Raw genomic sequence first — 224,306 nt, forward strand, 5'->3', positions numbered from 1 at the left:
ATTGGTTTATTATAATACACACCAATTCAATGTCCCTTTGTTTAGAAATTTAATCGAAGACGAGTCAGATTGGCATAGGAATTATGATTCAACCGAACTCTTTTTTATTAGTAGTAAAAGTAAATCATTGAGTATTCTAAGTAAAAGTACTAATAACACCGTGCAACAATCATTATATGGATCATTTTCCATCAAGACAATGCAAGTTCTTACATGTAGTAGCGTAGGGGTTGTCAGAGTCAAATTCAACACACTAAAATCCATTGGTTTATTATAATACACACTAATTCAATGTCCCTTTGTTTAGAAATTTAATCGAAGACGCGTCAGATTGGCATAGGAATTATGATTCAACCGAACTCTTTTTTATTAGTAGTAAAAGTAAATCATTGAGTATTCTAAGTAAAAGTACTAATAACACCGTGCAACAATCATTAGTACACACTGCGTACTCAGGTTTTCATGATCGGGTCAGATATGCATTCAAAAATCCAAGCATCTAAATTATATCGCACACCAGTTCAAAAGTGACACAACTCAAAATTTTAACCCTCTAACCGGCCAATTTTATTTCGTGGTAAAATAATATACCAGGTTATTGTTTGAAAAAAAAAGAAATACGTTGGAATAAAAACAAACAAAAGACAAGTGCACGTTCTTGTTTATCACTATAAGTAAATTCTTTGTCTCTTTACACATATTTACCGTTACAACGGGAAAAATAACCAAGTTAAGCAGCATTATATACATTTAACATACCCGCCTAAAGGCAGCCTTGCCGGTTAGAGGGTTAATTATTCAGAAATCGCAAAAAATTATATACCAATTGAAACGTAATGAAAGACAACTGTTTTTTTTAGCAACAGTTAACAACAACAAAATACACTGACATATTTTTTATAGATAAAAAAGTATATTGTGCATAGTTTAAGCATATAAACCCGAAAAATCAATTTTGAGTTGTGTCACTTTTGAACTGGGTGTGCGATATACATTTATTACAAACTCAATAAGAATATTAAGCCAATAATAAATACCGAAAAAAGTACCTGTATACAAAACAACAACTTTCTAAGGAACCGGTATGTTTAGTGTTAAAACACACCATGTAAAATGTTAAAAACAACCATGTAAAAATTGATAAACGAAAATAATAAAATAAAAATCAACAACAAACACTTACCTCAAATGTGGAAAAAAAATCCTATCAGTTTTTAAAGAAGAAGAATTGTTAAGACCAAAAAAACCATTAAACACGAAAGAAATGGTTTTGTGTTGTTTGTTGTGTTTCTGGGTTCTTAAGATGAGACAGGTTTCGAATCGAGCGAACAAAAAAAAACGTTAAACAAGATGATGCTGGTATCCAAGAGATTTATTAAAATTGTTGTTGTTGTTTAACAAAAACAAAAACTGAAATGAGTAATCCAAAGATGTGAACAAAAGCTGGGTTTTGTTAATAAATTATTTTTGTTTAATAACTTTATATTATTTTAAATATCGTGGCTTAATTTTCTATTTTTAAATTAAGCATAAACACTTTTTATTTGTTTTATTTTTCTTCCAATTTTATGATGATTTAGTGAAATTTAAAACTTTTTGTTGTTATTGTGTTGGTTTAATAATTATAGGTTTTTATTCTTACGATTGCATGTCATAGTATAGTACGTTTACACTAGACATGCTTCATTTTTTTTTACAAAAACTCTATTTTTTATTTTCTGTATCATGGACAACAGACACATTTGTTGGTCGGTTGGTTGTTTAAACCGAACTTGGTAGAAATGCTTCTATAAACTTGTTTAGATACACTAACACTTATGCACTTTGGGCCACAACCAACATGTATCGTTTAACGAAACAAAAATTTATTTAGCAACAAAATATTTATTTGAATAGAATTCAGTAAGATTTTGTAAAAAAACAAATTTAAAAATTGAATTCAAATTTCTACGCACTCAATATTTTTTTAATTTTAAATCTTATTGATTTTTTTAAACTATTATTGCACTGTGTTTTAATTTTCTTTGTAAAATATTCTTAAACTTATTTTATAGTTTCACAAAATGTTGAATTATTTTTTTCAAAACCGAAAAATTTTAATCAATTTTATTTAAAATTACACCGTTTGTATGTGTGTTGAATTGTTGTTGTAGATAAAAACAACAAACAAACAAAGCCACTGTAACTGACTACATATAAACTAAAATTAAACCGTCCGCTTAACGTTGTAATTTCGAAAAAAACACAACCACTAACGACGCTGTCTCGTAGAAAACTACTTTGAAAACTTGTTTGCCAGCCTTTCAGAGTTGCCAGTAGAGAGTTAACGACGTCCATGTGTACGCCAACGTCAACGTATCTCTCTGCTACGGTTTCAGTTGTATTTTTCTTTCGGTTGATGTTGGCTGACAACACGTCTGTCTGTCTGGTTGGTTGATTGTTCGGTCGGTCGGTTGCTTGGCTGGTTTGTTTGTCTTTCGTGTTTAGTAAACAATTCAATAAGAAAAAAATAAAATGTAAAAAAAGCGCGCTAGAGAAACCATTCGCACTTAAAATACATAGTACTCATCTGTTGTTGTCGTTGTTGGAGAAACATGTTCGAAAAATGCATTACAGAGTGCAGAGCAACATTTGTAACATTCAATGTTGTGTATACAAAAAAAATATGACAACAATACAACTATAAAAAATGTTGAGATACCCTCAAATATGTTTTGAATAAAACTATTTTGTCTCTAAAGCAACTTGTGTCTAAACATTGCTTATAAACACAAAGATAACGTTACAGAGTTGTTTACACGTGCTGAAAAACATAACAATATTGGAATTCTACTTAAAATGCTAAATTAATTTCTTACTAGCTGACCCGGTGCGCTTCGCCACCCCAATTAGAAGAAGGAAATAGTACTATTAAGTATAATTTCATATTTCTGGGTTCATTATTATAGAAAATGCAAAAGAAAGTTACCACTAAAGTCACCTTTTGTGACTTCAAATTAATTCAGATTCTTGTGTGCCTAATCAAAAAGTACCATTAGAAGAATAAAAAAGTACGTATAGTTCAGTTCTCACATTTTGGTACCTAAATATTATCCTCTATTCCTAACACTAACTTGACTCAGATACATATCAGCTAACTTTAATGTCGATAAGTGAAATAATTTAAATATTAAAAAAGTAGCATTAGGGGAAAAGTACGAATTCCTTGAACACCCATCAAGTTTGAAATTTAAAAATATTCTATTTTGGCAAAATTGTTTATGCTACATACAGACATGTCTCAAACGATTAAAATCTGTGTTAATGTGCCCAAGAAAAAATATGTTTTAAAAAAAGTACCAAAGTGTTTACCCGGATTTGGCCCAATATACACCTATTCACTCGAGTTCCAAATAACACCCTGTTAGTTATTTTTAGTATCCAGGGACCAATGTTAAAAAAAATATCAAAATTAATAATTTCAAAGAAAATGTATTTTCCCCATTTTATCCCCTTTTTGGTAATTTTTTATCCCCAGTGCGGTGGTAAAATTTTTTTCAAATAAATTTCTGTATCGTGTTGGGAGCTCATATGTCTATGTTAAATTATGGAAAAACATATTTTATGAAAAAGTACCAAAAATAAACACAATTTTTATCCCTTAAGGGTTCGAATTTCCAAAATGTACCAAACTTACATATATTTTTCATTTTTGATAAGTAAAGAATACGATTTAAATATGTTCATTGGTTTAAAAGATACATGGGGTGCCAAATAAGTACCAAAATACAGTTTTTACCCGTTTTCTCACCTAAAAGGTTCGAGTTTCGAAAAAGTACGAAACACCTGTCAGTTTATTTTTTAAATGGAATAACATGTAATTTTAAGTTTTTTTGTATCTTTATTAGTTTTGAAAATATAAGGTTACCGAATTTACCCTATTTTACCCTTTTTACCCCCTAAACGTTCGAAAATCCCTTCTTATCGGATCGTTTTGGGGAGGGAGGAACCCACAGTTAAAATTTCATGATTCTAGCTTCAGTCGTTTGGGCTGTACGATGATGAATCAGTCAGTCAATCAGTAAGTAACGTTACTGTTTGATATATATACAGTGAGCCTCAAAAGTGAGTAAACACCAAAAATTATTTAATTTTTTTTAAGATAATGAAAATCCTTAAATTAATGGAGATTGAGTTGAATAATAGATTCGGTTCTGAAAAATAAGATTTAAGTCGGAATATAATGATTTTTATGATCTTAAAAAAATCAAAAAATTCATATATGTACTATAAAAATTCGTATACTCACTTCTGAGGCTGTGTGTAGATTAATGGAATATACAATGTAATTGCCCAATTCACAATAGATGTAGTATCGTTGTAGCGATATATGTTGTATAATTTTTTAATTTCTTTGTTTTTGTTTTTAAAAATTTAGGTTGAAAAATAATTTATGATATGTAAATATGTAATCAGAAATAAATATCGAGGGACTATATGCAAAGCCCTCTATATCTTATAAAACACAAGTTATCAGTAGAGCAAAAAACTGTTATTTTCGTCTATTTATGAGCAAAGGTTCGAATGAATTAATTGTTAATTCCATTTTCGAAATCAAAATAATTCTTATCTCTTAACCATTCCATTAATGAATTCACTATGAATTAAATCATAAGCTTAATTCCTTTGATCCGATTCATACTTTTGAGAGTTCATTCTTTATTTTATAAAATCAATTTATTATTGATTCATTCAAATCCATTACAAAATAGCTTTGAAAACGTATTGAATGCTTCAAGTCTTTTTCAATTCAAATTTATTACAAAAATGCTAAGTAAAATGGTGAGAGACGTTATGTTTTCTTTTAATTTCTTACACTAAACCAAATATTTTTCCTCTGTATGTCTGTCTGTTGAAAACACGATAGGGTCCAAACGAAAGGAGACATTTTCCACAAATACTCTCTGTTGATAAGGTTAGTTTGATATTGAAAATAGTCCATGATTTCACCTAGCCCCCATACAAATGTTGCCCAGGAATACTGTTTATGCAGTAATAAATAATCATGTTGATTATGCGGTAATCCTGATAAAATTTTGTACAAATTAATTTTATGTACATACTCTGAAAATATAGTATGGCGAAAATCGGGCAGAAAATTACTTGAGCATTCATAATTGTCTTATCATTTATAATTAATATTGTTATCAATTTGGACATAAAACAAGTTTTATATGAAGCAAAGTTTGAAGAAATTAATCACTCCAATTCTGTAGAGTTCGGACCATAGGTGATTCAAGCCCCCATAGATGGCCAAAACCATGATGGTGGGTATGTAAGATTCGGCACAGCCATTATTACAACTTACCTTTATAGTAAAAGGTAACTTTAAGTAATAGAAAAAGGTACCCTTAAAGTTAAATTTAACTATAAAGGCAAGTTGTAATAATGGCCCTAAGTGTGTCATATTTGTTTGAGTACATTTTGCAAAATCTTAATGTTTTAAAAAGCTTTTTTCAATCAATTCCTTAAATAATAAAATAAAAAATGTTACTCAGATAATAGCTTAACTTCGGTAGATTTTAAATCCATAAACAAATTTTAATCCTTCAATTAAATTTTATGTTCTTGGCCTAAAATTGCTATATGGGCCCATAATTATAGTCAAAAGTAAAGTATACTTTAAGAGAACTAAAGTCGACTTCACTTAACCTTCGCTTTACCAATACCCACCCGGGTGACCACATCGATTTTATTGGTTTAATATTTTTTTTAATTTTGTTTCGATTTAAATGAAATTTGTACTCACTGAACAAATTCTAGAGTTCTATAGAATTTAATAGAACCATTTTAAACTTTTTATAAGGTTTTTTCAATTTTTTAAAATTTCGTTCGTCGCATATATTTATAGAAGTGTAGTGTCACCCGTGTGGGTATTGGTAAACCATGTACATAAAAAACCTTTGGTAAAGCGAAGGTTAAGAGTGGGCTTGCCTACAAAAGCAAGCACCCAAGGTTCGATCCCTGGCAGAGGACGAAAAATTTAAGTCATGGTTTTCGAGTTTTTAAAATTAATCTCCCTCTAAACAATCCATCAAAGAAGCCCCCTGACCACTCCTCCACCTAGAAAAGAGGATAACATCATGGAAAAGGTCAGGAAGCCCGCCACCCCCTGGGAGAAAAAAGGTAGGAATCAAAGATCAGCAAGGTTCCCACCACTACATCAAATACACAGAAGGCGTTGTTTCCAGGCAACGACCGATGGCATCCCCATTATCCTAGACCAGCTACAGCAGACCAATAATCTACTTAGCTGGAACAATAACCGTTTAAACTGATACAAAAAAATAACAATGGATCTAATGGCAACATCGTACATGGAGACGCACAATACGCGAAAAAAACAACTGCAACAATTCGTATGCTTTGTGAAAGCCAAATGCCCCCAAGTGGGGTAAAGGAGATAAAAAATTACATTTTTACCACTCAGGATATATGGGAGGTATATGAGTCCTAGATGTAAATTCTTTAAAACTTTGCATCTATCTTTAGACCTATAATAAGGCCTTCTATATTTGTCCTGTCTCTTTCAGAAGAAACAAAAGATCATTTGTAAATTTAGTAAAATGCTAAATAATATCAGATATCATTAAAAATGCAGCATGTGCCCAATGTGTTACCAAGTCTACAATCTAGACATTATAGAAAACTGTCCGAATAGGATATTGGAATAATCAAGTCAGAGTGAAACCATGAGAAGGAATCCGATTAACTACCTAGTATTTAATTAAGCCAATATTATTATATTCTAGCTGAACATTGTTTCGTCTACTATTTAAGCAGATCTCAGTCCTTATTTTTAAAAAAATAAACCAAAACGTAAAAGTTTTTTCGGCAACAGAAAACTAACATTCTCAATTGCCTACACAACTCCAATCAAAAATTGTAACCAAATTGCGCAACATGTTTACAGTGACATGTCAGTGACTTCAGAAGAAAATGTTGCTCTTTCAATAAATTCTATAAACAACAATAAAAATGTATAAAACAAACGGATGTCGCATGTTGCAGGAATTTTTTTCTGAACATTTTGTAGTACCGGCCTTTTTTTGTTTGTTTATTTTGTTACTTTTTGATGGTGGCAACAACCACTTTGCAGTCAGTTTTAGTTGTTTATTTTCTGTTTTGGTAACTTTCGTTAGTCAGTGCCTGTCTGTATGTGTGTATCTGTGTGCTTTTTGTTGTTGTTATATTGCTGTTATTTTCTTTTTAGCCGGTACTTATACATTTTATCCTTTTTTACGTTTTGTTTTTGTAGTAAAGGCCTCCCTCAACAATTTGCTGTGTGTTTTTGTACGAATTTTGTACTTTATTTTGTTTGGTTTTCGTTACGGTGTATTTGTTGTCTGGTCCAGACATCATACACTACACATCTTACTCACTTGTCTTTTGTATATTCATTCGCTACTAAACAGAGCTTTGAAAGAATGTAGCATTGTAAAAAAAAAGAAATAAATGTTAATGCATAAAGACATTGAAAACCGTAAATAGAAACAACATTTGATTAATACTTTCAAAACGAAATAACCTATGCATACAAATTATAACATTGACGGAAAGTAGTGTTTCAATAGTGGATTTATGATCACATTCCTGCATTGTTTTTTATGGTATTGTATAAATTAGGGATTGCAAATCGATTTTAATCATAATCGCAATTAATCGCACATTAAATCGCAATATTTAATGTGCGATTATGACTAATGTCCAATTAATTAAATATTTAAATCAAAATATGTTCTAAACTGTTTACATAATTCATATGTTTTATTATTTAATCGAATAAAGTATTCGTTAATGAAGATATTTAAATTTAAATATGGGCATTTCCCCTGAATGGTCTACCAGGTTCGAAAAATAAAATGTTGATAATCATCGTGTTTTATTTTTTATAATTATAAAAAACAGTCTATGTTTATCTCAGCTGTTTTAATTGAGAAATTTGGGCTGGAAACTGGAAAATTTTATATTTTCTTTTTAAGATAGTTCTAAAGACATTTTTATATTTAATTATTTTACATGTAAAAAATATATTATGTTTGCACTCTTTCTTCAAAATCACTCTATTACAATCAATTAAGAAGAGAAAAGTGTAAGGAGAACAAAAACAGTTCGATTAACGGTTAATTTTTACTTTGTTTCTTAAGCTGACCACACACGGAATGATTTGTTCGCATGATTTGTGGTTGAAAACTTTCAATTACTTGTGATTTTGTTCGCGCACAGCCCCATTAACAAGTAACAAGACGTCGAACACGAACAAATCGGACTCACAAATCATCCGTGAGTGGCCAGCTTAATCTATGTTTTAATCGTACATTCGCAACCGAAAACATCATATTATTGTAATTGCTTTGCATTAAACGTCAACTGGAGCCAGACAGAACACATTTTAATTAAGTTCTGTGTCACTAATTTATAAATAAAACAAGAAAGTATGGTCGACCATATAATACCCTACATTAAGTAAAAGAGCAAAAACATTTTTCTTTTAAAATTTCAATAATTTATATTTTTGAGTGATTTTCGGAAGTGGGCATTATATGGGGGCTATGACCAATTATGTACCGATCACCATGAAATTAGGTCGTGTGATTTATGTCTATATGAAAGTTTACTATGTTGAATTTTGTGAGTATACCAACATTTTTAAGCCATTTATGCACGTTAAAGTGATTTTCGTAAGCGGGTCTATATGGGATAGTATAATTATGGACCGATCGTAACAAAATTTGGTGACATGAATTTTGTATATATAAAACTTATTTGGAGCGGAATATGTGGGGATACATTTATAAATTAAACATTTATGACCGATAAAGTCCAATTTCGGAAGGATATTTGTATGGGGGCTAGGTGAAATAATGGACCGATTTCAGCCAGTTTCAATAGGCTTGGTCCTTGGGCCGAAAAAATAATATCTACCAAATTTGATCGAAATATCTTCAAAATTGCGACCTGTACTCTGCGCACAAGGTTTACATGGACAGCCAGCCAGCTAGCCAGCCAACCAGACGGACATCGTTTAATCGAGTCAGAAAATAATTAAATAAAATTTTTTTTATTTGCTAAATTTCGTACGTTCGCGACCGTAAGTAAATTTTTTTCATAAAGAATGCATTTATTTTCTTAACACGTATCAGAATGATGCATTCGATCTTCTGTGATTTTCTGTAATAATCAGAATAAATTTCTGAGTCGATCTGAAACGATGTTCGTCCGTCCGTCTGGCTGGCGGTCCATGTAAGCCTTGTGCGCTTGGTGAAATAATGAACCGATTTCCGCCATTTTCAAAAGGCTTCGTGGTGGTGGTGTAGGGTATAATTATAAAAGAAATTTTATTAATACAATTTTCAGTTTTATTATAGATGTCTCACCGTCACAAATTCACAATACAAGGACAAAATATGCAATATTTTTGTAAAACCCAGACCCTCAGACCCGTTTGGCATTCCAAGTTGGAATTCATTAGAATACGAGAAAGCATTTTCAATACCGTGCAATTTTTACTCGAAAATAAGTTCTCGCCTGCGTACCTTACCAATCATTAAATGTTTCGTCTAACATTATTTTTGAGAACACAAAATGTATCTTAATAAGTTGTTGTTATTTAAAAACGAGCTTTGTTCCCTGTTTTAAATATTACTGGATACAATTTTTAAAAGTAGTGTTACTCAAAACTCTTAATTAAAATATCTTTATTGTTTATTGATAAAAATGTGAAAAATATAGTTGCGTTTAATCGATAATCGCGATAAACGGAATTTTTATAATCGCTATGGCGATTGTAAAAAACTGCGATTAAATGCAATCCTTAGTATCATTAGAAAATTGTTTGCATAAGACACCAGCACTTTATGTACGATTGTAGCAATATTTAATTGGATTGAGGTCACAATCACCATATTGTCGACCGGTTATTTCTATAGAAATGTTAGTGGCGTATAGTCCACCTTCTTCCTACTCCACATTAAAGCTGAAGTTTTAATTCGTTGTCTCATCTGATTTAGTAGTTTTAACTACTCTACTCCAGCTCACAACTCCAGTTAAAATTATAATACACATTTTCCTTTATTTCTTTTTTTGGCTACAACGAACATAAAGTACAATCCTTTTTTTGGTTTCGGTTTTTTGTAAGGATGCAGTAGTCATATGAAGGTACTGGCTGTTTGGTAGTTTTATTATAAATTTACTCTTCTTCGCATACCGATGGTAAATGAGACTTTAGCCTGAGACACAGACGACTACCAAATACTATAATAAAAATATTCTCATACAACGAGATAAATATATACATACATACATATTTTTAAACCCAAAATATACATTACACACCGACGGAAGTAAATAACATTTACAGACATCAAGAGGATGTTGGATACCAACACTATTGTTATTTGAATTTCCTTAGTTTTTCTTTCTTTTGTTTTTTCGGTTTATTCCGTTCAGGGGGCTGAGAGTTTTGGTGGAAAGGGTTGACAAAAGAATTTAAATATTAAATACGTTAATGGAGTTTCAATGTAAACTACCCGAAAAATATAATGCAATCAAATGAAATCTAATTGATTTGGTAGATTGGTTTGTTGCTTTCATTTTTGCGACGAAATACTTGCATACATCAAATGAATACACACACACGTATTTTAATATAATTTTTCAAATGTGCATAAATATAATGACAATTTTTGAAAGCATGTCACAGAAATAATGAAATAAATACAAGTACTTATATCTACTTATTCGAGTATTATACATTATTGGTCATTTCACAAGGTCTCTTATCGTGTCATATTGTCATAATGTCCTAATAATCACGACTCGGCGGCTCGGCTTAACCGACTCTTAGACGTTCGGCGCACGTCTCTGCTGGTTGGTTAGGATAACACAATAATACCATACAGGGTAGTATTATTTTAGAACATTTTTTGCTTGCAAATCAATTGAAATATTAGGACATTATGACAATATGACATGATAGGAGACCTTGTGAATTGACCATATATATATATGTAAGTATATGTATTTAGTTTTAAAATTTTATATTATCTTGACATATGACATGTTAAAAAATTTTCTAACAGCATGATAATGAAAATTATTGCAATGCATTGGAGTTAATAAATTTAGTAAAGAGGTGGAGAATTTGTATCTTTTTGAAAATTGTATTTAAATTGTCATTTAAAAAAAAATTTAAGCGAAAAGCTCTAAATTAATGCAGCTCTACACGAAAAAACATAAGCATACAAAATGATGCAGTTTAGTTTTAAATATTTTATTCGTAACCTAATCATACAATTTGCAATTATATAAATTTAATCTTAAAAAGTATGTAGTAGTATCTTAAAAATTATGTAGCCGATGGTAGTTTTAATGAGAAGGTCGAGTGGAGCCGTGGTAGCATATTAATTACAATGCTAAATAACTGTTGGTATGATCTTATACTTTCATTATAGCAATTTACAAGTTAAGACTAGTACTCTGTTCATTTTTGCGAAAAATTATGTTTTTTTCATGCAAAAATGTTTATATGCAACAAATGATCAGATGTTGGTTTTAATTTCGAGCTTATTACATCATTTTATGGACAACAATAATAGTTTAAAGTGACTATATTTAATTTTTTATGTCACTTACGATATACTCTTATTTCGCTCGATATTTTGGACAACAATGTTTCGAATAAACTTATTATTTTTTTTAAAATATAGCACCCTATGAATAGAACATAAAAACCAAATTATTTTTCAGATAAACTTATTTTTGCAAATCTATTTCACTTATTAGACGTACAAATGTCACGTACGATGATATGGAATTGCATATACATATGTCGAATTTGGGAAGTTATCAATCCACATGAAATCCAAGAGCGTACCGAATGCATCCCGAAAAAGTCACTGTTTGGGCTGTCGATGTCATCGGTCCATAATTCTTGGAAAACGACGTTGGCCAGGCCATCACTGTCAACGGCGAGTGCTTTAGGTCGACGATTACCAACTTCTTTTGGACTTAGAAATTACGGGCATAAATTGGATGAAATGGACACCAACGTCATATGGTTTCACGCCACATCGGACATTCTGCACTAGCGGTTTTCATTAGCATGATTTTTTGGATTTTTTTATGCGGCAGATTCATGGAAATTTTAACATTAGCAAGATGTTATATTTCATACATAATGGCATAAGGCCTTTCAAACGAATATAAAATTTCGATGATATTCCACACAAACTAAAGATAGGAAGCTCTTAATGGAAGACTCTTCACAGATGTACTTTTGGATTTTTAAGTTACACAATTATAGTTTTCTCATATCTTTCCAGTTTATCTGTAAATTTAAGTATGTACACAGAAAGAAAAAAGCACTTCTAAATTTAAGTTTATTTTACTCAAATTTAGCCAGAATTGTACTTAAAAATTTATGTACGATTAGTACTCATTTGTACTTCGAACAAGTATAAATGGGATTGATTAAAAAATCAAGAGGAAATTTTCTTAAAACAAGAACGAAATTCTCGAATTAAGTAAGAAAATCTTGTTTTAAGTACAAGTGAGAAGTTAAATCAATTTGTTAATTCTTAAACCTCAAATTAAGAGTAAGATAACTTGAAATAAGAAAAAAATTCTTATATTGATCCTTAATAGAAAAAGAGCGGTATAAAATTTACTCTCTGAGCTGTTCTCAAAGTAATTTTCTACTCGCTCTTTCGGTTAGTTAAAATTTACTCTCTGATCTGTTCTCAAAGTAATTTTCTACTCGCTCTTTCGGTTAGTTACATGAATAAACAAGCAATTTGCATCAGTTTGTTTTGTGCGTTCCGTGTTGTTCTGTATTGTTTTCGGTCTTTTGTGTTTTTTTTTTTTGTTGTGTGAAAAAAATATGAGTGAGGTAGAAGTGTTTCCGGACAAAGAAGACACCCTCCTGCTTCTCAGGTAACATGCAACAGCTTGCAATATATGAAAGGTGAAAACATTAAGGAAGCAATACCTCCTCTTAGTCTTCGAATCGAATTTAGGAAGAAAATTCTGGTAAGCATTTAGTAATACTGATTTTTGCAAATATAATTTAGCAAATCTTAATCTTATTCTATAGGTTGGCCTCGTTGACGACACAATTTCTGTCCAATCCAAAGTTGACAACTGGCTAATTGAAGAAGACTTCCGTAGCAAACGAGTTTTAAGTATAGTAATACTATAGTTAAATTGTATATATCTTTTTTTTATCTCTTATTGGAAGTATTATTAAATATTAAATTTTTAAAACAAAATAAAATTTATTAAAAATAATGTGTTTTTCTTAAATCAATCTTAGTTTGTCTTACATCAAGTACGAATTCGAGCTTAAATCAATCCTATTTTTGGATTATATCAAGTACGAATTCGTGCTTAAATCTAGTTCAGAATTCTGGAAACAAGCTCATTTTGGGATTAATTCAATCTCGGACATTCTTAAATCAATACGATTTTTTGATTATATCAAGTATTATAAGCTCATTTACAAGCTCATTATAAGATTAATTCAATCTCGGCCGTACTTAGGGAGAGCTAAAAGTAAGATTTTTGGGCTTGATGAATCCGTAATTGGTTTAAGCAAATCCGTACTTACCCTACTATTGACAACGCTCCGGATTGATTTAAGAACGGATTACTCAATTTTTTTTATGAGTGTACTTATTTTACCCACCAGAAGCAATATATTGGAGTGTCGGAGGAAGGTTTATTTGCAAGCAATCGTTTATTGGATTGTCTAAGATATATTTTTTAACTGACTATTTGAGGTCAATTAGCACCCGTACATGTTAAAATAACTATAGTGTAACTATATATAGTTAAGCCAAATTTTAGGTTTGTTCAGTATAAATCCAAAAACTTATATTTCCATTTATTTTAAAAACCTTAACTGTTGTACAAAGATTATTATTATAGAATCTATTAATTAATTGTTGTATCTATTTGCAGTTGTAAATATGTATAAATCCCACTTGTCTACTAGATATGTTTGTCATTGAGGATTGTATAGACGGACACATAAAAGGCAATTATGAATTCTAAATTCTAAATGACGACCTTATAGATATCACCCAACAAGGAAACTTAGAATTTTCTATATAGCCTTTTAATAACTCACATTTCGAACACATAAGTTGCCTTTAGTCAGGAATTGTGAGCTACAGTATATGCTCTACACATCCTCTATATATTATAGTATCTGTAGGGTTCGATTAGGACATTATTCCCTTTGTTTTTCGTTACTTTAAACAAAGTTTAAAAAGAATTGTAAACAGTTTCTTAATCAACATTACTTTATTTGACCACAATTTACTCAAACTTTATCTATATCAATCGATATTTTAATAAATGATACGACTTGCTCAATACCTGAGTTTTAATAACATACTTCTCTTTTAAATTTTATTACTTAGTACAAATATATAAGTTTAAAAACCAAAAACCATAAGTAAATACAAAGTTAAAGTGAAATTAAAATTGAATGCTATTGAAGCAAGTTCATATAGAATATTTTACATGCTACACCAAAAACAATCATACAAATAGTCATATAAATTGTTTGGAATTAACATATCGCTGGCTTAACATGCAAAGGCTCTAAGTCCACTTTTTTTAGAAATTGAGATTTTAATGAAGTAATGTACAATAAGTAAAAATACATTGATTACAAAGAAAAACAAATGGAATTATATCGTGTTTTGTTGTTATTTTGTAGTGATGAGCAAAAGCGCTTAGTCCAATTAATCACAAGAAAAAGATTTAAGTCCCTATAAAAGTACAGTTTAACCATTTCTATCAAATTGTTCAATGACATGTATTAAAACAAGTAAGAAAAAATGGTCGGTCAAGCCCAACCATTTAATACCCTACACTAAGTAAATGAGCAAAATTATTTTTCTTTTAAAATTTCAATAATTTATTTTCGGAAGAGGGACTTATTTGGGAGCTATGACTAATTATGGACCGATCGCAATGAAAGTTATTTGCGTTGAATTTTATGTGTATACCAATATAATTACAAACCGATCGGATCGGCATGCAATTAGGTGACATGATTTTTAAAAAATTAAAAAAAAGAATTTATTGCAAAAAAAATGTTTGATGAAAAAAAATTCAGGTTAAAATATATTTTTCCCGATTTTGACCCATTGTAGGTCCAACTTACTATGGCCTTAATGGACTTTGAAATATCTATCATTAGATACCCATATTGTCTATATTATTGACTTAGTAATCCAGATATAGATCAAAAATAGGCCAAAAATCGAGGTTGTCCTGGTATTTTCCTTATATCTCAGCCATTTGTGGACCGATGTTGTCGATTTTTAATTGCAGTCGAGACGGAAGAATTCCCGTTATATTTATGAAGGAATCATGTATGTAAGTTATTTGGGGGCTACGGAAAGTTTATTTCAACATACATAGCGACAGACGGACATGTCTATATCGACTTAGCTATCTATAACGATCCAGAATATATATACTTTGTGGGGTCGCAAATGAAAAATGTAGAAATTACAAACTGAATGACAAACTTATATATATCCTTGCCACTCATGGTGAAGGGTATAAAAAGTAGTAAATAAGAAATGAAATACAAGTTCTAAGAAAAACACCTAAGTCCATCAAAAAATACAAACTAAGCAATAGAAAAAGCTATAAGTCCAAATACTTATTTTATCATTTTGATTTTACGCACAGAAAACAAAGAAAAATACAAACAAAATTGCGTTTACATAATTCAAAAATATTTATGGACTTAGAGCCTTTGCATGTTAAGCCAGCGATATACTTTCTCAAATAGTCACAATCGATGAGAACAATTTTACATATTTCATAGAGTGTAGTTTCAAAGTACAGAGAGGTGTGTCAAAACAAACAACATGGCTAAAAGTAAAGAATAAAATATTAATAACTTCGTACTGTGTAAAGCTAAAAGTTATAGGGGATACCATTTTTAAAAATATAAACATAAATCCATGAATTGGATGAAAAGCTGAAGAACAAATTAAAAGCGCACATCACTCACATTTCTAACTTAAAATTAATCTTCTATATATATAAAAATGAAATGGTCCATATATGTAATGACATCACGTGAGAACGGCTGGAGCGATTTGGCTAATTTTTTTTTTATTCGATTCGAAATTTTCAGGATATGGTTTGTAAAATCAAAAATTCCGGGTAAAACTCGGAAATTTTTTTGAGTCCAGTCAACTGTAATAAAAAAAGCTCCATAAAGTATGTATGCAGTACAAATTTAGATATTTTATTTGCAAATAAATAAGAACAGGCAGGTGTATATTAGAGTGATAATCAGTTGTATGAAAAAATTTTTGTTACAATTTTGAAGAGTGCCGGGTGGAATATTGTGACATTAGGCCTAAAAGTTAAGTGCTGAAAATTTGAGCCAAATCGGACAACGATTTCTGGACGCGCATCGAGGTCAAAGTTCAGATATATGCAAAATTTTACTATTTATATGAAATAAATAGGTGAAACTCGTACTTTCTGCATTGTTTTCTAGAAATATGTAGATTTATTTATATTAATCATAGCTGTAACTTGTGAATAAAATACAAAATATAAATATTTTTTATATTATTTTAGCTTTTGTTTCCAATTATAAATATTTATTTTCCAAATTATTTATTAGTTAATTAAAGTATTTCTCTAATTTATTAATAATATTTACAGTTAAATTTATGCATATTTATATATTTTAAAACCAAATAAATAATAAATAAAATCATTTTATATTAGTTTAATTAAATTATATTGATATTTTTTTAGAAAATAGTAAAATTTTATATATTCAAATAAAACAAAGTTGAATAAAATTTAAATTTATTTCATTTAGATACAAATAAAATCAACTAATTTCTTTGGAATATTTATTCAAACAAAACACAAAAAACTAAAATTATTCAAACAAAAAATGATTGAATAGAAATAATTCTAGTAAAACTTTAGAAATATTTTTATTTCTCACAAATTTGAAACAAATAAATTTATTTTTCCAAAAATTACAGAATAGAAATAATTCTAATAAATGTTAAAGAATATTTTTATTTCACAATAATACTGATGTAAAATGTCTTCTGATTGCATTCTGAGTTGAAAAAGTTATTTTCGAAACGAATTACAAATTTTTTTCAGATTCAACTTGTTTTTTCTTAGATATTGTTTCTCTGATATCTAATATTCTATTTTTAAAAACTACTAATTAATCATTGATTATCACTAGAATATGGACACAGATTAATGGTTTCAATTTGAGGTTTATTATTAATTTAAATTGTGAAGAAGAAAATGAATTATTTTTAAAAACAGTTTTTAAAGTAACTAGTTGTTCAAAATGATCGTCTTACATGGCATTCCTCCTAAGGCTATTTAATAACCCTGCAAGTGAAATTAGACGTTCAAAATATCGTTGAATTATTTTTGAAAGTTGTTTTTGTTTATTTATAGCAAACGAAGGATCTTTTTCATAATCCTCGGAAGAAAAATCTTTATCGTCCGAGCTCATTTTCACAAACAAAAATATTTTTTTATAAAATTGTTCAAAAATTTGTTGTTAAAATATTTGATTTTATTTTCACAAATAAAATTATTCAAAGAAAATTTCTATGAATAAAAAAGTATTATAAAATTTTTTGTTGAATATTTAAATATTTTTCTTTTTTTTGGAGAAATAAAATTATTCAAAGAAAATTGCTTTGAATAAAATCTATCAACAAATTTTCGAATAAGTAAAATAATATTTTATTCATAACTAGTTGAATAAACTAAATTAATATTTCATTTTTACTATAAAAATATAATTTGAAAATAATTACATGTTTTCATATTGATTAGAATATTTTAAAATCTATTCATTATATAATAAATAAAATACAACTTATTGTTACTAAAATACAAATACTATTAGTATAATTTTATAAATGTTTATTAAAAACTTTTAAGTATAATTTATTTAATATCGTATTCTATTGAAATCAAATAATATTTAATGCTTTATATTCTAAATAGATATATATTAATTAATATCCTATTTTGAATAATATAGAATGATTTCAATATAAATTTATTTTTTTAAATGTAACTAAAATTCAAAAATAATTAAGCTTTTGGAAATATTTTGAATAAAAATATTCACAATTTACAGCTATGATATTAATGAATATTACATTTAAAAAAAATTTTGGAAATTAACCTTGTATCTCCTTTGGGTCAAAATTTTCAGTTTTTGTAAAAATGTTGCTACTAAAAAAATACTTTTGCAATTAAGTTAACGAGTTTCACCTATTTATTCCATATAAATAGTAAAATTTTGCATATATCTGAACTTTGACCTTGATGCGCGTCCAGAAATCGTTGTCCGATTTGGCTCAAATTTTCAGCACTTAACTTTTAGGCCTAGTGTCACAATATTTCACCCGGCACTCTTTGAAATCTATAAAAAGGGGCTGTCACTCTAGTGTATATGGGTTGGAGAAACTTGAAGTACTAACATTAGTAAATGCTACCGGGCGAAGCCGGGGCGGTCAACTAGTTTAATATATGGGCAAGTCCCAAACAACAAAAAAAAATTAAATTAATCAAACTTGAAATTTTTTAATTGTAATATTAGACTGGATACGTATATTATATTTTATATATAAACAAAATGTATTTCGAAGGTTATTCATACAAAAATGATTACCAAATCCAACACTAGCTCAGATATCTTAATGTTATACAAAAAAATTTTTATTTTTTAATGTGTTCATTATTTAAGTGTTAACAAGATGGTTCGATCGACAGCTATATTTTTGAACATTCAACTTAAATACAAATTAATTTTGAGTAGTTCCACTTTGAATGGAATTTTTCACAACTTCTCACGGAAAAGCTGCAGTAGATTTATATAATTGTGTTAATTTCCAAGCTACGGGAAGATTTGTAATGAGCGCAACGTAACGTGCGTCACAAAATGTACTCGGCTTTTTATGAAAACAGCAAATTTTTGTTTATGCAAATAAGTTATATTAGAATTCTCTTTCATTCATTTTTCTTTGAGGAATATGATTTTATGTGCTTTATTTACAAAACAAAAAACACTTCAACTTTTAAAGTTACTTCCATTTTTTGTAACGTGCGTCACAAAAGTTTGCGATCAAATATTTCGCAAGAAATTGCAATTAAATGGTTATATCTTATGCCATTTTGAATTGCACTTAAATCTCACTGTAGCGTATAGTATACGTTGGAGGTATCTTATTTGAAAAACCAAAAAATGTTCATATTTAAACATGAAAACGTGTACGAATGAAACTTTCGTCACCCAGGATTTGCCCATATATGAAAATCTCTTACCCTTTATTACCAAAACAGGAACTGACCTCCATAAAACAAAATTAAACAAAATTTTAATCCTGCGTTTAATCAACAAAAGGAAATGAATATTTCTGAAAATAATTTAATTTTTTATATGAAAATCCCTAATAAATCGTTAAACCCATAACTTTGTAATAAAGTCTTTAATCGACAAATGAAACTCAATCTGGGATCACTCAAATTTCTGACGAAGACTTATTTTAAACGAATATTCTCAAAAATCGAAACCATTTAATCGCCAAAAAGAGCTCACTCATGTCTCTGACCATAACTCGATTTTTTATATGAAAATCTCCAAAATTCTTTAACCCTTTAAGGTGTTGACTCTATGTTGCCTGTTAATACTTAAATTCATGGGACTCCCTGAATTCATATAGTATGCGTAGCAAATGTTTCTTGTCGTTGATTGTTAAAACAAACTGTCACATCAGGTTGTGCATAAATATTATTTGTTAAAATTCTTTCTATATGACAATTGTCAGTTATGAAGTTTTTTGTTGTTTCTTTTTTTTCCTTCTATGTATGCATTTAAAATACTATTCTAGCACTTGCAACATGAACACAAAAACGCTGGCGACTAACAGATACAACAATCTTTTGAAAATGAATACCTATGAATGTTTGTATTGAAATGAAAAATAAGGTGCCCGTCAAAATTATAAGGTTATACACTTTTCCTTCGGTTTATTCAAAAATACTAGTATTATTGATTGATATATTAGCTATTCTAGTGTTCATAGCCAATAGTACCAATCAACACAATTTGTAGTTTACGATAAACAGAACGAAAACCATGTGACCTTATAATTTTAACGAACACCTTATAAAAGTGCAATGTTATTTTTAGTTTTCCAACATTTTTATTTTCAATATTAACTGATATGACTTAATAGATTTTGCGTGCGATTGTGGTTTTACTAACGAAAGCTTTGTGAACGAAATTTTAATTTTTTTTAGCAGAGATAAACTATTATCTGGTAAATGCAGTGGAAAGAATATTTAAATGACTAATAACAATATGTACATTTGTATGTAAAATTAATTTATAGTGAAACAAATCGTTAAGTGAACTGAAATCCTAGAACAAATAGTGACGGTAGAAGGGGAAATGAGTTTCCCAAAAAAGAAGATCCCAACAAAGCTTTGCAATTAAGCTTAAGGAGCTTAGTATGAGATAACTATTAATTCTCACCAAAACTCGATTTTTACATACAAATTCCAAAATTTTGTAATTTTCAATAACTTTACAAACAAGCGTTTAATCGGTAAAAGCAGCCCAATCTTTGATCACTTATGTTTCTGAGGAAATTTTGGTATTTCATATGAAAATATGAAAAAAAAAATTTTAATTTGCAAAAGGAATTCAATTTGTGTTCACTTATATTTTTGAGCAAAACGTGAATTTTTATATAACATTGCTGCAAAAAATATAAATTGCGAAATTTGAAGGTATGGCAAGATACGTTCGAACATTCTAGTTTTGTCCGTTAGGATCATTGTAGAAGCTACTCGAAGGAGGATGGCGCTGCCTATAAATAGTTCCTGCGGTTGCAGTAGTTAGTTTAATCATAGGCACTGTTGGGTTTAACATCAACTGTCTTTTACATTATAAAGTGTAATTAAAATAAAGAGTTCATACAAATTTTAAACTACTAAACTGCTTTTATTTGCAATCAAAAGTATCCGGTTTATTTAAAGGAAATAAACCACCGTTTTTGAATGGTAACAATACAATATTTTGTCGTTTAAAAAATGTGAGGCCAAAATTTATCAAAATTACTATTTTCTAATACACAATACCGTTTTTTTTTTAAAAGTTCATTTCCTTTAAAAATCAAATTTTTATCAGCACTATTGAAATTGACAAGGTTTTTTAAGGTTTTAGAAGTTAGGGGTCATTAATTTCAATATTTGAGCTGTTATTGTAAATTTAAAAAAAAACTGAAAAAATTTAATTTTTTTCATTGTAAATGCATCTGAAAACTTCAGCGTCGTTGCACCAACAGTTAACGTTATCCATCCTAATACTTTACACATGGTATTTCTACAACACATAAAAATTTTTTTCGTCCACACAATCTTGCAGCACTCTATAATCGACAAAAGAAGCTCATTTATATTTCTGTCCCAAGCTCGATTACTGTATGAAAATCCCAAAACGTCTTTAAACCTTAATCATTTTGTAAGTTAATTTGCCAAACAAATGTAAGGTCCAAAAATCAACTAAATTTAAATCCTAAAACGAATATTGACCTGTAAAGCATCAGACTAGATAATTTATATTTACTCGTATTCGGTTGAAAAAAGGATTGCAATGTATTTAAATGTTTGAGATGACCCTCAACATTACTTAATTATTTTTTCACAATAATACAATTGGATTTTTAAAAACAAAAAAGATGAATTTTCATTTCGTTTATGCATATAATATAAAATAAATATTTTTTTCCAACTACCGCATTATATCTGTTGATATTTTTGCACCTTTTGTTGTATCTTTCTGCCTTTTGCTCTTTCTGTTGACTACGAATTTTTCTTTTCTCATGCAGATTACTTAAGGGCTTTTGTTGAACTTTTCGTAAACCTAAAAAAAAAGAATACAGTGTTTAAATCCTACACCAAAGTTACACTTTTGCTCGACAGTGATGACTACATGAATACGAATACAAAACTAAGAACTTTGACCAGAGTGCTTTGGAATAAATATGTGGGACATGATGAGCTAAAAATGAAAAATACACAGAGAAAACAGATTCGTGATAGCAACCGAATTTGTTGCCAATCGAATGATTCGGTTGCACACATTGAATTTTTCAGTTCTATCAACAGAAAGTCAGTTGATAAAGAAGAATTTCGGTTGAAACAACCAAACTTTGGTTACCCTTTCCAAAATTCTGTAGCCACAACTGTAAAATTCGATCAGTAAGGTAGAATCATTCGATTGGGAACAAATTCGGTTGCTATCACGAATCTGTTTTCTCTGTGTAGTAACTGAAAGATGAAAATGTGGCAAATAGAACAAAAATATGATAATATTCGTACCATACTGCTGCCACATTGCACTCATTAAATGCTGAAGGCTGTTTATTCGCTTTATAGAAGTTTTATTTTCTTTCCGTTAAACTCATTTTAGATTTTAAGACTCTCGACATTATGTAGTTTACACTTTGCAAAAAATGTTTTATTTCCTTACTATACATAGGATATGCTCAGTTCTCAGGGCTCTATTTCTATTCATATGGTAAAAAGGTTCATCACCTTTTATGTAATTTTTTGCAAAAACCATTTATGATGGTGACAATGATTATGATGACGATGGAAGTTAAAATTATGCTGCTGGTTGTGGGACAGTATAAAAATGAACAGGCTGACATATGTAAGGTGATACAAGAAAAAAAAAGAACTATGTAGTAGATAGTTCTGAAGAACTATGTAGTAGAAAATTCGAAATATTGTAGAATAGAAATTCGAATAGAAATATGATACGACTGATTCGTTCCTCAGTGTGTGTGCCAGAGAATAAGCGGGATAAATGGTTAAATCTTCGTAAACCCTGTCACTCTGTTAACTCCTAGCATAGAAGATAATACACCAAAGAACATAGAATTTATTATGGAAATATTATGCGACAATAATTGAAAAATGCTATTTAGTTTATCATACACTAAAAGACACTTTAATAAAAAAAAAACTGAAACAATGAAAAGTATATTAAGTTTCTATATTCAACAGCACAAAATCTTAGCAGCAGATTAGTAGACTTTAAATTAAATACAGGATATTTTAACTTTAAATTGGAATAACAAACTTTTTTTTAGCGAACTTAAGAGTACTTAAAATCTTTTAAAAATTGTAATATTTTTACAAAAAAAAGCTCTACATATTTTGTTTGTTTGTTTATACTTTTCCTTAATGGAATATCATATTTAAAAGTTTTTTTGTTAGAAAAATAAATAAACAAATAAGGAAACAGGATACAAGTATCTAGATAAAAGAAAACTTCTTTTGTTGCTTCTGTATGGTCATGGGTTGTTCATTCAACTCTTTAGGACATACAAATTATAGACAATTTGACACTTCAATTGTTATAAACAAATTAAAAAGTTACATAAATTGTTGACAAAAACAACTGAGAGAAAGATGTTGTCTATAAAGTTGTGATGGAGCAAATAAAAAATAAGTTAAAAAAATCATGTGAACAAATTTTGCATATGTGATTTTTATTTAATCATACTATTTAGTTAGAATTCTTAGTATAGTGGAATAAACTATTATCTAGAAATGATCAGTTTTAGTCAGCAATATGATTGATCACCAGGGAAACCAAAATATGCAAATGCATGTTTTTTCTGGTGAGTCTAATGAGCACATGGATAAGATATTTACACGTTTCAGAACTATTTAAGAGTTTTGGCATCGATTTGTTAGTGCATATTTTTGCATATTTTACCCTTAAATGCATATTTTTGCATATATTTGTCATATTTATGTCATATTTTTGCGTTTTTAGAGCATATTTTACTGTTTAATAGCATATTTTGACTTTATCAAAAACAAATTTTGTCTTACTTATTTTTCGCTGTTCTGTACAGGTTTTTACTTCCTTTGTTTGAAATTCAAAATTGAAAAATATATGGTTTTTTTTTAATATAAAATAAGCACTATTTTAATAATAACGTCATCTAAATATCAAATTTTAGTTCTAATTCAAACTTAACTGTTCTAAGTGTTAAAGAAATATTGTCTTTTAAATTTGCTCCTATACATCAGTTGATGTCGAAAGATCATTTTCTATGTATAAAGATGTTTTCTGATCCAATAGACAACGATTTTTATTTGAAAATTTAATTTAATTTTAAATTTTGTAATTTATTGTAATAATAACCTTATTTGAAGAAGTGACTTTATATTTATATAAAATATCATCAAAAAATACCTCTCGAGGCCTTTTCATGTTGTATTTATTTTTTGTTATACTTGTTTTAGTTCATGTTATTTTTGTTTATTTTATGTTACTTTACCTTTTTAGAAATGAATTGTATTGATTTTTTTTAAATAAAAGTATATTTTTTGGTTAAAAATTATGTAAAAGTTTGTTTTTTTAAGAGCATATTTTTTAAATTTTAAGAGCATATTTTAAAGTTTTTACTGCATATTTAAAGCGCTTAAAACGCTTTTTTTAGAGCATATTTCCGGTTTCCCTGTTGATTACATACATATTTGCTCACTGAAATCCTTTTGCCGATTTATATATTATTGTGACTGTTTGTGAATTTCATTCAGAAAAATTTGATCCAGTAAATGGATTCAAACACATAGAATAAAATATACAGTGACCGACAAAAGTCTACATACGACCATTATTTTCGTAACTCGCGGACTTCTAAACCATAATAAGTAAAAGTAATGATGCCGTTTCATTTCAAATTTTAGTAATATAACAAAAAAATATCGCTAAATTTATAATTAATTTAACTTTTATTCACAAAAAATTAAAAATATATGTTGGCAAATGTCTACATACGATCTGTACACTAAATAAACATTTTTCAGCGAATACAAATATTCATTAAATTCAATATTTCGTTGGGCCACCACGGGCATCTACAAGCGTCTGGGCATCGAAGCAACTAAATTTTCAGTTCTGCGGACGTTATATTTTGCCATTCTTCTGTTTTCGGATCTTCCGTTGTAGAATTTCCCACACGTGCTCAATAACATTTAAGTCCGGGCTTTGAGGTGGTATGTACAATTGTCATGGAGCATGATAGAGTAGCCAATCTTTGACAATTTGAGACCAATGTTTCGGATCGTTATCTTGCTGAAAAATCCAACCAAGAGTTAAAATATCAACGGATGCTCTCAAATTTTGTTCCGAAATGGATTTGTACTGATAACGACCCATATTATCCTCAATAAACACTAACTTTGCCACTCCAGAAGCAGCGACAGTACCCCAAACAATCACACAGCCACCACCATGCTTAACTGTAGCGAGTAAGTTTTTCGGATCCATTGTTGTATTTGTTGTGCGCCATACTTTATCTCTCCCATCACTTCCAAATATGTTATACTTCAACTCATCAGTGAACAAAACTCGCTTCCAGAATTCCATGTCCTTTTCAAAGTGCTTTTGGGCGAATTCCAAACGAAGTTTGCGATCCGTTCGCTAATTTACGAGGAGTTCTGCTTTAATTACCATTATTATTTAAGGTTCTTTGAATTGTTCGTGGATGAACAATAACTTCTGATCTTGTTGCGAGTTCTTTGTCCAATTTTGGGGTATTTACTTTTGAGTTTTTGTTGACTTCTTTTAAAATGAAGATTACATCTCTACGATGTAGTTTCTTTGGGCGACTACTTCTCAGCTTGTTTTTAACTCTACCAGTGTTTTCAAAGTTACTGAATATTGTTTGAACTGTAGACTTAATAAATTGCATGCTTATCTGTTAGTATTCAAAAAAAAACCAGGTCGTATGTAGACTTTTGTCAGTGTTTTTTTTATTGTCTTTTATGAATAATTTTGCAAGTTTACATTGCAACAACATTTGTTTTGGTGCATAGCAATAAAAATAGATTTCAAACAAAACTGCATTATTATTTCCTTTATTTTCCGGGTTTTCTCTAATAAAGTGGCAAAAATTGTGGTCGTACGTAGACTTATGTCGACCACTGTACATATGTAGATGCGTTACAGAGAGAGACAAAAAACCAAAGTCTCCCAGCGTAATCGCTTATCTGAGTAGTATTTCGTAGCAGTCATTGGGGATTATTTCGCTTATTTCTCCACTTAGATTTAATATAAAAGTGTCATTAGCCTAATCGATGTGCTCTCGCTTAGAATGTTAGCCAAAATATCAGTAAGTACCATTACGACTTAATTCACATCGAAAGCAGAGTTCAATGCAAACATCTTAATACTTCTATAAAGACATGCAAACTTGAATGTAATAAATGTAGATTACAGTCCTATTTACATTTGTAAATTAAGGTATAGATAGTACCATGCACACTGATTTTGTAATTGAAAGAATGATAATTTTAAATGTTTTCATATATAAATTTCTAGAGGAAAAACCTTAAATCATAGAATAAACACATAGAACGGAAGGAGAGAGTAATATATATGGAAAAATTACTCTCTTTTCACACATACGGGTGATACAATAACAAAATACATGCAATACATTGTCATGAATTAGGTTTTTGACAACAGACTTAGGTTTTTGGCTCTCAGTTACGTATCTAGTTGTTGTCTATGCCTTAAATTTTTATTTAATTAATTTATAATTTTACGACACCATTTTAAAAACCAAAATTTTACTTACAACCCCACAAGATGAACTTTAAACTAACATATGGGCATAACTTTTTTCAAGATGATTTGAATAGGAGAAACACACAAAAATTAAACTGAGATAGAAAAAACCTTAACACACGTTTTCCCTTAAAACTTTTAACCCATGTATTATTTTGATTTTGTTTGTTGATCAAGTTACCTTTGAAATATTATGTTTAATATCAATTATGTTTATTTGTTGTTAGTCTGATTAAAATGAGTGACGAGGAAAAAGTGCATACTAAAATTATTAAATACTTTCAACAAAACCATATTTGGTCCTACAAAAAGTTAACCAAACAATCAAAGGTCTGTAGTCTAACTGTTTCCAATGTTATTAAACAGTATCGGGAGAACTTGTCCGTTGATAGATGGAATGGTCCACATGATAGAAAACATTTTCAAAAGAGCTCCCAACACATCCGGTAGGAAAGCAGGACGGTTATCTCAGTACTCGGACTATTTGGTACGAATAGATAAATCAAATGGAGGTTTAAAAACACGCTGCTATAGTTTTAGAGGCCAAAGACAGAACACGGAAATTGAAGTCAAATTTTATACAAAAAATTACCTGCTGCATAATTCATAACGAAACGTATGTTCTAAATTTTTAACAGCTTCCGGGTCAATATTTTATGCTGCTGATGCTCGAGGGAATGTTGTTTAGGACCCAAAAGCAGAAAATTTTCCTAAAAAGTTCTTGGCATGGCAAGCAATATGCAGTTTACAAAAGAGAATGCTTACAGGATAACACTTCTTAATGTATCCAATTATTTTTGCCCTGATTTGGCATCCTGTCACTATGGTAAGAAAGGTCTTCAGTGCGATTTTTTTATTATTTTCAACAAGGACGCATTCAAATTCCATGTTGTATTCTCGCCTGCAACTACATACGTGTGTAATTTATGAAGTTATAAATACAATTTTAAAATTCAAGATGTACTAAAGATTTTGATTTGTTCAAAAATTAATTTTTAATTGATAAATTAAGTATTATAATTTAAAAAGTGACATTTAATATTTTGAACGGTACACAGAGGTATAGAAAAAAAGAGGAAGATAAATCTGTAACGTCTAAACGGCTAGTCCGATTTGAATGAAATTTGACATGTGCAAAGAGGAATTATTGTCGAGTTTAGGTTTTGAATCTTTGAAAAAACTGAATTTTCAAATGCGAATATCTCCTAAGCTATAAAATTCACAGCCACGACGAGGTTGTTTTTAGTGCTGGATGAGGCGATTCTATATATGTATTTTTTTGAAATCGGAACACAGGATCGTTTTAAGAATTTAACATACCCAAGGTGTCCAACTTTGGGGACTCCTGGCTTACATTTATTTTCCTCTTTTTTGTTTAATACCAGTGTTTATCTATGCCATTCAGAGAAATGTATAATCGCAAATTAGGTTATTTTACTGCTTATTACAAACAGAGAGATGACATTTGTATCGGGGCTATGTAAAATCATTATCTGATATTACCCATTTTGAATACCAACAGAGAGTATTATCGTGTTTTCAACAGACAGGCTGACGGATATATGTAGCTAGATCGTCTTAGAATCTTATGAAGATATAAGTATATTAGGGTGGGTCGATTTTTTTTACGAAAAATCGAAGAAACCATAGGTCTAAAATCAAATCCTATCTTGCGCATTTCGTCTTTTATCCAATGATATTTCAATATAAATTTATTTTAATTGTTTTTTTTTATTGGATAAAAGACGAAATGCGCAATATAGGATTTGATTTTAGACCTATGGTTTCTTGAGGAAACTTTCTTAGAATTTTCGTAGAATACGTTTCTGCTATACGAAAACAGCTGATTCAATTGCCCAATAAATCAGTTCAAATTTTCGAGTCTAAATTGCACAGTTTGCGAGGCATTTAAACGTTTACTTTTCTGATTTTAATAACTGACGTTTTGTCAGGAATATTCCTAAACAAATGTTATGCTCAACTGTAATTTACAAAGGTTTTTTACGGCCGAAAAAATAAATGTATCCAATAATAGTGGTAATTGCTCAAAATGAAATTAAAATATACTAAAACATGTTGCAGACATTTTTTCAGTTTTTTTCCTTCTTATCACTAAATTGTGCAGCATTTATTTTTTAATGAAAATTGTAAAACAGATGAACAAATATTTTCTATTCAATTGGCATTTTATGTCGAATGTATTGATTTTGGTTAAATTGCCAATTTTCAAATACTCTAAGAAGCATCGAATACCACATAAGTATACTTTAGAATTCAAGTAGACATGATGCTAAAGATTTACCAGCAAACAAAAAGGCAACAAAAAAACAGTTGACACTATGCGACATATAGAAAATACATGTAAATTTGATAAAAAAAAAGAAACCAAAATGTTTAGATGAAAAACCTACCATTTCTCCCCTCCCACTTTAAAAAACCACAAATTGCTGTCAAAACCAGACAAGAATTGTTGAGATAGAAACAAGTGAATAAAAAATACCCCTATTTAAGGATACCATATTTATCATCAGCATCCTACATCTCTATTTTATTGAAGTCATTCGTAAATGAAACCATTTATTATTATCATTCGTATGTACATCTCCTTTTGCAAAGAAAGCCAGCTTGCTGCATTTCCATCCACTTCCATTCACATCCACATCCTGTCGCATCATTGATAAACTTAAAATAAACTGACAGCGCACTAATTGTTGTGGTTGCAGTAATAATAGTGGCTGTTGTAGTGGTTACATTCTAAGATGAAATTGTCGCATCCTTATGTAAACACAGTTAGAGGAACAACCATGCAACCCATTCCACTGTATCTTTACACGGTTATCTCTTGCATGAACCACCTACAATCTTCATATTTATACCAACCATTTATTTTGTCACTCGGTTTGTAACATATCGCAATATTGGTCGTAAAACCAAAAACTATATATATCCTGGGTCGTTATAAGATTTTAAAAATATCTAGCAACTCTGCTGATAAGGTTTGTTAGGTATTAAAAATGCGATACAAATACTCTCCGGAATACTTCTTGAGCAGTCATAAATCTTTCTGTCAACTTTTGTGGAGTTCGGTCCATAATTAACCCTATCCCCCACTATATCAGAAAAATATATATGTAGAGTCGCATATTGTTGGTTTTTTATGGTACTTGGTTTTTCTATGGTACGTATACAATTGTTTCTATTCAGTCTGTTTCTTATCTAAACAAATCCACGTTTGCTTACATACTGTTATAAAGGATGCATAAGGAATGGCATAAATAATTTGGAGGAGGATGGCAAATCACAATTAACACAATAATAATATCGTTAGTCATCTATGGAGGTTTAAGGTACAACTTTGTCTTTCTGTGTGTCTGTCCGTCCGTCTGTTTGTTTGCTCAGTGCATATATTTTTTTAGAGATAGAGAGTCTAATAAAGTAAAGTGCACAAAAGACATGATAAAATGTAGAACATTTTAAGCGGTATCATGCATTTAATGGTGTGAGTGGTTGTCAGTATGAGTATTTTTCTGTGACTGCAGTGATAAGGACTGATTGATATTCACGTTGGAGGTTTCACATTCCATTTGGCAAAAATGACTGGCGCAAAAAGAATAAAATAATTTAATAAACAAAACTGCAGAGTCTTTAGCTTTGGGTTTAAAAATTTAGAAACTCTAAAAACGAAAAGACTAATAACTGTTTTTTCACGTATAAATAAAAAATCAGTTTAAACTTTGGTTTACTTTCATAGGGAAACATTGGGTTACTTCACATTCACCTCAGAATCATGAGATGTAAATTGTTCACTTATTTTAAATACTATATATTATCTAGAATGCGCAAGACTTTTTAAACATTAATTTGTCAGACAATGGATCAGCTTGACTCAGTCATCCAATCAACTGGGGGTCGATTCTGGTTCTGTGAAACGGTGAAATGAAAAGTTTTTTTTCATATTTTCATAGAGTTTCTGATTCTCGTTTAGTGAAGAACGATACATAAATTCAAATGTTTTCATATGAAAATAACATGTGGAATAAAACAAATTGAAGAACGGGAATCGCAATTTGTGTAATTGTAAAATGATAATATGAAAAGTTTTTATGATAACGAAAATGAAAAGTTTTTTCATTTCACCGTTTCACAGAACACAGAAAAAATCTCGATTTAAAATCAGTTATCATTATTAATATTTAATATGATGCACCGAAATTGTATTGTTGTTAGAACCCTTTCACACTAGACAATTTAGTTTTTTAATCTATAGTGTGTATACTACCATCTCCCATATAGCTGTTCCCGTGGCACTGACCACGTTCCATGGAATATTAAATTCTATATCGCACACCCAATTCAAAAGTGACACAACTCAAAATTAAATTGATAGGTAACTGAGAGCCAAAAACCTAAGTCTGTTGTCAAAAACCTAATTCATGAGAATGTATTGCATGTATTTTGTATCACCCGTATGTGAGAAAAGAGAGTAATTTTTTACTCTATGCTTTTATTCTATGTTTTTCATTTTCTTTTATTTGACATTATAGAGAAATTATAACTGAGAACATAATTTCTAATTGTTGTTGTTGTAACAGTGCGATTGTGACCGATTGTTCTTTCCTGGGGAAAAACTTTCGGTTTATATAGCTGTCTTTGGCCGAATATGATTCGGGTCGTTCCGGAACGGAGATCCAATTGTCGTGTGAACGACATACTTTCTAAAAGATGTCCCTGGTTCATTCTGCCATGAATTTCCCCATATACCTATTCTTATAAGGTTATGAACAAATTTGAATACATACTTTGTATTAATTTAAAAAATATAAAAAAATATCTACTTTCAAATTGGGATCAAGGTAACAGGGCACACTTAGTAAGGTGACTGCATCACTACAACAAATACAACAATACAAAAACAACAGGAACTTCGTTTTTGTTAAAAAGTAGGTGAACTGTAAAAGTTGCCTGTTGTTGTTTTTGCTTTTGGGTTTGTTGTATTTTTAGCCACTACAACCACAAGTTGTTTCATCGCAGTCACCTTTCTAAGTGTGCCCGGCAAGGTAAGATCTTCATTTTCAAATATTACAAAGCTAAATTTTGAACATTATTTTAAATTATATAAAATTTGACGGTTTGGGAAATTTTGCCGGTTACATAATTTCAAAAATGGGTCTTACCGAATTTGGATTCAGAACATCGGAAGAAAAATATGAAAATTATACGTATACAAATTTATTGACAGAGGGTGTATTACAAACCAAAGACCAGTTTTTTAAGGTTTTTGGAACATTTTAATTAAATTTGTTAAAATTTAATGAACATTTTTTGTCAAGTAGCCCAAATTATATGTTTTATATTTGTACAAATTAAAAAAAAATCCCAGACTATAAAGACCGTATAGTCAATTTTTAATTTTATCAAAGGTTTGTGAAACTAAATTTCCATACAAAATTTGTTTTATAAACCTGCAATAAATTTAGGCCCTAATTTTGTAAATCACATCACAAAGTGATATTTATATGGAAAGCAAAAACAAAATTTCAAAAATTAGTTTTTGTTTTATATACAAATTTTTAACAGAACAAAACAAAAACAAATTTTTAAAATTTTTGAAATTTTGTTTTTGCTTTCCATATAAATATCACTTTGGTGACGTGATTTACAAAATTAGGGCTTTAAAAATTATAAGCATAGAGAATAATACATAGAGACGAGACACTCCGATTTGTCAAACAAAAATGCAACAAATCATATGTTTGAGACAACAACAAAATACATTGACTAGCATGTATTTTGTTGTGGCAAGAGTTAGGTTTTTGACAACAGACTTACAGTATTGGCCATAACTAAAGCACCCCCTCAGTGCATTTATTTCATATGGTATTTTTTTGCATAAAAACAAAGTTTTAAATATCTATTATGTATTATTTTCATTTGTTAATATGTTTATTATTGATAAACAAATACTTCCAAAGTTAACCTTTCCATAAAAGATAACTTAAAATCAAAAAATACTTTAAGGTAGAAAATGAAACGGACAAAACTAAAGCACCCCTTCAAGGATATACTATAAAAAAAAAAAATTTAATTAATTTTTTGTTGCATATCCTTTGTTTTGGATGGCATAAGAACATCTCTTAGCGTAGAAGATATTATGTTTTTATGGCGTTTTTCGATATTCCTTCCCAGGCAATTTTAACGGCATGAAATAAATCGTGAAAATTGCCGATCCTTATTTCCGCAATTTTCACGATTTATTTTTATATTAACAATGTGCCACAAGTTCTCAATAGGATTAAGATCGGGAGATTGACTAGGCCAATGAAGAACTTGAATCTTATTGCTCTGAAGGCAAGTCTTACAAACTTTGGAGGTGTGCTTAGGATCGTTATCCTGTTGGAAGCTCCCTATAAGTGGCATCTCTTCACTGGCATAAGGCAACATTACATATTTCAATACATCACTGTACATGAAGCGATCCATAATCCCATAAATTTTATGATTTGGCCCAAATCCTTGACCAGAAAAGCATCACCAGACCATTACATTGCCTCCTCCATGTTTAATTGTTCCTTTGCAATACTTAGGATTCAATCTTTCTCCTTTTGGTCTGCGTACACGCCTTATTCCAGCGGAACTTTTTAAGTTGTATTTGGATTCGTCAGGAAACAGTACTGTCTTCCATTTTAGGACACTCCAGTCGATGCTGGCTTTGGTAAACTTCAGTGCAGCTTTCTTGTTCTTAGCTGATGGAAATGGTTTTTTAGCTGGTCGTCAGCTGAATAAACGGACTTCTACTACTCTTCTACCGATTGTTCTTTCGCTAACGCATAATCTTTAACTTGTTCTCACTTGACTAGCGGATGCTCTACAATCTTTTTGTATTGCTCCTTTGATCAAGGCATCATCATATCGTGTGGTTTTATGCGAACGACCTGTAGAATGCACCGGTGATATGCGGCCAGTCTTAACAAATTTTGAAACGAGCCTGAAAATAACTGATCTTTTAATTGAATATTTTTTACTCAATTCATGTAGTGATAAACCCGTCTTCCAGTCATCAATAACTTTAATTTTAAATTCACTGGAGTACTTGTTCCTTATCATTGTTTTTTTAACAATAAACTGTATAAAACTTAAATTTTACACACTACGTCTTCCATTATTTTTATCTTTTGGAATTTTTAAATGCATTCATTGTGATTCCCGATAACTCACATTGCAAATATGCAGTACCGAGTCAAATTTTTAAACATCTTATAAGAGGGTGCTTTTGTTTTGTCCGTTGCGTTTTGAGTTTTTATATGATTTATCATTTTAAATTAATTTTTAATAAAATTATCTTTTATTAAATGAATATTAAATGAACATTAACAATATTAGTTAATAAAATATATACAAAATACATCCCAAAAAATCCGTTTTTATCAAAAAAATTATGATATGAAAAAATTCATTGAGGGGGCTTTAGTTATGGCCATACTGTAGGTTTTTTTTGACAATTACGTCTCTTCTCTATGTTATCCTATGGCCTTAAGTATTTAAGTCATAGGTATTTTTTACAAACATAATAGGTACAAATCTAATGTCATTTACAGTTTATTGTAGCGCACAAACAGCTGATCTCAAAAAATGAAACTAATAACGCATATAAAATATACAAATTTTCCAAAATGACTAAAAAGATATTAATGGTTTGCATGGGTAATATTCATAAATAAAACACATAACATATATTATAATAAAAAATAATATTCATACTTACAGGCAATATTTGTCGTTCACCCATAGCCGAGGCCGTAATGGCTAAAGCAATCCAGCAAAGTAATGTGGCTGCTGAAGATTGGTTTGTTGATAGTGCGGCGTTGGTGGGCTACCACTCTGGCTCGTTGCCCGATGAAAGAGCCTTAAGTGTCTTAGAAAGCCATGGCATTACATACAATAAAGAAGCTCGAGTAATAAAACAAGAAGATTTCAAAGAATTTGATTACATATTTGGCATGGACTCCGGTAATGTGGCTGAGCTAAAGAAAATTTCTCCGTTGGGAACGAAAGCAAAAATTTTATTATTGGGCGAATTTGGTTTAAACGAAGACGATAAAATTATACACGATCCTTATTATGTGAGTTGAACATTTATTGTATTTCTTTTAATTTACATCAGTTCCAAATAATTATTAGCAATATTTTATTGTTTTTTTTTTTAGTTCATTGGCGAAGCACCGTTTGAAATTGTCTACCAACAATGCAAATTGGCTTGTGAGGCTTTTTTGCAAACACTTCATTAATACTTGATATATTCGTTAATTTTTTCAATAACAACCTTAATATGAAATATAATCTTATTAATTTTAAAAAACTCAACACTTTTTTCAATTAAACACAAAAAATTTACTTTTAATAATAAATAAAAAACCTGTAAACCCGCCGCGCTTATTTAAACTTTTTTATTGGCTTTGCTCTTCTTCTTGTTAACTTTTTTACAATTTATGTTATAAAACTGTTATACTGTTATAACAACTTAATAACAATTGTCCAATTCTGTAAACAAAAACAAGCAGCAGGTGTCAAAACAAAAGTCAGCTGTTTTTTGTAATGTTTCCATAGCAAACCCAGCAAACATTTAACAATAATATATTAACTATATCTGCACAAGATACAAATTTGTAGAAAAATGCAGTACTTAAAAATGTGATGCTCTGTTATTCGAAAATATAGTACAGCATGCTGTACTATTGTTGGACTACTTTTGTTGCAATGGTCAAGAAGTTAAATCAGATAGAACTGGGTATTCTGGAAAAAAATACTCCAGATACTATTTTCATTTAAATTTATTTTTTATTTTGTTTACTACACAATAGTTTATTCATACTACATATTTTTGTTAAGTTTTTAGTTTGTTTATATTATATTAGCGGTGCAGAAGTGTTATTTATTGACAAATATTTCTATTTCTAATGTATTTTGTTTTTAGTTTGTGCGAATGTGCTCTTAAGAGATTAAAATTAATGAAAAAAAGTATAACTAATAAAATTAGTAACATTGAATTATTGTCTCAGGTTTCGCAGATTTTGGCGTTTGAATTGTTGGCTGCGAAAATGAGTTATGTATTTGTCCCGTGCGAATGCCTCGGTTTTTTGCAACTATCTTGAAAATGAAAGCTTGCCCAAAATCAAACTTAGTACCAATTATAGGGCTAATTAAGAGCTATAATAATAACACGAAAGGAAAACAATTTTAAAATGTTTGTATGTTTAATTTAAATTATTTATAGAATATAGGTAACGGTATTTACGATTATATCTGTAACGAAATAATGATATTTTTGTAATGGTAGCCAACCTTACATTACAGGTACATCTGTATAAAATGTATGTTGGGTTTTAACCAATTTAAATTTTATACATTATTTGATTAAACAGTATTTTAGTTTTTAGCTAAATGATAAAAATGAGCGTATGATTTTGTTTGAAAAAACCCCATTTCTCTGACATAAACAATATTTATTTCACAACAGTTCTCAATTGAATTGCATTAGCAGAATACAGCAAATAAATTTCTTGTTATTAGTATTTTGCATTTCATAAGTAAATGTTGAATTTACACTAATAAAATACAGTAGATAGTTAATAAGTTAATTATAGTATAAACCAAATCACCAAATAATTTTATTTAATTAAAAATACAAAACATAAACTTTATAATGGTAAAGAAAATTTTAATGGTTTGTTTAGGTATGTTTTCGTATACATATTTTAATAATTTTTTAAATTTGTTCTATAATACTTGTCTCTCCTTAGGCAATACTTGCCGCTCACCCATTGCTGAAGCTGTCATGATTGCCACAATTAAAAAATATCATGTCTATGAAGATTGGCAAGTGGATAGTGCGGCCATTGCAAATTGGCATGTTGGTAAAGAACCCAATATTCGTTCAATGAATATTATGAAAAAGTATAAACTACCCTACAATAATAAGGCACGACAGATACGAGTGTCAGATTTCGATGAATTTGACTATATCTTTGGTATGGATTTATATAATATGGCTGAATTAGATGCCTGCACACCTCAAGGTTCGAAAGCCAAACTATTGTTGTTGGGGGATTTTGGTTTGCCGGAATCGGATAGAATAATAGAGGATCCATATTGTGTGAGTATTTTTGTAAAGAAACACCGCAAATTTTTTTAAAATTACATACATAATAAGATATCACACCACAATACGTATTTTACATTTCATTTTAATTGTTAAATATTTTTCTTTCTTTTATAGGCCCGCACTGATGCCGCATTCGAGAAAGTATATCAACAGTGTGTTGTAGCCTGCGATGCGTTTTTGAAAAAGGCCTTAGCAAATGAAATTTAGAAGTAAAACAAATATAAAACAGAATTGTACTTATTAAAAGACTTTGAAAAACATAACGAATTTAACATTTAAGGTATTCACTGGTATTTAACTTAAGTGTAAAAAAACGGTGACATGAATATCTTCATTATCTTCCGTAAACATTTTTACCTAAACTTAATTAACTAATGTATTTTTGAATAGATAAAATATACCAAATACAAAATATTTGTAGCATGTAAAATGTGTTTCCAAAAAAGTCCCTACATTTTTTTCTTTTTTTTTTTTTTTTTTTTTTGTATAATAAATATTTTATTTATTTTTCTTCAATTTATATAACCAAGCCTTAGGGGCCATTAATGGCTTTTCTTTTATAGAAACAAGGTTTCTTCGAGACAATATATCGTTACTTTAATATAGAAAGGCTTTAAGTCGAGATTTTTTTGGCTAAATATGACCATTTAGTTAGGGCCTTTCTATATTAAGGTAACGATGTAATTTTTATTTTTGGTTGAAAATTATTTTCAACTTTTTTCATCGTCACAATGCAGAAAACAGAAAAGCTATTTAATGACAAACATTTCAATTTCTAAAGTATTTTGTTTTTAGTTTTTTGATATTCTGCTCTTTTACTACATTACCAGTAGGGTTTTTAATTTCCCGACCTTTTTTGATTCCCGGAAATCGGGAAATTTTTTTCTACATTCCCGGCTATTCCCCAAATATATAATGATACTGTAAATTAGGAATATTATTAGCCAAATTTTATATAAAAACTTAGTGTTATAATAATTAAATATCAGAGCTTCGAATTAATTAATAAAATTTGAGTTTAATTCACTAAAATCTTAATCCGTAATTAAAGAATGTCAGCCTTTCATTCCATAAATCCATTCCTAATATTTAATTTTTTAGATTCATTCCAAAGCCTTTGTTTAAACTGAATTAATTTTAAAGTTAATTAATAACAGAATTTATTCAAACTTTTAATGATTAAATTTTTGTTAAATCAAATCATTGACAAAATTGTCTTAAGCCTTTTTATAAATAATGAATTCACTTTTTAAATTTTCATACGAAAAACCCCAAATAATAATAATAAGCGGTCTATTATTGCCGAGATATAAGCAAAAAACTGTAAAAAAACTTTTCAGTTTTTTGGTGAAAAAAATAGAGTTCTAACTTGTTTTCTATGTATTTTCGTTAGTTTTTAATTCCCGGGATTCCCGACTAAAAATCCCGGGAATCGGGTAGTGAAAAATTAGCAAAATTCCCGGGAAATTTGTACCGGATAAAAACCCTAATTACCAGGCCAAGTACTTTACATTGTGAATACCGCTAATGTTTTTCTATGTAAACGATTTTTACATTTATAAACAAAACTAACAAAATTAGTTCAAATTGTTCGATCATACAAATCGTTTAAACCAATATTTCATTGTTCTCTATGAATTGAATGTTTATTCCCATCAAATTTCATCGATCTCAAACTAAAAAAATTAATACCAATGATTTTAATGTCTTAAGTATTAAAAGGACTATTTTTATTGTTTAATTTAAGAGCCTTGATTACTATAGTTGCAAACACTTAAAAAAATTAGAAAATTGTCGACTTGAAAAATTATTGTAGGTACAACCCTTGCCCTCATACTATCAACTAGTGTATCCAAAACTGAAACCAAAATTTGGTCAACCAGTTTTTTCACTTTTCGGTTTTTTGACAAACCGGTTTTTTAAGACTAATTAACGAAATACTTTGTATAGCTTAAGTAGAAATACATATATTGATAACATTTTTAAAAATATTCATTTATTTTTTAGAAATTGTTAGTATGCATTTGATAATATTTCGTGAAAGAAAGGGTGAATCACCCTTATCGTGGTTGGCGTAAACGTCATACGCCTACGACTGTTTCGTACTAGATTAAAGATGAAAAGCAAACTGTTTCTTTAATCTAGTACGAAACTGTCGTAGGCGTATGACGTTTACGCCAACCACGATAAGGGTGATTGTATAAAATGATTGCATAAAGTTCAAAAATGTCAAATTTGGAAACAATTCTTAACAAATATCTTATTAGAGTCCATAATTCTGAAAATACATAGAGGGTATTCATTTCAAAAAAATTGGAAATTACATTTTTACTGGTTTCTTTAATTTGCCGGTTTTTTGGACACTGATTCCTTTACATACTTAATACATACTGATCTAAATTTTTGGAAAATATCACCATTACATATTGTTATTATCCAATTAATTAATCATTTTTACTTCCCAGCATATACAAAGACAAATGTTTCAAAAATTATGTTTTTTCAAAGGTATACTACATACATTCATATAAATATCATATGTATAATGATATAAATCATACCAAATAAGTAATAAATAATATGCATAACATTTAAAACGAAGGATATCAAAATCGTGTTAAATTCTAATTAGAACGTATTGGTGTCTCCTGTAAAATTTGTTAAAACGAAATGTGAGGACTTGTTATTGTGCTGGGCCTTTAAAGTTATAACATTCTACTACATACATATTTTAATAAAACCTTACCTTATTTACAAGCAATTATTTGCGCTGACAATTATTTTTCACTTAATTTTAATTAAAATTTTCAATTATTTTTAAAACACTCGAATTCCAATGAATATTTGCCACACTTTTTTATTATCACAGCTATTTTTGAACAATTTAAAACATAATTATTTTAAAAAAATTACTGCACAAACGAATTCTCTTACAAAAACCGTGTCGCGCCATTTTAAACTGAAAATGTTGGCATATTTTCTAGTTCCTCTTCGCTACGAAGAGGAACTAGAAAAAACATCTAAACAGCTGATTTTAATAGAAAATTTTTGTTGTTGTGTCAATAAAAGAAAATTCAAAAATTTGTTGTATTTTAATCAATCTGGCAACTTTATACTCCTGCTCCGGCTGACATCAGCGGCTCACATGATCACGCCCAAGGCGAATTTATACAAGGTAGTGGTAGTTCTACAAAAACAACAAATGGTCTTAACAAATGTCAAAAAACAGAAATTAAAAATTAAACAAATAAGTATTAAAACTAAATATAGTGTAAATAATTGAATAGTGAGGGCTTTACTTATTTAGACAAAATATAAATATTTTGTTAATTAGCTTAGTTGGCATCTCTATTAAGTTACTCTGTCTCCAAGGTGCATTTAATAAGGTGCCATCGGCAGCTCAGCTGATTATAGAAATAGCTCGTACAAATGTCAAACTACATATATAAAAAATATTTGCCCGTACGTCCGTATGGATTCGCCACTGCTGTCACCTTGTTAAATACGCCTTGTCTGTCTCTCTACAGATGTTTTTGCAGTATAACAGTTTGTTGCTGTCTGTTAAATAACAGCAACAATGCACATGGAAATAAACACAAACAGCTGATGGATTTGTTTTCGTTTGAATTGGATTGTAGCCAAAAAACCACATAAAGGAGATAAACGGCGGTCATACTTTCTAGAAATTCACAAAATATAGTAAAAAATGGTTAAAAAGATATTAATGATTTGTTTGGGTAAGTTATATTTATTTAAATTAATATTTTTGCTATACATATTTTATGTTTTCCACAGGCAACATTTGCCGTTCGCCCATTGCCGAGGCTGTCATGATTGACACCATCAAAAAAGCCGGTGTCTCCGATCAATGGGAAGTCGATAGTGCTGCTATTGGTGGTTGGCACGTGGGCAATTCTCCCGATTCCCGGGCTTTAAGTACTATGAAGAAACACGGTTTGCCATATACAAATAAAGCGCGACAAATTAAATCAAAAGATTTTGAAGAATTTGACTACATTTTTGGCATGGATTATGAGAATATGGGCGATTTGAAAGATAGATCCCCTAAAGGTTCTAAAGCGAAGTTATTGATGTTGGGTAACTTCGGTTTGCCAGAGGATGAGAAAATTATTGAAGATCCTTATTATGTAAGTTTTTGGTTGTCTTATTAAAAACGAACTGAAATTATTTGAACTACATATTTTTTTACAGCAACGTGGTGATGCTGGCTTTGAAAAGGCCTATCAACAATGTGTTGTGGCATGTGAAGCTTTTTTGAAAAAAGCTATGGCCAATGAAGTTTAAGGACATGGTTCGAAATTTTTAGAATTACAGATAATGATATTAAGGATTTATGTTGAATAAAATGTCTTTTGGTCTGGTACCTTTTCCATAAATTGTGTATTATAATTTCTATGCAACATCGTTTACTTCGACATACACAAAATCTCGACTGGATGAACAACATGGAAAGTAAGTTGTTGTTATAACAGCTCTGGTGTCGTCGAAAGTTCTTCCCTGAAAAAAAACTTCCTTTAGGGAGCGAAGATCCAATTGTGGAAAGTGAGAAGTAAATTGATGGTTTTACTCAAAGGTTTGTATTTGTACTTTCATTTTATTTATTTTATTTATCTATAATATACTTTACAAATGAATTTATAAAATATATGCAAAAAAGGCGCCGGTAACCAGACCATAAGCGCTCGTATTATCACTAACTACAAAATAAGATAAAAATAGAGTAAACATACATAGTGATGAAAATAAAGAATAAAATAAATGATTCCAGGAAATAAAAAAAAAAAAAAAAAAATTAATTAAAAAAGATTAAAATAAAAGAGCATAATTCTGAAAATGGTGAATTTTGAAGAAAGAAACTTATAAAATAAAACCTAAACTTCCGTAATATTGTGCTGCTGTAGGCATCTCATTATTCTGCATACGTTGTTGGATTTACTACAGTCTAGTATTTCCTCCAGTGTGCCATCCATCCTTGAAGTCGGGCAATTAGTTAGAATATGAGATACGGTGAGAATTTCATCGCAATTGGTACACTTAGGCGGATCAGTTTTTTCGAAGTAGTGTTTGGAGTTGAAGATGCATTTCCCAACTCTTAGGCGGGCAAGCATAATACATTGTGATCTTTTTAAATTCTTATTATATTTTAGTCTGCTAGTAGTAGCTGGATTCTGTTGGTCTCGAATAACTTTAAAGGGGTTGCTTATGGATTTTGGGAAGCATGGGACTTCCGTTATATGACATAATTCCAAGGCCCGTTTCGCTCCGCGGTCTGCACTTTCGTTTCCCTGAATTCCAATGTGAGAGGGGATCCATAATAACAAAATCTGCCCGTCTTGCAGCCACAACATGTCATCATAGATACCATGGTGATTCTTCATTAGAGCTCTTATCGCACTTAGGCTATCAGAGCAGATTAACGCTTTCCCACCTTGTTCGGCGGCCACTGAAATCGCTGTTCTGATAGCAGCAATTTCAGCTGTAAAAATGCCTGAGTGATCGGGAAGTCTAGCTTCCTTTATGGTTTCAAACCGTGTACTCGAAGATTGTCTAGTTATGGAGTAAGACGTTAACCCGTTCCGGTATGATCCATCGGTGTAAAAAATCTCATTTGGGGAAAATATGGACATTTTTTGGCTAAACATTTTCTTAAAACAAGTGGGATCCATGCTATTTTTGGCAAAATAACTCAAACTATCATCCATTTTCACTAATGTATTGCACTCTATAGGTGTGGTTGGTCTCTGAGGTAAAGAGATTTCCATTTTTTTCAGAATTGAAATTATATTGTTTGTTGCTGATGACTGGCAACTAGATGTAGAGTTGATATTTCTCCAAAATGTTTCATGTAGACCATCGGACGAGATAGTAATAGATCTGGAAGCCATGTTGACTGCTGTGTTCTCCAATAGTTTTTCAAATTCTATAAATTTAGCCTCACTTCTTAATTTGTCCAGTGGAGTCGTGCGAAGCAGACCAGATGCAGTTCTGAAACATATGTTTATAGAGGTGTTGATTCTGTTGTGATTTTTCTTGGAAGTCCAACCGTAGATGGTAATACCATGTAAAAGAGTTCCTATTGTTAAGGAGCGACAGATATTAAGTGCCGTTTCCATGTGGGGCCCCTTGTTCCGACAGCAAATAAGTTTTAGAAGGTTGTTGATCTTACTGAGTTTATTAGTCAACTGTTTCACATGGTAGTTCCATAAAAGGTTTTTGGTAAAAAATAAACCCAAAATTCTCATCCGGTCAGAAATTTTAAGATCCTCATCTCCAATGCGACAATTACTATCGGTACAAGACCGCTTTCGGCAAATGTGTAGAACCTCAGTTTTGTGAGTAGGAATAACGGCGCCCCGGCTCTCTGCCCATTGATGAACTTTGGTATCCAAATAGTTCAAATTCGAAGAGACTGTTTCAGGATTTCCGGAAGACACTGCGAACAAATTGTCCGCGTAGATCCCAACGTAATCGATTCCAGGTAAATTTTCGAGAGCCTTTGCCAAAGAGTTGGCATATACTGTATATAGAACTACAGAGAGGGGGGAACCTTGGGGAATTCCATTGTCCAGAGCGTACGATGTAGAAAAATGACCATCAATTCTTACGGCTATTCTGCGGTTGAGGAGGAAAGATTTTAAAAGTTTTAAAATTTGTCCTGGGATGCCCCATTCACTAAGTTCAATTATTATATATGTTGATATTACTCGGTCGAAAGCCTTTTCAATGTCCTCTGATAGAACTAAGCTGTGTTTACCATTTTTAAGATTTTGACGCAAATGTTCCTCAAGTTGGTGGCAAAAAGTGTGAACTCCATGCCTAGGTAAAAAAGCGTGTTGCAATTTGGACAAGTTGGATCTAGTATATCTCCAAAAGCGTCTTGCCAAAATTTTTTCCAGGATCTTAGATAAAGCTGGCAACAGCGATATAGGACGGTAACCATCCAAACTATTTGGACTTTTGCCTGGTTTTGGTATAGGTGCTAAAACTGCGTTTTTCCAATCGTGTGGGTAGACACCGGAGGCTAAAATATTATTATAAAGTTCACAGAGGCGAATCTTAATATTTTCTGGGGCATTTTTTACCATGGTGTACGTGATTTTGTCGCGTGATGGGGTGGATCCTTTTAGTGACTTCATTGTTTCGTCCAGTTCCGAAACAATGATTTTATGATTCATCATTTCATACTTTTGACCAGTTTGTTGAATACTATTAATATCCAGATTTCTCTTAGTTCTTATGATATCGGAGTTGAAAGCTGCATCAGCACTAAGCGAAGACCAAAAAGATGCAAAACAATTGGCGATTTCAGAGGGATGACTTATGCTGTCCTGGTTGACATAAATTGTCGGAAAGTTCGTGTTGCGATTAGATCTTAACTTATTTACTTTACCCCAAAGTACACGAACATCCATTGAGGGATTAAGGGAGTTTAGGAAATTTTCCCATGTGTTTCGCTTTGCAGTCCTACATTCTCTCTTTATTTTCGCACAAAGGTTCTTATATTTAATTATATTTGCACAGTTTCGAGTTCTCTTAAAAATTTTCCATGCTTCATGTTTTTGACTAATCAGTTTAGATATATCAGAATTAAACCAAACTGGACTATTCTTTACTCTGGGCTTATGGCTAATGGGGATGGATTCGTTTGCTGCTTTTCTGAAAATACGTTTTAATTGGGCTGCTTCCTTGTTTATGTTTGATGATTTTTCAAATTGTCCAAACGCGAGATCTGCCTTCTTACGAAAAAGAGACCAGTCAGCGTTTCTTTCCATAAAACGTGGCGAAAATTTCCTTGTAATAGTATCAACAGCATTCGTAATTTTAATGGGGAAGTGATCGGCGACATCCGGCATTGGTAAACAGTTCCATTTTAGATACGGAGCAATATTTATGGAAGACATTGTGACATCTACTGCAGTTAATGTATTTCTGGTGTTTAGTAGAGTGGGGGATCCATCGTTTAAAATTACCAGGTTGTTATCATTGGCAAAGTCCTCAAAAATTCTGCCATTTGGTGAGTTAGAGGAAGAACCCCATAAAATATTCTGGGAGTTTAGGTCTCCCAGCAATATATGATGAGAATTTCCATCGATTGGTATATCATTCAGCAACAAGTTTGATACATTAATATGACCTTCCTTGTATACATTCGTGATATAAAGATCCTCGTTTGCACTAATTACGATTGTCTGAAATAGCAAGCTATTCGTGGATTTTATATGTTGGGTAACATTCAAATTATTCTTGACTAGAATTGCTATACCAGATTTGGCATAATCATAGTCGTTGTTGTTGTGGTGAAAAATTTTAAAGCCCGGAAGATGTAATAAATGTAGATTCTTGTTGACTATGTGTGTTTCCTGAATAACTATTATATTCGGTTTATGTCTTGCGACTAAGAGTTCCAATGCAAATTTGTTGTTAACAAAACCTTGTAAATTCCACTGAAGGATAGAGATGTTTAGGTTTAAAGTCATATAGTTTATTTTCCGCTATTACCCCTTGGGGGTTGTTTCATTGTACTTTTCAGAGTTCCAGGGGTGATAAGTACGTTTAGTTCTGGAAAATTCTCATACATTTGTGTACATGGCGATTTATTGATTCCATCAGAGATGCTATTGTTCTCCTTTGGGGAATTAAGTCCCAAACCTTCGTTGATATCATCAGTAATCATTAATTCAGTAATATTTTCGTCGGTATTCGGTATAAAATAACTGTTACTTTTATCATCACCAAAAAGCCATTCTTCTTCTTGGCAGTTGTTTTTTTCCGATTTATTTTCTGTTGTATTAGATTCCGTTGTCTTTGTGTTCTTGTTGAGTGATATTATGTTTGAATAAGATTCTGAAACTGTTGATTGAATAGTTTCTGCATTTGTAGTTTTGTTGTTATTTGTTGTTGGTGTTTTTGATATTGTTGATGTTTTTGAGAGAGCGCATTGTGTGGGCATTATAATTGTGTCTGTTATTTTATTTTGAATTTCTGGTATGTTAATGGTTGTTGTATTTTGTACTTGTTTTTGCTGCGTTGCCATGTTATTGGTGTTTTTAGTGAAAGAAAAGGCTGTAGAATTTTCTGTTTGGTATTTTGCAGGATTGGTTTTGTTTTGTATTAATGTTGTGTTTGAAACATTTTGTTTGTGTGTAGTGGAATTGCCGTTTAAAATACCTGCGTATGTGTGATTCTGTTTGGCATTTCTTGAAATTGGTTTGAGCGTATTAAGGGTGGGGTTGTCGTTAAAAATTTGCCATGCTTCACGTGCCGTACATCTTCTGGATATCTTTACATGGTTGACAGATTTATGTTTCCAGAAGGTGGGACATTCTGGATCATAAGAGGAATGGCTTTCAATTTGACAGTTCACACAATATTTACCATTACAAATGTCATGTGTTTCACTCTGTCCACATTCACGGCACAACTGAACGTTCCTACACCATATTTTAGTGTGACCCAGTCTTTGACAGTTTAGACACCTCATAGGATTGGGAATATATTCTGAGACAGGAACTCTTTCCCAGCCGAGCTTCAAAAAATCAGGACGGTAAATGAGATCAAAGGTGATTATCGCCGCACCTGTTGCCACAATTCGATCATTCTCCCTCTTCATAATTTTCCTTACTTCAACTACTTTTTGATCCTGGAGTAGTTGTTGTAGCTCTTCCTGAGGAATTTCCTTAATCTTTCCTGAAAAAATTCTACCCTGTATGGTATTTAGAGTTTTATGTAGTGATATTTTGACGGCGATACAGTCGATGAAATTAGTTTTCAAAAATTTTTCAGCCGTCTTGTTATCTGGTACCTTAATTAGTAAATCGCCACTTCTCATTTCCTTTACTTCAAGTCGGTCGCGTGAAATATAGTTTAGCCCCTTTTCCACCTGAAACACGTTGTGGGAAGCTAAAGGGAGAACTTCAACATTTTTGTCCGTTGGCACAGTGGATGCAACCAAATAACGTGGAAGGTTGAGTTGATTCTCAGTTGTTTCTGGTAATTGTATAAAGTCCTCTGCACGAGGTCTTTTACCCTTGTTATTCTTGTTTTTCCCGGACGAGTAAGCTAGCTCGCGAAACCGGTTATAGTCCGGGGGGTGAACCCCGTTCATCTTGCAAACACTCGATAGGATTTATAAAATTTATCAAAAGTAATCCAATAAGAATAAAACGAATATGAAAATTAGGAAGAGACAGAAAGAGAAAATATTCGTTAGTTTCTCTTTACTTTGCAGAAAAACACACACAAAGTCAGTAAACGCAAAAAACTGCCGTCAATGAAATAACACGACCTTACACGGCGAATGCCCGGCGGAGACTGACTTTCATTTTATATTAAGTATATTGTATAAAAAATAATGGTAGCGACAAAAAGGCTAAATCCATTTTTATAAAAGTTATAGTAGGTATTTTTACTATTTTTGATCTGTTAATGCAGTTTTTTGGTATAAATCAAGATCGCCAAAACAGCTTGCATTTTAATAATTTGTTGGTGTTGATAGCTCTCATTATTATAAGCACAAAAATGTTACAATTTGTCCCTGCTCTCTCTTAGTTTAGGAGTTAAAAAGACAGCTAGTATCAACCAGCTCACTTGGGTCCATGAATTGGTCCCTTTGTGATAAGAGTTTGTTTAGGAGTTTTAGGAATTTAAATTCGATATACATACATATATAATAGTAAATTTCCCATATACGTTTAGAAAATGATCCGACCATTATACAGTAGCCCAATAAAGTCTACGTACAGGAATTCAAATTCAATTTCTTTCGTTGAAATATGTATTTCTAAGTTAAAAGTAATGAAATATATTTGTTAAAAAAATAAATTCATACTAAAAAAAATTAAAACAACATCTCTTAAGTCGGGTTTAGCAACATTTCCTATCACGTCCAAAATTTCACCGTTATTAGAATTTTTGATTCTGAGGCAAATAACGAAATTTTTTTTTGCTTTTTTGGGCTTTAATGTTCAAAATATTATGAAACTTAATAGCCCCGCCCACCAAAAAGTTTGCGTGACCGAGAATAAATGTTTCGTTATTTTACTCAGAATCAATAAATCTAATAACGGTGAACTTTTGGGCGTTATTTGATTTTTTTTTGCTAAAATCGACATAAGACATGTATTATTATATATCTCATAAAATAAAACTAAAAAAAACTGCTTTAAATTAAAGTAACATAATAATTTTTCCTGTATGTAGACTTTCTTGGGCTGCTGTATGTGCTTCAAAATACATTTATATGATATATAATATGGTACCAGAGTACTAGGGTATTCATTCGAGTAATGATCGTTCGATTAATCGCATCATTTCCTACGAATAATTATTCGAACTATTTAAAAATTACCATTTTCGAATAACAAATAATTCGAACAGTTTTATTAGAATAATCGAATAAATGCACATTTAAATTTATTAAATTGTCTTACAAAAATTGTATTGTTTCGGAAATTCGACAAATATCTAAACATAAAGGGTGTCTTTCGATCATTGCAGATGAGTGGTCCGATAGTTCCTTCTATAAATATATAAATATTACTGCAAAAAGTTACAATTCTAAAAGCAATTCTTTCAAACTGTTTAATTTAGGACTTGAATTGTTTTTCTTTAACAATAAAATATTAAAAAACCTACAACAAAACTTCATTATTTACTTTTAAAAAAAATTAAATTATTGAAATAATTAAGCGTGTGATCGAAATTTTCGAACAAGTTAAAATCTCTAATTCCAATTATTCGTTTTATTCGAACAAAAGAAAAATCGAATAATTTGAATATCCTAAAGTGGTATGTATTTTATTCTTGATTTATGCTAATGTGCTCTGTTACCACATTACCATCCCAAGTACTCTACATTGTAAATACCTCTAACAATTTTATGAAAATTCATATCAACGAGTTTTATCGCTCCTTCTATAAATATATAAATATTATTGCAAGAAGTTACAATTCTAAAAATAAGTCTTTCAAAATGTTTAATTTAGAACATAAACCAATGAAAACAAAAGGTCCGGTCCTGTTCAAGTTTAAAAAAAACGTTGATTAAACGCTTATTGGCCAAGTTATTAGCAAATTTAGATATTTTGAGTTTTTATATAAAAAATCGATTTTTGTTCAGAAATATGAGTGATCACAGATCGATCTCCTTTTCTTGAATAAAAGCTTATTGGCCAAGTTATTAGTGAATTTAGATATTGTGAGTTTTTATAGTGGACGTGGACAATTTTTATTTATGTAAAAACTTTTGCGGACTATGTATTATTAAAAATTAGTTAAATCGGTTTAGGCGTCCTGCGATTTTAGATATATCAAAAAAAATTGGCGTGGTCAAACGAATGACATTTGATTCTTATTTATATAGATAGAAGATAGATTGCCAAAAATGTTGGTGAAAAAGTGAGGATCCTAAAGAAATTTTTTTGTTATCTCTGTTCAGTTTGCCGACATTTACATATATTGTCTTCAAACAGTAAAATACCCTCAAGATGATATCGTGTCTTACTCAGCTTTCATAAATAAATCATGCAAATGATTTAAATTTTCCGAAATGATCACTTCAAATCTCTAGTTTTTATCCATTTTAAATGGTAATTCATGTCAGACAGTCAATTCACCTTACGTCAACTAAATCAAATATTAAATATTAATTTTGAAATTGTGCATTTGCATTAAACGAAGTGGATTCAATGTAATGTCGGTCATAAAGACAAACCAAGAAGGAATGATTGAATAACAAACATAAATTGTTCAAAACCATTGTCTCAGGCAACCGAAGCAAATGATTACAATCAAACTGTAAGTGCATAATTCAACAAATTTGTGACATATCAAGGGATCCCATATCAAAGGAGCCCGCCATCACCCACAATCTAAGCAGGAGCGTTTGAATGTGCTCCAGAAACACGCAACCAAGAGGTGACAATAAGGACAACTTGGAAACTTATAACTCAAACTAATATATCGACAATAATAACTGATTCAAAATCACAGGCAGAGCTGTTTCTGAATCGCATACTTAATCATATACTTAATGATACTTTAGTTTCAATTTTGGTTATAGCTTGGTTATTTTTGATATTAAAAGTTTAAAATTTTGTACACATATGTAATATGATTTAGTGAATCGTAATCAATAATAAAATCAATTTCGAATTTTTTGATGATACGTTGTTTTGCATTTTAGGTGACGATATACAAGTTAAATTTTGTGCTTATTTTTTATTACTCTTCTCTTAGTGCTCTGATTGTCCTTAAATATAAAAATACAAAATGTAAAATTAAAAATTTGGTTTTATTTTTGTGCTTAAACTACAACTCCCTTTAAAACATCGTCTATGAAATGATCCCATTTTATTTGCAACAAAGCATAGGCTCTTTGCTTTTCACCTGGCTGCAGCATGGAATACTTAATGGAATTCCATACCAATTGTTTAAGGGTCTTTAGACCTGCATTATTTGGTGCCAAACTCATAATGGCATAATAGAAATCATAACTTAATGCCTTGGCATTCCAAAAGCCCGGATCATCATTGCAAATTACAATGGGTATATTTTGTGAAATGAAAAATGATCCGGGATGATTGCGTAGATCTAATACTAGGTGTAGGACCTGATTTGAGATGGGACTAACTTCCACCGCTATGTCCCGCGTCTTGACAGCATTCCAAAGTACGGGATGCTTCATGAGAGCGTAACCGTGACCAATACGGGTGGTATTTAAGAGTATGGCATCCAGCAGATTAAAATCTGTGGAGGCACCATACCAATCTGCCAAAAAGAGAGTGGTGGTAAAATCGATTTCAGTTTGAAACAAATTTAAAAACTTACTTGTTTCTCCGGCATGGAAGAAAAATCTCGAAGATTTTGGCCTATCATTGAGAGCATTAACAAAATTATATAAAGGTTTACCCTTGTCTTCCTGTCCCACTAAATCGAAACCAATTATATAATTGGGATAGGTGGCACTGAAATAATTGTTGTAAAAGAGAGATTCATATAACTTTTCACAAACAAACTCACTGTAATTTCTTAAACGATTCAAAATGTTTGCGTATCACATCACTGTCGGCATTGCGATGGGGTGAATAGATCATTTTTATACCCAAAAAATTTGGATGTTGAAGTTTAAACTTTTCCACCACATCAATCAATTCGGTAACACCACGTTCAAGGGGGAATATGCGACCGCTAATGTCATACAACTAATTAAATAATTTAAAAATAAAATATTTAAAACATATTAATAAACAAAGAAAGAACACAATTGTTAATAACCTCATAAAAATTCAAGCGGACTTCAGCATACATAACATTATCATTGTACAATTCTTCCAACATTTGCCAGTGATACGATCGATAAGCCGGTAGATAAAGTAGAGCATCTGATATCGTTCTAAACATGTTTTGAAATTTCGTCCAAACCGTATTTATTGATGAATATTCTACTAAAATGAAATGAAAAATTAATTAAATTAACATTTCATACAATATGCCAACTTACATTCCGGCATGGGTGTATAGAGATTAATAAACTTTTCCAGGGCTCGATCATATTCACGGCTTGAAATTGAATTTTTGCGTTCATCGCTTATTCGCACATACTGGGTAGTACAGCCATGTTTTTGCGGTTGTTTACGGAAAGTTAAAATACTCACACCCTCTTGATTGGTACATCTCAATAAGCCGGGCATATAAAAAATATTCCTGACCACCCACGCAGACGACACTGTGGCTGAGGTGTGCGTATGTAAGACTGCTCCTTTGGGCATTTTCTGTAGAAACTGGAAGACTTTACTGCTATCAATGAGAGGTTTTGCCTTGAAGAAATGCATGCCTGCAGCGTTTTTATCAGGATCACGAAAACCTCTTGACAACTCATCGTACTTATACTTAAGGAAAATATCATCTACTTTTGACTCCCGGCTATTTAGATGTAATCGTCCACCGGTACTTAGGAGATCCTCGGCTTGTATAACTGCCTCGCGGGCATCCTGATAAGCTGGAAATTTTATTGGAAGTTTAAGAAAATTATGCTTCTAAGCTTGAGATTTAAAAACTTACGCAAATAATTACTCTGTTTGGATACTGTCGCTGTTATCACTGCTATTAAGCTGGCTATGATTAAAAGTCTGAAGTTAAGCATCTTTGAAGCTAAGTTTTGGGTGGAATTATTAAGTCTGAAAGTGTAGTGAAACATAATTTCATTATTAGCTATAATAATATATGTATGTATATATTTTGTCCGTATTTTTTTTATACAGAAAATGTCTAATCCTGATATATTAAAACAAAATATATATTCTATCGTCTATACATGCATATATTTAAAACAAAAACAATGTTTCTACCTATGTCCGTTATAGACACTGAAACCATTCAACCGATGACCTCCAAGGTCCATTCGTGAAGCCGATTTTCGAATTTTCCCATACAAACATTTTTCCTTATTTTGAACTTTAGAAAATTTGTACATTTGCCTTAACATTTTGTATGTAGGCACTTTTCCCGATGTATAGATCCACTATGAAGAAATTTTTCGGAATTCTAATTTTAAGGGAGTAAAAACTGGTAAAATCGGCATCTCTACATCTCTATCACGCAATCTTCAGAAAAGCCTATTGTATAGTCAGATTTTTGATTTTCGGTCTGTGGGCGTGGCAAAATCAAACTTTTACACTATAACGCTAATGACATAAAAAAAAAGATTATTGTATAATTGTTAATCGACATTTTCTTCAATTATTACAGATAGTTTATTTAGTTTCCTATGTCGAACAAAAAAATTCTAAGAGCCAGCTAAGCGGACTGGGTTCAGCTAGTAATATATAATTTGGAAAATAACAAAGATAGGTATGTTTTGAAAACTATAGCTGAATTTATCCATTATTGATAGCTGGACAATTTGTAAAATTCCTCTATTACTAATGCCCGCATTTTCATAAATATAAATTAATAAAAATATAATACATACATTAATTTGATAAAATTAAAGGAATCAGAAAGAAGCTTGAACAAATTTAATTTATCTGAAACAAATGCAGATCTATTTAAATGTCTAGTTTTTGTTAGGGAGTTACAATCTCATTAAGATATACCCTACAAAAAATAAATAAGAATGTTTGGTCGGTCAAACCCAACCATAGAATACCCTACACTAAGTCAATGGACAAAAAATGTTTCTTTTAAAATTTCGATAATTTATTTTCATGAATGATTTTCGAAAGCGGGCCTTATATGGGAGCTATGAAAAAAAATCAGTGTATTTTGTTCTGTTGCTAAAAAAAACAGTTATGTCTTTTATTATGTTTCAATTGGTAAATAATTTTTTGCAATTTTTGTAAAATTAAATTTTTGAGTTGTACCAAATTTTGTCGAAATATCTTAAAAATTGCGACCTGTACTTTGCATGGACAGCCAGCTAGTCAAATACAAAATATTTGTATTATGTCATTAGCGGTATAGTGTAAAATTGTACTTGCAATGAATACAAGATTGCCAGGTCCCACCATCAAAGGCCCACCGCCATGTTGTCTCTATTCCTCATACAAGGTCCCCCTCAAATTGTTTGACCATTAATTATTGTTGAACTTTCACATAAACAGGTTTTATATGAACCTAAATCTTTATACAAATTTTTGTGAGGATCGGTATTCGGCTCATTCGCCAAAATATGGCCAAAAAAAAATAGTTTTTCTCGAAAATCGCAAAATTTAAATCGCAGGTACGGAAAAACTATAGGAGGTATTGTCATACTTTTTTCATATTTTTATTCCCTATTATGTTCTCAATAAATCCCAATGTGATGATTAAAAAAATCTGAAATTTGTTTAATAAAATTTTTAAAAATTTGAAAATGGAGTTTTGAAACTGCCGTTAAAAAAAATTATTTTTTTTGCCTATAACTGCGAATAGGTTAACGGTATCCTAAGAAGACAAAAACTCATATACAAGTAAATATCGATATATTTTAAGTAAAAATAAGCTTTTATTTTAATATTTCTCAAAATATTGTAACAAAAAAAAACTCGCTTTATTATTTTTTTTAATTTAAAATTGGTTCCCGAGAGGTTTATTATTTTTTTTTTTACAATTTTGTGTTTATTTTAAATAATTTTATTTATTATAATTTTGAGTTTATTTCTGTTCCCTTGTTTGGCTAGTTGTTTTCACCACGCAAGCTTTTCTCGAACTCCCTTCAGTTCTCTTACTTTCTTTTTATTATTAGTTTATTAATCCTCAATTTTTTTTGTCTACGTGGCAAAAGTCACGTAGTCCACCAAATAAAACCGGTTTTTATTTTTATTCTTTACTTTTCTTTTAGTTAGTTTTTTTTTTTTTTTGTTTTTGGTTGTTGTTGTTTTTAATTTCTTTTTAATTTGATTATAAAAATGTCATCTTAGAACAAACATAAATCGATCAACAGAGATGTTTGTCACAGAGCACAACAAGTGATGATAAGATCGGGAATAAAACTGTTCAACTTATAAAACATTAGTAGTGTACAAAGTTGTAACATTGCCCCCCTCTTAGACTCTAATCTCCTGATAGAGTTCACTATTATGTTTAGCCAAACGATTTACGTGTACCACTTTAGTTTTCTTTGTGTTAGGCAGTTGAATCTTATAAACCAGATCGGATATTTTCTCCAAAACTTTAGCGGGGCCTATCCAATCAGACTGGAGTTTCGGACATAGTCCCTTCTTCCGAGTGGGGGAATAAAACCAAACACTTTCACCTGCACAAAATTGTTGGGCATTCGACCTGATATCATACCTGAGCTTGGTTGACTCAGCGGCAAAAGTAAGATGTTGTCGAGCCATATGATAGACTTCTTCCAATCTACTCTTCAAATCATGTATATAATCTGGTGCGTTCTGAATGTTCGGGTTAGGTTTAAAAAACATCAAGTCTACGGGTAGACGTAACTCGCGACCAAAATTAAGCATCGCTGGAGTAAATTTAGATGCTTCATGCTCAGCAGAGCGATATGCTAATAGAGCAAGAGGTAGAAGTAAATCCCAATTCCGCTGGTTGCGATCAACAAATTTAGCAAGATAGTCGAGTAACGTCCTGTTGAAGCGTTCTACCATTCCATCAGATTGTGGATTTAGGGGAGTAGTTCTAGTTTTTTCTATTCCAAGCATCTCCATACACTTTTGGAACAAATCAGACTCAAAATTTCTGCCCTGATCCGAGTGTAATACATAGGGGACACCGAATCTACAAAATACGTCATTTACTAAAACGTTAGCTACGGTTTCGGCGGTTTGGTCCGGCAGGGCAAAACATTCAGGCCATTTTGTGAAATAGTCCATACAAACAACAATATAGCGATTACCCAGAGTGGTGTGCGGAAGGGGCCCTAATACGTCGACAGCCATTCTTTCAAAGGGCATTCCTACAAAGCTGGGCTGAAGAGGAGCAATAGTCCTTCTAGATGGCCCTTTTCTTGCAGCACAAATATCACATCGATCACACCACTCGATTATATCAGCTGTACGTCGATTCCAGTAAAACCTAGTTTTAATTTTACTTAATGTCTTCTTTCGACCGAAATGACCACCGGTGACAGATTTGTGAAGCTGCTCAATTGCTATTGGTATTAGTTTTCTTGGTAAAACTGTTAAGGCTTTAAGTGGATTAGCACGTCGATAAGTTATTACATCATCTTCTATATACATCTGATTGAAAATATGCCAATATGCCTTTAAATCTGCGGATTCACCCCATATGTAAGATTTTATGGGTCGGTCGCCTTTATCGAGCCATGATCGTAGTTGTTGAAGAACGAGGTCTTCTTTTTGGGCTTGGGCAACATTTTCCGGAACTATCTGTATTGCCATAATGTGTTGAGCGTCGTTCTCTTCTGCTTTTGTACAATTTTTGCAATTGAAACATGGCCTGCGAGAAAGAGCGTCTGCGTTGCCATGGCTAATTCCTTTGCGATGCTGTATCTTCATGTCATATTGTTGGAGACGTTCTATCCAACGAGCGATCTGACCTTCAGGTTCCTTGAAATTATAAAGCCACTTTAAAGAAGCGTGGTCAGTCCTTAGCAGAAATTGGCGGCCAAAAAGGTAATGATGAAAGTGCTTAGTAGCTAATACCATACCAAGAAGTTCTTTACGTGTTACGCAGTAGTTACGTTCGGCCTTATGTAATGTTTTGCTAAAATATTCAACTACACGTTCTTGGCCATTTTGCACTTGGCTAAGGATAGCACCCACTCCACAATTTGAAGCGTCGGTATCTAAAACAAAAAAATCTGAGTCGTTTGGGAAAGTCAATATTGGCGCTGTTATTAGTTTCTGCTTCAGCAACGTAAATGACTTTTGGGTGTTTTCATCCCAACAAAATTTTTTTCGTGCCTCTGTAAGTTCATGTAGTGGTCGAGCAACTGTGGAAAAATCTTGAACAAATTTACGGTAATATGAGCAAAGTCCTAAAAATGCACGTACTTGCCTTTTGTTGGTCGGTGTCGGCCATTCCTTCACAGCAGAAAGTTTTTGGGGATCAGCTTCCAGACCATCACGACCTACAATATGTCCGAGGTAGTGAACACGGGGTTGAAAGAAGGTGCACTTGTTTGGGCTAAGTTTTAATCCTGCTGATTTTAGACGCTCAAAGACTTGACGAAGGTGGTCTATATGTTCTTCAACTGTACGGGAGTGAACTATGACGTCATCTAAGTAGACCAATACAGATCGCCATGATACGTCGCTAAAAAGACCATCCATTAGTCGCTCAAACGTTGCGGGAGCATTTGTAAGCCCAAAAGGCATTACATTAAATTCCCAGAGACCAGATGAACAGGAAAAAGCTGTTTTTGATTTAGACTCGTTGTCCATTTCAACTTGCCAATACCCACTTTGGAGGTCCATTGTTGAGAACCACATAGATCCGTACAAATTCGATAGGATATCATCCATTCTAGGGAGAGGGTAGGAGTCCTTAATTGTGACATTATTTAATCGTCGGTAGTCGACGCAAAACCGAGCTGTTCCATCCTTCTTGCGCACCAAAACCACGGGTGAAGACCATGGACTCTGAGATGGTTGAATAACGTTGCGCATTTTCATATTTCGAACTAGTTCTTCCATTTCATGTTTCTTTGCTATAGGTACACGCCGGGCAGGTTGTTTTATAGGTTTGCAATTGTTGGTGTCAATGTGGTGCTGGGTAATATTAGTGCGACCAAAGTCCATAGGTCCTGTAGAAAACACACCTTTGTACTGCTTTGCCAATTCAAAAAAAATAGATTTTTCATTTTCTGAAATTTCTGATGACACATCCAACTGTAAACCAACGTCAAACGTCTCACCATGGCATTTATGCGTGTCCACATTTTCTAAAGACACCACGTTTACCTCTTCGAGTCTTCCAACAATAGTCATTGGTGAAATTTTTTTTTCTTCCTGGCTAAAATTTATGAGACGAACAGGCAAGACTTTCTGTTGTGATACGAGGGTTCTACCTAATACTATTCCCGATGGCAGCATAGATTCATCGCAAGGTTCTATCATAGATGTATTAAATTCGTTTTTAAAAACACATTTCACACTTACGTACATATCCGATTTTGCTGGTAAGGTAACTGATTCCATAAAATAAACAAAGTTATCCGATGCCTGTTGAGGGAGATATAATGGCACAGATACATGTTGCAAATCGAGACGTAATTCGCCAATGTCAATGAAAGCTTTCTGACAGCGTAAAAAATCAAGGCCTAATAACGAGGGGGTTGAATCGTTAACCACAAGAAATTCATGAGAAATAGGTAGTTTATTTAATCGAAATTGTATAACCACGGTGCTGGTTGCTTTAAAAATTTCTCCGCTGGGGCCACGAAGAGAAACGCTGCAACTGTGTCTAGGAGCAGAAGGAGGTACCAATTCGATATTTATCAACGAAGCTGAGGCACCTGTATCTACAATTAGTTCATGGGGCTGGTCTTCAATAAAGGCCACACAATGTAAACTTTGATCTCCCCAAGCACCGATATTAAGGGTAGTCTCCGAATTGCTATCCGTGACATTTTCTAGTATGTGTTCATCCTGACTAGCGGGTTCTTCGGAACTATTCATGAGCATTGCTTCCGTTTGTTGAATTGCCGGAGCTTCGATAGAAGATGTTGTTTGGGAAGCTTTTTTGTTGTTATTCATCGACTTGTGCTTCCTCAAGCCGATGCCTCTTCGTTTCCCGATTTGTTACCTTTTTGAGGTTTGCGTGAACCTCCAGTATTACATTCAGGTTCAACTTCCACATGGTATACACTTCGAGGTTTTGCTCTATTTATTTGAGATTGCAAATCTTGGGTTGTTCTCAATGCTTCCCCAATACATCTGGGTCGACTGGCCACTACCAAGCCATGAAGTTGAGTATCACGTAAGCCATCAATAAACTGATGCACCACTATTTCAGATGTAACTTCTTGTGGAACACCTTGGAAGGCATTCAATGACAAACGCTCCAATTCCATGGCGAAATCTTCTACTGACTCTCTAGGACCCTGCACACACTGCCTGAAGTATTGATAGCTGGCATGAGCATCTAAAGAAAATCTTTCCCGCATTAACTGACGTACTTGTTCATAAGTGGGAGTAGGATTACTGGGAATCGTTCCATACAGTCTTAGTGCACGACCTCTCAAATTAGATGTTACTGCCATCAACTTTTCATTGCAGCTCCAACCATAAAATCGAGCCGCATCTTCCACTTGACGTTCATAATCTGTCCACGAAGTGGACCCATCATAAGTGGAAACATAATGTGGCTTAAAACTTGGTTTGCTTTGCAAAGCCGGTGAATGACCACAACTAGAAAAATCTATTGGGGTAAAACTAGGTCCAAGCGATGGCTGACAATTCACGCATGGAGGCTGTACAATGTGGTTATTGTATACATTTAAGGGAACATCGTTACGCTGACGGGTTATATTATTTTCGATTGTGCTGTTCTCTCTGTTGGAAGTAATTTGGGTTGTCTTTTCCAATCCATCTACGCGCTTACGGCTGGTACTTGGTAATCCTGAAATAGACGAAGGGTTAGCAATATCGTTAGAGTGTGACACATGTCTTTGCAAACGATTCATAGTAGCCGGAGGCGCTACGTATTCTTCATTATCCAAGTTACCCACTGCCATCGACGAATTAGTAGGATAATTTGGATGTCGACTTTCAAATCCAGAGTCTAAGGCCGCAGTCGAATTAATAAACGTGCCTCGTGCTTGATGTTCTACCTCACATAACCTAGTATTCATGCTTCCATGCATTTCCCTAATATTTTTTATTAGCTCTTCATCACGTCGCCTTTGACTTTCCATTAGTTGGTCAATGGTCTGTTGCACCGTCTTGGTGATGGATTTTATAAAACTGGTACTTTTCTTTTTATTAGGCATGGCGAGGATTTTCTACAGAAAACCGATTGACACCCCACACCTGACACCAATGTAACAAAAAAAAACTCGCTTTATTATTTTTTTTAATTTAAAATTGGTTCCCGAGAGGTTTATTATTTTTTTTTTTACAATTTTGTGTTTATTTAAAATAATTTTATTTATTATAATTTTGAGTTTATTTCTGTTCCCTTGTTTGGCTAGTTGTTTTCACCACGCAAGCTTTTCTCGAACTCCCTTCAGTTCTCTTACTTTCTTTTTATTATTAGTTTATTAATCCTCAATTTTTTTTGTCTACGTGGCAAAAGTCACGTAGTCCACCAAATAAAACCGGTTTTTATTTTTATTCTTTACTTTTCTTTTAGTTAGTTTTTTTTTTTTTTGTTTTTGGTTGTTGTTGTTTTTAATTTCTTTTTAATTTGATTATAAAAATGTCATCTTAGAACAAACATAAATCGATCAACAGAGATGTTTGTCACAGAGCACAACAAGTGATGATAAGATCGGGAATAAAACTGTTCAACTTATAAAACATTAGTAGTGTACAAAGTTGTAACAATATGTTAATTTTGTTCCTAGATTTCTTGTTCTAGTGGCCTGAGACAAGTTAATGGCCTGGCGATTTTTTTAATAACTTTAACATTTTTTAACCAATTTTTGTGTTTTATATCTTATTAGTACGACAATTACGTACACATTTCGATTCTTTTAAATTAAATTGCAAAAGTAATTATTAAATGGCAACATTTTTACAAAAACTGAAAAAATTGCATTTTTTTGCACCTCAAAACTAAATCGCAAGTCGTCACGGGTTGCGATCATGATAGAAATACAAAATTTAATATTTAACTAGAGTTTTATATATATAAATAGAGGGTATGCGTTCCAAAATTCCAAATTAGAGTAGGACACTCTAATGTACATATAATGATATTAACATAAATTTCGATAAAAGTCATTTAAGGTTTTATAAAAATTAATCACTCTAACAAATTCTGTACAGTTCAACTAACTATATACATATTGATGGTGGATATATGAGATTCGGAATAGCCGAATATAACACTATTACATGTTTCTTATTCAAATGATTTATATCAATTTGTATTTCTGAACTTTAGTTTTTTTTTCTCTCTCTCAAAAACTTTGGATAGCCATAAAATCCCCCAAAAAAAAAATAAAAAACTTAAAACCAATATAATTTTAATTTAATTATATAAATTGGATTGGAAAACAAGAACCTGTCTCTAGCAAAAAATATATAAAAATACTTCGTAAAACTAAAATTCACGTAAAAGTACAATAAATACGTACTAAACCGAGTACTTGCGTACCCAAGATTCCTCAAGGGAAAATTTTCCTCAGCATAAATTTGAGTTTGTTAGAAAACATTTCGTTAATCAATACCACGGGAATACAATTATTTTCAGCTGGCGATAAACAAATCTATCAAAAAAACACAAATTCACACATAAATTAAAAGAAAATGCATTTGAAGTTGTTAAATTAAACACATTATTTTATTATTTCCCCAAAAAAAAAAATCACAAAAACAGAATATGACGTAAATTCCACTTAGATGCAAATTGGGTTCATCTATAGATATTCACACATATGTACACGCAGATACATTTAGCATTCGCATGATAAATACTTTGTAGTTTAATGCATATTAAACAAAGCTCTTTAATGTTTTGTTTTTAATTTTATTTAATTCAATTAAGTTTATTTTATATTTTCGTAATAAACAAAATCAGATTTAAAATCCCATCTAAAGGGGAAGTTTCTCTTTGCTATAATGAATCATTTTGGAGTCAATATTTTGTGGAAATCATAATGATTTGAGTTCAATCACGTTTTATTATTTTTTTTATTTATTGTTAAAATCGACCTTCCATTTATGACTCTTTTTTTTAAAAATTTACATGGGATTTTTGACAGCACTCACACTATATTGTATTGTAACTACTCTCAGAAAAGGTGTTAATTATTATGATTTTGTTTAAAGGCCGTTTTGGTAGAAAGTTTTTTTTTCAAATTTTTTTCGTTTCTTTTTTCTTTAACCAAATTTTTTTTCCGAATTCAAATTCATCCGCCTTTTAACACGATTTGTTTAATACTGTTTGGTTAAAATTGTAGTAGACAACAAAAAATTTCATTTAATTTTTATTTATTTTTTTTTTTGGCAAAATTTTTATACTCGCACAATAATGTTCAAATATTCATGACGACTTATAAGCGAATCAAGACAAATTTGTTCTAGCTGCTGGTTTTTTATGTGATTTTTGTTGTTGTTGCTGGTTTTCTTTGTGGGAGTTTAGTTGTAAAGAGGAATAGAAAGACCCTTTCATCTGGTGGGTACTCTACAGTGGGTAGTTTAGATGATTAAAACCGTCAAAGCACTTGTGACACTATAAAATTGTCTGCATAATTCTTTGCAAATAGCTAAATTAAATATTTTAATTTAAGTTAACGTAAACAAAATCTTTTGAGTAATGAGTAATATCCCCTTTTGTTACCCGTCTAAAAGAGAGAGAAAGAAGCTAATATCATCTTAACAAACCTGCTTGTAAAAGAAATGATAGTATTGTCTTATTTGTTGTTTCTTAGTAAGTACCTAAAATCTAAATTTTTTACTGGGTAGTTATATGGTCATATTAAAAAGTTTAATATAATCCAAAGAAATCGTTTCCCCAGTTTTGTTTTAATATTAATTTGCACATTAATTAGGAGCTAATATTTTTAATTTTAATAACATTTTTATTGTAATTAGGAGGTGAATAAAAAAAACAAACCGCAATAGTTCAACTTTTTAAGTATTTAGTTTTTTGACTGAATCCAATTCTATAGATTAAAATCTATGTAACTGTAATTCGATACCAAATATATTGGTTCAGACAAAAATTAACTTTATTCGTTTGTCCAACAAATTGGAGATGTGGAATTATTGCGTTTGGTTATGTACCTCCTCAATTAGAGTTCTACTGAACAAACTTTTCTAGAACATACCCAAAGTTCCAGAGTATACTGATCAAAAATGTCAAAAAGTGAGCGCAGTATGACAGTTAAACCTTTCGTTCTATCGGGCTTAAATACACCCTTTACTTATTCAATAGTTCAAAGTTTAATCCTGATTCCAATGATTTAAAAAAAAAATTGTTAGCAAACTTATCGTTATATAAGACTTTTGGATCTCAGTTGGTTTAACGGACTTTGGCATCAATATAATCTAATGTAATTTCTATTGTAGGGCTACAAATACTTGAATTAGTATTATATATTGTAAATTGTAAAGACATGGGGTTTCTAATACTACGTTTATACGCACTGCTTATTCGGAAATAAAAATATTGCATTTAGAAAAATTTGCCGCATAAACAGTGAATTATTTTTTTATTTGCGAATAGCTAACTCACGAAAACAATTCCTGATTAACGACACTATTTGCAAATAAGATTTTAAGCATTACCATATGTTTTAACGTTTTTAGTTTATTAAGACGTTTTTTAAAATATTTGCATTAATTGGATTGCAATTCAAATATGAATTTTAGATTATATCATTTTTGCATTTAAAAAAATTAAAAATTTATCATATTTTGTTGAAAAACATTACTACCAAATTATTAAAGTTTAACATCCGGCATCACATAAAAATTTCCGACTTAGAAACAGTCAGTTAGTTAATTGCAAATAATTTTTATTTGCGAATAGGCTACGTATAAACGTAGTATAAGAAATGTTTGTATAAAAATATTTATAATAAATATAAAATACTAGCTTTTGCCCGACGCTTCTTTTGCGCAGAAAACCGTCCAAAGGAAATACCTAACGGTTGAAACTATTTATCAGTTTTTTGATTAAAATGTCTACTTTAAGAACAGATTTTTTATAAAAAATTTTATTTTATTTAATTTAGAAAAAGTACCAACAATCAGTAAAATTTTGTACCCTTATTAGTCCGAATTTCAAAACACATACCCAAACACATTCGAGATGTTTTTAAGAAGAGAAAACAATTCGATTTCAATTTTATTACTATCTTTAATACTTTAGAAAATAAATTAGATACAAAAAAGTACCACATTTAGATTTTTACCCGTTTTACCCTTTAAAAGTACAATTATCAAAAAAAGTCCCCTATTTTTTTGACGGCATTAATTTGCTTTTTGAATTTTCACACTTTTAGGGATCGAATTTCAAAAACTCCTTTCTTAGTGTCTCAAGCCGTTTGAGCTTGAGACAAGAAATACAATTTGTTACAAAATATTTATTTTGATAGATATCCCACTCAGCTTTTGGTTGAGCTAAAAAAAATTTAAAAAGGGGTCCATTTTGAAAAAAAAAGTCAACAAATTTTTTGATTTTGCAAAAATAGTCAAAAATTTTATGTTTTGAGTTATAAAATATTTATTTTGATAGATATCCCACTAAGCGACCAAATAGGTCTTCGAGGAAAATATCTAAGCTTTATTTTAAGAAAAAAAGGGCCCATTTTGAAAAAAAGTCAAAATAATTTTTGATTTTGGGAAAAAAATATTAAAAAATTTTTTTTTTTTTTTTTGCTAAGAACAATAGGTAATAAGTTACATGGATAAGAAAAAACACCTGCTTGACTAAAATGTCAAACTTTGACACCCTCTAACACAGAGAGTTCTCGACCGATCTTATTGAAAAATTGTGTCTGAATTACTATCCTACTAACCTTGGTGCAAATTTCATCACGATCGGAAGACATCGATTTCAAAAGTTTGTTCACTTGACACGAAATGCCCCTTATATAAAACATGAATATTTAGGGTATTTATACAGTCGGTTTGCACAACACTGTCTGTCTATTTGTTAATTGTTATTAAATAAACATTTCGCACGCTTGACACATTAATGTTTATATTATTATATAGTATGTATTCGTTATTTTAACATTTATTTACTAGGAAAATCATATGGGAAAAAGCACTTAACTGAGAAATAATTATCTTTTATTATTTTTTCATTATAATTTGAGCTTTGACAACTATTACAATTATTTTACAATTTTTCTTCAATTCTAACTAAATTCTAACAAATATATTAGAAGGGCACCATTTTAATGGATTAAAAAAAGTAGTTGAAATACCTAACATTCCTAAAAATGTATTTAAGCTTTAGCCATTCGTGAATTGGAACAAATGGCAAAAATGGTTCGGATTTATTTATTTCTGACCTAGTCTGGAATGTTGTCTTCTGTCTGTGGATATGGTATGACTTCTTTTTTTTCGTTACTTGTAACTTTCAATAATCATTTACAAGATATTAAATTTGGAACAAATATGAGAAAAATCTGGAACAGATGAAAAATATACTTTTTGTTTGAGAAATGGTATTTCAAAATATGTTAAACTTTCAGTTTTGGATCATACTTACATATATGCATAAATGTATATGTATATACATTGGAATTCCTCTTAATCGTCGAACTCTTGAAGAACCCTCCATTTTTACAGGGGAAATATTAATCTGTTCCCAAACCTTTTCTTTATACCTTTTATATTATTTCATAGTATTGTCTAATTCAAAATCTACTGATCATATATTTACATATATTAAAATGTACTTAATACATAAATTATTAAATAAATATACATATGTATGTATATTTACTTCTAAACAAAACAAATAAATTTGCCAGCCCCTAAAATTAGTTTAAAAGGTCAATTAAATTGTTTGATTAAAAACAAACACATTTTGTAAAGTGTTAGAAATTTGAATTATTCGTATTTTAGCAGCTAAATTGATTTATAATGATATTCTTTAAAAAAAAAATAACAAATTAACAATAAGTGGTAACAAAAAGCAAAAGCATTCATTTAACACAAATAATTTAAGTTATTTTAGAAATTGAAAAATTGTTTCTAATTTCGTACGTGTACGAATAGTTTGTATATATTTAAGTATATAAATGAATCTAAGTATCTATTTTGAATTGTTTAAGAAATTTACTTGATGATTTCTTTATACACATATTTATTCGGTACTACCGCTGACGTTATAATTGCGTACGTATGTCTTTATTCAAAATACGGTTTGTTGACTTCGTTATGAGAATATTTAATTATAATTTATATGTAAATGTAAATGTGCAAAAAGTTGTCAACTAAATTTAAATTAGTTGTCTTCAAATTATTCTGTCAACTTTAATTTTTGTTTTTTTTTTTTTGTTGGATTCTAAAATTTGGTTAAATTTGCAAAAAAAAACTTCTCAATTTGCAGCATAAATAAAATTATCTTAAATATTCACTGAATTGTAAAGTACGAGTATTTAAATCTGAGTCACAAAGTCAATACATATTATCATATACATACATATATGTACATATGTATATGGCATATAATACCAACAGTCTTGTTAATTTTCCTGGAATATAAATATGGGTCCTAGAGTTTTTCGGTTTATCGAATCGATTGTCGGTCTTAACAGGAAAATTTGATCAACAGTAGATCGATTCGGCCTAAATCCTCACTGGTATTTACCTATGATATCCTCCGATACTTCTTTAAGTCAGTTGTTAAAAATGTTCGACAGAATTTAGTATGGAGTACCCAGCAATGTTATTCCCCTGTAATTTTCACAGTTCATTTTGTTACCCTTTTTTGTGTATGGGAATTATAATACCATGTTGCCAATCGTTGGGGATCGTTTCTGTTTCCCATATTGTGCACACCAATTTATGGAACTGGGACCGGTAAACATTGCTTGCATTTCTAAAAAGTTCTATGACCAATGGCCTTGTTGTTCTTGATTTGTGATATCGCCAGTTCAATTTCTTGAGTTGAGGGCAGTGCATCATGTGTTGATGACGATTCTCTTTGTAAATTTATTTCGCCGGGATGTTTAGCAGAGCCATACTCCTCCAAACCATACTGTTTTCACTCACTTTCATATTTGTCTAGAGTCTAGACAATTGTTTAACCTCGGCTGGAACCCGTTGGACTTCAGTTTATATACATTCCAGTGTATATATATAAGATTGTCATTCTGTTTGTAATTCCTACATTTTTCATTTCCGACCCTATAAATTCTGGATCCTTAATGACAGCGGAGTTGATTAAGCCATGTCCGTCTGCCTGCTTGTTGAAATCAACTTTCCGAAGCCCCCAAATAACTTACATACACGATTCATACATCAATATCTCCGGAATTCTTCCGGCTCGGTTGCTATTTAAAATCGAGAAAATCCACAAATGGCTGAGATATAAGAAAAAAACCAGGACAACCTTGATTTTTGACCAATTTTTTTACCTATATCTGGATTACTAAGTCATTAATGTAGACAATATGGATTTCAAAGACCTTTGCAATGACGTATATAAGACCATAGTAAGTTGGACCTACAATGGGTCAAAATCGGAAAAAAATATTTTTTAACCCGATTTTTTTTCCCTAAATATTAAAAAAAATTAAAAAACAAATTTTAAAATTTAAAAAAATTTAAATTAAAAAACAATTCGAAATTTTTTTTTATAAAAAATGAAAAAACTTTAGAAAAAAAAAATAATTTTGTTTACCTAAACATATTTAAAATTTTTATTTTGAAGTATAATTTGGTGAAGGGTATATTTTTTTTGTATAACCAACACTCAGGGGATACTTCTATATATGCAGTGCATTGTGTTGATGTTACGAAATAAAGTTGTGAGAAGGAGGAAAGTTGACGTTTGACTTGAATTGATAAATATTATATTCCGCCGGAAATACGTTGGGAGGTAGTAGATTAGACATACGGATGGTTCGAACAAAAAAATAGTTTTCCCTATAATGTGCCATGCGGTCGGTGCTCAAATTAATAGCAAATGGGTGCGATCTGTGTGATAGTCGTGTGCTTCGAATGAAAGTGCACACGACTATTAGGTATGAGTTTACTTATGTCTACTGAACAACACCCGTGATAATATCTGTAAAATAAGGATAAGCTGCCTACATTCAGGCGATGTTCTAAAGTATCGATAAACCGGGTAACATTTTCATCACCTATAAGATCAATCGGCCTTCTTTGAACCCGGTCCAGCAGCTCTAAACTTGACCTTGCAGCTCCGGCCCATATTTGGGAATTATATTCCATTTTTGGACGAATGAAGCTTGTGTATATACGAAGAAGGTCTATAATTATTATTATTTGCCGAACAAATAAATTGTAGCATCCTTTGTATTATAATTATAAACTACTAGCCAAATCGCTCCAGCCGTTCTCACGTGATGCCATTACATACATGGACCATTTCATTTGTGTACATATAGAAGATGATAATTCTATTGCATAATGTAGCTCATATTTCTATGTAGTTTGCATAGCTTAAAGACTAAAAACAAACAATTTTAATTGCTCATAAAGCAATGATGTTTATGTTCAATAAAATAAATATCAATATGTTTAACCATTTATTGTTTACAAACAAATCAAAACCACTGACTAAAACAAATTGCATCAGTGAACTTGACAATTGAGTTTGATAACGAAAGTGTGATGCTACATTCATCACAATCAACCTTTCAACATGAAATCACACGAATTTAATAATAAATTGCTGGACATTCTACTCAAATTGTCACCCTAGTAGTATATCTGTACATTAGACAAGCCCTTAAAAATTGATTTGCTTTCAATGGGCCAAAACAAATTTCTCTAGAAGATTGAATTTATTTCAAATGTTTAGAAAATTGTATTTAAATAGGGAATTTTACAAGATTCAATCGATTTCCGGCACAAATGTTGCTACTAATAAACAAAATAAGACCCATCCAAAGCAAATTTGTTTTTAAGGGCATGTCTAATGTACATATTATACATTACAATGAGTGCGAAAAACTGCGGACCACATTTTGTATTTATCATAAAACGATGCAACAAACCATGTTTGAGATTTATTAAAGAGTAAACATTAATTAATTTATTAAATCTTTTTATTTAATTTTAGTTATTAATTTAGAATTATAAAACATTATCATTTCATTCCATGCAATGGTTTTTATTTGAATATAATTCAATAATTAAAGCATGGTGGCGTATAAGCCATTTAGATAAATTAACAGTAGACGTTTTCTTTTTCTCATATATGGGCAATTCCATGACCACGACTGAATTACAACATTTTATTAGCAAAAATAATAGTATAAACTGACTATATTTAATTTTTTAATTTAATTGGCATGTTTTAGGCTAAAATTGCGGTTAAAACTAAACTCCCAATTAGAATATAGTATGAAATGAATTTGACTCTGATTGTTTATTTCCTATTATAAAATTGTTTATTTACCGAATGTATATTTTCTATTAATTTTTTTTAGTTTTTGTATACATATATTTACAGAATATATATTGTTTTATTATAAGAGACAAGTCTGTCACGTACGATATTAAATTATTATGTATTATTATTTTAAAATATAGTACCCTCTAAATGGAACATAAAGACCAAATTATTTCTCAGATACTCTTATTTTTGCAAAATCAATTCCACAAAATGTCACGTACGATGATATGGAATTGCCCATATGCTAAGACATAACTCATACCTGACCAAAAATTCGGTGCACAGAGATATTAATGAATATTATACTGGAATGATTAAGAGATAAAATTCAATTTGATTTTGAAAATTTAATTAATAACTAATTATAACCTTTGAAAAGATATATGCTAAAACTACTTAACCCTACTGTACTTAATTCTACTGTAGGCATTTTGAAAATTTTACCCCAACATTATTTGGATAAATATTCTGAAATCTTATGATCCTTCTGAAATTCTGATGAAGTACTTATTGAAGTACCTTATTTAATAAATTTGTATGTACATATTTTGCTGGTAACTAAATAGCGGAGTTCAATATTGAGTGCAAATAGTCTAGCAACATTGCAAATGCAAAAATTAACTGCAAAACAAAATAAACACAAAGCAATGTAGCTTTAAATTCGGAACACCGCTAATACTTTTCATTAAACAATATTTAATTATTACAAACTATTTTGTCAGCAAGTAGAATTCTATTAACGTAAAGAATTAATTTGCTTCACGTAATAAAATTTAAATGACTCTCTCACGAGCAAGAAAATGTATTCAAAGTGGCAATAAATATTTTAATTGTTTTACAACCAATACAAAAGAAACAGAGCTTCGAATTAATTAATTAAATTTAAAACTAAAAATTTAATTCTATATTAAAAAAAATATGAGCAATTCATTTTAAACCATTCCCGATAAAACACATTATTTAGATTCCATCAAATGCTTTTAAATCCCTTCTTAGTGGATCTACGCGTTGCAAAAGGAACCTGAATTTGTATCAGTCAGTACGTTACTCTTATATATATTATCATAGTTGGGGGTAGTGCACTAAATGTTGATTGAAATCAGCATTGCACTATCACTCACTAAAATTGCAAAAAATTTAGTTTGCTCTAATTTTTATCAGCTTTAGTGATAGTGCTTATTTCTTAACTAGCACTAAAAAAAATAGTGATAGTGATAATTTTTTAACTATAACTAAACGAAGATTTAGTGCAAAAATCTGCACTACAATTAATTAGTGCAAAATTTTAACCTGCAATCAAAAAAGGCTGCTTTAAACATACTATCACTAAATTTTCAAAAATGAGTAGTCATGAAATTGTTGAATCCAAACTCGAAAAATAAAAATTTTAAATATTTATTGTTATTTTTAATGACAATAATAATAATTTTTAATAAGTTTTAAATTAGTGTACGGGAATAAACTTAAACCATTTTGAACTTAAAAATTTAGTGCACAATTTGAAGTTGCACTCAAATTAGTGCATACAAAAAAGTTGCAATAAACTGATGATTGCATTTTTTTAAATCAACTAATTTTATTTTGAGTGCAAAATTTTTTAACTCACTATCACTAAGTGAGGCTTAGTGAGGCTAAATACATTGATTTACATGTTAGTTAGTAACAATTACGTTATTATACCCTTCACCTTCGTGAGAAGGGTATATATAAGTTTGTCATTCCGTTTGTAATTTCTACATTTTTCATTTCCGACCCTATAAAGTATATATATTCTGGATCCTTATAGATAGCGGAGTCGATTAAGCCATGTCCGTCTGTCTGTCTGTCCGTCTGTCTGTTGAAATCAATTTTCTGAAGACCCCAGATATCTTCGGGATCCAAATCTTCAATAATTCTGTCAGACATGCTTTCGAGAAGTTTGCTATTTAAAATCAGCAAAAGCGGTCCATAAATAACGGAGATATGAGCAAAAAACCGGGACAACCTCGATTTTTGACCTATTTTTGATCTATATCTGGATTACTAAGTCATTAATATAGACAATATGGATATCTAATGATAGATATTTCAAAGTCCATTGCGACGATGTAGATAAGGCTATAGTAAGTTGGACCTACAATGGGTCAAAATCGGGAAAAATATTTTTTAACCCGAATTTTTTTTTTATCAAAAAATTTATTTTGTCATACATTTTTTTCCAAAAAAAAAATTTTAAAAAAAATTAAATTTTGTTTCCCTAAAAATATTTAAAAAAATTTATTTTAAAGTATAATTTGGTGAAGGGTATATAAGATTCGGCACAGCCGAATATAGCTCTCTTACTTGTTTTTTTAACAATTACGTCTCGTCTCTATGTACAAATGTTTTTCAAACTTTTGCTATATTAATTATTGAGTTTAAGAGATCAAATTTTATTTGATTTTGAAAATTTAATTAAGAACTAATTAGAACCTTTGAAAAGATATATGCTAAAACTACTTAACCTCATGTTCATAAATAATTTTTAAATTTATGAAATACAGAATTTGTTTTATAAACCTTTGATAAGCTTAAAAACGGTTTATGAATATGGGTTTTAAAGTATAATTGAAGTCTGTCGCTTCAATTGTAATCAAAGAAAATATGAAATCGTTATAGGTGAAAATGAAACTGTTTCACACAGAGACAAACTTATGTATGTTTGTACGTATATATATGTAAGTACGTACAAATAGCCCAGCAGTTCTTGGTGACTATACCGATACTATACCGAATTAGTTATTTTACTCATCATTTAGGGTGACAACTAGTTACATAATTAGCTACACGTAAATGTCATAAGCAGAGGGTTTACAATGCAACTGTCTGATAGCTGTTCCAAAGTATTTAACGCATTTTATTTACATATCGGTTACATAGAGTCAGTTACCTAACTGGTTACTTCATCAGTTACATAACTAGTTCTTTAGCGTGTACGAATTACTAAACAAAAAAATGCAGTACAAAAAAAAACGTTTAACACAGAAAATAGAAATATATAATTGGAATGAATTTTTTAATAAATATTATTAATCGAATATGAGTTTTTTCAAAACTTTTTTCATTCAGAATAAGAACATGTTCTTATTATTTTAACTCCTCCAAAAAATGCGGTCAATTTCGCGCATACATATGTATTTTATTTCAAAACCGGTTAACCGACATATGTATGAAGAAAATATAAAATGTCCAATGATGTATACACAGCTTTAACATTTTTGTTTTTATTAGTCAGGAATGGTTATTCTAAAATAACTATGCTAAGTCCATTTTATTTTGTAAAAATTTCAAAATTATTATCTCAGACAAATGGAATTGAGTATAAGTATGTTACTTGTTTTAATTATTGGTTTATTCTTTAAATCTGAACCAGAATAAGTAAATCACAATTTTTTTAATTAAATACATATTTAATAATTTTAAAAATGTATTATCACCTCGACTTTCTGATATGAAAGAGGAAATGTTTCAAGTCCCATAATGGAGACGCACTTCTTCTTAACTGTGATTATTTGTCATTACAAATCATACCAAATAATTAATAAAACTCCATTATCAGATTTCAAAAATATTTCAAATCATGGATTTTAGACCGTTTATATCTGAAAAGTACAAAATGTACGAAATTTACGAAATGATTAATAAAATACGTACATCAAATTCAATTTAACGTTTGGTAAAATCATCACTAAGTTTTTAATGAATCATTAGTAGGATTTATCCTAAACTTTTATAATAATGCGGAATTTAATTTTTAATAGTTTCATTATGTGCAATTAATGTTGAAAAAGTTTTTGTGTAAACTCATCGTCCGCTTCTATTTAGAATCATTGTAATTCTTTAAAATTTGTATCGAAAGAGGTTCATATTGAATATCAGCAGTTTATGATATAAGGTGTATACAATGAATATAAATATGAATATATATATAAATATATACTTTAGTCCCAAATTTTTAAAACCGGTTAACCGAGCGATATAAACCGGTTAACTTTTTGCGGTTGGGTGGTCAGTTTACTAACCACATTTTCTATAGTCTTTAAAACTAAACAATAATTGCTAAACAATTATATTTTTTGAAGTCATCGTTTATGATTTTTTGCAAAACTTTGCTGTCAGGGTGGTCTGGTCTGGATAAATATATTAATTTGAAAATATTGGAAAAAATCAGTTTTTTAAGAGACTCAATAAAAAAAAGCACAGAGTGTTTATTGTTCATCGAATTCAGTGTTACTTTGATATTTCGGTTGTTTGGTCAGAAAATTTAGTCAAAAATATTCGATTTCAAAAAAATTTATACGAAAAAAAATTTTATCATAGTTATTTTTAATGCCAACCGCCACGGTGGTTAGTAAACTAACCACTTCACTCCAAAAAAAAACCTTGGAATGGGGTGGTTTTTTCACGTTTTGATTAATTTTTTCTTACATTTTATAATAAAATAACCTTGATTAAAATAAAAATGCAATTGTTTTGATTTTAAACTTATACACAAAAAGCGTGGCTGAAAGTGTTAACCGAATATCAACATTTTAAATTAACCGGTTCGCAAAAAACCGAGATTTCGAAGAAAAACCGGGTTTTCGTTTAACCGGTTTATAAACACTAATGCTAAAATTGAATTGACACAAGTCGACTCACAATTGAATTACCATGAAAATATTGAACAGAAGTTGTTAGAGAAAGGCAACGGAGATCCAATTGGGAATGACTCTCCATAATTATACCTGATTGATTGTTTCACGATATAAAGGTAAATTGAAATATTGTTTTTTCCAGCCTCCTAGATTTTATTTGAAAACTAAAAAATTGAATTGAAATCAAAGATTATTTAGAGCATTTATATATGTCCATTTCATAGCACAATTGTGCTAGCTAACCACATACATACAGTGAATGTCACTTAAAATCGTACACCATCGTAGTCATATTTTATTCATTAGTTTTAGAAAGTTGATGTTTTGGAAATATTTTAAAATGCTATTTTTATATTGTGTGTGCTATTACCTATCAGAAAATTGGGTATAATTTTAATTGCCCTTATCCACAAATAAAAAAAATTGGGTAAGACTGTCAGTGCCCAGAATATCAACGCTTCATTTAAAATCGTAAAGGCACTAAAAAATAGCAAATGCTACCCTACAAAGTATTAGGATTATTTAATATTAAAATTTTTTTTATTTTTTAAAGTTTTAATTATAATTTAATATAATTGTACGAATTTAAGTGAAATATGAATTTTGTGATGTTCTTTAATTTTTATCAATATTTCTTTAACGAATTGAGGTTTAGTTAACTTTTTTGTTGAAATACATACTTTTTGTTCCAATTAATAAAATGACTTTTAATTTTTTATATAATCACCTATTATTGCCTGTATAATTTCATATTTAAATAAAAAAAAAATATGTTGTACGATTTTGAGTGACACTCACTGTATGTATTTATGTAAATATTTGGATTGTTTAATATATTTCGAATTTGAAAAAATCATTGAAGTCTTGTTTCGCTTTCCCCTTCATTTAACTTCTGTGAACAATTTGATTAGCTTTGAAACCAAATTAAAAAAAAAAAAACGAAAATTATTAATTATTTTGTCGCAGACAATTTTATTGACATCTTTTTGTTAGTTCAGTGAAATTGTCTTTCAGTGCAATTCTCACTCACTCACCAACACAAATGCAGGTTCAGCTTTGAAAAATCCCTGAAAAATTACATGGGATTAGGGTTCCTAATATCCCGGACTTTTTCACCTCCCGGGAGTAAATTAAAAAAGCTTTTCATTCATTTCATTAAAAAAGCTTTTCAAGAGGTCCAATTTTGGTCCAACACTTTCAAGGGATTATATTATAATAGTGGAATTTGACCGAATTTGTCATACAGGTATTTTTATTAGGTATAAAATCAATAAATTCTATTGTTTTTTTTCAAAAAAACGTAAGAACTCCGACTATTTAAAATCTGTAAAATATGCGTAGTTTGCTTCAAATCATATAGTTTATAAAAAAAATTAAACCACTATTATTGTTATTATTTTCTCTAAATATGAATATCGTTAGAATTTGTAATTGATTGATCTGCTATGGCTGAATAATTGTAGTTGTGTGACAAGAATTCGTATATTTCAATCGTAATTCTTCTTTACCAACTGACTACCTCCTGCTAGAACCTAAAAATATTATGGATACAATGGAATGATTAGCGTCAAATTTGGCCATCATAACAAATCTGAACATTACAACTTTATAAAGAAATTCTCGAAAAATTCCGACAAAAATGTCCCGAAAATTGCTCAAAAAATATTCCCGGAAATTTTTTCAAGTGTAGGAACCCTACATGGGAAGTATAATGTAGCCAATTGACTTTTCTCTGCACTACAAATAGCACATGCCTACGTGTCAAATGTTCCAAAATATATTAATTGGAGTCAGTCCAGTGATCGGACATTAGTGACAATTATAAGGGATACATTGACTACTTGCTTAACTACCGGGACATACATAAATATTTATATATGATGTACATACATATGTATTTATGTTTACAAAAAATATGATGATGATAATGATGATGATGATATTGATAATGAAACCTTAATAAAAAGTTTGTATATAAACAAACCAATATAAATAAATAAAAATGTTTAGTATATAAAAATAAAAAAGTGATTATGAATGGATGCTGTAAATATAATCATCGTCATGATGTTTACAAACATCATTATTACCCTCAGTTTAGATGATGATGACAATGAACCAAAACTAAGTACGTTTGTATTATTGTTGTATATATTTTCTATTTTTTTTTTTTTTTTGCAATCCCGTAGAGAGAAAAAAATATTTTAATGAAATTGTGACGGACAAATAATTTGTGTTGACATTTGCATATTTTTTCCTTTTTTTTTGCTAAATTTTGTAAATATACAATCAAAACTGGAATAAACACAATTTTAGAATACAACTTTTGTTCAGTTTCAATTAAGTTTAGTAGCAGTGCATCTGTAAAACGTTTAACAACTGGAAATACTATTTAAATAAATAATTCAAAATACCTACAAAAGAAAACGGTTTAAATCTAAAAATTATCTAAAAAAAAAAATTAAACAAGGAAAGGGAATTAAAAAATATTAAAAAAGAAAAAAATGTTGAAATCAATATGTTCAAATATACTGTTACTAACAATGTTATTAAATGTTCATTTAATTGTTAATACTATGGAATTATGTGAGTGTTAAAAGCTGAGCTGGAAATCCTTGTTGTGATATGAATACATACTTGTGTACTTAAGTGTTTACATAATAATTTCCTGACATCTAGAACTCAAATCATTTATTGAATGTTTATCTTCTTTCTTTTTTGGTTTTCTTTTTCTTTGTGGTTGATTAGCAAATTTTACACCCAAAATAAAAATTATTTATGATAATTTAACAACAGGTGCGAAAAAGCATGTTTATGTGTGTGCATGGTGTGTTTATTTCTTATTTATTGTTATTAGAAATAAACAATATCTTAGAAATAAACAAACACATTTAATAAAATTGTTGCTAACAACAAATATTTATTTAATATTCAGTCTTGTAGAATTTTCCCCAATCACCCATTAACCCAGTAAGTGCAACTGTCTCTAAATCGGTACACCAACTAATAGACTATATAGAACTTACTTCCATTATTAGGATGTCTTGTTATATATATGGATAATTCCATGTCATCGTACGTGACATTTGTACGCATATAAAGTGAAATATATTTTGAAAAGAATCTGAAAAATAATTTTGTTCCATTCAGAGGATACCTTATAGTTATACCCTACACCACCATAATGGAGAGGGTATTATGCGTTTGTGCAGATGTTTGTAACACCCACAAATATTAGTCTAACACATACCTTAAAGTATACTGATCAACTCAGAATCACTTTCTGAGTCGATTAAACGATGTCCGTCCGTCTGGCTGTCCATATAAACCTTGTGCGCAGAGTACAGGTCGCAATTTTGAAGATATTTCTATAAAATTTTGTACATATAATTTTGTTGACCAAAAGACGGAGCCTATTGAAACTGGCAGATTTGCAAATCGGTCCATTATTTCACCTAGCCCCCATACAAATGTCCTCCCGAAATTGGACTTTATCAGTCATAAATGTTTAATTTATATAGGTATCATCACAAATTTTGCTCCAAATAAGTTTTATATATATGAAATTCATGTCACCAAATGTTATTATGATCGGTCTATAATTAGTCATAGCTCCCATATAAGACCCGCTTCCGAAAATCACTTTAACTAATAAACCTCCTAAAATTGTTCGTATACACATAAAATTCAACATAAATAACTTTAATATAGACATAAATAACGCAACCAAATTTCATGGCGATCGGTCCATAATTAGTCATAGCTTCCATATAAGGCCCATTTCCGAAAATCACTTTAACGAGCATAAATATCTTAAAAATGTTGGTATACGCATAAAATTCAACATAAATAACTTTCATATTAACATAAATAATACAACTAAATTTCATGGCGATCGGTCCATAATTAGTCATAGCTCCCATCATAGCACTCTTCCGAAAATCATTCACGAAAATATATTATTATTTTAAAAGAAAAATGATTTTGCTCATTTACTTAGTGTAGGGTATTATATGGTCGGGCTTGACCGACCATACTTTCTTACTTGTAAAATACGGTGTAAAATACCCAGCAGTTAAAGTTACCTAAAAGGTAACTTGACATTAGTTTCAAATCAATATCTATGGATAAAAATTACCAAATATTTTTACTCCATAAGTAACTAAGCACTGATAGATATCTTTTTGTTGAAATTACGGGCATAAGCCAAATGTTTTTCCTTTACTATCCGTTATCTATACATGTTATAACAAGTAAGAGAGCTATATTCGGCTGTGCCTAATCTTATATACCCTTCACCAAATTATACTTTAAAATAAATTTTTTTAAATATTTTTAGGTAAACAAAATTTAATTTTTTTTAATTGTTTTTAAAAATTTTTTTTTTTTTAATTTTTTTTTAAAAAAAGTTTTTTCCAAATTTTTTTTTTGGAAAAAAAATTTATGAAAAAAAATTCGGGTTAAAAAATATTTTTCCCTTACTATAAGAGACATTTTTTGGAGAAACTTGAAGAACTAACATTAGTAATAGCTACCGAGCGAAGCTACCGATGATTTTATAATAAATATAATTTAATATCGTACGTGACAGATTTTTCTGTTAATTTGATACATATAATTTTTTCGGCCCAAGGACGAAGCCTATTGAAACTGGCTGAATTCGGTGCATTATACCACCTAGCCTCCATACAAATGTCCTAACGACTTTATCGGTCATACATAAATGTTTACATTATATAGGTACATATCTACACAAATTTCGCTCAAATATATTTTATATATACGGAATTCATGTCACCTGATTTTATGATGATCGGTCCATAACACTATACAACAAAATCAAATTTTTTCCAAATAACAAGGTCAGACCAATAAATTTTGATAGAGCGTTTTGAAAGTTAACATCTGAATTTCATTTGAGGGCGGGTTAAAGTTTCCCAACTCTGGCACATTCTTATTGTTAATCTTCATAAGAAACCATATGATCCTTACATTTTAGGTATAAATGTTACGGAGAACATTTTTGTAGAATATGTTAACCCTCTAAATCCTCAAGGCATGGGTCTTTTTTGTCCTTCTTTTAAAAAAGTGCAAAAACCACCATTAAAAAGGGATTTAAGGGGTTAAACTATTCTGTAAAAAAATTATACGTGAAATTTTACTATAAGTTCCTGAATACATCAAAACGGAAAATTCAACCAGAAAGTCAGAAAAAAGACATAACAAAAGAGAGCATAGGGTTAATTTCGCATTTATTAAGAATTTTATTTTAAAGAACATTTTAGGTATAAAATGTATTCAGCAAATTTATGTAAAATGTTACGAAGAACATTTTTGTATAATATGTTAACCCTCTAAATCCACAAGGCATGGGTCTTTTTTGTACTTCTTCTAAAAAAGAGCAACAAACACCATTCAAACAGGGATTTAAGGGGTAAAAATGTTCCGCAAAAATATTATCCGTGAAATTTTACTATAAGTTCCTGAATACATCAAAACGGAAAATTCAACCAGAAAGTCAGAAAAAAGACATAACAAAAGAGAGCATAGGGTTAATTTCGCATTTATTAAGAATTTTATTTTAAAGAACATTTTAGGTATAAAATGTATTCAGCAAATTTATGTAAAATGTTACGAAGAACATTTTTGTATAATATGTTAACCCTCTAAATCCACAAGGCATGGGTCTTTTTTGTACTTCTTTTAAAAAAGAGCAACAAACACCATTAAAACAGGGATTTAAGGGGTAAAAATGTTCCGCAAAATTATTATCCGTGAAATTTTACTATAAGTCCCTGAATACACCAAAACGGAAAATTCAACCGGAAAGTCAGAAATAAGACACAACAAAAGAGAGCTTACGGTTAATTTCGTATTTATTAATCTATCAAAATTTATTGGTCGGTTGTATAGTTTAATTAGTCCCATATAAGGCTTGCTTCAGAAAATCACTTTAAAAAGCATAGATCTCTTAAATAAGTTGGTATACACATAAAATTCAAAAGAAATAACAGTCATATAGAAATTAATCACACGTCCTATCTTCATGACGATCTGTCCATAATTGGTCCCATATAAGACCCACTTCCGAAAATCACTGACGAATATAAATTTTTGAAATTAAAAAAAAAATATAAAAAAATATATCCATTAATTTCCTCATAATTTTTATATAGGCTCTGACAAAAGCGGAAACGTTTCACACTTCCACCTGAAGTGATTCAACTAATATGTTGCAGTGAATCCATGGAAGAATTTCACTTTAGCCACCAAGACGATGATATTAATGAAAGTGATTTAAATTTACAAAATGAATTAGATTTATGCAATTACTAAAAGTTTTAGTATTATTAAAATAAATGAATGTATTAAGTTTGCATTAATAGTGGCAAAAGGGTTAATTTTTGGACGTTAGTGGGTTAAATTGCATTTTTAATAGAGTTATTCTTACTTATGAAATTCTTTAGGATTTTGTTTTGAGTAGCATAATTTTGTAGTCGTTATTAATTTTGCCATTTAAAAACAAATTAAATAAAACATGGATAGCGACAATTTCCAAATCTCCTCACCTCTTTCAATTGAAATTTGAAAAAAATTCCGAAGAAGAAAGTTAGGCCAAATCACTAATGAACAATTTCAAATAGATTGTTTTAAAGGATTTGACATTTCTGGCAATGTCAACGGATCTGCAAATTGTTGCCATACAACAATCTGAAAACCGTGTGAATTGACCATTTTTGTTGGCAGATAAAGTTATTGTCTGACAATTGTCAGCTAATGAAATTGTAAGGTTTTCTTACAATCGTCTGAACTGACAATTTACCTATTGCTAACAATTGTTCATTGCCAGCACATTGCCAGATCGGACAACCGTCTATACTCTAAAAAAAATGTTTAGACATCGCACAGTGTGGGAAATGAAAAAAAAAATTGTAAATAAATCTGTAACTTCTAAACCGATAGTCCTATTTTAATAAAAACAGAGGAGGTGTAGCTGAATTTGGACTTTAAACACTAAGGTGGGCGGAGGGAGGTTCAAGGTCCCAAAGTGGGGCATCAAGGTTATATGAAAAATTAAAAATTATTCCAAATGCTTGTTTTCGAAATGAAAGATAGATTTTTTGAAAAATTTTAATTTTTAAAATGCAATAAAAGTTTTGTCATTGAATCGTTTTTATTTGACACTATAAGATTTTTTATCAAAATTCAAAAGTGAAAAAAAAAATATTTTCTTATTGAGAATCCCACAATTCACAAAAAACATTTCAAAATCCTAAAAATGGTATTTTTTAGATTTATGACTCTGTTGACTGCATCGAGGTCCAGACTATAAATTCCCTTTGTAAGATATTTAAGAATATATGGGGTTAAACAGAAATGGTTTTAATTTTTAAAAGCAGCTATGAGATTAGTGAAAATTTGGCTTAAATTTGCAATTTACAGAAAAAAATTGGTCTAATTCGGACGGCTCTGAATCTCGCAGTTATACAAATTTTGAAATTATTTTACTACTAAAGCACGTACTCCCTCGACCTGACTTTGCACCCCAAACTCTTATTATCTGAAGCCAGATGACGGTTTTTGAGGTGGTCATATAACAAAGTTGTAAAAGATATCTATAAGTACAGTGTGATGCTATGCCCTTAAAAAAAGAAACGAATGTATTTAAGGCAAATGTGATACTATATTTATGAGTTCCTCTTAAGGCCAGGGGATATACAATGTTTCTGTCTTTTTATTTGGAGTAAAAATATATAAATCCAAATGTATGCCAGCAATAGGCAACGATTGTTAATGGTATAGCAAAGCAAAGACTAAAGGGGAACTGGTGCCGCTTGAATTCAAATGGTCAAAGTCCTTGGAAATCATCGGTATACGTGGAATCAGTACGTCTTCGCCTTTGAATCTACCGATGTTTATTTCATCAATTAACGCATTTTAGTTGCGGAGAAGCATTATCATTGGTCAACCTTCAATGCGGCATTCCGGCTGGTTCCAGTGAATTCAAAAATTCAGTAGGACAATTGACAACTTGTTCTTCGTTCATCACGGTGTCAATCGATTTGTATTTCATTGTTTCGCTAGGCAGTTTCAATTGAATTTGCTCATTGAGCTTGTTGACGGGAGCAATTGAAAGAAGAGCTTTGAAAAAGTTTGTTCCTTGCGCCAATCAGTACGTCCTTGTGATTACTGTAGTCATCATCCTTATTGTAATTAAATGCCGCCAACTTTAAATCGATTATTTCTCTTGATCGAGCCATTCGCGAGCGATTGGCTATAGTCTTTCGATATGCTTTTGGGGTATCTCGGCAGTTATCGATGAAAATGCACTGCGACGCATTTGCTGAAGCCGCGATTCGCGTTCTCTTTCCGTTTCTGAAATATTGAATGATGTAATAAATCTATTTGTAAGAATCATTCCGAGACACGTGTTACATGTCATGACTGTAAAAAAATATAATTAGAAATCATGTCATGTAAGTAAACGAAAAATATATTCGAAAATAAAAATTACAATACAAACATTAAAATTATATTAAGGGAAAAAATGTATGAAAAAAGAAAGTATGCAGTTATAAGTAAAATATGCAAAAATATGCTATACAAAGAAAATTATGCTAAAATATGATGTAGAGAGCAAAATATGAAAAAATATGCACTAACAAACCGATGTCAATATAAAAATTGTCTGCAACGGATAAGTAACTAACTAGTTACATATATGATTATAGAACTCACAAAATACTGCCCGATTTTAATAAAGCCTTCATGCTTCATTTGTTACTAAACTAAAGATAAATATTAGCGGTATTCACATTGTAGATTACTGGCCTGGCAATGTAGTAAAAGAGCACATACGCGCAAACCAAAAAAAAATACATTACCAACTACTTTTTTGCATATTTCCCTTTTGAAATATTTCAATTAATTTTTTGTTATAATTTCTTGCAAGGCGTATTAATCAGGTGAGAGCTTCTCGGCAACAAATACAACAAAGACATTAGTTGTGTCCGCGTACTTGATAATTTGTACAAATTATCACTGGAAGTTACGGGATTCCGTTCGTTTACTTTTAAAAACTTGTAACGAAAGAGCAAGAGAGTGTTAAAAGTGACAGTTCGTAGATAGAGAACATGATATTTTTTACTGGACATTTGTTGTCCAGTAAAAAATATGTTTAAAACATATTGTTGCAAATGTAAAAAATGTAAAAAAAAAGTTGAAAATTATCACAATTTATAAGTCTTGCAAAGAAAAGAAGTAAAATAACACAAAACAAACGTTTTAAATTTAAATACAACTTATTTTTACAAATTGTTGTTCGCGTACTTTTTTGGATATTTTTTTAGATGTATTTTTACGCTCTAAATTAAAGTTACTGGATAATTTTTACTGGAAAGTACGCGATCACACTTAATATTTGTTAATTGTCAGTGTCAACAAACAGACACAAAAATTATGTTATTTTGGTCAGTCACTGAATTGTTGAGGATTCAATACCACTGCTACTCACCTGATTTTATTGTTTTATGTATTTTCTTGTATTTATTTACAAAATTATTTGTTTAAAAAATAATTTACAAAATTTTTAATATTTTCAATTAAAAATAAGCTGTGTTCGTAATTTCACCTTATTAATACACCTTGATTTCTGGTTTTGGAAATTTCATAATTACTTTTTACATGAATTGTACACAAAACTTGATAAATTGAAATTTTTAAATAAAGGTTCAATGAAAAAAGCTGAAAACGGCGTAACAAATGCAGAAAATCGTTTGTATTCGAATTTGTCAACAGCAAAACAAAAAGGTACGTTTTACAATTTGTAAAATATTGTGTCATTTACTGTTTAACTATAACAAGAGCTCCACATCATAAAATAATAATAGGATTTTATCACAGATCATTACAGATATGAAACAAATGACAGTTCTCAAAAATGTAATATCGAAGACGTTCTACAGCCACTTTTCAATGGTTGTGGTTTGCAGAGCGAGAGAGAAAAAATATTATTTTCAATATTCATATGTACATATTTGTACCTCTTTCCAAACCACAACCATTTTAACTTTTTTTGTTTGTTTTCTATTTTTATATTACTGAAACCAGCTGATTGATTCATATCTGTATAATCTGAGGTTTTTATGTTCGTAACAGAAAAATTTCAAAAAAAAATAGTTTTGAAAATAACTACATTGCAATATCGATATCAATGCCACCCATTAAAGCAATAATAAGTTTTAAACATTACAATAGTGGAATTCGGTATTAACTGCAAATGGTGTGGCAAAAATCGTGTTCGTACTGAAATCCATTTAATAAGTCAGATCCGATTTATTATTTTTGGGGCAAAGTTTCCAACCATAGAGAAAACACTTTCGATTTTCACAGATGGCCTTATGGACAGCAATCTAAATTGTTTTTCCGATTGGTATTTGTTTCCAATAAAGCCAATACCTATTTGAAAAGATTTTCTAGCTTTTAGAAACATCATCTCTATGGGCAAATGAGTTATCAATTTGGTCAAATAGGAGTTCATACATTAATAAGTTTTTATACCCTACACCACCATAGTGGGGAGGGTATAATGCGTTTGTGCAGATGTTTTTAACGCCCAAAAATATTAGTCTAACACCCACCCTAAAGTATACCGATCGACTTAGAATCACTTTCTGAGTCAATTAAACGATGTCCGTCCGTTCGTCTGACTGGTCGGCTGGCTGGCTGTCCATGTAAACCTTGTGCGCAGAATACAGGTCGCAATTTTGAAGATATTTCGATCAAATTTGGTACATATTATTTTTTCGGCCCAAAGACCAAGCCTATTGAAACTGACTTAAATCGGTCCATTATTTCACCTAGCCCCCATACAAATGTCCTTCCGATATTGGACTTTATCGGTCATAAATTTAATGTGTATGTATCTCCACAAATAACCAAATAAATACACAAAATTCATGTCACCAAATTTTGTTACGATCGGTCCATAATTAGTCATAGCTCCCATATAGACCCGCTTCCGAAAATCACTTTAACGTGCATACACACAAAATTCAACTTAGTTAACTTTAATATAGACATAAATCACACGACCTAATTTCATGGTGATCGGCCCATAATTCGTCATAGCTCCCATATATGGCCCACTTCCGAAAATCACTCAAAAATATAAATTATTGAAATTTTAAAAGAAAAATGTTTTTGCTCTTTTACTTAGTGTAGGGTATTATATGGTCAGGCTTGACCGACCAACTTTTTTACTTGTTTTTGCATTATATTTGATTTTTTCACATATTTTAATTTTAAAATCAAAATTTTATTACACCAACATTTTTTTTACCAAATTGTTTTTTCGCCAAATTATTTTTTTTATCAAATTGTTTTTGTTATTAAATTTATTTTTTTCACCCGGCACAGCCAACTGTGTAGGCATCACTACACAGTGGCTTGGAAACTTTTTATTTTGGAAATTTCGTTTTTATTTGGAATGATCCTCTCAGGCTTACAAAATTTAAAAAAAATCATTTATCTTTAGATAGCACTTGAAAATATCTCCAAAAAAAATGCTTACATGTGTTAGAAAAATTGTTTTTTTTTTGTTGGTAAATTTTATAAAATCATCAATTGGAATTTCAAATAAAATAGAAAAAGTTCTAAATTCGGAACATTTAATAGGGCATATTATTTCTCTTATTGGAGAAACCATATTAAAACGGACAGAAAACTGCTATTTTCGGATTTAACATCCTCGATTTTAATGAAATTTTCGATGTAAAAATATCGCAATTTGAAAGGACACCTAAACTCTCTACTATATTTGTGCAAAAAAATGATCGATGTAGGCTTGATTAGTTCAGGAGTTATAAAGAAAAACGTTATTAAAATCTGATGACAATATTTTCGAATTGGATTTCGAACTTGTGTTCGAACCATTTTTAATGATGTAAAAAAATAAAAAAAACCTATTGACAATGCAATATTATGTTCGATAATTTGAAATTTAGTTTGCAAATGCGAACTTAGATTCGATAATTTTTTAAAGCTGTTAAAATAGTCTTTAAATCATGAGGATGCCTAAAAGAAATAATAATTTTAAATCCGAAATATTCCAGATTAATACCCGGAAATTTTTGTCTGGGAATTTAAGCAAGAGAAAATCAGTTGATAAAAATCAATTAAATAATCATAGCTGTAAATTCGGTTACCACAACCAAAACTATTTTCTCTGTGTAAGAAAAACCGAAGATTGTTTATTTCAGAGACCGAAAATAACGGGTTCACTTTCATTTCAATGGTAAATTCTAATTCGCAGGCATTTAAAAATAATTTTTTGTGATATATCACTGAGAGAGTGATTTATTCGAGAACATTTTAGGTTTGGGGTTGAGAGAAACAGAAAAGAAACAAACACATATAATCTGGATGAGTGATTTATAATTTATTGTTTTTGTAAAGGTCAGCTTGTGACTTTTATTTCCGAACATGAAAAATAAATCGTAAAAATGCATTTTATGCAAATCAACGCTTAAATATATAATATTTATCAAATGATTAATAACAAATTAAAAAAAAATTCTCATTTCTGTTACTCAGACTTCATTACTTCATATTTATCATATTCTTTCCATAATTTGTTAAAAACTACTAACAATATGTTATTGTATGTAAACAAAAGAGAAAGTAACAGTTATTAAGAACAAGAGCAATTGAATTGTTTATCTCACATCAAACCATTAAAAAACAACTAAAACGAATAAAGGTCATATCAAACCATTTAAATAAAAATAATTTTATAACTGTTATTTTCAGTGATTTATTTTAATCACAAAAATATAAATCACAATTTGGGCTTTTTGGTATATGGACGAGTTATTTTCGATCTCTGGTTTATTTAAAACAGGAAAATTAACTATTCTAGTGGGTCAACTTAATACTAATTGAAATTTTAAGTTCTTGCATGAACAATTAAAATGCTTAACATTCATAATCAATTTTTAATTTTATAAAAAGTTTATAAAACAGAATTTCCATACAAAATTTATTTTATAAACCCGTATTAAATTTAAAAATTGATTATGAATAAGGCCTTAAAACTTTAAGGGCCAAAGTTCCAAAGTTCCAAGGGTACCTTTTTCTATTACTTAATGTTAACTTTTACTATTTCGAACTTATAGGCAAGTTGTAATAATGGCCCTAAGAATATTAATATTTTCAACAAACAATAGCAGTAATATTGGTTTCGTTCTATTTTGAAACGAATTACGCATTTTATCCAGATTTAAGTTATTGGGACTTATGTTGAATGATTATTTTAAACATTTTACTGTTTTTTAATATTAAACATTTTTGGGGAATTCTAGGGACAAAAAAGATTTTTTTTATTATTTTCCGGGAAGGGAAACAGTCCGTGAAATGTATTACTTCAAAGAAATTTCGAGAAATTTTAAAATGATAAAATCACAAAACTAACTCGATAAATAAAACCAAAAAATATATTACTTAATTTTCTCAATACATACATATATTTCGTTGAATTAAAAATCCACATGCTACATTTATAAAATTATTCCCACCCATTTCCACACTACATTTGGAAAATTCTCACATTTATAATAATAATAATTAAGTTTGCCCTCTTTTAACCAATGAATTGAATGAAAGTAAATTGTAACTAATTTTTGCAGCTTATGATGCTCTACGTAATAAAATAATGGAAGCTGAACGTATGTCATCTTTGGGTGGTAATCTCTGGCTATCGTCAGCCGAAGAGAAAGCCAACAGCATATTAATGAATGCCAAAAAGGAAGAGGTAACCTAATTGCAAACAATTGAAATAAATTATACCTAAATTACTTACTCTTACTGGGCCATAGATAACTGAGGGTTTCAAAGATCCCACCAAATATCCGCCAGCCATGCATTTCTTCCAGGGCAAACAGTATTTACGCCAAAGTGAGGTCTTTCGCATTATACAAAAAATGCCCAAGGGGGCTTTTTTACATGGCCACAACAAGGGTATGGTCAGTTCCAAATGGGTTATAGCCAATCTAACAAATTTATATAATTTGTACACCTGCCGCGATGTCAGTGGTTTGCTGATATTCACCTACGATCAGAGCAAGTGCCATAGTGAGGTGCAAAATGTTTGTTTGGAACGTGTCAATGCAGAGGATAAGAGATTGTATGAAAAACAATTGGAAAAGCATATAAATATGTACAGCATGCATCCGGAATGTGAGCTGGTTCTTACGACAGTAATTTAGAAAACAATTAGTGTTAATTAGTTTGGTTCATTTATCATTTTAGCTATGATCACTGATCGCAGAAAGATTTGGAAACGTTTTGAGAATATTTTTCAAACCGTTGACCAATTGTACAAATATCAACCGGCATTTTGTAATTATCATAAACGTTTGTTGGAGGAGTTGTGTGAGGACAATATAATTTATGCTGAAATAAGAGCATCTTTATCGCCGGTAAGTAGAATGAAAATAATTTTTAATATTTTTGGAACTTTGTAAGTTGTACAAAGTGATTAATAACTGCATTTAATACACTTACACGTCTTCTCTTAAATTTCAAAACAGCGTAACTATTAGAATCCCTTATAGTTTTATACTCAACCCAACACATACCCAATAATGATTGTAGACCCCACAAAAGACGACATGTTTGTCAGTTATAAGGACACATATTTTTTTAAATTTTTTTTTTTTAATTTTTAAATTTTTTAGAAAATGTATATTCAGTTTTACCGGATTTGTGTACACACCATCAATATGTGACAATCAAATATTTTTCTGATAAATGGATTTTATTGAGTGTTGGGTCAGTTATTGACCGATCCTCACAAAAATTGGTAGAAAGATTTAGGTTCATATAAAACTTGTTTATGTCCAATTTCGTCACGATTTTAATTATTATAAGACAACTAACTGACCCCACAGACGTTGTCCTGTCCAAGTTAAAAAAATGCTTGTGTTCGATTTGTAAATTTGAGAGAAGCGGTTTGAAGTTAAAAATAAAAAAATACGTTTTGTTGAATGATAATTTTTATTGATATAGGTTTGGGTTATGTTTGATGTACAATGAATCTTATGGTCATAGAATAAAATATACATAGAAGCGTTACTGAGAGACAAACAACCTAAGTCTGTTGTCAAAAACCTAAGTTTTCAATGTACATATTTTGAGTTTTTATATAAATAATCGAATTATGAGTGATCACAGATCGAGCTGCTTTTCTAGATTAAACGCTTATTGGCCAAGTTATTAGCAAATTTATATATTTTGAGTTTTTATGTAAAAAATCGATTTTTTGTCAGAAATATGAGTGATCACAGATCGAGCTCCTTTTCTTGATTAAACGCTTATTGGCCAAGTCATTAGCAAATTTAGATATTTTGAGTTTTTATATAAAAAACTGATTTTTGGTCAGAAATATGAGTGATCACATTTGGCCAAGTTATTAGCGAATTTAGATATTGTGAGTTTTTATGAAAAATCGATTTTTGGTCTCAAATATGAGTGATAACAGATCGAGCTGCTTTTCTTGATTAAACGTTTATTAGCCAAGTTATTAGCGAATTTAGATATTGTGAGTTTTTTATGAAAAATCGATTTTTGGTCTCAAATATGAGTGATAACAGATCGAGCTGCTTTTCTTGATTAAACGCTTATTGGCCAAGTTATTAGCGAATTTAGATATTGTGAGTTTTTTATGAAAAATCGATTTTTGGTCTCAAATATGAGTGATCACAGATCGAGCTCCTTTTCTTTATTAAACGCTTATTGGCCAAGTTTTTTTTTTTATATTATTATAAAAAATCGATTTTTTGTCAGAAAAATGTGTGATCACAGATCGAGCTCCTTTTCTTGATTAAACGCTTATTGGCCAAGTTATTAGCGAATTTAGATATTGTGAGTTTTTATATAAAAAATTGATTTTTTGTCAGAAATATGAGTGATCACAGATCGAGCTCCTTTCTTGCTTAAACTCTTATTGGCCAAGTTATTAGCAAATTTAGATATTTTGAGTCAAAGAATAATAACAAGAAGTGAAACGCTGTCAAAAAAAACCTAAGTCGGTTGTCATAAAAAACCTAACTCTTTAAATGTATTGGTAACATTTTGTTTATATGTATTGGTTTTCAAACCACTTTCACCACACTCCTCAAACACACAGAGTTGTAAAAAAGCGACCTTAAAAATTATAACAAAATTTTATTACAATTAAATTTAAGAATTTAAACAATTCTCAAATTATTTAATTTATATTTGACCAGAAAATATTTTATAAATAGATATTTCTGCTTATTATTCTAAAATGTCTGCAAAAAATGAATTTATTTGAATTTTTTATTAATTTTCAATACGAAATTTTACAAATGTGTTTTTTTCAGTTTTAATTTCAACCCCCAAAAATTTAATGTCAAAAAAATCCATAAAAAATATTTTTCGTTTATGCAAAATATGCATGTTTCGGTTACTTTAATGGTTTAAATTTGTGTAAAAAAATAAAAGAATATTATGTGTTTGTGAAAGAATGTGTTAGAATTGCAATTTTCAAGAAAAAGTTTTGAAGTTAAATCTCTCTCTCAAGTGTGTTGAATTCACATACTACTTGTATGTGAGAAGAGAGAGAAGTTGTTGTTGTAGAAAAATTGAGAGGCTTCCCTTCTTGTTATTCTTTGTTTTGAGTTTTTATATAAAAAAACAATTTTTTGTCAGAAATATGAGTGATCACATTTCTAGCTCCTTTTCTTGATTAAACGCTTATTTCACCAAATTTGGCCACATATAGAATCAGTTATGTAGGTTTTTATTATGCAATACAAAAATAATGGTGTATATACTTATACACTATTGTTTTATTGAGGGGACGTATTGATCTTTTATATAAAAAAATCGATTCTTGTTCAGAAATATGAGTTTTCTCATGAAATTCGACAATCGCTAACATGAACCATCTTGGTTTTAATTAGTTCACGTTACCGCGAGTGCACTGTATTTTGTTGTTGTGTCAGCCATTAAAGTTGGGAGAGAGTAATTATTTTTACTCTCAGTTACGCCTCTACTCTGTGCTTATGGTGTTCTATTTAGTATTGTTGCTTCGATGAGTTTATTCATCAGGTTTTTTACCTGATGAATTCTAAGTCGATCGGTATACTTTAAGGTGGGACTAATTATTATTGGGCGTTACAAACATCTGCACAAACGCATTATATCCTCCCCACTATGGTGGTGTAGGGTATAATAACGAACAAACTAATGTATTAAATTAAATGAAAATCAGTATGCGTACTTACGCCATGGCGCGCCAATAGCGTTAAAATTATCACTCTTCGAATATGAAATCTTTAGAGAATATCGATTAGTAACATCAACATCATCTTCGATGCAAACCACAAATCTTTACAAAAGAAACATTTTTGACAGATTATGTAAATGATTCAATATTATCGATTTTCTTTAAAAAACCAAAAATCAAAAAAATAACATCCTTAATTGTGTTTACTTAAATTTGTATTTATCAAATGCTATCATTACAGTTATATGGTGACAATAATGTAACCTTCAACTCTCTGGAAGTGGCCAACGAATTGGAGAAAATAGTGGAAAGTTTTAAAGTAAAACATCCGGATTTTATGGGCATGAAAATAATATATGCCAAAAGGAATAAGGCCACAGTAGATGAAATGACACAACGTCTAACAACATTCAAACAACTGCAGTAAGTTTCAAGCAAAAAATCACAAACCTGTTACTAAATCTAAACAATTTACAGTAATGCCAAGCCGAATTTTATAATAGGTTTCGATTTGATAGGACATGAAGATTCAGGAGATCCATTGCATAAATTTGCCAATGAATTGTCGGATTTGCCGGCAACTGCACACTTTTTCTTTCATGCTGGAGAGACTAGTAAGTTTTTTTTTTCTAGAAGCTTAAACAAAATATATGTACATATGTATGTCTATTTTTTATTATTATTTTTTATATTTCCTTAAAAGATTGGTATGGACGCACTGATTGGAATATGATGGATGCTTTGCTCTTAAATACCAAACGTATTGGACATGCTTTCGCCTTGCCCAAACATCCTCAATTGTGGTCTACTATTAAAAAACGTAATATAGCCATTGAGGTAAATCCCTTATCAAATCAAGTGTTGGGGTATGTTTGGGATTTGAGAAATCATCCGGCCGCATTTTTAATAGCCGAAAATTTTCCCATTGTCATATCGGCCGATGATCCGGGGGTGTGGAATGCCAAGGGTTTGAGCTATGATTTCTATTATGCTTTTATGGCTTTGGCACCAGCGGAGGCGGATTTGAAATTTCTTAAACAATTAGCTTTAAATTCATTAAAGTAGGGAGACATTTTTGCTTAATGTATTCTTCCTAAATTAATATTCTTTAACTTTGCAGATATTCCATACTTACTTCCGAGGAACGTCGCAAAATCAATCGGATTTTCCAAAAGAAATGGGAGGAGTTTATTTACAATATAATCAATATGAAATTTTAATTTAATAAAACTTAATTTTATTTTATCAACTAAATCTCAAAATTAAAACACTAGAAGTAAGTAACAAATTTATTTAATTTACACAACATCTTTGGCATACCAGCCATGTAAACATTTTGGCACCGGTCCTGAGGTATGAAATACACATCTTCCTATTTCATTCCATGTTTTGGCACATAACACTAACAGGCCCACTTTGTTCTCATTGAAACCACCCCATACTATTGAGGCTAAAACGACACCATCATCTTCGTCGCGAGCATCGGGTGCAGGTACAAATATCGGTTCACTGGGGTAACAGTTGTCTTCGCACCATTTCTTACAGGTTTTATTAACCACATCAACTTTGATAATCTACAATGGAATTATAATTATGAAATTGAATGCGGAACTTCATTTCCCGATTAGGCGATATGATTTTTTATTATTTTATGAATCATACTTACCGTTCCTGGATTATCAGCATCCACATCAGAGCTTATAGCATAAAAGTATTGATACTTTTTAGCTGAAAGAAATATTAAAGTTATGAAATAATCGTTCTGTTCAATTGCCATAAAAATTTTGAGATTTTAGTCAGAATTTTGAAAAAAGGTTAAGAAAATAACTCCTCCACAAATCTAAGTACATAATAGAAATTACCACATATTTTCAGTTGTAAAAATAAATAAGTAATACAATTCGTGGATTCGAACGGTCTGCTATTAAGTCATATTGTCATAATGTCCTAATATATTATGATAGTTTAGACAAATTGTTGTAAAAAAAAGCTGACAGGTGTTTGGTACTTTTTCGAATTTAGGGGAGAAAACGGGTAAACACTATATAAAGGTAATTTTATTGCGGTTTTATTTCGGTTAGTTAATTAAATAAGCTAAACAGTTTTTGAGTTGCGCGAATATATCGAGCACTTAGCGCCAAATTATCGTAAGCGACAAGACACAAATTTTACAGGAGAAAGTTGTTTTGATTATTTTAAAATTTATACATAGAATTAAAAATATGATGCGATATAATATAATTTCGTTCAAGCTGTTTGTCTATTTTTCACAAAATATTTATAATTGAAATTAAATTTTTATTTATGAATAGTTTTTAATGAAATTTCACAGTTATGTAGATTTTTCTATTTAAAATGGAAAAATAAAAACGAATTTTGAAATTTATTATCAACAATCCAGCAATTCCCAAAAAAGTGTTGAAAAATTCCAAAAATGGGAATTTTTAATAATAAAATATAATAACCATACCAGGGTCGGGGTTATCGGAACCCTTTACAAGATAGTTAGAAACATATTGGTCCACCTAAAATCGGTTACTATATTTTGATATCGAATATGCGATTTGAGAATTTTTGCCCTAAATTTTAATTTTACTTTAAAATAGGTGTTTTCTGAATGGACCTGGTCCCCAGAGTAACAACAATATTAAAATTTTTTTAATTTAAAATATTTTATGAAAACTTAGCTTTCAGAAAGTATAAAGTATAATACATCCTCTTAGAAATTTTTTGCAATAACTTAAAAAGAAAAAAGTTATTTTTTCCCAAAAATTAGCGAAAAATCGCCTTTTTAAATTCAATGCTTATAACTTTAAACTTAGTCATTAGTCTTAAACAATTCCTTTTCTATTTGACACATACATATGTATGTTGTTAGTCCAATAAAGGAAAACTGGAGAAAATCGAGAAATATGTATTTGGATACGTTGTTATCAAAAAACTAGAGTAGGGTGGGTAAAAATGTTGAAAATTTAATTTTCAAATGCAAATATCTCCTAAGCTATAAGAGATAATTGCTTATCAATTATCTCTTATAGCTGAGATTTTTTGGAAATCGAAACACAAACGAAGAAATAGGTTCATTATAAAAATGTAACATACCCGAGGTGTCCTACTTTGAGGGCCCTTGGTCGCGCCCCTGGTGGACCCATGAGGTCCATGTTCAAAACTTAAATTCGACAACACTTCTTCTTTCTATACCACTGTGTGTCGCTTACAATAAAATTCGTTTACTGTAAAATGTAAACATAGACTTACGATAAAATCTTACCCCCTATAATTTTGAAGTTATTAACAATTTTGATATTCTGAGAACGCTAAAACATGAGTCGGTCCATAAAATTTTAATTTTTGCAATAAAAAAAAAAATTTGAAAATGTCGCTTACGATAATTTGGCGCTAAGGGCTCGATATGATGTGCAACTTCCTCGAACAAACACAAACAGCGTATTAATTACAAAAAATTTGTTTCCAAATTGCGTTTTAGTTAAAAAGAAAATTGAAAACTTACCCAAATAGTTTTCATAATTTATGCGCGGTGTCTCACAGCCCCAATCGCACAGTAACTCAGGTCTTACAAAGATTTGACGATCTGGCATTTCATAAGCTTCGGCCTGACAATTCGGTAAACTAACCAAATTCAACAGAGATTCATATTTTATATTTTCATGAGCTTCGGTAGGGCCTTCATTATTGTTCGACAAGTCATTCGTTGAAGCCCGAAGATTTGTGGTCATAAAGGTTATATCTTCATTTTGGGACTGAGAATGTTTCAATTTTGGTTGATGTAAACGAGAACTAATACCCGTCAATGTAAACGATTTCAAAAGACGACGTCTCTGTCCCAATTTCTGTGTAGTTTTCGCACTTGAAGTAGAACTGCCCAAAGGTAAAACAAATCTTAAAGGACGTCCCCGAAATAGTGATGCATAATCGGGATTGGATTGCATATTCATAATCGATTCCAAGTACATGCAATTAATCATTTCAGGATCCTTGTAGCAACATATATCGATTACGACATAATCATCCTCTTCATACTGATTGATTATGTGCAAAAAGAAAAACGCTTCCGATTCGAATGTATGGGTCACCTGGCCCGTTTTACGATCAACTAAATGAAATAAGGTGGGTTTATCTTCAAACCATTTAAGGCAGGCCGATAAATTTTGATTACATATGTGGGCTTTAATGAATTCGGGCAATGATATCGATAGCGGTTGTTCGACTATCACGAAATAATTTTCAGTTATTCCAAAAGTGTGCATATAACCAGGATGTAATTTCCAACGACATGGTACATGTGCTTTAACGTAGGCATTTTCGAACATATTTTCACCATGTGGAAAACATATAATACTATATGCTGGTCCTGATTTTGTGGTGGCCATGCCCAAATTGTATGTAGTGCCATTGGGCATAACATGTGGATGTGAGGTGTGACTAACAACGCCGGCAAAATCGGTCATAACCAAACGTCCTTCGGTAGCTAAGGTGCGAGGATTTATTCTGAATGAAAGAAAGGAAAATATAAGATAAATAAATATTAAAAATTCTTACTGCGTTTTTAATCATAGAATTTCCAGAACTACTGATTCAATGCAAATTTATGCAGGTGACTACATGCAAATTGAAGCGAATTTTTTAGTTTGACATTATCGCTACATGCTCTCAGTTCGAATTCGCTTTAATTTTCCTGAATTCGACTTTGTTAGCTGCATAAATTCGACTTGTACTCATTATTTTATTTATCTAAACAGGTTTAGACATTCAGACAAAAAAAATTATAAATGTAAACTTACCTATGAATTACTGGTGATTCGGTGAAAGTGTAAAACTCATCGCCAAAAGGATAAATAGAAATCATACAATTATCAGAGCCACTATCGGGACGAAATATAGCCGAAACTCTATAAATCAAAATAATCATTAATTTTCCAAAATATTGGAACAACAAACTAACTATGACTTACTTATCAAATATCGAATGACAAGGATCTGGTACAGAGGCGGTACCAAATTCTGTTACCACAATCCTTTGAGCAGCATTATTTTTTTTCAACGTTTCGGTTTCTACAAAACGATTTTGATACGTAACATGACCATTATGTATGGCAAAACGATGCAGCAATGCAGAGCAATCGAATAAATGTTGAAATGTCATATCACCCACCTGCCAATTTCCCGGACCGTTACGCAATAAAGAGCCATTAATCCATGTGGGAATTTTACCTATAACATGACCTTCTATAGGTTCAATAATCTCTTTACAACAGGATCTTAACCATACTGTGGAATCGCAATTGGGATAACAGCGACCAGAGCCATCGATACGTTTTGATTCAGGATCATATTTTTTAGAATTGTATTTGACCTACAAAGAAAAAAACAGTTTAGTATATTTTTGTTAGTATAAATTTAAATAATAAACCTGTGTTTGTTTGTTTAATTGGAATTTTAAATTGAGCCATGCATAAAACCTTTTCGACCTTATGAAAATTATGCAAATACCAATTGTAAAAAAAATTATGGAAAAATCCATAATATTAATTTTATTTTATTTTTTTTATGCAAATTATTAGCAAACGCAAACTATTCTTAAATCAAAATGGTTTTCTTTACTGTCATGACATGTTTTATACAGCACGTTGTTACCATAGATAAATACACAAATAACAAGTCATAGATAAATACACATAGATCGGAAACTCTCCTGCCAAAGACCTAACTCAGTTGTCAAAAACCTAAGTGGTGAGAATGTATTAGTAAAAAAGCTATATGGAAACAATAACAAATTTCGTATGTGTGATTATGTTAAGTAATTTATTCGTTTGAGTTTATTCTAGTTTCCGCTCTATGTGTATTTGTCTATGGTTGTTAATCTTTTATTTCTATTCTGCTGCATTCTATCTTATTTCATAGAATGGTGTGTGTGTATGAGGGTTATAACTCAGTTGGCCAAATGGTCGAAGATATACAAAACTCACGTGATAACAAGATGAGCGACAATGTCTTGAATTAACCAACAGAAGACAGACGTATTCTTGAATGTGGTCTTCTGTCAACTTACAGCCTAAGTTTTAATTGTTATTGTGTGAACATTGGCTCACTTTTAGTCGTCCACTATTTTCGAGACATCAATTCGAAAAATTCGTTGATGCTCATATGTCTTCAAGGACTATACATTGTCTTGCACCAATCATTGAGGATGTCTTGAAGACGTGGCCAACTGGGAAATGTTATATAGTGTGTGTATACATATTTGCTTACTCATTGACATTGGCATATTTTCTGGGATTAGAAAAAATAAAGAAAAATAAGACACACAACTGTAATAAACCCGTATTATCCATACATACACAGAGAAAACTGATTCGTGATAGCAACCGAATTTGTTGCCAATCGAATCATTCTACGTTAGTGGCCGAATTTAACAGTTGTGGCTACAAAATATTAGAAAAGGAAACAAAATTATGGCTGCTTCAACCGAAATTCTTCTATATCAACTGACTTTCTGTTTATAGAACCGAAAAAGTCTATAATATATACGAATCATTCGATTGGCAACAGATTCGGTTGCTATCACGAATCTGTTTTCTCTGTGTAGTATCATAAAATGTTTCCCTTATAAATATCGTACCCATAGCGCCAAATTATCGTAAACGACATTTTCCAAATTTTTTTTTACTTGTAAAATTTAATCTCATTACCAAGGTACATACAAATAGTCTAACTCTTTGACAACAGTTCCTAACTCTATTTGCATTTAAATTAAAAAAATTAAAATTACGCATATACAAATCTTTCAAATAGGATTGAGACAAACATTTGGCATCATTTTTAATTTTTCATATACACGAGATACCACGTCAGTATTTAAAGTCGAAATTCAAATCTTAAATATTGAGTATTTGGGTGTTTAGTACTCAACCATTTATGGACCGGTTTTACTGATTTTAAATATCGTAGTATGTCAGATATATCCATCCATAAAAACCTTTCCGAATTTGGAAAACACAGAATTGAATTTTGGTAATGACATACATTATTTTGTAATGAGTGGTGGTTACCAGCACATTATTTTATTTAGTAGAGTAGGTACTTATTTTTATACAGGTTGGATATGAACTTTTGGATTTAGCACAGCTATGTATCTAGTGTGTTTTCATTTTTTTTGTTCATATTATATTAATTTATATGTTTATGTTAAAACCATTGTTAACTTTTGATAAAATAGCTCATACATTAGAGTGTCCCTTATAAGCCAAACATTTTTTTTTGGAATTTTGGAATGGGTACCCTCTATTTTTTTATACATATACACAAAATATGCACAAAACTATAGTTAAATATGAAATTTTGTCTTTCTATCATGATTGCAACCCGTGCCGACTTGGGATTTAGTTTTTAGGTGCATTTACAAGGGGATAAAATGCAATGTTTTGAGTTTTTGTAAAAAATTTGCTATTATGTAATTAATTTTGCAATTTAATTTAAAAGAATTGAAAATACGTAATTATCGTTTTAATAAGATATAAAAGACAAAAATTGGTTAAAAATTTTTAAAGTTATTAAAAAAGTTATCAAAATTACTGTGTTTTTCGTGATTTTAAAAGTTCAGGATCATTTGGACCCCAAGTGCTCTTAAGGGTTAATTTCCATCTTTGTGCTGTTATTGTAAATAATAGACTTCATGTTATATTTTTCTTAAGTTTCATCATAATCGGCCTAAAAATATATAACATTTCGCTATCTTTCCATTAAAAATTCCAAATATTGAAAATTTTGACTTTTGACTTTCGCGATATAAGGGTTAACGTTTACCGATTTTAAGAAAACTTTCAGACTATATTTAAAATTACCGGGACTATAATATTCTGAACAGATTTTACTTAAAATTAATAACAGTAAGGAAATTGGGTTCATTCGCCACAATATAGCTAAAAAATTAGTTTTTCTCGAAAATCGCTAAATTTGTATCGCAGATACGAAAAAACTATAGGAGGTATTGACATACTTTTTTCACATTTTTATTCCCTATTATGTTGTCAATAAATCCCCATGTGTTTAAATTGGAGTTTTCTTTGGTTATACTTGCGAATAGGTTAAATGTATCCTATGAAGATAAAAACTCATGTACAAGTAAATATGGATATATTTTGAGTAAAAACTTTTATTTTAATACTAGCTGACCCGACAGACGTTGTCCTGTCCAAATTAAAAAAATGGTTGTGTTCGATTTGTGAATTTAAGAGAAGCGGATAAAAATAGTTAAAAAGAAAAAAAATGTATTGTTGAATGATAATTTTTATTCATATACAATGAATCTTATCGTCATAGAATAAAATATGTATATGTATATAGAAGCGTTACTGAGAGACAAAGAACCTAAGTCAGTTGTCAAAAACCTAAGTCTGAAATATGAGTGATCACAGATCGAGCTCTTTTTCTTGATTAAACGCTTATTGGCCAAGTTATTAGCGATTTTAGATATTATGAGTTTTTATATAAAAAAATAGATTTTTTGTCAGAAATATGAGTGATCACAGATCGAGCTCCCTTTCATGATTAAACGCTTATTGGCCAAGTTATTAGCGATTTTAGATATTTTGAGTTTTTATATAAAAAAAATCGATTTTTGTTCAGAAATATGAGTGATCACAGATCGAGCTCCTTTTCATGATTAAACGCTTATTGGCCAAGTTATTAGCAAATTTAGATATTATTAGTTTTTTTTTATAAAAAAATCGATTTTTGTTCAGAAATATGAGTGATCACAGATCAAGCTCCATTTCATGATTAAACGCTTATTGGCCAAGTTATTCGAAAATTTAGATATTTTGAGTTCTTATATAAAAAAATCGATTTTTGTTCAGAAATATGAGTGATCACAGATCAAGCTCCATTTCATGATTAAACGCTTATTGGCCAAGTTATTCGAAAATTTAGATATTTTGAGTTTTTATATAAAAAAATCGATTTTTGTTCAGAAATATGAGTGATCACAGATCGAGCTCCTTTTCTTGATTAAACGCTTATTGGCCCAGTTATTACCGATATTAGATATTTTTAGTTTTTATATAAAAAAATCGATTTTTGTTCAGAAATATGAGTGATCACAGATCGAGCCTCTTTTCTTGATTAAACGCTTATTGGCCAAGTTATTAGCGATTTTAGATATTTTGAGTTTTTATACAAAAAATCGATTTTTGTTCAGAAATATGAGTGATCACAGATCGAGCTCCTTTTCTTGATTAAACGCTTATTGGCCAAGTTATTAGCGATTTTAGATATTTTTTTGAGTTTTTATATAAAAAATCGATTTTTGTTCAGAAATATGAGTGATCGCAGATCGAGCTCCTTTTCATGATTAAACGCTTATTGGCCAAGTTATTAGCGATTTTAGATATTTTTAGTTTTTATATATAAAAATCGATTTTTGTTCAGAAATATGAGTGATCACAGATCAAGCTCCATTTCACGATTAAACGCTTATTGGACAAGTTATTCGAAAATTTAGATATTTTGAGATATTATATAAAAAAATCAGATCAAGCTCCATTTCTTGATTAAACGCTTATTGGCCAAGTTATTCGAAAATTTAGATATTTTGAGTTTTTATATAAAAAAATTGATTTTTGTTCAGAAATATGAGTGATCACAAATCGAGCCGCTTTTCTTTATTAAACGCTTATTGGCCAAGTTATTAGCAAATTTAGATATTTTGAGTTTTTATATAAAAAAAATCGATTTTTTGTTCAGAAATATCTAGATCTAGCTCCTTTTCATGATTAAACGCTTATTGGGCAAGGTTTTAGCAAATTTAGAAATTTTGAGTTTTTATATAAAAAAATAATTTTTGTTCGGAAATATAAGTGATCACAGATCAAGTTCCTTTTCATGATTAAACGCTTATTGGCCAAGTTATTAGTAAATTTAGTTATTTTGAGTTTTTATATAAAAAAATCGATTTTTGTTCAGAAATCACAGATCGAGCTGTTTTCTTGATTAAACGCGAAAAATTAAAAAAATTAGCCAAATCGGTCAAGGCGTTCTGCAATTTTTGATACATATATCGAAAAAAAGTGTGCGTGGTAAATTTTTCTTATGAATTTTCGACTTTAGATAAATCGAAAAAAGTGAAAAAGAGAGCCAAATAGGTGCAGCCGTTTTCCGATTTTAGATAAATCGAAAAAAGTGGGTATAAAAGTGGGCTTGGTCAATTTTTCATTCCGTAAAAACCTATGTTGGACTATGACCAACATTTAAAAAACAAAATTGTCTAAATCGGTCCGGCCGTTCTCAACTGATGCAATTACCAACGAACGACATTTGATTTTTATTTATATATGTAGATTTCTCAAAATATGTTAATTTTGTTCCTACATTTCTTGTTCTAGTGGCCTGAGACACATTAATGGGCTGGCGATTTTTTAATAACTTTAAAATTTTTTAACCAATTTTTGTCTTTTATATCTTATTAGAACGACAATTACGTACACATTTCGATTCTTTTAAATTAAATTGCAAAAATAATTATTTAATGGCAAAATTAAAAAAAAAACTGAAAAAATGCATTTTTTTCCCCTTATAAATCGAAAGTCGGCACGGGTTGCCCTTCTTAGAACAAGGTAATAATGTTTTTGGTGGTATTTTAGGTCATTACGATAGTTTTCAGCGGGTACCGTTTCAATATTTCAGTACGATAGAGGGACACTCTATCGTACATGGATCAGTTAGTTTAGTTTTTTACTATCAAACAATTATAAATTAATATTTATATGCACGGAGGTAAAACTTATAGACCATAGGGTAACATAGAGACTAGAAGTAATGGGAAAAAACCTAAGTCAATTGTCAAAACCCTAACAATTGCAGCAACAAAATACATGTTAGTTAATGTATTTATACCCTACACCACCATAGTGGGGAGGGTATAATGCGTTTGTGCAGATGTTTGTAACGCCCAAAAATATTAGTCTAACACCCACCTTAAAGTATACCGATTGACTCAGAATCACTTTCTGAGTCGATTAAACGATGTCCGTCCGTCTAGCTGGTCGGCTGGCTGTCCATGTAAACCTTGTGCGCAGAGTACAGGTCGCAATTTTGAAGATATTTCGATCAAATTTGGCCCAAGGACCTAGCCTATTGAAACTGGCTGAAATCGGTCCATTATTTCACCTAGCCCACATACAAATGTCCTTCCGAAATTGGACTTTATCGGTCATAAATGTTTAATTTATATATGTATCTCCACAAATTCCGCTCCAAATAAGTTTTATATATACAGAATTCATGTCACCAAATTTTGTTACGATCGGTCCATAATTAGTCATAGATTATATTAAATTATTAAATTATATATGATAAATAGACCCGCTTCCGAAAATCACTTTAACGTGCATAAATCCCTTAAAAATGTTGGTATACACACAAAATTCAACGTAGTTAACTTTAATATAGACATAAATCACGCGACCTAATTTCATGGTGATCGGTCCATAATTGGTCATAGCTCCCATATAAGGCCCACTTCTGAAAATCACTCAAAAATATAAATATTTGCCCAATTCACAATTAGTGTCGTAACGTCGTATCGTTGTATGTCGTAATTTTTTTATTAATGTTTTGTTTTTGTTTCGAAAAATTTGTTTGAAAAATATTTATGACATACAATGCTACAACACTACGACATCAATTGTGAATTGGGCAATTGAAATTTTAAAAGAAAAATGTTTTTGCTCTTTTACTTAGTGTAGGGTCAAGCCCGACCATACTTTCTTACTTTTTTATTGTTGTATCAGAGATATGATTTGTTGTATTTTTGTTTGAGAATACCGACTGTCTCGTCTCTATGTTTATAGACTTTAGAATGCCTATTAATTGATTTGATTTTTTAGTTAAAACAAATTTGTTTCATTTAACATTTGTTGGTTTTCTCAGCCTTAATTAAGAAAACCTAAGTTTTAATAAATTATTTGTAGTTTAATTTGTGTAGTTTTAGCTTTAATTTTTCATGCGTCATCTATAATTTGTTTTAAAGGCCTCATTAAATTTAAGGTAACAATGTATATTAGGGCGGGTCGATTTGTAGGGACACAAACAAATCGCCCAACTGACAAGAAAATCGTATTCAAGGGATAAAAAAAAGAAACTTTGCCAAGGGAATTTAAACGAACGTTTGACTTTATTATTTTTGATTGTATAAAGATGTGTGTAAAAAAAGTAAAAGTGTAGTTACGTCCGTTTGCATTTAAGGTGACGATATACATAGTTACAAGTATGTAGTAAATAAATATACATATTTAGAAGACAACATAAGTTTGTTTGTACGCATTTGCTCGTATGTCTCATTGATATTTTTAATGTTTGTAAGACTGTGTAAAATTACAAAATGTTGGCGGCACAACTGTAGATATGTCTGATGTTTGCCAGTCTATTGTCTATCTTTTCACAGTCAGTTCAATGTCAAGGTTTAACAAACAAATTTAATCAACGTAAATCATTTAATCTGCACACAACCTACTTTACAGCAATTACGAGTATTTGAAACACTTTTGTGTACGAGTATGTATTAAATGTATCAATAATAGAAACAAATTCTTTAAAGAATTTAAACGATTTTTCAGGAGTCCAAACAAGCTTCACATTAAATTACAGTTGTTAAATTGTCCCTAAAATGTTCATATCATTTAATTATCATCACCCTGGCGTATGAGTGTTGATAAATTTTATTTATAAATTTCATATTAATTATACGTCACCCATAATAATTAATGTTTTCGTTTGTTATCGTAAATATATAAATTTTCTTTACACAAGTGCTTCAGACATTGCTTAATATTTCTTAATATTACAATACAAAAAAAAATCCAATTAACTGTCGATTTTTCGTGTCAAAATCACCCAAAAATAAAGGCATTTTCATTTGTTTCATTGAAACATGATACTCAAGTAAAAATATTCTAGTAAAACATTCTAACCACTTGGCATTTTGAAGGTTGATAAAACTATTTTTATATAGAAATTTAGTTTATCGTTAGCTTAGTGTGCACACGTGACAAGTCCCTTTTCACAAAATGTACCACAGACACAAAAAAAGTTCGTACTTTTTTTAAAATCTGTTAATGCAATATTTTTTTACTTTTATGAAATGCCATTACCGATATTCTATTAATAATTTAAATTATAAAAATACAAGATATTGATTTAAATATTTAAGTTTATTGAAATCTAAAATTTTTAAATATAATAAAATACCATATTTGTCAACTTATTTTTAATTTTTGTAAATTTTATTATTAATATAATTCAGGATGAAATTACCGTTATCATTAAAATACCGTTATCGAAATAATAGAAAATAGCCGCTATGCCCACATTACAAAAATAACTTCAATTACCGTTACCGCTAAAATACCATTACCGAAATAAACCAAATTAGCGTTACCGTTACCTTTTAACTATTTCGGATTACAGTTTAGAATAATTATGTAATTTTTTGTGACTTAGAACGTCTTCTAACTATTAATTATTTTGTATTTTTTTGTGGACTAACATGCCTATCGATGCCTTAATATAAAAAGGCCCTAACTCGTGTTTTCTTAAGTCGATATTTTTTTGGCCGGACCATTTATCGAAATAAACGATAATCTGCACTTACAAAAAAACACGACTTAGGGCCATTTTATATTAAGGCATCGATATATAGATTATTTGTGAAAAAATTAGAAAAATTTGCTGTTACGTATTTTTATTCAATGATAAACTTGGAATTTAATATTGGAGAAAATTTAAAAAATAAAAATAATTTTAATTTTTGTTAAAAAGTATGCATTTTCGTAATCATTTCAAAATTTTGAAAACTCTAAAAGGTAGTTTTTCATTTTACGTAAATCTCTCTTCGTTCTTATAAATAATTACTTAAACAATTTGTAACTTTTAAATTAACTAACCGCAAACATTTCACGTATAAAACTTTTAAACACGCCATCAGCCATAATGTTTTGTTTATTTATTGTTTAATTTCAATACACTGTTTTTTAATGCTTATCTTTGTTTTCCTCTAAATTATTTAAAAACAAGGATATCAAGGAAAATTTGAATTTAGTTGTCAACACTTGTATTTGAGTATTTAAACCGTTATTTGTTGTTCTACGATTGAAATGTAAATATCAACTGACAGCTAATGCGACTCAAGAGATACAGTTAGAAAAAAAATAAATATTTATAATACACAGTTACTTTTTACAACTGACATACACACACCCAAACACACTAAATATTTACAACGACGTATAATATTAATATGTAATAACTTGCGAACTAAATATGAGACAAACCTTATAAAAGGAAAAATACTCGGCATTTTCTGTACAAATTGTAGCCAATAAATATATACTTTGATGGGAACAGATGTGAGAAAGAGTTGATTCCCTTATTGTCTACTGATTTTTACATTTCTAATGCCCGTAATTTCAACATATAGAAATCTACAGTTTAAAATATACATCAGATAAATTTACCTATACCTCTACGGGTAAAAATTACCAAATATTTTTACTCCATAAGTAACTAAGCACTAATAGATATATATTTGCTGAAATTACGGGCATAAGACAAATACACAACACCATTAACAGCAAAAAGAATTCAATAATCGAAAACCGTTTTAGCGGATGGTTTCTGCTTCAAAGACCGATCAGTTTAGATTATTTTATACTTAAAACATAAATTACTACGAACATTTAAAAAAAAAATTGCAATTACCAACGAACGACATTTGATTTTTATTTATATATGTAGATTATCGAATAATTCGACATGCCGGTTTTTTTGTTGTCGATTAATGTCTATTATTAGATATCCATATTTTTATATCTCAGCCATTTGTAGGCCGATTTTCCCGAATTTAAATAGCAAGCGAACCAGGATTATAGTGGATATATTTGATGTATTAAGTTATTTAGTGGCTTCTTCTTTCTCATTTCAACAAATAGATGAATCATTAATAAAATTTAGCCTAAACTTTTTGAATTACACAGAACTACAGTTTATTAGAGCCCGAATTGTTTTTGATAGTATCATTATTTGTAATTGATACTGTAAAAATGTTTGATATAATGTGTATAACAATGAATATCTATATACATATATAAAAATGAAATGGTCCATGTATGTAATGGCATAACGTGAGAATGGCTGGAGCGATTTGGCTGATTTTGTTTTATTCGATTCGAAATTTTCAGGAGATGGTTTTTAAAAAAAAAATTCAAAAATTCGGGGTAAAACTCGGAAATTTTTTTTGGAATCCAGTCAACTGTAATAAAAAAAGCTCCCTAAAGTATGCAGTACAAAATTGAAGAACTAACATTAGTAAATGCTACCGGGCGAAGCCGGGGCAGTCAACTAGTAAATAATAAAAAAAGTACTCAAAAACATGAAATTTATTGATTTGATTGCCAAATTTTAAAAGCGAGTTAAACCAGATAAGCTACGTTTCCGCATACACCGTAATCGGCACCGAAAACGAAATTCCATACATTTCCACCGAAAAAAAAAATTCGTTTCAGAAATCTGCAACGAAAATTGGGAACGAAACGGCACCGATCAGTAACGAAAAACCTGTCATTTGGGGCCGGAACGAAAACAACTTCAAGTAGGTTGTTTTCGGTGCTGTAGGAACGAAATTATTTTAATTATTTTTTTATTTCAAATTTAAAGAAAATCAAAATGAATAAAAAAAATTTTCTTTATTGGAAGAAGAAAAAATTATAGATTTTGTCAAAAATAATGAAATTCAATTTAATGTGCGACATCCGAAATTAAAAAATAATTTCGTTTCTGTTTTATGCCGCAACGCACCCAACTGAAACGAAAACAATTCAGAAACGAGACGGTGACCAACACAAATGTTTTTCAGTTTCAGATTTCGTTATCGGCACCGATTACGGTGTATGCGGAAACCCATCTTTAACCGAAAATTAACATTTTAAATTAACCAATTCACAAAAAACAGAATAACTGGTTAATCTGTTTATTAACACCATTAGGGAAAGAAGCAGTCGCTGCGTCACTTCATAACCAGCACTGGCAGATCGAAGATTCAATGCGAGGCAGCTTCTTTCTGTCCGACCTGCTAGATTTATTATCAAATGGTTTGATTAAGGCCTCAAAATGGTCGGATGGAATAGTTCTACGATTTTTCATTTACATGACCTTAAATGAATTCATTCCTTAAGAAACTGTTCTGTACTTGTATCAAATATACAAGTACGAACATTTTTGTTTTGTTTTATGATTACAGCCTAACCAAGCGGTTTTGCTTTTCTATTTAAACTATTTCTGTTTCTGTTCCGTTTTTATTTAACTATATAGTCATTTAAATACTGACCAACCTGTATAGGAAAAACCGAAAACTGTTAAATTTTTTTTTTAGAAACTGCACCGCACTAACCACAACATAAGTAAATAGACAGTGAAATGCGAAATTGTCTAAACTCACAGTAGAAAAAAATAATCGGAGAATAAGATCCAGGATAAAATAAGATCCAGAAATAAATATTTAAGGAATGTTATTGTATAATTTGTATTAGTGACTTCAAAGAGAACCGATCTTTGTCCTTCTCCTGGTTGCCTTCAACAGACAGATGGATGGACATAGCTAAATCGTTATAATGACCCAGATTATATATCTATATTTTGGGGATATTGAACCAATAATTCTTCGTGTTTGAACAGTTTTGGACTTTACAGTATTGGGTTCTGTATGTATAAACAAAAGCCTTTTTTGGGTTATATCTAATAGATTCAAACAAATTCGTCATAGAAATAGAAATAGCAACGTGTACGAGCTTAGAAATGTTTATATTTACAATTATCTATTTGAATTTTTAAACCTTCTTCTGAGTTTTTTGTTTTTAATATAGGTACATAGATTGATAAAGTGATTCTCTTTTTTTTAAATTTTCTTGATGTGTTTTTATGTTTGTTTTTACCTCAGGTTTATTTTAAGGATTTTTTTCTTCACAAAATCAAACCGCTGACAGCAAAAGTGTAAGCTAAATGAAAGTAATTTATTTTGAATGAATAATTCATTACAAATAACAAAAAAATTACCGAAAAAGTTGTTGGAACTGTTTTACTATATAAATATTAGGGTATTCAATTAATCGGGTTTCTGTTTTAATCGGTTAATCGAGCAAATAATTAATGGGGGTTTAGATTTAACAGTTTAATAATCGGTTAATTTTAAATTGATAAGAAAAACACATGAAAACACATGTTCATTTTTTTAGTATTTATTGAGATCTTCTGAAATAATCTTAAAAAAATATAATTTAAATGCTTTCCTTTTAAATTTTTTTTAGTTTTAATAAAACTTGACTTGAAATAACTCTCCCACTGATAAAGAATATACAATTTCTCAGTTCTCATTTTAACCATATAAAATCCTCCATCATATCATTGGAGTCCTTTTTGGATTTCTTTAGATTTTGAATAATTAATCGATTTATTTGTTATTTGAAAATTGTCAATTTTAAATTATTCGAACAGTTAACCGACCAAAATTAATCGGTACACCGATTAACAGTTAATCGATTGTATACCCTAATAATTATGTTGTATGAATATTCCAGTGTCATACTATTTCCGTAAAGACGTAATAAACTGAGTTCTACCATAGTTCTTACCATAGTTGGTACTAACAAATAAATATTTAAATTACAAATTTTGAAAGCACCCACAATTTTTTAAAGGGTCATATTAGAGGTTATGAAATAAAATGAAATGACAAGAATTGAGCTGTCACCCTTTGACATTTGTTTAGTAGAAAATTTGGAAATTTTAACCATGGACGATTGAGAATTGGCTTTTTGAAAAACTGAGCAAAACCAACGAATTTTTCCACATAATCATCTTTAGTGATTATGCGTTTATGTAAACAAACTAATGTTGACATTAGTGACCTTTGGCTCCAGCAAGAAAGCAACACAAACCACACATCCGGCCAAACAATGCATGCCGCCACGTTAACGCAGCTGGATTATTTTCACAAACATGGACGAAATTCGACCCTAAACTGACGAGATAAGCGAACCTTTTTTGCATAGTATGGTTCCAAATAGTATGAAAAGAGCGAGATATTAGTCCGTTATCATATTCCACAATTCAACTTTTCGTTGATTTCAAACTTTTCATTGATATCAATGCAACTAAAATTGCCAAAAAAGTATATTTTTATGCCAATCTTCTTCATAATCTCAAATCTAACCACCTTGTATGTGACTTTATTTCAACATTGTGCTACTTCCTCAAAATAATCACTGAGTTTTTCCAATATTATATACATATGTACATATATTTGTTATTAGATGTACTTATTCAACTATACGAAGGTGGGTCAATAAGTCAGCGACTTTTTAACTGAAAGGGCAACACTGATGCTGTCAGCAGGCATCTGTCAGTTTAATCCTGTCTAAAATTGTACAAGCTGCGTCATTTAGTTTGTGTTAGACTTGAGGAGAAATTGGAAAAAAGTGAATTTCGTCTGTTTATTAAGCAGAAAAAAATCACGATATGGTGTTGACCAATCGTAGATGGAAAGAGCGAGAGATTGTGGAAGCCATAGGCATTTCACATGGCTCATTGATTTCAATTTTGGTATGAGAAAGCTTTCCACAAGATGGCTCACAATGTGCAGTGTGCAACAAATATCCATAATTTAGGCTACAAAATGCTCCATATTCCGACCTATTCTCCGGATTAAGTCACAAGTTCTTGTTTCCAAACCTGAAGAAATGACTCCTGCGATGAACAAATACTTATTTTTATGACCTCGACAAATTTTATTTTTTGGAAGGGATAAAAAATGTTGGACAAAATGTATACAGCTAAAAGAAGACTAAGTTAAAAAATAAAATTATTTTTTATCCAAAAAGGCACCAAAAGGCATATTTTATCCAAAATATGTCGGCGGCTTATATTGAATATAAGCAAAAAACTCGATTTTTTATTACTTTACAGGAGAAGGAAAAAACTTAATAAAATCCATAAAATTAACGTGCGGTTCAAGTTAAACCAGAAACAAATTTAGCCGGGCTTTAACCAATGATTGTGTTTTTATATCCACTATATATTGATTTTGTCATTTCGTTTGTAACACATCGAAATATTTGTTGTAAACCCACAAAATTATATAAATTCTGGGTCCTTATAAAACAATACGATCGACAGTGGATTATTGATTCTTGCAAATGATTGAAATTAACCATAAAACAAGTTCTATCGTAAAGTTAAGATGTCAATTATTTGCAGAAATTTATGTCAACAGAAGTATTCGAAAATGGCGACAGAACACACTACTTTCGACTTTAAAGATTTGGGGAGTTAAAATTATACCATATTCAAAGGCGTATTTTTAATATTTATAATTAATTTTTTAGGATTGTTATACCTTGTTGGAAAGGGTATCTTGTCCAGATTCTATCTTTGTAATGAGTTTTGTATATATTGTTAGCAGATTTGAAATTTAATCATTTAAAATATATATTTTTTTTGGCTTACCTACGCAACTTTGACTAGGATTTTAACTATTGGCGCCGTTTGCCGCCGATCTAGTTTTAACATAGAATTAAAGTTTAACTTATTATCTAAAAGATGTATGGAAATTAGCTGCCTTTTTGTGCCTATAAACAAATGGCATGCAAAAAATGTTGAGCAAAAAAATTATCAACTTTTTTTATTTTAGTTGCTTTCTATTGCTAATTTTGCTATGAAAGCTTATACAAATTTAAACTATATACAAAGTATATGAAATATGCAGACATTTATGAAAGACTAATTCGATGCATCTCCATAATTGTTTAAAATTTTGAAATCGGTCTAAAAATATGTGAGTTTTATACAAAAACTCAAAAAAAAAACAAAAAATGTATTTTTAACCGTTCATAACTTTTTTTTAATAATTCGATTTTTATGATTAAAAAAACATATTAAAGCTTAAAGTCCCACCTATTCAACAAAAAAAATCTTACAAAAATCCTCATCCATTCAAAAGTTACAGATTTTTTATTCGAAAATGACCAACATTTTCCACTGTACGATCTAGCTAACTGCGTCCGTTTGTCAATATATCTGTTTGAGGCACGATAGGGCCTAGAGAGAAGGACTTGGGGAAGGAAATTTCTCCAAATATTCTCTATTGTTTAGAAATGTTTGATACTAAAAATGAGCATCGAAACTCAAAAAAATGTACAACAAAATGGACACGATGGAATCTACACGAGGAAACCTACATTTAGATTTACGTCTTTAAATGTAATAATGTCCCATATAAACTTAGAAATATGTCGAGGGCTTATATTCAATAAAGTTTATATGCAAAAATGTAATTATTTATAGTTTTTTTCAATTATAGACGGGCTTTAACCAATGATTGTTATTTTCACTAATAAATTAAATTTACTTAGGAAACCAAATAAAAACTTGTAGATAGTCCAGTTTTGTATACGAAAAAAATATGTTTTGTAGATTGCTCAAAAACAAACAAAAATAAAAGAAAGTAGTAGAAGAATTGTTTTCTTCAAAATAATACTATAAATAAGGTATATAATACTGAAGAGTTTAGCTTCATTTTTGGAAATTCTACAGATAGCCGTAATTGAATATAAAAAAATTTCAAACAAATTCTTTTAACCAAATTATACATATTTTTAGCGGCTTTCTTTTGAGGTATACTTATGTTTTTTTGTTCAACTATACATCTATATAAATATTTACTTCTATGAACAGAAGAAAACCCATTATTAATTCATATGCAACTCAACTGCTCAAATGTATAAACATTTGAAGCACTGGAAAGGTTTCTTTAAATATTTATGGTTTTTCTGGTATGTATTTAACAAAATATTATGAAAAAACCAAGGAAATTTAATACAAATCCATGATGTACATATATGGTAATAAACCACAAAGACTTAAGTCTAAGGAAAACGTATTTGACCTTGACATCGTTACTTGAGACGTAAGAATTTCATAGTATATTTTTTTTTTTTGATGTTTATATTTTTTTACGTTTTCTGTTTACATTTTTCTCTTTTGTATGTAAAAGACCAGGAAAGTCAACGACCACAATATGTAAATAAAAAAAAACAAAATTAAATAATTTCATTAAAAGCAAATGCAAACATTTTCAATGCACATGTAATTTCAAATAATCATACGCCATCGGTTACAGATTTGTTAATATACCCACAAAAGCACTGTCTCAACAGTTACAGTATTGTTTATGATGGTAGCAGAGTTTTGAAACATTTGTAAACAGTACACTACCGCCTGAATATGAAATAAGTTTTAATTTTTAACTTTGATTGCCTTTTAAAAGCCATAACATGTTTTATACTCACTACAAAAAAGTTTTCTTGATTTTTATATCCTTCACCATGAGTGATATGGATATAAGTCATTCCGTTTATAATTCCTACATTTTCCATTTGCGACCACATAAATATGTTCTGTATTGTTATAGATAGCGGAGTCTATATTAGCAATGTTCGTCTGTCAACTTTCCGAAGCCCCCAATAGTCCTTGTTCGGTTCCTATTTAAATTTGAAAATCGTCCCACAAATGGCTGAGATATATGTAAAACACCACAACCACCTCCATTTTTGTATCTATTACTAAGTCATTCATATAGACAATATGGATATCTAATCAGCGATATAACAAAGACCTTTTCAACGACGCATAGTGGAAAATTTTGCACATTTTCGGATCAAAAATCTGTAACTTTTGAATGGATGATTTATTTTTTTTTTGTTGAATAGGTGGGACTTTAAGCTTTACTATGTATTTTTAATCATAAAATCGAATTATTAAAAAGTTATGTTAAAAATACATTTTTTTTTTTTTTGAATTTTTGTATAAAAGTAATAGTCTATAGTACCTCTAACTCACATATTTTTCAACCGATTTAAAAATTTTAAACAATTATGGAGAGGCATCGAATTAGTCTTTCATAAATATCTGCATATTTCATGAAATTATGTAAGTTTTTATAAAAAGCTTCGCATTTTTTTTTTTACTTTTTTCGTAATTTTTCAAATTCAACAATAGTTATTTTAATTATTTTTCTATGAAAACCTATTTTCTTGCACAGTGTTTCAATATAATTTTATGTAGATAAAAATGAAACTTTACTTGTTAAAATCGGTTTATATTTGCAAAAGTTATTAAACTTTTTCGAAAAAAGTTACCTAGTAAATTAAAAATTGTACAAACATTTTTTTTATACTTAGTTTTTTTTTTTTTATTCATATGCGCTGAGGGAGAAAATACTATAAAGGGTGTTAATGAAAAGTTTAATAACTTTTAAAATTTTCATCCGATTAAAAAAATTAAAACACTGTTTTGTTATGAACTAAATTTAGTTTATACGTATATAGTTATAAAATTTTATAAGCTATCATCATAGCAAAATTAGAAATGAAAAGCAACTAAAATCCAAAATTTATTTTTTTGTTTTTATTTAAAAAAGTAATTCAAATTCAAAATTATATAAAAATATTAGTGCCTCAGCGCCTGTAGGCATTGTAGAGGCTAGTTGGCAATATTTAATTTATATTAACCCAGATATGCCGATTGCTTGATCTTGATCATTTTAAAAGTACTTTTATATTATTTTGGAAGCAAATGAGAAATAATCATTTCTCATTTGCAATTATAGTTTTTTAAAAAATTATTGAAAAATGTGGTCCTAAATATAGGACATTGGGGTCACAACAACAAAACTAAAACGCAATAATGAAACATTCATGCATATAACAATCAAGCTACTCTTCATAAATATAAATTCCAAAAAAATATAGTATTTATTGTATTATTGTGTGATCGCAAAAATTGTATAAAATTTTACTTTCCGTACAAACGAGATAATGACTGAATATGGGCATTATGAAAATATCACAAATTAGAAATTCAATAACTCAAAAATAGTACCAAAAAATAATGCGATCACACAATCTGCCATGAGGTATTGGTGAGTACTAAGTATGTGAACAAAAAATGGTATTTTGATAAACGTGACGTATCCTGTAAACAAGAACTACATGTAGTACAGTCGGCATATCTAAAAAAATCATGTATGTACTTGATATGTTTTTTTGAATTTTAGTTAGTTTTAGTTTTTGAAATTTAGTACACATATGTATGTAATATGATGTAGTGAATCTTAATCAATAAAAAAAGGAAATTTCGGATATTTTGATAATATGTACGTCATTTTGCATTTTAGGTGATGACATATAATTTTTGGTAGATATTTTCTAAAAATATTTTTTATTTTAAATTTCTGCTCTTTTGGATCATAAATGGAATTTTTCCAATTTAAAAAAAATATGAGACCCGAAGTGCCATCCTACTCAACCTCTGCTCCAACCTTGTGCAATTTCGTTACGATATCTCCCATAGATGACGAGAAACCGAATTATTCAACCAAAGGCGTTTCTAAACCACAGTGCAATGATTAAAGGATCAGGAGGCACAGGAAGTTCCGGATAAATTTATATAAATGTTTATACGTGGAGCTTTAATTTTGTGGGTCAAAATTCTTTAAAACTATACGACTCAAAGCAAAAAATATTCCCACTTACTTTCAGTAATATCAAAAGTACTTATTACAAACTTTTAAATAACATTTAAATTTTTACTATTAAATAAATAAACCAAAGAGAGAACATTTTTACAAATTTTGATTATATTCATCAATTAGACTAACTCCACATTAAGTTCATGGTCATTTTAGTTACGATTTCAAATACATATATCCAAAACATAATGTCGCAGTTTTTTAAATACATATGTTTGTCTAAGTATTTTTGCGCCTTTAAAAATGTCTATCAATCAATTGACAATGATGATCTATATTCCGTATGTATCATTTGACAGATATGTACTTAAATTTACGTTGTCACAAATAAATCAACTTGATCTTGTAAATAAATCAATCTTTAGTGGTCCAATTAAAGTTTGTCTGAATTTGAATTTTTAATTTTACTTTTATTTTTATTACAATTAAAAGAACACGTGCAAAATGATGATTGGCGGCGATTATACTGTAATTTAGGTACTTATCGCAGAAACAATTTTATTCAAGGCAACGAAAATGCTAGAGTAAATGTATGAATAGAATTATGTTGTGGCTGCAGTTGGTGATTTGATATTTAAAGAGAAAAGATAAATTCAAAAATTAATGATACCTATATGAATATAATTTTTTCTCTTCAGTAAAATATAAAGTTAATCATTTCTTTCTTCTTTTGTTATATTCATAAACTCTGGATGGCTTCTACAATATTTTTTTTGATACTATAACTATAGCATGTGGAGGATCGGCAATTTTAGTAAAAGCTCAAATCAAACATTACTTAATGATTGATCGTTGCGAAGATTATCTTCAAGCTACTACGATCTGTCTTGAAGATTTTCATGGAAACTTAGTGATTTCATCGATATACTCACCCCCTAGACTTTCAATTACAGAAAGTCAATAATATTGACTAAAATCACTAGACGCCCGTTTTCTGGCTGCCATGCGAAATTCAAGTGGTGGTTGGGCAAGAAATGGGAATCTATTTGTTAATCATTTGATACAAGTATTTACAAAATATTAAAAACTGTTTTTAAATTTACATTCAAAAACATAATATAATTTATATATACATTAGGCCGGCTCGATTTGTGTGGAGGATCAAAAAGTAATAAATCGTATAGCAAAAACGCAATCTACAGAAAATTCTAAGAAAGTTTCCTCAAGAAACCATAACACAGTGTGGTAGATCGCAAATCTAACTGGACAAAATTAATAAATCACGTCTCACTTATGAATCATATAAAAAATGAGTTCAAATATATAAACGATTATAAAAAACCAACTTTTTTTTCGCAATGTATTTTGGGAGTTTTTACCCATTCTTCAAAAATTTTCTTTCGTGAAAAAGTAGAAGTCATACTGAAAAAGTTAAAAAATTTATGGCGGTCGCAAGAATGCGCAAGATGTTATTGATTTACCTTGAAGTAAACACTTGAAAGATTAACTCAAATATAGTTTTACACCGGAACTATCCGGAATAAACTGCTTTAACACTACTTGAAAAAAGGAAATATTTAATTTTTTCTTTGTGTAGGTCATACTGTCATACTGGAAAAGTGAAAAAAATGTATGGCGGTCGCAAAAATGCGCAAGATGTTTTTGATTTACCTTAAAGTGAACACTTGACAGATTAACCCAAATATAGTTTTACTGGAAAAGTGAAAAAAATGTATGGCGGTCGCAAAAATGCGCAAGATGTTTTTGATTTACCTTAAAGTGAACACTTGACAGATTAACCCAAATATAGTTTTACAGCGGAACTATGCGGAATAAACAGCTTTGACTCTACTTGAAAAAAGGAAATATTTTATTTTTTCCAATTTCTGATCTTCTCACAAAAAATAGTTTTTTTTAATAGTTACAATGGAAATAATTAAATGAAAATTGTTGCATATTTCCTTGAAATAGAGATTAATAATAATATAACAAAATTATGACAATAAAATCACCGTAGCCTTTTTAATCATAAACCAAAGTCACACAAAAAATATACTTCTCTTTGAAATCTTAATGTACCTGTTGACAACAACTGACTTTAAAACTTAGTTTTTCCTAAAAAAAACCAAAAAAACAAAACATGAATTACAGTTCCCTATTGTATTGAGAAGCTCATTAAATGATCAGAAGGAATGTTGCCATACATTTATTTTTTAATTTTGTCAAGCTAGATTTGTGATTTACCACAGTGTGCAAGGTCTAAAATCAAATCCTATCTTGCACATTTTCTTTTATCCAATAAAAAAAAACTATTAAAAAATTATATTGAAATATTATTGGATAAAAGACGAAATGCACAAGATAGGATTTGATTTTATTAGAATTTTCCGTAGAATGCGTTTCTGCTATACGATTTTTCGTGAAAAAAATCGACCCACCGTAATATATATACATTAGGGTGGCCCTTAATAAACGAAAGTTGGATTTTGGCCATTCTCACCCCCCAGTTTGGTGAACATTAGTAAAAAAATCATCCTGAAAAAATTTTAGGTAAATCGGTAAGACGTGCCGCAAGCCCTCTGAAGTTTTGAGATGCATTTACAAGGGGAAAAAATTCATTTTTTTCAGTTTTTGTAAAAATTTTGCCATTAAAAAATTACTTTTGTAATTCAATTTAAAAGAATCGAAATGTGTACGTAATTGTCGTTCTAATGAGACATAAAAAACAGAAATCGGTTAAAAAATTTTAAAGTTATTAAAAATTCGCCAGGCCATTAACGTGTCTCAGGCCACTAGAACAAGAAATGTTGGAACAAAATTAACATATTTTGAGAAATATTAAAATAAAAGCTCATTTTTACTTAAAATATGTCCATATTTACTTGTATATGAGTTTTTGTCTTCGTAGGATACCGTTAACCTATTCTTAGGTATGAACAAAAAAAATTAATTTTTTTAACGGCAGTTTCAAAACTCCATTTTCAAATTTTTAAAAATTTTGTTAAACAAATTTCAGAATTTTTTGATCATCTCATTGGGATTTATTAAGAGTATAATAGGGAATTAAATCGTGAAAAAATTATGAAAATATCTCTTATAGTTTTTCCGTACCTGCGATTTAAATTTTGAAATTTTCGAGAAAAACCAATTATTTGGCAATTTTTAGGCCAATGAGCTCTATTTTCTTACTCTTATGAATTTTAAGCAAAACTTAATTAGAATATTATAGTCCAGATAATTCTAAATATACTCTGAAACTTTTACTAAAATCAAAAAACGTTAAACCTTAAATCGTGAAGGTCAAAGGTCAAATTTTTCAATATTTGGAATTTCTCTTGGAAAGATTTTGAAATGTTCGAAATGTTGTATATTTTTGGGCCGATTTTGATGAAATTTAACAAAAATATAACACAAAGCCTAGTATTTACAAAAGCAGCAGAAAAATTAAAATTAACCCTATATAGCACTTGGTGTTAAAATGACCCCAAACTTCTAAAACCATAAAAAATTATGATTTTAAAAGTTTGGTGTCATTTTAACCCCAAGTGCCATTAAGCGTTAATTTCCATTCTTGTGCTGTTATTATAAACCCTAGAGTTTATGTTATATTTTTGTTAAATTTCATCAAAATCGGCCCAAAAATATACAACATTTCGATCATTTCGAAATCTTTCCAAGAGAAATTCCAAATATTGAAAAATTTTACCTTTGACCTTCACGATTTAAGGGTTAACGTCTTCCGATTTTAGTAGAAGTTTCAGAGTATATTTTGAATTATCTGGACTATAATATTCTGAATAGGTTTTACTTAAAATTCATAAGAGTAAGGAAATAGAGCTCATTGGCCTAAAAATTGCCAAATAATTGGTTTTTCTCGAAAATTTCAAAATTTAAATCGCAGGTACGGAAAAACTATAAGAGATATTTTCATAATTTTTTCAAATTTTTATTCCCTATTATACTCTTAATAAATCCTAATGAGATGATCAAAAAATTCTGAAATTTGTTTAACAAAATTTTTAAAAATTTGAAAATGGAGTTTTGAAACTGCCGTTAAAAAAATTAAATTTTTTTGTTCATACCTAAGAATAGGTTAACGGTATCCTACGAAGACAAAAACTCATATACAAGTAAATATGGACATATTTTAAGTAAAAATGAGCTTTTATTTTAATATTTCTCAAAATATGTTAATTTTGTTCCTACATTTCATGTTCTAGTGGCCTGAGACACGTTAATGGCCTGGCGAATTTTTAATAACTTTAACATTTTTTGACCGATTTCTGTTTTTTATGTCTCATTAGAACGACAATTACGTACACATTTCGATTCTTTTAAATTAAATTACAAAAGTAATTTTTTAATGGCAAAATTTTTACAAAAACTGAAAAAAATGCATTTTTTCCCCTTGTAAATGCATCTCGAAACTTCAGAGGGCTTGCGGCACGTCTTAACCCCAACCGATTTACCTAAAATTTTTTCAGGATGATTTTTTTGCTAATGTTCACCAAACTGGAGGGTGAGAATGGCCAAAATCCAACTTTCGTTTATTAAGGGCCACCCTAATATACATACATACATATATAGTTATAATATTAAGTGGGTGACCTATATCTTCTTGAGAACATCAAGTCAAATTATACATACATACATATATTTGTTACTTTTCGAAAGTTAATTCGAGGTAACCCTCCTCTGACTATACAATTGTTAGTACATAATATGTGATTATACATACATATCTAAACGTTATTTATAGTTGTTAACATTGAAATAATTTCCTGACTCCATACGAATAGGAACATGAAAATATATAAAATCAAATATAACGGTTTGTATTTTATCAAACATTTAGTACAGTCAAACACCAATTTTAAGTAGAGTTGTATTTGCAAATTAACGTCAGCTGTTTTAATAACATACTTTTACATTCTCTATTCCATCCTCTTTCTCTCTCTGTTTCCTACTCATACTAATCTCGAGAGCTACTAAAAAACAACAATTTACAATAAGAATTGCACTAGTGGAGCACTAATGTTTTTATTTTATTAGTAAAGCACTAAATGTCAAAATAAAACGAAGGAATACACAACAAGAAAATAAAAATACCGACAAAAACACCTAAAATTACGATAAAAACAAATAATTGTAAAAAAACAAATTGTAAATAAAACAACGAAGCGCAGAATAACAACAAAAACAAAAGAAACACGATTTACATTTAATAACAAACCAAATAATAAAAAAAATTGTTAAGCAATTTAAAAATTAAACAATTGTAATATTTGCTAGCTGGTCGGTCGAATGGTTCGAGTGTGTTTGATTTTATTAAATTGTGTTAAATGAGGGAGGTAAGTGCAACTAATAAACGTACGTACACACATACTACGTGTACCACATTTAGACACCATGTAAAAATTTATATTTATCAATGTAGTGTTTGATATGGAATTTATTACTTAATTTAAGTGTTAATTAATGTTAAATAATTTTATATTTCTACAATTGCAGACACTTTCATAGTGCACACATTAAATGGAATTTTATTTTAAAAAAATCAAAAGAATAACATTATAATTTATTAAATAACATCATCGGAAGTGACGACAGCTACAGTAATTGGAGAACACCAAGAATAGCTACTGAAAATAAATTTAATACCTATATGTATAAAAAATAAATGTATGTAGGTATAATATACATACAATACGACCTCTTAAGAAATCAATATTAAATTTCTAGTACTACTTGTTTTCGTCTCCACTCCGCTTCATGCAGCTGGAGGTCGTATTAAAAAGAAAAATATATTTGGTACGAAAAGATTATCTTTAAATAACCAAAATGCAACGCAATACCCGCGTGTCATCAGCTAGAGCTCAGGAAGAAAATAATAATAGAAATCCTTCGACTACTGCACGTGTAATGCGACCCCCGACACGTCATTCACAACGACCAACTTTACGCAATTTAAATCCCGTCTTTCATAAACGTGAAAAATCCGAGGATAATAATGAATTGTCAGATAAACTATTAAAATTGGCACGCAAAACAGGTACCCTAAATTTGTCCAGTCGGGGTCTGGCCACCGGTAAGTTTAAATTAAATATCCTTATTGGCCTCCATATTTAGTATTTAAATCGATGGTCATTTCACTGTGTTTTTTTATTGTTAAGCTGTAAATGGCAAACAAATATAAAAATGTGAGTGTCGGTTTCATCATGCACCTTGTAACGGGTCTCAATTGGTAGCAGTCAGCTGCGGTTTTTTTTATTTGAAAATATTTATTTTTTTTTACTTTCTAGTAGAGATATGTAAATCTGTCTGTATTGTTTATTTTTCTTTCTAAAAATAGATATATTTATTTCGCTAAAAACAATACCATATGTACATATGGAATACTTACTCAACTCAATATTGCTTTGTTACTTTTTAAGTGTTTTCAAAATTGTGCAAGAATTTTAAAGTATGTATAAGATTTATAAGATGCTATTGAAATCAATAATGATAAATAAATTGTAAGTTGTAACATTGCCAAAGTGCTGTCAAAGTACAATTTTGAAGTTACATTTATCAGTTAAAACATTTGCTTAGTTCTTTTTCTGAAAATTTATATTTTTTTAATAAACGATATAATAAGTGAAAATATGCTGTTTCATAAACGAATTTTTGTTTATTATTTTATTATGGTGTGAAATTTGTTCATACATAAAAATTAAATGGTGCATGTATGGAAAAATGAGAAGTGAAAAGGAGGAAGTAAAATTGAGTTTTCCTAAAATTTTCTCATACTTAAAAAAATGAGATGTGAAAAGGAGGCAATATATTAAAAACTTCCAATTTCCAAGTACAAACCATCTCCTAAATATTTCGAATCCAATAAACAAAATTAGCCAAATCCCTCCAGCCCTTCTCACGTGATGCCATTACGTACATGGACCATTTCATTTATATACTTACATATATGTATAGATAAGTTCGGCAAAAATGAAATGAAAAATATTAATATAAAACCGGAAAATTACCTTTTCTAATAGGTCGACTTAATATAAATTTTAAGTTCTTAACCCCATTATCACGATGTCTGCTTATATGTTAACTTTTTACAGTTATCTCTGCTGTAAAATTTATAAAAACGGACTTAGCACAATTGCGCACTAAAAAAACGATATAAAATTTCAAATCGGGCGTATATTTTAGTGCAAATAAAAATGAGATTATTGCTGAAAATAATTGAATTTAACCTATTTAAAATAGGTTACATTTTTCTTAGGATTTGCTGATATACTTTTTCTATTTATTATAAACAAAGTAATACAATTTGTGTACTCTCTCTAACTACCTCAATAACAACAACTTGAATTGAAAATATATTTGTTTTTGCTAATTGGCATATGTGTGTCAGTCATATGTGTGAATGCCAAGAAACAAAATGCACCTAACTGTGATTTATCATTTAATACGTATAAACAAACATAAATATGCATGTTAATGTACTGACATGACAGTGAACCTAAACTTAATACAAAGTCACACTCTATAACTGGAAACCATAAGCAACTTTACAATAATAACGTAATATTTTATAAATAACGACGCGACGTCCAATAAAGCCATATAAAGAAAAACTAAATTTCATGCCTCGCTTAACAAAATCATGAATTTTTTACAAAAAAAAAATAAATATATTTTTAAGTTAAATAAAAGATTTTACACTAAAATAGCACAGTTTCTAAAGAACGTTTGAAACAAACAAAACATTGTAAAATTTAAACAATTGAATAAAAAATTAATCTTAAAACATCCTTCAAAATTGCTGCTACAAAGAGTAAAACCAAGGTACTCACATCATTTTGCATGTGTGGTCCTTATCCCAGGCGACGTTATTATCACATACGTGAATTTCAAATGGCCGCTAGTGAAGTTGAAAGTGAAACGGATAGTAAAGATGAAATTGAATTGCCATCCTTAGAACCTGCAAAAACTTGTAAATTTTGTTATGGTTAATGAAATTAATTAGCACTAAAATTATATATTTTTAGTACCTGACAAAGTTTATACTATTAATAGTGGCGATGACGATAAAGAGGTTACTTTGGAGTCCTTGGTGGCCAATGAAGAGGATGCTTGGTGGAATAAAGTACCTTTAAATAATTTAGATTTAAGCTCCAATCAATTAACTCAGCTATCACCAAAAATTGCTAATTTATGTTCGTTAACTACTTTAACGGTAAGTTTTTTTTTAATTTCATGAAGTTTTTATCAAAGTTTCAACTCATTTGGCAGAAAATGTTTAAAAAATCAAGCAAAATATAAGATTTCTTTAAATTTTAAAGTTTTTATTTAAATTTATACAATTTGCAGCTTTACGATAATGGCTTAACATCGTTACCCAAAGAAATTGCCAAACTTGAAAAACTATTACGTTTGAATTTAAGTCGCAATAATATTAAAGAATTACCAGCTGAATTTTTCACTTTACCCGATTTGCGTTATTTGAATTTATCTTACAATAAATTGGAAGAACTTCATCCCGATATAAGTGATTTTCATATGTTGGAAGTGTTGGTAAGTTCACATATATAACATTTTTATATTGTTTGCTTTTATTTTATAATTTTTTAGCTAAAAACTAAGTTATGGTTATTTTCATCGTCATTCCCTTTACTAGTTTTTCAAAAAAATGTCTAAATAGTATAATTTGCTTCATTTTCAGGAATTTAATATAATTTTTTTAATAATATCCCTACATTTTAAAAATACGTAGTTTAGATTTATGTTGTAAAATGTGTTTACTCTAAATTTCGAGGGACCGAATAAAAATATGCCTAAAGTTAACTTAGTTTGGTGATGCGCTAATTCCACTTTTTGTGAAACTTTCGATTTTAATACAAAAATATAAGAATAGATAAAACGTTATCATCTCAATCAAATCGATTTATGTACTAAATACTAACGCACCAAATTTGTATTAGTTTATTAACCCATTTTGTACCGCCGCGGCCGTTGCGTTTTCGCAACACCATCTTTGAATGCATATAAAACTGGTTTTAAACCTTCGATTTGAATCATTTAGCTTTTTATCCTTAGTTTAGAGGCTTTACTATTCCGATCTGATTTTAATAATGATATTCCTCCTTTGAGTCATTAAGGCAAACAAGCTAAGCATTAAAAACAGTCCAAAAATATGTTTTTTTTTAATTTAGCTTGAGAAAGCATTGAAAAACGTTTATCAAAAAGCATTAAATGAAAATACAATCCGATTTATTCAGTATAATCTTACCAATATCACTTAAGCAAAAACGCAACGATGCGTCGCATTGGCTAATTGCATGCAAAACACTTTTTTAAATTTTTTCTTGTTTTTCTTCTAAGCTCACTCTTTATTCGAGAGAACTTTTCTCATTTTATTATGTTTTTTTTATTTCTTGAATGAAACTGCACTAATGCTGTGTTTTTTGATTGATTTTGCATTCATATGGTACCAAATTGTGACATAAAATGTTTGCATTGATAAACACTTTGCGAATGGCATTCACTGCATCTCTTTCGTTTTCCGTCTGGAATTTTCCAAATAATATGTTCATGTATATTACATCAAAGTAAATTGGTTGGCTTCTCTAATTTATTGAGCTCAATATCATGCTAGGCTCTATATCAGGGGTTTCTTGAAAAAGAAGCAATGTCACAGTGCTTTGATAAATATCTTAATAATTTAAATTAGTTTTTTGTAATATTAAAAAACTATATTCTTAAATTAAATGCAAAAAAAAATTGTTTTATTTTAATTCTAATAATGTTCATGTTATTAGCCAACAGTTCACCTCGCCCAACATGGCCACCCGATTTTTTTAATTTTCGGTTTCAGTAATCAGGAGGTTAATAGGAACCAGTATACCAAAATTTGTAAAGAAATGTAAACGATTTCGGGTAGTGGAACAAGATGGGTTAACTTGATATTAACAAACAAAAAATATGGTTGGTTACCGATTTAAAAAGGTAACACTAATTTGAATTTGGTATTTTGGCTTATTTCAGTAACTTTATTTTAGCGGTTATTGTTGTAGCTGAAACTATTTTCTAATCTGGAGTTTCAGCATCGAGGTCAAGGCCAATATAGGGGATATTTCAACTGGACTAAGTGAAGTAGGGTTGGCATGGGAAATTGAATGAGAGGGGCATACATAACTGGACATAAATTTGGGACGGCATGGTCTATACAGGACCAATGGATATTAGCCTAAGGGTTTTTCCGAGTCTGAAATGGCATCCACCGCCCATTTCAGACTCTGAAAATACCTTAGGCTAATATCCATTAACATCCAACCTGAGCTGAGTAGATAAAAAGGCTGTCAACGGTGACCCCCAAAATTGTTGGGGTGGTTCACAGTCCGAAGGTTGAGCTTTGCCTCCTTCTTCCAGGTAGTGAATACTTCGTTGGTGATAGTTGAAAGTTACGCACTTTGAAGATGTTTTGTATATCTCCGAGATAACCATTTGCTCTGTATTTGCTGTTATTTCGGTAACGATAGTTTAGCGGTAAGAGTAATTTCAACCTGATTTAAATGTATACATACATATTATGTATTTGAATTTTCATAATTTAAAATTAATTATAGAATAGCGGTAACGGTATTTAAGCGGTAACTTTAATTTTAACAATATTTAACGGCATTGTTGTTTGAAGAATTGTTTAATGTTTGAATATTTTTAAATTGAATAGAAAGGTCTCATAACTACTACTGATATAGAGCATTAAATGCACCATAGAGCATTAAAAGCATCATTCGTAATTAAGGTTCTCAATTAAAGCAGATTCGATTATATTCATAATTTTGTCGATACTAGGCAACAGAAATTCAATTGGTACATTTTTCAGCCATAATAGAAAAATTCGGTAATTTAGACTGAATCAATTCATTCAGTGAGCGCAACAAAAATACAAACATGCTGATTTAAAGAAGTTACATTTCGAAACGAGTTATCAATTTTTTCAGATTTGACTTAGTCCCCTTTTACAATGCAGAAATTGAAAGGCAGACAGACGAAGTTTGTGGGCAAGGAGTGGAAGAGGTAGAGTGTGTTTTACACAGGTTTAGGTTAGTTCAAAAGAGAATGAGAAAAATGTCTGCCTTTCAATTTCTGCATTGTAAAAGGGGACTTAGTCGGTAAATAAAATAATATACAATATTAAATTTTCACCGATTATTATTATGTTGAAGATACATTAAATTAATTTATAATATGTTTATCAATTTCATTTATCATTTACATAAACAATTCCTAATTTAACCCATTATTTTATATTCTAATACAACAATTATTTTATTTCCAATCATATTAAACAAAAACATAAACAAAAGGATGTATCAAATAATGAATTAACTGAATTACCGGGTGGTATTGGTTTTTTGGTGCGTCTAACAACGCTTTTAATAGCCTATAATCATATAAAAGAATTGCCAAACGACTTAGTCAATATGCGTTGTAAGTTGTCTGAAATTAATGAAAAAAAAAAACAAAATAATATTAATTTAAATTAACTACATATGAATAAAATCACTCCCCGCCTTTAAGCTTTACAAAAATTGGATTTAATGCACAATGATCTGATCGCTTTACCCGAAGACATGGGTAGTTTACGTAAACTGCAGTGTATGTATGCCCAGCACAATGACATCAAAGAGCTGCCCGATTTTGATGGTTGCGATTTACAAGAACTACATGTATCCAACAATTTTATAGAGGTTTGTTTGCCGGCTGGAATTACTTGGTAAAAGAATAAATACTTTAGTTTTTAATTTTGTTTTAGAAAATACCCAAGAATTTATGCTCAAAGTTGCCACATTTGAAAATATTCGATTTACGTGATAATAAAATTACACAATTACCCGATGAAATTGCCCTATTGCAAAGTCTTATACGTTTGGATATTTCAAATAACTCTATAAGTAATTTACCCTACTCATTGTCATCGTTGGCTCATTTGGTGAGTTTGCAGGTGGAAGGAAATCCCATTAAATCGATACGACGCGATATACTACAGTGTGGCACGGTTAGAATATTGAAAACATTAAAAGATCGTGCAGGCGGCTTGGAAGCAGCTGCTGCCGCCGCTTCTACCGAAAGCAAAAGTATGGGTAGTGATGGTTTAAGTAGTCCTAGAAGGCCGCCATGTTTGGGAGAAGAAAATTCTGTATTTCCAGATAGGTATTACATACCAATCAAATTTATTTTCGTTTAACTTTCATTTAAAATATTCCGTTTAGATACAAACTTCGCAAGACACATTGTTTAACTGTAACTATGCAAAATCTAACAGAAGCTCCCGATGATGTATTTGAAACGGCTTGTGAGGAAAATGTTAATATAGTAGACTTTTCACGTAATCGTTTCAATACGCTACCAGCAGGGTAAGTGGTACATTTTTACAGGTCTTGGTAAAATATTTCTTTTAATAAATGTGTTATTTTTTTAGTTTGCTGCTTATGAAAAATTGTTGTTCGGAATTGGTTTTTGCCAACAATCTAATCAGTTCTGTGCCTTCATTTATTTCTCAATTTACACGTTTAAGTTTAGTAAATGTATCCTGCAATAATCTTACAACTCTACCAGAGGAATTCAGCGTATTAAATACCTTGAGGGAGCTTAATATATCAAATAATAGGTAAGTAGAAGTATTAAACAAAAACTTAAAGATAATAATAGTTCGAAAAGAGTTTAATTGGACAGATAAGTGAGAAATCTTTTAAAACCAAGTGGTATTTGAATTCTTTATTGAAAAATATTAATCTAAGTATGCAACACTAAACTATTTTGTAATTTGCAGATTCGAAGTTTTGCCTAATTGTGTTTATGAACTTCAGGGCCTAGAAATTCTATTGGCCTGCGATAATCGCATTAAAGTAATAGATGCTACCAACAGTGGTTTAGGAGCTATAAAACGCCTGGCAACATTAGATTTGCGCAACAATAATATTGAACAAGTGCCACCCATTTTAGGAAATTTGAAAAATATAACGTACGTTTTAACACAACTCTAACAATTTCTAAAATCTACATAAAATTATATTATACTCGTTTTTTACAGTACTTTGGAAATCATTGGAAACCCCTTTAAATTACCCCGTCATCAAACTTTACAGAAAGGAACAGATGCTATAATGTCTTATTTAAGAGATCGTATACCAGTTTAAATATTAACACACACGCCTCCATCCTACACCTATAAAGCACAAAACAAAGATTTATTAAAAAAGAAATAATGTTAAAATCAACAATTATAATTATAAAAAACAAAATATTTTGTAGTTTATTGAAAACGCTTTATATTTATTTTAATATTTGAATTGCCAAAAGAAAAACTGAAAGAATTTTTATATATATTGTTTTTATTTAGCAGCTAGTCATTTATTATCAGAGAGTTACTAATTTTTTTTTGTAGATTGTTTATAATTTTATGTTTATAACGCCTTTAAATTTTTAACGATTTTAATCCAAATAATTGTTGAAAATTATATATATTTATGTATGTATTTGAAAAGCACTTTAAAAATAAAAATTTTATATAACTGTTAGTTGAGAACTAAAATTGTATGTGGTTTGGTTGTTTAATTGTGTTCTACCACTTCGGCTTTCAAACGTTTTGCTAGTGTCTTTCTCAACTGCAAAGCTGAGTTAGTTTCGGTATCCTCCACTTTGTCCATACCACCATTCGGTTTGGATACATTTTCCAATAATTTTTGTGCCACTTGGGCAGATGTTGGACGAGCATTCAACGAAGTAGACGTGGCTGCTGCTGTTAATGTTTTAGCTACAGTTTCTTGCAGTTGTTTGGCTCGGGTCTTCTTTTTGATTTCGATTATTTTATCGCGTTGTTGACGTAAGTATTCCTGGCGAGTTAACATATCATCGGGATCAACCTGTATGTATTTAAAATTAAAGTAGAAAAAGGATATTGTATGTATTAGCATAAAACATATTACTATTAATATGTTATTGAAGTATGTTGACATCTATTTTGAAAACGAATCATTTTGAAATCGAAGAATATTGTGATGAATTTATTACTCTCGTTTTGTGTCTTGTTAAAAATTCCAATTTAATACTTTTGCACACAATATGAACACTTACCAATGCTTTATAACATTTTTAATTATTATTTTTCAGCATTTTGTATAGAAGACTTGGGGAATTAATAATGACTAACCATACAATCGAACAACGAAAGTCGAGCGCTTTCCAAAAATTTAAAAATCATTGAATTTGGATGGGAAACCAAAAAAATTTCACGTGTTTAAAAATTTTACATATCAAAGCTACCCTACTTTGAACCCCCATAGCGCTGCCCCTGGAGCATTTGTAGGGCCCATTTTAATAACATTTAGAAATACCAGATTTATTTCCAAAAAATTTTGGATCTGCCCCACTGTGGAGCAGTTTATCAGCGACAATTGCACCCACTTAATTGTACTGTTAGGTGCGGTGTATCGTCCGAAAGGATAATTGCAGAACATGGTTAACACAACCATGTGAACTTATATTGAAATATATGGTTGTTAACCATTTATTGAACATTTTTCTGACAACGTTGTAAGATCTGACAACCGTGTATCAGAGGCTTATGTTATCAAAAGTCGAAAGATCGAAAAAAGTCTAAATGTCGAAAAATTTACTTTTTGTTTCAACTATAGAACGATAATTCGAAAGTGTTAGACAGTACATTCTCACCACTTAGGTTTACAACTGAGTTAGGTCTTCGACAGCAGAGTTTCCGCTCTATGTCTATTCTCTATGGCTCTATTTTTCTCTATGGTCATAGCTTCCTTATAAAGCCGAAATATACTCAGGAAAAATTATTGAAATTTTATGAGAATAATATTTTGCTCATATACAGTGCCGAACTTAAGTATTGGCACAGGATGCTCATTGTACTTTAAGGTCGATTTAAACGCCATATTGTTGACTTGTTTAATAAAAAAATATATTTATCAGATAGATTGATGAATTTCCTACAAAATACCACCAACTTCATTTCAACAATTTTGCAATATTATTTACTAATAATAAAAAGACGAAAAATTCCCCAATTCCGTCGAACAAAACTATTGGCACACTTAACCAGATTCTTCAAATTCTATCGATCTATCCACTTTTTGTTCATAGAAAATGCCATTTTATCTTCTTTTATTTAACAGTTTTTCGTTTCTAAAACTGTTAATGTCAATTTGTAAAAAATGTGCACAATAATTATCAATTTTGCTGAAAATAGCTAACAAAAAAAGGAAACAACAGAATCTGAGCGCAAAATCATCTTTCACTTGCACAATCAAGGAAAATCGTATGTTGAGAGTGTAGAGATTATGGAAAGGAGCCGTTTTACAATTCGGATTATCGTGCAACGTTTTAAGGGAGCATCAGCAATTGAAAGTGCTAAACATACAGGTCGTCCTAGATCCTTAAGTGAGCGTAAATGCAGCCATATAATCAAAAAGGTCAAGTTATGTCCAAAAATATCTTCAACAGAGGTTGCTGCAGAGATTAAAGAAGAGTTTGGGAAAGAAGTTCACGCAGCAATAGCCAGAATAGTGCTCCAGAAGACAAACTATAGTTGTCGTATTGCTAGGCGTAAACCATTTATTTCATCTGTGAACCAAAGGAAGCGTTTAGAATATGCCGTTTAGGAATTTACGTAAGCCATATGATTTTTAGCACCAAGTGCTACTCTCTGATGAAAGCAAAATTAATATTTTTCGCTCTGATGGCCGTCAAACGGTATGGAGAAAACCCAACAAAGAGCTGGAAAAACAAAAAATATTGCTTCAACAGTAAAACATGGTGCTGGAGAGGTAATTGTGTGGGGTTGTATGTCCGCTGCAGGGGTTGGAGAGATGGTGTTCATTGACGAAATAATGGACAAAGTTAAATATGGATACACCACAGAAAAAGTGCAGAAAAGGTAATTTTACCATTTTCTTTCACTTTTCAAAATGACAATGACCCCAAAAATTCGGCCTATACTGGACGTATGTGGCTTTCATACAATATTTCGCATGCCCTACCACACCCTCCACAATCTCCTGATCTCAACCCAATAGAGCCTCTGTGGGAAGAGCTAGATAAGCGAGTGAAAAAGGAATTAGTTGAAGAATGGCAAAGTATTGGGTCAGATATCACAAACAAGTTGGTGGATTCATGCCTAATCTACTCGAGGCAGTTATAAAGCAAAAATCAATTGCAACTATATACGATATTTTGCAATATTGCTTCCTAAATCAAATGTTTTTTTAGCTTTTAATGAAGTGTGCCAATAATTTTGTTCATTGAAATGAAGTATTTTTTATGTTGTTTTGTTACTAATAAATAGTGGTATTAAATTGTTGAAATGAATTGGTTATATTTTATAGGAAATTCAACAGTCTATCTGGTAAACATATTTTTTTATTAAAAATCTCTACAATACTGCCTCTAAATAGACCTTAAATTACAATGAGCATCCTGTGCCAATACTTAAGTTCGGCACTGTATGTACTCAGTTTGGGTATTATATTGAAGGGAGTTTGGTCGGGCTTGACAAACAAAACTGAATGAGGAAAAAATATTTTAATTCAATTTGTCAAAGGTTGAATGAATGTTGGGAATGGATTTATGGAATGAATGGTTAACAGTTTTAAATTCCGAATTAAGATTTTAGTGTATAAAATTGAATTAATTAATTCAAAACTCTGTTAATGCAAAATAACGTAACATCACTTTTCATAAGTTTATATGAGAAGCAAAATACGGTATAAAATGAAAACTTTTTGAGATGTTGAAACAAAATTTTGAAATCTGAATGACATTGAAACTAAAATTATATTTTATTAAAAAACTGGTTTATTCAATGATGTAGTGAATCGTAATCAATAATAAAATCAATTTCGAATTTGTTGATGATGCGTTGTTTTGCATTTTAGGTGACGATATACATACATACATATATACTTTTTGGATCAACGACCAATATTCCGATATGTTGCAAACGGAATGTCAAAATCATAATGAAGCGAATTGCTTAGTTTAAAACTCTCGTTTTTGAGTTAGCTCAGTCTGACTGGATAAAGTGAATATTTTGTTGTTCTAGATTTTTTACTCAAAATATTTTACAATTATTAAAATTCAAAATTTAATTAATTCAAACCTTTTGATTTTTTTCAAAGAATAAATTTAATCGTTCGAATTTATCGGTAACATCCTGTTCATTATCATCTTGATCCGGTGTTACAGAAGCCTCTGGAGTTTCCGTTTCTTTTTCCACCGACTTGGCAATGAAGTCTTCCACATCTGTTAATTTATCACTGGCAAAATAAAAATGATGTTTAATACTTTTTTCAGATAAAATTTTAATGAGTTTAAACAAATTAAAAAAAATTTAAAATTGAAATGATTCTCACAAGTTGCACAATGTAAAATATTTAATGCTAAATAAATTGCATATAAAAAGTTTTAATCAATTAATCAACTCTGGAAACTTTTCATATCAAAACCATAAACTTTAGCCTCAAACTTTTGTTTAGTTATTATTTTTTGTATTGATTTGATATAAATTAACTTTTTTTTATATAAATCTATATAGTATACTTTATACCCAAAACCTACCTCTGTGAATGTACACTATCTGTGGGACTATCAAAACTATCGTGTTCCTGCAGTAGAGCCAATTGATTTTTCTCAATCAAATCCAAGGCCTGTAGCTGTAATTCAACATTACGTTGAGTCATCATGCGTATGAATATTTTTATATCATTAGCTGCCCAAATCTTTATTCACAAGTAAGTAATAGAACAAAAATATTTAAAAACTTCACAAATGTAATAAATGTAGTCTTATGTACCTGTTGGAATAGGCCCTGATGAAATTGAAATGGATTATCTTTGTGCTGTTGCTTACCCTCCATGCAAGCCATTTCAAATTGTTCTGGTGTTATTTGCATTTCCTCCATAAAACTACCCAACATGTAGTCCACCAAATGTTTGTAGTCATCATGGATATGCTTAATATCAGGATTATTTTCATCCAATTGTAGGTTGGGATCAAAGACTGGTCATGGTAATACACAATTCAATAGTTATATAGTAGTGGTAGTGGTAGTGTAATAGTGAAAAGTTTCATTTTGTAGGTACTTACTCAATGATTTTTCCTCAATAAATGTCTGCAATGGTGCATTCCAGACAGGTCCATGTAAAAAACATACCAATGAATCAAATACCCACGAATCATCAGTAGACATATTTTGTAGTTTCTTTAAACAAAAATCTCTTTCTTTTCTATTTAAGCACTTGCTGCGTCGTAGTTCCTTCAAGCGATTTGTGAAATTTTTAGTATGCAGGAAATTTTTTTAGTTTTGACCTTTTAGTTGCCATGGCAACTTCTGGTAAGTGGTGGGTTACTTGTAGTAATATAATTTGTATAATCATACATACAATCATATATTTACATATCACATATAAATAACGTTATTGTTAATTGTAAATGTTATGTACGTATTTGTGGGCTTATTAATGTCATTCCCCCCCCTGTTCTGGAAAATGAAAATCACTCTACAGAATCATATTTCAAACGCGGGATTGAAGTTTTTTTTATTCCTAAGCAACTTTGCAAAATATTGTTGAAGTAGTTCAAAGTGAATTTAATTTTTACGACTTCTTAAATAATAGTACATTACAATTCATTCTAAATTCGTCAATAATGAAGCAATCCGGGAATTAAAATATTTCATATTTGTTTAAAATTATTTGAGATTAAAGTGGTTTTAGATTTATAATAGAAATAAATGTAGAATAATCGAAAAATTTAAAAATGTCCATTTTCGAATAACGAATAATTCGAACAATTTTATGTAGAATAATCGAATAAAACGAATAAATGCTTAAAATTTTTCATAATTTCAAATTTAAATAAGTAATAATGACTCATAAAAATTGTATTGTTTCTGAAATTCGACAAATAACTAAAGACAAAGGGACTTTCGATCACTGTAGATGAGTGTTCCGATAGCTCCTTCATAAATATATAAATATTACTGCAAGAAGTTACAATTCTAAAAACAAATCTTTCAAAATTTTTAACATTTTTTTTAACGGAATAAAATATTTGTTATTTAGCTGGCGAAATATTAGAAGAATCGCAATTAATTATCAAAATTTTAACTTAGATTAAAGTGGAGTGATGGAGAATGTGATTTTGAAACAGTCGTCGAAAGTAATATTGAGGATGACATTTATAATGATTACATTGAAATAGATGAAGGCCATGATCTTAAAATATATGTACGTACGTAAGTGTTGCAAAATATTTAATAAATCGAATGATAAACACAAATATTGCAAACTCACATTTTGTTGCAAGAAAAGCATGGAGTTCGTCTTATACATGATTTTGAACATCTTTGTCTATCATGGTCTTAAACTTTTTGCGTATTTGTAAATGCGTCAATCATGCACTGCCTGACTTCAAATTAGCCACGTTCACTGACAATGATATCAAACTTTGGACATATTCCCTTTATTGTGTAATTCCCCAAGACCACTTTATTAAGCAAAGATTCGGCAACGTTGATAGAGCTTGATGTATAATACAATTTGTTATAAATAATTTAGAAATAGTGAATAATTAATTTACTAAAGAATTAGTTACTCAATTTAAAACCCGAATTAATGAACGACATAAAAAAGTTCTTAATACGTTTATTCAGAATCATGTCCAACTATCTCAAATTTTTTAAATCATAGCTCCAAAACGGAAACTAAAGGGTTTGCTAGTCAATTGTTTTTTAGATTGTTCGGGAGTTAATCTGATCAGAATATTTCTGTTGAAAATTTAATAATGGACTTTGTTTTCGAATGTTTTTTAAGATTATTATTGAATTGTTAACTTTAATGTTATTTTTTGTTTTTCTTTAACAATAAAATATTAAAAAACCGACATCAAAACTTCATTCTTTACTTTTTTAAAAAATTTAAATTATTCGAATAATTCGATTAATTTTAAACGTGTGATCGAATTATTCGACCAAGTTAAAATCTCTGATTCGAATTATTCGTTTTATTTGAACAAGAGAAAAATCGAATAATTCGAATACCGTCTTTTTGTGGTACACTTTTAAGAATGTTATTGTCCACCATTATTGATGAAACATATGTGGTTTAAAAGGTTTTTTTAAATATTTAAAAATTCATTTCATAAAAGTGGTCGACCGTAGTATGAAATTAAACTTTTGTTTAATTTTATTATTAAAATTTTTTGAGCATTTGACATTTTTCGTAAATCTTTTAAAATATCTTCCGCAATGCATACAACAATAACTGTGTTTCATCAATGAAAAAACGTAGTCAATTTATGGAACTTGTAGTGGTTCTATGCAATCATTCAAATGAAGAGCCGTATATTTATATACTCGCATAATCCCGTGATCTCCAATGACACGCTAATGTAAAAATCATGTATCTTTCACCTAAATCGAACCACATCCACTCCGGATGCCCAAGAACCTGAATAGATGGTCGATCATAAATCCTCAATGATGCTTGAATATCTCTACAACACTGATACCTTGCAAAACTTCTGTGCGCAGAATAAGGTGCGGCATCCTCGTTCCTGAGAAAGATAAAGATTGTTAAATTTTATGTTTTACAATGTGAAACAAGAATCCCGATTAATCCCGGGATCCCAAAAAATCCCTAGATCCCGAAAAAGTCCCGGTATTTAAATTTTCAAAATCCCAACTCCCGTGATTGAAAAATCCAATACAGTTTCGTATCCCTAATCAGGACAAAGGGTATCATATTTTCTTATTATTACTTTCCACGATTAGGAAACGTTTAACGTAAAGCAATGATGTCAAATTTGATTTTTCGAACGCTAAACTTTTAATTTCCAGCAGTGATGCAATATTACAGTATTTACGAGCGCACCCGATTTTGATGATATTTTTACCGCATTCATGATCGAATGAATATAATAAAATATAATTATCGAATACTTTATATCAAATAAGAAAATTACGATAAATTTTATCGATATCAAATTCAGCCCAGGGGCCGAATTACCACATTCTTGATCGAGTAAATTTATCGAGGAAGAAGTTTAGTACATTTTATATAGAAATCATTTTTCGATACGAAAGCTATATATCAAGTAAAATTGTTCATAATTTTCATATATGAGCTTATGGCATTCGATACCGAGCAAGAAATTTAGTACATTTAATTATAATTTCGAAATAATTTTAGGATACGATAGCTCATTCTATTACGAATGCGTTAATTCGGCCCCTGATGAATTTCATATAATTTCACCATTTAATGGTTTATTGAAACTCTATTGGAATTCCAACCTCATAGCTGTAATTAATTTATGAGTGTTTATGGACGGATACTTACAAAATATTCTTCTTTAGTCGATTTTTGCAGTAAGATTTTCACGTCTACAATTTGATCAATATTTTATTTTTAAATTCACCTTGTCTAAATAAAACACAATTTTTGTCCGTTTAAAAACTATTTAAAACTATTTTTTAATGATTTTTTTTGTGTTTTCCATTTTTTATATAATTCGTGTTTTATATTTAGAATTGGTTGATTTTGTGTTAGATTAATTACTCATAAATGTTATTTTATTATGAAGACATTGAAATCCTAAATACACAACTTAAAAATCAAGACAAATCATTGTTACTTTTTTAATTATTGTTTTTGTTATTTTTTTATTTGAATTTGTATAATTACAATTATAAAGCCTTTTATGGAAAGAAAACAACAATAAAATGTTCAACAAATAGTTTGTCATGAACATGAACAAATTTCAATTACAAATAAATTGTGATTTTTTAAGCCTTTATTGGTGATTATTTTTATTTTAGTTTAAATACATATACCAAATAATAACATGTTACAGAAACGGGCCACTGATTACTTTCATTAGTTTTCACTTATAGTTTTCAGATTAGTTTTCACTTATACGAAACTGGTTCCGTGTTCGAGAAAAATTTGATTTTTCAAGTACAAATTCTTAAACACCCTTTTTTAGAAAGAAAGAAAGAAAGAAGTTTTCAACATGATTACGATTTTTTTATATACAAATAATAATAAATTGACAGCATGTGATTATAAAAAAAAGTATGGAATCGTCGAGGTAACAGAAAAAAATATGTATTTGTAAACAAATTTTCATAATTTCCAAACTAAATTCTTTAAACATTTGAAATGTTGGCATACAAAGTATTTGAAATAATTGTCGTAATGCATAAAAACCATTTTCCTTACGTTATCGATTCGATTTCTTAAAATTCCTTCGTTATTTCAAAGGATTCTAAAATTTGGGAATATTCTTAAAACAAAACTCTACCCCCTCAAAAAAAAAACATTCACTAACAGCTATACGAAATTTATAGTAAAAAAAAAATAAATAAATTGTTGTTTTTGTTTGTTTTAATGATGATTTAATTCCTTTCTTTTAAAGGTTTACAAGCTATTGATTTTTGATGTGTATGTACTATATTTAAGGAAATCATTATTTATAAATTATAAAATACACTTACAGTAAGTATGTTGTTTATCTCCGCTATGAAATACAAATTATTGAAATAAAATGATTAAGTTAAAAATATAGAGAAAGTATTTGAAATGAAACAAGGAAACCTTTTTCACAAAGTAGTTTGTTTAAGAGACATTTTAAATATATATGTAAGTATGTATTTATATATAAACTAAACAAATAAAAACTTTTCCATAATATTTATAATAACTTAATATAAAAAAAACTTGATTTGTTGGGAAAACTTCTATGTTTTCCATTTTTATTATTAAAGATATTTTATTTTGAATATATTTGTATTTATTTATAATTAATTTATTTTCTTAACATGACAAATATGATGATATATATTTATATATATATATATATATTTTCTTTTATTTTTATTATTTCATTGTGATATTTTGTTTTTTATTTGTTATTATTGGCTGAGTTTAATTTATTTAATTGTTTTATTTTTTGTATGTTCAGTAAAAAAATGTTATTTTTTTTGTTTAAATTTACCTTCAAGGTTAGAGTTTTATTTTATGACCTATAATACAACAATTGTTTTGTTTTAGTTTGATTTTTTAAAAACATATTAAAATATTAAATAATATTTACTACCGAAAAATGGATTCGTTAAAGGAATTTATTCAAATTTATGTCAAGTGTCATAAAATATTTAGCAAATTCAAAGAATTTGGAATTTTTGAATATTGTCCCTTAAAATCTGTTGTCAAAAGAGCTTCTGTGTGGTAAAACTTGTTGATATATGAAGTTGTCACTAAAAATACATGTGACTATTCTTCTGTAACATACATATAACGACTGAAAAGACCTTTTTGAATCGAAAAAAGTTGATGCTTCAATAGTCATCATCTAGTTTTTTAACTGTGTGTTTCAGATAATATCCAAACTAGTCATATTATTAAATTTGACAGAATAGCTTTTCTGTGCTCCGGTTCTTCAACATGTATGATGTTGATGGCTTAATAGCCATCCAGTATTTAACTGAACGATTTAGATAATATCCAAACTGGAAAAATTTAAAGTAAACATAAAGTACGCATAGGATTTACTTTTACTCACCCTGTGTTTAACACGAAGTCTACAAATTTCGAATATAAATTGAGATTGTATTCTTATTCAGGGGCTAATTCTCGAATTCGTGTGAGAAATAAATTACTAAAGCTTCTTTTTACGCGTAACTCGTTCGTTATTGACGTCTATAAATGTCTATATACTTTAGGCCCAGAGATTAATAATCTTGTAATGAACATAAAACGGAAATAATTGGATTTTGTACCAATCCATTGTCAAAAAGTTTAGTCTTCGTATTCGTTTTGAAACGAATTCGGAGTCGAGTCGGATTAATCGGACTTATCTGCTTATCGGCTAGCTTTTTGCAAATACCATTCGTTCCTGTTTTGTAAATCGATTTACTCGGATTCGGTTTACACAACTGGTCCGAAAAAGGAGTTTTATAAAAAGATTCTGCAACGAAATACGAGGGATTTTCTTGGTTTGCTGTACTAATCTGATTTGCAGGCCTAATCAGAATTACTCCAATTGTTACGAGTACACTTTACTTTATATTATATTAAAACTTAAAAATATAAAATAATACTGTTATTACTTACGTCAAATTGAGGAAAGCCACCTTATTTCAGTTAAATTTAAAAATACTTCTATAAAAAATTTGAAAACCAAAAATAATTTCTCAAAGTGAGGTAAAGTAATTTACAAAATAATCCTCTTTATTTACATACGCACCTGTTCTGTAAACCGAAACATTACTCGAAAGTAAATCGTGTAAATTATGTGGATTCCATTTATAGAACACCAAAATTTCATATATTCTTTTACTCAGATTCGATTTACAGAACAGGGAGGGGATAGTGCAATGAATGTAGGATCATGGTCTAGATTATAATAAGTGTAGTAATAATTTCATAGAGTTTGGCGCTGTATTAGTTTAATTTAGTGTCAAAAATAGCAACGATTGTGGGGTTTTGGTAAATTCGCAAGAGTTGGAAATATGCTATAATGTTTTGCTTCAAAACATAAAAGTCTTTTTCACTCACATTGTAAATTTATAGTTTTTGTTAGTTATCAGAATTGTATACCAACAGTAAGAAGAATCATTGTTTATCTGAATGTTACAAAGATGATATTTGTTTTATGTTGTCCATATTTAACTTTCTGTCAATAACATTTTTATTTTAATTTTGTCATCAATATTTACTTTTTTCTTATGGCCGTTTTGGTCTTGTAGTAAATCATATATAAAGTGATGTCTTGCAAACTGTAGTATTTTTGTTGTTTTTCAGAAATTATTTCAATATTGTTGAAATGTTGCAATAAAATAACTCACCATTATTGAAATCCTCTTATGATTTACAAACCATTTACAAATTTTACAATTAGGTTTGTTGTTGTTCTCCAAATGCAAAGTTCTTTAATTTTTTATAATTTCTATGAAAAGCCATCTCTGCTACTTACTGTATTCATTTAATTTTCAGAAATATAAAAATCAGAGAACTAGTTACAAACAAAACCAATAAAAGTTTATCGTTCGAAATAACATATTTGTTAAAATTTGTTTACGTCAAACGTTTTTTAATGCAAATTGTTGGCAGTGATGTCGCAAATGTTTGCAACCAAAGAATCATTTAGTTTTCTGTTGCAAAAGAACGACCTGCACGTTGCATCAGTGATGCACAAATTTTGTTTACCTTGAAACATGAAAAAAAAAATTTTTACTTAAAGTTCACACAAAAATACATTAATTTATAAATGTTTTCCAATACTAAATCAAAATAAATTTCATGAACTGTTCAAAATATGTATGTTTGTAAAATAAATTCCTTAAAGAAACCCATTTTTCTAATTAAAAAAAAAAATTTTAATAATAAATTAATTTAGACAATAAAAATACCTGTTTTTCTTGCTCGTTGAAATTTTCAAATATTGAAATAAGTGATAGGTAAGGTAAATTGTTTTCCAATGCTTGGAAAACTTTAAATATAATTTGTTGTGTTTTTGCTTTAAATAAAGTAAAATTTGTTGCATTACTTTTAAATTTTTGATAAGTTTTCCCTTTGTTTTTTCTTTATTGAGTTGTCATCATTTTATAAGAGATTTTTTTTTTTGTAATTTTATGTTTTTTTATTAAATTTAATTTTGTTGTTTTGTTTTTCTTTATCTTTGTTATACTGAAATTTTACATAACTATAATTGTTGTAATTAATGTTTAATCTTCTCCTTTTTATGATGTTTTTTTTTGCATTTATTATTATTTTTGTTTTGTTGTAAATGTAGCCTGTGGCTAAAAAAAGTGATTTCTCTTTTAACTATATAATATGGTAATTTTTGTTTTCTTTAAATCAAGTTTTTCTTTTCATTATATATAATATTTGTTTGTTTTGTTTTTGTTTATATTTAAAAAGTTAAAAATGTTTGTTCTTGGGATTAGTAGATGTATTTTTATTATTATTATTATTGTAAATGGATGAAGACGTCATAACAACGGCAGCCGAGTTTGAAGACGATGACGAGGGTGATAATGATGATGTTGGTAATGGTGGTGGTGATGACAACAAAGCTGACGACGATATAGACGCCGTAGAAGAAGCCGTTACCGCTACTGCCGCTGTGGACGACGACATGGTTGCGAATGTTTTAATAATTGTTTCAGCTGCAGCGGCCGCAGCTGCTGCTACAGCAGCATTTGTAGCGACCGTTTGCTGATGTTGGAATTGATGGTGATGGTGTTGATGCTGCAGATGATGATGGTGGTGGTGCTGATGCTGATGGGGCTGATGATGATGGTGAGTAGAATGTTGTAGGTGATATTGTGTTTGATTTGGAGGGTGTTGCTGTTGGTGGTGGTAAAGTTGCTATGCCAAACGTGGTTTCTTTTGATGTGGAGACTCTTCGTCATCTTCATCTTCTAACTCATATTCATCACCTGAATCACTACCATAATCAACAAGCTAGAATGATATGTACAAAAGGAAAATGTATTACTATAGAAATTCATTTAGAAAATAAGAAATGAAATATACATTAATATGTATGTACACATCTGCTCAAAATAATAGATACACCTAATTGGAAAAAATTTAAATGGCGGTAACATTGAAAATTTCCTCGCAAGCGTTAAGAATACATCATATTATTAAAATTTCTATCTGGCAATGTCATGTCAGTCAAAAATCTGGCAACTATTTGCTTTCATGTTGATTTTTAAAAACGAATTTATTTGAATTACAAAAAATTATTTGCTCATAAAAATAGATACACATCAGTAATTTGTAATTTGTTTATATACAATTTTTTTTTGTGCAATTTTTTGTTCCTATTTACGTGAAACAGTAAGTATAATTTAAATTTTAGCAACAATTTTATAAAAAATAGGACTCTTTTGAAGAAAATGGGACGAAATCATCATTGTAAAGAAGATGAGAAAAAAATTGTTCAAACGATGAGAAATCAAGGAAAATCATTACGGGAAATAGCAAAGAGCATAGGAAGATCTTTACATTTTGTCCAAAATGCTTTATCTAAAAAACAAAAAAGAGAAACTCGCGGTAGACCAAAGAAAACCAGTCCAGAAACAGATAGGCGGATCGTCCTTATGGTTAAAAAAGACCCTTTCATATCATCGAAAGCTATTTCTGCGGAGCTATGTAACGAAATCAGTCCACAAACAGTTCGTCGTCGTCTTTTACAAGCTAAATTGCCGGGAAGAATTGCCAGAAAAGTGCCACTAATGCGCCAAAAAAATATCAAGACAAGATTAGAATTTGCTAAAGAGCACTTACAATGGTCCGGGTGTGAAGGCGAAAAAAAATGGAGAAATATTTTATGGAGCGACGAAACAAAAATAAATTTGTTTGGAAACGACTGCCAAAGAAATGTACGCCGACCAAAAGGAAAAGAATTCCACGTTAAATTTACAAAAAAGACGGTAAAACATGGCGGGGGAAACATAATGGTTTGGGGTTGCTTTTCATGGAATGGTGTTGGTCCGATATTCCGAATAGAAGATACCATGAATGCTAGTGGGTATAGAGACATATTGGAAAACGTAATGCTTCCATATGCATCGGAAAATATGCCATTAATATGGACATTCCAGCAGGGCAACGACCCAAAACATAGTTCAAGATTAGTTAAAAACTGGTTCTTGGAGAATAACGTACCTGTTTTAAGCTGGCCCAGCCAATCCCCTGATTTAAACCCAATAGAAAACTTGTGGAGTGAATTAAAGATAAGGCTTTCGAAGGAAGTTTTCAAAAATAAAGACGATTTATGGGAGAAAACGCAAAAAATATGGTACGAGATTCCATTGGAGAAGTGTCAGAACTTGATATCCAGTATGCCCAGAAGAGTGGAGAAAGTTTTACAAAACAAAGGTGGATATACTGGATACTAGCTTTACTTTAATAATAAACTAATTTTTTTAAGATAAAATTTATTAGCTTTTGTTTAATAAGAATTTTTAAAAATGTATCTATTATTATGAGCACCAAATTTTTCGAAATTTAAGAAATTTAATTTACTTTATAATATTTATTATTAATTATGAAATATTTTGTTTTTGTTTTTTACTCTCCTTTTAACTATAAATAAAAATCGACTGAATTTTTTTTATAATTTTACAATATACCATTATTTTTTTTCGTTTTTAAAAAATAAATTTTGGTGTATCTATTATTTTGAGCAGATGTGTATATAGCAGTTTATTTTAACTACTATGTAACTCTTATTTAAAAGTTATATACATTTTTATATTTTCCATAAAATTTAAATTTGAATTCACAAAAAAAAAATCATATTCAAAAAAATGGAAAATTACACTCTGATTTTACACAACAAACACAAGAAAAAAATTTAATTTTCTTTGTGGAATTTTGTTCATGTTTTTGTTGTGTAAAAGTGTGAAAAAATCAGAGTGTAATGTTCCATTTTTTGAAATGAATACCCTTATTGTTTAAAAAATTTTTCACAAATATTTCCATTCAAAAATTTTTCGGCAAAAAATTAAATATTTAGTATACAGTAGATTCTCGTAAAAGTTAATCGCTCCGTATCTTAACCGAATTTCAGCTCTAAAATGTGCCCCTCTAAAAAGTTAACTTCGAGGTGGTTGAAAATGTTGACATCAGAATTAATGACATTGAAAATTGGAACAAGTATCAAATTACGAAAGATAACGATGATTTTAAAGTGTTCGATAATGATACCAACAGGTCAATTATCGAGCAAGATATTGAACAACCAAAAGTGAGCTTCTAGAAAGCTGTGGAAAACATAAATAAAAAATCAGGTGGCAGACCTTTTCAATATGCGCACGAAAATGTTCAAGGGTTATTACACAAAAGAAAAAATCAAAAAAAATGATTGGCGTAGGCGTATTTAGACGACTGTCGTATTTGTAGGCGTATTTAAAATTCAATTGTATCTTGAACCTCAAACAAGCCGATACAAATGAAATCTAAGTTCATTTTTTGTAATGATGAAAACTAATTCATTAAAATAAATTCCCCCAAAACCGAAAAGTATCATATAAAAAAGTAAACAAAATTTAAATAAATTTTACTTTATTTATAAATCGCCCACCACCAAATGGTTGACCTGGATCCGTGCCTGGTCAAAAGTGATTTAGCTAACGACTCAACAGTTAAAAACTTTGATGAGGGCATTCCTTGTTTTTTTTTTTAATCGCTCAAATAGCTGTTTAACTATTTAAAGAAATGTTCGGGTGTAATAAATTTATTAGTAAGAATCATTCCGAAAGGCGTATTACATGTCAAGACTGTAAAAAATGTAACCAGAAATATGAAATTTGCATATTGGGCAAAATTTACCCACTAATGTGAATGTCATTTATTTTTGCAAAAAAAAAGGATATGGGTTAATGAAAACTACTTTCTTCTACAAAAAAAGATTTGTTTACCTTCTTTAGGCTATGAAATACGTTGACGATAGATATTTGTTTTTGATGAACAACAATTGTGAATGTTTTTGTTAAAACACAAGTAGTAACCCCCGTATTCAGTTTATTTATTCGCGCTGCATATAATAGATGTTCTCTAAATTTAAATTTCACGTCGAAATCAAACCTCTTCCGCTTACCTTCTTTAAAATATTTTCCCCAGTTTGTGCTGTGGATGATGGCTCTGCCTCTTTATTTTCATCTACTGTTGCAGTAGTTGTGTTAGTGTTTGTTTTATTATTCTCATTACTGTTAAGTTTAGCTGCTTCGGCAGCTGCAGCTGCTGCTGTATTTGCTGATACCCCCGAAACACTTGCAGCTACGGCCGCCACGGCAGCAGCTGCTACCGCTGCCACGGCCTCGCTTGAAGCCATCGATGATAAAAGCTGGGTTGCCGCTGCAGCAACTGCTGATTCTGTCAAAGCACTTGTCGAGGGTCCTGCCGTTGTTTGCGTCGCATTCGATGTTGATGCTATACCGCTATTAACAACACCGCCACTTAACGCTAACTCTTGCTGTTGCTCTACTGCTGCCAATTGTTGTTGCAATTCAACAATATCACTTTGTTGCTGCTGCTGTTGTGCTTCCAAGTGAGCAGCTGAAGAGGTTGAAGCCACACCGGCTGCTGCCGCTGCTGCTGCAGCCGCTACCAAAGTGCTATTTAGATTCAATTGCTGCTGTTGTTGCTGATAATTGTGCAATGGATGTTGTTGCTGGTGCAGGGCTAAATTTGCAGCTGCTGCAGCGGCAGCAGCACCCAAATGAGCGGCGGACGTTTGGTCATTGCTATTGCAATTACTACTACTACTACTGCTACTACTACTGGTGGAGGGTGTTTGCAGGCCGCCGATGGAATCGCTACCACCAACTCCGCCGCCACCACCAGTTGGAGAAAGACTCGTGGATGACGTCGTTGTTGTGTTTAGATTACCGGTGCCAGATGTGTTACCCAACATACTACTGGTACCGTGTTGTTGCAGCTGTTGTTGTGCATTTTGTGGCGGTGATTTCTGTTGCAGTTGAGATGTTTGAGAACCATTCTTTTCGGTAACGGCTAAAAGAACAACGGGTAAAATTAAAAGGTCAATATGATATAAGAATATATCGAAAATGTAGTCAAAATTTCTTAAAAGTCAATTGTTTAGTTTCAAGATCTGTGGTAAATATGAATCAGAGTGTGGAACAAACATGAAGTTCGCTTAAAACTTTGTATGAAATGCTTCCATCTACAGTAGTGTGCGATGAAATAAATAGTCATCATCGCTTCAAAAAAAATTGGAAGAAATTCGTCAATAACTACATAAGCACTTAAAAATATCATCCAATATTTGATATTAAAGTGTATTTAGATTTAATATAGAAATAAACATGAAAATATACTTTTGTTCTTTGTTTTGTTTTGAAGATTTATTAGTCGGTTGACTTTTTTCAAAAATATTTAAAATATCTACCGCAATGAATATAAAAATTAATCTGTTTAACCAATGAACTTGCATTAACCTTCATAGGGATTCGGGCCTAATTTTAAACTTGACCGATTTTGAGATTAAAATTGATTTTGTTCTAAAAGTGAGTGGTTGATATTTTTAATTTTTTTAATTTCAAATGAAAACAACTACGTTAGGTTTTTAGAAAAAAAAATTGGCTAATTTGGCTAATTAATAATTGCTAATTGGCTAATTATCATCTTTGCATAATTCCGAGGCGCTCATTAACTCTGAACTTGCTCACTTAGTTGACTGGTCAGAACGAAACTTTTTAAAACTTAATCCTATGAAATGTCATGTTATGTTATTTTCTAAATACCCCATTGTTTTGAATGTTGTTCTTGATAATGAGTTATTAGAAACAGTTCCTCATTATAAAACGCTTGGTTTTATATTGGATGATAAGTTAACATAAATAATCAAATCAATTTTGTAATTTCTCGTATATCTTGGATATTAATAAGGTTATATATATATAGTATTGCTTTTTATTTGTCTTTGTCGGTAAAACGACGTGTTTGAGGTTTATTCCTGCACTTCCAACATTAATATGGAAAGATTAAGGATGTGTTTCAATAGAGTAATCCGTTACATATATGGTCTTCGTATTGGTGATCATGTTTCGCAATATTATTTGGATTTACTAGGTTGTAGTTTCGATAAGTATGTTCAATTGAGGCAAATGATTTTCTTTTACAAAACTATAAAATATGGTAAGCCTGATTACTTATTGAGTAAATTTAACTTTGCCATATCTAATCGAACACACTCTTTAATCTGTCCGGCACATACTTCATTGATTATGGCCAGATCATTTAGTGTACATATTACTCGGTTGTGGAATACGGTTATTCCTTACCAGGATCGTAGATTCTCTCATTCTGTAGTGGCCATCAAGAATATATTTTTATCGAATTCATAATACATTGGCTGTTTGCAATGCAGCGATTATGAAGCCAGCATATTTATGTTTTCCGTTACTCATTTATGTCTTTATGTATGGTAACTATATTTTTTTAAAAAAAAAAAAAAAATTTTGATATTGATAATCTTGAATGTGATGATAAAGAAATCTGGTAAAACGATCCTAGATTGCATTTCTATTTTCCTTTTATAATTCGATATTGCTTTTTTTTGATTTGGGTTTTGGTTTCATAGTAGTTTTATTACTTTTTTGCCATCTTATTTGCTATCCTAATGTCTTCATTTCATTCATTCGTTTTAGAGACCTAATAAGTATGTGTAAACTTCAGTTCTTCCTATTTAGTTTAAGTTTTTGTTAATATATTATATATACATAATTACATTTAATGAATTAAATAAAAATATATTGTATTGTAGTCTAGCCAATTAGGCCCTATGGGCTTGAGGCTTCTTATTTTGAATTAAATAAATAAATTTGGATCATATTTGACCCGGACCAAAAATCTTGAATTTTTGTTACAAATAAGTTAAATGTAATATATATATATACATATGTAAATATATTTTCATCATACTTGCTTAACATTATATTTATATGAAAACTGGGATTCCCCTGGTAAATACCAAAGCCAAGTTTGACCTATTCTGAAATTTAGAATAAATTTTTTTTAAAAGTGAGTGGTTGATATTTTATAACTTTTATTTAATTTCAAATGTCACAATTACGTTAGGTTTTTTTAAAAAAAAAAATTGACAAAAAAACTATATATATTTAAGAAGTGTCACTTCTTCTTGAACTACAATATTTTTTGCTGGGTAGTAATATCCTAATTTAAAAATTTGAGCAAAACAATGGATGCGCATTGAATTACCAATTATTTTTACCGCCACACGAAGATCATCATTATTAAATGGATTATTCTCTCCAATATCCTTTCAACTTCACGCCACAATCTGTTAAAAAATTTTTGTTTCTTGAGTGTATGGGAAACATTGACAATATTATTGGAAACATGGACAATATTATTCTAATAGTTTTGTTTTGTTTTTATTTTCAGTTTTTTACTTAAAAATTATAAATGTTATTAAAAATTTTACTTAAATTTAATGCTCAATTACTCACACTTCATGACGCTATTATAGGTTTCAAGTTCTTCTAAATCTTCTTCTTCGTTAAACCACATTTCTTCCTCCTCCTCCATTTGCCTTTGATCACGACGAAAACGATTACCGCGTATAATTGGAATGCCACTAAAAAAAAACAATAACCATAACATAACAGACAAATACATGGAGAGATAATGTAAAAAAATTAAACTTACGTATCTAAACCCATCTTATCACGATCTTTTATTCGCTCTTGATATTGATCGTAACGATTTTTCAAATATTTAAACGTTTGTACATATTCGATTTCATCAAATATTTTGCTAAATGTTTCAACAAAATAAACACACAACGTTTTTATATCTTCCAGTTTAACAAATTCAAATAATTCCAATATAGCAGATTCGAGTAAATTATAACGACCATTATTGCGTATGAAGGCATCCACAACAGGAGCAAATAGATTTCCTTTAACAATGTGTCTATAAAATAATAGAAAAATGTGTGTGTAAAAAGTTTAACTCCTTACTATGTATTTAGTAACACCTACCGATTATAAAACTCATCTTTGAGGGCAACAATTTTTCTTAAAAGTCTTAAAGCGCCTAAAACAAGGAACGTATGAGAACTCTTCATGAGTACTAGAATTCTCTTGAGGAGATCTTTTTGTATTATAAAATTCTTAATATGATAAGTATGATGTTCAACACAAAATGATAAAATATCTAGTACAATTCCCAATAATTGTGCTGTTTGATAATCTTCATTTTGTGGGCGATCATCGATGGTGTTGAGCAACAAAGGTGCTGAAAATAATGAAATGAAGAATTTAATTTTAATTATTTTTTTTTTATTTGAATAAGAAACAAAAAACCATACCTATTAAGGTTTGTATACTGTGTTTGTAGAAGAAATTTAAGAAATCACCCTTTTCTGTTAACATATTTTCGGGTTCTAACAGTATTTTTATTATACCCATCAATTGCACTGCAACACCTAATTCTGGTTCGGAATCATTTAACATTTGTTCAATGGCAATATTTAACAACATACGGTCCTGAAATTTGTAAAACCTTGACATAAGTATATGAATAAATAGCGAAAATAATAAAGAACTTACACCTTCAGTACGATTAACTTGTTGTAGTGTATAATTGCGTACGACTAATGGCGAAAATTCAACAATGGCCGTTAGTATATCGATAGAGGCCGCCTTTGTTTTCTGGTCGTTCATCACCAATGTTATTTCCAAAGCTTGCAAAATACCCAGACACGTGAGGGTCTTGTAGAAAGAATCTTTACCCTGCGGCTGTAGGTTTTGCGCGTAATTACAAAATTCCTTTAGAAATAAAACAATGTCACGTCGCTTGGCATCGCTGGTATTTGGATCGGTAAGTAAGGTAAACATATCAACCAGAAAACGTTCATCCTCCTGGATGAGAGTGACAATTTCAACTTTGTTAAAGAATATAAAACTAGATAAAGTATTTAACATATTATCCTCTACGAATACCGATGGTGTGGGCAATATTATATCCTGTATATACTGCACACGAAATGTTTGATGTATTTTCGCTAGTAGATCCTGATTTTTGATCGGAACTGCTTCACGAAATTTAGCCCATTGTTTTAAATACTGACGATGTTTCTTCGGTTGCGTTACACTGGGATCATACTCCAGACATCCAACCACATCGAAAATCGTATCTTCAGCAAACATTATTTCGAAAAGTGCATTTTTGTTTAATAGAAATATGTTTTTGAATATTTCGAAGAGATGATGTAGACCCTCGGTATTGTCGAGATCCTCGCACACATGAAAAAGATTAAGTAATTTCTTTATATAGTTTTCGGATTCCAGTGCCATGGAGAGTTTCTCTTTGCGCAACGGTGTGGTCAAGCAATTCTGTATGACTTCGGATATGTCTTCAAGGCGGGCCAATTCACAGGGTGGCAATTCGATAGGCGGTGCTGTATCTGACATATCTTCGAAACGTTCATCTTCGGATTCTTCGACAATGTCTTGTGTGATTTCAACGGATGGATCTTTACCTTGAACCTAGAAAAGTTGTTTTGTTGAAAAGGCATTAAAACTTAATTTCTTATAAGAAATCAGTGTTCGGCTGAAAAATTTTACATTTTTACAGAATTTGTTTGGTGCTCTGATTTTTGTCATACAAGTGAATTCTATGCAGAATTAAACCTTCAGACCCACAACAAGAACAAAAAATACTAAATTGTAATTTGTGGAAAACTTAGCAGATTGCATTTAACATTTTTATTAACAATTTTTTTAAAAAGTAAAAGATAAGTTTGTTAATTTGTTGAATGATTCAACTTACCTGGCAAATTTTTTCCCATATTTCATCACAACCAGCCTTTTCTTGAAAACTCAGGGCCAAATCAAAGTTATCACCCTCAGACCAAACAATTAAGGTATCCTGTTGCTTTTGATAAGCGGTGTCTGGCTGTATTTTACTTTCCAAAAGTAAGCTACCATCTGATTCAGCGCGTACTAACAAAGAGATGCCTACAACAAATTTAAACATTATTTAGTAAATAAATTTAATAAAATTTCCCAAATACCAACCTTTAAGCCTGTCAACATAATTTGATGACACATGTCCCGTGCCACGATCATCCCATTGACGTTCTGCATTTAAAGCATACAATTTAACACGTCGGCGGGTATCGGTAGTCATTTTGTTAATGATTTTATTTTGACGGATATTTTACACAATTTACTTTTGTAAAATATACTTTTTTCAAAAATAATGAAACAAAAAACCCCACTTAAGGTTTTATTTACTGTTTATGAATATGCAGAGGCAGAGAAACACTGGAGTTTATTTTACTTTACTTTAGTTTTTTTTTTTTTTGAGTTGGCTGTAGTTTTGGGAATCAGTTTGTTTGTTGTTGTCTAGCGTCCCAATATGTTGTGGCACACGTGTCAAGTAGTTATTGTTGCTAATCTTACGCTTTTTGTTTTATCCTTAGAATTAATACAACAACAATGACAACAACAAATTTGCTTTTTAATATATAAATAATTTATGTATGTCTCTGTTTATTTAATTATTTATTTATTTGTCTCTTACTCTTTGAAGAGAGTTAAATTAGTGTGTTTTCGTTTTAGGAAGGAAAATTAACAGAACTTTGTTCCTTTTAATTTCAAGATTACTTTCTTTTACTCAAACAAAATTCTATTTCAACAAACTAATGTATTGAATTGAATTCAAAAATTAAAGGAATTTGAGATTTACTCATTTATACAAATTATAGTAAACATTTTTACTTCTATTATGTAATAATAATGCTGCTCTGTTGACGGGGATGGGCCTGTCTGAAGAATTATTTAAAGGAAATCTGAAATAAAACAAGAAATATAAAATTAGTAAGAACCATTAATTAAGATTTTCAACAACGGCGAGTGAACGTAGAGTCAGTCACAGTGTTGCCAATTTAGCCCTTTTTGGGCTAAATTTAGCCCTTTTCAATCTTGTTTAGCCACAAAAAAATTAATTTAGCATTTAGCCTTTTTTATTTTCATTTAGCCATATATATTTACTCTAATGAAAATTATATATTTACTCTAATGATCTGAAATTTTTGCTGTTGAAAATTAGTAAAATCAGTTCAAAAAAATTGGCAGGGATATTATGACAAAAATTAACTGAAAATGTTGAACCAGTAAACAATTTAAGCACATACAAATTGTTGGACCTTCCATACATTCAAAAAATGCCATAACTAATATAGAGAAAATGGACGTTATTTGAATAAAGATTGTCAATAAATATGTTAATGTTTTACGCGCGGGTCCGGGCGTTTATAAAATCATATATAGGGTTAAAGAGAATACTTTTAACTTTATCTGGGCGATGTATTGACGTAAATATAGTACTTTAACAAATATTTTTAACACATGCCATGTAGTATACCGTTTTCAAAGATAACAATCCAACCAATTTATAAAGAAAAATTCAGTTCATTATCGATAATAATTTAGCTATGATCATTTTTATCTGATCAAATATAGAATATTAACTTTTTTCGAAATTTAAATTAAATATTTATGTTTACATATTTTGGCTACCTTAGTTTTGATATGTTTACTAACTAATGGCAAAATTTATGTTTTTGCCAATGAAAATCAATTCTGTCCGGCGACGTGTATAATTTTTAGAATATTTTTTTTTCTGCATTACATGAGTCATATTTGCCATATATTTATTCACTTATCAAAATATTCTCCATCGAAGTTATCACTTGGATTACTTTATACATAATTTGTCTTTCATATAAAAAAATTTGCCTAGGAGCATTTTGCAGGCCAGGTGATAAATACGAGGCTTTAAAAACATCGGCATATGATATACGTATTACGCTATTTTAAAGTTAAGGATCAACATACAGGAATAAATATTCTTATTTTCTTGCATTTGAACTTGTGTTATATTCATACATTTTTGTTTGTCTATTCGGCATAGCCAAATGTAACATTCTAAGTTGTTTTTTTTCTAAGTATTTAGCCCTTTTTGTTCACCATGAATTGGCAACACTGGTCAGTTATCCCAAAAATAATGTTCATTATTCATTAATTTTAAATTAATGTCTTTACTTTCTAGTTGAATCTGACATATGTACATATATGAATCTTAAGATGCTGCTCGATTTAAATTATTACCATTTTTATATTCTTCTTCTAACAGTTCAAAATATATATCGCATATAAACAGAATTTTTGTTTTGAAGATAGTATTATTTGTTAAACTTAACAGCATGTTAAACAATGTTTTACTAAACCCCATTAACACGAAACCTGGTTATGCCTTAAGTTATACTGTCGGTTAATATAATTTTTGTATGAAAACTGTCAGTATAACTATTAGTTAACACATAACCAGCCTTCGTGTTACTGGGGGTAACCCTAAACATACAATTTATCTGCTGTTGAATACCCATTATCATTCTTCAAATTAAATATGAATATAAATGGATTAAATTGCAAAAAACTTCTAAAATAAAAAAATAAAAAAAACATCTCATGCTATTTGAAGAAGAAACCAACTCTTATCTACTTTTTTGTAGTTGACCTGAGACTTAATATTATAACAATCATGAATGAAAACATTGTGAAAGCTTAACAAACACCATTAAAAAACGTCATCAAATGCCGCCAACAAAATCACATATGAGATGTATGTGAGTGTATGCTTTTAGGCCTTATTTTAAACAAATAAACAACAACAAAAAATTGCGCGTATATACATATTTATAAATCTTATGAACAACACTCTATGTACATACATTTTAGAAATTTTTGCCAATGCGCAGAGATATTGCAAAAACAAACAAAACAAAAATACACTTTAAAATAGAGAAAATAAATCAGAAATAATAAAACGTATAAAAGCAAGAATACAAAATTGTATTGTTCTACATAAAAAAAACCAATGTTTGCAAACAGAAAAATGTGGAAAATAAATATAAAAAGGCTGTATAAATAAACATAAAAAACACTACAAAACTTTAGCAAAATAATTCAGAGCTGTATGTATGACTTAATTTATAACACATTTACGAAAAATACAAAAACAAATCGCATGCACAATTAAACACTATTCGTCCCTGGATATAAATTAACTTATTTTTCATGACATGTAGTGAAAGCGATTTGTTTTCTTAATATTCCATAAATTAATTAAGATTGCAGTCAAGTAGTTTTGGCAGAAGGTAGGACTGTCAATTATTTCAGTTACATTTTAATCAAACAATAATAACTTTTGTTTAATGTTAATTAACGTGGAACATGATTATTATATCTTATATTTTGGAACAAATACATATAACTTCAATAAATATAAAAGTGGAAAAGTGCAACCTTCTTCTGCGGTGATATTGTGGGATTCGCATATGATGGGGTAATAAAGCTACATTTCTGCGAAAAAAGCATTAAAAACATCAGCAATTGTCTACGAATTCGACCTTTTGGAGAATGTTTTAAAAACGCTAAACAACACATGGTTACAAATTTTTGATTGCGTTAGAGCTGATGAGCAATTGTATGCGTTTATCTTCATTATTTATATATGCATGATCCGACACTCGCACAATTGTCAAATCGCAAATCTTGCGATTTGATCTCTGCATTTTTCTAATTTCTAATATTTTTATGTATTTTTTTTTGGTAAAATAAGCCGGCACTTAATTTCAATTATTCAAGGCACTGGCAACATACATTTTTCGAAGATCACTTTATCAGATTTTTTTAAATAAGAAAACAACGAACAGACAAAATTAATAAAAATCAAAGAACATTTATTAAATTTCATATCATATTTTTAATAACAATTATAAGAAAATGTTACTAGTTCAAATAAAAAGAAAACTTTTTTAATTCAATTAATTCATAATTTGATTCTTTTTTACGTTTGGTTTAGTCTAAGTATTACAATGAATGTAGATTATCTTTATTTAAACTTTTAATTTTAGTTGGGTCCATCCTAATATAAGTATCATACATAAAAGTATAAACAAAAATATTGCACAGCACCATAGGTTTTTTTTATAACAAACATAATGTTATCAATGTTTTTATATCGTGCACTCAGCTCAAAAAAAAAGTAAATAAAAACAGAAAACAACAAAATGCTAAAAAAAAAACAAGTTTAACCGGCGTTTAAAGAAATCAACAAAAAATAACATTAGGCCAAGAAAATAAAACAAAAAACGGAAAGATGTAGTATTGACTACATAAAAATATGTTTATAATAAAGAAGATATAAAGTGATCATTCACACTCACTGTATAGTAAACAATAAACTAAATATAAACTCTAGTTTATATCACACAGCAAATATTTATGTTCTCAATCCTTGTGAATGCTTTATTAATTTTCATGCAATGCAAAATTTATCATTACGAATTTTTTTCGATATCGATATAGAAATTATGATAAAATGTACTAAATGTCTTGCTCGATATCGTATGCCATAATCTCACTCAAATAAGAAAATTACGATCCATTTTACTCGATATCAAATGCGGTAATTCGGCCCCTAACATTTGTATCAATAACTAGTCAGCCTTATCATGTAAGGCTGCAAGGAAGCTGTCGTTGACGTAAAACGACTACGCCTTACATGATAAGGCCGAGTATATTTAAAAACTTAAGAAAGATTCGGCAATTATAATCCGTATAAGTTTATGTTTGCTGGGTATTTTTTTATTATTGTATTCATTATAAAAAAGCCACAAAAACATAATGAACAGTAATAGCAGAAAATACGAATATAATCGGTCGATTCACAAGGTATCCTATCATGTGATATTGTCATAATGTTCTAATATTTCACAATGGTTTGAAAATGTTGTTATTGCCTTTCAAGCAAAAAAGCTCTAAAATAATATTACTCTGTATGCTATGATTATTGTGTTACCGTAACCAACCAGCGGAGACCTGCGCCAAAGGCCTAAGAGTTAAACGGAGCCGCGGAGTCTTGAAATATTAGAATATTATGACAATATGACATGATAGGATACCTTGTGAATCGACCAAATGTATTTTTTAACAAGATAAAAAAACAAGCAAAAATTAAACTAGAAATACAATAAAAAAATTTTAATCAATACCAAATACATACATACATTCTAACAAAACAATATTGCCAATAAACACATACGACAATTTGTGATGACGTACCTCGCACAGTAGTTCCCATGGAATATTTCATTATTCCAAACAAACTCTTTACAAATACATATGAAATTATCTTTTATAATAAACGGGAAACTTAATTCTTATGTTTTATTCGATTCATATATCGTGTGATTCGATTTATATATCGAAAACTATGTTGAATCGGTAAAATGTTTTAGATTTATAAATTTATTTTTATTTTGAACCAATGGACAAAATAGTGGGAGTGGCACCTCCCATATATATGACAAATTATACATAGGGGAAGTTATAGCTGCTATCAATATTAATATTTATGACAAATATGCACGGACTACCAACAATATTAAGTAAATGTTAAAATTTGTATACATTTGAAAACTTCTTATTTATATATGCGTATTTGTAGTTTATACAAGTCTAAACCGCTAAGAATTACTTTAATACACCACAACTTTGTAATGGCACTCGACTTACAGTAAGGGAATTAATGAACAATGTTGTCGAAACGACCTTTTAACTGGGAAGTATAAAGGGACAGATATATTGCTGCCACGTATTCCGATGATAACTATTTTAACCGATTGCAGTTTCATATTTGCTTAGCATTGACAAATTGATAAAGCTCAAGGTCAGTCTTTGCAATCTTTCTAGAAAATCCATGTTTTTCACATGGACGGCTTTCAGTTCAGTCCTATTGCATTCGAACAACAAATAATTAATAAAAAATTGTAAATACTAAACATTGAATACAAATTTTTTTGGTTCTAAACTTTTCTATTTTATTACAAGGTTAGAAAATAAGAAATAAACATTGTACTTTTTATTGCATTAGAAACAAATTTTAGATAGACTAAATATATTGTAAATCATTACGGTACGGGTAGCGAATTATATATAATTACCTAAACTGATTATTTGGAAAACATGTCCATTATATTCTCAACCACGGTATTTAAAAAAATTTTGTGTGTAATACATTAATTTACAAGGTCTACAAGGGCATTTAAATTTGTTCGATTGGAACAATGTGCAAAAACAAAACCAAATACTACTACATAACAATTTATCGTTCAGTGGCTCTGACATTCATTGTCTGACGTAAATTCGTCTGGCATGCTTCTGGTTGTTGTTTTGACTGTGCTGTATGTATGAATATGTATTTTATTGGTAGCATTTTCAACCACATACCACCACTATACAACTGCAAACACAACTACATATATACTACTAGAATACGTTTATTTCATTCGATATGCAATATTTACTACAAAATTTAAAAAAAAGGAAAAACGTGCTATTTGTTATTTAAGCTAATAAATAATGAATGGCGAACTTATTCATTTGGTAATATAATTTTAAAAGGATTTATTATTAATATAAACTTATTGTATGAGAGTATATCAATTAACTTTATCAGTTAAAAAAAAAATAACATTAAAGTGGTAGCAAACAATTGCTAAACTACGTCTATAGTATACATTTTTTTATAGATAAGACTATATAAAATATTTATAAATATTTCTACAAACTGTTAATACTCCATATTATATATACATATGTATTTCAATGTCATAGTAAAATGCAAACAAAAATAAAACTTTGCAAAATTATTAAAAGAAAACGTTTTCTGTTGAACTCTCTTATCAGTACTAATGAACAAAAAGTGCCAAGCTACAACAATTCAAATGAAATTATTTTCATTTAATTAACTCTACACTAGATTTTTTGTATTTAGTAGTTGCCCGTCTCACGAACAATTACTCATCATTGTTATTGTTTATTTTATACACACTGACTGAATCGACTCTTTGTCTTCTGAATTTTGCCTAGCCTCCTTCGTTTTAATTTATTCATACAAATTTAATACGTAGCAGTATCTATAGATAGATTATTAGTCATGTTGGAAAATTTGCTTCGCGTGTATTGTATATACTATGAATTAAATTCTTAAAATTCATTCATAGCAAATATGAAATGGAGACAATATATTACATACATATGTACATTTATTTGAAAAACAAATATTTCAAACAAACATCTATTAAAATCTATCTAGCGTTTATAAAAAAACGACTTTTTAAAAAACCGGTTTGTCGGTTAACCGAAAAATGGCCTTTTTTAGAAAACCGGTTTTTCGGTTAACCGACTTCGAAAAAACCGGGTTAACCGACATTATGTAGAAAACATAAAATATCCAATAAATTTTTAGTTTTTAGTAGTCAAGAATGGTTAATATTTAATAACTATAAATAAGCAAATGTGCTAAGGAGTGAGATCGAAAAATTCTTAACACACGTTTTTCATTACATTTTTTAACCCAAGTATTATTTGAATTTTTTTTTGATCAAGTTACCTTTGAAAAACATGTCAGTTATTATGTGTAATGTCAATTATATTAATTTTTTTGTTAATCTGATTAAAATGAGTGACCAGAAAAAAGTGCGTACTGAAATTATTAAATATTTTCAACAAAACCCAACTTGGTCTTACAAAAAGTTGGCCAAGCATACAAAGGTCTGCCGTCAAACTGTTTCCAATGTTATTAAACAGTACCGGGAGAACTTGTCAGTTGATAGAAAACCTGGTTCAGGTAGAAGGAATGGTCCACATGATGTTTCTAAAGCCAAAAAAATAGAACGCATTTTCAAAAGAGCTCCCAACACATCCGGTAGGAAAGCAGCCCGGTTAGCTCAGTGCTCGGACTATTTGGTACGAAAAGTTAAAGCTAATGCAGGTTTAAAAACATACAAGGCTCAAAAAGTTCCTGACAGGAACGCTACTAAAAATTTAGAGGCCAAAAACAGAGCACGGAAATTGAAGTCAAGTTTTATAAAAAAATATTCTTGCTGCATAATGGATGACGAAACGTATGTTCTGGCAGATTTTTCGCAACTTCCAGGTCAAAAATTTTATGTTGCTGATGCTCGAGGGAATGTTGAAGAAAAGTTTAGGACCCAAAAGCAGACAAAATTTCCCAGAAAGTTCTTGGTATGGCAAGCAATATGCAGTTGCGGCAAAAGAAGCCACTCATTTGTTACAACGGGCTCTATAAATACCGAAATTTACATCAAGGAATGTTTACAAAAAAGGCTGCTTCCATTCATAAGACTTCATAATGTGTCCACTTATTTTTGGCCTGACTTGGCATCCTGTCACTATGGCAAACAAGCCCTTGAGTGGTACAAGAACAATAATGTGGTATTTGTACCAAGAGAGGCAAATCCTCCAAACTGCCCGGAGCTAAGGCCAGTGGAGAGATATTGGGCTCTTGTTAAAAGAGAATTGAAGAGTACAAAAAAGGTGTCCAAAAGTGTGGTAGATTTTAAACGGAGATGGACTACATGTTCGAGCAAAGTGACAGAAAGCACTATAAAAACGTTAATGGAAGGGTTTCCGAAAAAGGTTCAAAATTTCATCACTAGTGATTAAAACTATAAAAATAATTTTTTTTGTAAATTGTAATAATAATTTCAATCAAATAAAAAAAAAATTAAAGCTGTAAGTTTAGTGGTTTCTTTTTTATAAACATATATGTATGTTAAGAATTTTTCGATCTCACTCCTTAAGTCCAATATACTCAATATATATTTATATATACTTATTACTTATTACACGTTTTTTGTCTCTCCTGTAATATTTCTGAAAAGGAACATAGCACGTTTGTACACTAAGCTAACGAAATGATAAATAAAATAAAATTTTAAGAACAAAACACACTAATGAAGTCAAATTTATTGAAACGTTTGGTAGAATCACCACTAAGTTTTTAATGAATCATTAGTAAGATTTAGCCTAAACTTCTACAATTATGCGGAATTTGATTTTCATAGTTTCATTGTGTGTTATTGATTCTGAAAAAGGTTTTAAGGAAACTCATCCTCCTCTTCTATTTACAATCATTTTAATTATTAAAAATTTTTATGAAATAGTTTTATATTGTATATCAGCAGATCAAATGTTTGATATAAATTGCATAAAATAACTATAAAAAATTTATCAAAACATGAGATTTACTAATCTTAGTCCCAAATTTTAAAAACCGGTTAACCGAGTGATATAAACCGATTAACCGAAAATCAACAATTCAAATTAACCGGTTCGCAAAAAACCGACATTTTGATTTTTATTAAAATTACTTTTTAATGGTAATATGATCAGTAAAACAGAATTTCATAACAAACATTTTTTTCTGCTGTTTTATTTGCTTTTTTGTTATTTCTCCATCTTATACAATTAATTATTTCCGATTGCAAAACCCTCTATCTTTTCAAATAATTAATTTTGGAATAATTTTTTCTTGCAAAAGAATGATTCTTTTAAATGCTTTTACCTCAAAATTACCTTTAACCATCCATTCCTTCACGAGGAGCGTTAAACGTTTTAACACCCTTTATGTGATGGCCAAATAAAGAGAACAAATAATATGAACACATAACAATATCTTTGTGTATAATTCGGTTTTTGGTATGCAAAATGTTGGGGAGGAAAACAAAGACATAAACGTAAAACGATTACATACTTATAGACCATTAGCAAGAAAAACAATAGCAATGTTGTCAGACATGTACATTAGGGTGGCCCTTAATAAACGAAAGTTGGATTTTGGCCATTCTCACCCCCAGTTTGGTGAACGTTAGTAAACAAATCATCCTGAAAAAATTTTAAGTAAATCGTTTGGGGTTAAGACGTCCGTGCCGAAAGCCCTCTGAAGTTTTGAGATGCATTTACAAGGGGAAAAATGCATTTTTTCAGTTTTTGTAAAAATTTTGCCATTAGAAAATTACTTTTCCAATTTAATTTAAAAGAATAGAAATGTGTACGTAATTATCATTCTAAAGTGTCCCTAAGAATGTAGAAAAATACCACCAACAAAAATTTTAGCTTGTTCTAACAAGGGCAACCCGTGCCGACTTTCGATTTAGTTTTGAGGTGCATTTACAAGGTGAAAAAATGCATTTTTTTCAGTTTTTTTAAATTTTTGCCATTAAATAATTACTTTTGCAATTTAATTTAAAAGAATCGAAATGTGTACGTAATTGTCGTTCTAATAAGATATAAAAGACAAAAATTGGTTAAAAATGTTAAAGTTATTAAAAATTCGCCAGGCCATTAATGTGTCTCAGGCAACTAGAACAAGAAATGTAGGAACAAAATTAACATACAGTGGTGGTCAAAACATATGCAACCAGCAACAGAATTTTACAAAAGTGGTTTAAACTACTTTAAGATGTAAACAAAAATATTCAGCTTATATTTTTTAATTAATGCCTTAAAAAAAGAATATGAAATTTAATTCAGAATTTTTTGCATTGAAAAGAAAAAAAATTTAAAAAACTACGTACTAATTGCTTTTAAAACATTTCTGTCTATAAAACTTAATATTTCGTGGCAAATCCTATATTTTCAATGACGGCCTTATATCGGCAAGGCTGTGAAGCTATCAAATTGGCAATAAAATTTACAGGAATAGCGTTCCAAGCATCTACCAATCCTTGAAACATAATATTTGAATTAGTGCAATTTTCGGTGTCGATTCTTTGATTAACGATTTCCCAAATGTTCTCAATGTGATTTAGATCTGGTAATTGTGGTGGCCATTCCATTACCGAAACTCTTTCTTGTGCTAACCACGATTTAACAACATGTGAAGAGTGCTTGGGGTCGTTATAGTGCTGAATAACTCATCCAAGAGGCTTATTATCCTCAGAATTTGGAAGCATTACTCTTTCCAAGATGTCTCTATAGATAAATCCATCCATTATTTCATTAATTTAGAGCGATGGGCCAACTCCAGCAGCAGAAAAACTGCCCCCATACCATTACGTTGCATCCTCCACTTGTTTTTTATAAAATTGCAAAATTTTATAAAATACTTTTCTTTTTTACTTATTTTTCAAGTTGTAACATAATTCCCGGAATTCCCGGGAAATTAAATGTTTCAATCCCAATTCCCGGGAAATAAAATACCCTAGCCATATATTTAAATACACACATAAACACATGATCTTCAATACGCTAATGTAAAAATCATACATGTTTCACCTAAATGAAACCACTTCATCATCCCCGCTTAAACTATTTCTTTGTCATGTAATTTTTTTGCTGGGAATGTAAAATCTTTAATTAATGGCTATATAGGTCCGCCTAAATTAAATCTGTAAAAATTACTCGTTTCGAAAAAGAACTTTTTCAAATCAGAATGAATTTAAACAAATAAAAAATAGTATTAATAGTATTACTATGTCTAATGAATATTAATAATTCCTTAATATTTCAATTTGTAGTAGAAGTTAGTTTTCCTGGTTTAAATAAATAGTTTTGATTAAATTTTGTTATTCGGTTATTTAAATCGTAATTCTTCTGTGTTAACCGATTTTCTGTTGCTAGTATCGAAGCAATTGGCAACTAATCACATTAGTATATGTGCAGAAATAATACTGTAACATTAAGAAGAAAACTTATAAAGATATTCCCGAAATATTCCGAAAAAAATGTGCTGGAAAATTTTCTCTAAACTAAAATGTATACCGAGTGCATGGTAGTGCACTGTCCCATAGTATCCAAGTGCAAGAGCAAAATATAAAAAATAAAAGAAAGTGGGTGAAATTTTATTAAAATTAACAAAATCTTCATTTGCAAAATTGTTACAAGATTACATAAATTAAAAATTATTATATTCTGATGAAAAACAGCACTATTCTGTACAGAAACTAAACCAAAATTTAAATGAAGAACCTTTTTGTTTTAAATTAATAACTATAAAATTAACTCTGGACTATGACAAAAAAAAACTACAAAAATGCTTATCGATTTTAAAGGGGAAGTAGAATTTCCCCCACGATAATACAAACTACAAAAACGATAGGGTATTTAAAAATTTCCATAATGCCATATTCAGCTGGACGGCAGTGTATTTATTCAAATATATTTCTCTTTAGTGTTATCCCACTGTACTATAACAATAAAAATAACAAAAACAAACTTATTGAACTAAGTAAATGTATCAACAAGCAACAAAAGCCTACTCATGTGCAAAAACATCGGAAATACTATAATAAAACGAGAACGAAAAAACAAATTTACACTTATAACAACAGCAACAAGATTTTAGTCATTCATTTATATTTTTCGTTGGTCAGTCAGTCAGGTTGACTGGTTGGCTGAATGGGAAATTGTTTGACAAAGTTGAAAATACAGAAAATAAGGTAGTATTGTTGAATGTAGTTCAATAGGAATTCAAACAGTCCGAATTTTGGATAAATGTACATATGTATGTTTACTCAGATATACATATACTATCATACATACATATCGCTCATTTGCTCATAAAAGGTTTTTTTGAACTTAGCACTACAAAATATTCCTACTTTTTCAGTTACATAGTTTCATATTTTTACTAAGATGTCCGTTATAAGTTCTCATAAACATAAAACTAAAACTTATCTTAAATGTATATATAATTATGGACTTCTTATTAAAAATAAGAATTGATGTGTTTCAACACAATTGACTCCATAATCATAGAAGCAAAATTCAGTACAAGATGGCTTTAAGTATTTGAGTGTTTGTTTTGTTAGCTGGCTGACTGACTGGTAGATTCATTAATTTTATATGTGTGCGCGCTCTTTTTACAAATCACACCTTTTTTTTGCCACTTCTTTTAACGTATTTTATTCACCACTCCCTGTCAACCCACCCTCTACTAACTTCAGTTTTCCGCCTTAGTATAATGTTTTCATATCCCCTAAAATAATTTATAAAAAAATATTTATAATTTGATTTCAATCATTTGGAAATAATTTTGTTTATAACCAGAACATTTATGTAGTTGAAATAAATAAATAAAAAATTTTGTTTATTTACAGGACTTTTATATACAGTGGCTCCATCGCATAATCGGGCAAAGGTATGTCTGACATAAATTTGTCCTTAATATAAAGAAAGTAGTTAAATACATTGCATTTTTCGCTTTGATTTATATGTATGTACCTATAGACTTGTTGATCTGAACAATAAGAAAACACACATTAAACACTCATAAAATATGGTTGAAAACCTTTGTTTTTAGTACCTACTTTATTTTTATATACATATGTACATACAGAGAGCCTCAAAAGTTAGTAAACACCACAAACTATTTGATGTTTTTTGAAGATAATGAAAGTCCTAAAATCTTTCGATCGATTAAAATTTAAAAGTTTCGGTTTGTTGGAGATTGGGTTGAATAATAGATTCGGAACTGAAAAAAAAAAATGATTAAGTCGGACTACACTGATTTGCATGATCTTGAAAAATCAAAAATTTCACTGGTTCAGTCACTTTTGAGGCTCTCTGTACATAGCTAATTATGTATTTAAAACTTGTAAATAAATTATAAATAAAATAATCTAGATAGTTTTGAACTATCTCCATGATGGTGTATAAACCTTTTACCATGATGGTGTATAAACCTTTTACTATAAAAGTAATTTTAATTTTTCTAAAAAGGCTAGTCACTGAAAAATACTCGGCTATCCAAAAGTCAGTCTCTTATTAGTTTTAATATTCAAAATTTCAAACTGCTTAGTTTTCTGCCAACTAGAACAAAATATTCGAAAACATGTAAAACAAGGCAAATTTACTGTACAGTAAATTAGCCTTGATGTAAAATATATTAAATATTATAATTCCTTTAGTTTTTACAGCACCTAATTAATATTTTGTATTAATGTTCCAAAACTATTCAATATTAATACTTAAAAAATTAAAAATTCATTACGAGAATATTACAATTTCGAATTTCGAAACTCTTATAAGAGATATACATATGAATGAGTTTTAATTTATGGAAATCTAAAAAAATATTTAAATAATTGTACATTCAACTTCTCTGTGTATAATTTCGACAATAACTTTAAATGTTTCATGTTTATATAACTAAAAACACTAACTATAACTATAAGCAAAAAAGCCAAAGCCAAGGCAAATAAAGTAAATAGCAAGAGTCATAACGTAGTACGAGGGCGGTTCAATGTCCGTGACTTTTTAATTTCCCGCCTCTTAACTGAAAGTCAACATTCATCTGTCAGTTGACTCCTGTTAAATTCGAATTGATAGCAACCTACCGCGTTCCCACGACAAACATTGTCAACCACGCAACAGCGAGAAAAACCATTTCAATGGTAAATTTCGTTGTCGCCGTACAAGTACGGAGTATGCCGAATATTCTGGACGCCCAGTTGAGGTCTCTACACCCGAAACAATAGAAAAAATACACGATAAGGTTTTGCCCAATCGACTGACTGACTGCACATGGTGTACACATGTGAAGTATCCATGGCAAATATCCATGAATTAGGCTACGAAATGCTTCCTCTGCCGCCCTACTCTCCGGCTCAAAGGAGCTCCATACACTGTCATTCATTCAAAATGTCACTAACTTATTGATGCACCCTCGTATGTAGATGTATACTACACCGACATTCAACTTCATTGTCATCATCACAACATACATCTACCAAACCACCAGGCTTGGGATATCATTTTTGTTCTTTTCAATTTATTCATGTTTTCCCCTCATGTTGGGGTTGGTTATACACATTTAAACGTTCCATAGACTTTTTATGGAGGGACTCTATACTTGAATTTAATGTTATTCATTCCTATGCTTGGTAGATTGTTTACTTCTACAGCAATTGGATTTTCGTAACGTTTTATTTTCTAGTACCAACTTGTATAGTATTTTTCTTTACTTGATGTTCCCTCTATCTTTTCTATTGTTTATGACCATATTTTGTATTTTGTTGTGCATTTTTTTCGCATTTTAGGTAGTTATTTTGTTGCATACTATGGAATGTGTATATGAAAAGTGTTCTTTTATTTCATGTGGTTCAGTGATTTATCTTATGAAATCCCCTAGAAACAAAATTGTCAATTTTAATAGGTGCTTATTTAATTCACTTGATTATTGTACCTATTTAAATGTTTTAAATGTTTGCATTTTAAAAGTGGTACTTTATATTTTAATATATTTTTTGCATTAACCTCGAATCAACTAGAATTATGAATTGTTGTATTGCGTGGAATACTTCTAATAATGCATGAAATCGATTTCATAGTTTGACACACTCTTTAAACATAGGTATATAAATATTGAAGAAATTTGATTTAAGTGTTTCAAAATACATGCATAAATCACAACAGGTCCATGATTCATTACATATGCATATAAACTCAAAATTAAACACCCGACAACAATAAAAATCGTTCAAGTTAAGTCGAACTCAACAAGAATTTTTCTCACAGCAATCATATTCAAAATTGTCATCCTAGATATGGACCAGAAAGTTATTTCTGGAAATTAGTTAAAATAATACCTATATGTAAATACGACGCGGTGTAGAAAGTAGTGTAAGGAAATATAATCTAGTTATAAATTCATAATTAGGAAATCTCGAATTATTTAAAACATTAAAATGGTAGTTTGTGGTGTTGAAAGTATTGTAACGCAATAAAATCTCGTTATAAATAAAAAATTGTACCTACCTATTCAATAAAATAATCTCGAGTTCTTGAAAAAGTCAAAATTATGGTCTGTAAATTGTTAAATTTTGCAGTCTATTGTTATTAAATTTAAAACAAAAAACTAAAGTAAAAATATATTAGCCCTCATAGTTTAACGAAATTAATGTTAAAGGTCCAATGACCCGCAAATTACAAAAATCATGTATTTTTAGTTAAATATTACAACAAAAAGGAATGATGCACAATTGATGGTTTATTCAAAATTCATTCAATTAAAAATATAAAAATATACTCTGAGACGTCATAAAATCCGATTATGAATAAGATAATTATCATATTTATTATAATTGTGCAAAACGCATACATAAATATTAATAAAAAATAATAATAAAAACCGAATAAGAATTTAGCAAAGAGAAAATTTAAAAATAATGGATACACACACAAAATACGAAAAATCGTAGAAATGAGACACGAAAAAATACGTAAATAAAAAACAAATACATACATAAAAGAAAAACAAAATAAGAAAATTCACCACTTTTAGCGGCGGGCTAAGTAGAATGTAAAAAAAAAACAAATTGAAAAATAAGTATATTCAACTCAACAGAAATAAGAGAACAAACAATAATTTAGAAAATGTGTGTAATATTTTGCATAAACATTAAAAGAAATATATTTTTTCATTATAGTTTATAGAATTGTATACGTATAAACTCTAACAATTGGAAAATCGTTTAGCAGTAATATTTTCACAAAATTTTGTTCGTATATTTTGGCAACATTGTAGAAATAAAAACTCGATTGTGTGTACTCTTAAAAATTCAGTGACACTAAGATATGTATGTACATGTACGTTAATAATTATGATGATGATGAGATACAGACAAAACACAATATATTGTAACCTTTAAAACAAAAATAGTAAACATTAACTATTTGTGTATTCAGTTGTTAAGCGAAAAAAATAAATTTTTAAATTAAACACGCTTAGCATATGCATACTTAAATATACATATATTCTTCATATTAATTTTGTTGCAAATTTATATAAAATTAATTATTTACTAATGACGTTGAAGTAGACTTCAGTTAATAAAACAGAGTTGTCTTTTGGCACACGTACGTTGACGTCGTTTTCTGTAAGCACTATTCACACACACATACGCACTGACTTCTATATACACACACTAATGTGGACAGTCATTCGACGACAGAACAACACCAACACTTTTTTCATTTTTCTAATAGCATAAAGAAAAAAAGCCGAAAAGGGACGTAATGTGAAGGCCACACTTTTTTCTCCAATTTCCTACTTAATTACTATTACAACTCAACAGAAAATCATAGTTTTAACGTAAATAATATAATTTAATATCCAGTTCAATTAGGATTTTATTGTAAAAATATTCACGAATTATAATTAAATATGTATATGTATGGTCGCACCACTTTGTTATATTATACACTACACACTTCTTTACCACTGACTCGTTCACTCACTACTTTACAATCTGTATTTTTGTCAATTACTCTTTATGCTGCTCTTTTTCCAAGTTTTTTTTTCTTTCTTCAATGTCTGCACCTTAATTTTTTTATGGCAAATTAATGCATTTATTTGAGAAAATTTTCACAATATTTCTTCAATTTCCGTTTACGCATATTTCAAGGTTTAATTATTTATATGTTTTATAATTTTCAATAACTTTTTTATATGGAAATTTTACAAATGAAACTTTACGTCTTTTTAAAACACACCGATTCCGACAGCCCTATACGACGAATGGCCACAAAACATTCGTCATTCTACGATGCCGCCATATTGGAAAAATATACAAAAAACAGAGATGTTACAACAATACTTGGATAAACAAGTGACAAAATGAAAACAAAACAGAAGCATGTGTGTTTATAAAAACAATAAGAATAAATTTTTTAAAAAGTTTAAATAAATATATCTTGTTCTTCTACTACATATTAAACAATTCTTTAATAACATCACAATGTTTTAAGCATACAAGTAATACGACTCTGTATTTTATTTATTTTGTAGAGAATAATAAGGATGCCACTGAATTTAATATCCAATAAAACTTGTAGCTTTTCGGCAGTTGATCAAAATTAATGTCTAAATTGACGTTATAAATATAATGAGGTCATGTAGATTTTCAAAAAAAATTTATATGCAATAACTTATCTTTCAAATTTAATTTATTTTTAAAATACATACATATTAAAGTAATCATATTAGTTGTTGTAATAAACAAATTATTAATAATTTGAGAATATTCTAAATTTCTTTTTACTCCGGTGTACAATGTCGAATGCGGGATTTGCTAAATGTTTCTCGATTTAATGTTAAAAGTAGCGTTATGTTTTAAGCAAATATTACTATGTATCCTAGCTGGTTAATAAATATGATCACATTAAATAATATTTAAAGCACCTTTAGATAATACATATCAATATTGATCAGATCAAATATATATCAAAATAATAAATAAAACATCACCTTAAACTGCGGAAAAAACCATACATTCCATTACTTAATACATAGAAATAAATATATTATAAACAATTTCAACTATCATTTTGTATATTTATTGTATTAAATTTGTTATTTACTAATAAACAGTTTACAAAGTTCTTTAGACATTGAAATTGATTTAATATAAGATGCAATATCTAATAAGGGTCACTTATTTTATTTCATGAGAAGAGGTTTATTTAATACAAAGTATTAATCTGGCCGCTCAGAACATAAAACACAACTCTATAATCTATTACAATTCTTCAAAGTGTAGAGATTCACCTCTGCTAAATCGACTGATGAACAAAGCAAAATAGGAAAATGTAAAATTCGCAAAGAAAAAGAGCAAACAAAAACAAAGATATACATAGAAAAAAGCTCTCGAAATAGTACTTAAAGAAAACGTTTTCACAAAATGAAAGAAACGTCTACTCACTCTTGAATTAACTACACACAAAATTAGCACCAAATAACAAATGTAAACTATATGTTTCTTATCGCAGATAATACAGATCAATTTGTTTATATTTTTGTGATTATGCAATTAGAATTAATAAGCAAAACATAAGAAAATACAAAAAACGACGCGTTACTCCAACAACAGCGCGCACACGACTAAATAACTACAAGACATAATAAAAATCAGATAAATTTGAATAGATGGAAAATAACAAGAAGAAAAAGAGAACAAAACAAAAGTACCAATGACAGTTTTGTATATGTACAACAGCTGGGGTTGTTTTTATAAAAGAAAAACTAATTTTTAAAATATTTTCACAAAATTTTTAACACAAAAATGGACATGAATAAAGTTACGCCTTTAAATTATAAATTTCATAGCATAACAAATTTATATAACGGATTACCACAAACAAATTTAAATCTAGAAATTTACCAATATGGGTCGGATTCTGTGGAAGTGAAGCTGATAAATACAGACTACCCAAAACAACGAAATGCATTAAAGAAACAATTTATTTATTTAATTTTATGTTTCTATGCATATGCCATGCTTTTTTTATTAAAATCTTATCATTTAGCATTTATTGATACAATATTAATAATTTCTCTCATTCCGCTCTTATGGCGACTAAGCTCCTTAGTAGAGTATGGTAAGTAAATAATTATAAATGGAAATATATTTCAAAATGTTTTATGAATGTATTTACCTACTTAAATTCTTTTTAGAAAAATTAATTTTTTGTTATGATTTTGGTATACACTTGCAAATACAAAAATTCTCGGGCAAACAGAATAAATTTGTGGCTGCGTCCCACATACACGATATAGTCATCAATGAAGTTTTAGAAAATGTAAGTAATACTAGATATCATACAATTTAAGAATCTAAGTAATTTATTACATATTACAATTATAATTACAGTTGGATTTTCGTTATTTACTTATTTTGAGAACCAAAGGAAACCTATTTCATAAGAAACAAATAATTCCTATATTTATGGTAAGTTTGCATTGAAATACCTATATATTTTAAAGAAATTTCTTTTTATTATTTTCAGATATTTAAACCCACTTATGAATGCTTAAGCTTAGTTTACAAACATCTTAATAAAGTGATGGTGAAAAACTAAAATTTATATGAACATTTATCAACTATTTATTTATAACAACATTAAACCTTCTTCTACAAGACTGCATTCTTTTAATAAACAATCCGCCTGTAAAGTATTAATATTTATTATTTTCATTTAGTTTTAAATATTTCATCAAATACCTACTTTTGATTTCTTTAATTCCTCGCTTATATTTGGTATTTGTTTCTCGTCGGGCATCTTTAGATGGACTTGCTCGATTTTCATTTCTACGCTTACCAAGTTCTTTAGTTCTGATACACAGGTTTGCTTCATCATTTTGCGATATTCATTTGTGGAGCTGCGGTAGGCAATGCAATTTGTTTGCAAAGGTCGTATTTTAAAAATCTGTTGTAGTTTTTCATCTAAACAATTCTTAAATATAAGATAATAATACTTTAAATAATAAATTTTGTAGTATTTACCCATTTTTTGTTTGGTTTCACGTTCAGTTAAAAAGAAATCAAAACATACGCCAAATTACAGGGTTGTATTGTTTGTTTCGCTGATGTAGCCAGATTAATAAAATTGCTAATAGGATTTTTTACCAAATTAAAAAAAAAGGAAAAACGAACTTAATTCTTTTCTCAATTTATCATTCTTAAAATAAATTTTGGATCAACAATTGAGTTAGGTCTTTGACAGGAGACTTTCGGTTATATGTATGTATATTTCTCTATGGTAATTACTTTTTATGTTTTTTTCCTATTGTTTCGTTTATCAGCTTAACAATCTCATATAAAAATACAACACTGTTGTTGTTTTTAATATTTTGTTTTGCTACGTTCATCTTAATTTTTCTTTATAGCCATTTCTAAACAAGAACTTTCAAGATTAGTGAACGGTTGTTGCGTGTTTCTTTAATAATAATTTTATAGAAAAATTATAATAATTAGCTAAATGTTGACAAACTAAAGAAAACCACATAAAAAAATAAAAATTGCGGAAATATGAAATTTAAATAGTTATCCAAAGTTGAATATAATATTCAAAGTGCTTGTGGAAAAGTGACGTCATAGTTAATTATAGGCATTCCTAATTAGAAAAATCTTTATAGAGAAATTGAGCTCTGAAGGGAAACAGTTTATAGTAAACAAAAATAGAATCAGTTGTAGATACTTCCCAAAAGAAACAAAATATTATTTGTTTTAATATTTGAATGTTATAATATTGAAGCAATATTGTGGTGGCTTTAAGTAGAAAGCCTGCCGAAGAATTCGTAAATGTCAACTATGGATATATGAATACAGCAACCCCCTAAAGGTGAGTAATATAATAATATATTTAATTTAATATTTAAATCACGACATGGAAGAAAAACTTAAAGAAATAATTGATTTTTGAATTGTTTATAAAGGCGTTGGTTGTTCCATAAACAATAGCATTTAAGTATTCTAGACCAATAACGATGTTATCTTAATTGTAAAGTGCTGCTATTTTTAATTTATTTGTTTCATTCTAAAAATAAATGTGGAATTAAATATTTTACTATTTCATGCTGTTGCCTAATTATTTTATTCAATATATGTTTAATATATGAGTTGGTCTTGATGACAATGAAAAATGAAAATAAGCCAGGTTATGTTACGTTAACTGGTTTAATTAGTACTAAGACACGTTTAAATTCTATAAAGTTTAAAGTCATCTTGATTAGAATATACATATAAAGGTGACTGTTTGTATAAGGCTAAGATTTAGATACAATTTCTGCAATTTGATCAGTATAATAATCAATAATCAATACGTAATCACATTAATTATTTATTTTTTCTCTAAATTTATTTTTAAATGTAGGACCTACATATTTAAAGATAAAATTTGAAGGATCTTGTCAAAAAGTACAGTTCATAGAATATCCAAATTTGAATGATCAACATTAATATTAAAGACATAATCTGTTTGTTGCAGGAAGTTGTGTTAATAATAAAAATTTATTTACATTAAATAAAATTAAAGACACATACCTATTTACATTTTATTTTTCAGTATTACAACTTATAAAACTTCCTTACCTAGTTTACCCCACAAAACTTAACCTAAGAAATACTCAACATAATTCTCATTATAAATCTGGTCTTCCGAAAATTCCAATAAAATGAATCGTTCGGATTCTATAAGAAGAGATCGATCATTCGATAGTGTCCTCAATAAGCTAATGCGCATGCGTTCACAGAACCATGAAAGCTTCAAGGCGGCCATGTATAATTTCCTAATAGCTGCCGGTATAGCTGCTTTTGTAGCAGTATGTTTTATACTCGGCCCATTTGTACGGCCGTTACTGTGGGCCTTTTTAATGGGTGCTGTATTATTTCCGTTTAAAAGGAAATTAGCGCAGTTATTAAATGGTTGGTTTGAGAGACTGGAAGAGCGTGATTCCAATGTTCTAGTAGCTTTAAGCTTAGCACCATTAGAAGCGACTGAAAACTGTGGTAAATTTCTGGTGGATTGGCTAAAGGAACATTGGCAAGTGATAACAGCTGGTGTGGGTATTGCTTCATGTATGAAATTGTTGGTGTTGTATGCTCCTAAAGGATTCTTATGCGCAGTTTGGCGTTTGATAGTGTTTTCCCACTCACTATTTGTGCAAATGATTGGCTTTTTAAATATATATTTGGTAAGTAGTGTGTTTATTTAAAATTTTTTTGTTTAACTCTCTATTATATCTAACTTCAGTTAGCGGCCATTGTTGCTGTCTACTTAACGTCCGTCTATTTCTTTTGGAAACCCTCCAATAGTAATCGTTTTGTTATTGCTGGTCAGTCATTATGGATTGCTATAATAAGTTATGTTTGTAGCTTTTTGGGAGCTCTTCAAGTACCTGTATTTATAATGATTATGTTATATGTGGGAGCCTCTATAATTTATCATCTACGTATTACCGAAGAAACTAGTTCGATTGTGGAGAAATTGAAAAAACTCCTGGATAAAACTGATTTCGAAAAGTCTATAAGTTCATTGAACTTTAAGAACATAAATCAAAATTCGGATATCGAAGATGTTTCATTTAGTGAAACTATGGATTCGGTAGAAACTCTCGAAGCCTATGAAGTCAAAGAAGATATTACCGAGGTGCATCAACATTTAAGTGATACATATTTTAAATTCTTGTTTTATGCTTGCATAATAACATTTTTATATCGTAATGTTTGGATGTTTATATTGGCGGCCATACCCATATTTATGCATCTACTGTTTACTTTGGGTAAATATACTGGATTTACCGATTTCATAAGTGCCAAAATTAATGATATTTATGAAAATATAAAGGTAATATTCACATTATGCAATTTAAGATTTTCTTAATATATATACATATATGCACGTATTTTTTATTAATATACTTTTTAGTCTTGGTCCATTGAACATCATTCAGCTGTTTTGCCACTTTGTCTTCCTGGCATTTTAGAATTGAATTATAAAATCAATAATGTGGTACGCAATTCCCTCAAATCTTCTGTGGATTTGGTTACCTCAATTTTAATGATTATTTTGATGATACTCATCATTGTTTTCTTGGGCGTATTCTTTTGTGTCAACATATATTCGGAAACCATTGAAGTGGCCTATTTGGGCAAGGATCTGATTAACAAAACCATAACAGATCGTCCTGAATTAATTGATATTTTACCAGCCAACATGCAGTCTTCGATTGATGATGCCCTAGACAATGCCCACCATTATGGTCGTCGCAAAATTGAAACGTATATTGATGATTGGCTTACTGATGCCGATCCCATCCATGCCACTAAGCTTAAGGAACAAATTTTAGATGTTTGGGATCGTTTAATACAATATTGGATCGATTTTAATAAATCAGATTCGTATGGACCTCGCGTACCCACAGATGCTCTAAAGAGTACCTTTGGCGAAATTGTAGATAATCCGGGTAAGTTAAATGTTTTATTTTCTGTATTTAATTTGGGAGGGTCTTGGTATTATTGTTTAATTTAAAAACTTGTGTTTATTTTAATTTTATTAACACTATTTTGCAATTGCTACACATTGCGATACACAAAAATTCCATTCACCAACAAACTAATTCGAAAACCAACAAAACCTTTCATAATTCATGGGGATTAACAAAATCATTAACATTTTTACTAATTGAAAATCAGACACTACAATTGAATTAAATAGATTTCAATAAAATAGGGTTTTAGGTACAGTTTCTGCTATGCATATTTTTCCATGAATTTAGGTTTCGATAGAAATACAAAAATTTTACCTCAGTGAAATATTTGGCTATGCACTTTACGATCAACAAATTTCTTTGCATTTTAAAAATAATGTTTTTTTTGTGAAAAAATATTTCTTTGTATTGGCGTTATGAAATTAGAATTTTTCTAAATTTTTTGGGATTTTTTCTTTCTTATTTTTGGAATCATGTTATTTTTTAAAAAATTAACCTTGTTTTTTGCTAAATTTTGGGTTTTTTTGATACATAAATGTATATTTGTTTTGTTTATAAGATTGTTTGTTTTTTGGGGAAGAGAGTATTTTGTAAATTTAAGCTTAATAATTTGGGAATTATTTGTGGAACATATCCGAATTGGATTTCTGAAAGATGATTTTTATAAAGAAAATTTAGGTAAAAAATTAATCAATTGTGTATTTTCTAAATATAGTTATAGATACATAGACATTGGTAAATTAATTTTCCCATCTATAGAGATCCAGTAAATTTCAATCGAAATGACAAAGTCATATAAAAATTTTTAACGACATTGTGAATATAAACACAAAAACATTTTGTTATTAATTAATAATTGCAGATTTCTTAAATTATTAAATTGTTGTCCAATGCAGTCCTAAGTCTATGTTTCAATGTTTCAAAAATATTTAAAACAAAAGTGTGTGTTTCTTAGTATTTGTAAATTCCCCAAAACAAAAAAAAAACAAACATTATTCATTTAAACCAAGTCCCGTGTATAAAAAAAGTAAAAAATTGAAGTGTCTGCTTAACATGCATGTTTCCATGGCTAACAAAAAGCAATGTGTTTTTAATAAAGGACATTTTAAAGAGCTAGTTTTAGTGGCGAAACAGGGAATCATTGGCTGGGCCAAAAGCAACACACAAACCATAATGGAAGTGGGTGAATCTCTGTGGCATATAATACGCACGAATCTATCCATGATAATGACATTTACGGGAGATATACTATCGTTGGTGTTATCTGGTGGCCAGGCTTGTGTTGAATTCATATTGGATATGGTAAGTAGCAAAGAAAATTGTAAACAAAAGAAATGTTTTCTATTATATGTATGTATGTTTTATTAATTATATCTATAGATTGTTTTCTTTACGGCCCTCTTCTACTTACTTTCGAGTAGTCAAACTAAATATGCTCCCCTACAAGTTACCAAATATTTGGGTGTGTCATCTTCGGGTTCCAAAATTGCCGAAGCCTTGGAAAATTCCATATCTGGTGTTTTAATTTCCATGTTTAAAAGTTCTATATTTACCGGGCTCTTCACCTGGTTGGTTCATACCATCTTTGGGGCTCGTATTGTTTTTCTGCCCTCTGCCTTAGCAGCCATTTTATCAGCTGCTCCATTTTTGGGTAGCTACTGGTGTGCTCTACCGGCTTTGTTGGAAATATGGCTGGCTCAAGATCGTTTATATGCCGGCATTGTTTTGTTCTTATTGCAATTCTTTGTGCCACCCTACTTTGAGGCAGCTATATATGCTGAAATGAAAGGGTATATTGGCAATTTATTTGGTTTATTTTAATTAATTAAACGATTAATTTAATTAAACAGTGGTGGTCATCCTTATTTAACTGGTTTGGCAATTGCTGGTGGCATGTATTGGATTGGTTGGCAGGGTGCCATATTTGGTCCTTTAATGCTATGTTTCTTTATTGGTATTTTTGAGGTGGCTGCTGTAGCGATGCGTGCAAATGAAGATGCGAGGTATGTAGTTAAAAATTATATTTTAATTTAATATATGTACCTACATAATATATATGTAGGTTTTCCTAACTTATTTTTTGGGTTTTTGAAGTATTTAAAGCTTTGTTTTTTATTTGAAAGAAATTGAAGAAATACAATTTAAATAATTTTAAAATTCACTTCAGCCTTTCTCACAAACTCAAAAAGAACACCGAGTTAATACAAATTAAAATTTTATGTTCCGACTAAATCTTTTATATATTTTAATAAAAGTATATTCATTAGAACGTGCCTTACAAAAATTCTTTATATTAGAGGTACGGTATATTAATTATTTGAAAAATATTACTGGTTTTTTTTCATTAATATAGAAAAGTAAAGAAGTACTCTTTATGAATTTATACTTCACTCGGCTGTAATTCAGTATGGAAATAGTACCATTAAGTTCCCTTTTCCTTTATTCTAACTTTGCTCCCAATTCTGGTTTCCTTTTGAGTACGTGTCAAGTTTGAAATTTTGAATGCAAACGTTTTTCTGTCAGTAATATAACTTTAACGATAATTTTTTTTTTAAAAGTACAAAACTGCTTATCCGAATTTAGCACAGTCTAGCTCTTCATACTCGAGTTCAAAATAAAACTCTGTTTGTCTGTCAATTTGTTAAAAAAGTACCAAACACATATCGCTCTTGATCAACAAGAGGGAGGGTTTTAACTCAAAATTTTAAAATTCTCAGTAAAGGCCAAAAACTGTTGTTTTTATATTTTAAGAGAATTTGAAAATCCGAATACATCATAATAAAAAATTTCCATTTGAAAATATATTTACATTGTTTTTCTATTAAATTATTGCAAAAAAAATAATTTTTCTGAGTAAATACCATTATTCTCCAACTTATCGATAATTTGTTTGTATTATTTTATCAACAAAACAGTATTTTCAGCAAAAAGTGAAATTTTAAAAATTTTCAGTTGATCAAGTCCGATATGTATCTGCTCATTTTATAAATAGATGAAAATTTATTTTAAATATCTGTATATATGTACGTGGAATATATAAAATTACTCTTGAATAACTCGACTTTTTAATTTTTAATACAAAAATACTTCGAAAAGGTGTTTAAGCAATCTTAAATTTAAATTAATTGGCCTATTAATCTTACAGCTTTTCATAATTGTTCTCGAATATTTGCTTTTAATAAAAAACAATTCTTTAATATTAATATTTTTTAATTTATTAAAAACAAATAGTATAATTTAAATTATTTTCTCTATATTTTTAAAACCATTTTAATATGTTCTAAAACTAAACATATTAGAGGCTAATTGAAATCATAATTATCATTACATTTTTACAGACGTAGCTCTGATGAAGATACTCGTACAACGTGAGTTTGCTTCCATTAAAGATGTCGGCATCTTGAAAAATAAATCCATGAACATAATTTATTATACTTAAAGCATAACACACTTTTTAATTCCAATTAACATTTAAGTAGTTAAGATAAATGTTGCAAATTGATACTAATTCAAGTAACAAACAAATTTCTAACAAAGAAACATTTTGCTAATTATCACTTACAAAGATTCTAACATTTCATTATCTACGTATCTGCTCGTACATAATTAATACAAATTTCAATTTCTTCTATTAGTTTCCACAAAAAAATCAAAATTATTTTTTAATTTTTTTTAATTTCAAATTTTTATTTTCACGATTTTATGCTTTTGAAATTTTTATTTACTTTCAATGTTGTATCTGAAATGTCCTATTGTTTTTTTACATATTCTTTTTCAGTGCACGTCGACATTCCTCTTTTGATTTTTACTATTGATAATTATGTATGTTAGTTCCATTGTTTTTAATTTTTCTAACTATTTTTCTAACAACGTCCAGCTTATTTTACTCTACTACAACGAACGAATTTCAATTATATTTAAATGAAAATATATAAACCAAATAAACTATAATGTAACTGTTTTAAACATGACGATCATTTATTCCAAAAAAAAATACGACAGTATTTAATTATTATAAATATGTTTATCTAAAATTATAAAATAATGTTCACATTTTTTTATTTACACTACCTCGAATAATGATCTTAAAAGATCGTCAGAAAAAAAATCAAATTTCATATATTTATGTTAAATATTGTTATTAAGTTTATGTTAACAAGAGCTTAAATTATAATTAAATTAAATACATACATTTTTTATTTTATACTTCATTAAACTAAAAAAGAACAAATAATAAAATCTGATATTTAAGAATTCAGGCTAACTACAAAATAAAATATGGTCAAGGGAAGGAGTTTTATTCTTGTTGCAGAATATTCTTGCAAAATAAAAAAATTTATTAATTTTTATTCATGAAATAAATAAGTTACCAATTTTATCAAAATAAACAGATATTACATAATTGAAGCGACTCCTCTATTAGAAATGGAATGAATTAAAATTTATTTATTTATAGTTAAAAGCTCTTTCCCTAATTCCATACTAAGCGTCTAATATTTTAACGTTTAACAAACTCATTTAACAGCATTTATTTTTACTAAACATTTCTTTTTTTCAAAATTAAATAGTAACATAGCGGTGGTCGATGCAATTACAGAAATGAAAAGTGTCAATAATGAGAATAATAAGAAAAATTTAATAAAACTTAACTATGAAACAAACAAATTGGCTGAAAATAAACCAATACATTCTACTACAACTACAGAATCTAGCGAATCGAATAAAACAGTTAAAAATTTAACAAATAATAAAGTAAACGATACAACCGAAGAAAATAATTCTCAAACAAGTCCAACAAACATTAAGAAGATGAATGAAAAGTTGTCGGAAGAACTGGAAACCTCAGTGACAACAACAAAAGATGTTACTGATAATAGAACGCAATCGTTAGGAGATACCATAAATGCTGCTATAACTGGTGAAAATAAAGGATTTTCTACACCAGCACGAAAATCGGTGGAGCTTAAAATAGTTACTACCACATTTCTACCAACTTCTTTTGAGGAAAAAGTGTGTTAATTTTTAATGTTTTCAATATTTTTTTTTATGTGTATTGTAGTTTACTTTTTTCTACATTAACATTTTGTGCTAACACCATGTCTAATTTCTATGTAATTAGGAGTATCAATAGAGTGCTTTTCATTATTCCTGCCAAAGGACTTGACCAATGTGTACTTATTAAGGTGACATCATGGGTGAATTGAAGCAAATCCTAACGATTTCATGTTTTTTACATTTCACCGTCCAAATTCTATAATCAGCTGTTTTCCCAATGTCACCTAATTAAATTCACTTTGAACTGGACTTTTACATTATTTTCTCATTTTAAAAATATATAGTATTTTATAAAAATGTTCTTGTAATAAATATTGTATATTAAACTGTCTCTATGTTGTTTTTTTTTTAAATATTTATGTATGTCTGTTTCTTGAGTATGTAATCAATATAGAGTAATTGGAAACATTTTTTGAAAACTATATTCCGTAATTCCACTTTCAAAACATAAGTGATTTTGTTACCTCCTCAAAAAGCCTTCAAGCTAAAAAAAAATGTTGAAGTAGTTCAAAGATAATGTAATTTTCACGACTTCTTAAGCAATACTACACAATCCATTATAAACTGATCCGAAATACATTTCGGTTCTTATCAAAAAGTGGTTTCCGGATAATCTCCAAACTTATATCCAATAGAAAATTTATGGAAAATCGTAAAAGAAAAAATTGGACCCCTAAACTCAAAAAATAAGTTGTGGGAGAAAATTAAAGACGCGTGGTATTCTATTCTAAATAATACTTGTCAAGATTTGATCGATAAGTGCTAAGAAGGTGCAATGCTGTACTTAGAAATAATGGTTATAGTACAAAGTATGTATTAGCTTTTGAACCAAGATTTAAGTTTTCTTAATCGATAGCGGAGTCGATTAATGTTGAAATCGACTTTCCGACTTTTGCTAATTAATTAAAAAGCATACAATTAAAAAGAAACAAGTAAGAGAGCTATATTCGGCTGTGGCGAATCTTAGATACCCTTCACCAAATTAAACTTAAAAATAATTTTTAGGTAAACAAAATTTAAAATTTTTTTTTTCGAAATTTTTTTATAAAATATTTTTTTTTAAATTTTTTCTTTTCGAAATTGTATTTTAATTTTTTTTAAAAACAGTTTTTTTAAATTTTTTTTAATTTAAAAAAAAAAATTTTTTTTCGAAAATAATTTATGACAAAAAAAAATTTTAATGAAAAAAAATTCGGGTTAAAAAATATTTTTCCCGATTTTGACCCATTGTAGATCCAACTTACTATAGCTTCATCGTGGCAATAGACTTTAAAATATCTATCATTAGATATCCATATTGTCTATATTAATGACTTAGTAATACAGATATACAGTGGTGGCCACCAATTTAAGACAAATACTTGAATTTTTTTCATCAACTGAATTTTAAGTGCGATAGAGCCAAAATAAAAGGACCTCTAAGGGTATGAAATTTATTATTAATATTTCTAGTTTCTGAAAAATGTTTGGAAAAATCGGTAAAACATATATGGACAAAGATATGTGGAAATACGTTGACCCACCTCAGCGAACATCCGCTGTTAATAACATAATATGACCGAAACTAATGGAACTAAAAATACGAAATTTGGTCCGAATATTTTATAATAATAAAATTATAATGATATAAATGTGAGAAAATATGTCTATTTAAAAAAATTTTTTTTTGGTCAAGTTGTAGAAAATATTTTATGTGTTCATGTTCAATATACACATCTGCTCAAAATAATAGATACACCTAATTGGAAAAAATTTAAATGGCGGTAACATTGAAAATTTCCTCGCAAGCGTTAAGAATACATCATATTATTAAAATTTCTATCTGGCAATGTCATGTCAGTCAAAAATCTGGCAACTATTTGCTTTCATGTTGATTTTTAAAAACGAATTTATTTGAATTACAAAAAATTATTTGCTCATAAAAATAGATACACATCAGTAATTTGTAATTTGTTTATATACAATTTTTTTTTTTGTGCAATTTTTTGTTCCTATTTACGTGAAACAGTAAGTATAATTTAAATTTTAGCAACAATTTTATAAAAAATAGGACTCTTTTGAAGAAAATGGGACGAAATCATCATTGTACCGAAGATGAGAAAAAAATTGTTCAAACGATGAGAAATCAAGGAAAATCATTACGGGAAATAGCAAAGAGCATAGGAAGATCTTTACATTTTGTCCAAAATGCTTTATCTAAAAAACAAAAAAGAGAAACTCGCGGTAGACCAAAGAAAACCAGTCCAGAAACAGATAGGCGGATCGTCCTTATGGTTAAAAAAGACCCTTTCATATCATCGAAAGCTATTTCTGCGGAGCTATGTAACGAAATCAGTCCACAAACAGTTCGTCGTCGTCTTTTACAAGCTAAATTGCCGGGAAGAATTGCCAGAAAAGTGCCACTAATGCGCCAAAAAAATATCAAGACAAGATTAGAATTTGCTAAAGAGCACTTACAATGGTCCGGGTGTGAAGGCGAAAAAAAAATGGAGAAATATTTTATGGAGCGACGAAACAAAAATAAATTTGTTTGGAAACGACTGCCAAAGAAATGTACGCCGACCAAAAGGAAAAGAATTCCACGTTAAATTTACAAAAAAGACGGTAAAACATGGCGGGGGAAACATAATGGTTTGGGGTTGCTTTTCATGGAATGGTGTTGGTCCGATATTCCGAATAGAAGATACCATGAATGCTAGTGGGTATAGAGACATATTGGAAAACGTAATGCTTCCATATGCATCGGAAAATATGCCATTAATATGGACATTCCAGCAGGACAACGACCCAAAACATAGTTCAAGATTAGTTAAAAACTGGTTCTTGAAGAATAACGTACCTATTTTAAGCTGGCCCAGCCAATCCCCTGATTTAAACCCAATAGAAAACTTGTGGAGTGAATTAAAGATAAGGCTTTCGAAGGAAGTTTTCAAAAATAAAGACGATTTATGGGAGAAAACGCAAAAAATATGGTACGAGATTCCATTGGAGAAGTGTCAGAACTTGATATCCAGTATGCCCAGAAGAGTGGAGAAAGTTTTACAAAACAAAGGTGGATATACTGGATACTAGCTTTACTTTAATAATAAATTAATTTTTTTAATATAAAATTTATTAGCTTTTGTTTAATAAGAATTTTTAAAAATGTATCTATTATTATGAGCACCAAATTTTTCGAAATTTAAGAAATTTAATTTACTTTATAATATTTATTATTAATTATGAAATATTTTGTTTTTGTTTTTTACTCTCCTTTTAACTATAAATAAAAATCGACTGAATTTTTTTTATAATTTTACAATATACCATTATTTTTTTTAGTTTTTAAAAAATAAATTTTGGTGTATCTATTATTTTGAGCAGATGTGTATATGAATTGACACAGTCGAATAAAACACACTTGTGTGTTACAACAGTCCTCATGCATACATATTTTTGGAAATATTTGAAAAAATAATTGACAATCACATGGAATTTAGCAAACAATTTTTGTCTTAAATTCCTGGCCACCACTGTAGATCAAAAATAGGCCAAAAATCGAGGTTTTCCCGGTTTTTTCCTTATATCTCAGCCATTTGTGGGCCGATTTTGTCGAACCGAGCCGGAAGAATTCCCGACATATTGATATACATATGAATCATGTATGTAAGTTATTTAGGGGCTTCGCAAAGTTGATTTCAATATACAGACGGACATGGCTGCTATATCGACTTCGCTATCTATAACGATCCAGAATATATATACTTTGTGGGGTTGCAAATGAAAAATGTAGAAATTACAAACGGAATGACAAACTTTTGCCACTCATGGCGAAGGGTATAAAAAATTAAATTGTGTTTACCTAAGAATATTTAAAATTTTTATTTAGAAGTATAATTTTGTGAAGGGTATAGCTATAATATAGCATTCTTACTTGTTTTGTTATGTTAAAATTTATTGTGCATATGTCCTTTTTCGAAAATCTTTTAACATATCTTCCACAATTTATAAACAATAAATGTGTTTCACCAACGAAAAAGTCGATTCATCGAACTTGCGTTGGTTCTATGCAATCATTCAAATGAGCCGAATATTTAAATGATCGCATAAACACATGACCTCCAATGACACGCTAATGTAATACTATATCTTTATAATGGTATGTAGTGTCAATGGGCAAATGGTCCAACCCCGAACAATGTTTACTTGCGGAGATTTTAATTTGACCAGTTGTCTGAAGCAAGAGACCGCTAATGGTCAAAAAGAAATTCTAGGGTGTCAGGACTAAATTTTTATCATGTTTTAATCTTTATCCGTATGTGGTGAGGTAAAGTTAAGAATCCATAATCCATGTATTCAATAAAATTTTAAAAAAGTCACAAATAAAGTACATATATTTTTAAAAATCAAATTTAAATTATTAGAATTTATTAGAAATAACATGCTTTAAATAAATATTCCCATTATTTATGGAACATGATTTGATTCATGTAGCTTCCGCGACTTGTTTCGTAGTAGTTTATTCTGTCAGGGTGTGGATCGTTTCTGGATTATTCAAATAGCAAGAAAAAGTCTAAAGAGATCAAATCGCAGCTGCGAGGCGACCAATTGACATCGCCAAGACAGTGGTTCTGGTTCTACAGTGGTTTTTGGTTGTATCCACTATTATTATTATTTTCACTATTATTTTCAACAAATCGCAAAATGAAATGCAAAAGAGTGTAACAACCAAAAAATTCTAAAATGAGTTTTTTCACACATTTTGGGCTTTCTATTTTTAAAAATGTTTTATGTCTCTACTGTAAAATTTAAAAAAGTAGGGGTAGGCCCTTTTGCATTTTAGATGACGAAATGCACAGTTTGGAAATAAGTTTGCAATACATAATACAGCGTCTCATTTTGTCCCTAGGAGGTATGATACTCACTGATAGTCAATATTTCGAATGAAATGTCAAAAGAACATATGATTTAAAAATATCAGCCTGTATTTATGTTGGATATTATTAGAATTTTACATTACACATGGAATGTAATACACGCTTTCAAAAGATGGTTTCAACTAAGTTCTACCCTCAAGTCATAGCGAATACTTACGACAGTTTGATCACCATAAATGGTTTTCCAACGACCATACGTTATGAGTAGAGATGCCAAACGGGGAATCCCGTTACCGAAAATCCCGGGGTTTTCGGGATTTCTTAAACCCCGAAGCCCGGGATTTTTTAATTTTAAATCCCGAGATTTTCCAAATCCCGTTTTTTTCATAAATAAATAGGGGAAATTGTCATTTGTGTGTCTTTTTTTATGCATTTTGAAATTCTACATGCCCGAATATCGCAAAGTGATATTCAGCAAAGTTGTTAAGCTCAACTCCTGCTACAACATAGTTAATAAAGGCAAGCGGTATTTTTGGTTTTCCTAGAGCTCTGGAAAATCAATTCTTCACATATTTTTGTAAGTTATCTAACAAAACTCAATTTAAATCCTCTTCAAACGAAATTGATTTTATCTCAGATGAGGAGCTCGAACAAAATGAAAATATTTCGATTGCTCAAAGGCTAAAAGATATTATTAATAAATGTAAAAAACCCAAATAATATAATGTAGATTTGCAAGTTGCAAATGAAATAGATCAATTTATTTCTGAATTAACAAGAGGAAAATACTTGCAGATTTGTTATAAGTATTTGCAAACAGTTTTGCCAATATGAAATATGTTTTTCGGCAGCGGCATATGTCGGAAAAAAAAATCGTTCCAGAATGGCAGACGAAACCATAGATGCAATAATATGATTTTTAGTGTCTATTAAAAATGAATTGCTAAATAAAAAATTCAATTGTAAAGACATAATTATGTACGTTTCTTATAATTTTCGGGATTTTAGATTTCCCGAAAATCCCGAAACCGCGGGTCGGGATTTCGGAATTCTTTACCAAATTTTGTATGGAAATTTTGTTTGATAAACCTTTGATAAACTTATAAACTGTTTATGCATATGGGGGTTAATTTTTAAAATTGTTAATACTTTGAAAATTTAAAGTCCATTTAAAATTATATCTGACCCAATCAAGAAAAACAGTACGGAGTGTAACAACAGTTTAAGATAAGTACAGGTAAGCCTCCATTTACGCGGTACTTTATTTACGCGAATTCGATATAACGCGAACTGAAATTAGCAACCAATTTTTCAAATACGCGACTTTTTTTACACTATTTTTATATAACGCGGCAACAAACAACAAGAAACGAAAAACACAAGCGAATAACATATATCTTTTTTGAAAACTTCGTAATTTTTTTTATGAATTTTTTGTTATGTTTTGATCTCTTTTATGTATTAGAATATTTTGTTTTTTTAATTGACATTTTTTCCTTAATTTTTGATAAGATATAATTTTTTTAGTTGAGTTTTTTTACGCGAATTTTAGGTCCCAATTTCTTTTTTGTTATGTGACTGATGTATTGTTTTACACGAAATAAAAAATGATTGGCCCCACAAAAGCATTTCGTTCTAAATTAGAACCTCGTTTTACGCGAATTTGATTTACACGCTATTTTTTTGGTCCCAACAAACCGCGTAAATGGAGGCCTACCTGTACATACTTTATCAGTACCAACAAATAAGAAACTGAGTTTGTATTCTAACGATTACACCTACAAAAGATATTTTTTTTATTATTTTAAACGTTTTTATTTAATTATTTTTTTTTTAAATAAATACTACATGAGTGTGATTAAATATGAAACATTTGAAAACAAGCGTGCCCTAATTTTAACAATTTTTTATAATTTAATTAATAAGTTTCATATTAATATCATATCAAATACTTAGAAAGGAAAATCAGGATGCTTTTCAACTCTGTAAAAGAAATGATTTTTTTCTTAATAAAAACATTAAACAAAATAATTTTTGAGAAAAACTTACCCGGGGAAAAATTTAAAATCACAAATGCGCACATCAGCATCCAATGATTTCATTTTCTCCATTTCATCATCGGTCAATTTGAAATCAAAAATATCTAGATTTTGCTTCAATCTCTCGGGGTTGGTGCTTTTCGGTATGGCCGATAGGCCGGAGTCAATAATCCAACGTAGTAGTACTTGAGCTGGTGTCTTGTCATGAGCTTCAGCAATTTCTTTAACTATCAATACATCCATTAGATCGGGCAATTCCCGTTCAACACCAGCCATCTTATTTAAATTGGTAATACCTTTTGAGCCCAATGGCGAATAGGCGGTAACAGTAATGCCCTCATTCTTGCAGAAATCAACCAATTCGGGTTGTTGTAAGTAAATATGATGTTCGATCTGTATATTATAATTGTTATTTTTTTTCGTTAAATCGCTATTACTGTATTAATTTTATGCAATTTAATATATAAATACCTGCAAATTGGCTGGCCTAATATTACAATTATCTAAAACATTTTCAATTTGTTTGATGTTGAAATTTGATAACCCAATAGCTTTTGCCAGACCCAATTTATAAATATGCTCCATTTTCTAGCAAACAAAAATATTATTTATCTTATTACTTATTATTTGGTAATTTAAAATTAATATCAAACCTTCCATACTGCTGCATGGTCAGTAGTGGGATCAATGGCAATCAAGCCATTTTCATCACGCTTAAAATCTCCATTCTCCAAAAGGACTCCAAAGGGTACATGTATCAAATACAGATCAACATAATCCAATTGCAAGTCAGCCAGTGACTTGCGTAAAGTAGGCTCAACATAATCTGCAACAATGGCTGCAAACAATGTAAAAAATCGAAATTAACATATTTTAAAAAATAGTGTTAGATTACTATATTTTTACCCGGTGGTGGCAGCTTTGTAGTCACAAAGAGTTCTTCACGTTTAATGCGTCCAGAATCCAGCCATTCTTTCAATACTTTTCCAATCGTTTTTTCATTCATATAAACAGGAGCCGTATCAATATGGCGATAGCCAGCCTCCAAAGCTAAATTAATGGCTAATTCAACTTCGTCATCTGGAGCCTAGAATTAATAATAAAAATATGTGAAAACGTCGTAGTTCAAATTAGTAACAGTTTTTAAAAAAATAGCATTTATTGTTGTTTCATTGAAATTTGTCGAATTCCGTTTCCGATATAATTTTCAATTCATAATGTATTAGTAAAAAAAACTATGTGAAAACAAAACAACACTCGTATTAAATCTTTTATTAAAATTGTTATAGGGTGAAATCATAACAGCTAACTTTTATGTCGATAAGATTAATAAGTTATAATATTAAAAAAGTACCATTAGGAGAAAAAGTACGAATTTCCCTTTTGAAACCCTTTACTCAAGTTTAAATTTTCAAACTATTCGATTTTGCGGATATTTTTTGTGATACAGATATGTCCTAAACGATTCATATTTTAAAAAAGTACTAAACTGTTTACTATGATTTATATTTGAGTTTTTTATACTTGAAGTCGATTTTTGGCATAAAATGAGTGACCACAGATTGAGCTTAGTTTCCTTAAAATCACAGTACTTACAAACTTATTAAAGATTTACATATTTAAATTTTTTATACTAAAACTATATTTTTGGTATCACATATTTATTTTCGTTTAAATTGCAGTATTTACAAAAAAACGAGTTTTGAGTAATCAAAGATTGAGCTTATTTGCCCTAAAATATCAAAACTAACGAAGTAATTAACGACTAAAGATACATGTGGTAGCAAAAAAGTACCAAAATACAGTTGATTCCCATTTCCCCCCTAAAATGTTTGAATTTAAAAAAAGTACCAACCACCTGTCTGCTAATTTTTTAAGTAGATAAATATGCATTTTAAATTTCGTTAGTATATATATTAGTTTAGAAGATATAAGGTTTCCGAATTAACCCGTTTTTACCTCCTAAACCTTTGTTTTAATTATTTTTAAAAGTTTTTATTTAACATGTATTGTTTGTTTGTTCAGGTCAAAATTTTGTAACTGAATTTTTGTCCGATTTAAAAAAAAATATATTTTAGTTTTATTTGAGGACAATTTCGAACTTAAAAATTTTAAAATGTTTATGAAATTTTAAATATTTTCAATGTAGTTTCAGAATATAAACTTTTAAGATATCTTCAAAATATTCAAGGTGCTCCAAATATTTTCGAAATAAAAAGATGAAAATTAAGATATTTTTGACACAGATTTCCAAAAAAAATTTTATACCCACCATCAAAAAAGATTGTATTGAATGAAAATAAGCAATATCGGTCCATGATTTAACCTAGCCCTCATACTGTTTGAACAGTCACAAATATGTTGATTATTAGGCAATCCTTATAAAATTTTGCACAAATTAGTTCTAAGTACTAGTCCACAAACGCCTCCTTAAAAAATTAATTATTGTCTTACAATAATCAATATCGTGAAGAAAATGGACATAAACAAGTTTTCGGATCGGTACATAATTGTATACCTACTATAAATATTGTCACAGCCGAATATAACACACTTTCTTATTGAAATTTGTTTTCGACAAACCAAATGAATATCGATTGAAAATAATGTCGATATGGAACTGAAGATCTAAATCAATTTCTTTTAATTTTTCTTGTATTCTACATTTCAAATCGCACCATTTGAGGGATATTCCTACGATACACACTAATAAATTGTCACCAAAAATATCTTATTTGATAATAAATCTCCTTAACTGGCAGCATTGATTACATTTTTTACATCAACGTAAAACACGTTTGTATGAAATATTTGTTTTTATTAATTATACTAGATATTTTATAGTAAAGAAATTAATTTTTTAAGGTCATTTCAAATATCATGTGGTTAAATGTCATTACATTTCTTTCTGTTTGCAGTAATTACACTTTATAAAATACATTCAATAGTAATTACACTTTAAAATATCTGTATGTTTGTAAAATTTGGTTTTTTAGAATATGTAATTCAATATGTTTATACTAGAGTAGTATAAACATATTGAGTCGAACCGTAGTTTCGAATTTTGTATTTTTTTGTCTAGTTTATACCCACCACCAAAAATATAAAATGTTTAAAATTCTTTTATATACGATAAAAATATGACCGTCCATTTGTCTGGTGAAGGCACGTACCATATAAATTAGTTTTTTTTATTGAAAATGGGAAAATCAGTCCATCACAAAAAAAAACCATTCATCCCACGTTTGAAAACATTTAAAACACGATGGCGCCTAAACGTGGAGACCTAGATTACAGAAAATTGTCACAAATAAGAATTGCTAATATCTACGTGTACAAAGGTCGAAGGATAGGATCAGAATAGCAGTAACGACCATTCAGCTGTAATCGTAATTACAACGGTAGCTTAGGGATACGGTATTTGAGTTGCATTTAGGGGCACGGAAGCTTGCCAACCTTATTTTTTTTTTGTTGATTTGTTTCTTTAAAAATAATATAAATTTTAGTTCGCGAAAAAAAGCATAATCTTTTTTTTCCGAAATTTATCCATTGTTGAACCAATCTATACTATATCCGAGGCATAGGCTTATACCTCTTTCATTAATTGTCTGATGATTTTCAATACCAAAATTCGTATGATTATATCCGATAAATAGTCCATATGATATCTGACGGCTTCGGAAAACGTATTGCCACTTATGGAGAAGGTAAATTTACTTGAATTGAATCTTTGTAAAATTTATATACATATGGGCAATTCCACGAGAATCGCTACCACGACTGAAAACACAAAAACCCTTGAAACTTTTTTTCAAGATGATTTGAATAGAAGAAAATAATAAAATGTTACTATGTGAAAGTATTTAGATCATATTACAATATTTTAAAACAAAAATAATAGTTTAAGCTGATTATATTTAATTTTTTAATGTTTAAATAAAAAATTAAATATAATCATGTTTATTTAATTTTTTAATGTTGCGGCGAAAACTAGGCTCTCAATTAGCTTGTAGTATGAAATGAATTTGACTCTGTTTTTTTGTTATTGTCAAATCGTTTATTGAAACCGAAATGTTTTCTATTCACTTTTTTAGTTTTTGTATACATATATTTACAGAATATATATTGTTTTATTATAAGAGAAAAATCTGTCACGTACGGAATGTAATGGAAAAATATTTCGGTTAGTGTAAGAAATTAAAAGAACACATAACGCCTCTCACGATTCGAATATTTTCGCATATTTCTACATGTACCTCAAAATGTGTTCCGTTTTATGTCACGTACGATATACCCTTATTTCGCTCAATATTTTGGACAACAATATTTCGGAAGAACTTTTTATTATTTTAAAATATAGTACCCTCTGAATGGAACATATAGACCAAATTATTTTTCAGATACCCTTAATTTTGCAAAATCTATATATGATATGGAATTGCCCGTATGTATATAAGGTTTCAGTTATTTTCTGTGTATTTTACAACTTGGATGTTATTAAAAAAAACTTGTTTACAAAAGCAATTTTCTATATTTCCTATTGGGATTTAAATTACTGTTAAACAGTTAAACTAATATGCATTTCCATTGTATTCTAAAATGCATATTTTTTGTCTCGTTGTTTATTCACAAAATCTCAATGAATGCTGTTTATTTAAATTATACATTAAACCGGTTTTAAAAAACAATAAAAACATCTATAAAATTCATACCTTTTTTATTGATAACATAATTTAAAACTAAACAAAGATTTACATTGTTTATATTTTCAGAGAAAGTCAATTATTATTTTATGAGAACAAATGTATTTGTGTGAGAGTTAAATAAACCGACCACTTAAAAGATCTTTAAGATTTAAAAAAAGTTTTCTTCAATTGGTTTTGCTATGGCATAAAAAAATATACAAACGTACACAAAAAGCCATCAAAATATTTACGTTAAAGGTGTTTAAGTTTTTTTTTTTTTTTTTTTTTTTTTTGATTTATCGCTTAATTTGAGAATTTTATTTGCCTATAATTGGGTCAACTTCTTACTAAAAGCAAGTGCACATTCGGTTAGGTCGGTCATTCGTTTTAAATTAAAAATAAGTTCTGATTTGTAGTGTGCAAATTTGTTGTTAATTAAATTAAGAATGAATGATATATACATATGTACATGAACATATTTACGAAATAAAACATTAAAACTCTTGGTTATTTCAATCGTAATACTTCAGCTGTCTAGAATTCAATTAAAAAATCTATAGATATAATAGAATCATACGATTGGCAACAAATTACAACGAATCTGTTTTATCTATGCATAAATAATACTGTAACTTTAAGAAGAAAATTCATTCAAAATTTCACTAGAATTCCCGTTACCGTAGTCTTAAGTTAAACATTTAGTTTAATTTTTGAGCTAAAGAAATTTTAACTTTGATCTTGAAAATGTCCACAAATTAATTATCCAAAACCGAAACCGATACCCGGTTTTTCATCTTTGTAAACTCCACCGGTTTCGGTTTTTCTAACTTTTCGGTTTTTTGACAAACCGGCTTTTGTAAGACGGTTAACCGTAAAAGATATAAAATAATTGCATAATGATAGAATTCCCTATTAGCGTCCACAAATAAAAATAAATTTAAGGAGACCTTTTTCATATAACCGGTTTTTTTGAAGACGAAAACCGAAACCGTTTTTTTTTTAAAAAAACACACTTTTTTGGTTAAACCGGAAACCGGTTTTTCAAATTTGCCGGTTTTTTTTACCGATATGTATGTAGCCCAAGAAATAATACTCATAAAACCTTGCTTTTAATCAGTTAAAGATAAGTTTGGTTCGTTAATTTGTGACCTTAAAAGGAAACCCTGTCTAGACTTTAAAATTGCAATTGCATGAAAATTATTACTTTAACATGAACAACCGATAAGTGCGAGTTATGTCTATAGTTTAAAGTTCTTAAATATTAATCAGGAAATCAAATATATGAGCATTTTGATTTGTGTGTATATGTATATTTTTTGGAATAATTAAGACGGTCTAAATTTAAGAGTAAAAATATTGATAATTCAATACTTTAGAATCTAAAATTTTATACAGGTGCTTCCGTTTGTAACATGCTGAAGCATTGGTCGTAAACGCCAAAAAGTATATATTTTCTTGGTCCATTCTAAGACGACTCTAGATAGGATTGTTTATCTGTCTATTGAAGGCATGGTAGGACGCAAAAGAAAAGATTTAAGACAGATGATTAGAAATTGGTATTGAAAACCGGATCAGAAAAAAAAAATAAAAGACCATCGTTAAGACACGATTGGGTCTAATTATGGCACATAGAAAGGTGAAATTTAACACAAACATTTGTTGAAAAAGCAGATATTTCGTATGAAAACCGGTAGACAGTTTTTGATCACAATTAGGGTTTTTAATTTCCCGACTTTTTTTGATTCCCGGGAATCGGTAAAATTTTTCTCTACATTCCCGGGTACCCGGCTATTCCCGAAATATATAATACTGTAAACTATGAATATTATAGCAAACTTTTATATAAAAACTTAGTGCTATAATCATTATATATAGAGCTTCGTATTAATTCAATTTGAGCTTAATTAACTAAAATCTTAATCCTTAATTAAAAAATGTCAGCTTTTTATTTCATAAATCCATTCCCAATATCTAATTCTTTAGCTTCATTTAAATTGAATTAATTTTGAAGTTAATTAATAACAGAATTTATTCTAACTTTGAATGATTAAATTTTTGTTGATTCAAATCTACTACAAATTGAGTTAAAATGTTTTTTCTTCATTCAGTTTTATTTAGATTTTAATCATTTTCTAAATGAATTAAAAAAAATTCTTAAGCCTTTTAGTGAAAGGAATGAATTCAATATATTTAACTGGATAATTAAGATATAAAATCTATGTTGATCTCGAAAATTTCCAAATTGCATTCAAAGGTAAATTTTTATAATACAACATCTGCAAAACACACTTATTATAAGCTGTCATTGTTACCAAAATGGCCAAAATCAATTCTATATTTGAAAATACCAACTGGTGTGCCGCTGTTCTACTAGAGTTTTTTGGAATTTTGGTCAATCTTGGCATTGAAGATTATTCACCTTTAATTCTAGATCGTGCAGTTTTCCATATGCTTTTTTAAATTTTCATTTGAAAAACCCCAAATAAATAACAATAATAAGCGGTCTATTATTGCCGAGCTATAATCGAAAAACTATAAAAAAACTTTTCACTTTCTTTTTTTTTAAAAAATAAAGTTCTAACTTGTTTTCTTTGTAGTTTCGTCAGTTTTTAATTCCCGGGAATCCCGACTAAAAATCCCGGGAATCGGGTAGTGAAAATTTGCCAAACTTCCCGGGAAATTTGTACCGGGAATTCCCGGGATAAAAACCCTAATCACAATATACAATATGAAAACCGTTATCAGAATTTACAACGGCTATCTTTTTTTAAACTCGGGGAACCTAGGAAGGAAATAGTAAATATCAAGGTTGGCTACCGATTCGAAACGGTAAAAAGGTAAAAACGGTAACTTCAATACTGACTGATTTTTTGAGTATTCCATACTCAAAATAACCTACTTTCAGTGTTGCATTTTTTAAAACAGCAATACAAAGAAAATATGAAAATGAATGTCAAAGTATCACTGAGTATTTAAAAGTATCGACATTTCAAAACACTATAACGTTAATTTAAATTATTTTGATAACAGTATTTTTACTTATTTCGACAATGGTATTTTAGCGGTAACGGTATTTGCTGTTATTTTGGTAAAGGTGTTTAAATGATAACGGTAATTTCAGCCTGACTTAAAGTTGGTATTGTATTACTTTTTAACTTCTGTAGATTTCAATAAACTAAATTATGGTGAACAATAACTGATATTTTCATAATTTAGAATTATTTATATAATAACGGTAACGATTTTTTAGAGGCAAAAATAATATCGACGACTTCGCTATTTTTTTGCAGTAACGGCAATTGCAAACGGTAATTGGTAAATATGTATACAAATCAAGGTTGGCTACCTATTCAAAATGGTTAAAAGTAACAGTATTTCAATGATAACGATATAGGAAATTTCATCCTAAATTAAATGTTTAATAATATTTACGAATATTTAAAATAAGTTAACATGTTTGTATTTTATTATATAGGCATTTCCTGGGGTCACGAACGTACGTTCGTGCGCTTTTGATGTCCAAAGAATATAGAAAAAAACTTTTCCTAGCAGTAACGATAGTTGAGCTGAATAGGTTCTTTTAGAGATAACCGTAGCCAACCTTGATACAAACGAACTTGAAAATACTTTTGCACTGGCGGTGGTCATATAAGTTCAATATTACATTCTTACTTGTTAAATATCAAATGCTACGTAATTTACACTAAAGTTTAAAATAACTTAACAAGAAGATTAACATAAAAACCAAATGAGGAAATTCTTAAATATTTTTAATTTGTAAACAAATTTTTCAGAAAATATAAAAAATTTAACTCCACAGAACATTAAACAAACTGAGAAATTTGGAAACTATGTGTTTAACTTAAACTGAGCTTATTAAAACATTTTTCTTATGTTGTCATTTGTTGAACTTACTTGCCATGTACCAATTCCTAAAGCCGGCATTTTTACACCATTATTGAATGTTAAAAACTTATCACAAGCCATATTTTTGCAAATTTAATTAACTAAGTAGTAACTTGACTTTTTTTTGAAAAAATAAAAATATTCGGCAACTTCAAATTAGACGTGTGTTGCACACAATAATTTAAATTAAACTGAATTCATATTCTTCAGATACTTTAGTTTTGTTGTGACTAGGCGGTAGCACAACTTGTGCTCTCTCCACCGAACAGAAACGTATTTTTGGATACATTGTGTGAAGTGTGAGTTTATTGTATGAGTTTTGAAATTTAAATGAGCAACAACAAAAAAAAAACGAAATAAAACGCGATGAAAGAATGAGTATTAAAGTGGAAGGTAAATTAAATATACATACTATGTCCACAGGTATGAGATATTTTAGATCCTCCTAAAAATATACTATTTCATTTGGTAGATATTTTTCATAGATACATTGGTAGTACTGTGGTTGCTAATTCAAATATAACTGGTTAAAATTATTTTTCGAGTTACAGTAATGTCATGATGCACAAAACTTTTAAATTAAAAAATGTTTATGTTGTATTTATGTTTACTGCAAAAATCTAGTTTAATAATAAAATTTTATCAACAACTAAAAAAAACTTTCTAAGTAATATGAAGGCTTTGTATTACTTGAATAAATAAAATAAATAAAAAAATAAAACTATTACGAAAAATATATATTATATTAAATATTTTTTTTGTTAAAATTGGAAACAAAATTAAATGATGGACGAGGTAGGATGATATTTTTATCCAGACACGTTCCCTTTAAGCTACTTTAAAGCATAATCATTAGATGAACATCGGCGGTCTTTGTTTTTGGCAAGCTATATAACATTAATAAATTCTTAAATTGGTTTTTATTTGAGATCCAACTTTAAAGATCTAAAACAGGACTAACCAATAACATCTAATTTCAATGTCTATATGTATAAGATTTGAAATATGGGATTCTACATACTTATATGCCAAAAGAAATTTTTTAACAAAAATATGAGCGATGTTTTCTTAAACTCTCACACTTCTTGCATGATAACTAGGGTTCTATAGTTGAAACAAAAATTGAATTTTCGACTTTTGACTTTATTCGATTTTTAAAAAAGTCGACTATTCGAACTTTAGACTTTTTGAAATTTTTGAATAGTCAATATTTAAAATTTAGTTATTTATGAAATGTCGACTTTTTGAATTTTCGAATTTGTTTATCCTATTTTAATGTAAAAAATATATGTATGCTAGATTTATTGATGAGAAAAACGCAGTTTGTAAAATTTTTACAACTAAAATTAAAATTATAAAAATTTACCTATATCGATTATTTATTTTTTTATTTAATCGATTTATTTTTAATAATGAAATCGTACAATAGATTTTTTTCCGACCAAAAAGTCGATTATTTGACGAACTTTCGTTTTATTCTGAACACACAAATTTATATAATTTTGTCATCTATATTTGCCATTGGAACCACAGTGGCTAGGTAGTATATATATTTAAAACTGATATGTACAACAAAAATAGTTTTACTGCTAATATTCATTTAAAATTTATGCACTTTTTTCAATAAAAACCTACTACATATGTATATATAATTTAATTTCCATGGTTTAACTATTATTCTAATAGTCTTAATAATTTGGGAACATTCTATTAAGTATAATTTTAGTTGAGTATTTTGGAACTCGAAAATCGTTCATAATAAATTATTAATTAGGCAATTATATGCCAGATAGTTTGCACCTAAATTTTCTACACAATAATAACTTAGTTAATAATCAAACATTTTTATATCCACCAACAAAATGATGGGGGTATATTGATTTTATCATTCATATACAAATAAAGACGATCTAGATATGTTCGTCTGTCTAGTTATTATACCTAGTGGATGCAATTTTCCCTAAATAGTCTCTCTTGACCTGAAATCAGACTAAATCGGTCCAATCAAATATAAATATTGAACAAAATGTCCGACTTTCCGATGGAATTGATTTTGAATCAAAATATATGAAAAACTTTGTTCCGACTTAAGACTACACATATTTTGTCACTAAAAACATTTAAATGTATGAATCTAGCAAGGTGAAATTTACCACTGATATTTTCTGGTAATAGATTACACAAAAAGCTGTATCCGTATTATATGGTGGAGGCTATATTAGAGTCCGCAGCCCTGATATCTGAGGGTTGCGGGTTCGATTCCCGCCAGACACTCTGGGTGTAGCTGCACACAAGCAAAACGCTTCGCAGTTTGTGTTTGTTTTTTTTTTTTTTTTAAACTTATTGATTTTGATAGATAGTTATATAGTTTCCTATATACAGGCTTTCAAGGTCAGTGATTTGATGTAAATAAAAGATTATTTATATCATTTTCAATATAATCCGACGTTTCGTTGGTATTATTTCCAACTTCTTCAGGGATTGAATTTTATTTTAATCTGGTAACATTATAAATATACAAAAGGAAAATTCTGGTCAATAACAACAATAATTATAATCTACATATTCAACAAATTTACTTACATATAATCTTTTTTGTCAAGTTTACATCATTTATAAAATATATCACAGTTTTTTGTATAAGTGGACAACACAACACAAAACTTAAAAATATTAAAATAAATGTATGCAAAAATAAATAAAATATCACAGTAAATTTGTCTTATTCGATCACAGTTGTTGTTATTACTAAAATATTGCAATGGTGTAGATTGCATTTGTATTATCTTTATCCTCTTTTGTATTTATTGCACTTTCTGATTTTTGCTGTATTCTCAAGCTCTCCAACGTATATCTCTTATTTTCCCTTTTTTCCTTATCTAAAATCTTCACTCTTTCAAAGTTTGGTTTGTGTCCGTTTTCAATGCAGTGTTGTGATAGTGCAGTTGATTGTTTTTCTCTCTTTATGTCCGCCTTATGTTCATCTATTCTCACGCCTAAATTTCTCTTTGTTGTGCCAATGTACACTTTCCCACACACCTCACTGTCTCCGCCATCACATTCAATTTGATACACTACATCACCTTGTTCTCTGCACTCAATCTTCGTCTTTGTTTGTGTAAATAAGCTGTGTATTGTTCTGTTTGGTTTATGTGCAAATATTATTTGTTGGTCTTTTATCATCTCTCTCAATTTGTTGTTCTCAGTTAGTCTTGGGATAAAAGGTATACTGTAATATTTGGCGTTGCCAGATGTGTCCTCTTTGTCATTTTCCCGTGAAGAATTATCATTACTCCCATTTTTGACCTTAATTATCAGTTTATCCACTAGATCATTTGGAAAGTCATTTTTCTTCAGTATAATCTTAATTTTCGCCATATTTCCTATTTCAAATTGTCGGTCACTCATCTTCATAACTTTGTTAATTAGATTCATCGCTGTATTCATCTTTTGTCTCATGGGTTGTGTTGAGTGGAAATTCAATAATCGTCCAGATGCAATTGGTTTCATATACCAATCTGTTATTATCCTCTGGTTATTCCTATGTATTCTCATATCAAGGTATAGTATAGAGTTGTCCGTTTCTCTCTCCAGCGTAAATTTCAACTTGTTGTGATATGAGTTAAATGTTTTTAGTATCATGTCCTCATCCTCATATTTCATTATAGCAAATAAATCATCGACATATTTTGTGATGAGTTTTATTTTAATATTTTTCTCCTGTAGCTCCGCTAATGTTTGATCCAGTAGGCAGTCCAATATTATATCAGCAACTGTCGGTGATAAAGGGTTTCCCATTGGCATACCATATGTCTGGTGGTATAATTTGTCGTCATGTACAAAATAATTATTGTCATTCAAGCAGAATTGAAGTATCTTCAGAAATTGTGTTCTTGGTATTTTGGTGATTTTGAATTGTCATTTAATATAGATTATTATAATACTACTCATTATAATAGACACAGCATTACACTAAAGCAACTATAAAATTAAGATTCTTCCAGTAATTATGGACTACTACAATTATGTTAATACAAAAATATAACTCTAGCATGAATGTAATACATTCTCAAAAATTCACCGCAACATACGAAAAACAAGAACCCAATACTAACAGGTCTGTGACACATTTTGTTCGGAATGATTTCTGTTGAGCTGAAAAGCTGGGTGAAGAGGAAAAGGCTGGATAATTGGAAGAGATGTTCAAACTCTCTGAGCCGAAACAAAATCGTTTGGATTTTGTTATTCAGAACAATTGCACAAATAAATATGAAAAAAGTAAAGAAATAAAACAAAATAATTAGGATATTTTCGAATTATTTATTCAATTGCTTGAAGGATGGATTCTTAACAAGTAGAAGAAGTAGGAGTAATACAGCGATGTGAACAGGTTAGAGTTAGATTTGTATCTCTCGCAAAAAGAATTATTTACGACCCTTGACGTTTAATTTAGTACGTAATGACAAGTGGAATTATATTGCAACACATAGCATTCTGCATTAGTATATATTGAGGAAAATAGGAATTGCAGGGAAATTAGGAAAATCGCTAAGTGTTATTTTTGGCGTAAACAGTTTCAATTCCAATTAATTTTAGTTTCAATATATGTCCGGCCGAATCTATAATGGGCAAATGGAAAAAAGTGGTAATTAATCTGTAACTTCTAAACCAATAGCCCGATTTTAATAAAATTTCCCAAAATTATAGAGGAGGTGTAGCTTAATTTTAAGTTTTGAATTTGTACTAAGGTTGGACGGAGCCTCAAGGCCCCAAAGTGGGGTATTTCGGTTATATGGGAAATTAAAAATGAAGACAAATGATTGTTCTCCATCCGTTTTGAAAAAATTGTATATGAGTAGAATCTACAAGAAGAGAGCTACAAATATTTTATCTCTAGTATAGTTAACGACATTTTCACATTTGAAAATTAAAATTTCAAGTTTTTTTACCTATCTAAGGCCGGGTAACTTATCAAAATTCTAAACATAGTTGAGGCTTAATCAATGTTTAAATATATTTTTTTCATACAAATTTAATAAATTTAATTTTGATTAAGCCTAAACTATGTTTAAAATTTAATAAGCCTTACCCCCATTAACATGAAGTCTAATTTTGTTATACTGTCGGTTAAAATTATTTTAGTATGAAAACTGTCAGTATAACTATTAGTTAATACATAACCAGACTTCGTGTTACTGGGGGTTAGTCTATTTTCAAGTTTTTTACCTACCTTTGCGGATACAAATCTCTCCCGATATATATATTTTTGAATTACCAACAAATCTATTAGTATTATGAAAAAAGAATTATTTCAAATTTATATGAATTTTTTTCTATCAATAAATTATATGAAAATCAGCTCCCAAAAGTGTGCTGAAGTCAACTATTGTAAATGAAAAGTTCATGGGAATATCCCGATAGCAATTTTCACATGTTATTATGTTGTGTTGGAAGTTATTGATTCAATTCATAATTTTCACTTTGAGTCCCCACAGTTAATCTCGAATACTCCTTGGCTACTCCCATGATTTATTTTCAAAAAAAATTCTATTCTGCTCCACAATAGTTAAAGCATTATGATTGGTAATGATCGGAGATATATACCCCAAAACATGTTTACATATTAAGTAGCATTTTGATGTTACCTTGTGGTCATTGGGACAGCATTTCTATCCAATCTCACACGTTTTGTATTAACTGAAATATTACTTTAAGGATATGGTCGGAGCAGACCATTGGCTCTTTTGGCAAATCTTCTTCGCAAGTTTTACAGATATCGTTTGTTAGGTAATGTAGGGACTTTAAAAAAATGTAAGTTTGAGTTTTCAGCGTTCAGTTCAGCGACTTTTCAATCCATGTATTTATAATGAATACAATAAATAGATTTAAATGCACACTTTGCATGCAATAAATTGTTTATGGTATGTAATGTTCCATTGACGGATGTAGATTTTCCTAAAAATCAATAACTTCATCCTATTACGACAATTTCGAATTGTGCAACGAATTTGGAACTAAATGCATGATGACTAATTTACTTTGAAACCCTTTAGGGTCTGGAAAGATTATAAATGATTATGATGATTGATAAACGATGGCGAAACTTTTAGTAGTACTATCATAATTACAGTTACGCTTTCAATGATTTACGATAAAACGGTTTATTTTATTAAATTATTTTCAAAATAGCACCTTGTACTTTTATGTCAACGATTGCAGCTTTAAAGATGAACTGACTGACGGACTGAATATACAGTGCCGGACTTAAATATTCACACAGCATACAAATTTATCTTTAATCTTCCATATTTTTTAAACGAAGGCCACAACTTTCGTACGGCTTTCAAAAAAAATTTATTTACGTATAACTTATTGAAATATATGGAAAAACTAAACATAAGTTGGCACATTTCAGAAAAAAAATTTAACTAATGTTTCGAAGTTCGATTTTAAGGGACAAAAATATTCACACAGTTTCTAATTTTTAATAGGAAAATAGTTTTTTTTTAATAGTTTAATATTTTGTGGAATAGCCTATCTTTTTAATGACTTCTTTTAATCGTCTTGGCATTGAATCGACCAATTTTTGGTGACGTCAGCTCCAATATTTTGCCATTTTTGTAACAGGACTTCTTTAAGTTGAGTCTTACTAATAATATGGTGCTTTCCTACACGTTCGGCCAATTTATCCCACAAATGTCCTATGGAATTCATGTCAGGTGATTGCGAGAGAATGTGGGGGAACATGATGCACTACCCATATTCAGACGTCATGGGCAGTGTGTTTGGGGTCATTGTACTGTTGATAACAGAAATATTCCCAAGCTTTAACTTTAGAGCACATTGTAGTAGGTTTTCTTTTAAAATATTAAGGTACACTGTTTTGTCCATTGAACCGTCGATGAAAACTAAGTTTCCTACACCAGATGCAGCCATACAACCACACAACATGACCCCTTATCCACCATGTTTGACAGTTTTTACTACATTGTTATTTTCCAATTCAGTGTTTGGCCTTCTCCAAACTCTTACTCTGTCGTCCGATTGAAAAATACTTACAAACAATCTTACAAAAATGAATCTGAAGATTTCTGGAACGTAATACTATTCTTAGATAATATTTTTCAATAATATTTTTTAATCGGACAGCAGAGTAACAGTTTGGAGAAGGCCAAACACTGAATTGGAAAAGTACAATGTAGTAAACACTGTCAAATATGGTGGATAAGGGGTCATGTTGTGGGGTTGTATGGCTGCATCTGGTGTAGGAAACTTAGTTTTCATCGACGGTTCAATGGACAAAAAAGTGTACCTTAAATATTTTTGTTGAAATCCGTACGAATGTTGGGGCCTTCGTTTAAAAAATATGGACGATTAAAGATAAATCTGTATGCTGTGTGAATATTTAAGTCCGGCACTGTATATAAAAATGGTTAGCACTACTGGATTCATCTTATATATTTACCGTTAGTCAAAATAATTCGAAATATCTACAAGTTGCTTGAGTGTTTACACATGCAAGTAGGGTTTTTATCCCGGGAATTCCCAGGACAAATTTCCCGGGAAATTTGCCAATTTTTCACTGCCCGATTCCCGGGATTTTTAGTCGGGAATCCCGGGAATTAACAACTGACGAAAATACAGAGAAACCAAGTTAGACCTCTATTTTCACCATAAAAACTTAAAAATTTTTTTTTTGGTTTTCGCTTATATCTCGGCAATAATATACCGCTTATATATAACATACATACGTAATAAAGGATTGAAAGATTTAATTCTTAATTCCATTTTCGAGATGAAGATAAATTTTATCTCTTAACGATTCAGTTAAATAAATTGAATTCATTCTTTTGAGAATTCATTGTTTATATATTTCTTCTTCAAATCCATTACAAAATAGATTAAAAAATTTATTGAATGATTAAATTGTTCTTCAATTCAAATCTATCACAAAAGGCTTAACACAATTTTTTTACAATTCATTTTGTAAATGATTAAAAGCAAAACAAAACTGAATGAGGAAAAAATATTTAACTCAATTTTAATTAACAAGAATTTATTCATTCAAAGTTTGAATAAACAAATAATTAACTTTAAAATTTTTGGAATAAAAGGCTGACATTTTTTAATTACGGATTGAGGTTTTAGTGAATTAAGCTCAAATTGTATTAATTAATTCGAAGCTCTGATATATAATGATTATAAAACTATGTTTTTATATGAAATTTGGTTGTAATATTTGGTTAATACATTTCGGGAATAGCCGGGTACCCGAGAATGTAGAAAAAAATTACCGATTCCCGGGAATCAAAAAAGGTCGGGAAATTAAAAACCGTATATGCAAGTAAAAGTTCACTTTGTAAATGTTTGCGAAGGAGAATTCTGTCGCCAAAAAGTCACAAATAAGCAAATTACAGCGAATAAAATTTCAGTATTTGTTATTTTTAAGTCAATTTGCGGCTTGAAACAAAATTTTATTATTCTTATTAGTTACAATTAAGTGTTACCATAATTTTAAAATGTTGAAACATTTTGATTTTTGGATAACATCTGCCGTAAAATAATAAAGGCCTTATTCATAAACAATTTTTAAATTTAAACAACGTTTTAAAATCAAATTTTGTATGGAAATTTTTCTTTAAAACATTGATTAAATTTAATTTTTTTTATTAATATGGGGGTAAAAATATTAACGCATGATTTTGCATTTCTGCAAACGATATGTATGTTGTACTATATTAAAAAAACAAAAGAATTGTTTTTTAAAAATTGCCTAATACTTATAAACATCCAATTCAATTACTTCTATTACTTAATTTCTCCAGTGTGTTATTAAACCGTTATTTTATTGTATTTCGATTCCGTGGTGTTGTGTGGCTACAAAATGATTCAATCGTTCGTATGTTACTTGTTACCCTTAAAATAAATGTTATGACACCACATTTATTTTAACGTTAATAATTGGTGACGAACTTGAATAACGGCCATTTCTACAAAGGTAGAGATTTAACCCTTATGCTGAACAATATGGTAAACATTCTCTTTTGACATATTTGGTGTCCAACTATTTAATTAGTGACCATCAGACTTGCTTTGCTGGCTTTCCTGTTTTAGCCAGTAGATTAACCACGATTTTATTTAGATATTTCCAAGGTTTTCGATAGTGTCAAAACTTATTGATTTTGGTACCAGTAATAAAGTCTCTTTACATTTGTATTCGTATTTATTCAACTGCAGTGCATCTAAATTTCAGATATATCTTAGATCACAGAGAAAATATACATAGAACGGAAACTGGAAAAAAAACTCAAACAAAAAAATACTCAAAAAAGTTACACATGTTGTTTTTGTTTTAACATAGTTTTATTTACTAATTCATTCTCACTACTTAGGTTTTTGACAACTGAGTTAGGTCTTTGACAGGAAAGTTTCCGCTCTATGTATATTTTCTCTGTGCCTTAGATTATTTGATAACATCAATATAACTAGTGATATAGCAATCATTTCTGGAACACGTTCAGTGAAACGATATTAAAATTCTTAAGTAATACATATAGGTTTAGTTTTATAGGAAATAGTTTTATAGACCTAGTTAGATAATTGTTCTAGTTGGACAAGTTCCAGCAGAATGAAGTAAGAGTGTTATATTCGACTATGCCGAATTGTGTATACCCATTACCAATATGTGACAATAAATATTTTTCTGATGTAGTGGTTATATGGGGGTAGGGTCAATTATGTACCAATCCTCACAAAAGTTGGTAGAAAGATTTAGGTTCATATATAACTAGTTTATGTCCAATTTCATAGCGATATTAATTACACTATGCACGAAATTGACACTTTTTTTCTGTCAAGAGGGGCACCCAGCGGCTTAAACTAATTTGGGTACGCTGAATTCAGTGGTGCTAACCATTTTTTAGGTTAGCTCGTATATTCGAGATATACAGTTATTTCGAAAATGGAGAAGGTAGCACAACATATATTCGGGTAAAAAAATTTCGAAATTTTTAGCTTTTAAAACGGCATTAAAAATTGATACTATCTTAATTTTTATTACACATTTAGAAAACGAAGTTCCAAATAAAATAAGCTCTAAATAATTAAATTCTGTCCACAACTTTTCATTTTATTAAAAAAAAAAATACAAATATCCCCTAATATTTTATCAAAATACATAACTCGTAGTAATTAGCTACATCGTGCAGTGCACAGAGGTATAGACAAAAAAGAGGGAAATAAATCTAAACCCTTAGTCCGATTTGAATGAAATTTGACATGTGCAAAAAAGAAGTGTTAACGAGTTTAAGGTTTGAATTTTGACCGCATGAATTTTGACCAGAGGTGCGGCCGGGGGTCCCCAAAGTAGGACTCGAGTATGATAAATTTTTAAAACAATCCTCTTTCTTCGTTTGTGTTCCGATTTCAAAAAACTTACACACATAGAATCTCCTCATCGACCACTACAAAAAACCTCATCGTGGCTATCAACTATCTCTTATAGCTTAGGAGATATTCGCATTTTAAAATTAAATTATCAACATTTTTACACACCATACTCCAGTTTTTTGATAACAGCGGGTCCAAGTATTTCCCGATTTGCTCATTTTTTTCTTTTATTGGACTAAGTACAAATGTATATGTCAAACAAAAAAAGAATTGTTTACAAATCGTGACTGACTCCAAAGTTATATGCATTTGAATTTAAAAATTAAGAGCGTATATGCATTTTCCAATTTTTAATATCGTTTTAAAAACCAAAAATTTCGAAATTTTTCTAAAAAAAATTTATATTTCTAAAATGACTGCGAGATTAAAAACATGTCAAGCCTTACTTAAAGGTAATTTTGTTGCGAAATTTCGTATTTTTCAGTTTGTTTAATAAAATAAACCGTTTTTGAGTTACTCGAATATATTTCTGCAACCTCCTCCATTTTCGAAATAACGGTATATCTCGAAAATACGAGCTAACCTAAAAAAATGGTTAGCACTACTGAATTCAGCGTACCCGAATTAGCTTAACCCACCGGGTGCCCCGCTTGACAGTTTTTTCAACTAGCACAGTGTTATTAGAAGACAATTATGAATGTTCAAGTCATTTTGTGATTTTGTATTGGGATTAGGGATAAATGTTGCCCGATACTTTACAGTATAATTTCAAAGTAATCAACATATTTATGGCTGCTCAAACAGTATTCCGGAGGGATATTTGTATGTGGGACTAGGTGAAATCATGGACAAACAAACCTTATCAACATAATATTTTTGAAAAATGTCCATCAGTTAGCTCCTTTCGTTTGGCTCCTATCGTGTTTTCAGACGGACAGACAAACAGACATAGCTAGATCAACTTAGAATATTATGAGGACCCTAAGAATATGTATATGCTATATGTTCAAACGGAATGACAAAATTAATATACCGCCCATCTTTTTTGGTGGTGGGTATACAAATATTAGTGAACAGTTCCAAGGTTCTCTAATAACGGTTCCTCTTGAACGCTTCTGTAGAAATTGTTTCGAAGAATTCTATAGAAAAAAAATCATTGGTAGCAACCTCAAACTACTTAGAATGAGTAATACGTTCTGGAACTAGTTGTAAAATTAATACAGATTTTCATGGGTTGTTATTGTAGCTTCCGTATGTGTGTCTCATCTCTACGTGCCTACTTAAACCCTTGTATATTGACAAATATCAAGGCATATTAATATTAACAAACATAAAACAACACACAAAAACTTTTTTCTGACACAAAATTTTATAGAACAATTTTGTAGATCTCCGTAAAAAAGTAGTGAAAACCAGAAATTAAAAAATGTCTTGCTGTCCAAAACAATTAAGTAAACGCAAATTTCGACCGAATTATACATTTAAACCATTAACTGAGAAATTTTATGCACGTCACGATAGCATCAATATTGTTAGTGAAAATTTAAAACAATATGATTATTTTGCAAATGAAATCGATAAACGCTTAAAATACGATGCTCGAGATCGTTATTATGCACCAATAACTGAAAATCAAACATATGGTTGGTTAGAACGTGCTGCCGAAAAATACTACAGTTTGGATGATGAAATATTAACGCATAAAATACCACACGATGAAATGATGCATATTATGAAACAAGTTTCCATTGACATTAATCGCGGAAACCAAATAAAGAGATTGTGATAAGAAAATACATAATTTGAGATGTAATTGAAAAAAAAAATAAATGAAAATAAAAATCTGTTGCCGAATTGACGAGTGATCGTATTGAAAAGTAATTCCGATAACAAATTGTATTGTAATAAAATGTACTTAATTTCTTACACGATATCGAATGTATGAAACAACTAATTTATTCTTCCGATAATATGAACTGTATTGCAAAAGTTTTTAGAACAGCCGTCATATCCCATCGCTATGAAAATGAACAGCGCTGTGTCTCCAATGTTCTCCAATTGTAAAAATCACAAAAACTACATCAATCTCCTCTCTGGATGTCCCTATTGTCGTTAATCTTGGACCGGATGGCATTACCAGTTGTATTCTAAAAACATGCGCAGACTGATACTTGAATACGCAGACTGATACTTGAAAGCTTCAATCTGTCAAAAAACAATTTCTCAAATTTTACCTTCGAAAATGTCCCAAACAGACATCTAAGATTTTATGTTCCACTCTATCTGGAGTTCCACGGATCAAATATTCGGGGTTGTCATAGAATCCAATCATTGTTGGAATCGGTTTTGAAAACAACAAAAAGGTACATTTGACTAATGAAATCCAATGTAATTTATTCTTTAATCGATAAAGAATAGCTGCCTTTATTTTGTAGCTGCCTTTTTTTATATAAATAAATATCCATATAAAGATTAAACATGCATATTACACAGGTCCACATTGAATGAACTACTTAATTGACCTTCCATTACATATTTATAAACATTTTTAAAATGTACTTTAATATTCCATATAAATTACTGCAAATGTAAAAACTTTATAATAACTATAATTTAATTAGCGCTACAACAATGTGATTTTTACTAAATGAAAACTTTAATTGTTCTCCCCTCCAAAAATAGTATTAAAAATCGACCCAAAACATTAAAACATGAGAATGTTAACAGTTGATTTTTTAACAATTTTGCTAATTAAATATTCGTCAAAATGTCTTAATTATTTTAAATTATGTAAATTTTTCTACATATACAGTTTACGTACATACATTATGTACTACATTAGGGTAGCCCCAACAAAAAGTTGTGGATTTTCCCATTTAAAATATAAGTTGAATTTATTTTAAAATACCATTTCTCAACATTTTTGACCTGGCGGCAATATTTGAGGAGTTGGATCGTAGGACAAAAAAGGTAATTTTTTTTCATAATTCTCACAAAGAAAACATTGAATTTTGTGTCTTAATTATCGTGTAAGTCCAAAAATATTCGAAATTTTGTAATTTTTTCCAAAAAATTAAAATTTTTAAATCTATATATGTATGTATGTATATTAGAGTTAATTTCAAAAATCTGATTTGCGGGTATCATAATTTTTCTGAAGGTTTTTGAGTAAATAAAAATAATGGCGTCCTTTTTTTTGGAAAATTTTCACTCCTAAAGACGCGCATTTTGAGCTCATTTTTCTGTAGAGCAAAAACGGTTGAATATATTGCAAATCTGATTTCACCAGTCCATTCTGCATCAAAAATTAATACAATTGATGTTTTTTGAATCCTTAAAAATAGTTCCAAAAACCCACAACAGGGAGCGCAAATTTCATAAAAAAAATAAAAAAAGAATTTTAGTTTTTTTAAACATGCTCGATGAAAAGCTTAGCAAAACGGCACCAATATTTCCTTTCCATCACTAACCATTAAAAAGTTATAAGGCACTAAGAAGGGATTTGGAAATTCGGTCGTTAAGGAGGGCAAATGGGACAAAAACGGGTAAAACCTGTACCTCTATTTCTCCAAAACAAATAAACTTAGAAATAATATTTTAAATGCGTCCGCCTGTAATCAAAAAAAGAGCCGACAGGTGTCTGGTACTTTTTTGAAATTCGAAATTCAAGTGGCCATATGAGATACAAATAGTCCCCGTAGAATCCTCATTTAACTTGTATATCTACTATATAAAAAAACATAGAAATACTATATTAAATGCATCTGGCTCAGATCAATAAAGACTAGGAATCTTTTTGGTACTTTTTTGAAATTCGAATGCCTAAGGCCTAAAAATTGCATTCTTTTTTGGTACTTTTTTATCAAAATATATTTTCTCAATAAAAATTCCATGAACTATTATTTTCAAATAGTACGTCTTACTGATAATTAATAGGTACTTTTTTGAAAATGATTTCTTCTCGTGGGAAAAAGGTGCCCTAAAAGTAGGTAAAACAGGACATTTATTATCTAACTTTAACGTAAAACAGACAATCCTAAAATCCTTCAAAAACTAACTCACTATTTGAAATTCGATTACAAACGTGTAAAAAGGTGAGACTTTTTTCCCTATTTTATATTGTGCACTTTTATTTATTTTTTTTAATAAAAATGGTTGCGCCGCCATTGAGTTTCGAACCCAGGTTGTTCGGTTACGAAGCAGGAATCTAAACCCTTTGACTACATCACTTCGTTTATTTTCATATTTAAAAAAATGATTTTCGAAGTACATTAAAAATGCTATTTTTCTTAAGTGCTTTGATAGAAGCTCTAATTGTATTTTTTTTTATCTTACTTATTGATTTCCCCGATTTATGAACTTAGTAACATACAAATTTCTAGGTGCTTCAAAAATTTGGCAGAGACTAAGTTCTATCTTCTGATTACATTTCTTCTTTATTTGCATTAAGGAACTTACTATTTTCATCTGAGACTGATTTATTGTAATAATAAACTTATCAGAATTAAAGTACACATCTATTATCATTTATTTTTTGATAATTTAAATATGTAATAATTGTATGAGAAAGCAAATTTGGTGATAATGGTTTTAGACACCTAAAACATTTCGAATTTTTCCATACAAACATGTTTACCAATTTTGAACTTATGATAATTAGTATTTTTTGAAATTTTGTATATATGCACATACCCCGGTGTGTAGATGCAATAGAAGGGATTTTTGGAAATTCTAATTTTTCAGGTGGAAATGGGTAAAATCGGTATCCCAACATCTCCGAAACTAATAAAGCTAGCACCAAAAATCCAACTTAATCTGAGTTTGGTGGTTGTACTTTTAAGGGGATAAAACGGACAAAAATCCAGTTTTGGTACTTTTTTGTATCCTATATCTCAGGAATTAAATTTAAATGGAATTATGGTGCTCTTAAAAAATGTCAAATGGATTTTAGGCACTTTTTCGAAATTTAAACATATAAGGGTTCCAAATGATCCCTCTTTTTGGTACTTTTTTTACAAAAATATTTTAATGAAAAATAAAAAACAGAATACTTTAATAGTTATATAACTAGAAATCTCGTGTCGCAATGTTTGTGTTTGAACTCCTCCGAAACGGCTTAACCGATTTTTATGAAATTGTGTATGTATGTTTGATAGGTATGAGAATAGGTCGTAAAGTATATGTCATACCGCTAAGTCATTAGCGGTCCCTATCCATAACATTTTTTTTTCCATTTTTTTTATTTGGCATCAAAAAATATATATACCCACCCATTTTTTAATCGCGATTTTAGTATCTTTATATTAGCAATATCCAAATAATTCAACCGCCCTTTGAATTTCAAACAGAACGAAACGGCTCTACCGATTTTTATGAAATTATGTATATTTGGTAAGTTTGAGAATATGTCGTGACGTATATTTCATACCGCTAGAACCAAAAAATTGTTTTTTTAATTTTTATATTAAAGTATAATTTGGTGAATGGTACATAAGATATTTACTTGTTTTATAATAACTTTACAAATCGGACTGATGATCTTTTTTCCACATTTTGTGTTATTTTGCAATTCCTCTGCCTTTCTGTTTGGTTAGATTGCTTAAAATAAATTTTAATTAAATTTTTATATTTTATAAAGTTAATTAATTAATGTAGATATTAACATACTCTTTTGCACCAAAAATATTATCTTTGTTTGAAAATGGTATCAATTGACAATTAAATAATCAAAAAAAAAACTTTAAAGAAGATAAATAATATCAATAGTAATATTAACCTTTATATTAGTTAAACTATATTGTTCGATTTACTTTTTGTCATAATTAATTTAATTTATTTTTTTGCTTTCATATAGAAATACATTAACAAAGTCTGCTATGACAAAATAACCCGACTTCATGTATAAGACTTAAAATTTCCACCTAAAAATATACTATATGTGGGATTTCATGCCAAGTGAACCAACTTTTGCAATCGATATATTCGATTTGCACTAATATTAGTCCTATTAGATAGTAATTCAAAAAAAATTTTCAACAAGATCGGTAGAGAACTCTCTGAGTTAGAGGGGTTCAAAATTTGACATTTTGGACAAACAGGTGTTTTTTCTCATCCATGTAACTTATTGCTAGGGTATTCGAATTTTTCGATTTTTCTCTTGTTCGAGTAAATAAATAAATAAGAAATTTTAACTTGTTCGAATAATTCTATCACACGTTTAATCGAATTATTCGAATAATTTAAATTTTTTAAAAAAGTAAAGAATGAAGTTTTGATGTTGGTTTTTTAATATTTTATTGTTAAAGAAAAACAAACAAATAACGTTAAAGTTAAAAATTCAAGTATTGATAATGTTAAAAAACATTCGAAAACATAGTCCATCATTAAATTTTCAACAGAAATATTCTGATCAGATTAATTCCCGAACAATCTACAAAACAATTGACTAACAAACCCTTTAGTTTCCGTTTTGGAGCTATGCTTTAAAAAATTTTAGCTAGTTGGACATGATCCTCAATTAAAATACAATATAAACGAATTAAGAACTTTTTTATGTCGTTCATTAATTCGGGGTTTAAATTGAGTAACTAATTCTTTAGTAAATTAATTATTCACTATTTCTAAATTATTTATAACAAATTTTATTATACATCAAGCTCTATCAACATTGCCGAATCTTTGCCGAATAAAGTGGTCTTGGGGAATTACACAATAAAGGGAATCTGTCCAAAGTTTGATATCATTGTCAGTGAACGTGGCTAATTTGGAGTCAGGCAGTTCATGATTGACGGATTTACAAATACGCAAAAAGTTTATTACCATGTTAGACAAATATGTTCAAAATCATGTATATGACGAACTCTTGCAACAAAACGTTAGTTTGCAATATTTGTGTTTATCATTCGATTTATTAAATATTTTGCAACACTTACGTATGCGGTTAATAACATCACTTATATACAAATATTTTAATATCATGGCCTTCATCTATTTCAATGTAATCATTATAAATGTCATCCTTAATATCACTTTCGACGACCGTTTCAAAATCACATTCAACTCCACTTTAATCTAAGTTAATATTTTGATTATTAATTGCGATTCTTCTAATATTTGGCCAGCTAAAAAACAAATAATTATACCTTTTATTTTCATTCGTTCAAGTCCTAAGTTAAAAATTTTGAAAGATTTGTTTTTAGAATTGTAACTTCTTGCAGTAATATTTATATACATATTTATAGAAGGAGCTATCGGAACACTCATCCACAGTGATCGAAAGTCCCTTTGTCTTTAGTTATTTGTCGAATTTCAGAAACAATAAAATTTTTGTGAGTCAATATTACTTATTTAAATTTGAAATTATGAAAAATTTTAAGCAAATTGATAAATTTAAATATATATGAACATTTATTCGTTTTATTCGATTATTCTACATAAAATTGTTCGAATTATTCGATATTCGAAAATTGCCATTTTTAAATTGTTCGAATAATTATTCGTAAGAAATTATTCGATTAATCGAACGATAATTAGTCGAATGAATACCCTACTTATTGCCTATTATTCTTAGCAAAATGTGTCCCAAATAGTTTAGATAGCTATTTCTTCAATCTTTCGAGAAAAAATATCGATCGGAAGACATCGATTTTGACATTAAATCCCATTCATAAATCCATTAAAGTCGTAAAACAATTAACAGAAACATTAAAAAGCTTAATCACGAAGAAAGCGTGACATATACAGTGACGGACATTACAATAGAATCACTATCAATATTTCTTTTAAAACTAGGAGCAATCATAAGGATTGGTGTGGGCCAGAAAATATAAAGAAGTGGCAAAATGTGTTGTGGATGGACGAAACGACCATTAATTTAATTGGTAGTGATGATAAGACATGGGTTAGACGTCCAAAAAATGGCAAAAACCAAAAACGTTTAAACATGGTTGGGGAAATATTATTATATGGGGATGCTTTTCTTGGTATTGCGTTGGTCCAATTTATTGGATTAAAGAAAATATGGATAAGCACTTGTATGTAAATATTTTGGAGAATGTTATAAAGCCACATGCAGAATGGAATATGGAATATAACAAAATGTTATGGAATGGCCGTCTCAATAACCAGACTTAACCCATTAAAAACCAAGACCATTTAAAATGAAAAATTTTTAAATTCATTTATTTATTTAAATTAAAATACGGTTAAAGAACATAGAACATTAAAAAAAAATTAAAAAAAATTTTAGGAAACGTGTTTTTGGGGCTGTACCTGAATGGGTACAATGGCGTAAAGTGTATGCTATTTTTATAATGTGTGAACATTTTTAAAACATTACTTTTTCAACACAAAGCAATATCGCATTGTTCAGACAACCCTCTTATTTTGTTATGACATTCACCCCATCGTAGGGGATTTTTTATCCTTTAATGAAATTGGTTTCCAGGAGTAGTTGCGACACCAGAAGCCAGTGTAATTTGTATATGGGTCTCACCTAGTCAGTGTTATCAGCCAAATTAACAAAACGTTTTATTTCATTGAATCTGTTCCGTGATATAATTTTGGAAATTTTGGAGTGCCAGTATCCTCGCAGAGCACCCAATACATATCTTCTTTTGGCATAGAGCGAAATCCACTGTAAAGCAAAATACTCAAGAATATATTCAAATCTTCTGCGTTGAAGGATAAATTGTGTTTATTAGCTTGCGATGCATAAATGCAAGTCTGCTAAATGGTTAAACTAATAACCTTTTCCCATTCAAGTATGAAATAATATTGAACTCATTGTCCAAAAAAATAGTTTCAGACATTTGAACATCGCATGGTCTTATTATCCAAATAGAATTTGTTTTGCTTGATCTTGCGGGCATTATTTTCTGTCAGAACATCTCAAGTTGAACATCATCGTCGCTATCACTGTCACAAAATACTTATATTTCACCTGGTACATGCGATCTCTAACAAAGTCGTCAGCAACACCTTCATCTTCATCCATATTACAATCCGGATCTGATAAAATAATAGCTATCAAAATAGTGGTGCTCATAGTTTTCCAAAAAATCTAGTTTTTAAAACATTTGCATTAAAAACTTCACGTTTTGATGGTCTGAAATTCTATTTTAGCGTAAGAAAAATCTTAAAAAAAATAATACATATCAAGCCATTGTACCCAACTGGGTACACCGATTTTCCTAATCACACAACTTTGTCCCAAAAAATTATTTTTCTTATACATTTTTATAAAATGTACACATAATCACTCTACTTCACAAAATTATAAAAAAAAACTCTTGCTTTCGTAAAACTGTGTTTGCTCTCCGCAGCTCAATTGTTACTAACCTCGCTAATATTCCAAAAAATGATGTAGCATAATAAAAACAGGACAAAATATACCTTAAGGGTATTATTTTTTTTAAATTTTAATGTGTGATGTTTAAAAGCACAGTGTGTTGAATGCAAAATCACAAAAAAAGTTGTCAAATTTATCATGTTAACAAATTTATGAGTATTTGAATATTGCCTTTTTTCTGTACTCAAGCAGGTACAATGGCTGGGAATGGGTTAAATCCTATGGAAAATAGTAAAAGACAAACTCGGACCTGAAAAATTTAAAAAAAAGGAAGAACTTTGGCAGAAAATTCAGGAAATATGGTATGCAATTTCCCGATCTACATGCGAAAGTTTGTTAAATTCAATCCCCAAAAGATTTGATGCTGTTATTAGAAATAATTTATATTAAAATATTAAGAAAACAACGAATTTTTATGATGATTTTTTATTTTTAATCATTTTAAGACTGATTGATTCTATTTGAATGTCGCATATTTTATTTAGCCTTTTAGATTTGACATCGTTTTTAACATAAGAATGTGTTATTTTTTTATTTTATTTTTTTCTATTTATTGTTTACGTTATGAGCATTAATATATAATGAACAAATTTTAAATTTTGAAATCAAATTTTGTAGTTTTACCGCTTTGATCGAATTCATATGTAGTGATTCTATTGTATTGTCCGTCACTGTATGTATGTATGTTTGTAAATGTTTTTGCGTAAAATATTGCAATTATTTTACTTGAACTAATAAAGTGTTACATATATGTATGCAAACGGAGTTTATGAAATGAAGCACATTTACATACATATATATCCCTATTGTAATTGTATTCAAATTAACGAATTAATTTAACTAATTACTTTAAACAATTCTATGTCAAAATTTAAAAGACTTAAAATTTCTGACAAAATTTACAAAAGTTCATCTATTTTTGAATTTATACGAAAATGTCTGATACATCTTTAGAAGTGACTTTCAAAGACATTTCTCAAAATACCAATAGTCATAAAAACATTAAAATCCTTTGATCCAGTTCAGCAAATAATGACGCCAGGGCAAACATTTTGAGAAATGGTCTCCTCAAACAAACTACACGTTCATTTTAGTTTGGATCGTCAACACCTTATCTTTCCTCCATACAAGCGGGGACCACCCTAGTGTACATATAACAGTGTTCATAAAACTGTATGTCGCCACACGACCAAATTTTGTAGGTAAACCCACGACTAATACCCAGATTTCTTCTTGAAGGAAACACACACATACACTCAAATGAAATTGTCCTTTTTAATCGGTGTTGTATTGACACAAACTAGAGTAGAATAGGAAAATGAACTAAGACGATTAAGACGAGTAATGTTGAGGTTGATCCAGTAAAATAGGCGCACGGCATTTGTGTGCTATTCTTCGCCATTAGATATAAATATTGTATCATTGTTTGTTAAACAGGACTAGATTTGTAACATAAACATTACTTCATTTATTGTTTAAATCATAAGCCGATTGAGCAAATTTACATGAATTATCTCGGTAATGAAGAAGGACGATGGCGGGATTAAGTGACAAGATTATCCATCCTATTGCTAAAGTTCTTAAAAAATGTATATAAGAGCACAAGAAACTTGTATAAGAGAGCTAGAAATTGTATTTCTCTTTATGAAATTAAAATTCATAGATGAAAGCAAATAATCTTCATTTTCATATTAATTCAATTAAACGGAAAACATAATAATTCCGAGCTTCATAATACAAAGGCAACGCAGGTTTATCGATCAAAGATGGTTAATCTCGATAAATTGAGTTTTATTTTTATAACAATTTATAATTTTGAGAAAAAAATATTATTTTTGAATCCTTACCCTTGTGAATTCGATAACATAACCTGTCCATACAAAACTTAAAGTTCTCCAGTATTTCGAAATTCGCTTTAGATTGGTTAAAATTCCTTATTTTTTTCTATAGATTCGTGTACAGAATAGAATTGTTAATAACTTTAGACATTTTAGCCAGATTTTATAATTTGTGATCTCATATTAAAACTAATGAATCGTAGATTTTAAAGTTTTTTCTTTTCAGAAATCAGTTTCTCATTAAACCAGGATATAGCATTCAAAATCGTCCTTAAACAAAGGATATCTCATAAGAGCGTTCTTCCATTTCCAAAGATTGTCCTTAAATATGAGCCATTGATCTATTAAAAACATATATTAAATTCAAAATGGGACCATGGGGGTTTTTGGGATAATTGAAATTTAGGAATTTATTCGAAACATTTATTTACTTATAACTTTATAAACATAATTCTTGAAAGTTTTTTTATTCTAATGTAATACGCAAAAAAACATTTTTATCACTAATATGATAATTATCATAATTAGGGTCCTTTGAAGAAGTATATCTCGAAATTCATGTCCTTAATTTGCATACCCATTCATGTCTTAATTTGTATACCCACTCAAAAAAGATGGGGGATATATTGATTTTGTCTTTCCGTTTGTAACACATCGAAATAGTCTGTGTCCTTATGAAATTCTAATACGATCTACAATTTCCGTCCGTGTGTGTGTTAAAAACATGGACCCAAACGTAAGCAGCTAATTGGCTGAAATTTTCCAAAACTACTCTCTGTTGATATGGTTGAAAATGGGCAAAATCGGTCCAAGATATCATCTATCTCTTATGCGGCAATCCTGGTAAGAACAAATCAGTTCTAAGTACTCAGGCAACATTGTCCCTAGTCCCCATACAAGGTCGCCATCAGAAAACGAACATTCATAATTGTCTTATAATAATTTATATCGTGATGAAATTAGACATAAACAAATTTTATATTAACCTAAATCTTTCTACCAACTTTTGTGATTATCGGTCCATACATGACCCTACTCCCTATTTAACCCCTATATCAGACAAATATTTTATTGATGGTGGGTATACAAGATTCGGCACAGACGAATATAATACTATTACTTGGTGTCTTTTGTTTTCACAAAAATTAGTTTTACTGTTGGGAAAAAACATGGCAAAACTTGGAAACGAGATTTTAAGGAAGTCATAAGATCAAGGACACTTTTGCCAACTATTATTTTCTAATAAATTGCTACCTATGAAGGCTACTTTTATTCAATATGTAATATATATTACAGTCTTTTGATCTAGTACAAAACTTGGTGATATATATTTTAAAATGTCCTTGCTTAAAGGATATTGTTTAAATTTATTAAAATTTTTCCTTTGGAAATTTAAGTCCCTACGATTTATATAAGAATAAGTTTATAAAAATCGGACAACTAAATACAAAAATAGTTATGAGTAAAATATATTTCAAGTTTTTTGATTATTCTGCAATTGAGGTCTGTAACTATCTGTAACTATTTTGTTCAAGGACCATTTTTTGATTCAATATCCTCTGTTCAAAAGAAAAGGATATACGCATTTTATAAGCGTTTCAAAAGTCATATACAATTGAAATTGAGCGATTTTACACCGATTTTACATTCTTATACAAATTTTGAACTTTGAACCTCGATAAAAAGACAAAGTAAAGCGAATTTAAAGTTTTTGATCAACTTCAAATTTTGTATGACCATAAATATGTTAGTGTAAATCATACTTTGGAAATTTTCCTCCCAATTGACATGGACTTTAAATATAAATTATTAGCTTTGAATATAAATTTTCTACTTGCATACATCTATGAATTTGAAGCGCAATTACAATTATATATTTTGATGCTCATTTCAGATAAGGAAATCTCTATGTTATTATCCTTGCACATAATTTACGGTTCTCTCAAAATTTCTCTCGTGTAAAATTTATGGAAAAGCAAGAAAAATTCCATATGTTTGGATTAGGATTTAAAATAGGATTTGGCTTAAATTTATTTAAAATATGTATGTAGATGAATGCATGTAAGTAAATATCATACAAAGGAATAAACCACGTAATCTGTAGGCGCTCTATTTAAATAAATTACTCAATATATTGAAATAACATTGTTTTTAATAGGTTCAACAATGGTCAATACAATAATATATTGTATGTGAGAATGTATGGATGTGGAAATGTTCTTTTAAGAAACAACGGAAGTTCTTTTCGTTTATGTTTTTGTTGTGCCTTTTAAAATGAAATATGTGTGTAATTTGATAGTTTTTGTTTGGAAACAATTTGTGAAAATATTCAAACAAGCATAAGAGTATACAGCTTCTTTATTTTGACCAAAAATAACAACAATTACAAATCCGCTTATATTTATTATGTACTATGCGCCACTTTTTGCCGATTTTTCCACTAGACTATAGTAGATTTTGTGGTTGCCCTTTTATTTGGGTAATTTGATCGTATATTGTACACATACATATAATATATTGAAGCTTATGTGAGATAAAGTAAATCTTTTGATTTGAAGCGAAATGTAAATTTAATTATTGCAATTCACCTAATAAATTTATAATATAAAATACCAGTTTAAAATTGTACACACATATGTACGAATAACTATTAATAATCGAATGAATAAAATTTTTCAGTTTAGAATAAGAAATTATTCGATTAATAATTGGCGAAAAATCGAACACTAAAAAGTATAAAATAAAAGAAAAATATTGGAGAACATGATCTCAAAGAAACAATTTGGATATGAATTTCTTCAATATATTTTGGATTAAGACCAAGATCGGAATATTATCAAATTTAACTAAAACTTTATAACTGTGCTAGTATTGGAATGGTTTTGCTATTTTCGAGTATTTGAAGAAACTTTTAAAATTAATTAAAATATTAACTATTATTCGATTCAAATTAAACTCGGTTAATTGACAACCTTAATATGTACTATTTAATATATTAATACATATCGATTGTTCCATAAATATTCATAAAAAAGAACATTAAGCTTAAAAGTTCTTAGGAAATTATGAATGTACATATGTATATAGATTGAAGATGAGACACCTGATGGACTAACTGACAACTGAAATGAAATTTTAAAAACTGGGTGTAAGTCTTCCAGATTTTTGTTATTAATCTTTCAAGCGGGTTTCGATGAACGTGTAGCTTTAGAATGTTTCTCATGATAGGTTTGAATTCTTGTTTCACATGCCACTTCTAAGTATCTGTGGATATTTTTGTATCTTACATTTCGAAACGGTAAGAGTTAATGGTAGTGCTAATTTATATTATTTCGGCTATGATACTTAAGCCGTTTGATATTGTTTCAGGTTTTAGAATTTTTAAACACCTGTTTTCGGTTTGACAAATTTAAAAAACTGTATGCATATGGGGGTAAATATGTAATTGTAGATATGTAAGTAAATAGTTATTTTATAATTGTGACGATTTTCAACGGTTTATCACTGCATGAAGTTTAATGAAGAATTTTTTCCAAAAATTTAGTTTTTTTAGAAAAGTATCGTGACGAGATAACTGTTAGCAAGTTTTTTGTTATATTTAGGTCCATTATTGCAACTTGCCTTTAAGTTCGCAATAGTAGAAGTTAACTTTTACTATTACGAACTTAAAGGCAAGTTGTAATAATGGCCCTTAGAATTTTATCGCCAATATAGCTGATTTTTTAAAAAACAAATTTCATAAATGTTTTCTTGGCGATATTTTTTAAAAAAAATTGAGACCCGAGATGACCAACTTTGAGGGACCATGAACTGGCCCGCTTTACCCTTAGGAGAACAACAGTAAATATACTCAGACCATGTGAAATTTCGTAAAAGTATCTCCAATATTTCCGAAGATACCCAATTATTTCCAAAAAAGAATAAACTTTTCTAATGATATGTTCACACTTGGGCTTTTAAACGCGTTTAAGCAATATTTTGATTAAGTTAATCAAAGCGGTTCACATTACATTTGAGATGATTAAGTTGACACTAAAATGATTAAGTTGACAAATAAAAAACAACAAACAAATTTATATTTCTTTAAGGCATTAAATATGGAAATAAATACTTTATTAAAGATATCTGCAGATTATTTTAAACTTTTTAATTATGAAATTGTGAACATTGATGAATTATTTAAGGTTTTTTAAGGAAAACAAACTTCTGTCAAAATTTATTTATCGGTACTACACTGAAAGGTGGCCGATGCTACATCATAGTCAGTTTGAGGTATGTTCAGGTGATTAATGAAGTGATTAAGTTTTAATCATGTCAATTTGAAGTGATTAACAAATAATTTAAATGTATGGATAATCATCTCGATTTTGAAGTGATTAGAGCTTAATCACGTTTGAGATAATTAACTCTGCAAATGTGAACATAGTATAAACTTTTGAAAGATGATTATAATTCCAGTTGAACTTAAATTATTACAAGAATGTTGAAAAAAAAACTTGAAAGGAAATGCGTATTTTTATACCCACCAGCAAAAAAAGATGGGCATTTGTAACGTAGAATGTATATCCTGGTTTCTCATAAGATTCTAAGTCGATCTAGCTATGTCCGTCTGTTTGTCTGTCTGTCTGTTGAAAACACGATATGAAATATTCCTCAATTACTCTCTGTTGATAAGGTTTGCTTGGTATTGAGAATGGGCATTATCTGGCCATGATTTCAACTAGCTCCAATACGAATTTCCCCCAAAATTCTGTTTGAGTAGTAATAACTATGTTGATTAGGGTGGCCCTTAACAAACAAATGTTTGATTTTTCCCAGTTTGGTTGGGATTAAGTCCGCTGAAGTTTTGACGTACATTTACAAAAATGCAATTTTTGCAGTTTTTGTTCAAATTTTGTCATTAAAAAACGTAATTGTCGTTCTAATATAAAAGTCTAAAATTGATTAAAATATTTTAAAGTTATTATAAATTCCTCAACCCACTAACGTGTCTCTGGCCAATAGAAGAGCTCATTTTTATTTAGCATATATCCATATATACTTGTATATGACTTTATGTCTTCGAAGAATACCGTTACCTATTCGCAGATGTGACCAAGAAAAAATTATTTTTTTAACGGCAAAATTATTTTGTCAAAACTCAATTTTAAAATTTTTTTTAAACAAATACGGAATTTTTTGATCATCACATTGGGATTTATTGAAAAAATAATAGGGAATAAAAATATGAAAAACGTATGACAATACCTCCTATAGTTTTTCCTTAAATCTAATTATTTGTCTATATTTTGACGAATGAGCGCAATTTCCTTACTGTTATGAAAACCTATTCAAAATATTCTAATGACCACCTTATATACATTAAAAAGCTATGTTTTGTAAAACAGTGTTATTATTTATTAAGCAATTTCAATAAACTAAGATTATTAAATTTTATATTTTAAACATAATAATTAAATTAAGAAACTATAACTATTTATAAATACATATTTACAATTAAAATAAAGCTGATTGTAAAAAGTTCTATTCAATGTCTATTACATCCTCTGGTTCGGGACTTGAAGCATTAGAAGACAGCGTGGAATCGTAACTTTCTTCTTTTTCACGCTTTTCACGTCGTTCACGGGCACGACGATTTTGAAACCAGATTTTAACACGAGTATTTGTCAGGTCCAAGGATTCGGCCAGTTTATTGGCATCTTCGGCACTAAGATAGTTTGAATTTTTGTAGGCATTCTCCAAAGTTTGTAACTGGGCAGGTGTGAAGGGTATGCGCGGCAAACGTCCTGGAGTACGTTTAGCAGGACCTTGACGTAGAGATCTGGGCAATTTTGGTGGATGATAGCGGGAGTACTGTAACCAATCTAACACAGGCATTTCCTCCAAACATTGTTGATGTTGCTCTTGTTGATGCTGCTTGTGATGTTGTTGCAATTGTTGTAAAAATTCCAATTTTTTTTCATGATCATTTATAACCATCATAAATGGATGAAATTGTGGAATTTTATTATTACGTTTAATGATGCCGAGCGAACGATTTGTTCCTTCATATTTTTCACCGGCTCGATTTAATATATAATCAATACTAAAATCACTCATTTTTGAAATAAAATAAAAAACAAATAAAAATAATACAAGACAAGATCCTTTACAAATGCTAGTAAATGTTGTACTGTGCTAATTTTGAAAAACGTTTGGGATTTTAAAGGATCTATGTGAAGAGGCTTATGTCAAAACTCCATTTTTCATTTTTGTGTTCCTTTCAACAGTAATTATATTTGCTATTTCATTTCATATTGTTGTCTCTTTTTAAATACAAAAAAATCGTTCAAACATTCATTGAGATATTTGCGGTTTGTTGCCCTAAATACACTCATACCAGCAATAAGGGGCGTAACTCATGCCACACTACTACTGAAATACAGTTGCAATGTTAAAATATATTACAAATTTAACATATAATTTTCAGTAGTTTATCAGGTAGTAGCTAAATCTGTTATCATCTTATCGCCATTCATTCGTACATACAAAAAAAAACCCTCATCAAAATGTAACTCATTTAAACAATATTAGTGAAATTGTGTCGGCCTTTTTAGGCACATCTTATGCAAAACGTTTGAGTTTTTTTATTCCCTTGTATCTGATTGATTTGCCTTGCTGATTAGACGAAAGCAGCATATTACATTTGTATTAGATGGGCAAATAAGTTGAAAAGCATATTTTGATATGTTTTGATTGGAAAGTAATTATAAGCATAGTAGATGTAAACAAACATAAACATAATAAAATATCATTTTCCTAAATCCTTTTAACAATACGAATTATTTTTATAACAAGTAATTTGTTTGGTTAATTTATTTGATATGATTATAATCATCGATGTTATATCAAGGTCCAGAACGCGAAATTGGTACGTCTTTAAAGTGAACAAAATACAGAAATCTAAGCATTTTTTATTTACATTTTTTGATAGCATATTTGTAGCTCTATGTTTAATGCAAAATATAGGTTTTGGCGATAAGATGTAACTCGTTTTTGTCTTACTCTAGAAAAATGCAAAAATCAACGAATTGGAACATAATTGGTTGAAGAAATTTTTTTAAATTAATATGGAAGAATGTAGCTATCGATAGAGAGTTGTCTTGTTGAAATGTTTGCATTGATTTTTGTTTTACTACCTTTCGTATAATTTGTCACGCGACAAATTATAACAAACGATGATTTAGGTACCGGAACGCGTCACTGTAACATGAATAAAATCAAACGTGTAATTTAGAGCCTTTCAAAGATCTTAAACATCAATATTTTATATGTTTCCTCATAAAATCATAAACACTTTATGATCTAGCTCACCAAATAATGACAAACATTTTGAGAAATGCTCTCCTCAAACAAATTAACTTTCATTTTAATTTGGAACAACGACACACAGTGGTATGAGAATAAAAAAAGAGGGAAATAAATCTGTAACTTCTAAACCCTTACGCCGATTTGAATGAAATTTCACATGCGCAAAGAGGAAGTGTAGTCGAGTTTAAGTTTTGAATTTGGACCTCATGAGCCCACCAGGAGCGGGACCAGGGGTTCCCAAAGTAGGACACCTCGGGTATGTTCAATTTTTAAAATAATCCTATTTCTTCGTTTGCGTCGTAGCTATCAATTATCTCTTATAGCTTAGGAGATATTCGCATTTGAAAATTTAATTTTCAACATTTTTATTTTATCCATTCTTTTATAGGATTAACAATAGATCTATATATCAAATAAAGAAAGAAGTGTTTAAAAATCATGGCTGAGTCCAAAGTTACATGCATTTGAATTTAAAAAAATTAAAAAAGGCGATTTTTCGCAATTTTTTTGGGAAAAAAGTACTTTTATTCTTTTTAAGTTATCTAAAAAATTTCTAAGAGGATGTATAATGAATTTGTACTTTTTGAAAAGCTAAATATTTACGCCAAATATTTTAAATGAAAAAAACATTTATAATTTTTGATACCGACGGGATCAGGTCCATTCAAAAAATGCCTATTTTTTATGTAAAATTCAACTTTAGGGCAAAAATTCTCAAATCGCATACTCGATATCAAAATATAGTAACCTATTTTAGATGGCCCAATAAGTTCTTAATTATTTTGTAAAGGGTTCCGATAACCCCGCCCCTGGTATGGATATTAGCCAAAAAACGAAAAAATCACATTTTTGGGATTTTTCAAGATTTTTTTGGGAATTGCGGGATACTTGATAACAAATTTCAAAATTTGTTTTTATTTTTCAATTTTAAATAGAAAAATCTACATAACTGTGAAATTTCATTAAAAAATATTCATAAATAAAAATTTTATTTCAATTTGAAAAAGAAATTGTTTCGGCATTTACAGACAGAAACATGTATAGTAAATCGTAACATAATGCCGAAACAAAATTGGGATACGAAACTATTAACGAACTATATACTATAACGATTTACATCGAAATTCTTTAATAAATTTTGTTATTCACGTTTAAACACTGTAATAGCAAACACTGTAATAGCAATGTATTAAACACCATTATGATTCCTATCCAATTCTTTATTGCAAAATTTACAATTGCAAGATAACGAATGGGTCAAATACTCATTATCACATATATTGTCGTATCTTGCCAAAGATCTCCGGACCTGCGCCGTATAACATTTTGGAATTATATTTTAAAGAAGGCTGTATTTTCAATTTCACTTATCATAAATAAAAG

General features: G+C 29.6%; 16 protein-coding genes across 21 annotated transcripts; 7 read left to right on the forward strand and 9 right to left on the reverse strand.

Annotated features, from left to right (window-relative positions):
* The first annotated feature begins 34,346 nt into the window (after positions 1-34,346).
* On the forward strand, positions 34,347-35,160 carry LOC135955729 (low molecular weight phosphotyrosine protein phosphatase 2-like). The gene is made up of 3 exons (XM_065506089.1): positions 34,347-34,447; positions 34,511-34,866; positions 34,951-35,160. Exons 1-3 carry the CDS (start codon positions 34,417-34,419, stop codon positions 35,029-35,031), a joined length of 468 nt encoding a protein of 155 aa, XP_065362161.1. The 5' UTR covers positions 34,347-34,416; the 3' UTR covers positions 35,032-35,160.
* Positions 35,161-36,322: 1,162 nt separating this feature from the next.
* Positions 36,323-37,188, forward strand: LOC135955739 (low molecular weight phosphotyrosine protein phosphatase 1-like). Its single transcript, XM_065506100.1, has 3 exons — positions 36,323-36,477; positions 36,544-36,896; positions 37,020-37,188. The coding sequence occupies exons 1-3, from the start codon at positions 36,447-36,449 to the stop codon at positions 37,110-37,112; spliced, it is 477 nt and encodes a 158-aa protein (XP_065362172.1). The 5' UTR covers positions 36,323-36,446; the 3' UTR covers positions 37,113-37,188.
* A 3,324-nt stretch (positions 37,189-40,512) lies between these two features.
* Positions 40,513-41,302, forward strand: LOC135955750 (low molecular weight phosphotyrosine protein phosphatase 1-like). Its single transcript, XM_065506111.1, has 3 exons — positions 40,513-40,642; positions 40,701-41,053; positions 41,118-41,302. The coding sequence occupies exons 1-3, from the start codon at positions 40,612-40,614 to the stop codon at positions 41,208-41,210; spliced, it is 477 nt and encodes a 158-aa protein (XP_065362183.1). The 5' UTR covers positions 40,513-40,611; the 3' UTR covers positions 41,211-41,302.
* Positions 41,303-50,124: 8,822 nt separating this feature from the next.
* Adgf-C (Adenosine deaminase-related growth factor C) lies at positions 50,125-52,096 on the reverse strand. Its single transcript, XM_065506120.1, has 6 exons — positions 51,987-52,096; positions 51,427-51,924; positions 51,201-51,370; positions 50,946-51,127; positions 50,754-50,890; positions 50,125-50,693 (listed from the first exon to the last, which is right to left on the reverse strand). Exons 1-6 carry the CDS (start codon positions 52,066-52,068, stop codon positions 50,230-50,232), a joined length of 1,533 nt encoding a protein of 510 aa, XP_065362192.1. The 5' UTR covers positions 52,069-52,096; the 3' UTR covers positions 50,125-50,229.
* A 6,005-nt stretch (positions 52,097-58,101) lies between these two features.
* Positions 58,102-59,322, reverse strand: LOC135952221 (uncharacterized). The gene has a single exon (XM_065502073.1). The coding sequence runs from the start codon at positions 59,320-59,322 to the stop codon at positions 58,102-58,104; it is 1,221 nt and encodes a 406-aa protein (XP_065358145.1).
* Positions 59,323-75,733: 16,411 nt separating this feature from the next.
* Adgf-D (Adenosine deaminase-related growth factor D) lies at positions 75,734-91,829 on the forward strand. Its single transcript, XM_065515542.1, has 8 exons — positions 75,734-75,850; positions 86,950-87,074; positions 87,139-87,499; positions 87,572-87,741; positions 90,817-90,998; positions 91,053-91,189; positions 91,279-91,636; positions 91,696-91,829. The coding sequence occupies exons 1-8, from the start codon at positions 75,769-75,771 to the stop codon at positions 91,793-91,795; spliced, it is 1,515 nt and encodes a 504-aa protein (XP_065371614.1). The 5' UTR covers positions 75,734-75,768; the 3' UTR covers positions 91,796-91,829.
* On the reverse strand, positions 91,774-104,645 carry ninaB (neither inactivation nor afterpotential B). Its single transcript, XM_065515543.1, has 6 exons — positions 104,534-104,645; positions 95,549-95,949; positions 95,378-95,485; positions 94,087-95,084; positions 92,242-92,303; positions 91,774-92,149 (listed from the first exon to the last, which is right to left on the reverse strand). Exons 1-6 carry the CDS (start codon positions 104,576-104,578, stop codon positions 91,874-91,876), a joined length of 1,890 nt encoding a protein of 629 aa, XP_065371615.1. The 5' UTR covers positions 104,579-104,645; the 3' UTR covers positions 91,774-91,873.
* A 14,612-nt stretch (positions 104,646-119,257) lies between these two features.
* On the forward strand, positions 119,258-127,758 carry f-cup (flyers-cup). Of its 2 annotated transcripts, XM_065515544.1 has the most exons (11): positions 119,258-119,516; positions 119,677-120,253; positions 122,205-122,392; positions 122,527-122,730; positions 125,526-125,649; positions 125,740-125,909; positions 125,975-126,372; positions 126,432-126,575; positions 126,641-126,829; positions 126,992-127,183; positions 127,253-127,758. In XM_065515544.1, exons 2-11 carry the CDS (start codon positions 120,007-120,009, stop codon positions 127,356-127,358), a joined length of 1,962 nt encoding a protein of 653 aa, XP_065371616.1. In that variant the 5' UTR covers positions 119,258-119,516; positions 119,677-120,006; the 3' UTR covers positions 127,359-127,758. The 2 variants fall into 2 exon arrangements, with proteins under 2 accessions (XP_065371616.1, XP_065371617.1); XM_065515545.1 differs by lacking the exons at positions 119,258-119,516; positions 119,677-120,253 and adding an exon at positions 121,938-122,149.
* Positions 127,569-132,489, reverse strand: LOC135963618 (cilia- and flagella-associated protein 36). Its single transcript, XM_065515546.1, has 5 exons — positions 132,328-132,489; positions 132,035-132,240; positions 131,800-131,960; positions 131,342-131,498; positions 127,569-128,084 (listed from the first exon to the last, which is right to left on the reverse strand). Exons 1-5 carry the CDS (start codon positions 132,428-132,430, stop codon positions 127,773-127,775), a joined length of 939 nt encoding a protein of 312 aa, XP_065371618.1. The 5' UTR covers positions 132,431-132,489; the 3' UTR covers positions 127,569-127,772.
* Positions 132,490-139,857: 7,368 nt separating this feature from the next.
* Positions 139,858-167,216, reverse strand: flfl (serine/threonine-protein phosphatase 4 regulatory subunit 3 flfl). The gene is made up of 10 exons (XM_065515547.1): positions 166,958-167,216; positions 149,828-150,603; positions 149,580-149,767; positions 148,358-149,296; positions 148,117-148,294; positions 147,788-148,043; positions 147,453-147,719; positions 147,254-147,381; positions 143,860-144,773; positions 139,858-140,711 (listed from the first exon to the last, which is right to left on the reverse strand). The coding sequence occupies exons 2-10, from the start codon at positions 149,937-149,939 to the stop codon at positions 140,616-140,618; spliced, it is 3,078 nt and encodes a 1,025-aa protein (XP_065371619.1). The 5' UTR covers positions 149,940-150,603; positions 166,958-167,216; the 3' UTR covers positions 139,858-140,615.
* Positions 167,217-168,711: 1,495 nt separating this feature from the next.
* Positions 168,712-169,643, forward strand: PIG-H (Phosphatidylinositol glycan anchor biosynthesis class H). Its single transcript, XM_065515548.1, has 4 exons — positions 168,712-169,066; positions 169,143-169,267; positions 169,339-169,416; positions 169,475-169,643. The coding sequence occupies exons 1-4, from the start codon at positions 168,751-168,753 to the stop codon at positions 169,544-169,546; spliced, it is 591 nt and encodes a 196-aa protein (XP_065371620.1). The 5' UTR covers positions 168,712-168,750; the 3' UTR covers positions 169,547-169,643.
* Positions 169,444-170,054, reverse strand: LOC135963622 (uncharacterized). The gene is made up of 3 exons (XM_065515549.1): positions 169,972-170,054; positions 169,694-169,911; positions 169,444-169,633 (listed from the first exon to the last, which is right to left on the reverse strand). Exons 1-3 carry the CDS (start codon positions 169,973-169,975, stop codon positions 169,577-169,579), a joined length of 279 nt encoding a protein of 92 aa, XP_065371621.1. The 5' UTR covers positions 169,976-170,054; the 3' UTR covers positions 169,444-169,576.
* A 318-nt stretch (positions 170,055-170,372) lies between these two features.
* Positions 170,373-178,842, forward strand: LOC135963623 (transmembrane protein 245). 5 transcript variants are annotated; one of them, XM_065515550.1, is made up of 9 exons: positions 170,373-170,809; positions 171,533-172,160; positions 172,220-172,813; positions 172,895-173,432; positions 174,556-174,758; positions 174,837-175,246; positions 175,307-175,459; positions 176,795-176,824; positions 178,025-178,842. In XM_065515550.1, exons 2-9 carry the CDS (start codon positions 171,642-171,644, stop codon positions 178,473-178,475), a joined length of 2,898 nt encoding a protein of 965 aa, XP_065371622.1. In that variant the 5' UTR covers positions 170,373-170,809; positions 171,533-171,641; the 3' UTR covers positions 178,476-178,842. The 5 variants fall into 5 exon arrangements, with proteins under 5 accessions (XP_065371622.1, XP_065371624.1, XP_065371625.1 ...); XM_065515552.1 differs by having other exon boundaries at positions 174,568-174,758; XM_065515553.1 differs by having other exon boundaries at positions 174,580-174,758.
* A 6,315-nt stretch (positions 178,843-185,157) lies between these two features.
* Positions 185,158-194,163, reverse strand: LOC135955767 (aldo-keto reductase family 1 member A1). The gene is made up of 6 exons (XM_065506128.1): positions 194,007-194,163; positions 186,313-186,493; positions 186,060-186,244; positions 185,878-185,994; positions 185,417-185,799; positions 185,158-185,350 (listed from the first exon to the last, which is right to left on the reverse strand). The coding sequence occupies exons 1-6, from the start codon at positions 194,076-194,078 to the stop codon at positions 185,320-185,322; spliced, it is 969 nt and encodes a 322-aa protein (XP_065362200.1). The 5' UTR covers positions 194,079-194,163; the 3' UTR covers positions 185,158-185,319.
* Positions 194,164-196,745: 2,582 nt separating this feature from the next.
* Positions 196,746-197,795, reverse strand: LOC135952231 (uncharacterized). Its single transcript, XM_065502083.1, has one exon. It carries the CDS (start codon positions 197,793-197,795, stop codon positions 196,746-196,748), a length of 1,050 nt encoding a protein of 349 aa, XP_065358155.1.
* A 23,301-nt stretch (positions 197,796-221,096) lies between these two features.
* Positions 221,097-221,672, reverse strand: LOC135952242 (homeobox protein MSX-2). The gene has a single exon (XM_065502093.1). The coding sequence runs from the start codon at positions 221,670-221,672 to the stop codon at positions 221,097-221,099; it is 576 nt and encodes a 191-aa protein (XP_065358165.1).
* Positions 221,673-224,306: the final 2,634 nt, after the last annotated feature.

This window comes from Calliphora vicina, chromosome 1 (genome assembly GCF_958450345.1).
Source record: "Calliphora vicina chromosome 1, idCalVici1.1, whole genome shotgun sequence".
NCBI lineage: Eukaryota > Metazoa > Arthropoda > Insecta > Diptera > Calliphoridae > Calliphora > Calliphora vicina.

Bases quoted from the DNA above. Each gene is read 5' to 3' on its own strand.
- LOC135955729 (XM_065506089.1), top strand. From the start codon at position 34,417: ATGACTAAAAAGATATTAATGGTTTGCATGG. The intron at 34,448-34,510 runs GTAATATTCATA...TCATACTTACAG, and splicing joins GATATTAATGGTTTGCATGG to GCAATATTTGTCGTTCACCC. The intron at 34,867-34,950 runs GTGAGTTGAACA...TTTTTTTTTTAG, and splicing joins TTATACACGATCCTTATTAT to TTCATTGGCGAAGCACCGTT.
- LOC135955739 (XM_065506100.1), top strand. From the start codon at position 36,447: ATGGTAAAGAAAATTTTAATGGTTTGTTTAG. The intron at 36,478-36,543 runs GTATGTTTTCGT...GTCTCTCCTTAG, and splicing joins AATTTTAATGGTTTGTTTAG to GCAATACTTGCCGCTCACCC. The intron at 36,897-37,019 runs GTGAGTATTTTT...TTTCTTTTATAG, and splicing joins TAATAGAGGATCCATATTGT to GCCCGCACTGATGCCGCATT.
- LOC135955750 (XM_065506111.1), top strand. From the start codon at position 40,612: ATGGTTAAAAAGATATTAATGATTTGTTTGG. The intron at 40,643-40,700 runs GTAAGTTATATT...TGTTTTCCACAG, and splicing joins GATATTAATGATTTGTTTGG to GCAACATTTGCCGTTCGCCC. The intron at 41,054-41,117 runs GTAAGTTTTTGG...ATTTTTTTACAG, and splicing joins TTATTGAAGATCCTTATTAT to CAACGTGGTGATGCTGGCTT.
- Adgf-C (XM_065506120.1), bottom strand. From the start codon at position 52,068: ATGCTTAACTTCAGACTTTTAATCATAGCCAGCTTAATAGCAGTGATA. The intron at 51,925-51,986 runs GTAAGTTTTTAA...TAAAATTTCCAG, and splicing joins CAAACAGAGTAATTATTTGC to CTTATCAGGATGCCCGCGAG. The intron at 50,694-50,753 runs GTAAGTTTTTAA...TCTTTTTGGCAG, and splicing joins CTTCCATGCCGGAGAAACAA to ATTGGTATGGTGCCTCCACA.
- LOC135952221 (XM_065502073.1), bottom strand. From the start codon at position 59,322: ATGCCTAATAAAAAGAAAAGTACCAGTTTTATAAAATCCATCACCAAG.
- Adgf-D (XM_065515542.1), top strand. From the start codon at position 75,769: ATGTTGAAATCAATATGTTCAAATATACTGTTACTAACAATGTTATTA. The intron at 75,851-86,949 runs GTGAGTGTTAAA...TAATTTTTGCAG, and splicing joins TGTTAATACTATGGAATTAT to CTTATGATGCTCTACGTAAT. The intron at 87,075-87,138 runs GTAACCTAATTG...ACTGGGCCATAG, and splicing joins TGAATGCCAAAAAGGAAGAG to ATAACTGAGGGTTTCAAAGA.
- ninaB (XM_065515543.1), bottom strand. From the start codon at position 104,578: ATGGCTGATGGCGTGTTTAAAAGTTTTATACGTGAAATGTTTGCG. The intron at 95,085-95,377 runs GTAAGTTTACAT...TCTTTCATTCAG, and splicing joins GAATCACCAGTAATTCATAG to AATAAATCCTCGCACCTTAG. The intron at 92,150-92,241 runs GTAAGTATGATT...ATTCCATTGTAG, and splicing joins ATGCTGATAATCCAGGAACG to ATTATCAAAGTTGATGTGGT.
- f-cup (XM_065515544.1), top strand. From the start codon at position 120,007: ATGCAACGCAATACCCGCGTGTCATCAGCTAGAGCTCAGGAAGAAAAT. The intron at 126,830-126,991 runs GTAAGTAGAAGT...TGTAATTTGCAG, and splicing joins CTTAATATATCAAATAATAG to ATTCGAAGTTTTGCCTAATT. The intron at 127,184-127,252 runs GTACGTTTTAAC...CGTTTTTTACAG, and splicing joins GGAAATTTGAAAAATATAAC to TACTTTGGAAATCATTGGAA.
- LOC135963618 (XM_065515546.1), bottom strand. From the start codon at position 132,430: ATGTCTACTGATGATTCGTGGGTATTTGATTCATTGGTATGTTTTTTA. The intron at 132,241-132,327 runs GTAAGTACCTAC...TACCATGACCAG, and splicing joins TATTGAGGAAAAATCATTGA to TCTTTGATCCCAACCTACAA. The intron at 131,499-131,799 runs GTAGGTTTTGGG...TTATTTTGCCAG, and splicing joins GATAGTGTACATTCACAGAG to TGATAAATTAACAGATGTGG.
- flfl (XM_065515547.1), bottom strand. From the start codon at position 149,939: ATGACTACCGATACCCGCCGACGTGTTAAATTGTATGCTTTAAATGCA. The intron at 148,044-148,116 runs GTATGGTTTTTT...CATTATTTTCAG, and splicing joins CAGTATACAAACCTTAATAG to CACCTTTGTTGCTCAACACC. The intron at 147,720-147,787 runs GTAGGTGTTACT...ATTATTTTATAG, and splicing joins AAAGATGAGTTTTATAATCG to ACACATTGTTAAAGGAAATC.
- PIG-H (XM_065515548.1), top strand. From the start codon at position 168,751: ATGGACATGAATAAAGTTACGCCTTTAAATTATAAATTTCATAGCATA. The intron at 169,067-169,142 runs GTAAGTAAATAA...AATTCTTTTTAG, and splicing joins AAGCTCCTTAGTAGAGTATG to AAAAATTAATTTTTTGTTAT. The intron at 169,268-169,338 runs GTAAGTAATACT...TTATAATTACAG, and splicing joins TCAATGAAGTTTTAGAAAAT to TTGGATTTTCGTTATTTACT.
- LOC135963622 (XM_065515549.1), bottom strand. The intron at 169,634-169,693 runs GTAGGTATTTGA...AATACTTTACAG, and splicing joins AGGAATTAAAGAAATCAAAA to GCGGATTGTTTATTAAAAGA.
- LOC135963623 (XM_065515550.1), top strand. From the start codon at position 171,642: ATGAATCGTTCGGATTCTATAAGAAGAGATCGATCATTCGATAGTGTC. The intron at 174,759-174,836 runs GTAAGTAGCAAA...TTATATCTATAG, and splicing joins TTGAATTCATATTGGATATG to ATTGTTTTCTTTACGGCCCT. The intron at 176,825-178,024 runs GTGAGTTTGCTT...AAAATTAAATAG, and splicing joins GATGAAGATACTCGTACAAC to TAACATAGCGGTGGTCGATG.
- LOC135955767 (XM_065506128.1), bottom strand. From the start codon at position 194,078: ATGGCTTGTGATAAGTTTTTAACATTCAATAATGGTGTAAAAATGCCG. The intron at 186,494-194,006 runs GTAAGTTCAACA...TATTAATTCTAG, and splicing joins TAGGAATTGGTACATGGCAA to GCTCCAGATGACGAAGTTGA. The intron at 185,995-186,059 runs GTTTGATATTAA...TTTGTTTGCTAG, and splicing joins ACCATGCAGCAGTATGGAAG to AAAATGGAGCATATTTATAA.
- LOC135952231 (XM_065502083.1), bottom strand. From the start codon at position 197,795: ATGGGAAACCCTTTATCACCGACAGTTGCTGATATAATATTGGACTGC.
- LOC135952242 (XM_065502093.1), bottom strand. From the start codon at position 221,672: ATGAGTGATTTTAGTATTGATTATATATTAAATCGAGCCGGTGAAAAA.